The 288,358-nt window shown below is 42.8% G+C and overlaps 3 protein-coding genes across 4 annotated transcripts; 1 reads left to right on the forward strand and 2 right to left on the reverse strand.

Annotated features, from left to right (window-relative positions):
* The first annotated feature begins 20,737 nt into the window (after positions 1–20,737).
* Positions 20,738–180,512, forward strand: PDE8B (phosphodiesterase 8B). Of its 2 annotated transcripts, none has more exons than XM_054031931.1 (22): positions 20,738–20,917; positions 104,359–104,418; positions 117,613–117,803; positions 120,751–120,810; positions 123,157–123,211; positions 127,547–127,635; positions 133,860–133,938; positions 135,355–135,495; positions 139,519–139,607; positions 140,433–140,493; positions 148,371–148,422; positions 153,297–153,374; positions 155,253–155,329; positions 156,055–156,219; positions 157,283–157,328; positions 157,775–157,910; positions 160,855–161,053; positions 162,203–162,420; positions 163,351–163,486; positions 174,966–175,133; positions 177,518–177,647; positions 178,298–180,512. In XM_054031931.1, exons 1-22 carry the CDS (start codon positions 20,867–20,869, stop codon positions 178,411–178,413), a joined length of 2,397 nt encoding a protein of 798 aa, XP_053887906.1. In that variant the 5' UTR covers positions 20,738–20,866; the 3' UTR covers positions 178,414–180,512. The 2 variants fall into 2 exon arrangements, with proteins under 2 accessions (XP_053887906.1, XP_053887905.1); XM_054031930.1 differs by lacking the exon at positions 20,738–20,917 and adding an exon at positions 32,650–33,025.
* A 1,286-nt stretch (positions 180,513–181,798) lies between these two features.
* WDR41 (WD repeat domain 41) lies at positions 181,799–216,014 on the reverse strand. Its single transcript, XM_054031932.1, has 13 exons — positions 215,817–216,014; positions 211,218–211,333; positions 205,969–206,017; positions 203,846–203,977; positions 203,423–203,485; positions 201,171–201,282; positions 197,176–197,238; positions 196,091–196,201; positions 193,776–193,957; positions 188,523–188,644; positions 187,463–187,551; positions 184,791–184,924; positions 181,799–182,096 (listed from the first exon to the last, which is right to left on the reverse strand). The coding sequence occupies exons 1-13, from the start codon at positions 215,865–215,867 to the stop codon at positions 181,944–181,946; spliced, it is 1,377 nt and encodes a 458-aa protein (XP_053887907.1). The 5' UTR covers positions 215,868–216,014; the 3' UTR covers positions 181,799–181,943.
* Positions 216,015–278,086: 62,072 nt separating this feature from the next.
* On the reverse strand, positions 278,087–285,888 carry OTP (orthopedia homeobox). Its single transcript, XM_054033189.1, has 3 exons — positions 285,836–285,888; positions 284,680–285,089; positions 278,087–278,617 (listed from the first exon to the last, which is right to left on the reverse strand). Exons 1-3 carry the CDS (start codon positions 285,870–285,872, stop codon positions 278,087–278,089), a joined length of 978 nt encoding a protein of 325 aa, XP_053889164.1. The 5' UTR covers positions 285,873–285,888.
* Positions 285,889–288,358: the final 2,470 nt, after the last annotated feature.

Below are 288,358 nucleotides of genomic sequence, written 5' to 3' on the forward strand. Positions count from 1 at the left end.
TTTCTAATTTAGCCTCCGCGATCATGTTTTCCAATTCTTCTCCAATTTCACATCTCTCCATGCTCTGTTTCAGTTTTTCCTGCTGAGTGCTGCCAACTGCTGTGCAGCATACATTTTTCCTAGGGAAACAGAGCTAAATGGTAAATGTTTTTCCTACGTTTTTAAGCTGTGGATGGATAGACTATCTTCATATTAATCAAGGGCGAACGTGTCCCAAGCAATTCCTCTTCAATCTGAGTCCCACATGGTGGTTGATATAATAATAGTGTTAACCCACATGACTGAGTTAAGTGCAGCATTTATTACTAAGGGGGAAAAAGCTAAAAAAGATCCTGGAAAAAATGTACTTTTTCCAGGATCTGGTTACAACTTCAAAACCAAGAGGGTTAAATCCTCAGCTGGTGTAAAACAGCATAGGTCCAATGACTACAAAGAGCTATGCTGATTTACAGCAGCTGAGGATCTGGCTTAGGCCGTCTCTTACTATGTGTATTTATAGTGCCTAGCGGAATGCGGCCCTGAGCTTGGCTGGAGCCTCTAGGTGCTACCAGAACAACAGGTTGAAAACTCTGCAACAAGATTTTGTTTGTAAATGAATCTCTTGTACTGTCTCCTACTTCAACTTTATTAAGTGTTGGCAACTAGTCCTCTAACCTTGCTCAGGATGAATTAGTTCACCTCTTATTAGCTGCTATGATTATTGTTGCTGAGGTCTGGAAGAAATCTGAATACTCCATTGTTGTTCAGATTGCTTGCGAAAATTAGGGAGGTCTTTGCTATGAAAAAAATGACTAGGATGATTCACATGACAGGTATCTGAGCCCATGGCTTCATCACTTAGGCGGAAGCTAATAGTTGGATCAAAACCCCAGCGGTCTGCCAGAATTCTTCTCTTGACTCAGGTTTGTCTACACCAGCAGTTCTCAAACTGTGCGTCAGGACCCCAAAGTGTGTTGCGACCCATTTTAATGGGGTCACCGGGGCTGGTGTTAAACTTGCTGGGGCCCAGGGCCGAAGCTGAAGCCCTAGCCCCACCACTCGGGGCTGAAGCTGAAGCCCTGGGCAGTGGGGCTCAGGTTACAGGCCCCCTGCCTGGAGTTGAAGCCCTTGGGCTAAGGCTTTTCCCCCCTCCCCCACACAGGGTGGTGGGGGTCGAGCTTTGCCCCCTTTGTCCCCTCATCTGGGATGGTGGAGCTCAGGCGGACTCAGGCTTTGGTCCCCCTCTTCTGGAGTCATCTAGTAATTTTTGTTATCAGAAGCAGGTCGCGGTGCAATGAAGTTTGAGAACTGCTGCTCTAGTCATTCCACCCAGCGAGCGAGATGACACACACCCCTCCTGTCTCCTGCACTGTTCCAAGAGCAATGTTAACCTTTGGCACCCACTGGGTAGCAATGCAATATACAGAGGGTAACTGAACCATGTCTAGGATTCATAAAAATATTGCAGACAATTCCCACTTTGTCACAGGGCTCGAACTGGTTCTCTTTTGTATTAAGAGGAACCCCTAGATATTTAACCTGGCCCTTGTACCTGCTGACCCCACTTGGCAGATGGACTATCTCTTAAGCTTTATTTCTCTATTTTAACCTAAGGACTCCTGATGCTGTGTGCCAGTTGACTAACAAACCCTACTGGTTTTTGAAAAGGGAGGAACAATACACATAGCACATACTGTCTCCGACGTTCCCCCAAGACTGGGAAGCATGCCAGGGAGGAAAAGTCAGAAATACCTGTAAAAGAAATGCTATCACAACTTCCCCAGAATATGAACAATAACCACTAGTCATATTTTTAATAATAATAAAGCATCACGCCTTTTTTGCTCCTTTGCTCTCCCGTGCAGGGACAGGCACAATCAGGACTGTAAGGAAGCCAGCCACAATACATCTTTTTGAAACTTATGTGATCTTATGTGAGGGAAATCCCACATTAACCTACTAGTATATAGAAATTGTGAGATTCATAAAACATCACAACCCTATTATGCCTTGATCATATCCAGGTGCCAGTCCTTTCTGACTGTAGACTGCTTCCTTCCAGTTCCTGCTGCACAAAGATATTCACAATTATTCCATGAATGTCTCCTGGGCAGCTGGGTTATTCATCACTTCCCTTCCCTAAGGTGAGATGTAGCCATGTAAAAATATGATCCTTCACACTGGTAAGGCTTTCAAACATAGCCTATGGTGGACCTAGAAATACTACTGGTGCTTTTGGAGAGGCCAGAACGCTTTCCTTTGAGAAGAGCTTGCACAAAAGGACATCTGGGATGAAGGATTAAATCACATTCAGCAGCAGCAAGTTTGCAATGTAAAATGGTGAATACTTGTCCTAAGACAAGCCCCACTCTTTATACTGGGGTGGCCAACCTGAACCTGAGAAGGAGCCAGAATTTACCAATGTACATTGCCAAAGAGCCACAGTAATACATCAGCAGCCCCCCATAAGCTCCCCCACCCCAGCTCCCAGCACCTCCCGCCCACCGGCAGCTCCGCCGATCAGTGCCTCCCCCCCTCCCTTTTCCTCCCCGCACCTCCCAATCAGCTGTTTCATGGCGTACAGGAGGCTCTGGGGGGAAGGCGGGAGGAGCGAGGACACGGCAGGCTCAGGGGAGGGGGCGGGAAGGGGTGGAGTGGAGGCAGGGCCTGTGGCAGAGCCAGGGTTGAGCAGTGAGCACCCCCTGGCACATTGGAAAGTTGGTGCCTGTAGCTCCAGCCCCGGAGTTGGTGCCTATACAAGGAGCCGCATATTAACTTCTGAAGAGCTGCATGTGGCTCCGGAGCCACAGGTTGGCCACCTCTGCTTTATACAAAATTGAACAGTATAAGTCAGGCAAACTGTGGGAAAGGGCATGATGTAGTATATTTTAAACATGTAGTATACATGTGAAGTATATTTGAAAATTCAGCTGCAAAATATTAATCCCTGAAGTTGAGGTCCGTAGTCATTGCAAGATTAAACCATTTTCCACTCATTTGCCAAACAAAATAGAAGAATGTCTGGGGCATACCCTAATATAGAGTAATAAAGAGCTTGCATTATATCTGTACCCTCAAAAATTCTCCACAGTATGTGACTGCAATTCACATAATTAGTAGTGTATAGCTTAAATCTAATTAGGAGTCAGATAAATTAATCTTCTCTCTCTGTGTTTATGGTGGCCTATGATGTTAATTTGACTAAAAAACCAAAAACAAAAGAGAATTACTTTACAATACCATGGTAGAGTACTTCAGAACCACCAGACTTTAACCAAAAAGCCATCATTAAAATCAAGAAAATGTTGGAATACAAAATGTAGAGATGCATAGCTCCCGAATCGCCAGTCCACAGGCGCGGCAAACTGCTCCCATGGCTACGAGGCAGGAGTGACCTTCAATCCAGCGTTTGTGTTTGGGAAACTTATTTGGCTGATTTGATTGTACCCTCGCAGCTGGTGTTCACGCGCTCAAGAGATGAGTTCGTTATCTTATGTGCATGTATACTGCCTGGCTCTTCTATGCGCAAGAATGTAACCACTAAGAAGAGTTGTAAACAAAGTAAGGAGAGAAATAAAAACCCCAGGAAAAGTTTTCCTGGGAGGCTTTTTGCAAGAGGCTTGTAAAGCTCTCTGGCTACCAACAAACCTGGCGTTCTGTTTCCTGCGTCATCACCACAGCTGGTGACCCCGACGTGATACCCCTCTACTCACCGGCTGGATACGCCGAGCGCGCCCGCGGCTGTTTGCCGCCCCTTATTCGTGAGTATGGGGGGGAAACTTTCCAGTGCCCAGAAGGAGCACGCAAGAGAGTTACAAGAGATTATACGACAGCGATCATGTGTCGCTGTCCCGGTCGCTCATATTGAGGACCTCCTAAGGGAAATAGATCGCCAGTGCCCCTGGTATCCAGACTGCGGGTCATTGCAGCTTTTTGATTGGATACAGATTGGGATCACCTTGTATAGTAAACCCCGTGCCCCAGTTCAGTGCCTGCTGCTCTGGCAGCGTTGTAAGGAGGCACTGGAGGGGATCGGCCCCAACAGCCCCAAGCCGGTCCCCCTTTTGCCCCCAGGTGATGGGCCACCCCCCTCCTGCCCACAGCTGACCCTCCCTGCGCCGCCGCCCGTGGCGGCGCCCCCCTGCCTACCGGTCGGGCGGGGGGGCGCTGTCGCCGCGGCGGTGCGGCAAGCGCGTGAGGCCGGTCTCTTGACCGATGAGGAATCCAAGTGTGGGTTCGAGGCGTTTCCCGTCTCTTGGCGGGATAATGGAAATGGGGGGCAGATAGTGGACTGGGAGGCTCTCCCCTACTCAGTTCTGCGCGAGCTCCGCAAGGCAGTTCGTGAGACCGGGGTGCGGTCCACTTTCACCCTGGGGATCTTGGAAGGTGTGTCAAACGGTTACTTCTTGCTCCCCCAAGATTGGAAAGACATGTGTCGCATGGTGCTGTCTCCCGCGCAATACGTTGTGTGGGATAGCGAGTACCAGCGAGAGGCGCTTGCAGCAGCAGCGCAAGGTGGGGGGGCTTATCTTGCTGAGCAGTTATATGGCACAGGGCAGTTTTCGAGCATCCCCGAGCAGGCGGCGGGCACGCCCCGGGTAGCTTTTCCCATCATTGGCCAGTGTGTCCGTCGCGCGTTCCGCAGGGTCCCCGCTGCAGGCGAGTCCTCTAAGTCCTTTGCGGTTACTCGGCAGGGTGCCACCGAACCATTCCACCAGTTTATTGACCGCCTCCAAGAGGCAGTCCAGAGGCAGATTGATAACCCGCAAGCCCAGACTGAACTAATGATAAAATTGGCTTACGAAAATGCCAATGCAGACTGCCGCCGTGCCATGCAGGCAGTGGTCGGGCGCCCCGGGTATACCCTGGCAGAATTGCTGCAGGCGTGTGCTGACGTAGGCACTCAGACCCATCAGATGGCCCTGCTGGCAGCTGCCCTGCACAAGGGGCAGAAGCCTCAGGGGAACTGCTTTAACTGCCAGAAGCCCGGACATTTTTGGCGGGAGTGTCGGGCCCCTGCGGGGGGCATGTGTAAAAACAAACCCAAGCCCCGGACAGACCAGAGGCCCCGCACGCTGTGTCCGAAATGCAAAAAGGGCTACCATTGGGCTGCGCAGTGTCGCTTGGCCGGGGGTGACAGCCGGGTCTTGGCTGCTAACCGAGACAACCCCCCGGGAAACTAGTAGGCGGGCCTGCGACCAGCCCGAGACCCAAGGCCGCGCCCCTCTCCGTGCACGACGCCCCCGCCGCCACAAGGGGCAGTGCGGGGATTGACCTTGTTAATCAGGAAAATATGGATATCACTCTCCCCGGGGAGGTCCTCCTCATGCCGTCCCAGATTCAGGGCCCGCTGCCGGAGGGCATGGTGGGCCTTGTCCTACCCCGCTCGTCCGCCAGCAAGCAGGGCCTGTTTGTGGTGCCTGGGGTGGTGGATTCGGACTATGGTGGAATTATCCATGTTCAACTGTGGAGTCATCTCCCGAAACGGCTGTTTCAGGGAGATGCCTGGGCGCAACTCATACTTGTGCCCTACTCCCTTCCGGCAGGGGGAAGAAACGTTCCCCGAACCGGAGGCTTCGGGTCCACCGACCAGCGCACTATTCACCCACAAGTGGCAGCAGTTGTTAAAGACATTGGAGCACCCCAACCCAAACGCATTTACTGCCTCAACGATCAGCCGTTCGAGGGTGTTATCGACTCTGGGGCAGACATTACCGTCATTGCCGCTGCGCAGTGGCCCGCCCATTGGCCCACAGAGCAGGCTCCGGCAGTTTGGGGTGTGGGCGGGGCACAGGACTCACAACGAAGTGCCCGATGGTTGGAGGTTAGGGCGCCCCAAGGCATCCGCCGCGCCCGTATCCGGCCTATCATTCTCCCCGTCCACCTCAACCTGTGGGGCCGTGATTTATTGACACAGTTCACTGCCACCATCCATATCAATGATTAGGCATACGGCCCTCCCCCTCCGTTGGCTCACTGACGAACCCGTATGGGTTGCGCAGTGGCCGCTTCCTTTAGAAAAGCTGGAGGCCCTCCAGCACTTGGTTAATGACCAGCTGAAGGCAGGACGTTTGGAGGAGTCCACTAGCCCCTTTAATACCCCCGTGTTTGTGATTAAAAAGAAATCTGGCAAGTGGCGCCTCCTGCAGGACCTTCGCGCCATTAACAAAATTATACAGCCTATGGGTCCCCTGCAGTGTGGTACCCCTAATCCCAACCTTATTCCCTGTGATTACCGGTTATTTGTAATAGATTTAAAGGATTGTTTTTTTACCATCCCCTTGCACCCTGAGGACCGGGTGCACTTTGCCTTCACTGTTCCGGTTTTGAATCACTCCCAGCCCACTCCACGCTATCAGTGGAATGTGCTCCCTCAAGGCATGTTGAATAGCCCCACCTTGTGTCAGCATTTTGTTGCGCAGGCCCTACGGCCCTTCCGCGCAGCACACCCAGATGCCTTAATTTACCACTACATGGATGACATCCTGGTGGCTCACCCCGTCCTCCCTGATGACTGGCTGGACGAACTGCGCCACCAGCTTGCGGCGTGTGGCCTGGTTGTGGCACCGGACAAGATCCAGCGTCAGCCACCCTTTTTGTATCTTGGTCACCGCATGCTCCAGTCATATGCCCGTCCAGTTTGTCCCGAGTTGGTATTGCCCAACCCTCTTACGTTTGTACAGCTTCAACAGTTATTGGGGTCCCTTAATTGGATTCGTCCTTTTTGCCCTCTGACTACCTCCATGCTGTCCCCTCTTTTTTCTGGCCTTCGGCAGGGCCGTCTCCCCGGAGATATTATTCCCGTTTCCCAGGAACAGCGCCAAGCGGTCACCCTCATTAACCAGACCCTGGCCCAGGTGTGGGTCGACCGCCGAGAAAGGGAACAGCCCCTTTTTGCCATTTTGCTTCCCACACTCTCACAACCGACAGCTGTCCTCGCCCAGGAGGGGGCGGCAGCGCGTCTTCGTTTAATTGAATGGATTTATTTGACCCACTCCCCTCCGCATACTATTCAGACACTCCCTCAACAGGCCGCAGAGCTGATTTTTAAAGTGCGAGAACGGTCCCGTACCCTCTTGGGTTGGGACCCCGTTGCCATTATTGTCCCCATCCCGGCTAAAGACTGGGAACGCACTGTCTCTTGCAGTGCCACCCTCCAATTGTCTCTTGCTGATTATGTTGGGGAAGTTAAATATCACATTCCCCCTGACCCCCGTCTTTCATTCCTACAACAACGTTGCCTTCACCTCCGGCCGTCCTTGTCAACCGTCCCCATTAAGGATGCACTTACCCTTTTTACGGACGGCGGCCCAACACGAGGTGCGGTCAGCTGGCAGGTGCAAGGCACTTGGCAAGTCCGCTTTACCCTGCCTCAGCGCTCCCCACAGCGCGCAGAGTTGGCTGCTGTCATCCTGGCCTGCCGATGCTTCCAGGATGACCCTTTTCATTTGATTACTGACAGTCTTTATGTTACTAATGTTCTTAAGTCTCTTCCAGGTTCCTATGTGTCGCCCTCCTGTGATGACAATTTGTTGGCCCTTTTTCTTACCCTGCAACAGCTCCTTTCCTCCCGCTCTAGCCCACTGTTTGTGGCACACATTCGCAGTCACACCACACTACCGGGCCTATTAACAGAAGGCAACACGGTGGCCGACCAGGCGGTCAAATTGGTGGCCTCAATTTTTTCCTCCCCAATCGAAAGCCACGCCTTTTTTCATCAATCCGCCAAGGCCCTTGCCAAGCAGTTCACTCTCCCATTGTATCAGGCGCAGGCCATTGTTCGCCAGTGTGACCTTTGCGCTTCTCTCTCCAATAGCCCGGAGGTAGGGGTTAACCCTCGTGGAACCTCGGCCAACCAGCTCTGGCAAATGGATGTTACACATTTCCCTCCCTTTGCCCCCTGGCAGTATCTTCACGTGTGTGTAGATACCTTTTCCCATTATGTGTGGGTCACCCCCCAGAAGGGTGAGGCCTCTCGTCATGTTATTAATCACATGATTCGCGCTATGGCAATCATGGGTCACCCATCCCATCTTAAGACCGACAACGGCCCCGCCTACTGTAGCTCGGCCTTTGCCTCCTTCTGTACCACGTGGGACATTGTCCACACGTTTGGTATCCCGTATAACCCCACAGGCCAGGCCATTGTGGAACGAGCCAATCGTGCGCTCAAACAAGCCCTGGTCCGCCAAAAACAGAAAGGGGGGATTCCTGTAGGCCTTCCTCCCCGCCAGGAATGGCTGGCTGCAGTGCTTTTTACCCTGAATCATTTGAATTTGACTGACAACTACTCTGCAGCAGAATGTCATTTTCGCAGCTACCAGGCCTTGCCCCGCCCCTTTGTTAAATATCGCAAGGCCCCAGACCCTCAGTGGCATGGCCCAGTGCCCCTTATAACGTGGGGACGAGGGCATGCTGCCGTTTCTCTTCCTACAGGTCCGTTGTGGGTCCCGGCGCGTAACGTCCGCCCGTGGCACGGCGATGGCCTGGCACCAGGGACTATCGAACCCCATTCCACAGTTCAACCTACATCTGCAGGATCCCGAGCGTCCTCGCCAGCGCCCCCCGCGGGGGCCCCCGCAGCGCATAACCTGGGGACAGGTTAAAGCCCTTTCATTGCAGGCCGAGCAGCTGCGAGTGCAGCAGCAGCTAGAACCTACCGCAGAAAATTACCTTGTGACATTGTTAGCTTGCCTTAATGCTAATTCACTCCTTATTTTGTGTGTATTGGGGAGTTTCCTGTTGGCCCCTAGCTGCCAAGGCGAACCCCAGATGGAGCAGCGGCTGCAGTTTAACACCTGGGTCCACCTGGCAGAAGTATTAAATCAATCTGATTTCTGCCTGGCCGTTGCCCCGGAAATGCAAGGTCTGTTAAGTACCTGCCTTGTTCCTGTCTGTAAACCACCCAGCAACATCTGGGGTGTGAGACAGTGAAAGAAATGTGCTGTTTTAAGCTTGCTGATAATAGTTTTGTATGCAATAGCAAATTGATATGCTGAAATGCTATGCTTAAGTCATCCGCCAAGACGTTTTTCTTCCTTGGTAGGATTATATTTAGTTATAGCCACCCTTAGAGTGGATGAAGACCCTTTTATAGTATGGGGTCCTAGTTTTGATGTTTGACGTTTTACTTTGCTGCTTTGTTTAATGTATACCCAATCTAGTGGCATTGTGTATGCTACCCTGCGAGAGTGTTTTGTTTAAACACCGCATTTATAAAATAAAACAGGGGGAGATGTAGAGATGCATAGCTCCCGAATCGCCAGTCCACAGGCGCGGCAAACTGCTCCCATGGCTACGAGGCAGGAGTGACCTTCAATCCAGCGTTTGTGTTTGGGAAACTTATTTGGCTGATTTGATTGTACCCTCGCAGCTGGTGTTCACGCGCTCAAGAGATGGGTTCGTTATCTTATGTGCATGTATACTGCCTGGCTCTTCTATGCGCAGGAATGTAACCACTAAGAAGAGTTGTAAACAAAGTAAGGAGAGAAATAAAAACCCCAGGAAAAGTTTTCCTGGGAGGCTTTTTGCAAGAGGCTTGTAAAGCTCTCTGGCTACCAACAAACCTGGCGTTCTGTTTCCTGCGTCATCACCACAACAAAACAATACCAAAACAAAAGTTTAAAAAAATATGTTCACTAAATGTTAATTGCTTCACTGTGCCTTTTGTAATGCATAATTCACATGCAGTGATTAAATGTCTAAACAAAACCAAGCAGAGATACTTATCCCACAATAATATATCTGTTGCTTATTTTTGTAGTGGCATAATGTTTTAGTCAATGGAGTTGTTTGCTTTAAAATGTTACCACTAGAGGGTGCCCATATAGCAGTATTGCCAGACTTTCATAAATTGCTCTTCTTATCTTGGCTAGAATTATCTGCTTTTATGCAGTTATTAGTGGCCTTAGGTTTTGCGTTCCTAGTTGTTCTATTTTTCCTCCCATCTCTTTATTTAGAGCTTCTGTATGCTGAGAGGGTCCTGCTGAATCAGCTACAAGTGGATCATTTACGTGAAAAACATCCCAGTGCTATTTTAATGGTGTTTGTCAACCCAGTGCAAATGGCACATCCCCATTGCATCTCACCCCACGTCAGCATCACATATTGCTCACTACTTCCGGAAATGAAATCTGCATTAAATCAAAGGATGAAAATAGTTGTGGTGCACTACTGGGAAGAAGATTATTTCCAAGGGATCCTATATGAACAAAACGGTAGTACTATCCCCTGTATGGGAAAGCAAACACGCATTCTCTCAAATAAATCAACATACATTTTCTGTGCTATGGTATAGTCCAGGTCACAGAGTTGCTTCATCCGCCTAGCTAAAAGTGCTAAGCAAATATATCATACTCACCTACATCTCATGCATGTCACAATTATTACAATAGGCACACTGCATTACACAACACTGTACAACATCCCCATGCTGTGTTAAGATATATTGATATTCATCCATCTTTAGTAGAATCTCTAAGGACCTCTCCTGCATACTGTTGTGTGCCCTGATGGATGAGTAGGGGAAATCCTCCTCAATCTGTGAATACATGGACAGCAGGTGAAGCTTCCCCTTGGGGAGGGTAGCCCCCTGCCCTGCCTCTTCCAGCCACGGCCATGCCCCTGCTTGCTGCTCTCAGCCCTCCATGGTGCTAACTGGGGTGAGGGGGCTGAGTGCTTGGCTCCTTTCCCCCATGGCTCCAGCTGGGGAAGAGGGGGCAGCGGAGAGCTCAGCTGGGGCCACAGGAAGGGAGCTGAGAGCTTGGTCCCAACTGGGGTTGAGCGCTCAACATTGGCTGGGATCATGGCGGAGTTCTCGGCCCTGGCTGGAGCTTTGAGCCCGGAGCCCCTCTCCAGTTTTGCCTCTTCCATCTGTGGCCCCGCCCCTTACCCCATGGCCCTGCCCCCATTCCAGCCCTGCTCTGCCTCTTCCACCCCAAGGCCTCACTCCCCAGTTGCTCCTCCTCCCGCGCTATGTGGCCCTGAAACCGGAAAAGCTCCGTGTCATGGCAGGGGGAGATTTTTCCAGGGGCTCCAAATCCGCCACTGACCCCGCCCCACCCCCCAGTGGCACAAGGTTGGAGGAGGCTTAGCCTCCCCCAGCCTCCATTACACGCCACCCATGTGTGAATATAATACAAACATCTAACAGCCAGCATTTTACTGAAGCTGTCAATGAGATAAGGAGATTTCTAGAATAAATGGCTTTCAAGAAGAAATTTGAAGGAGGGGAGAAAGAATACTTGGTAGACAAGAATTAAAACATGTGACAGCATGAAAGAGGATTCACAGACAAGTGGGAGAAGATGAAAGGAAATATGAGAAGAGAGGACTGAGACGAATGTAAGCAACAAGAGAGAGCATAGGACAAGGTTATGTATGATCATGACTATGAGCATTGGGAGCTTGAAACTGACATGGGAAAACAGGATGCCAATGAAGAGACTAAAGGAGAAGATGGAGGTTGGAACAGCAGGATGGGAAGATGGCTTTAGCACCAGTATTTTCTAGGGTTTTTCTATGTATTTTTAGGCTTCATGGGGTTCCCTGATTGGTTGGGAGGGTGATTGAAGGATGAGATTTGTGAATAATGGTGACTGGTTATCTGAACAATGAGGTGCTGCCATCTCCTTAGCCCAGATCATTTATTTTGTGCTGATTTTCCATCCATGTCAGTAACTGGGAGGGAGATGCTCAGGAAGCACACAAAGTTACCGTGGAAAGATCTGCTTAGCAAAGTAATTAATTCTGAGGAATGGAGGGACCCAGGGGTTGGATAGGCAGTGGTGGAATAGATGTGTGGGGGACTGGGAAAAGTGAATATATAGTTTGTGCTTTGGTTACATTCTGGTGCTTATCTGGTTAGTATTTAATGTCCTGACCTCAGTGGCGGTAAGGATGATGTAAGCAAGCGCCTGATAAAGCTGGGACTGTTTGGATATCAGAACATGTCTAGACAGGCTCCTGTCCTTCTCCCCTGCTTGGGGCTTGACTTCAGCTCTGACCACTAGGCTTGGCTGCCTGCCTGCTCTTGCGACCACAGGGCCTGGTCTCCTGCTGCTCTGAGCACTGGGCCTGACCACCTACACCCCTGTCAGCGACACTAGTAATGGACAAGAATTATTATGTACATACATATACTGATTTTTATCAGCTGCATTTGCCACTATTGGCCAGAGATAGTGTAGTTATTTCTGTGGTCACTGACAGAAATAGATAGAATCACTTTAGTTTGCCAGCTTCACTCCTTTTTGTTCTGGTTCATTCTTTGTTCCTAGAGGTTTAACCTTCTGTTTGGCTGGATTAGGAACATACCATTTGATTGCACTCATTTTACCAAGCAAGCCAGAGTACCTGATATAAGTGAGCAGCCATCATTGTTATTTACCACTCCACCATTCTTTGGCATTTAGTTAGAACAGAGGTTCCCAAACCGTGGGGCATGGAGGAACATTGGGAGTGAGGGGGTGTGTGGCAGGGCCCAGGCCAGCTCCCACAGGGGGCAGGGAGGGAGCACCACCCATCCCCTCCCTGCCTCCAGCTTTGCTCCAGTCCCGCCCCCAGCCACGTCCCGGGCTCCTGGCAACACACCTGCCCCCAGCCCTGTGCCACCCCCTACCCTTGGCCACTGGCTGCAGCTCTATTCCCAGCCCAGGGCGAGGCTGGAGGTGAGGCCGGGAGCAGAGTTGCACCTGACCGTGGACCCAGCTGTCAGCCCCCACCACAGCCCGGCTGCGGCTGCACTGCCATCCCCAGCCTCAGCCCCAGGCCACGGCTCCCAGCCCCAGCCTCACCCCCAGCTGCAGCCCCAGCCTCAACCCCCTCACCCCCTCCACATCCCCCCACCCGGAGCATGTCCCCACTCCCAGCCCTGGCTCTGGGATGCAGGGGGGCATGGATAGGGGTAAGGAGGATGCGACCCTCAAAAGTTTGGGGACCGCTGAGTTAGGTGGATGTCACTGGTGATCTTGATGAGCACAATTTTGATTGAGAGGGTGGAGCCAGATTAGAGAGATCTAAGTGGACAGTTGGGATGGAGGAGTAAACAGCATGCTCAAGGATCTTGGAGGTGAAGGGGAGGAGAGATGAGGAAGTAGTTTGAGAATCAGCCTGTGACTCAGGGAAGGTTTTTCAGGACAAGAGATCTAGTAGCTTGCTTATAGGCAGACTAGTAAAGAGCCAGGAGCTAGAGGAGAGAGGCTAGTAAGGGAGTTAGTTAGAAATAAGGAGGGGGGGGGAGACATGAGGGGATGGAGTTGCAGGTTTGAGGCAGACAGAAGCAGGGTGACCTCAGAGTCCTGAAAGTGGCAAATACACAAATATCTTGGAAAAATTCTTTTAAAAATATGTACATGTTTCTTAATTAAAATTAACCATGGTCACCATAAATCCAAACTGGTGTGATTCCTCTGGGAATTTATTTCCTTCTTTAGCTTTATATTTATTAAACATTATTCTCTGAAACCTCCTGCTATAGAAAATGTTAATCTCTTCCTATGCATAAAAAACACATTGCCATTTAAAGGTCAAATTTTAAAATGGGCTCCATCCTGGCTTCTAGATTTGAGCCTGTGGACTTTGTGTGCACAATACTTTGTGCCAGCAGATAACAGAATGTAAACATCTAGCTTCCTGATGTGTGAGCAAAAATGGTTTGTATCTGCTAATAAGGTACAAATAGTAATTTGTAGTCACAAATAATATTTCACACAGAATTACAGGTGAAATTTAGAAGCCATTTTTGAATATTGGAAGCTAAATTACAATAGCTAGAGGGAGTTTTCAAGAAGTCCGTAGGATGGTCCTAGTGGGCCCCACAGATTTTGCATGATCACTCCACGACCACTTAAGACGTTCCTGAAGGAGATGCATCTCTTGTTCCTTCTCTTCTTCATGCCTCCTCTTATTCCCCTTCTGTAGGTCAAAAGTCCTTAGCTGGTTGGGCCATTGATTTGCTTCTGGTCACTATCATTTCCCAAATTTTCATTTGTGAAATTTAATTTCCTTAGCTGATCTTACAGCCTGTGCAAGATAAACGTATGATGTCGCTACTTGACATTTAGAACTGCCTGTGCGCAGTGGTATCACTGATTGGCATTTCTCAAATTGACTCTCAGGTTAGCTTTCAAAGTGTAATGAATTGAGTAATTGTGCATTGCAACCATGCTTCTTTGTTACTATAGATCTAGTGTTGTTTCTTGTCCCAGCTTCTGCCTTTTACAACCTGCCATGGTTTGTTTGGTTTGAAGATCTACTCTGTCTGTCTGACTCATCACCATGGTATCTGAGCACCTTACAAAATTACATAATTCCACTGTGTAGTCTGATCAATGCTAGTCTTTGCTTTACTCCCCTCTTCCCATAGCTAGGAGGGGAGACAAATATTGATAATTGTATTGTTGCACTAAATCAATAGTGAAGAGTCTTAAATGTTGTCCGGAAGACAGTGAGATACATACTCATCCCAATCTGTTGTGGAGGGGGTGGATTGAAGTTGTTGGGCTTATTTTCTTATTGTTTAGATGGCAATGAGCAGTTCAGAAAAAATATACACCATGCCTCTCATATATCCCCTCAGGAACTGTTATATCTCTCGCAGTCTCTTCACGTTAGTTTCACTCCACAGCTGTTCCTCCCTTCCCCTGCCCCGCTCACCTCCCTCCCCTTTTTCTTTCCATTTAACTGATCCCTTTCTAAGTAACCCCCTCTCCCCAGTCATGGAACTAACATGACATTTGCCACCATCACATTGTTCACTCTGCTTCTGGGGTCTACCCCTTGCCCCACCTTGTGTCTGCCTTGTCTATTTAGACAGTATTATCTCATTGTTTCCTTGTACTCCTTCATCTGCCTGCATCCATCCATTGTCTCTTGTCTTATTCTTAGATTATAAACTGTCTGGGGCAGGGACCATCTTTTTGTTCAGTGTTTGTATAGCACCTAGCACAATCGGATCCTGGTCCATCATTGGGGCTCCTAGGTGGTATGGGTAATACAAATAATAACAATAACAACTCAGGTACGTTACATGATTACAAAAAGCTGAAAAAACTTGGATTGAGATTCTCTGTATTGAGGTAGAGAGCTGTGTGGTAGTTTCTCAGCTACGGCATTGGAGAGATTTCAAACACAATTGTTAAACGTGCATTGCAGGCAGTCTCTATTTCTTATCTCCACATGAGTTTCAGTTGTAAGCATAGTAATAACGCTGCTTTGTACTTGTATAGCACAGTTTGTCCAATGATCTCTATGAGCTTCACAAATATTAATGGCTTACGCACACAGCTTTTATCCATCAGGGCTGCACTACACTGAGTCCTGTACTGTTCAGTCATGCATAGTTACGCACAGACACAAACTACATGATGCAGTCTGAATTTACTAACATAGATTAAGCAGTGTTAAATAATTTCATTGTAGATTGTTTCACCATGTCAGTATGAATGTTTATATGTGTCTCAAACGCTTGTTTAGTGCTCAGTTTGAGAGTTCATGGAGACAAAGTGATTAATCTTAATTCTTCCTTTTGTACAATAGCCAAGAACCCTCGTCCTTCTAAGTACTGTAGCCCAGTGCTTCTCAATCAGGGGTAGATGTACCCTTGGCGGTACTCAGAGGTCTTCCAGGGGGTACTCAATTCATCTAGATCAGTGTTTCTCAATCTGGGGGTTGCAGCCCCCGGGGGCTCACAGGACAGGCTTAGGGGGGGTGCAAGTGAAGGGCCAGCATTAGGGGGTGGCAAGCAAGGCTTCAGCCCCAGGCAGCAGGGCTTGGGCTTGAGACAAGGCTCACAAATGAAAAAGAGGCTCAAGCATCACACTGAAATATAAGTACAATATTTATATTCCAATCGATTTATTTAAGAATTATATGGTAAAAATGAGAAAGCAAGCCATTTTCCAGTATTAGTGTGCTGTGACACTTTGGTATTTTTATGTCTGATTTTATAAACAAGTTGTTTTTAAGTGAGGTGAAACTTGGGGTACGCAAGACAAATCAGACTCCTGAAAGGGGGACAGTAGCCTGGAAAGGTTGAGAACCACTGCTATAGCCCTACCTGTATATACAATAGGGATGTTCATATCTTTCTGTTGTAACTGATATCTTTGAGCAGTGTCTAGCCCAAAAGAAGTAGAATTTTTGAAAAGGGGTCTTCCTGCCCTCTCAATCAAGAGATGAACATTCCTGGTCATATGCTAGAGCAAAGTATAATGTGTTCAGTGGGAGATTCCCCCAAGACATAACTTGGAATATTTTTTTAAAGAGATAGGGGGCATTGAATTGTTGGGGATGGAGGATTTCTTATTTCATGTTGCTTTAATATCTAAGGGTACATCTACACTACAGGGGGGAGTCGATTTAAGATACGCAAATTCAGCTACGTGAATAGCGTAGCTGAATTCGACGTATCGCAGCCGACTTACCCCGCTGTGAGGACGGCGGCAAAATCGACTTCTGCGGCTTTCTGTCGGCGGCGCTTACTCTCACCTCCGCTGGTGGAGTCAGAGCGCCGATTCGGGGATCGAATCCCCGAGAGGTTGATTTCTACCCGCCGATTCAGGCGGGTAGTGTAGACCTAGCCTCAGTCTACTTCAGAATGGTGAAATACATTTCATTTTTGAAAGATGTCTTCTGAAGATGCAACAATATATATTTAGAGTTATTTGGGATTTCTAAGCACCAGCTTTTAGCTTCAGAATGTATCCTGCCTCAAAGGGGGGATTTTCTGTTTTTATTAGAAGCACAGAGGTCTTCCAGGGTCAGGAGACCATACGATCCAAGAAATCTGTATGTTATGCAACAATGAGAAAGATAAGATAACATTCATCATGTTAACTTCAATGGCTGTAGGATAGGTGCTCAGGTAATGTGGTAATGGGTGTCCTAAAAATATCCTAGATAGATTACATTAAATTCCTTTCTTCTCCAAAAAAATGTGTACAGCATGCTCCCTTGCTCTCTCCTCTAATTGTTTTATAAAGGTCTGTCAATTGGTTCTATATTCCAACCATCCATGGCTTACAGGAATTCTGTCAGAATTGCTCATAGGTCCATCATTTCTTTAACTTCAGTCAATGAGCTCTTGTTTTGTTACTGCATACATTACTTGTCAGATGCACATTAATCTGTGTATAAGTGAGACCTCTCATTGATGTTTGTATTAGCAATAAAATATATCATTTTTGTTAAAAAGAAGTTTTCCAGATTTTAATAGAGTATTTATATACTGCATTATTTTTTATTGATTTGCGTCACAAGAACATAAAGGGAACCCAATCATATTTTCAGATTAACAGAATGTAATATAAGTAAAAATAAAGTGATTGTCTAATAACTAAATGAATGACTCAAGGCAAAACAAGAAACAACTGTACATGTCATCAGATTCAATTTATATTTGAGTTGAAATAACATGGCATTGACTGCACACAAAGCTTAAACTGTCAAAGATTAACTAGGGCAAATTAAAAGTGAATTTAACAACCGATATACTCTGAAGCCTATAGATAACAGAATTGATGCCGGATCCTATGGTCCTTACTCATACCTGTAGTCTTAACAAAATCAGTGGGTCAGATCACCTGGACTATACAAGGCTCACAGGAGGTCCTTTGAACATGGATCTCCATTTCCCATACGGATAGGAGGTCAGTTGCTTTTTTAGTACCATCCCCTTTCCTCTGCAGGGTCAGAGATCTGCAGCTGCAGAGGGAGTGAGCTGGGGCAGCCAAGAGCAGAGGCTGTGGATGACACAACCCTCTTCTGTGCACTACCAAAAAGCCAGTGCAGACATAATGCAATCTGGGGCTTCTTGAACTCTTCTTTTTCCTCTCCACGCTGAGGGAATACCTCATAAGGGGACTATGAACAACTGCAGTTGGGGAAACCTTGGCAGAGTGGCTTTTTAGACCTGTGCTGAGAGCTGGGACGAGCTGCAGAGTATCCACAGAGCTAAGGGAAGGGACTGTCTATTCTCTAAGGGAAAGAGGGGAGAAATAACAAAGCTCTCCATGACAAAATGGTCCTAGAAAGTCTCTGCAAGGGAAGGGGTTTCCACCCTCTATGTCCCAGGATTATTTCTGTGTGGGGATAGGAGGGGAAAACCAAGCCAATGGCCACTGAAATCAGTATGGCTACATGCATGGATATGTGTTGCAGGATCAGGATCCTAGACTGCATCATAGGACAAACAGCTTTATCAGGCTTATGTATGTCTTTATAACAACTATAGCTGCACATTCAGGAGTGCAAATGTATTGTTATTATAGAAAGCCACACTTCCTTCTCTGAAGAATGGCCCTTTTTATGTGTTAATGACAACAGCAAGTATTATTTTGAGCAAATGTTTTTTTGTAGGACTTCTTGTGAATAACACCCTGCTCTAGTCACCCAGCTGTATACTACCATTAGCTGATCACATTCTCTTATGATATATTGTCATCAAATCATGATCTTATGGTTAGACAGGTGTTCCCACTTGTCCTTGGTAAGACCTTAGATCCGAGGAAAGGTGAAACAAACATCATTTCAAATCTATAGGGACTGGGTGCTAATAAAAAATAACCATCATAATGAATAATATGTGCATCCTCATTTATGAAAATATATTATTATAATATATGAATCCTCACTTTGTGGTCTGCCTCAACATTCCACTGGCAAATCCTGAAAGAGCATGTTGGCCTGACTGGGAAAGTACAAAAGGAAACGCATTGAAAAGCCCAGAGGGAAACTGCAACAGATCTCAGTTTGATAATGCTTTACAATAACCAAGAGAAGCTGATTTTGAAGCCAGCATATAAAGCTAGATTATGCCTGCCACTTGTGATGTTGCATGAGGGATGGGGAAGGGTCTTGTGCCCCTGTACTCAGATTAGGCATAGTCCTTACTCTCATGGAGCTTCCTTCTAGAGCCCTAGGGATGCAGGCTATCCTAAAACCCAACCCTGCACCTCTGAAATCAATGGCAAAACTTCCATTCATTTCAGTGGTGCAGGATTAGGGACCTGAAGAGAGTGGAAATGAGGTGGGGCCCCTTTACACTAGCTATTGGAGATGGATGGCTACAAAGAGGACAACATGCTGCATCCTCCTTAAAGATGTTGCTGGGGATGCACTCCCCGGGCACGCCAGTGAGCTCTGGGAGGAACCGTTTCTCCTGATAGTGTTTCTTTTGAGAGCTCTCCCTGGAGCACCTCACAGTCTTCAGCATGGACCGGTGTCTATCAGGCACAATGTATTGATCCGTGTTGTTTTACTTTTCCTATTTATAACTTAATTTTTTAGCGACTTGCAATGATATGGTGGTACTGTGGGGATTTTGGTCAGGCAGCTCGTGTGCTGTGAACACTGCTTTATCTTGCTGTTCATAATCTTCTCACTGTTAAATTTGCCTTTGTTGTGTCCACCTGCTGTGTCTCATCCTGTACTCAGATTGCAGACTTTTCAGGGCAGGGACTGTCTTTTAGTTCTATGTTTGTATAGTGCTTAGCACAATGGGGCCCTGATTCCTATTTGGAGTCCCTCATTGCTACATAAAAATAATAATAGTAATAATAATAAATACATGTATTGCGGGAGTTCTAAACCTGTTATTAAATCAATGTGAATACTATGTTATACTTCCAATATATTTTCAGCAAAAATAACATTTGTAAGAGGTGCACGTAAAATATGAGTGTGAGAAAGAGAGCGAATTCAGTGGACTCCAATGGAATCATCCTCAGGAAATGTTATTTAAAATACCTGACGCTTGTTGCAAACTGGTATATTTCAGATTTGCTCCTGGGAGTAGTTCTATGATCCCGAGGATCAAAGTTATCTTTGGCAATCATGATTTACCCAGGAGGTAGAATGCTCACCATAAGACACAGGGAAATCACCTCCTTCTCCCTTCGTCTTGATGATGGAATTTTAACATATAGATCCTGACAACTGCTTTCAGTGCGTCACTACAATTACTATGGGTTATTTTAGATATATCAAAGTATATTTGTGTGTGTGTGTGTGTGTGTTTATCATTTTCAGAAGACTACCACTTGTAATGGATTGTAACAAGACTTGGTATAGAGCATGTATTTGTTTTACTAGCACCTTGGCATTTGTAAGCCTTTTTCTTTTCGCTATTTTCCCTATATGTTTTTCTATTCAGGGGCTACTTTAAGTTGAGCAAAGGGTGGGGGAGGAGTGGAGGAGAGGATGGCACAGCAAGAGACAAGGGTGAAGAGCTTTGAGGTGAGTACAAGAAGCTTGAATTTGATGCAAGAGGCAAACGGAGAGGGAGTGGAGGGCGCTGAAGAGGGAGGCGTGCGAAGTTGTCAGTGACAGGCCAAGAAGATTATCTCAACAGCTTTATTTTATATATTTATAATGGAGTGGGGGCGTCAGGAAGTACCTCTCCTGTCCCTGCAAAGCACGGGGGCTAAGCCCATCCCTTCCCCTGTTATTCTGCGCGTGCATTATTGTCTGGAACGTCTGTCTGGGCGCGGCAGTGTCTTATTGCGTGTGGCTCTGCGGTGCGTTATTGGCTGTGCTGCCGCACCTGTTGTAGGGGAGAGAGAATTAGGTTTCGTGCTGCGGGAGGGGGAGAAAACCAGTGATTGTATGAACGGGCAGCCATAGGTCCAGCAAGAGCAGGAGGGGCGCTGGGAGTCAGCCGTCCTATGGGGGAGCCGGAGGCGGGGAGAGAGTGAAAGCTGAACTTGGAGACTTTTTTAGTCCTTCCTCACCTGGGATCAGCCGACGGGACGCCCGCTGGCTGACCCGGGCCAGCTCCCAGATTGACCCCATGTTAGAGGAAACCGAGCCGCCCACTTCACTCTGAATTTAACAGATTCCTTCAGCCTGGAAGCACTTCTCGGCACTCGGCCACGGGAATCCCTTTACAATGAATGGGATCAGCTGCACGGAAGCGCTGCTGAACGGACCAAAGGAGAAGGTAACAGGACTGTGTGGGGCAGGCGAGCTACTGGGGAGTTGATAAGCAAGACAGAGGCACCCGGAAAACAAGTGCAGCTCTGTTGTTGAATCGGGTCCCTTTAGACTTAACACAAGGCATCCAGGTGCCAAATTCAGAATTTTGCAGTGTTCATGCACTGAGATGTGTCTCGGTCTGGAATATGTTGGTGCAATAGAGAACGCTTGTTCTCCATTCATGCAGGGATATCTGAGGGGTTGAAGGCCAAGAATTGGATGGATTCAAATAGGAGGATCCACCTACTAGATCTTGGGTTTTATGGTGCTGGTGCACTAGGGTCCATCAGGGTCCAGATTTTTTTGGTGCAGTTGGAGCAACTAGGTTTGTTCTCTATTTAGGTATCAGAAATGGGGGAATCAGGGCCAAAGTTTGGCTGGGTCCAGAGGCTGGTTTTGGGACATTCTTGATCCAGGATGAATCAAGATCCAGATATTTTTAATAAAATCATATAATATCAGGGTTGGAAGGGACCTCAGGAGGCCATCTAGTCCAATCCCCTGCTCAAAGCAGGACCAATCCTGAACTAAATCATCCCAGCTAGAGCTTCGTCAAGCCTGACCTTAAAAACCTCTAAGGAAGGGGATTCCACCACCGCCCTAGGTAACCCATTCCAGTGCTTCACCACCCCCTTAGTGAAAAAGTTTTTCCTAATATCCAACCTAAACCTCCCATGCTGCAACTTGAGACCGTTACTCCTTATTGGTACCAGATGACAGAACAAGAACAGTCTAGATCCATCCTCTTTAGAACCCCCTTCAGGTAGTTGAAAGCAGCTATCAAATCCCCCCTCATTCTTCTCTTCTGCAGACTAAACAATCCCAGTTCCCTCAGCCTCTCCTCATAAGTCATGTGCTCTAGCCCCCTAATCATTTTGGTTGCCCTCCACTGGACTCTTTCCAATTTTTTCACATCCTTCTTGTAGTCTGGGGCCCAAAACTGGACACAGTACTCCAGATGAGGCCTCGCCAATGCTGAATAAAGAGGAATGATCACGCCCCCTCGATCTGCTGGCAATGCCCCTACTTATACAGCCCAAAATACCGTTTGCCTTCTTGGCAACAAAGGCACACCGTTGACTCATATCCAGCTTCTCATCTATGGTAACCCCTAGGTCCTTTTCTGCAGAACTGCTGCCTAGCCACTTGGTCCCTAGTCTGTAGCAGTGCATGGGATTCTTCCGTCCTAAGTGCAGGACTCTGCACTTGTCCTTGTTGAGCCTCATCAGATTTCTTTTGGCCCACTCCTCTAATTTGTCTAGGTCCCTCTGTATCCTATCGCTACCCTCCAGGATATCTACCACTCTTCCCAATTTAGTGTCATCTGCAAACTTGCTGAGGGTGCAGTCCACGCCATCCTCCAGATCATTAATGAAGATATTGAACAAAACCAGCCCCAGGACCAACCCTGTGGGGCACTCAGGGGCAGCTCTGTTTTTTGCCGCCCCAAGCACGGCAGTCAGGTGGCCTTCGGCGGCATGCCTGTGGGCAGTCCATGATTACACGGCTTTGGCAGTGTTTCTGCGGGTGATCTGCCGGTCCTGCAGCTTCGGTATACTCACTGCCAAATTGCCGCCAAAACCACGGGATCGGTGGACCTCCCACAGGCATGCCACCAAATGCCGCCTAATGCAGCCCTCACAGTGACCAGCAGGCCACCCCCCACAGCTTGCTGCCCCAGGCACGCGCTTGCTGCGCTGGTGCCTGGAACCGCCCCTGGGGGCACTCTACTTGATACCAGCTGCCAACTAGACATGGAGCCATTGATCACTACCCATTGAGCCCAACGATCTAGTCAGCTTTCTCTCCACCTTATAGTCCATTCATACAGCCCATACTTCTTTAACTTGTCGGCAAGAATACTGTGGGAGACCATATCAAAAGCTTTGTTAAAGTCAAGGAATAACATGTCCACTGCTTTCCCCTCATCCACAGAACCAGTTATCTCATTTTTGGTACAATCCAAGCAGTTAGACTTGTTCTCTATTTGATTGGGAAGTTGGTGGGCAAAAATCAGGCAGGATCCAAGTATATCCAGCTTTTACCCTTGTTTCACTGTGAGCTTTGGTTTTGGGATTTTCCACAAAAGTTCTGCCTAAATCTTGCTGTCATGTAGGTCAGAGGTTCTTGACCTTTTTCTTTCTGAGGCCCCCCCTCCCCACATGCTCTAAAAACTCCATGGTCCACCTGTGCTACAACAACTGTTTTTCTGCATATAAAAGCCAGGGCTGGTGTTAGGGGGTAGCAAGAAGGGCAATTGCCTGTGGCCCCATGCCACAGGGGGCCCTGGAAACTAAGTTGCTCACTCTTCAGCTTCAGCCCCGGGTGGTAGGGCTTGGAGCCCCAGCAAGTTTAATGCCGGCCCTGCTTGGTGGACCCCGTTAAAGCCTGTTCACAGCCCCCCAATGGGCTCCATATCCCTGTTGAGAACCACTGATGTAGGTGATTCTTCCATAAAATTCCATATCTTCCTTCACAAAGTTTTAGGGTTACAAAGGGTATGTCCTTCAAAGTCATTAGACAAACATTTCATGAAGTGCTTGCATCCAGCCAATGAGATAATTCCATTCCCAGCTTCTATCCCCTGCTTACTACTGGGCAGTCACTGCGGGAGACTTTTACACTCTCATTTGCTCTGACTCTGCTGCCCTGTCCTGGGAGTCCCAAGTATTTCTCAGAACCACAGCACACAAGCAGACTTGCAAGTCCCATGTAATTTACACTGCAGACCTTACTTGACCTTGTTTAACCTAATAAGGTGCAGATTGCTGGCAAAAATCAACTTAAATATTTGAAGCCAAAAGTTTCTTTCAAATGCGGTAACCACCTAGGCAGTATTTACTGTGCAAATAGAAAGAAATTGTTGATTTAACAATTAATCAATGGGAAACAATGTTACAAAGTGAAACAAACAAATGATAAGTTCGTTATGAGGAAATGACCATCCTTCTTTCCCCCCCCAGGAGAGCTGAGAAGGAGAAGTAGCTGCTCTCCTGTGAATGCAGGGGCTGCACTTCTTCCTTGCCCTTATTGAAGGGCAGGGAGAAAAGGTGGAAGCTCCTTCCAGCCTCCCCTTCACTGCACACCCACATCAGGGCCAACCAAAATCTGTCCAGTTCTGCCACCCTTAGCAATATTGAGTAGTATTTCCCCAAGTAAAGCAAACAGACTCACTGGGTTTAATGGGACTACTCAACCTGAGTCACAGTGGCAGTAGTAGTACCTTACTATGCAAGTGTTCCCACTGGGAGAATATCCTGAGTTAGAACTAGAGGATCAGGCCCCTGAGCTATGTTTGTTTATTGTGGCAACTTACCATTTTTGCAGTGACAAGGTGAAAGTGACCCTGGGCAGAATAAAGATATAGGTCTGGATTCTGATTTCAGTTAAATAGAGGGAGTTCACTGACCTGAATGAAGTCCCTCCAAGTTTACATTGATATAAACAGGATCGCAATCTGACTCATGGAGTGCAAAGTATGGTCTAATCTTCTTGAGGTAAAGATTGAAAAAACAACCCTCTATGTTACAATATTTGGAAAGGAGAAGCAAGGTGAATGCAATTTCCTTTGCATTGTGTTTGTGAGTAAGAGCATGAAATTAATGCTCAATAATTTATCATTACAAAGATTACAAAAACAAAAGCACACGTAAGTAGAATACCACAAGAAGCCTTTTATCGTGGCTACTATTTCAAAATTGATATATGGAAGATTAAAAACCACAGCACTTAATTTAATTTAAATTATCCAGACTAATTTAAGCATGTATTTTGCTTTAGTCTAGATATGCATCACATTAGTTTGCACTGTAGTTTTTAAATCTCCCTGGTTTGATATGAATTTGGCTGAGGAATTGCCAAGCTGTATGGGAGCTCCCACACTAATCTAAGGAACTTTTTCCTACTCAGGATTATTTATACATTTTAAACTGGTTTTATGGCAAATTAACATAAATAGCGGTAATTGTCTTCAGAAGAAATTTGTCAGAGACCAGATTTTTAGATCCCTGTAAAATGTGACCAGTAAAGTATTGAGCTCTGGCCTTTTGGCTGAGGGGTGAAAACATTATCTATTCTCTCACTGTGATGAGCTGGAATTTACAGATGTAACTTCCAATAATACTAATACAGTATAAACTTTGAAATTTACCAAACTACCAGTAACATAAACTCTTAATATTGAGGGCAAAGTGAAATCTATGACTGGCTTTGGAAGGGATCTGAAGTTTGGAGGAGTATATTCTCCTCTTGTTGTGAAGGGATTTACAGGTTTAATTCCCTTTAATATTAAAGGAAAGATGTATTTCCATTGCTTTGCACTGAGAGAAGAATAGCCCCCTCCATGTTTCAGAGATCTCTTCCAGAGCCATTTATGTACTTAAGTTCATCTCACTGAAATGCACAGGAAAGCAGTTTCTTCTAAGTGCAAAGTTTGTTAGAGGGTGCACAGTTTCATGGCACTTACCCTAAAAGCCTTTATCAGTGAAAGTTTCTTTTTAGTGGGAAAGCAAATAAAACAAATCAGCCCTTTTATGCTCACTACGTGTGTTTTCCAGAGGTGAGATATAATGGGCCAAATTCTGGAGGTACACAAAATGTGTATAAGTGAGGTCAGAGTTTGTCTGACTACATTAAGCAAGTTCTGTCTTTGGTCCCCTGCTCTCCTGTATGTCTCTGACTGAATTCACACACTCCAATTACTACTAGTTTGCCACCTCAGTTTTGTCTTCAATTCTTTTCTCTTTCTCCTCACATCCAAACTCTTGCCAAAAGCTAGCTCTTCTTCCTCTAGAGCATCTCTAAAATCCATCCTTAACTCTTCACCCCAACACCCCCCACAGCTAAAACCCTTGTCCATGCCTAGGTCATTTCTCATGTGAGCTACTCCTCTCTGGCCACCTGGCATCTCATTCTGGTCTGCTCCTCCAGTCTATGTTGCTGCCAAACTCATCTATCTCTCTTGCTGTTCTGACCAAATCATTGCCTTCGTCTCACTTTCTGCATCAAATTCAAGACTTATCTTCAAGGACCTGCACTACTCCTCTTCTGCCTACTACATCTCAGCTGACATTCTTCCATTCCCCATCCCGTAGCCTACACTCTTGTCAAGCCTGTCTTAAATGCTCCAGTACCTCTCACTCTCAGGCCCCTACAACATGAGAGACTCAGGACATGTATTAATTTAATATGAATCATTTCCATTTTTTCAAGTTAATATTCTCTGCACTTAAAAATCATATGTTGGGTGGGCATTTTTAAAAGGCAAGAACCTCCTTATTATAAAGAAATGGAAAATTAACCACAATTCAAGAAGGATGTTGCTAAATTGGAGAGGGTTCAAAGAAGAACCAATAGAATGATTAAAAGATTGAAAAACATGGCTCGTGATAAACTCAAATAGCTCAATCTATTTAGCTTAACAAAGAAAAGGTTAAGGGGTGACACAGTTTATAAGTATCTACATGGGGAACAAATATTTAATAATGGGCTCTTCAATCTAGCACAGAAAGGTATAACATGACCCAATGGCTGGAAATTGAAACTAGACACCATCAGACTGGAAAATGGTATAAATTTTTAAGTGAGCATAATTAGCCATTACAACAATTTACCAAATTTGATGGTGCATTCTCCATCACTGACCATTTTAAATCAAGATTGGACATTTTTATAAAGGACCTACTCTAGATATTTTTGGGAGAAGTTAAATGGCCTGTGCTACACAGGAGGTCTGACTAGATGATCACAATAGTCCCTTCTGGCCTTGGAGTCTATGAATCTATTAAACTTCCTCGTTAGGCAGAAATCAATAGCATCCTCAGAATCACACCTAGAAAAAGTGTCGGTCCTGCAACTTTGACTCCCATGAAATATCCTGTGACATGAATTGGGAGTAGTCATACAAGTACAGGATACTCCTGTAAGAAAATTGCAGAAGCCGATTCAAAATAAAGGTGGGTTCCTTCTTTCACTAATGTCAATGGCAAAAGCTCTGATAGACTTTGATTGTAGCAGGGCGGGGCCCTAAGTCTACTTCAGAATGTCGAGGAAACCTAGATATTGATTGACTGGTGAAATAAAGATGTAGTCATTTATGCTGATTTATAAAAGTTGACTGAACAGCTGAACAATATAAACACAGGTTTGATGTGACATATTTTAATCAAACTGTCTGAAGATTCAAAATACTATGTTTACTTGCAAAGCATACATTAAAATTCTAAATACTGTAAAATCTTGGTTGAATATATGAGAGTTACATTATTATGTAATAGGTATTAAATCCAAGACACAGCCATCAAAAGGCCTTTGTAGGCCATTATTCTGAATGCAGCTTGCTGAAAGGGAATGATGATCTTGTGGCTAAAGCATAGGCCTCTGAGTCAGGCCATTTGGGCTCTATTCCTGGCTTTGCCACAGTTTTCAAGTGTAAGCTTGGGCAAGTCACTAAAACTCCCAACTCTCCCCATCAGAAAATGTAGCCAACTGTTTATCAGAGATGAAACTAAAATCAAAACAGGTTTAAAAGAAATGTAGTCATAAGGAACAAATAAAATGTTGTCATTTAAAATGTCCTATGAACATTATTAATTATTATTCAGTGTAATTAATTTTGTACTAGGTGGTTATAGGCAGGTATGAAGGCAAGGTGTCTGCCCAGAAGAGTTTGTGTAACCCACACACGGCCCAGGTGTGATGTTCTGTCCCATCTAGTGGCACCGAGACTACTTAGAGATTAACAAGTCTGCTACAGCCTTAGCTAAGGGTCATGTGGCTTTTAGCTCATGCAGTAGAGCAGGGGTAGGTAAACTACAGGCTGTGTCCAACCCATCACACATTTCAATCGGTCCGTCAAGCTCCAGTTGGGGAGCAGGGTCTGGGGCTTGCCACACTCCAGCTGAGGAGTGGGGTCAGGGGCTTGCCCCGCTCTGCGGGTGCTGTGGCTACTCCACGCAGCTCCCGGAAGCAGTGACATGTCCCTCCTCTGGCTCTTACATGTAGGAGCGGCCAGGGGACTTCGCATGCTGCCCCTGCCCCAAGTGCTGCCCCCGCAGCTCCCATTGGCTGGGAACCACGGCCAATGGGAGCTGCCGGGGTGGCACCTGCAGGCGGGGCAGCATGCAGAGCTGCCTGGCTGTGCTGCTGGAGAGGGGACGTGCTGCTGCGACCGGGAGCTGCAGCGGCAGTGCCTGTGGACAGGGCAGCACGTAGAGCTGCCTGGCTGCACCTCCAGGTAGGAGCTGGAGGTGGGACATTCTGCTGCTTCCAGGAGATGCTTGAGGTAAGCGCTGCCTGGAAGTTGCACTCCTGACCTCCTCCCGTGCCCCAATCCCATGCCCCAGCCCTGATCTCCCTCTTGCCCTCCAAACCCCTCAGTCCCAGCCTGGAGCACCCTCCTGCACCCCAAACCCTCATCCCGCAGCCCCATCTAGAGCTCTCCCCCCCTCGGATCCCAACTCCCTGCCCCAGCCTGGAGCCCTCTCCCGCACCCTGAACTCCTCGTTTCTGGACCACCCCAGAGCCCGCATCCCCAGGCGAAGCCCTCACCTCCTCCTGCACCCCAACCCCAATTTCATGAGCATTCATGGCCCACCATACAATTTCCATACCCAGATGTGGCCCTTGGGCTAATCAGTTTGCCCACCCCTGCAGTAGAGGCTCATCCATTTAGCTCCAGAGGTCCCAGGTTCAATCCTGCCTGCCGACCACCAGGGTCTGTTGTATTACACTTGCAATCTGCATACCATCCCAAAAGTGAGGATAGGAAGCAACAAAAGCAATGTGCTCTGATAGTGAAGTGTGGTCCACTTCATTAGTTCCACAGTCTAGTTTGTTCTCATGCCTTTTCCCAGAGTGAATCATCAGAATGTGGTAGCACAGTGCAAAAAACAGATATGCAGCATACATAGCATATGAGCTAAAGCCCAGTTTGTGAAGTTTGTTTATGTAGTTCTATTGAAAAATCAAAACTTTTTAATGGATTTGATTGCCAAATCCAACATAGGTCAATAGTAACCAGAAACAGTCTCACAGCAGTTTAGTGGCCTTTGTGAAATCAGTTGGTGGTCTCAGTCCCATTCTTAGTGAACAAGAGTCTTCATTGCCACAATCATCCTCCACATGTTGACAGTCTTGGCGGCAAAAGAGGCCTCAGACTAAGTGAATCTGCATACAGATCAACCCTTTAGGTGAAAGCATCTTGGTTGGGAAGCTTCCACTGTTACTGCTCACACATGCTTTACCTGGTTGTGAATAGACAGCAGAATTCAGTCTCCAAGACTATCCATGTACACACTTTATTAATATTACATTCTATTTAAGAAATGAAATAAAAAGGGGCTTTTTCAGTATAATCAAACCAGTTGTCTCCAGCATTCTGTACCATAATTCTTGCACTAATAATACTTCCTTGTTTCTAGAATTATAACAACACTTGGGAAAAAAATCAGATTTGGGGAAAGAGTATGTTCTCACCTTAGCTATCATTCTAAGGAGAGCTAAACCGAGGACTCTCGCGTCGGAGTGGAGAGATTATATTACCTCTGTATTTGGTACTGCTGTAACCAGTGCTGGAATACTGTGTCCAATGTTCAAAAGATATTGATAAATTGGAGAAGGTTAAGAAAAGAGTCACAAGGATGCTCAAAGGATTGGAAAACTATTTAGCTTAACAAAGAGTAGGTTAAGGGGTGATTTGATCTCAATCTGTAAGTACCTACACAGGGAACAAAAATTTGATAATTGTCTCTTCAATCTAGCAAAGATATAACAAGAGCCAATGGCTGGAAGCATAGGTGGTGCATGAGTGCCGGAAGCTCCCTAGAAGTGTGGGGGGCCACTGGTGCTTGGACCATGGCCCTGCCCTGAGGGGGGGGGCCTCCACCCCCACTTTGCCTCTTTCCCAAAGGCCCCACCCCCGCTCTGCCCGCTCTTTTCTGCCGTTTTCCCCCAAGGCCCTGCCTGCCTGACCCTCGCTCCTTTCTGGGGCTGAGAGGAGCGAGCAGCGGTGGGAGGAGGCCTTGGGAGAAGAGGCAGAGCAAAAGTGGGGCCTCGGTGGAAGAGACCGAGGGGCAGGGCCGGCTCTAGCTTTTTTGCTGCCCCAAGCAGCAAAAAAAAGCGCCGCCCCCGAGCCCCCCCCGCCAAGTGCTGTGCTGCCAGAGCCCGCCCCCGCCCCCTGCCGAGCGCCGCCGGAACCCCCCTCCAGTGCCACGCCCGCGCCGCACCCCCACCGAGCGCCGCGCGCTGGAACCCCCCACAAGCGCCGAGCCCCGTGCTGCCCCCCCGCCAAGCGCCGCGCCGCCGGAGCCCGCCCCCGCCGAGCGCCGCCGGAACCCCCCTCCAGCGCCGAGCCCGTGCCGCCCCCTCGCCAAGCCCCGCGCAACTGGAGCCCGTCCCCCCAACGCCCCCCCCGCGAAATGCCGCACCCCGCCCCTTACCAGGTGCCGCCCCAAGCATGTGCTTGGGTGCCTGGTGACTGGAGCCGGCCCTGCCGAGGGGGGGGCAGGGCCTTGGGGCAGAGTGTGGGTGGGGCCATGGTTCAGGCACTGGTGGCTCTCCCATTTCTAGGAAGCTTCTGGTGCTCCAAAGGTGGCTGGCTGGCACGCTTTCAAAGGGAGGTGACCTGCACCGCAATCGCAGCATTTGTCCTCCTGCATGGCCAACCTTTTTGGGGGGAAGCTTAGCCTCTGCAAGCCTTTTATTCACACCTCCCACAGCTGGAAGTTGAAGCTAGACAAATTCAGACTGGAAATGAGGTGTAAATTTTTAACAGTGAGGGTAATTAACCATTGACAAAATTTACCAAGGGTTATGGTACATTCTCCATCACTGGCAATTTTAAAATCAAGATTAGATATGTGTGTTTTCCCCAAAAGATTTGCTCTAGTTCTAACAGAAATTATTTTGGGGAAATTTTATGGCTTGTGTTATATTGGGTGGTCAGATTAGATGACCACATTAGTCCCTTCTGACCTTTATCTATGAATGAAAAGGACTTGAGAGGTCTGTCAATTTTTGATTAGCGGCAGATTAAAGCTTTATTACGCAGTAAGCAAACCACTAGGGTGACACTCATAAATCGTATGGGATTTAAAACTTGCCATTCAAAATCAAGTGATTTAAACCTCCGTCCTACAAACATTTACACAGGGCATTGACCTTACTTGAGGTTAAGGAAATTACTCAAAGTGCATAAGGTTAATCATTTCTACAAGTTCTTCACAGGAACAGGGCCTTAATTTGGTTATTATAGCATAGATGGGGGAGGAGGTGGCAGATGCATAGGCCAAGATATCAGAGTTCATTAAAATGTTTGGAATTCATTTTTTTTAACAGACAAATAGCCTTTGTTTTTTAAAAAAGAATTTATTTGCCCAAAAAACCAAAAACCTGTTGAGTTTTTTTACATTCTTCATGTTTATGCCTTTTATGATTGAAATTTGTACTAAAGTGTTAATGAAATTATTATAGGATTTTTTTTGCTTACCAAAATGATTTTGATTAATATTTTTAATGAGAAATTGGTCCATTTTGAATCCTGCAAACTACCTTAATCTTTATGAATATTCTGACCAGTACTACAAGATCTACTCTTTTAGAGAATCAATCAGGACTTTCTCTTGGCCCATTTTAGAACAAATCTTTAAGGCAAGGAGACCTACAGAGAAGTGAAAAGGTTTATATACATAACGTTCCTAGGAAACAAATCGCTCTCTGTCTTGACTGAGGAGCTTTTTGCCTGTATCTAGTCCAGCGAAACCATAGAAATAGTGTTAATAAGATGATGCTGAAGGGGGACAGAGAGGTCTAAAGTACATTCCTGCTCCCTACTATCTTATTTGTAGCAGCTCTGAGGACAGTCCCAGCGCACTAATGCTGCCAAGGACACTAGTAGCAGCAGGTGTAGTAACAGCGGAGGTGGGCAAAGAAAGAATACAAAAAGTGGGGAGGGAGATCTACCAAGGAGACAACATCTTCTTGTTTTGCATCACCACCAGGATGCAGTGGCTGGGCAGCAGTAGGGAGCAGGAGTTCAGGAGAAACACCGAGCATTTGGGCTTATTAAAGTCCTCACGGTAGTGCGGGCTGGGGAGCAGAGCCCAGGGGTGAGGGGGCTGTCACAGCTGCAGAGAAAGGGTTAGGAGGAGACTCCAGGGGACATTGAGGGTGGGGGGTTGAAAGGGAAACTGAAATCAAAGAGCACAAAAGAGCTGAGCAAGAGACGCCGCAAAGCCGGGTGTCCTGTAGTATGGTGCACTGGGCATGCTAATCTGCAGTTGAAGAGAGAGCCTGACCCGGGGCTGCAGACTCTGGGCCGGTGCACGGGGCTGGAGCGGCGCGCCGGGGAGCTATACAGGCACCTCCGGCCGCCGCCACAAGTGACCCCAGGCTCGCGGCGCGGGAGCGGAGGCTGGCGGGCTCTTGGTAGCGGCGAGCAGCCGGGGCTGGGGGCGGGGGGATGCCCCGCCGGGGGGAGCGGCCGCCTCGCTGCTCTGTGGCTGTGCGGAGAAGAGGGCCCGCCGCGAGCCCCGCAGGAGGGGGCCGGGGAGGCAGCGGCGGGCGAGCGAGGAGATAAATGGGAGGGAGCGGCACGGCGAGCGCCACAGGCAGCGAGCGGCGGCTCGGCGGCGGGCGGTGCCCGAGGCACAGCTGCACAGGGGCGGCTGCGGCCCCCAGCGGGCTGCGGCTGGGCTGGGCTGGGCTGGGCGCGGACCGCGCCGCGCTGCGCTGGTGGGTCGGGGCCGGCGGGGGGAGCGGGATGGGCTGCGCGCCCAGCATCCACGTCTCGCAGAGCGGCGTGATCTACTGCCGGGACTCGGACGAGTCCACCTCCCCCCACCAGACCGCCGCCCTCTCGCAGGGCACCGCCACCACCCTGCACGGCCTCTTCGTCAAGACCGACGCGGCCGACTCCATCCCCTCGGTGCTCGCCTACCAGAGCCGCCAGCCGCCGCCCTGCCCCGGCCCGCGCCGCCAGGAGCGCAGGGAGCCCGCGGCCGCCGGCCGGGCCGGGGCGCGCCGCTGCTGCAGCAGCGCCGAGGCGGAGACCCAGACCAGCCACACCAGTGTCAAGGTAAAGGCGGGGGGCGGGACGAGGTGCCAGGTGCGGCGCGCTCCCTGGGCGGGGGCCGAGTGGGGTCTGTCCCCTCCCCTCTTGCCCCGGAGGGGGCGGCCGGTCAGGCGGCTTGGCTGGCAGAGCTGCCCCGCTCCGGGGAGCCGAGGAAGCACCGCCCGGCGCTGCAGAGAGATGCGCCGGGGAGGATGCAGCCCCAGGGAGCCGTTGCCTTGGTGCCCACGGCATCGCCCCAGCAGCAGATGATCCCAGCCCCTCCGGCCGGGCACCGAGTCCGTGCAGAGGCACCTGCCAAAGCCGGGAGCGGCGGCGCTCGGGGCCGCGGGCTGGGGACCCAGGGAGCTGGGTTTTCTCGGCACATTGAGCGCAGCGGGGAGAAGCGGAACGCGCCACGAATGCACGTGGGCCGCGTGTGCGGGCAGTAGCTTTCCAGAGGGAGATGGGTGTATGTCAACCTTGCGCTCCCTCCAAAAGCTACTGGATGCATGATACTGGTGGATGGGTGTGTAGGGCGGGGGGCGAGATTTAGTAAAGCCAGGCTTTTCTGGTCTCCCGGCAGGCACAGCGGGGATTCTCATTCTAAAAGCCTGTTTCCCCATCCCTCTGCTGGATTATTTTACTAGGACTAATACTCAGTTCTAACACTCCACGGGTGCTGGGACAATTTTTATAGTGGAGGTGCTGAGAGCCATTGAACCAAATTGTAAACCCTCTATATGGAGTAGGCAACCTATGGCATGCGTGCCGAAGTCGGCTTGTGAGCTGATTTTCAGTGGCACTCACACTGCTCGGGTCCTGGCCACTGGTCTGGGAGGTGCTGCATTTTAATTTAATTTTAAACGAAGCTGCTTAAACATTTTAAAACCCTTCTTTACTTTACATACAACAATAGTTTAGTTATATATTATAGACTTATAGCGACCTTCTAAAAACGTTAAAATATATTACTGGCACATGACCTTTCAATTAGAATGAATAAATGAAGATTCGGCACACCACTTCTGAAAGGTTGCAGATCCCTGCTCTATATAATGGAAACCACTTCAAGCCAGGGGGTGCGGGAGCACCCTTAGTTCCAGCTCCTATGCATTCCACTCCAAACAAACAAACAAAAACAAAAACCACCCATATATATACAGTACATGAATGCACAAGTAAGTACATCTTGGACAGACATGACTGTAGTATGGCTAGTAGTAGTTGGTGAAGTAGTTCAACAGATGGCTTTAGTCTGTAGGATTCATTCACTTGAAATCTATGGCTTGATTCCAGCCATCAGTGCATGTGCATTGCAGCAGTGTGCATGTGAAGTGTTACAGGTTAGATGTAGTAGTTAGGAGGATTATTATATAATGTGGTTTTGCTGTTTTTTTTCCCCTTTTGTATTTTGTTTGGTTTGGTTTTTAGGAATAGCCTTTGATTAATATTAAAGTGGCCTGGCATTTTCTCTTCATAACCCTTGAGGGTCTGTAGGAATTACTTGTTCATGGTGTCATCACACTCAAAAGGTTGTGATTGGAGACTGTGGAGGTTGTGATTGTGATACAGTTTAAGTTTAGTTACCTTCTTATGCTGTAATGATGTGACAGTACACAATAACTTAGAAATTAAAAGGTCACCATCAACTTAAAAATCACACTTCTATCTGAAATCTTTTCACTTGAAACACATAAGATTCATATAAGTGAAAGAGATTACAGGGAAAATAATTTCCTGTGGTATATTTACTTGCTGTATACATTTCATAGCATTCTGTGTATATTTAGTTTCATTGTTTTCATCATAGAGGGGGCTGATCCTGCACCCTTAAAATGAATGAGAGTTTGTTGTTGCCTTCAATGGGAGCAGGAGTGGGGCAATAGCTAGTTAGTCAATTTCCCCTGTTGTTTGTCTGGGTGTTTCACACAGCAACATAGGAGAAAAACATTTTAGGATAAGAAAATGTGGTTGTAAAACCTACAAAACTTGGGGCAGATACAATTCTCCACAATTCTTTTAACTCGCTCGCTCTCTCTCTCAAAAAAAAGTGTCTTGCTTTCAAATTGGTGTCCTTTTAAAGGGACAATATTGATTAAAAAACATGTTATAAACAAATACATTCCTTTACCTATGTTACCAATAACTCCTTTGGCTATTACAAATAAATGTATTTTAAAAATGCAATTTAATTTTCATAACTTATGTTCTGCTTGTTTTTTACATTTCTCTCAGCGTGAACAATGAAAATCAGTGAAGTCAGTTTGACTTTTAAGTTCTTGGTTCTGCAACGTTTTGGAGTCAGACACTGCAGATGAATGTTCATTTACTTGAAAACAACTGTTTTCATTGAAATGTTTAAAAAGTGAGAATATTTCTGTTTTTAGATTTTATAAAATCTTGTTTTTACAGCATTTAAATTTTGGGCCAAATTCAAATTTCCCTTTAACTTCTGTCACTATGTTCTATAAAAGTATGCCAGAGGAATAATGCCCACACTTGTACATATTTTACATTCTGTGACTAAAGTGAGGTTGGATATTACAGAATTATTACCCATACAATACACTGTTCAGTTCCGACCTGGTTACAGAGAAAAATTAAAAGCATGATACTGTAGTTCTGTGGTGGTAGATACGTAAAACAAATTTAAAGAAAAAATATTCCGAATTTTGGCAAATCATCTGTTTATATTCAGCTGCCCATTGTTTTAACTATTATAATTCTTGGTTCTATATATTATCAGGAATGCAGCATCTCCATTGTGGTCTGAGTTGTTATCTTTAGGGAAAGAAAATAGATTCATTCATATATAGCATTATGTAGGCATGTTAACGCTGATGTCTTCATCAAATTCAATGTTGGATAACTATGTACTATGTAGTTTTACATACATTTCCACTGCTGTTTCCTCTGTCTTTACTTTCTGTCATAAACAGTGGTATAGTGCAGCTCCTGGTTAATGCATTGCTTGCCTGAGGTGGCTACACTTCAGTGGTGGATCATTTGCATATCAAGTTTGTTTATAAAACACTTTCAAGTTGATCAGTGTAATTGCATTATCACAATATACAACTGGCATTAAAAGAGAAGTTTACCCACAGTATGTTTTCAGCCCAAAGTAATTAAAATGAAAGGTAACAAAAACAGATTGTTGTTGTTTAAAATGTCTTGCATAAACTTGATTTAAGTCCAAATCTGTAGCTCATTACAAGTGAGACAATGATTATAAAAATACATTTCCCCACTTACTTTTTAACAAAATGTTCTAGTCTTCATCAGCCTCAAGCATTCAAGTCTGTTAGTCAACATTCAGGGTCAGTTCTTGCTCACCTTGGTCACATGAGCAATAGTGAGACTTTATGCTTATATTCTGTTCTTTTCTCTGTAGATCTTAAATGCTTAACAAGGGTGGGTAAGCATTTTACAGATAAACTCCGTCTCGGTTAACCTAACTGACTTACCCATTGTCACACAGTGAGTCTGTAGCACAGTCGGAACTAGAACCCAGAGCTCCTAGCCTAATGTTCACTCTGGCAGGCTATAGCTGCAATGAGAATACTTCACTAAGGCCTGCTGTACACTACAAAGTTAGGTTGACATATGTTGCCTTGTGTTGTACACTCAACTTTGTCTTCTGCCAATGTAAGCACCCCATTTCAACAATACGGTAACACCACCTCTCTGAATGGCACTGAGTCATGGTCAACATACTGTGGTTGATGCAGTGTGAGTGTAGATACCATGTTACCTACATCAACCCTCAGAGTCCTCCAGCAACTGTCCCACAGTGCCTGACAGTGACCAATTTGCTCACAACGGTGAACTGCACTGTCCACAGGTCATGGATACTGGAAGCCACCTCCCTCCTCTTTTAAAGCCCCCACATATTTTTGAAATGCTTGTTCCTGATTGTCCAGCTTGATGAGCACATCTTGCTGCTCTCCCTCGTTTGCAACTGCCCAACCGATCATGCAGGCTACATGCTCCAGATGTGCTCTGGCCTGTAGACAGGAGGTATTGGATCTCTTGGGCCTGTAGGGAGAAGAGGCTGTGCAGGCCCAGCTATGAAGCAGTCATAGAAACATGGACATCTACAAGCAGATTGCACGGAGGATGCAGGTGCAGGGATCTGACAGGGATCAGCAGCAGTGCCTCATGAAGGTGAAGGAACTGCAGCAGACACACCAGAAGGCCAGGGAGACCAACAATCATTCTGGTGCAGGTGCCGAGCCACAGACCTGCCACTTTTACAATGAGATACCTGCTATACCTGGTAGAGACCTCACCAGGACCCCGCAGAGCACCATGGATACCTCTGAGAAACCCGAGTCACAGACCCCCTGCTATGAATGGCAAGGAGGAGGATGGGGATATACAACCAGGGAGTCGAGCATTGCTGCAAGCCAGAATCTGTTTGAGACTCCCCCGCAGTCTAGTCAGTCCCACCAGCCAACCATGGGTGAGCCCAATGCAGGGGGAGGAATCTCAGGAAGCATGTGAATGCATTTCCCATTACAGTGTTTTAATGTACGGGTGGTACACGACCCCGGTGTAGCAGGACACAGCTAATGAATTTTCATTAATTTGCTCGTACTAGAAGAAGTAGCGGTACAACAAACAGAGGTATTGTTATTATCTGCTTTTCATTCCCGTGTACAGTTAGGTGGGGCCATGCAGAGCAGTTTGTTGATGTATGCAGGGATCTCCCTTGAATCGTCCTGAGAGACCTCAATGAAATTTTCATGGAGATACACTGCAATCCTCTCCCAAAAGTTTCTAGAGATGGCAGCCTTATTTCTTCCTGTGCAGAAGACATTTTCCCACATCAGTCTGCAATTTCTTCAGCTGGCACCATTGAAGTAAATGGGTGCCTATGGGCCCACGTGGCTTCGGGATGCAAACATGGGCTGTACTCTCTGTGCCTTTGTTACCCTCACTCTGAGGGTATCAGCCAAAATCACCACTGCCTGTGGAAAATAGTGCCAAAACTCAGGGCCATTGCCCTGCACTGATGCACATGAAAATAGGGGCTGAAATTTTATTGTTTCATGCAACCCAACAATTCCTTCCTTATTCCAACCCATGACCCTGCTGGGCCATTGTCACCATGGCTGGAGCTCTGAGTGGCGGTGTGCACAGGCTCTCCAAAAGCTGAAGTGTCAATAAGCATGCCTTAAACTTTAGGGGAGCTAGGGAAGGGAGTTCTGAAACATTTGCTTTCTGTTCTGACTATACACTGGTGTGTTTTATCTGTAGCTGCTGCCATTGTGGCCTGGAGGGGTTCCCCCTCCACACCCACTGAGCACCTTAGCCAGATAAGGAGGAAAAAAAAGAGGACTCAGGAAGAGGTTCTTTGAGATCCTGCAAGCCAGTATTGCATTGGACTGTGAACAGAAGGCTTGGAGGATGAATATTTCAGACAGGATGAAGAAGGAAAGAGCAGACAGGAGATAGGCCGCGTTGTCTGAGAGGGAGATGCATCAGGACATAATGGGGCTTCTCTGGCAGTAAACAAAAATGGCTGAAGAGTCTTGTTGACCTACAGGTTCAACAATCATAGGCTCGCCTCCTTTTGCAGTCAATAGAGAACTCCATTTTAGCACTTCCCTACACCCCCCAACTTTCCATGTGACACTGGGGGGCCGCATCCCTAATCCTTCAACTCCATCCCAGGGGACATCAAGGACAACCACAGCTTCACATGCTCTGCCCTTGAGAAACTTGTTGCTTTATGTATAGGCAAAATTAACTGAAATGGACATTACTGTTCTTTCCCCTTGTTAGAATCTGTTCCGTTAATTTATTATGGACGTTTTAATTGTATTTGCTTTTTAATTGCACATTGGTTTTTTTTGCACTGGTTTTGATACGCAATGAAAATCTATTTTTTGGAAAATAATTCCTCTTTATTACTTCACAACATATGCTGCAGAATGTCTAGCACTAATTAAAAAACACCCACTACTTGTTATTGTTCAGGGCGACAGAACTCCTAGAATCAGCAACAAACACAGTTTAATAATTATAAATGTACAGCAAGCACTGCAAAATTAATAGGTGCATTAACAGACATGTTATGTTCATAAATGTATGCCAGGCACCACACAATTCCTAACAGTACCCAAAACTTCAGTGCTAAGAAGAACACAGTCCCCCATACCGTATTACTGGGGCTGACTGTTAAAGTACACTTTCAAGGCCTCCCTCTCCCATATAGCTCCTTGTTGAGTTCTTCTAATTGCCCTTGTGTTTGGTTGTTCAAACTCAGCAGACAGCCATTCCACCTCCACCCCAGCAGTAGTTTTCCCCCTTTTGCCTCACAGATAAGCACAGGTCTGTCTCAGCGCGTAAAGCGAAAACCGCGTATAGCCAAAACCCCATTGAGTTCAATGGCGGCGAAATCACCCGCACCACAGGTATAGTATTAGAACTGTTGTGTTTCTCTTTTTTGTTTTTTTGTTTTTGTTTTTGCCGACCACGTAACGTTGAAATTGCTCATGTTAAATGTGCATAAGATGCGACAGACCTGTAGGACACAACAGGCAACTCTAAGCTTTGGGATATTTTTCTCACTGAGATCAAATCTAGTGTGTCTCTTGAGTCTACCAAAAGCACATTCAGCTGTCATGTTGCACCTGCTGAGACATTAGTTGAATCTTTCCTTGGTGCCATCAAGGTGGCTGGTGCACGGCTTCATGAGCCAGGGTAGCTAGAGGTAGACTGGGTCCCCCACGATCACTGTTGGCATTTCAGCATTGCCAGTGGTAATCCGCTGGTCAGAAAAGAAAGTTCCTGCTTGCAGCTTTCTGAACAGTCCTGTGTTCTTAAAGATGTGAGCATCATGCACCTTCTCTGACCAGTCAATATTGACATAGATGAAACTTCCCTGGTAATCCACCAGTGCTTGCATACCCAGAGAGAAGTATCTCTTTCTGTTGATGTACTCTCTGGCAAGGTGGGCTGTTGGCAAAACAGGGACATGCTTGCCATCTGTAGTTTGGGGACCCCACTGCTTCAAATCCATCCATTACATCTGGTATGTTACCAGAACCACAGTCCTGCACAGCAGAAGATTATTAATGGCCCTATACACTTGCATGACAATGGCCCCTACTGTGGATTTCCAACTCCAAAATGATTTCCTACTGACTGGTAGCAATCCAGCATTGCAAGCTGCCACAGTGCGATCACTTGTTTCTCAACTGTCAGTGCAGCTCTCATTCTGGTGTCCCTGTGCTGGAGATTTGGGGTGAACTTGGCACACAGATCCAGGAATGTGGCCTTTCACATCCCAAAGTTCTGCAGCCACTGCTTATCATCCCAAACCTGCTTTACAATGCAATCCCACAAGTCAGTGCTCATTTCTCAGGCACAGAAGCAGCGCTCCACCATCTGCAGCTGCTCTGTGAATGCCCCCAACAATCTTGAATTGGTTTTCATTATGCCCCACAGCAGTCTGTCCTCTACAAAATTGTCATGTCCCCTGCTGCTGCGGTTCTTCCTGCAGCTATGCAAATACTGGAGGATAGTTCGTCCTGTATTTGCAATGCTCATGACAGTAGTGCAGAGCTGTGCAGGCTCCATGCTTTTGTCAGAGATGGCAGACAGCGAAAAGTGCCATGTGGGTTTGTGGGATTTTTTTAAAAAAGGTGTGAAAATAATGCGATTTGGATGGTATATGGGGATGTAGAAAGTTGCATAATGGGAACTTAACCCCTTGCTTCCTGTCACCCTGAATGACTCGTTTCTGCCTCCCCATGCATTGCCAAAATTTCCCAGAAGACAGTGCACTGGATGAGGGTGAGTTGCACACCCAAGGGATACTTGCCCTTGGTGCATCACACTGTGTACCAACACAAGCACTCCTGTTGAGTACACACAGCATCTACACAAGGAGACAACAGTCAAGGGCATGAGTGATATACCAACTGCGGGGGCTTTACGCTGATGTAACTTTCATCAACCAAAGTTTGTAGTGTAGACATGGCCTAAGTAAGAATGCATTCTTTCCCTTAAAGATTAGTATTACATTTCAAAATTCCCACGGCTTAAGAGAAGCTTCAGCTTGATATATATTCATATTGATGATGATACTGCACAAATCTATAGCACCTTTCATTTGAGGATATCCAAGCATTTTACAAATATTAAATAATGACACCAACATCCTGTACATCGGATGGAGAAGGGATCACTTCACCTATCACTCAGATGCAGTCACTTCTGGGTGGTGCACAGCAACATTACACAACACTTTAATAAAGAATATCATAGAAGTAAAGAATATCAGATCCGGAGGAAAGTTGGCCTTGAGTTAACAACTCAATTCTTATGCAAAGTTCTATGGAAACTTCAGTTACAAGAAGTGGTCAGGTCTTCTATTTTAAACCTCATCAGAAAGATGACACCTCTACTAAGAGATGGCAATATTGTTAAAAAATGTCTGTACAAAAGATGATAATGTGAAAAACTGCCCAGTGAAAACTCTCTTGTTCAAACATTCATTAAAACAGTTCTTTAAGTGAGCTGAAGAAAATAACAAAAATAGAAGTTTAAAAATTATTTTTGTCAGAAACTCATGTCTATTAGATGTATAAGAGATTATTACCATACTTGTAAAAGAACTGTTTATCTATATTTGCTAATTAGGACTTAACTGTAAAGAAGTTGCAATACATTTACAAATTGCAGATGTTATAGAAATGTATTTACTTAAAATGTTAGTTTAGAAATACAGTATTTTTAAAGTATCAAGTGGTTAAATCTATTAATTTTGTAGATTTTAAATTAAGTTAATTTTAAATCTAACATTGCTGGCCTAAGGATCGAACTTTAAAAGGTTCTGCAGTCCATTCGTTTTCTACTGATGCCTTGATCCTCCTTTCTTTTCCATTTGACAGGGAGGAGATCCAGTAGGATTTCCTTTTCTCCTGCCATTTGTCTTTGTTGTGAACTTTACTCCAGGTTTTTCTTTGCTTCCTTGAGGACAATCACAGCAGAAGCAGCTCTTGATGGAGTCTTCAAATTCTTTGTTAAAAACCTAGAAGATTTACTTTTATGAAAACAGCTCATTTGAAGCATGTCCCAGAAAGGGAAAGAAATACAGGAATCCTGTTTTATCAGACTAGTGACTATGTTAACTCTGCTGAGGAAGTTGATTCTCACTGAGCTCCTCAGTGCCCTATGGTCTGTTCACAAAGAAAAAGGAATGAATGAAAAACGAATGAATCTGAGGAGGATAGGGCTATGGAGAGCCTTGAGAAACCTGAGCACTGAGAGAGGTGCTAGGTCCACATGGGGAGGTGCAGTTCTTCAGGCTTTCTCTTCCTTCATGGTGGTCCTTCCAAATGGATATGGTATTCTTTGCTTCTGAGACATTCTAACAAGGTCTAACTTGGAGCACTGCCTTGCACCAAGAGAAATATTCAACTCTATAAAGCAACATTTTGCCTGAGACAATTTGAACAAAGAGATTGATAGAGCTCTTAGAAAAGTCTCTTTTCTTTTTCACTATACTGCTGTTCTGATGGCTGCTACTCCACTGACTATATGCAGCTAGAGTTCTCATAGCACAGAAAGGGTAGATACAGGGGAAAGCCTCCTTGAAGGAGAGATTAATGAGACTGGGACTTTTCAGCTTGGAAAAGAGACAGCTAAGGGAAGATATAAATGAGGGCTATAAAATCATGACTGGTATAGAGAAAGTAGATAAGGAAGTGTTGTTTACTACTATTCATAACATAAGAACTAGGGGTGACCAAATGAAATTAATAAACAGCAGGTTTAAAACAAATAAGAAGTATTTCTTCACACAACATACAGTCAACCTGTGGAACTCCTTGCCAGAGGATGTTGTGAAGGCCAAGACCATAACAGGGTTCAAAAAAGAACTAGATAAATTCATGGAGAATAGGTCCATCAATGACTATTAGCCAGGCTGGGCAGGAAGGGTGTCCCTAGCCTCTGTTTGTCAGAAGCTGGGAATGAGTGACAGGGGATGGATCACTTGATGATTACCTGTTGTGTTCATTCCCTTTGGGGCACCTGGCACTGGGCACTGTCAGAAGATAGGATACTGGGCTAGATGGACCCTTGGTCTGATCCAATAGGGCCATTCTTATGTTCTTATGAAGGTGAAATCTGAGTCACTCAAGACAGCCATTTGTAGAAGCAACCTCCTTCTTCCATGATGTAATGCAACATGGAATCATGGTTTCACCATTAAGTATGGTCTGTAATGGCCTGACAGTCCTCTTGACTGTGCCATTGGATAGCAAAGGTATCCGCAACATTCTTGGAATAAACTAAAAAATGATGGTAACACAAGCAGTGTTACAATCCTGGGCCTGAGGGACATAGGATAACAATCTTCTTAGAGCTGCTCTATTATCAGGCTTGGTCTGGACAATTCTCAGCATGTAAGGGACACCAAATAGCCCAGGGAAAACAGTCTTGTCATAAGCCCAGGCTTCAAATTTGTAACCATTTTCTTCTATAAATGAGTACAATAAGAAAGGTTCTGCGCAGATTTTGCTCTCGTATACCAGACTTCATGTGATCTAGGTTAATTCAAAAAAATACTGTGAGAAGCAACACTAGACAGGAAAGTCTGTGTCTGGAAGCCCTGTTATGGAATGGATGAAACAGTATCTCAAGGCAATACAAACCAGACACTTAACAAGAAAACAAAACATCCTGGCAGACAGACTTAGTTGGTATCCAATTCAGCACCTAGACATCTAATAAGGGTTCAAAAGGGATGACTGGTGAAAGGGGATGACTAGCTGCCATGGACTATGTTTGAAACCCAGGATAGATATTTTACTTCAGCCACTATCTACTGCATTTTAGACTGGCTTTAGTTTTTGGTATAGTCAAGGCAGAAGTGGCTTCTCTCCCCAGTAGCCTAGAATTTTTACGAGGGAAATTAAACAAAGATCTTTCCTCCTGATCCCTTGAAGTTCAAGTGTCAGCCCTGGGAGCCCTTAGGGGAAGAGTGCAGGATGTACAGATTGGGTCTCAGCTGATAGATTAAATATTGCTCCACTGCAAACAGAGAGTGCAGAGTCTCTTTGCATGTTCTCTCTGTAGTATGCTGTGCTGCGCAGTTCTGCTGCAGTTTGAACCTTGCATGCCTGCAAAATAAAGAACCATTATTTCTCCCTATGGGAATACTAGTTGAGTTTCATCAGTCACAAAATTATGTACTAAGAATGCAGAAATAGATATTCTTATTCTTAAACCATGACTGGCTGTACTGCCTGTCAGTCAGAAATGAAAGGAGAAGCATCTCAGTAGTCACATAATGATAGATTAGGATGTAGAAGGCTTATTAACAGGTAAGCATTGTCAATTGGAGTTTGGGATTGATTCTGAGCTCTAAAAAATGAAATAATCTACATGTTCAGTTTTGCATTTTCTGAATATAAAATTGTGAAAAACCTTTCTTTTAACAATGCCTTTTTGGTTTACTGTACTGCATTTGATAGAACAGTGTTGGTGGTGGTGAAAGTGGTAAACATCTGGTTTGCTTTTCTGTCTGCAAGAAAGATGCTAAGAACAATATGTGAAAGAAATGGGGAGGGAGACAATGGAGGGAACTTGTAGGAAGGGCTTAGAGAAACATTGTGAAAAAGCCCGATCCAAAGACCACTGGAGTCAATATCTTCACTTCAACCAGTAAAATCTAGCCCTGTTTTCTTTGTTACAGTTTTCTCATAACACAAAATACTTCTGGAACATGTTAAACCTGTATGATTTTATTGGATTTCTCTTTAATATGTGTGTAATTTTTCCTAAGTCATTTTTAGTGAAGAGTAGATTAAAGGTCTTTTTACCTCTGTGTACCGGTGTGGTTGCTAGGAAATAGTATGTGAAGTGTTTCAGAGTGCAGCAGAATTAACTCTTTTTCTGAAGTGTTGTCATGGTGACTAAAAGCAGTATTTTCTGGACTTTAAAAAATAAAATAAGCCAAGGAGAGCAGAATTATAATTTTAAAAAGTCCTATAACAACCTTGTTGGATATTAAAATAGATGCATTATAATTAAATGTGTGAAGATCTGAAGTACAGTTTAATGTGTATTGAAAAAACACTTTTGTGGGGAGGGGAATGACTTTGCAATGATGAAAACTAGATATAAGTTTACACTTAGAGCTGGGAGGCATGCTTGCCATCTTGAAGCGACATACTCATACTAGCTGTTATCCAGCTAATGTGCTAAAAGTAGAATGTAGCCACAATAGTGCGCATACACACCTAGGATCTCTGGCATGCACTCAGGGCAGCTAGCTCCTCCTGCCACTTGCACTGCCATCACTATGGTCTATTTTTAGCATGCTAGCTTGAAGAGAGCTAGCACGAGTATGTCTCCTTGATCTGGGAATCACACCCCGAGTTTGACATGTAGACATACCGAAGTGTTTGTTTGACTCTATGGTATATTGTTGTCTTCCATTCAGCCAGAGTTTAGTAGTCACCTTGCTACCCCAATAACTCATTGGTTTTGCAATCTAATAATAGTTTCAATTGTCGTCTGGTGGAAACATCATCTTCATGCATAGAGGTAGCTAAAGTTGGGTGATTCGTTAAGGGGATTTTTAGTTTTCCATCTCAAGGTGACTAGTTCAAATGTGGCCCAGACTGATAGTGACTGCCTGTAATTAAGGCCCTGTCTGTCATGTTCAGTTTTTACCAACTTTTACTGAATAATTCCCAGGTTTTACAAAAGCTATTGTTCTGATTTTTTTTTTACTGATTTTCACCAGAACTTTGGAAGTGCTGGAACTTCCCAGACCCAACTTCCTCCTCCAAAAGGAGAAATGGAGGCTCAGTAACCTGGGTCACCCAGGTTACTGAGCCACCATCTCTCCTTCCCGAGCAGGGAACCAGGTCCGAAGTACTGGAATGCCTTGATTGCTGGTGTGCCTACTGTTGGCAATCCCATGCCCACCATGTATACATTACCAGCTTTGCAGATAGCAGAGATAGATATTAGCTTTCAAAGCAAATATAAGTTAGTGAATTACTTCTCATGCTAAAATGGGTCAGAAATGAAAAACTGTATCTGACTCTGTTTCAGAACGTGTGTTGTTTGTTTTTCAACTGAAAAAAAAAATGAAAACAGGAGACGAGAGTGATATTTACTGAGAAACTTGTAATAGTTTTTTTTCAACTGATTTTTCACTCATTTTTAAACTTTTGTAATAAACACTGATAAATTCCTGGGAAATTTTAAACAAAATAAAAACTGAAAATGAAGGGCCTTACATGTGATTATTACATTTGATAGTTATTTAATAGGACTATCAGCCAGAGAAGAAGTTTCAGGCCTGAAAACAAAGTTTATCAGGCTGACAGATCTGTTATGAAGCTTAGTCTTGGGAGTAATGAAAGATTTCCCTCCCCCGTTGCCTCTCACAAATCTGCTGCAAATGCTGTTTCTCCTGAACTGCCTGCTACTACTTGCCACCAGAAGGCTGTGTGTGTACAGGAGGTTATGACTGAAGTATCTTGCAGCTGAGGGAGTCCATCTATTATAGTGAGGGGGTATGAAGGTCTTACACATCTCCAGAGATGGAGATGGGACACTCACCATCACGTTAGGGTTATGGGAGTGAGGGGTTTTGTTTTTGTTTACAATCCACAGGCTTCTGAAGATCCATCCCTCTCTCCTCTTAGGGCCTCTCACTGGGGTAATGGGCTGTGCAAAACGAGGTGCTCATTTACATGAACTATCACCACACCTTAAAATATTCTGTTACTCTAGACGTGTAAAGTTTGGTTAGTTTTTTTTTTTTTTAATATATATATTTGTGATGGGAGGAAGAGAGCTCTGTACGGCAGGATATCATTTCTCCTGAATAGGCTGATGTGCTGCACAGCCTTCTGGAGTCTAGATAGCCTGTAAAGCCATAACTGTTTTTTGCAGGATAGAGCTATTAGTCCATGGTGTACAAGCATTTTCTCTTTGCAGTTCAACTGTTATCTATCTGGCCTATTCACTGCTCCAGCCTTTAGCCCCCAAATATTTATAGACCTTTTTCTCACTCACATGATCAGTTACAACAGAACACAATGTACTAGAGTTGTACTATTTCTTTAGACTCCCATCTTCATTTACATCCCTGTGAATAGGGAGTTATTTTGGAGAATCATTGAAATACATCAGTACATATCTGCCCACCCACTTGCTGCCAAGTATTTTATATTCTGAATGCAGGAAAGGCAGAGCTTCAACTGTTTCCAAAAAACATTTCAGTTTAATGATGACTGTGCTCATTAATAGTGCCCCAGTGCAGAGCTCTTAAATATTAAATTACTTCACTCTTAAAACACACAGAATCCATTTTTAATGAAATTGTAATTAATTGATGCATTCCATGACTTCCCAAAACTAATTCCTTGGGTTAATGGCCACTGAGGGGCAACTGCTGCCCCCCTCCACTCTGGGCACAAAATGTCCTGATGACACTGGAACCAGCATGATTCCACAGCATGGGGGGAACAAGGGGGAAGTACAGGATTCCAGGAGGAGCATACCATCTGCTGTGCACAGTGCACAGTTCTGTGTTAGATCCCTGGGACTGAGTGTGTAGAGTATTTGTGTGGGCCAGGCAGGCTGGAGGAGGGGATAGCAGATCCACTACACTCCAATTGCCACCGTGGAGCTGCTCTATAGCTAATTTGTGGCCTGTTGGGAGCCATTATTTCCGGTCTCTGGCCTTCATGGATCTACCCAGTGCACAGCCCAAAATATGTACAGAAGCCAGCATTTGACCCCAAATACTTAGAAATTGCGGTGATTTTAGTCAGTCACTGGGCTCTGCACTTACAGAGTATTAATGTTTTTCCTCCCCAGGGATAGGGTTACCATATTTAAAAAATAAAAAAAGAGGACACTCCACGGGGCCCTGCCCCAACTCCGCCCATTCCCCAAAGTCCCCGCCCTAACTCCCCCCCCCCCCCTCCCAGCCACGCAAAAAGGGCTGCCCGAGCGCTACCGGCTTCACGGTTTGCCGGGCAGCTCCCAGACCCTGCGCCTCCGGCTGGCACTTCCCCAGTGCAGCTGGAGCCCGGGAGGGGAAGCGCCCAGCCAGGGGCGCAGGGTCTGGAGGCTGCCCGGCAAACCATGAAGCCGGTAGCGCTCGGGCTTCGGGCAGCCCCCATGCCTCCGGACCCTGCACCCCCGGAGCCCCGGAGGGGAAGTGCCCGGCTGGCGGCTCAGGGTCCGGAAGCATGGGGGCTGCCCGAAGCCGGTAGCGCTCGGGCCGCTCGGCTTTTAAACAGAGCCGAAGAGTCAGGGGAGGAGCACAGCAGCCGTGGGAGGGGAAGTGATCGGCCGGCGGTATTTTTCCCGGACATGTTCGGCTTTTTGGCAATTCCCTCCGGACAGGGGTTTGATTACCAAAAAGCCGGACATGTCCGGGAAAAACCGGGCATATGGTAACCCTACCCAGAGACAACAAAAATAGCATAGCTTACTCCTACTCGTTCATGACAGGCTTATGTATTTCTTAGGACAAACTGTGCTCTCAGCCAGCGTGCACACATCAGTGTGATTCATTCCTGTTCAACTACAATTTGTTTGTAACTTGTTTTTTCAGACCTGATTCTCCTCTCACACTGGTTTAAGCCTGGAGTGGCTCCAGTGAAGTCATTGCAGTTATACCAGTGTAAAAATCATGTAAGTGAATGTAGAATCAAGCCCTTGGTTTCAAAAAGATGGTTTTGAATCTCCCTCCTCTGTTGTTAGCTCAGTCAGTTGGGAATTATGTAGGAGACTTCGCCCCCCCCCCCCCTTTGTTGATCTAGGAGCCTCTCTGTCTGGGATTGCTATATAAAGGGAACCAATTTGAACTCAAGTGTTAATCATCTTCATTCTATTGCAACTTTATTTTATAACAATTATTGTTAAGTGCATTTCTAAAGGGCATATCACAACACTGTCTAGGCACCAAGGGGTAGATCCACAGAGGAAGTTATGCATTGCAGCCTCATTGTTGCCATGCCTAACTTTTAGGTGCCCTGTTGCCAAGAGGAATTCACAACCCTGAAATAGGAACCCAGGCTCCCTATACCATGCGTGGTGGGAGGTAGGTGCCTAAGAATTGAATCCACAGAAGCCAGGAGGCTGAGTGGGGAGCTGCCTAAACTAACCAATAGGAAATACTGAGAAGAGAAGTGTGGCCTAAGCCCTGCCCCTCAAAGAGATTTAGGCACCAAAGTCCAGGGAGGAAGGAGACTCCTATCTCTGTTTGGTATTTCCAGCCATGAACCCTCTCCAGGAATTAGGCACCTGTGACCGAATGTACCTCTGTAGTCACACTTTACACACCATTGTAATGATCTTTGTACAGAATATGCCTTGTGAGGTACCATTTGAAAACTAGTAACGTACTGGTCAGTAATATGATATATGTAAAGTTATGAACATATGCTGGAATTATGACTGAAATGTGTTTGCCAGATAAGTCTGGGGAGGGAGTAAACCTGTTCCTCAAAGACAAACTCATGCCTCTAGCCAGGTGTCAAAGTTGATTGGCAATCCCCGGTCAAGTGGCCATTCTTTGACAGCGAAGTGGAACAGGAAAAGATTAATCTGCATTTTAGCAAATGATAGCATGGAACCTTTTTCACCACAAGACTCCTGCCTCATTCCTCACAGTCGGAAGGAACTTTATCTAGGGCATAGAGTTGCCAACTTTCTAATTGCACAAAACTGAACACCCTTGCCCCTTCCCCTTCCCCGAGGCCCTGCCCCCTTCTCTGAGGCCCCCGTCCCCACTCACTCCAGCCCCCTCCCTCAGTCGCTTACTCTCCCCCACCCTCACTCACTTTCACTGGGCTGGGGCAGGAGGCTGGGATGCGTGAGGGGTGTGTGGGCTCTGGGGTGGGGCCAGAAATGAGGGATTCAGGGTGTGGGAGGGGGCTCCAGGCTGGGGCAGGGGGTTGGGGTGTGGGAGGGTTTGTGGACTCTGGGAGGGGGTTTGGGTGCGGGAGGGAGTTCCGACCTGGGGCAGGGGTTTGGGGTACTGGTGGAGCTGTGGGGTCTGGGAGGGAGTTAGGGTACAGGAGGGGGTTCTAACCTGGGACAGAAGGTGGAGTGGGGGTGGGGGAGCAGGGTCTGGGAGGAAATTAGGGTGCAGGAAGGGGTTCCAACCTGGGGCAGGCAGAGGGTTCAGGGTGGGGGCTCCTGCCGGGCAGTGCTTACCTCAGGTGGCTCCCGGTCGATGGTGCAGCGGGACTAAGGCAGGCTTCCTGCCTGCCTGCCCTGGCTTTGCGCTGTTCCCAGAAGTGGCCGCCATGTATGGCCTCTAGGCAGAGGCCTCTGCAGCTTCCATTGGCTGTGGTTCCTGGCCAGTGGGAGCTGCGGAGGCGGTGCTTAGGGCAGGGGCAGCACATGGCGCTTCCCTGATCCCACCCACATCCAGGGGCTGCAGGGACATGCCAGTCACTTCTGGGAGCTGTGCGGAGCCAGGGCAGGCAGGGAGCCTGCCTTAGCCCTGCTGTGCTGTTGACCGGACTTTTAACAACCCGGTCAGTAGTTCTGTCTGGAGCCGCCAGAGTCCCTTTTCAACCAGGTGTTCCAGTTGAAAATTGGATGCCTGGCAACCCTACTAGCACAGCGTTTCTTAAATGTGGCCACAAAGGGTTTTTCTTGTGGCCACAGCCTCCTGGGCAGTGATTGGGGAGAGGACAAAGCAATGGCCCCTTCCCCAGGATTGCCAGCAGAGGTTGGGGCCTGCCCCCCTCTGGAGCCACAAACGCCAGAGGAGCAGACAGCCACTGTGAGTTCCCACCTTTCCAGAAGTGGTGGGCCTCGGGCTTCCGGCTTCAGCCCTTGGGTGGCAGGCGTCAGGCGTCAGGCTCTGGTTGTGGGGCTTTGGGCTCTGGCCCTGGGCTCACCACTCCTACCACTGCCCCAGGCCCCTGCTGGCTACAGGGCTTTGGGCTCTGGCTGCACGATGGTGGGCTCTGTCACCCGGCTGCAGGGCCATGGAATCCAGTTCTGGGCTCACCCCCACTGCCCCAATCAGCCCTTGCTCCTGTTGCCTCCCCTGACCTCCCCATCATCCATGGCCCCTGCTGCCTCCTTACTCACCTCTCCACCCAGGGCTTAGTTTGTCCCCCGGCTTGTCAAGCCTGAGTAAGTCTGCTGTGAAAAGTGATATTTGAATGTTTTTTAATATCACTTTTCACTGCCCCCCCAGCTAGCTAGTAAGTCTGGTGTGAAAAATGATCTTAACAAACGTACAAATATCACTTTTCACAGCAGCAGATTTACTAGCTAGCAAGTCTTTTTTTTTTTTTTTTTTGAAAAAAAAAAAAAAGAAACCAAAAAAGCAAAAGAAACAACAATAAAAAAGACAAGAATGTGCAAAGCAACTTATTTTTTTTTCTATTCTGTTTAGGTCCAGTAAAGAATAAAGACACCTGTACATAATTTTTATTATTGAGTCTGCAAAAAACTCCTACATAAATTACAATGATTTGGACATGTATATGTGCATATTTATTTGTTTTTCCTAAAGCTAATTAAGTATTTTAGAAAAAATTGTCAGAGCGGCAACAAGTAAGTTTTGGTAGCTGCACTCTAAAGCCATCAAAATTTTTCTTGTGCGAACCCCTGATCTAGGGGTAACCCTCAGGAAAACGCATTTCAAACGATAACAAGACTACAAATGTGAGGGGCAAAACCACCCCAGGGATTCTCTTTTTCTATCTCTGTCTGTCTGTCTCACCTAACAAGACAAAGAAAACAGCCCTTTGGACTTTGAGGGCAAATTCTGACTTGAGAATTTGATTTGCCATGTTGCTGGGAATATGTAGAAAGAGATCTACCTTGAACCAAGCCTAGTTTGTTAAGTTTTTGTTACTAGAATGTGTTTATCTTTATTTCTCTCTGAACCATTTTGACTTTAGTGCCTTGTACTTGTACTCACTTAAAATCTCTCTCTCTCTCTCTGTAGTTAAGTAAACTTATTTTATTCTTTAGTCAAAACTGTTTAATCCAGTGCTGTGTTTAAACTGAATTGCTTGGTAAATCCAGTTAAAGTAGCAAACTGCTGTATGTTGACCTCTTCCAGGGGCAACAGACCTCTAATATCTGAATTGTCCAGGAGAGGGCTGGACACTGCAGAACACACGTTTTGGAAAAAATTCAAGACAGGGCATGCGTTGAGATTACCCTATATAGTAATAGCCAGTTGATGATACAGCCAGTGGTGAGCTGGAGCCAGTTCGCATGAACCAGTTGTTAAATTTAGAAGCTAGTTTAGAACCAGTTGTTAAAGGGGTGGGCAATTGGGAGAGGGAGGTTTTTCTGTCATTACACCGGCCCGTGGGACCATCCTGTCCGGCCCGCCTGAGCTCCCAGCTGGGGAGGCTCTCCCGGCCCCTCCCCCCCCCACCAGAGCCTCAGCGTGCCACACTGCCAGCGCCAGCGCTCTGGACTTCTCCTGGGCAGCTCTGCAGCTCCTGCCGCTTTGAGCGGCATGGTAAGGGGGTGGGGCTGCGAGCTCCAGGAGGCCGCGCGGCATCCATACACGCTGCCCTGAGCAGCATGGTAAGGGGGCTGAGCTGGGGCTGGGAGGAGGGGTTGGATAAGGAGCAGGGAACAGTTGGAGGAGGCACAGGTTCTGGGGGGGTAGTCAGGGGATGGGGAATGGGGGGAGTTGGATAGGCGTGGGAGTTCTGGGGGGTCTGTCAGGGTGGTGATGGATGGGGTCGGAGCAGTCAGGGGACAGGGAGCGGGGCAAGTTGGGTAGGGGGTGGGGTCCTGGGGGGCAGTTACGGTGGGGGTCTCAGGAAGGGGTGGTCAGGAGACAAGGAGCGGGGGGGGGTTGATGGGTTGTGGGTTCTGAGGGGGGCAGTCGGGAGCAGGATGTGGGTGGGGGTTGGATGGGGGGTGGGGAATAGGCTGTTTTGGAAGGCACGTTGGGCTTGTACTCACCCGGCGGTTCCCTACCAGTTCTTTGGCGGCACTTCGGCAGCGGGTCCTTCACTCGCTCTGTGTCTTCGGTGGCACTGAAGGACCCGCTGCCGAAGAACCAGTTCCTAAGATTTTCGCAGCTCATCACTGGATACAGCCCCTCACTAATCTGGTTTGCACCCTGGAATGTGATGGCACCTAAGCCAGTTTTGAAGAAATGTAGGAGGAGAAGTCAGAAGAGGCCCTTATAACCTTCAGTCCAGGATGTGGGAGACCTAACTTCAATTTGAACTTGGATCTTCCACCTCCCAGAAGGGTGCCCTAATCACTGGACTGTGGGATATCCAGGTTGCCCTCAATCTCTCCTCTTGAAGCTGGTCCACTGTGTATAAATAACTAAATATTAATTGGGCCAGAGAGAGAGGTGAGGATGGCTCTCTAGTTCAGTGGGCAGGGCAGTCACAAAAGAAGGGGGAAGACCCAATTTCTAATCCTTCAGATCAGGCAGAGGGGGGATTGAACCTGGGTCTCCAACATCCCAGGAGAATACCCTAATCTGGCTTAAAGGTTGTAAGGAAGTTGTCATCTTCCTCCCTTAGTCAATCAGGTGTGCAGAACACACCTACTACATCAGGCCCTGCAGGCAAAATAGGCAAGAGAATGCTTAGTTTGAGGGTCCTGCACAGGGGTAGGCACTGAGCTGTGGGGTGGTGGTAGGACTAAGGTGGCTGTGTGCATGTCCAGATGCTGAAATTTAGGTACCCCAGGGGCTTTAGAAACTTAAGTACCTGGAGGACTTTAGGCACCTCCAGGGTTGGGAAGCAGCTGAGCAGTGGTTTTGTGAATGTCAGTGGTGCCTAAATGTTGGACTTTGGTGCTTAGTGGCAGTTAGGCATGTAAAACCCTTTGTGAATCAAGTCTCAATTATATAACTTTATTAGAAAAGCAGCACTCTCTCTTCCCTCCCAGATTAAAGGTACTTGCGTATGAAATATAGCTGGGGCTGTATCACAGTTTGTTGGGTCACATCAGGTCATGTTGTGACCTTGGGGAAGACGTAAAAACCACATGCAGAGCAACCCACAGCTATTTTATGCTAGGCCACTTCCTGCTGTATCAGAGAATTCAGTGGGAGGAGCCAGGCTGCCAGGAAAGGAGGGGTCCCATGGATGTGGAATAATCATTCCTCCCCATGCCCTGAAAACATATCACAGCCTCATGTCTTGATCTGTGAGTGACTTGGAGGGGAAAGGGGAGAGAGACTGGCTACAGTTGCTGGGCAATCCACGTGCATATCAGCAACTCTCTCATGGTGGATTCAATGTGCTGCATATACTACAACACTATTTTGAGGAAGACTGAGGGAGTGGGGTCTGGTTAACATCTGGTTGTGAAGGAGGATACACTAAATCAGCACCAGAGAGAGAGAGGCAAGAATGTTAACAGCAGTGTAAAAATATCAGTATGTAGTGGATGACCAGAGAAGAGAGAGATGGAAATACAACCTAGATGGGAGTTACTATAAGGTGGATGTATAACTGGTTGTAAAACCATTCCTAGAGAGTAGTTATCGGTGGTTCACAGTCATGCTGGAAGAGCATATCAAGTGGGGTCCCACAGGGTCAGTTCTGTGTCTGGGTCTGTTCAATATCTTCATCAATGATTTAGATAATGGCATAGAGAGTACACTTATAAAGTTTGTGGATGATACAAAGCCAGGAGGGATTGCAAGTGCTGTAGAGGATAGGATTAAAATTCAAAATGATCTGGACAAACTGGAGAAATGGTTTGAAGTACTTTACTTAGGAAGGAACAATCAGTTGCACACATACAAAATGGGAAATGACTGCCTAGGAAGGAGTACTGAGGAAAGGTATCTGGGGGTCATAGTGGATCACAAGCTAAATTATGAGTCAACTGTGTAACACTATTGCAAAAAAAGCAAACATCATTCTGGGATGCATTAGCAGGAGTGTTGTAAGCAAGACACAAGAAGTAATTCTTCTGCTCTACTCCATGCTGATTAGACTTCAACTGGAGTATTGTGTCCAGTTCTGGGTGTCACATTTCAGGAAAGATGTGGACAAATTGGAGAAAGTCCAGAGAAGAGCAACAAAAATAATTAAAGATCTAGAAAACATGACCTATGAGAGAAGATTGAAAAAACTGGGTTTGTTTAGTCTGGAGAAGTGAAGACTGGGGGAGGACATAACAGTTTTCAAGTACATCAAAGGTTGTTACAAGGAGGAGGGAGAAAAATTGTTCTTGTTAATCTCTGAGGATAGGACAAGAAGCAATGGTCTTAAATTGTTTAGGTTGGACATTAGGATAAACTTCCTAATTGCAAGGTAGTTAAGCACTGGGATAAATTGCCTAGGGAGGTTGTGGAATCTCTGTCATTGGAGATTTTAAAGAGCAGGTTAGACAAACACCTGTCAGGGATGATCTAGATAATATTAGTCCTGCCTTGAGTGCAGGGGACTGGACTAGAAGACCTCTCAAGGTCACTTCCAGTCCTACAATTCTATGATTCAATGACATTAGTTAGTCTAGAGAAAAGTGCCTAGGTGGAAGGCATTGCCAAGCCAAGGGTGTTCTGAGTCCCGTTCGAAGACTCAAATCCAGGGATCCCTGCTCCCCACTGCAAAAAACTTTGGAATCACCACTAAGTACTTTTACAAAGGGGCCTTCATGGCCTTCTCTAAAACAATCTCATTGATCTTGCTTCTGAGTTCTCTATAGAAATAACTGCCAGAGCACTTAACCTTTCCTGCCCCGGGGATGTTCTTAGATAGGTCTTGATTAATTTTAATTTGCTGAAACTCCTTTCATTAGCAGACCTGATTAAAGGAAGACATCAAAAATACACAGTGCGGTTTCTATGTTTGGGAAACTCCCATCTAAAGACTTTTTATGAATGTAGCTAAGGAGATCAATGGGTGCCTTTGTTTCCAAGTCCGTCTTAAAGATTCAGTTGCAAAAACTGGTGAAAAGCTCAATCTCATTCTCAAAACTGAGTTTAAATCCTCAAGGTAGCTACTTACTAAGTTTCAAATGTGCCTCGACATTTCAATTTCCTGCCTGTTACAAGAAGCAAACCTTTCTCCATGTCCATCATGTTTGCACATCCTATCATCTAATTGTATTAGTACTGGATCTAAAATGGAGTTGAAAACCTCGCATTCAAAAACTTTTTTGAGATCTGATGACCTTTCATCCTGTGCAAGTTTGCCTGGCATTGGTTTCCTCCTTTGAGATTGTTTCTCTTTGAACTGCATGGATATGCCTAATATTTCAGCCTGTGAAGCAGCAGCTGCTTTACATGCAACAAACCCAGAGGCCATGATTCCGAAAAAGCGACTGGAAGACCATCAAGTAAGCTGCAAGTTATTTTGAATGTCAAGATCTAGATTCAGCAAGTTTTTTGCTCACAACATTCATTTTTGATAAGCTGTTGTACCACATCTTAGCCAAAACAAGAAATGAAACCTCTGAAATATTTGTTTGCAAGCTATCAGCTTCTAACTTAAGTTCTGGCATGTGAAACCTTTATCTCGTCTAAAGCATCAAAAACACCCTGTACCTGATTTCATAGTGGATGGATTGCCCCTACTCTTGCTGACCATCTTGTTGTGCTTGACATCTTTTATGTAACGTTAATATGCTTTTTCAACACACCCCAATTACTAGTAGAAGCAGAAAACAGGGTATACAATATTTGAACAATTCCAAAAAATAGAACTTGTGGAACAATAATTGCAGCAGCTCCTCCAACAATAGACCATGAGTGGGCAGCACATGGGATGAAAGACCTGTATTGATTTTACCTGCTGAATCCAATTTTGAACACCTTTTTATGCTGCAGCCATGTTAGCTCTGTTGTCATAGTTTAGATACGGCTGATAGCTTTGTCCTTGGCAATATTTTTTTCAGCTTCTCTAAAATAACCTCTGTAATACCCACCTCTATTTTGGAGTGGATATCAATGAAATATATTAAGCTCTCAACAACCTTTGCTCTGCCTTTCGAAACCTCAACGTACCTTAACACCTGAGACATTTGTTCCATTCAGAAGATGTCTGGAGTGCAATCAATTGTAATACAGAAGTATTTAACTTTCCTAACATTGTCAAAAATAGTCTGCTGTATTTTTCTTGTGATCCTACTGATAAATACATTTTGAATTCAATTTGATAAGTATGTCACTTTGCTGTACTAGCCGTAATAGGTTCCACATAATCTCAACATGCTATCATACCTTGTAAACAATTCAAGTAAACCCAAACAATTACCATTACAAAGACTGCCTAATTTCTCATCTGAACTTCTCAAGGTAAACCCCTATCACCTAAGTACAGCAAAAGATTCAAGAGATGATGCAAAATATTGCACCACATGTCCTTCTGCATCTGATCACAGATTGTATATCTTTGCCAATTGTGTGACCCTTTTCCAACCATTCTACAAGCTCCATCTAGTGAGCAATTGCCTCCACATGTTCCTTTGAATGTTCATGTTGGCATACTCACTCACTAAAGTCAAAGAAGATCATCATGAATCCAATTTACAGTTCACAAAGGAAGATGAGGAATTTGGCTGGAAAAGCAAACAAGTGAAACAGAACAAGGAGGTGTAAGAGTTGAACTGTATATCAATCACGCTCGCTAGCATAACTCCCCATTAAGAATTTTGACAAAGAACCATGGTTTTAATACTTGCATTCTTTTGTGTTTGCTAGGAAAAAAATATTGTTCTCAATGAACAGCAAACAGAATCCATCACTTGTGGCCAAGTAGCCAGATCTGCCAAGTCAAAGTCAAAACCCTGCCCTATGCTTTCAATAACACTGCTCTACAGCCAAAGTGCTTCTGAAATAAATGTAGTCAAACTTTACTAATTCTGGGTCACTGAGAACGAAAATGATGCTTAAAATTGTTGATTGGCTCTAGTTTTCAAGATATGCTATTGGGTCAGTATATACGACTCTTGACTTGGGAATGGCGGAGGATAAGTGAGTTATAAAGGGGAGGGATCTCAATTTAAACTAGAAATGACTAAAATACATCTTTGACTGGATCTGTGAATAAATCTATGACTGGGTTTGGACAGTACTTGCTTTTTAGGCAAAACAGTCAATGATTGAAGCTGGTATTGCGTCATACATGATATGAATTGCATCCTGTTATTCCTAGAAATCATGGATGATGCAAGCATAACGAAGCTTACATCACTCTGCTGAACAAATTGCCCTATATCAGCTCTAGAAATCATACAGTGTCGTGCTCTCTTATTTGTCATATGCTGCAACACTTGTGCAACAAATCTTCGCCAGTGGTTGAACAGGAAAAGGAAATCTATGCCTTTTGCAGTGCCAATGATTTGGAGAGAGCCAACAGATCATACCAGCAATTTTTACTTCTGCATGGTGCCTCCAGTTGGGAAAGGTGTGTCAAAGAAGAAAAAGTGGACTGTGCATTATCCAAACATTCCATCAGCTATACGCCCAGTACCCCACGGAGAAGACTACCGGTTCCTGATGCACCAGAATCATTCTCACTTGAGTCAGACGAGGAAGAGGATGAAACTTCTGGTCCTGAACCATCAATGTCACAGGACCCACATTTTCTCCCATCCTCCTCCTCTGAACCACACCTCATAACACAAGGTGAACTGAATGACCTTGTCAGGGATTTGGAACTACCCAAGAGTAAGGCAGAGCTGTTGGGCTCCAGACTACAGCAGTGGGATCTCCTGGCAGGTTATGTTAGGGTTTCCATGTTCCGTGACCGTCAAAAGGATCTTGTCCCATTCTTCTTCATGGAAGGTGATCTTGTAGCCTGCAACAACATCGATGGTGTGATGGCAGCCCTCAACACCGTTCATGATCCAGATGAGTGGAGACTGTTCATTGATTGTCTTAAAGCTGTTTTACTGCATAATGGCAATGTTTTGCCATCAATTCCAGTTGGTCATGCAGTCCATATGAAGGAAACCTATGACAACATGAAACAACTTTTGAGGTGCATAAACTATGACCAACATCAGTGGCAGCTTTGTGGCGATTTGAAGGTTGTTGCTCTCTTGCTTGGTCTGCAGACTGGATACACAAAGTACTGCTGTTTTCTCTGCGAATGGGATAGTCATGCAAGAGATTCCCACTACATCAAGAAAGATTGGCCACTCCGACAGTCATTGGAGCCTGGGAGGAAAAGTGTTCAGCATCCACCACTTGTTGAATCAAGGAAGATTTTGTTACCACCCTTACACATCAAGCTGGGTCTGATGAAGAACTTTGTTAAGGCCATTGACAAAACACAAGCAGCTTTCAAGTACCTCCGTGGAAAATTTCCAAGGTTAAGTGAAGCTAAGATAAAGGAAGGTGTCTTTGTTGGTCCTCAGATTCGTGAACTTCTTCGAGATGATGCATTTGACCATGCACTGCGTGGCAAGGAAAAGACGGCATGGAAAGCCTTCCAGTTAGTGGCAATAAATTTTCTCGGAAACAACAAGACAGACTACTACAGGTTGTTGGTAGAAAACCTCCTCAAGGCATGCAAAAGCTTTGGTTGCAACATGTCACTAAAGATACATTTTTTTGCACTCTCATCTAGATTTTTTTCCACCGAACTGCAGAGCAGTGAGCGACGAGCATGGCGAGCGATTTCACCAGGACATTGTAACAATGGAGAAATGCTATCAGGGCAAATGGAGCCCATCGGTGCTTGCAGACTATTGCTGGACAGTGACAAGAGATGCTCCATTTAATGAATACAAGAGACAAGCCAGGAAGCGCCGAGTAGACACTGAATAGGACTAAACTATGTACATAGTTTATTTTTTGCCTTTTGTTTCACAATACATTTTATTTATATAACCCTTTTGCTGATTTTTAAAGTGTTACATAAACAGGACAGGTGAAATATTATCATGTAAAGCAACCATAAACACATAAAAAGACCTAGGTTTACAATTTATGATTAAAAATCTACTATCTACACAATATACATAGACATAAAATGTAAAAACTTAAATATCTTAGAAACAGTAGCCAATCAGTTGTTTTAATTGTCATATTTGAATTCAGCACATCAAAATACATAATAAATAGCACATTTTATCTCTGAAGCAGATGACTTCTCAAAAATTGTAGACCAGTGTAATCAAAATCTTTTCTGCATCCATGTCCATAACAATTATACTAGCATGGGCAACTCTCTTCCTGGAATCAGAGATGCTGGCACCCAACAAGCCTGACAAACCCAAATCAACATCCTCGCTCACTGAGGCAGAATCGTCCACGGATACCACAGGCGGCAGCAGTAGAGGCACAGTTTAGCCATGCTGAGTATGTACCCACTATTTTTAGGCAAGTTTGTACTCAGCCAGGCTAAGCCATGCCACTGCTGCCCATGCTACTGGATCTACACTATTATACTTGTGTTAGCTCGATGAGAGAGAGTGTGAGTATGCATAGTCAAACTGGGAATCACACCCCCACCTTGTAGTGTAGACATAGCCTATACTGACCACTTGCATGAGTACCACCCTCAGGGCAGACTGTTTAAAAACTAGGACTCAATTGATTGTGAGTTCTAAACTTAGATTTACCAACCAATTGCACCAAGTACAAATTCCTCAGGCACATTAACAGCCTTAACATGGAGTCTCAGACTGTTCCTTGGGTACTCTTGTTTGTCTTGCCACCCGGGTGAGTGCATCTCTGTGATAGATGGCCCCTTACATCAAGAATCACAGCAATATTCAGGTTACTCCTAATCCCAAAGGACCAATCATTTACCCATGTTGATTGTGCTTTAGGTCTCACACCAAAGACAGCCCCTGTAGCCAGTGCTATGGTAAATTATATGAAGATTTATTAAATAGGGAAAGGAAATTAGAGGATTATTTACAAGGTTAAAGCAAGTAAACATAGACACACAAACGAGTTACAGTCTTTGGTTTCAAAAGGTAATATAGGCTTCTGAGGTCAGCAAGCTCTATTGTTTAGGGCTAACACAGGCTAAGCAGCTGGAGATTTCTTGTTACACCTTGAAATACCTTTCTGCCTCATCCCCCAAGTCCAAGAAGCATAGACATACCTACTTCCTTTTTTGGGAGGGGGGCAGTTATCTCCCTCCTGCCATGTGCACTGAGCTGCAAACTCAGCAGATAGGAGAAGTCCACTTGCATGGCTCATCTTTGCAGGGAAGAGAGCAGAACAATTATAAAAGCCTTTAATTCTTTTGTTGACGATTCCTCAATCCAGATGTGCGGAGTTTCCAGTTGCAAAATCCACCCTTAGTCTGTCTAATATCAATTGGTTTGCTCTTTCAGGAGGGGCATAACAATTTCTGTAGAAGAGCAGCGCTTCACATAATTAACATCCCTCCCCTGTATGGCGATTCATAATACAACCACTCACATATTACTTTACAATGTGGAACACAGATATGACAAGTAAGATTAATGCATGCAGCAATTCAAAGCATTCAATAGAGTCCAAACACTACCCACTTTCTTTTAGTTCTAATATCTCTTTTATCAATATTAACCCACAAGTGAGCCAGACAGATTCCAGATGTGTATCTGTTAGTATCCAGTTGAGACATGGGGACCTTGGCATGAGCTGGCACCTAGCCTGCCAGTATCACAGTTTTGCCAGATATGCCTGAGGTTAGTTTAAATAAGGTCTTTTTCACATAGTGTCACTATTGGCTGAACTGTATAATACAGTTTAGCATTCCATTACATCTCCACCTTGAAGTTCTACATTCCTAACGTTTACAAAATATACACTATCATGCTATCTTTGAAGTTAAGTGTCTCTGAATCATACTGGTTTTCTAATGACATGACCTGAATGCATAACAACTTGGTCATCTGACTGTCCATTAGTTGCAATGACTGGCTGTGTTTGGTTTGGAATCTCTGAGTCGTCTTCTTGGTTTGTATCCACCATCTGTAGAGTTTGCTCTGCCCATTGTTCTTTCTGGAGGAACAAACTGTAGATGTCAACAGTTTTGGTTGAACTCGCCACAGTCCATTCCAATTAGATATGATGCGGGCTCTGAAGTCCTTTTCTTTATGACAGCTGGAGTTCATCTTTTTTCCTCCATCCAGTTTGAGACAAACATAGTCACCACATTCTCGACCTGGCAGTTCTCTGAGTGATATCTGTTGTAAAGTATTTGTAGGCTCTTTTTGCCTTTTTATTTGATTTGGAGATAGATACTTTTCCAGAGTCAGAAGAGTAGTTCTGAGTTGTCTTCTCATCATGATTTTTGCTGGACTATATCCAGTAGCTGCTACTGGTATTGATCTGTAACTCAGAAAAGCAAGGAATGGATCTTCCTAGTGTGGGATTTTCTTGTGTTGTCTGTACAGCTCTCTCAGCCACTCCATTCACTTGTGCATAATGTGGGCTGCTAGTAATATGTTTTTAAAATTATATTTTATTCAGAATGACTTAAATTCAGAGAATTGTGGCCCATTGTCTGTCACTAGTTGTTCTGAAATACCGAAATGAGTAAAAGGGCACTTCATTTTCTCGATAACACAATGACGTTATGTCTTTCAAGTACATTATTTCTTTATACCTGGAAAAACTGTCCACTACGACCTGGTAATGATGTCTTCTGAATTCACATAAATCTGCAACTAGTCTCTTCCAAGGTCTCTCTGGTTGGAGTGTTTTGTACACTATATGGTTCAACATTGTCTCAAGTTGATTTGTATGGGATCTTCTTTCAAAAATCCAATATCATCAATCCTCCATTGAGTTCTTCCGCCTTTCCCATCAGACCCATCATGGCTGCCACATTGCAGCTCAGAAAATTGTTGGCCTTTGATTTTTTGATCAGATGCACTCTGAATGCAAAGGTTCTTTCTTTGTAAGTTGTTACTGTGGTGAACTGGCTGGTGCAGTTCGTACCTCCAGAGCTAGTCGGAGCTGGGTCAGGTGACTTCAGCTCTGGGAGGGGTTGAAAGTGCTTGTAAATCCCTCCTGAGATGATTGTGACATCAACTCCTGAGTTAATTTTAAAGGCATTAGTCTTGCCATGAATATTCAGTTCACTCTCCAGGCAGGCTCATGCTCCAGCTGCAAAATATCCATATTTCACGCATTTATTACTGTGTGCACCTCTGCTGGACATGCATTATCTCTTGGGATATGACTTTTTCCACATTTTGTGCATGTAGGCTGGAATTTATCCCTTAGCCTGGGAGTTCTCTCTTCTTGCCTCAGGAGTTTTATGATAATGACTTTGAACACTCAAATGTCTGTTTGTAGCTTCTAAGCTAGTTTCAGGTTTTTCAAGTTGCTCCTGCCTTTTGTTCTATTGTTTGACCAGTTCAGACTGCTTTGCTTTCTGTATAGCTGTGGCTCAGGTTAAGTGTGTCTTCAGTTATAGCTGCTGAGAAAGGTTTTTAATCTGTTCATCCAGTAACCAGCCCATCTCTGATATTTTCATGTTTTGCAGTCCCAAAATCATGGTTTTCAGCCAGTGTATGCAGAGCTCTTATAAAACCTTCAATGTTTTCCCCGGGTTCTTGAATTCTTTGGTGAAAACATACTCTTTCATAAACCACATTTCTTTGAGGTATAAAGTATTCATCAAACATAGCCAGAACCTTTTATAGTCATCTTTGTGACTGTCTTCAGTAAAGTCAAAGGATTTAAAGATTTGCTCTGCCTTCTCCCCTATAGCACAAATTAAAGAAGATATCCATATATCTCTAGTTTCCCTGTTGAGCTTGGTAGCAATATGAAATCTTTCAAAATATTGTTTCTAATCTGTCCATTCTGAAGGGTTTGTCAAAGCTGAAGTTCTCTGGGGCATTGAAGAGTGGCATGTTGATGAGATCCTGCAATCTTTGTTGCTTTGTTCCTTCTGTTGACAAGCTTTGTTGCTGTTTTCCTTCTGTTTCTGTTCTCCTCTCTCACTAGTTTTATTTCTGACTCTGTCATATTCCTGTACCAGATATAGATTGTCAAAAGAGCTTCCTTATTGGTGAGGTACACACTGGATGTGTTCATCATAAGATCCTTTAATGCTTGGCCAAGTATGATGGAGGTTAGTTTAAATAAGGTATATTACACACAGTGCCATCTAGTGCCTGAACAGTAAAATACAGTTTAGCACCCCATTACCTCTAGGGCCCCACGATGGAAGAAAAGAGCAAGTAGATTTTTTTTTTTTAAAGTCCTGTACAGGCCTGAGCACAGTTCCATTTGAAATCCCTCTTTGCATGGTCTTGGTGGAAGGAAAGTCAGAGTCTAGTCTAGGCTGAGGAATCATGAAAGAAGAGTCTGTTGGGCAGGTGGGTGGGGATGGAGAGTGGGGCCAGGAAAAAGGTTAGTGCTAGGCTAAGAAGGGTTGGAGGAATAGTTGCGTGGAGAGGTAGCTGGGAAGAAAGTGTCTGTCTAGGTGGCATACTATTTTGAAGGAGCCAAAAGTTTGAGGGATCTATGCCTGAGCTTGCTTTCATCCACCATAGCCCTGCAGAACCATGGCTGATGATATTGCCTTGAAGTTGACTTATAACAAAATCTTTTTAAACCACTGTGTCTCTGGTGCTTATTTATAGGAGTCTGATTCAGAACTTGCTAAAACTGCTCAAGTGTATTTCTGTCTCACTATAATAAGTGAAGTGTAGGTGTTATTCTGTGCTCATGTTTTAAATTAGTAGTAGAATGCCCATTGCCATCTAAACCATCTAACATGAGTCTGTTCTCTGTACATACGCATTCTTTCTTCCAAGGACAGTGGGGAAATATATGCATGTGTGGATAGTAGAAGAGACTACTATGTATCCACAGAATTTGGAGGAGCATTAATCCATCCATTTCCCTGTGGCATACATGCCAGCGTGTACATCCATAAGAGTAAAACATGGTCTTTCATCTTCATCCATTTTTCTTGCTAACACAGATTATTGCTACCATCAAATAATGTTGATTAGTAATAGATATATGGTGGTACCAGAGAATCTGGGAGTGGAGTGTGGGCAGCTACAGTTGTGGCTCTATTGTAGACAGGGAAGGTTGCTGGCAAGAGTGTGCTACCGCTGCCAAGAAAGCTGTGGATGGGCAAAACGGGCATGACTGCTGCAACAATCAACAGCTGAAAGGGGAAACTCCTGGCAGCACTCCAGAATAAACCTAAATTATGAAAATCACCCCTATGCAGCAGATCCTGCACATGGCATTTATGTCCCATATAAGCCCTCACTATAGGATTTGAGTGGCTATGCAGGGGTGAATTTCACCAAAGTGCAGTTTTACTCTGGAAAAGCGACTTTGTAAAATTGGCACCATTGTACTCAGCAGAGCTGTTTCTTTTGTGCAGTCAGGCTTAGCCACTCACTTTAGTGACTAAAAGCAATGCTTACTACTTTTCATTTCTGTTAGCTCTGCAGCACCCGCACAGGTAAGACTGAGAGAACTGCAGACTCTAGTCCATCTTTTGCAACTTCAGTAGTATTGTTTATTGAAGTCCAACCAGCTCTATCTGTTTTAAAACCACTGAAACAATCAGATTGTCTAGGAGTTACTAAGGGCACAACTGGCAGGCAGTAGCAGTACTGTCAACTCAATGGCTTAAAATCATGAGATTTTTTAAAAAATAATAAATGTGGGGTTCTTTTTGTGTGTGTGTCTCTGTCTTCTGGTGTTTGAGCCACTAGGGGTCACATTGTCCAGCTTTTCTCTACACACGTGAGTGCAGGGCTGGCCTTACCATGAGGTGAACTGAGGCAGCCGTCTCAGGTGCCAGACTGTGTGTGGGCGCCATTAGGACCCAGAGTGTAGAAAATTGTGTCTGCTGCTGGTGCATATGTATTCTCTCTGCTCTAGATGCACAGAGATGGTGGAGTGCTGTGCTGGAGGAAGGGGGGCACAAGAGACATAACAGGCAGGCAGGAGAAAAGGTGAGAGGGAATAACAGAAAGCAGCAGAAGCTGCAGGGAGCAAGAGGAGGAGGAGCCTCTTATGTACCTCTCTAGCACCTGCAGGAGCCTGGACTGATTAACGCCAGATTCTCAGGGAGCTTCCTGTTTCCTGCTGCTTCCCTGAACCTACTTGAGGAGAACAGGCAGACAACTGAAGTAGTAGGAGCCAGTTAGGCCCTTAAGATGCTGATATCTTCCCTCACTCAGGCCCTGCTACCAGCCTGCTTATTTGTCCCCTTCAATTGAGTGTTGAGAGCCACTATAGCTGGCACAGAACAGCAGTCATGAGTGAAAGAAGAAAACGCCCCCTGGGGCAGCATTCAGAAAAAGAAAGCAAAGGAAGGTTTTCTATCTAAGCTGGAAGGAGCTCTCCTGAGATACAGAGATACAAATGTTCACGGTGAGGCTTCTGGCCCCAGTGAGGATGTGAGTGGTGAGGAGATGCCTGATCTTCCAGTTAGAGTGCAGGTGACCTGACAGCTACTGCAGCATCCATATCTCCATCTCAAATGGACATAACCATGCACATTCCTAAAGAAAAGTGTAGATCAGAGAAGAGTGTGGTGGAGGCGCAAGAAACAGCTGCTGCTGAGTTTAGTTCCTTAAGTCTAGATGATCCAGGACTGTGGACCCTCTTGAGCAGTAGCCTGAGGGACTTCCTTGTACTGCATGGGTCACAGCAAGTGAAAAACTTCCCCAAAGACAATGAAAATAGAGGTTTCCATCCAACACATTACTGGTGTGAAATCTCCAATGATGACAAAGTGGAGAGGCCATGGCTTATGTACTCAAAAACCCAGAATGCTGCATACTGTTTTTGTTGCAAACTCTTCCAGTCTAATGTTCCAGCCACACTGGGTTCTACAGGAACAAAGGACTGGAAAAATCTGGCTAGAAATTTGGCATGCCATGAGAAGGCAGCAAATCACCAGAGAGCATTCTGTAGGAGCTGGATTTTATAATGTACTATAAGAATTAATGTATGATTTGATTTCATCCTGTCAGCCACCCTTTTTGAATAGCAGAAAGGAATGACAGACCAGAACAATCCTTGTGAGTAATTATGGTCACCCTTTTGTTTTAGGATAAGTTATAATGTCTACTATGGTTTCCTATATGTATTATTAGGCACTCTAGTTAAATATACATTTCTTTGTTTTAAGGTTTTAGTAAGTAAGAGACAGGATTCTCTATTGTGTCTATGTTAAGTAGATTAGAGGAACATTGAAGGCCTTGGTCTCAATGTTAATTGTCTTGGTTCTTGATTGTAAAACTTAGCAAAATTTAATTTGCAATGCCTTTTTGCTCAATATAAAATACTACTGTTTGTATTCTCAATCTGTTTGTGTGAATGAGGAATGTATGCATCAGGAAAAGATAAGGTGTGAAGGCCATTGTTATAGCCAGATGGTCAAGGAAGGAGGAGTGAAGAGACTTAATGGACATCAAAGAATCATCAACGCGCATCCATAATGAAGGGCAGATTGATGACCCTGAGGTGAAGGCTGGCACCCCTAAGGACAATTGAGTAAATCAGAACAAAGGACATGATGACCCTCTTGGAGGTGTATTGGAATGTTTACACCAATTAAGAAGTAACCCGTCACAAACTGACACAGCAGAATCCATAGACTTCAACAGAGAAAAAAACCTATAAGAACAGGGTGCTTGGCCATGGGACTTTGGGTTCGTCTTGCCACACTCCAGGAGCATTGGATCGTGACCGACGAGGGCCCAGCTCCACACTTGTGCTCAATCTAACTGGCCATTAGATTGACTCGAGCTACAACACACTGGTAACTATGAACATCACTGGCAGGACTGTGTGTGTGTGTGTGGGTGGGTGGGTGACTGAAAAGCATATGCTAACTGTTGTATTTTCAATAAATGCTGCGTATTTACCTTCCTCTATAAAGATCCTGTGTACTTTGTATGAGCATAACAATTCCATAGGTGGAAAGAGCTTGAGATGAGACTAAGGTTAAAGGCCACCATAGATGATCAGCATCAAGAGAAGATTGCATCAGAGTCTCTTTACTGGCAAAATGTTCTGAAAAGGCTCATTGCCATTGTGAGAATGCTTGCTACCCAAAATCTAGCACTGTGTGGCACTTCAGATCAGCTGTATGTGCCAAACAATGGAAATTTCCTTAAAATTGTGGAGCTGATGGCTAAGTTTGATGCTGTACTCCAGGAGCATCTAAGAATCACCACCCAAGAAATGTACACACACCACTACCTTGGAAAAACAATTCAAAATGAGATCATACAGTTACTGGCAACAAAAGTCAAACAGAAGATTGTGGCAGATCTGCAGTCAGCAAGATGTTATTCTGGACTGCACACCTGACATCAGCCATATGGAACAAATTACTTTAATGGTGCGTTTTGTAATAACAACAGAACCTAATGAAAATGTCCCTGCAATGGTGACAGTCAGAGAGCATTTCCTAGAATTTATTGACATTGATGATACTACAGGAGCTGGTATGACAAATGTGCTTCTTAAAAAGCTGGAAGATACGGGAATTGCGATAGCTGACATGAGAGGTCAGGGCTATGATAATGGTGCCAACATGAGAGGAAAGAACAGAGGAGTGCAGACACGGATCCGAGAGTTAAACCCTTGAGCTTTTCTTGTCCCATGCAGTTCTCATTCATTGAACTTGGTGGTCAGTGATGCAGCATCAGGTTCTAGTGAGGATGCTGAATTTTTTAATGTAATTCAAAGCATCTATGTATTTTTCTCTGCATCAATTCATCGATGGCAAATTTTGAAGCAACATCTGGGAACATCCCCTCTGACACTGAAACCACTGAGTGCCACACGATGGGAAAGTCGAGTGGAGACGATAAAGCCTATCAAACACCAAATTGGGAAGATAGATGATGCCATAGTTGCCACTATGGAGGATAATGCTATGATAGAAACTGTTCTTGGGAGAACAGTGGCAGAGGGAGATGGAATCACCAGAAACATACATCACTAAGCCACACAGAAATTTGAAGTTTTGTGGCACGACATACTGTTTGAAATAAATGTTGTAAGCAAGAGACTCCAAGATGTTGACCTTGATATATCTGGAGCAATGGAACAACTGGACAAAGCAAAGTCATACCTACAGTCTTACCGGTCAGATGAGGGATTTCAAAATGTTCTGAAGAGTGCACAGAAGTTGGCAGAAGAACTTCACACTGAAGCTATTTTACGACCCATTTAAGAATATAAGAGTCACCGAAGAAGAAGACATTTTGATTACGAGGCACGGGATAATCCCATAAGAGACCCCAAACAACAATTCAAAGTTGAATTCTTTAACCAGGTGCTAGATTGTGCAATACAGTCAGTTGAAGAACGTTTCATGCAGCTCAAGGAACACAGCAGTATATTTGGGATGTTGTATGATATTCCAAAACGCTTCACTATATCTGAAGAAGACCTACACCAGCAATGCAGGGCACTAGAGACAGTGTTGACACACGATGACAATGCGAGTGATTTAGGTGATGAACTGAAAGCCCTTTCAACATACGTTTCAGCAGGATCAACTCCAAAGGCTGTTCTGGAATATATGAGCACAAATAAGATGACCACGCTCTTTCCAAATGCTTTTGTTGCTCTGCGTATACTTCTAACACTTCCTGTAACAGTTGCCAGTGGAGAACGCTTCTCTAAGCTGAAGTTAATAAAAACACATCTACGCTCCACAATGACACAGGAGAGGCTGGTCGGCCTTGCAACCATCTCAATAGAGCATGAGCTGGCCCGAACTGTGGACCTTCAGGAAGCAGTTCAAATCTTTGCAACAAGAAGGCACGGAAAGCACCACTTTGATTATTCAAACAGATAAAAATGCCAGTGTTTACTATGCAGACAAGAAAAGTTACATTTGCTGTTCAGGCGTTTGAAAGTTAAGTGTTACTTAAAATTTTCGAACAAGGCATTTTAAGTTGTTAGTTCTCCTTTATTGGGGTAGGTAGCAGAGCAGTGCCATGAGAGGACTAGAACAGGAAGAAGGCAGAATTGAGACCTTTCAAAGTTTTGGCCCAAGCGAGGGAGCATGGGGGTGTCATTTTGAGCTCGCTGCCTCAGGTGCCAAAATGTTGTGGGCTGGCCCTGTGTGAGTGCTAGAAACCTACTTTTTAATGAAAACAAATTTACCAGTAATCACATGAATCTGGGAGCTAGGGCTGTAAGATAAACACCAAATAGCATGAAGCTCATAGGTTGAGTTGGCAGCACTATACAATGCCCAATTTGTCTGGCAGAATCTATCACACAATCAGTATGAGGCTGTGTATTGTCTATCAAATACTACTGCAGTGGATCAGTTTATCTGTCTGAGGGCATGTCTACACTACAAAATTAGGTTGAATTTATTTAAGTCGACATTTAGCCTCCAATTTTACGAAGTCGATGCTGCATGTCCCCACTATGCACATTCCGTTGGCGGAGCACATCCTCACTACCATGGCTAGCATTGACTCACGGAGTGATGCACTGTGGGCAGCTATCCCACAGTTCCTGCTGCTGATTGGAATTCTGGGTTAGGCTCCCAATGCCTGATGGGACAAAAACATTTTCGCGGGTTGTTTTGGGTACATGTCGTCAGCCTTCCATGATGTACTTGCCTCCTCCCTCCGTCCCTCCCCGAAAGCAATGGTAAACAATCATTTTTGCACCTTTTTTCCCTAAGCCTGGGTTACCCGTGCAGATGCCATTGCATGGCAAGCATGGACCCCGGTCAGCTGTACACTGTTGTTGTGAGTGTCGCAAACACCTCACACATTGTCCTGGGGTATTTGCAGAGCCACTTAGCCAGGAGTCGCCGCACGGAAGAATGTGATGCCATGCAACTAGCTGTGCTGGAAGCCATGGAATGGAGCAATTCGCCCATGCTGGCGGCAGCAGTCAGGCTTGTTGACATGGTGGAATGCCGCTTCTGGGCCTGGGAAACGAGCACAGACTAGTGGGACTGCATAATTATGTGGGTATGGGATGAGAAGCAGTGGCTGCAGAACTTTCAAATGCGTAAGGCCACTTTCATGGAACTTTGCAAATTACTTTTCCCAGCCCTGAAGTGCAGAAATACTAAAATGAGAGCTGCTCTGACAGTTGAGAAGCGAGTGATGATAGCCCTGTGGAAGCCTGCCATGCCAGATTGCTACCGGTCAGTCAGGAATCAGTTTAGAGTGGGTAAATCTGCCATGGGGATTGCTGTGATCCAAATAGCCAGGGCAATTAATTCACTTCTGCTAAGAAAGGTAGTGACTCTGGGAAACGTTCAGGCATAGTGGATGGCTTTGCTGTGAGGGGGTTCCCTAACTGTGGTGGGGCGATGGTCAGGAAAGGTACATGACACGTGCATCTTTAGGAACTCCGGTCTCTTCAGAAAGCTGCAAGAATAAACTTTCTTCCCAGATCGGAAAATTACCGTTGGTGGCGTTGAAATGCAAATAGTTATCTTTGGAGACCCAGCCTACCCCTTGCTCCCATGGCTCATGAAGCCGTACACAGGCAGCCTGAACAGCAGTAAGGAGCAATTCAGCCATAGGCTGAGCAAGTGCAGAATGGTGGTAGAATGTGCCTTTATGTTTAAAGGGGCGCTGGCACAGTTTACTCACTAGGTTTAGACCTCAGCGAAAGCAGTATTCCCATTGTTGTTGCTGGTTGCTGTGTGCGCCATAATATCTGTGAAAGTAAGGGGGAAAAGTTTTGGTGGGGTGGGAGGTTGAGGCAGATCGTCTGGCTGCTAAAATTATGAGCCAATTATGAGCAGCCAGACACCAGGGCAATAAGAAGAGCACATCGAAGAGCACTGCGTCTCCGAGAGGCTTTGAAAACCAGTTTCATGAATGACCCAACACTGATGTGACAGTTGTGTGTGTTGTTCCTTACCAAGCTGCCCCCTTTTATGCATGTGCTGCCCTGTAAACTAAACACCCATCAACCACAGTGTGCACAGTGAATAAAGAGCCTCTTGTCCTCAATCCATGCATTTTTATTATGCTAACAAACACTGAACAGAGACAGCAATGAATAGCAAAGATCACCCTGGTCTAAGGGCCTGATAACACAGGGTGGAAGGGACAAGAACACATAGCTTATTACAATTGCACTGTATAGCAATCAAAGCTGTGGGAATGAGAGCCTTCTACTTCATGAACCATCCTCTGGAGTTGAGCTCAAGGGATACCGGAGCTTCTCTCTCCCTCCTCCCGCCCCCACATTCTAGGATGTCTGGGAGAGGAGGATATGAAACTTGGTGAGGAGGGCAGCTGGTTCATCACTGGGTGCAGTGGGACTCTAAAGTGTAGCTGCCTTTCCTGCACCTCAACCAGAGGCCTCAACATGTCTGTTTGGTCCCCCGCAAGCCACAACATCTCCTCTTGCATGTTACGCTCTTGTTCCCTGCTTGCTTTCCTGCCCTCTTGGTCGGTGCGCATGCTCTCCGACAGTGTAAGCCTCCATGCATTCAGCTGGGCCCTGTCAGTCTCGGAGAATGCATCAAATCACAGAACATGTCTTCCCTTGTCAGCTTTTTTTCGCCTTCTAATCTGGGATAGCCTTTGTGCTGGTGTGGTGGAAGCACCCAAAGACAAGGTTGCAGCTGCAAGGGAACCCCCCCCCCCCCCCCCCGCCACAAGGGTGGCCTTACAGAACATACATTGTTGAAAACAGATGGTTAACTCTTGCAATGAATGAAACACTTCACAGCAATAAATACATTCCCTGAGGTACAAGGCCACGTTTTGTCTTTTAAAAGAAGCACCTACCAATAAGATACAACACACAGCAGAGTGCTGGGCAGCAGATTTCAGTTTGCAGGCAGGCATGGTAGGCACACAAGAAAGGGTAAAAGGTGTCAGGGCATACCCAGGGACATTTTTTGGTGGAGATCAGCAAACAGTGGCGGATTACTTCAGGGCAATCACTTATGAAACTTCCCCCATTTCACCCAGGTAACCATGTGTGATATCAGTCTCCTGAGGGTAACAGAGCCGGAAAGGGAGTGGTTGCTTCAGGAATCTGGGCAGAGACCACGACTTTTTGCTGCTATCTGTGTGCTGCAGTGATGCCAGATCACTTAATACTAGTGTGGTGTGGGAAAGTGTCCTACCACAGTGGATGGAATAAGGCAGTCCTCCACAGAAACCTTCTGCAAAGGATTGCGAAAGCTTATGCTGAAATAAATTTGTTGGTCTCTAAGGTGCCACAAGTACTCCTGTTCTTTTTGCGGATACAGACTAACACAGCTGCTACTTTGAAAAGAACAAGGAGTCTGGTGGCACCTTAAAGACTAACAGATTTATTTGGGCATAAGCTTTCGTTGGTAAAAACCGGGATGCACCCAAAGAAGTGAGGTTTTTACCCACGAAAGCTTATGCCTAAATAAATCTGTTAGTCTTTAAGGTGCCACCAGACTCCTTGTTGTTTTTGTAGATACAGACTAACACGGCTACCCCCTGATACTTTGAAAAGAGTACCTCCAGGAGAGCTTCCTAAAGATATCCATGGAGGATTCCTGGTCCATCCCCAGGCACATAAAGAGGCTTTTCTGGGGAGCACCCTTTGCATATCTGGACTGGCTGCCACTGTATCCCAATTATTTACCTCAGATTAAACATTAAACACATTTGCATTTAACCCCTGTAGTGTGATTACAAGTGTGCACTCACCAGAGGGCCTTCCCTGCCATCATGGTCCCGCAACAATAGATCCTGTGAGGGGACTGGCTCCAGAGTTAGGAAAAGGTCCTGGCTGTCAGGGAGAACAGATCCTCTGCTTGCCTGCTGTGATTCTGCTCCTCCTCCTCTTCCACAATGTCCTCCTCGTTGTTGCCCAAGGCTGCCTGGGGCCCTGGGAGGTATCCACAGAGAGTGTTGGGGTACTGGTGGGTTCCCCGCTTAGAATCACATGCAGCTGCTCATAGAAGCGGCATGTCTGTGGCTCAGAACCAGAGTGACTGTTCATCTCCCTTGTCTTCTAATACGCTTTCCTGAGCTCCGTTATTTTCACATGGCACTGCTGTGTGTCCCTGGTGTAGCCCTTGTCCCTGTGCAATTTTGGCATATATGTCAGTGATTCTTCTGCTGGTTTGGAGCTGTGCCTGCACATACTCTTCTCCCCACCCAGCAATCGGATCCAATGTCTCCATGCTGGAGCTTGTTTGCAGCCCTGGGCAGGCATGGTCAGTTATGCTGGTGAGCTCTTCACGCTGATCAAACAGGAAATGAAATTCAAAAGTTCCTGAGGCTTTTCCTGCATATCTGGCTGACGTGCAGTGGAGCTGAAAGTGCTATCCAGAGCAATCACATTGGAGCACTCTGGGACACCTCCCAGAGGCCAATCCTGTCGAATTACACAGTGTTGTGTCTACACTACTCCTAATTCGACCCAGGAAGGTAGACTCTAGCACTTTGCCTCTTGCCGAGGTGGAGTACAGGCATCGATTTTACAAACCCTTTAGGTCGGTGGAAAGGGCTTGGTAGTGTAGAGACACACATAATAAATTTGACCTAACGCGGCATATGTCAACCTAATGCCAGAGTGTAGACCAGGCCTCAGATAGCTGTGATGCTGCCCTCCACACAGTTTGGGTCTCCATGGGTGTTAGTGGAAGGAGATCCCATGAACTCCCCTTCCTCCCCCAATGAAACAGTTCAATTGAACGCTGTTTAGAACTCTTTGGGCTTAAAACTCTTGGTTTCCGCCCCTCTCTTAATAGCAAATTACTTTATTTCCTCTCACAGATCCTCTCTGTGGGACTCCATTAAATAAAATAGCTGATCCACATGCATGTCTCTCCTGACTTTCTAGCACCTTAGTGACATCCATAAAGTTCAAAGAGCTCACTTATGAGTCATCTTCAAAGCGGGAAACCTTTTCATGGGGTTCACCTGCTTTGTAAGTGGAGTAATTTTTAGATCAAAGACTTTTTCTAAGGACATTAAGAAGTCTGCAGCCTCATCTTAAATTTGGAAAAGCCCCCGTACTGAAAGTGACAGCTTCACAGCCTCCCCATCATTTTTCATAAGGGTTTTAAGAAGTCCACAGTCTATGGCTATGGACATCTTAAATTTGGAGACGCTGTACTTCTACAGTTGCAGGTAGAGTATCCAAAATGCAGTACAATAAGGTGCCTTGATATTTGGTTTCATACATGCTTTTGGTCTTCTTATGTCAGTACTGTAATGTCTTGATTTTCAAAAAGACATTTGACTGCCTGTCTAGGCATATATTATGGAATATTTTTCGGTCTTATGAAATTCCAGATAAAGTCATGATCATCATCAAGGCTATGTAGAGTGATGCAAAATGCACTTTAAGGGTGAACAACCTGATAATGGTTCAGCCTGGACAATGGCATGAAACAAGGCTGCATTCTGTTTCTGCTGTTGTTTGGCATTAGCATAGACTGGGTAATGAATAAATGTATTAGCAACACAAACACTGGCATAGCTTGGGCAGGTGCAGGGTCGGCTCCAGGCACCAGCATAGCAAGCAGGTGCCTGGGGCGGCCAATGAAGAGGGGAGCAGCACGTCTGGCCGTTTGGAAGCAATTCAGTGGCGAGGCCGTCACTCCCTCTCGGAGCGAAGGACCTGCCGCCGAATTGCCACCAAGCGTGATCGCGGCTTTTTTTTTTTGCCGCTTGGGACAGCAAAAACGCTAGAGCCGGCCCTGGGCAGGTGGCAAATGCCTAAAAACCTTTGCTGATGATATTGCACTATTAAGCAACACCCCAACAAGCTGCAACCAAAGACAGATTTAGCAAAACCAGCAGTGCTCAGGATCAGTTACACCAAAACAAACATCCTTAAAACCCAGACATCAAGCAGTAACACCACATAAGACAACAAACACATCAAGAAAGTAGAACAGCTCATTTACGTGGTGTGATGGGGTCCCATCTGGACTGTGGGATTGCTGAACCCTCCCTCCTACCAACCTGGGCTGCCTCTCAGACTGTGAGGCTGATGTCAAGCTAGAAGCCTCTGATAGGTGCTGCACTTACACAGCCATTCACAGGCAGGGACACACCCAACTGAGTTACATGAATGATCTCCCAGCCACTTGTGAACCACCAATAGGGAGGCTCTAGCCAATTCCCCCCAGTTCCCCAGTCTTGCACCCCAGAACTGTACCATCTTACACTGCTCAAGACGCATTTGTGCAGTGCAAGTTCATTAAAGAAGTTTGCCACTTCTTCACAGGAAAGTGGACATGCACTAGCCTTTGTAACCTGAGCTGAGATTTCCCAAGTACTTCAACTGAAACATACTGTTTTAGGTAAAATATAAAACAGATTTATTGACTACAGAAAGATAGATTTTAAGTGATTATAAGTCGCAGGCATAGAGATCAAAGTTGGTTACTTAAGAAATAAAAATAAAAATGCAGTCTAAATTCTAACTTTAGCAGATTAAGCAAGATTTGAATCAAGCAATGTCTCTCTCTAACAGATGGTGCAAGCAGGTTACAGTTCTCAGTACACAGACTGGATCACTGTCTAGCCTGGGATCAAACTTCCCCAGTTCAAAGTTCTTTTTTTTGCAGCCATTCTTCTAGGTGTTGAGAGTGGGGGTGAGGGAAAGAGGCCCAGTGGTGATGTCACTCGCCCTCTTTTATACTTCCAGCTGCTAGAAAGATCCTTGGTGTGACAAGGGGGTCAGTCAGTCCCCATTGGTCAAGCAGTTTCCACGGCATATATGCCTTCTCTAAGGAGTCTCTGGGATAGTGGATTGCTCTCTTGATGGGCCATTAATGCTATCTGGGCCCTCCTTTGTTGCAACTGAAAGGCTGGTTGTGGGTGTTCCCAACCTCACAACATATTTCAAAAACACATATGGCAATACGTCATAACTCTACATACAACTACAGCACATACAGTACAACAGGATATTAATGTTCAACAGATCAATACTTTTAAAATGATACCTCAATGTATACAGTGTACAAAACATATCAGTCATATCACAGTAGTGTATATGGGGGTTCCAAGGTGCTATTTTGAGGTGCAGAGTGCAACACCTGGACAGCACCATATTAGCTAATGGAGACCTCAAAAAAGAAGAGACATCAAGGATAGGAAAGGCATCCACAGTATTCACTAAACTCAGTCACATGTGGAAATCCAAGTTATGCAGTAGCCAGACAAAACTGAGAATTTTCAACTGAGGTATACTCTAACATATGGCTGCTTCTTCCGCTCCAGGTCTTCCACGGCAATTCGGCGGCAGGGGCCCCCCTACTGCCGAAGACCGCAGGCCCCCTGAATCCTCTGGGCGGCCCTGCTCCTATGCAGAGCCAGTGGGGACAGTTGGCACAGAGCAGACTATTCCACCTTTGCACCACCCAAACACATCAGAGTAATCCTTGGCTGCCCATTTTGAGAAGTTTTCCAGCTGCTTTGTGCTGCCTTAAGGTTTGGCCCAAATATTCAGTGTTTTTTAATCTTTCCATGGAACAGCTATTTCAGTGGCACAGGTTTTGTGAACAAAGGGCCTGATCCTGGGAGATGCTGAGCTCTTGCCAGCACCTGCAATTCCCAGGATCAGGTCTGGAGGGCTTAATCCTACTTCCATTCAAGTCAGTGGCAAAACTCACACTGACTTAAATTGGAGCAGAATCAAATCCAAACTATATAATTAATATTCGTGAGAAGAAAAAAGTTATATTAAGACACAATGTTACTATATATTTGTCTCAGCATCAATAAAAAGAACAACCCCCACCCCCAAATCCCATCAAAGTTTCCCCTGCTAGAATTCTACTTTTCCTTTTTAGATACAAAAACACAGCTTGAATACAGAGGGGAAGATTTAGAAATCATTTACAGAATGAAAAGAGAAGTGTCTGCTAATTAGCAATAGGGCATTGATTAGTGTGTAGTTTTGAGCATAAGTAATATCCTTGGAGTATTTACAGTCTCTGATATTCACATGCATAGCTTTGCACCAAGTGATCCGTTAAGAGCACGATGTCGGAGAATAACAGAGTTCTTACTTTTTGTTTGGGTACAGCAAGTCAGATACTTTATTTTCTCAAGCAATTGCATAGAGAATCAGTTCCCTCAGGGACACCTCAAATGGGGATGGGGACAGAATCTAATATGTGATACTGGGGAGAAACCCCCTGGACACCCATCCCCAGAGGCACACACAATCGTCCCTGGAAACCTTCAGCTTCCATATACACCTCTTCCCACACCCCAGCCACACCTGTAGTCCCCACAATTCCCTCACAGTCTCCGGGTGCACACTCCCACAACACCGTGTTCACACAACCCCCCTGAACACACTCTGTATCCCTCCACAAACACCCCCTCCCACTCATCACTTAATAAAAGAGTAAGCTTGCTCAAGGACAAAAAATTGAGTGCTCTGTGGACTTTGTAGTCTTCAGCGCGCACACAAAATTAGAGTGAACTTTGCTGGTTTTTATTATCCAGGATCCTAGCACTGGTGTATAGGTAAAGAATTTCTTTACTTCACATCCCCTGGTGCCTTGATCTTCCTCCTGTCAATGACTAGAGAACAGAGATCCATTCTCATCCTCCTCTGTAGCACTGAACACTGTAACCATAAGCTACCGCTGTCTCATCTGAGAGATGTGGTAGAGTACCAAGATAATGGGCTAAAATAGGTTGAGTCCTTCCTGGAGGGGCGCATCCAACAAGTAGTGATGGGAAACTGCACATCCACCACTAGACTCCCTCACCTGTGGGGTTCCACAAGGATCAGTTTTCTCCAGTCCTTTCCAAAATCAACATGTGGCCACTAGGTGAACAACATGGACTCAAGTGCCAGCACTATGCAGATGACACACAGTTCCACCTAGCCTGCTCCACAAACAACCATACCTCTATCACCAAGATGGCCCAGTGCTTGGATGAGATCAGTTCATGAGGAAGAAGGGCTGACTGAAGCTGAACCTGAGAAGGCAGAAGTGATCACCTTCTCACATGCAGACATCAGAGCTCAATGTCAAGGGAGGCTACACATTGTAAGCTGCCCTCCAGATGTCAAGGCGGGCACTCTTGCACCACATGAGTTATTGTCTGCAATTCTGCTCCACAGTCAGAGTGGAGAGGTCAAGCTGGTGCCTAGTTGCAGCAACTCTGGACAAGTCAGAGAGTAGCCTGCTGAACTCGGTCCAGGATCTGTGATGAAATGGACAAGGAGGCAGATGCAGTGATGGACTCAAGAACGTACTTAGAGCATGAGACTCTTTCCCAGTGATGCTTCCAGTCTATAAGAATGTAGTTTTCAGCTCCCCGGCAGTGCTGATCATCCGTGCATCCAAGGGTCAGTAGCACTCTTGTCCAGGAGTGTGTGAGATGCTGTAGCAAAGGGGTGTCGAGAGATCAGCCCCGGTGTCAGACCCTGGTCTGCAGGAGTGAGATTCCTCCTCTGAATATGAGCCAACCTTTGAGCTGGCGCTACATGTTGTTTCCTGTCTGAAAATGAGGCATTAGTCAGCTGGAGCTGTAGTAGGTTGGTTTCCATCTGTCACAACTCTCCAGGCAGACTTAACAGTAAAGGCATCTTGGCGAAGGTCTGGCAGAGCTACGTGTGCTAGAACATACAGACTGGAGGTTGTTGTATAATTCAAGTACCAATAATAATGTGAGTGGCCAAATTCAGCTCTGTGGTGACTGCACCCATGAAACACAGAGCAGCGTTCAGCTGAAGCCAACACCAGAACCAGGACAGTTGTAGGAAGGACTGAAGGATCTGATACTCAGGAGGTTCCCATCTACCTCAGAGCGTCAGCCTTTTCTATTTCTTCTGAGAGAATGGTTGGAAGGTTTGGCTTTTATTGGTGCCACTCTATTTTTGATTGACACCTTGGAAATATTATTTTTGTCTGCTTTAGCTATGTTGGTCAGGTGTGTGGTGACACCATTTGGAGAGAACTCCTGTTGCCATGTATCTGGTGGGTTTTGTGCTGCACTGAACTTCTTGAATGTCCTTGCTTCCCTGCTAGCTCTTGACCTCTCCATTTCTAAGATTGCCCCCCCCCCCTCCCCGTGAAGTGTGCTCTTCAGGGTGTATTCAAGCTCTCAAAGAGGTGGTTGCCTATTTCTGGAACACCAGGTTTTTCATACCGTTTAAGGAAGTATGCCTATTCTTCATCCAGACGTGGCATATAGGTATTTTGGTAGTCATATGGGCTGGGCTTGGAGGTGGCCTTAAAGATTGCTTTGGTAAACCTGGAGTGTGCTTAGGCTTGTCAGGGTGTGATGTCAATTAATAGAGCTTGGTACACACTGATTCCAGCTCACATACTGAAATCGATGAAAAAGCAGTTGGCATGTCTGCAGGGATTGGGTGTCACCAGCCCTACAGCAATGCAGGGAGCCTCTCCATCCTTGTGTCACGGGAGTGAGACTCTGACAACAGGGTGCAGGGAAGGCTCTGGTCCTGGCAGGGCAGAGCAGAGCAGAGAACCCTGGGCAGGACTGGAAGGGAGAGAAGGAGGAGGAGCCCCTTGGTCACAGGAGAGGCCACCCCACTACTGAATGGCTGCCGTGGCAGCACAGGGACTCTGCAGCCCCATTGTCACAGGTGTGCTCTCACCCACCAGCTGGGAGGTTTCTGCTCTGCCCCACCAGGACTGCAGCCTTCCCTGCACCTTGCGCCTGCAGGGATCCAGTGACACCAACCCCTTGGCAGTGCAGGGAGCCCTCTGCAGCTCCATTGTCATGGGAGTGAGTGAATAGGACTGTGAGAGCAGAGCTGCAGAGGGCTGCCTGGGCTGTCATGGAGCCAGAAACACCCAATCTGCAAACACAAGCTGTGGAGAAGGCTGCGGTCCTGGCTCAGCTGACCAAAGACCCCTGGCCAGGACTGCGATGAAGGGGACAATCTCCTGGGTGTGGGAGAAGACCACCTTGCCGTTGAATGACTCCATCCTTAGGCAGGAACTGTTCAGCAACAGGGCAGCCTCCACCTTGCAGTCCTGACTGGGGGTCATTGCTCCACTGGGTCAGGAGTGCAGCCTCCCTGACACCATGCACCCTGTGTCTTTGGCCCCTTGTTTGTGCAAGGAGCTCCCTGCAGCCCACTGTCAGTACTGGGAACCTCTTGCAACCCTGCCCTAACCTTAACCTGTCCTCCTTAATTGCCAGGAACTGTCTAAATATATATATATATTAAAAAAAAGGTTAAAAATAGACAAGTTGTTAAAAAAGAAGAAAAAAACCCACAAAAATTAAAAACCCTTAATTCATATTACTCCAAATTAGAAAAAATAAAAACTGAATTCTGCCAAGCCTAAGTATGCTTGATTATTGAGATGTTTTGCAGGATACCGACTATATATTGGTCAATGAGCTTAATATAGCTGTCCGATTCTGCCTTTCTGTAGTTCCAATGTAGTCTCAGTCTAGTGGTCATGATAGGTGTGGTAACCCCTATTTGGATGAGGATGGGGCAATGCTGGCTGTAGGGGAAGTTTCCAAGGACCCTACAGGTGGCTGGTAAAGGGCAGTCTCCAGCAAGAACAAAGCTCATCTGTGTGGGAGACAGAACTTTCTAGGAGTGGTCCAAGACTGTGGAATGAACTCCCCCAGGAACTAAGGACCATGACAATCCTGATCCCCTTCCACTCCAAGTTCAAGGCGCATTTCTTTGCTTTTTCCTTCTCTAACAAACAAACATGTAGCAACGGGTACATCTATTTTAAAAAACCTTAAAACAAAGCCCCTGTCAAAACAAGATACTCCACTGCACATGCTTCTCCCACTGGGGAGAGGATGAGAGAACAAACAACATGTGACAGATTTGCAGTCCTGGTGCTTAATGCACTACAGGAAGATGCTTAGATACTATGGTGATGAGCACAATATGCAAACCTGAATAGAATAGAATAAAGATATTTTCTGCAGTTTCCATGCTGAGAAACTGATAATGATTGGATACTCTAAGCTGTGTGGAATTCCTCCTAGTCCTCTTCTCTTTGGTAATCACAGCCTGTCCTTCCTCATCTGCCTTCAGCGGTGCAGAATGCTACATGATTCTCTTTCTTCTTGTGGTTACAAATTGTCACTCCTCCTTCTGGTTTCCACACTCAGTGGCTCCTTGATCACCAGTTCCTTTCTTTCTTGAATCTGGGATGGTGACGCTTCTCAGATCTGGTTGTTTTAAATTTTGTTAATTGAATCATAAAAGTAAAGCATATTTGATTGAATAATTATGAATTGCTGACTTATCATTGGGCCAGGGAAAGAGAGTGAAAATGACTCTCTAGTCTGGTAGTTCGTAGAGTCATGTATGATGTGGGAGACGCAAGTTCAAGTCCCTCCTCCAATGACTATTTAATTAGTTATAAAAATTGGAATGGCTTCAATAGGAGAGACTGAGGAAAAACCCATACCAGAATATCCCATAACACAGTGACTCAGGCATTCTCCTGCAGTGTGGAAGACTCAAGTTCAAATCCCTTCTCCACATCAGGCAGAGGGGGGAATTAAACCTGGGAGAGTACCCCAACCACTGGGCTAAATGTTATTAGGGAATGTCACAGAGTGCTCTACTCACAGCTGGGCTGCACCTTCTTCTGGGGATTAACTCTGCCCAGTTCAGCACCCCCTTTCTTCTCTTTCACTATTGCAGTTCTCCTCCCACCCACAGAGTCACACTACAGCTGCTTCATGACTTGGTCCTCTGGCCAGGTCGCACTGTGATTCCCCTTCTAGGAGAGTCTTTCCAAGTGTCTCGCCACAAAGCAGTGTCAGGCAGTCCATAGGCACTGACTCTGTGGGTGCTCCGGGCCTGGTGCACCCACAGGGAAGAAATAGTGGGTGCTGAGCACCCACGAGAAGCCCCCTTATCAGCTCTCCCCCATCCACCCCAGCTCCTCCCACCTATTGGTGGGCACCGCAGATCTGCACCTCCCCGCACCTCCCATTCGTGGTGTGCAGGAGGCTGGGAGGGAGGGGGGAGGAGCTAGGACTCAGGGAGGGGGCAAAACTGGGTGAGGAGAGGCGGGGTAAGGGTGAGGCTTTGGGAGAAGGGATGGAGTGGGGGCAGGGCCTGGGTCAGAGCCAGGGGTCAAGTACCTCCCAGCACTTTGGAAAGTCAGCGCCTGTGAGGCAGTCCTCATACCTGCCACCCTGACTATGTCACTCCTGCAGTGACTCAGGCAGTCTTCCTGTTCACTGCCCAATGCAGTATCACTCAGTGATGGATGGTAGGGGAACCCAGGCCCACCCTTTACCCTGAATTCCAGTCCAGGGCCCTGTAGTGAACAATTAAGGACTACATCTACCTTACTGCTCTCACCCCCTGACAGTGTTGCCTGCCTCATGGCTTTATAGAAGCCCCACCTGTTCCCTCACAGGTGAGCTTTATTCTAAGTAGCACCCTCTACACAGCCTAAATCTTCCCTATTTGCAGCTTAATTGGCTGATTGGAGCCTACCTTGCTTAATTCAGCTCTCTTAGGGCTGGTATGGGGAATACACCCCATCACAGAGACAGGACTGGCTCCAGGGTTTTTGCCGCCCCAAGCAGTGGAAAAAAAAAAAAAAGGCGCTATCGCAATTGCAATCGGTGGCACTCCGGCGGCAGCTCCACCGCGCCGCTTTCTTCTTCGGTGGGAATTCGGCGGCAGGTGCTTCCCTCCAAGAGGGACCCCCTGCCGAATTGCTGCTGAACAGCCCGACGTGCCGCCCCAAGCACCTGCTTGCTGGGGTGGTGCCTGGAGCCGGCCCTGCACAGAGAGATCATCATCATCTTCCCTCAGCATTTTGTGAGCTTATGCCTTTACGTTTCTGAAAAAGTCTGAAATCGAAACAAAAAATGTTCAGGTTGGGTTGAAATGAAATGTTTCATTCTGACATTATCAAAATGTATCAAGTTTTTTTTTTTTCACTCAAAACTATTTGGCAAACTCAACAAGAATTTGCAAATAACTTCAGGTTGAATGAAACTGCATTTTGGTGAATAAACTGCTGAAAAAAATTGACCCCGTTCTATACAAAATTAAATTCCTATAATAATTTGTTTTGCATTGATCAAGACATTTCATTCCAGTTTCAACCTTTTCAAATTTTCATATTATATTAGATCACATAAAATAAACAAATTGAAACAAAAAGTTGCGTTGACCTTATTGGAATGTTTATTCAGGTATTTTTCCTAACAAAATTTAGTCAAAATCAACACGCTTCCATTAAATGTTTAATTTTCTGCCGGTTGGCATTGTCTTATGGAAAAACATTCTGTTGGAAAATTTCCAACCAACTCTAATATTAACTCTTGCTGCTTAACTTCTCCTGCTCATTAACAGGAAGAGATTGACCACTCAGATTTCAAACACACAGCCTTCACCAAGACACAAACAGACCTGTTTTGCCTGGCCTGTTCAGGAGCCCAAAGAGCCAAGCTACATGACTCTCAAAGACAATAAATAAACAAACAAACAACAAACAGACCAGACCAAATACACAACTCACCAAGTCCCTCTATCTTCAAGCTCAGGATCTCCTCCTGCTGCTCCTTCCAAAATTCCACTGTTTGCCTGTCCTGTTCACTTGCTCAGGAGTTTGCTTGGCAGCTGACTTGATTTTAAGCTTCTGTGGAGATGTATCTTGCATCTTTGATAGTTGTGCAGTATGGGACTTAGCTGTTGGATTTAAATTCAGAGCAAAGAATGAAATGCATGATTTACCCTTTTTACATTCTGCCATATCATCATTTGTGTGCTCTTTGATTTGGCTTAGACATCCAGGTTTAATGGTTGCAAATATATTCAGTGAACCATCTGGGCATGAAAAATCTTCCCCTTTGAAGGCAAATATCAAGCAAAGCATCAAGGTGAAGAATGCAGCAAGCCATCTGTAAATAAATATGGTTCTTGACCTCAGTTTGGCTGGGAGATAAACTATCAAAAGCAGCAAAGCAAATGTTTGATTTGGCCTCATGTAGCATGGTGCCATTACCCAATTCATTGTTGTTATCGTTCTAGGCATGAAGAACCCAGTCACACAAGAAAGCACATGAGTGAAATGTTCATTTGATGTTGCTGTCAGTAATGGCAATGTGAGATGACCTACAATCAATGTTATGTGTTTTACTGTACATAAAAATTCATTGAGACTCTTGTACCACATCCATACACATTTCAGTGATAAGTAATAACCTCAGAAAGAAATGTCTTTCGTGTACCTTTTGGCAGTAACAAAGACAATCATTAAACCAAGCCATCTTAAAGAAGATAGAAGTTCTTGCAGTTGTTTCATTTTCTAAGAATGAGTCTTTTCACTATGGATCATTTATATATCCCCACCTAGTATATTCATTCTGTTTCTATATACTGTCACAGCATTTTCATCAGCCTTGCAAGGATAATAAAATAATTTGTGATGGGTACCAATGGAATTATTTCACTTGCACTATAATTTAGCTGCTTGAACCTGTCTATGGTTGCATTGCAATTTATAGTAAATGTCTTATGCAGCATAGCCAAGCTGAACTAAAAATAACTGGCACATGTCAAAAATGCAGGAATAGTTGTAGTGTTATAGCTGTAGTTAAGGTTTCATACAAATTTCCATTCTAACCTTTTTGTTTTGAGTCTTTCATAACTTTCAATATTCACAAAGCTATAGTCATCATAATGTACAGGAATAGGGTGGCACCCTTTTAAATAGTTTGTGAGCTGTGCCAAGTTTAGAGAATTGTATGTGCTTTCTGCTTTAGGGTATACTTAAAAGCTTTTCAACTAAGTTTCTGAAATATTATGATACCTTAATGTTATTATGTGGTTCCTATGAGATAGAACAGGGGTTCTCATTGCAAACAGGTGTCGGGGGTCACAACCACCTTGCCTTTCCCATATTGCTAATTGGGAGGGGGGATCCTGGCTAAATCCCAGATAGATGGGAGGGCGGGTCCAGGTATGGAAAACGATGAGAACCACTAAGATAAAACTGGCTAGGATCAGTGTTTAGCACTGTGCCGATGCCCATTTTTCTTCCCAACCATATATCCCTTCGTTGACTGACGACAGTGTGCTGATGCCATAGTATTTCTAAGGTATATGGTTTAGAGTTTTTCAGTTATTCAAAAAAAGAGCTCAGTTTCAGTTAGTGGAATTGACCAAGTAACATTGGGGAATGGAATTGAAGTTGTTACTTTCATGACAAAGTAGATCAGGGGATTTATTTGAAGTCTCACTTCCTTACTAAAATACAAAAATATTAGTCAGTAAGGCTGTACCTGTTCTCTCACTGGAACAATCTAAGTAAGAACCATGTTTGCAAATGCATGCATCGAAGGATTACAAACCCTGCAAGTTAAAAAATTATGAGATAGGTGACTTTCCCCGGGCCTCCTTCCCAAAAAAGAGATTTACAAACAGTACAGTTTCATGTATTATGATTATAACTCTTTGGGGAAATGGCCCCTTTCTTCGCCCTTTGTGTGTGCCTATTTCAGATTAAAAAAAATAACTGAACATTTATACATAATGCTCTCACAAAAACTGCAGGAAGTTCACTGCTCACAGATGAGAGAGATGCTCGTGCTAGCATTCTCACCTGATCCTGGGCCCGATTGACAGCTCCTTCTCTTGACTACTGGTCAGTTGCTTTGCAGGCTCTCAAAGCTATTGTTTCTGGCTGTTTAAAGATTTGCATTGTTGCATTGAGTCCCACTTAATTCATATTTTCAAAGTTATCTTTATAACCATCAGGGCTAGAAACTAATCCTTTAAAATGAAAGGTTAGATTCTCCCGCACAATTCTACCCCAATGGGAGGATTCTGTGGAAAATTGCTTGGTCACAAAATTACAGAACAAACCACCCCCGGGCTATATATAGTTAACTAGTATATAGGTATTTTTTATATTCATTTGTAAACATAAAGAACCAGATCCTGGCTTTGATTAAAGCCCTGATTCAGCAAAGCATTTGAGTAATACTTAATTTTAAGTCTCTTGGGGAACATTGCAGTTGGGTGCAATTTGAAGCAGCCTTGAGGCTGCTATAACCTGTGTCAGGGTCTGATCCAGGCCCTGGCTGGCCCAAGGATTGGGCAGCAGAGAGAAGATATAAAGCCATCTTTGGCTCCATGCTCAGAAGAACTGAGCGCTGTTCTAGTGTAGCTAAAGATCAAACCTCAAAGTGCCTTGTGCCTTATGTTGTCGTTTGCACAGTGAGTGTGAAAAAACATAACCCCATGCAAGCGAGGATTTGCTGATTTGGATGTACTGTATTTTACACCCACTTTGCGTTCAGCCCAGGTGTAAATGACTACCCAGGTACAATCGGTGAAGAATCAGCCACTCTCTAACAAATTACAGCAATTTTACTTTGTATGTCAAAAAAAACGTAACTTTTCACTACATTTCTTTTCAGAAGTATGTTGCAAGGCTACAAAATGAAAATGATTCCATACACTAACATTAGTGTTGCATTTATTTGTTTTATCATTTGTTGGCACTGTGTAAAATACAAATTGTCTTTTTATTCATTTTAGTATTGTTTTGTAGGCAGAAATAATGCACATATGCTAAAGGTTTAGGGTCTGATTCTCCTCTGACCTACACAGGTGTAAACTTGGAGTAAATCAGCTAAAGGTAGAGAAGCTATCCTAGTGTAACAGAGAGGCGAATCAGGCCATAAGTACTAACAATTTGCACTGAATCATGATATACAGTATTTTGTTCTTGTGAGAAAAACTATTCTAAGTTACCAACTATATGCTTCTTGAGAAAAGCATGTAATCCACAAATGCAATGTGTAAGGCTCAAGTCAATTAAAAATATTTCTCACCTTTTATGCAAACTAGTTCTGGCTCAGCAACAAATTATAGAAGTACTCTTAAAAAAACAATAATATTTTCTGTATTTTAGTGTGCGCTTTGGTGAACAAATAAAATATGAAAAGAAAAAAACAAGACAAGGATGCTTTTACTCAGAGCTCATCCAAAGATTTGTAAAATGACTTAAGACATAGAGAAGTCATGTAATAAATTTTCCTCTTCCTGAGAATTGTAGTGCCTAATTAGTAGGGTGACCAGATGTCCCAATTTTATAGGGACAGTCCCAATTTTGGGGGCTTTTTCTTATATAGGCACCTATTACCCCCCACCCCCATCTCAATTTTTTACACTTGCTATCTGGTCACCTTACTGATTAGGAATAATTTAGGGTGGACTAATTCTCTAGCGATGCTGCAGATGGGGAACAGGCTCATGTATTTAAGCAAAGACTTTACCTGTGTGTTTTGCTATGGAGGACTTTGTCCATCCATTGGAGCTTGGTGTTCCCTTGCATGCTTTCTCTAGAGAGCGATACATAGTAGAGCAGTAGAACATGTTGTGCTTTGTGTGCAGCTGCTCACAGTTTCTAATCGGTCACAGAGGAGATGAATATTTCCTTCATTTTAGTTAGTTTTGTCAGCTCTTTGGGGCAGGGACCATCTTTTTGTTCTGTATACAGTGCCTAACAGAGTGAGGACTGAGTCTGTGACTGGGGACCTAGGCACTACTATAATACAAATAACAATAATATATATCCTGGGGATATAATACAATTTTAGAGGAGGCAAGGGTGGATTTCCAAGATAGAACACTCTCTTTGGTCAATGTCAGGAATGTACAACCTGTCATAAACTCATTTGGGGCTTGATCTTGAAAGATGCGGAACACTCTGGTCCTGGTTGTGATCCAGCAAAGCACTTAAGCACATGAGTAGTTGCATTGATTTCAGTAGCTCACAGGCTTGAAGGTAAGCACATGCTTAAGTATTTAGTCAGATTGGGGCTGAAGTGCACACAATTGAGTCCTATGATCTTATTGCACTGCAAGGCTAGACGGTCATAAGAGCCTTACAGAACTCTTCAGGGAAGGAAAGCATAATGGCAGATATGGCATTCTGCAGCCACCAATGAGTTTGCACTTTTCATGCTCATACATATAAGTTCACATATTGTAGCATGTGCAGAATCAGGAGAGGGCTTCAGCTACTGAGACATTTTGTTGGAGAATAATGTTTTATTGTCTGTGAATAATGTAATGGTGATGCCATTTTTATTTTCTCAGTGTTGTCTTGGGAGTGGGTTGAATAATATATTTTAATAGTGGACTATGGTTCTGCTGGAATATATTTCAGTAAATATAAAATCTTGGGGTAGTGTTTAAGGACTCTCTCTGGAATATTGGTATTATTATATGCAACTGATTCTGGGAAGCAGGTTTTCTGAAGTCAGGTTTGGTTTACTTGTCCTTGTAAGCACAGAGAACATTACAAAACATCACTATCCATATAGATGTACACCTCTACCCCAATATAACGCAACCCGATATAACACGAATTCAGATATAACGCGGTAAAGCTGTGTTCCGGGGGGGGGCGGGGCTGCGCACTCCAGCGGATCAAAGCAAGTTCGATATAGCGCGATTTCACCTATAACGCGGTAAGATTTTTTGGCTCCCGAGGACAGCGTTATATCGGGGTAGAGGTGTATTAAAAAGTGGCATTTTTAAGTGTAGTATGTGAAAAAGGCGACTGTAATGCAGTAATTAGCAACTGCCACTTGGGAGTGTTTACGTAAAGCCCAGCAAATTTACTCCTGTGCTGATGGCCATTCCAAAGACTGTGCAATGTGTAAGTCTCAGACAAGCCCTCATAATGACTCTTAAGTGATGCATAGGCAGAGAACTAAACTGCATGCAAGAATTAACCATTCTAAAGTTAGATTCTGCTCTTCCAAACACTTACATGCAGGAGTAGTTCTAGTAAGATCACATGAATAAGGGTTGCAGGACTAGGGTCTTAAATTTTAAGCGCTTCATGGCTGAGACCTCCCTTCAGCAAGCTGGCATGACTACAGGTGTCTGTAACATGCAGCTGCTTTGGCCCAGACCCACAAAGAGACATAGGTGTCTAAATCCCAGATTGAGGCACCTAAATCCTGGTTTTAGGCACTACTGATCCACAAAACCTCTGTTCGGCTGCCACCTAACCCTGTGGGTGTGTAAACACACTCAGCACCTGAATTTTTGCTGTAAAAGTTCCCTAGGCACCTGAATTTCTGCTTGTGGGCATGCACGCTGCTACCTCACTTTAGGAAGCTGGATGCCTACCTCACACTAAAGCCCCACTGCAATGCACAAACCAGCAGAGGATAGATGCTCCTTCACCCAGCTTGCCTATGGGGCCTGATCGTGATACTTAAATAGTCATTGGGACAGAGAGAGAACCTGAGAGCCTGGTAGAGCACCTGCATGGGAGATTGGAGACCTAGGGTCCAGTCTCCCTATTACAATGACTATTTAATTATTTATCCAAAGTGGAACAACTTTAGCAGGAGAAACTGAGGGTAACCCCATCCAAATATCCCATGGTCCAGAGGTTAGGGCACTGTCCTGAAAGGTGGGAGACCAGGTTAAATCCTTTCTCCCCACCAGGCAAAGAGGGGAATTGAACCTCGATCTCCCCCATACTGGGTGAGTGGTCTAACTACTGGCCTAAAAATAATAAGGGAACTACCATCTCCTCCAGTGGTTTTTCAAAGAAACACCTTAGCTACCTGAGCTGCCTGACTCCAGGAGCAGGGTTCTCAGCTGTGGATGGCAAACAGAGATAGGAACCTCCCTTCAGCTGGGTTAGGTGCCTAGCTCTGTGGAAAGGGCAGATCTCAGAACCCACCCCTGTCATCTGTATCTCCCATTAGCTAGCCTAGGGGGCTCTCTGCCTAGCATGTTGCCTTTTGTGGATAGCATTCTTAAGTGTTTCTGGTTGTGCCATTCCACATTTTCAGTTTTCAATGTGATACAGATTTTTATGTTGACAGTGCATAACAGTATTATAAAAGGTTTCAGAGTAACAGCCGTGTTAGTCTGTATCCGCAAGAAGAAGAACAGGAGTACTTGTGGCACCTTAGAGACTAACAAATTTATTAGAGCATAAGCTTAGTGGGCTGTAGTCCACGAAAGCTTATGCTCTAATAAATTTGTTAGTCTCTAAGGTGCCACAAGTACTCCTGTTCTTCTTTTTGAGTATTATAAAAGATGTAAGGGAAGCTGGAGGCTTTAGTATCAGGGTGAGAGAAGAGAAGGCATGGGAGGCAGTTTGGGATTAGCACATTAGCTATATGTTTCTGGTAAAATGATCAGCAGAGAAGTAGGTAACAATGTTAACACTGAAACAGTCATTTTCAGGTTTTAGACTTAACACAACATTGCGATGAATGGGGAAGTTCACACTTTTCAGATCTATCATTTCATGCCACCTGAAGACTCAGGAAAATAATGCTGATCGCTTTATATGCAGTTCATATTTTTCTTTGCAACTCTGAGAGCTAGAAGCATAATTTTTTTTAAAAGTTTAGATTCTGGAGCAAAGGGTGCATTCTGCAGCAAAGACCATGACTGCTGAAGCATGGATTACTCAGGCCCTGCTAATCTGCCTCAGTTGCCTTTCTTCAGGCCCAGACCATCTGAAGAAAGAACTCCCAAGAAATCACTATTCAGAAGTACTTGAGAATGGGGGAAAGCCAGGGAGAAAAACTAGCTTCCCCACCCCCCCTTCTTCTGTTATAGCTTCCACTTCTAGGGCTGATCCACAAAATTGGAATCAGGATCCACAACAAGCTCATCCAGATAAATAAGTTTCTAATGTATATTCCAGACTTCCTCTTTCTGTTTGTCTTTTCTCCTTCTTGTTGTCTTCCAATACATAGAGTAGTGTTTGGATTGAGATAAGGTATACATGCCCTATGATTGCTGGCACAGGAAGGGGTTAATGGACTTCATTAGACTAGCATCATCCTGCAGACACTGCAGCTCCGAGGCAGAATGCCCTCCAGCTGTGGACACCTAGGAATAAGAAATAAAAGGAGGAGGCAGGGATAAGTAAAGACCTTTTGTTGTTGCTGCTGCTGTAGGAGGGAGTGGCTCTGGAAGAGGTTTCAGGCTGTTAAACCCTAAAGTTTTAAAGGTCAGTAGCAGTAGCTACATGTTCCTGGGGGAAAGAGTCTACAGGGATTTAAATAGCTCCTAGATCAAAAAGGAGCCTTTCTGTTTTTGCCTTGGAGTAGAGGCAGCCTCATTATTTTGGGATGTGCTTACAAACTAATTTTTTAGGTGTCTGATTCTGGCCACTGTTGGCACATAACAAGGAGCAGAGCTGGAGTAAGGAGAAGTCTTGAGCACTGCTCAGTCTTAATGGACTCATTTTATATGAAAAGCCTGGACCTTGGCAAGCAAGGGGCCCTTAGTCACTGCGGAGCTTTGCATGCATTCTGGTAAATTGTAATGGAGCACACTAATTGCCATAATGAGGCCCCTGTGAAGTAAATAATTAGAATTGTTTCCCTTTTAGAGATGGGGGAAATTAAGGCAGAGAGGTTACTTGGTGACCGGCCCAAGGCCATAGAGGGAGTTGTTGTCAGTGCTGCATTTGGAGTGTTGTGGTAAAACTTTCAAAAGCACTTAAGTGACTCAGCCAGTCTCCATTGTCAAAAGTTGCTTAAATGATTTAAATGCTTAGGCTTCTGAGTCACTTAGGCACCTTTGAAAATGCTGCCTTTAGTCTCTAGTCTAGACTGTGTCTTGCACTGCTGAACCATGCTGTTTGTGGCAAGAGGCCACAAAGGTACCTTAGCAAAGGAGGTTGTGGTAGTTCTAGTGTTATCACTACTAGCTTAGGCAGCCCTGTGCCCTACAGTCAAGAACTGCTCTGAGTTCCTGCCAAAATGGAAAGCTACGTTTTATGAGTATTCAACACCAAACCTGGGTGGCGGTAGAAAGAGTCATGAATCAGCCATGAACATCAGAAAAAATTGCACTATGGCAAACTTGCAACCCTAGCAATGAACTTCTGTGTTCAAGGTCATGTCTGCAAGGAAGATGGCTAGAAACTTAATTTTCACTTTCAAATGAAAGCTGAGCTTTTCTTTGACATTTAGAGGGCTCCCAAACTGAGTGGGAAGGAGTCGGGGCAAGAACATGACTGACAGGCCCCAGAGGCCAGTTTGGGGGCCTTTCTATCTGACGGCAACAGTGTACACTATAACTGTGCCAGAAGTGAAGGACTCTCCTCACAACTAAGAACAACCAAGGTTGCCTCCCTGAGGCTCGGTTATTTACTATTGTGGCAGTGGAGCTTGGGGCTATTCCAGGATGGGATGTACACAGCCAATTGGTCTAATCCCTCTTTACCTGAGAAATAGCCAGAAAACAGTCACCAAAAGCAGTAAAGAGAGAGGGGAAAACTGCCCTTTTCTGATTAAGGTTAGACTTTGGAAAGCTCCTGAACATAGTCGTCATTAAATATTTAATTGCTTCCTTTCCTAACTTCCGGGAGCAATTTCAAATATAATTCTGGCCCAGTAAACTCCTAGTGACGTCATACAGCCCTGTAATTATGCCTCTCCCCACTGTAACAGCACAGAAGGGAGACTTTAAACTTCCATTACCCGCATCTGCGGCATGAGACCGGGCATTGGGTGGCATCTGGTGCAAATGTTGAGCTGGCAGTCTCTGGGACACATACAATCTCCTGTTTCATTCATTCACTTTTTGGAGGAGGATGAGTTTACGTTAAAATTAGGTAACTGATTATTTTGCAGTCCAATAGTCTTTTATAAGCTGTGCACAAGTAACCAGCTTAGGAGCTGGTGGAAGGTCATTAGAGCTATTTCGTTCACCGTAACACTGGGTTTTCTTTCTTACTGCTGCAATTACTGCTTTAGCTGTAGTTACTCACTGACATTTATTAGATCACATTGCTCTCTCGAGGCTCTCATGCTGTCCATACTTACTTTATACACATGTACCAATTACAAGGTGATGACAAGACCCTTTACAAAATTCTGGTGTGTCTAATCATATTTTTAGAAATTTCTCTCTCCTCTCCCTCCTCCCCCTCCCTCAGTGTCTGCATCACTGATGTGGTTCAGAGTTAGTTATAATAGCCTTTCGTAAGATTGACGTAACCAGATCTGACCTGATTCACCAGTGAGAAGTGACTCATCCTGCTACTGAAACGAGAATGGACAATAATGACAAATGGTTGTACAGAATGAAATCTCAGAGACACTGAGAAGACCCATTCTGGACAGATTACACTTACCTTTGACAGATACTGGAGGGATTTGTCTTTTTTCTAATGTTTTGGTGACACTAATAAAGCTTGTTGTGCCAATAAGTATTTAACAATGTGAACCGGTGTGCTAGGGAACTACATAATACGTCTTCAGAGAGAACTGCCTTTAAAAAGACAATATTCAAAAATAAGCTCATGGCAATTCTGTATCTTGTTACAATTCCTTTTCTCCCCTCCCCCCGCCATACACCCAATTTATAAAACTTACTGCTTGTGAAAAGACTTAAGCTGTATGTTTACTGCCTAACTATATATCTTGCTGGATTAAAATATAGGGATGCAAAGTCTGTGTTTACCTGTGAGTAGTTCACTACCATTATACTTGGAGTTACAGAAGACTCCTAGTTTTGGAGGAGTACTGAAGGGCCCGTTGTGCCTTTCTGTATTTGTAACACAGTCTAGTTAATGTATGCATAGCATCAGGTGCAGAACTGACTCTTCAGTGTGTCACCAAATCAGAATCAAACTGCTGTTGGAAACAGATGGATTCATCAGTCTATGTATGTGTTGTGATTTATTTTTCCTGTTCAGGAAAAAATATTGCCTTTTTTCAAATCAACACGAGGGGCATGTATAAACATAGCTGTGATCTTGAAATGAGAAACCATTGATACGTTACTTTGTCACAGCCAATCCCTTACACTTAATGATTTGCACAGCCATAGCACCATCCATTTACATTTCTCAAACATCCTGTTGCTCTGGCACCGCAATCTTCCTACCACTACTAAGTAAATGTCCCTTTAAAATGCCACTTAAGACAATAGAATAAGAAGCCTGCAGTATTTTGAAAAGCTATTTTAAAAAGCAATAAATGCTTAGTTTTTCAGTAGTCTCCATCCTGAATGGATAACTGTGTATATTAATGCATGTAGTGTTGTAGCCATGTTGGTCCCAGACAAGGTGGGTGAGGTAATACCTTTTATTGGACCAACTTCTGTTGGTGAGAGACAAGCTTTTGAGTTACACAGAGCTCTTCTGAAGATATTACCTTTCCCACCTTGCCTCTATATTAATACATTCTGTAACAGGGTGGCTTGCGTCTTAAGGGCTAGAGGCCTGAGGCTAGCCAAACCCTAGTTACTAAAGGCAGGTCTACGCTATCACTTAAGTTGATCTAACTTATATCGCTCAGGGGTATGAAAAAGACACTGCCCTGAGCAACACAAATGACAGGGACCTAAGCACTGTCCACACCAGTGATATGTCAGCGGGAGAGGTTTTGCAAAGACTGTGCCAATGTAGCACTTCTAGTGTAGACCTGCCCTTAAATAAGCACACCTGAGCTGGGATCAGGTCATTCTCTTATAAGAGTAGCAGGAAGCTGCAGAAAGCTATGGGTGTGGAGCTGGTGGTGCAGCTCTGTTCTACCTGCTTCTAGCCCCTGATGTAGGGGGGACATAGCTGAGGACAAGGGAATGTGGCAGGAGATCACCTCTTCAGTCTGGCTGTTTCAGAGTGCTAGAATGGCCCCCTTTGGGCTGTGTTCAGCTAACCATAAACTTGAGCGGCCCCCAGGCTGCCCTAGTTTAAACAGAGGACCAAACCCTTCCCTGCTAGCCCTAGATTCCAGGGGTCACAAAATTAACTGTACTGAGATCACAGCTCAGAATCTGGGCCTTGATGTGTATGTGTAAGAAAAAAGTGTGGGGGGGGAGATTTGTCTGCATAGTGTAGAAAGGTTTCCAGCTCCTAGAGTATAGCCTCAGTTATCCAAATGTCTGGAGGAGGCTGAATAAATCCAGATCTCCTCAGAGTTTTTGATGCACTGCAGTAGAAGTCAAGAGACTCCTCCTCGTTTGGGATAATTGTAATTTTACTGGCATAACAAGCTGTCTGTTGCTCCAAAAATATTTTGTATTAACTAGATATTTATGTGGCTAATAACATCCACAGTCACAGAGAGAATAGAAATGTATATAAGGTGAACCTTCATGGTGCAAGCCAACTGTTGACTACCGAGGGCTAAGGAGACACTTCCCATAAGGGCAGGTTATTACATGATTATTCATTATGGGTGAAATCCTAGCCCTATAGAAGTCCAATATGACCCATTGACCTCAGTAGGGCCAGGATTTCACTGTATGGAGATTTTTACTTTTATATTTTTATTGTGTTTTGCACCTTCCTTTGATGCTTCTGGTAACAACCACAGTCTGAGACAATATATTCATCTGATCTGATCCAATACGGACAATTCCTATGTGCCTAAATTAACAACATAAATGTCACTCACATTGGTGACTTTTTTCCTATGAGAAGTCTAATTCCTATAATGATGATGTATTTCCAGACGAGCTTCTATTTCTGTGTGAATATGATTTAAAAAAAAAAAAAACTGGTACAATGCAATATTCTTACTGCCGTCATTTTTATACCAGACCTACATCTGTTCCATTAGCACTCAAGGAACTATTCTACAAATGTCAGCTGGATGTTTCAGGAGGTTGGTCTAAAATTGCTAGCAATTTGGTGTCTGTGCCTTTTACCTTTCTGAATTGCTTTCTTCTTAAGGTAGGCCCAGATTTTTTTATGTACCCTTTTTATGCTGGCTGGCCTCTGCCTTTTTTCTTCTTTTGAGGCTTTACCTATGTACGGTTGGCTTACTTGTCTTTTCTTATCATTGTGATTTTACAACCTATAGGGCTAGATTTTGCATCTGCAGTTATTTAGCAGTGTGATCACTGTCACTTTATTTTATAGTGCATACAATCCTACAGAAAATTAATAGGAAAACAGTTTCTGCCCCAAAGACCTTGTATTCTAAACTTTTAACTTGACACTCAAGCAAGGATACAACATTTGCCAAGAATGGGGACAAAGAAAGGAGGATCCATGTCATAGGGCTGGCTCCTGCAATTGATTCTGTGCAGTTGAAGAGGTCTGCCTGCATTGAGTCAGCTGCAGGAGCAGGGTTGTAGAGTGTACAGTGACTCAGTTTAGGCATATGGTACAAAAGCCATAGTGACTCAGACCTAAAAATCTGATTTGTGGCATTGTGGGCTGAAAATTTGGCCCATATTGTATAATCTTTAAGGTTTTTCTCTTCTTAATAGTGTTCTATGGGTGATTGGAAAATTATGCCTTTTCGTTGTCTGCTTAAGTGATTTCTGTTCTTAACTAGTTATCAACAGAGAATGTAATATGTAGCAGCTGTAGGCCCCGAGTTCATTCTGGGTCATGAACATTGCTTATACATGTGAAAAGGAGGCCCTCTGAACTATGTGGTAAAATGTTCCATCCCTGATTTGCAGGATGATTTAGTAAACCATTGGAGCAGGGAAGTGCTTTGCTGTAAGAGAGAAAATCGGGGTGCATAGATACTGAAGATGTCTTAGCTGAGCACCAGGCTAATCCATTAGAAAAGGTCTCCCCTTTTTGAAAGTATATTTTGTAGTGATAGAGCTTGTTGAAGTTTTCCATAGTGTAGGCTGTAGAAAAGACAAGTTCTCGTGACTCACAAAAAAAGTTGTTTTATTTTAGGCTACTTTATTTTAAAAACATCTTCTTAAAAACAGAAGTTATTCTAAAATCAGTCTGAATCTTTTGCAGACCAAAAATATCTTCAGGGATACTGGTAAAAATTGCAAGCAGCCAGATGATCCAATTTATAAAAATCTAGACTGAGGCAATCATGAAGAAAGGAGATAATTTTCAAACAGTTATCAATCCCCGGTTTCCTTTCTGAAAGGTTCTAGTTATGCAAGGAATAAGGTTAATAATGAAAGAGCAAGACTGATACCTCACAATGTAGAAAATCTCATTTTTCTAAAGGCTAATCTGCCAATTTGGAGCTATTTTTCCTATGCCAGTATTTTGGAAAAGGATGATGATTAACCTACAGTTCTCTCTCCTACACAATGCTGCTATTTTAATACTTACACAAAGTGTATAAGGGATTTTTCCAGAGAGAGGCACTCAAGTATGCTGAGGCACAAAAAATTGGTATAAATTCAGATAAACTTTGTTTTAAAAATCCAAACTTTTGGTTCTTATAAAAACCAAACCACTGGAACTTGGACAAAAAATTAGTGATCTCATGTGCTGGCTGTAGGTGTGATCACTTTGCAGTATGTTCTGGCTGGTACGGGGCGGGACGGGGACAGGGGGAATGGATGCTGAAAAAAATGAATAAGGAGAGGTAGGTTGTCTGAACTCAGGAAGACAGAGACCACACATCCATTTTCCCCAAGCATATGATCTGTATCTACCAGGATACTGACACCAAAGAAACCATCCATAAATATGTATTATTTGTATTCCTGTAGCATCTAGGAGCCCTACTTATGGACCAGGGCCACACTATGCTAAAGGCTGTACAAATACAGAATAAAAAGACCATTCCTGACAATCGAAGTATAAGACAAGGTACAACAGATAGATACAGGCAGACAAATGGCGAGTACAAGGAAATAAAGAGAGAGTATTACTCAGTATGCTGGGCAGTGGTATCAGCGCACCGCAGCCTGACCATTGTCTTTTTTTTGTGTGCACATCATGATAGAGAAGGGTTTTTTTGTTGTTGTTGTTCTTTTGTTTGTTTGGGGTTTTTTTTTTATGGAAGGATTTGAAGAATGGTAATGAGTTAGTTTTGTGGATGTTTATGGGGAGCTCCTCCTAAGCATAAGGGGCAGCTTGGGAGAAAACACAAAGGGGCTTATTTGAAAATTTTAACAAGTGAGCAGTGGAGACTGGCTTCATGGGATGATCAGAGGTGGCAGCTGACACCTTGATAATGAATGAGAGAGGATAGGTAGGAGGCAGATAGTCCATGAAGGGCCACAAAAGTGAAGACAGCTAGCTTATGTTTGATATGATACAGAAGGAGGAGCCATGGGAGCAGGGAAAGCCCTAAGTTTTTTGCCCAGGGCTGAAAATGTTTTTGGTTCCCTTCCCCACTGACCACCTAGCCAGCTGAGTCTCTCCCCCCACCCCCCCGCAGTGCCAAAAAGCAACCAAGCAAACAAAACTAGAACAACCAAAAACCCCACAGCAATGCACAGCTGGGTGCAGAGCATTGTATCACCCCTAGAAGTTGGCATCCAGAGAGGCTGCCCTGCTCACCCACCCCTAGGGCTGGCTCTGCAGTGGAGGGATTCAAAACAATGGACTAAGAAAATTATCTTTTCAGTATCTTACTGAATATGGATATGAGCTGGCCAAAGATTGCCTTTGTCAAGACCAGAAAGAATGATGTTGCAATAATCAAGGCGCAAGATGATGAGTGCCTGGATAAGAGTTTTTGCTGTATGGATGGATAGGAAAAGCTGTATCTTAGAGATGTTATGTAGAAAGAATCAGCAAGAGTAAGACATAATCTGTATATGAGGACTGAGAGAAAGGTCCCAGTCAAAGAGGATACCCACGTTATGGGCCTCAGTGACAGCAAGGGTGGTGGTGGTGTCCACAGAGATCAAGAAAGGAGATAGCAGGGAGGGCTGTGTTTTACCCATATTGAGTTGAGTTGATGGCTAGACATTCACAAGGAGATGTCAGAGAGAGAAGGTGTAGCAGACAGCATGAGTTTACATAGAATTTCGGTAGAGACATTTTTGAATAGTCCATGAATGACAGGTAGTTCAATTCCCAATGTCTTACATGGCTGCAATATGTAACTAGGTTCTTCTGTCACACCCATTGTTGTACTATCTGAGCAGGGTACTACTACTAGAAGATGTGTGTATTCAAATATAGAAGCATAACTATGGCAGGGGTCTTATAGTTCTTCAGTAGCATGAGAAGTTTAATGAAGAGATTGCCCATCAGAGATTTTTATTAGTTTGCTTAATATTAGATACAGTCTGGTATTCACTGTATAAACTGTTTTGTTTGGCACTCTTTAGAGCATTCCAGATCTCTAAACTGGTTCCACAATCAAATGCTTTAACTGTAACATATCTGGCAGACATTGCTGGAGATTAGGGTATTTTTAAAAAAAATTAAGGTGAGTAAATCGGAATGCTGATTTTCAGTGAGTCTCAACCCAGCCTTCTCTTCTGTGCATGTATCTTTGTGTAGGCACACCTGCATGAGTATTGCTGTGCATTATTGCCTGTGGAAGAGACTCTTTTTGACATGAAAGTTGGATCATGTGATCATGCCTCTAATAGTTTGAGCCACACAAGGTGGTGGGGTTTTTTTTACTGCAAATAGTTTTCACCATAAAAAAAAATTGTCCTGAAAATGTAAGTTCTGCTGTTTTTGTAAAACTAATAAAGTATAAACTCAGCTTTACTTTCTGAACTCTTGCAAGAATGAATAAGAATCAGAAGTTGAAAGCTTAACAACAACAGACTCACTTTTAACTGTGGCTTCAACTCAATTGACTCCATGTAGGCAGACTCCTCAGTCGGCACAGAGCTGCATTGATTTCATTGGGGCCTTGAGTGAAAGCCAGTTACAGGACTGGGATCTGTATCTGTAAATCACAGAAAACTGCCTTCACACAGGCAGTTGCTTGTGGTATGTTTCTCCTGAGCTACCTGTGCTGTCAGAGCTGGTATAGTAGCTTCACAGCTCCAGCTTCAGCTGTGTAGAATAGAGCCAGAAGCATGAAAACAAAAATTAGGAACTCTGAGAGGTCAAAGGATCCGCCAGTTAATATCTTGCATCAGGGAATTAACCCTGCTGATGAACTACTTCTGCTTTCCAAGTTTTTTGTATTATATATCACTGAGGACACCCTACCTTGTTTTGTCCAAGACAACAATTGAATCAGAAATGTAGATCTGTGTGGTGATCGATCAGTTTGCCACTCTCGTTGGTTTGGATATCAACAAAAGAACGGTTACTCAGAGACCTCTTTCTGGTGCCTCTGGGTTGGCTGTATCAATAAACCAAAGTACATGCAAACAAATACTAGGGAAACATTTCAAAACAATCCCACAACTACTAATAGTTTCCCCTGGGGTAAATCAGGCTAAGAGACCTAGTATAGATGGACGTCTAGCTACCACATGCATTATAAACTCTGAATGATCTAATCCTGCTCAGAGCAGATATAATTCATATGTAGTGCTTAAAATAATAGTGGTTGCCTTGCTAACAGAGATGGAGCAAAACTGGTGTTAACATTTGTCAAAAAAAGTTTCATTTAACTTAGACAGTGCTATGCAGTATATGGGATTGATTTTTAAGAGTTGTTTGAGCTGACACCCTGACCGTCTGGAGAAATTGAGATCAGTTTCCCTTCCCCTAGAAACTGCCCTATTTTTATAGACCCCATGATTAGTAATGAAGTGTAGCTGCCTTTTGTCTATCAGGTTCCAAAGGGATCTCACTGTCTTTTTCAATCTGGAATTGACAGAAGAGCTCTTTTGGCTCCTAGCTTCCCCTTCAGTCCTCCTGTTGCACTGTTGAGGCCGATGCTGCTCCTCTTTATTAGATAAAATGTGTATGATTACCACAAGAACCTTTCGGGGGATTCCAAAGGGTCTGTGCCATCTGTCACTGGGACACTGTAGTTAGGAGGCTTTGGAAGGAGAACTCAGGTTTGATCATTGGTGTGTCTTTATGGTGTGCTCTGGTTGTCACAAATCTTCATATATAATTTAATTTTTTATATATTGTTAGTTTGTTCAAATGATTCTCAGGCGATTGTCTGAACAACTGTTTTGTTGCCACATAACATCACCATTGATTTTCAGTACAAGATCTTCTTAAAAGCTATTCCTCTGTAACTAGCCTCATTATGCACTCACAATTTCACAGAACATTTAATTATTAATTTTCATTTCCATTCTGATAACGTAACGCATGCAATGTTGTGACATTCTGTACCTTGGGGGAGCACCCTGTAACCCCCCATATTCCTCATCTATATATAATTGTGATATTACCTTACAAGGCATGCTTTATATGTATCAAAGATTATGACCTGCTGAAAGTCATTTCTCTATCCATATATGTATATCATTAATGCATGCGAAGTTATGAGAATTATGTTTTATGGTCACTAAAACATGTGGTAAGTTGAGGAATCAGCCAGATATTAGCACCCCAGAGGCAACAGCAAGGAAAGTAACCAATGCCCAGGCAGGGTGTCAAAAGACCCATCAACAGCCATTGTCCAGCAAGGGAACTACAATTCAATGACTCACCTGCATGAGGCCATACCAGTGGAATTGCTTAACCTTACCTGGAGACCAGCAATGCCCCCCAGACATGCCTGGACTTGTGTTTTCCAAGCACGTGGACTGAGGGTATAAAACCAAACACAGGGGGGCCATGTGGGGCCTTCTCCTGCCCACACCTACGCTGCAAGTAACTAAGGGCATGTCTTCACTAGCAATGTTAAAGCGCTGCCACGGTCGTGGCACCAGTGCTCCCACAGCTAGTGGTTGTGGCACCAGCGCTGGTAGCTGAGCTGTGCTCTGACTTGTCTACACTGGCACTTTACAGCGCTGAAACTTGCTGTGCTCGGGGGGGTTCACACCCCTGAGCGAGAAAGTAGCAGTGCTGCCAAGTGTCCGTGTAGACAAGCCCTAAGACACTGAGAAGAAGACAAGACTCCAACAGAGGAGATTGGCCCAGGTTTAAGGAACAAACCTGTATATTAAGGACTGCAACATCTAGTGGGGTGAGAACCTGCTTAGTCTAGTTGTTGCCCAGTCTAATAGGGTTGAGCGTTTAGACTGCGTGCTTATATTTTATTTTCTAACTCTGACTTTTTGCCTATCGCTTAAAATCTGCCTTTTATAGTCAATAAATTTGTTTAATTGTTTAGCTTTAGCAGTGAGTTTGTATGAAGAGTGGGGCGAAACTGCTCAGGTTTTGCGAAGGCTGGTGTATATCCATTTTCCATTGTTGAAGTGGTGAACCAATTAATCTGCACTGCCCATCTTGAGCAGTGCAAGATGGTATATTCCTGGGGTTCAGTGCTGGGGGAGAGGGGAATGGGACTGGGCTGGTGCCTTTCTCTGTGTGATTCATGAGTGGCTCTGGGAGCATTCCAGCAATATAGCTGGGTGTGGGGCTCCACACACTATTGTGCTGAGTGATCACAGCGCCTGGAGGGGTTTGCTGCTGGTCACTAGCAAGGCATTGTGAGAGACAGCCGAGGCTGGAGAGAGTTCAGGGGGCACAGTGGTCCCACGGTTCCAGGCTGCACCTCAGGGGGGATCCCATCACAAATGTAACTTCTCTTTGCACATGGCAGTAGATCAAACGAGCAATGTAGCTTTCACTATTTTGTGTGAGAAAAGGAACTCTTCGGGTTTGTAGCTTATATATTAGGAAATAATGATAGGTTCTTTGGAATTTAATGTCTTGGAGTAGTGCCTATGGTATAACACCCTTTGACGTGTGTTGAACTGAGAAGAATCAAGGCTTAGTGATGCATGAAAGCCAACCATGTCAGTCATAACTACATAATTATACTGTGTCTCACGTGCAGGCAACACTATGTTAATACTTAACAGGGATCGTATTGTTTAAGGAAGAGAAAACAGTACACTAAAATTATACACATTTAATGTTCAAGTATAATCCTTTGCAAGGTATCAGATTTAAGAACAAAAAGACACCTTTACTGAATGCTGCAGCAATATAATACTGTGCTTCCCAGGTTCCTGGGTCACAAATAAAGGTCCTCGCACTCCTGCCTGGAATTAGGATCTCATTTTATATCTGACTCATGGAGCAATTTCTTTAGCTTACCTTTAACAGGCAGTCAGGGTAGTCACTGAACAGGAGAGTGGAGATTTACACTCTCTGAGAAGTGACAATTTTAAATAAAGTGCCCATTGATTAGAAGTAGCTTGAGGGCATTCTGACTTTCCACTGCAGTTAGATATTGGTGTGGGAGGACCTGTGCATTGTTTAGTCTGTGTGACAATATTCTATAACTCTGTGAATTTAAGAAGATCTCAAGGGAAATGAATCATTAGTATAAAGAAAAGTATATATTAAGTTGCATCAAACTGCACAAGAAACTGGTCTAAAGCAACAGTCCAACTTCTTTGTAATATAGCAACTGACCAGCCATAAATGTTCTCAATTTTATTGTGTTGGCACTTATCATAATGAATTAATGTGGATGTTTCCTGATTGTACTCTGCCAGACATAGCAGTGATGCATTTTCCTGGAAATTCTATAGGCCATGGTTCCAAAAAAAAAAAAAAAACAGCCCTAAGCCCATAGCTTTCAAATAAGAGTTCTAAAAAGAAATTCACTTATTTAAGCAAACCCATAAAACATTTTTAAAAGACTGTTAGTCATGTGCTTTTCTTCCCTTCAGAATGTTTTATAGAATCACATTTTTATTGTTCTGTTTGATCTTTCTTGCAAAATCCTATCTATTAATTTGAGCTGAAACTGAAAACCACTTTTGCATTTTTCTCATTTAGCAGGCTTCAACTACAGAGGTACAAATTGGGCCCATGAGACTGACACAAGATCCTGTTCAGGTAGGACTTTGTTTCAATTTGATGGTACTGTAAGTTCTGTGTGAAAATGCAAAGGAATTAAAGGCTCAATCCATGTATAACCATTAAAAAGTCATTGCCCAACCGACCACTTGTATTAGAATGCACATCAATATTGCTAAATTACACGTCTCCTTCTTGAAGCCATGTTGCAGCTCAAGAGTTACATACAGAAACATGGTGCAGGCAGTATCCAGCAGGAGTATTGTTGGACTCTGGATATTTTTGTTTTTTCCTCAATTTGGAATGCAGCTATTGAACTATGCAAGAAATTCTTCAGAAAAGCATCTCGGCCTCTTACGAGAGTGAAGAAACTTAGTGTGGAAAGGCAGCATAAATTCTGCTGCATATAAAGTCTTTCAAGAGCTGGAAAGTAGGGTCCTTCAGTTCTTGGAGCCAAAACTACACAAGCAGATTTGGATCTAGATACTTGAAAACAATTCCCACAAAATTTAGGGAAGGTTTGGACTTGAGCTTTTCCAATTTTGGACCATCTTTAGGAAGAAAATATGAATAGTAAAGTTTTTAACATAGTGGTTCTCAGCATTTTATAGAGCTGAGAAACCATTCTTTCTGGCTAGTGTCTTTGTCACTAATAATGCCACTTTTTTTAATATGAGAAAAGCATGTAATAGAATCCTGAAAACTCTTCTGCTCAATGATCTTCATGAAACTTATTGTGCCCATATGTTAAATGTAGTAGCTGAAATTTGAAGAAAGCTGTTGCATTCTGCTAATCATCTGGTAACAGGCATAAAACTATTCTTTTCTAATTTATGCAGCCAGGAAGGAATAATACATAAGCTTAATGGACAGTAGCAGCAAATCAAATTCTTACTACTTGTACCTGTTACCCACTAGAACAGTTGCTACAACATTAATGCTACAACATTTCACAGTACCTGGCTAGATAGCTATAGAAAATTCCCCACTAATGAAAGTTGCTCAGGCAGGCACCAGCAGTTTAATTGAAATGGCAATTGAGCTTTGTGACTGTAATGTGCTGAGGACTGAACTACAGTGCTAGAATGAATATGCACTTAAAGTAATGAACTCTTTGACCACTTCGGAGACCACATTTCCTAAAATGCACAATTTCTTTGGTTTACCTACAAGCCTGGGAAGAAACCAAATGCACAAAGCATGTAAATATGCAGTGACAAGCAAAGCACTCAAAGAGAGGCCACTAAAATAGAACCATTCCTGTCAGTAGCTTCTACCAACCAGAAACTCTTTTCTAAGTGTTATAGAATTTTCAGTCCTGATACAGTACTGTAAAACACTCCATTACTGAGTTAAAGGTATCAGAGTCACTCCCTTTGCTGGAGGATGGCAGAACAGGACAAAGAGAATTGTGCTCTGACAGATTACAAGTACAAGAAATCAAATGAGTCTCAGCAATAGTGGCTGAACTATGGCTCAGCATACAATTGCTCTTGCTCATACTTACTACAATTTCTATAGGGTTTTTTTTCTGTTCTGGTAGATAGGATACATGCAGTGCTTAATTTGTTATGGAAGAATTAGCCCCAGCACAAATTAAGCACAGATGCACCCACTGTCCCATACACCCGACCCTGCCTATCCCCCATCCCGCACACAGTGCATGCACTCCCACCCTACACCCTATCAAGAACACCCACCCCAAACATACGCCCATGTCCGGTACAATTGTCCCAGGGATGCTGGTGCTTTAGTTTCCAAATTGGTCAGGGGACACTGGAGAGCAGCACCGTGCCCCCCCCAGCCCCCCCGCAACCATTGCTCTCTCAATGCCAGTGTGTGTGTTAATTTTCTACCCCACCCGATCCATTGCTCCCATACAAAGGGGCTGTGGTCTTCCCCAATTGAACTCAGATCGCTCCGCTCTTGGCTTGAATTGGGGCACTTACCCAGCTGGAATCCCTTGTGGGGAAGAGCACCCCATCTCTCGTGAAAGGGGGTCCAGAATTGGGCCCAGCTCTCACTTCCTGGTGCGGGTTCCCTGCTGAGGGTGGGCTGGGCAGCGCCCTCCTACTGAGCCTGGCTGCTGCCTGGGTCTGCAGCAGCCAGGATTGCGGGCACCATAGTGGGATTAGCGCCTCCCCCCGAGCCAGAGCATAGAGCTGCCTCCCCAGTTGGTGCATCTTGCGTGCCCTGCTCCGTGTGCCTGCCATGCCTCCCCCAGCAGGGTCTGTGCATGGCACTGGGGCTGCCTCCTGGAGCCTCCCTCCTGTCCCAGTGCCCTACTGCCCCTGCCCCACACTGCGCCCTGGCTGCATGATCACCTCCCCAGTCCCTGACACCTCCCAGGGGGCAGTGGCCTCCTCGCAGGAGCCCCCCCAGGAAGCCAAGGGGGCACTGGCGGATGCAGTGCTGGAATGTGGCATCCCCGGCCCCAAAGGACTCTCAGCCTAGGATGCAGGAGCTCAGCTTGCATTGTTTTAACCACAGCTGCACCCACTGGGCATTGGACAGGCTCAGCGTGGGGGACAGGGGGGGGGAACTGGAGCCTGTGCATGAAACGGCTGCAGCCCCAGTGCAGAAAGGATGCTCTGTGGCCAGCGTGAGCCTCCTGCTGCCTGTGTTGGGACTGGAAACTGACCTGCCAAACCCAGAGGTGTCCGGGCTCAACCCTGGCACAAATTAAGCACTGGATGGATGTCCAATGCTAGTTCTTGGTTTATAATTTGTGCACTTAGTGATCCCAGATGACCGAGAATGTAACTTAAAAGTTTACAAAACAATATATATTAACTCTTGAAACACAATAACCTTTTTATTCTCATTCTGTAACACTGCTTTAACAATACAAGGTTCAGTTTTATTTTTGTCTCATTTATCTATACATTTTACACACACAGCTATGTGGCAGAATCTTAAATTGCTCTGAGAAGCAAAGCATAAACAGTGATGCAAGAAATAAAGCTTTTGTGGAAATGATACAAGAAACAGCATTTCTATCCTCTATGCACGTGTGATTAAATTTAAGTTTATAATTGCCATAAAATGTTGAAACTTTTTCTGTACCAAATACTGGTCTAAATAATGATTTGATCAAATGAAATAGTTCCTTCGTGTTCTCTTATGCTTGTAGAACTATAACTAGCTTCAGTAGTAGAACAGTGTCTTTGTTTTTCATGGAATTTTAACATAAATGTGTGTAACTTTTCAGGAAAAAAATGTTCTTCAAACTTTGATAGTTTGCACTAGGATGGGCAAGAAAATATTTAACAAGTAAAACTGTTCTCTCCACTTTTATGTGAAAGTTCTCTTCAGTGTCCTTAGCAGAAATCATGTTTCTCTAAATACTGTCGTGCTAGTGTTAGCTGTTGTGATGTATTTTAAATTAACATTCATCATGAAGGAAGGGAGAGTAAAAAACAACCCTAAAGCATTTGTTTTTTTTAAACGACTTAGTTGGTTGTAGATGGTCTTTTGTCCATAGTTCTTTTAAAGAGATAATCTACAGTATTGCATAAAAGCCAAAATATGGTTAAAAACATTATATAAGTTAGTTTTCATATAAGAAAGGCATTATTATACAGTATTATTTTTATTGTGGGGGCGGGGGGAAGACATATTGTACCTAAACACATTTGTGGAATAAATTGTGTTACTCTACACTTGGCTAATCAGGCAACATATTGCTAATAAGTCCATTAATTTAATAAATCTGCATGTTAGTCTTTTGTTCCATCTTAACGATGTACATGACCTATTCTTTTGTACAGTATAAAATCTGCTGTCTTCTAATTTAAAATCCCCATTTGCTTCAACTTCATCCCATGTAAAATTACCAGAAATTAGTCTACATGTCTGATAAATTCAGATAGCTTGCTAAAACACGTTCTTGTCAGGCCTTCTGCAACAGCGAGGTCTGTTTTACTTGGTGTACTTCTTTAAGGTTTATTATCTAAAGTAATGAATATTGCTTGTTTCATTTGGAGCAAACTGACTCACAGAGCTAGGAATGCTGAGAACATCCAGACCTGCCTGGAATATTGCCTGTATTTTTGCTTGGTATGTGACATTATTTGTAATTGTGCCCTGCCACAGGCAATTTAACAGATGGGTGAAGAGTCCAGTGGGGAATCTACAGTGGGGAGGAGAAATGTCTGTTCTGGCATGTGTTTGTAGCGTAGCATGCTGGACTGTGACCTGGACAGTCTATTCCTGGCCTTATGTTCCTGACCCTGTAAATGGGTGAGAGATCCAGACTGTGCCTACCATGTGATTCTAACATGTCAATCCCATGTCTCTAAGTGCCCTTATGGTAGTCTCTCTCAGAGCTTATATCGCTGCCAAAACCCTGTACTCTTGCCTCTTGGAACCCCAGAAGTGACACCAAGTACTGGCGGTAATGCGCATGAAAGGTGTCTCCTCACCCCCACTGGAAGCCAGTGGAGCAGTTTATCTATGTAGGGACTTGCAAGTTCTGTATACCCCCAAAAAACTGTACTGGCAGGTATCTCTGAAACAGAACAAAAACTTAGTTCTGCATGCCACAGGCCCTGGATTGGGCCCTGTATGTTTGTCGCTTTGAGCCATACCACATGTGACTTAGGAGGCAGATTGGCTCTGCATCCACCTTACAATGGGGAAATAAGCAGAAAAGGGAAAAACAGGACAGACAATAAATGTAGGGAGAATCAACAGGATGGTCAGTGCTCAGAGCATCTCTTCATTTGGCCCTTGGTAGATGAACATCCCTTTCAATTAAAGGGATCGATTGGTATAAAGCCTTACTTGTACAAATACGTACACTGATTTCAGTGGGACCATGTGTGCAATTACTTATGTGAGTAGCTTGCAGGATCAGCCCATAAGACAGAATCTATTTTTCTGTGGAAAGATTTGGTAAAGAACACATCAGTCTGCATTTGAGGCCATTAGTAACTGTTAAAATAACATTAGGGAGTGAGTTAAGGGTGATGGAGTAATTTTATAAAAAAATTGGATTCTTTAAAGAAGATGGCCAGGGGAAACATTAACAAACACTTTAATTCTAAATGATATATGGTGGCAATTTCACTAATAGCCTAAGAGTTTCATATGCAGTTGCCTGCTCAGTACAGAATATGATGATGGTCTCTCTCCATAGAGGGTATATCGTAGAAGGTATGCCGTTCAGTAGGAAGCCAGTCTAAGTCTACCTGATGGCGTTGTAGTAATTAAAAAGGTGAGCTTCAAGTTTACAGTGATGGCAGAACTATCACCTTTAGCGAACTTCAAATATAGTGAGTGATACTGGTTATGTTCCACTCTTATGGTAGTTTATGAATACAGATGCAATGAGGAAAATGAGGTACTATCTAGTCTCTTGTCCTGGCCCTCTTCATCTCATGTATCCATTACTGCCATCTCCCCTACTCTGGCCTTGACAAATGCCATGTCCGTCCTTTCGAAACATTGCTGCAAAAACCTTTTTCCTGGCTCATCACTTCAACGATTTCCTCATTTGAATTCTTCCATGGCTCCCCCTTCTGCATTTCTTTAAAAAAATAAACAAACAAAACCCTTACTCATCTTTACTTTTTAAGGCTCTTGATCTGTTAACTCTTGTACAATGTCAAGATGTCAACCTCTAATTCTGCTCCACCAATAATGCCAGCCTTCATTGCCCATCTCTCAAATTTTCTATGAAGCATTTTTCTCCTTGCTCATGTCCGACTCCTTATGCATGGGAAGAAGCACCATTTCAAGCTGCTCACCTCCCTGTACTCTTCAGTCCCTCATTTCTAAAGGGGGAGGGTGCCAAGAGAGGGGACAAAATCAAAATCACAAAACATTGCAAATTCATACCAACTACACTACTAATCTAACTAAGAACAAGATACACCTAATAATAGTAGAAGAAAGGGTGTAGCAGACCAGGGAAGAGAACCAGGGTCTGCAAAGTCTCAGGTTAGCACCCTAACCCATGATGCTCCAGGGACTGGAAGGAGATGAGGAACAGTGCAGAGTGTTGGCTGCTAACACACGCACTCAGGCCTGAATACTCAGTGCCACAAGGTAGTATGCATGTTGTCCCAATGGCCAAAACTTGCTAGCGAGTTCCAACAAAAGTGTGGAGTGTGCAACCACCTCCCAAGGGCAAGGCTCTGTGCAGACAATCACCTCAGAGAACCCAAGGTACAGGTGAGTAGTACTGCAAAGCAGAACACACTCTATTTCTAGTTAATTGTGATTAATGAGACACTTTCTAGTAAATATAAATATCTGAAGTTCTAAAACATTAAAATATATAACTACTAGTATGTCACTTTCTTAGCTGATTAATCCAATATTGAATTGTACTGCTTCCGCCATAACATTAATCACTTCACTTATTGTTTAGAGTTCAGCAATCTAGACAGCTTACGATAAGATAAAAGTTGGGTCACCTTGGCTAGCCACTAGTCTGTGTGTGTTGAATTTCACATGGTGACACCATGGCTACACAGAGTAACACAGATAAAAGACTTTCTCTAAGACATTTTGGGCCAAATCTGGCTTACCTTACTCAGACAAGTTGTCCCAGTGAAGTCAGTGGGATGATTCGTGTGGGTGAAACAAGCAGTACTTTGCTCTATATCTGACTTTTCATGTCATTGCATAGTTTGAACTATTTTTGGTAAACTTTAGAATCCTAGAGCCCTTTCTTTCTCAGTATATTTACTTTAAAGTATTTTTTTTCATCTGCAGCACAGTATGGCATAGTTAGTGACTGATTGCTATGGTAAATATGTGCAAATTGTAGAGGAGAGTGGCTAGATGACCTATGTTACTGGCTATATAATCTTTAAACTGATAAGCAGTATAAAGTAACACTGAAAAATTCTTAAAAAATAATTATTTAATTTAAGAAGTATTCATTAAGTTCCACCTATATTGACCCTTGGGTGTGTCATATAGCAAATATATACATTTCCTAGGCTATCAATTTAGTTTTTATATTACCATCAAACAATGGCCCCAAACCTACAACTCTTTTCATGTGAGTAGTCCTAACACATGCTATTTACCCTGTTGAAATAGGTAAATATACTTGTATGACTTAGGATAACTCACATGAGTAAGAATTGCAGCCTTGGGCCCAAATTTTATTTCTTTTGTCATACATTATCTAATTGCTTGCTGCATATTATTGTTCTTCCCAATGGAAGAATCTGGCTTAGCTATGTTTGGCAGTACACTTAAAGGAGAAGTAATGGATAAAGGCATATTTGTATTCATTGTGTTTGTCACTGGTACTAATAACTTATAAAGCTACACCTTAGACAATGTCTCCTTATTAAAAATATTTAAGTTGGGGACTGGATCACGTAAAGGGCTTGGTAATAAAATATGGAACCTTTCCCTTCTTAGACACGAGATGAAATCCAGCCCAATTTAGTAGTGAGCTAAAGTTGTCATCTGGTGGCTATTTTCATAGCGTTTGTAACAGGAGTTTATGGTCTCCCTCCAGTTCCTAATGGACAAGCATCTGCAACACAGAATCCCTATCACATTTGTTGTTGACTCTAATGCTGGTAAGTTCAGCACAGAAACCCAGGGCTGAATGGGAATGAGACTGAACCCATTGCCCTCTAGAGGGTGACCAATTCTAGACCAGTGGTCTCCAAAGTGGGGTGCGCAAGAGGATCCTTGGGGGTGCACGGCAGGAGGAGCGCTTCCCCCCCCCCCCTTTGCTTCGGGAAAAATGGTAGAGCCAGCACAGCAGGGGGTGCGTGCTCAAAAATTTTTTACTGATAGGGGTGCGCGCGATCAAAAAAGTTTGGAGACCACTGCTCTAGAAGATGAGCGAAATTTGAGGGGTTGGGAGAACTGAGAAACTATAGCAGGGGTTGGCATCCTTTCAGAAGTGGTGTGCCGAGTCTTCATTTATTCATTCTAACTTAAGGTTTTGCGTGCCAGTAATACATTTTAACGTTTTTAGAAGGTCTCTTTCTATAAGTCTAAAATATATAACTAAACTATTGTTGTATGTAAAGTAAATAAGGTTTTTAAAATGTTTCATTTAAAATTAAGTTAAAATGCAGAGCCCCCCCAGACTGGTGGCCAGGACCCAGGCAGTGTGAGTGCCACTGAAAATCAGCTCACATGCCGCCTTTGGCACGTGTGCCATAGGTTGCCTACCCCTGAACTATAGGAAGTATTGAAGGAGGAAGAAAAGGAACAAAACTTAAGGGTGATGTGGTCAGAGAATTTGATGGGGCTAGAAAAATGTGCTCAGGTCCAGGTGGTTGCCTGGGGGGTGGTAACAGTGAATTTGTCTTGACTGTTTGTTGCAAAGTAAAAACATTTTTAAAAAAGAAAGGGAGCATTTTTAAATAATGTTTTTGCTGACCTTGACATCCTACAGGTTAGACATGGCATAACATATTCTGGTTAATGCATTATTTAATATATACCCCTGAAGCCATTATAGCAGTCCTACTTTTACTGCTCCTCACTGTGCCTTTAAAGGTAAAGAATTTGCACAGGCCTCTGGAGCAGTGCATGAGCATGTTCTATTCCCCACACTCCTGTACAGTATTTCCATGGGGACAAATCGTGAGCTAGCTTATTGCAGCATGTTGGTCAAGAGCACTGGAAATGTTTTTGCCACACTGGTGAGTGCAGCAGGCCATTGATGTGACTCAGTCTTTCCTTTCCTTTCAATTCATGTGACCCCAAATTGAAGTAGGAGTCAAGCAGCAAGCCACAGTTAGTTCTTTCTTAATGTAAGAGTAGTGTCTAAGGGGCCCAGTAAAGGGATTGGGGGTCTCATTGTGCTAGGTGCTGTACACGAACCCATAACGAAAGGATTCTCCCTGTCCAAAGATCTTACAGTGTAGGTATAAGATGAGACAGCTGGCAGGGGGAGCACAAGGTCACAGTGAGGAGATTAGAAGTGTTAATAAGTAGCGGTCTCACACCAAACCAGCTCTTTAACCATTAGATCTGGTTGGAAAAGTTATTTTTCCATGGAAAGTTTTTCCCTCAGACTTTTGTGCTTTAAATTTTGAGTTTTTGTTGGAATATTGAAAACCTGAAACATTTCAGTTCAAAATAGTGCTGCTGTGCTTCATTGGAACTGTAGTTTGTTTTATGCTCCCATTCTCTTCTATGGACTGGGCTCTCACTACATCTCCCATGATATGCCACTTTTATCCACTCTTGGGGAGAGGAAGAATTGCACATAGGAGTCCCTGGCTATAGTGCATCATGGGAAGTATAGCCCAGCTCAGAGAGGAGAATGGAAGCTTAAGGCACCCAAACTGTAACACCCATAAGGAACAGTGATGCCATTTCAAATTTTGGCATAAATATTTCAATTTCCCATTAAAAGCAAACACTTTTCACAAAAAATTGAGCTCAGTCAAAAATCCCAATTTTCTGTTGGAAAAACAGTTTCAGCAGAAAATTTTCAACCAGCCCAGCTAGCTGCTATCAAATGTCTTTTAGGCATTTTGGCAGCAGTGGATTTTTAAGGAGAGATTTCAAGTAGTCTCCCCTCCTGTGTTGCCATGCTTAGCAGTTGCTGACTCTGAGTGTGTGCACACATGGCCTAGGCCTTCCTGCTGTTGGGGATAAGATTCCATCCCTTTCTCAATGTATTGCTTAAAACTTTTGCACAAGAACATCCCTTGTACCCAGGCTCTTGCTTGCTTTTTCAGGATTTGAGCTCTAGTGAGTAGGACCAGAATGTTAACAGCTTACTTGTTTACAATTTCAGGCAAAAGGATTTACATATAGAGAATTAAAAAAAAAAAATAGACCCAGAATCTGGGGGGAAGTAAATGGCAGTGTTAATTACAGGTTAGTGAATCACTAAGTCTATATAGCTTCTATAACATGAGATTGAAGGGTGTGGTTGTGGTGGTTGTTGAAGTACCCTGCATGACACCGTAAGATTAAGCAGAGCTCATTTTATAATTTCTTTTATCCTTTCTTCCACTATGCGGCTGGTGAGAGACTGAGGGCAAAATTCTTAACTGATGTAAAGTTTTATTGTTAGTAACAGACAAGCATCGTCAGCACCAGTGATGAGCTCCCAAAATCCTAAGAACCAGTTCCCTACCGGGTCCTCGGCAGCACTTTGGCAGGGGGGGATGTTGTCTTCACTCGCTTCGGGCTTTCGGTGGCATTTTGGTGGCAGGTACTTCACCTGGAGTGAGTGAAGCGGGGGGGTAGCGGGGGAGGGGCCGGAGGAGCCTCCCCAGCTGGGAGCTCAGGCGGGCCGGGCAGGACAGTCCCGCGGGCCGGATGTGGCCTGCGGACCGGAGTTTGCTCACCTGCCTACCCCTTTAGGAACCGGTTCTACACCGGCTTCTAAATTTAACAACGGGTTCTTGCGAACCAGCTCCAGCTCATCACTGGTCAGCACTTAACAAATTTAAAAAATGGGTTTTTATGATTGACATTTTCCATTTTATGACAAACAGAACAAATAATTCACATGTATTTCCATTCACAATTTGAAAAATTATTACATTTCCTGGGAAAAGTGTAGGTGGGTGGGTGGGAACTAGTAAATATTGGAACTGTATCAATAGGCTTTTAGTTGTGAAGTGGTTTAGCAAAATAAAGAAATGACAGTGCAGTAGTACTTTTCTAACAGAATACCCCCTATTGCATTCATATTAACAAGAGTTTCCTAATGTGAATCAAGTATCAGGGGGTAGCCATGTTAGTCTGTATCTACAAAAACAACAAGGAGTCTGGTGGCACCTTAAAGACTAACAGATTTATTTGGGCATAAGCTTTCGTGGGTTTTGGGTAAAAACCTCACTTCTTCGGATGCAAAGAAGTGAGGTTTTTACCCATGAAAGCTTATGCCCAAATAAATCTGTTAGTCTTTAAGGTGCCACCAGACTCCTTGTTGTTTTTGTCTAATATGAATGTATACTATGTCAGATTAGAGCTTTTATTTTAGCTGTGGTTTTTGGCTGTTTCACAGCTGTATTAACCATATCGTGTGCATTTGAAGTACAGTCTAAATTGAGTTCAGCCTCAGTGGGCAGGAGTAATGGCAATGAACTATGATCTCCCATTCACATGCATGGGCTGGTGGATCTGAACAGTCGGTTGGTCCACTGACAAAGCACACAACCTGCTTCAACCATATCCCCTCCACCATCTGTGCTCCAGCCAAGCTGGGCTGTCATGGAGCTTTGCTGCAAGGCATGCAGCATTCTAAGGAGGCATCTTGCATGGCCTCATTGTTTCCTGGTCTCCCCAGGCCATGGGTTCACTGCATTTCTATTGCATTTTGTACTTTGCTCTGTCACAGCAGTTAGGGAAGAGAAGGGTACAGGATTTTGCCCTCTGTATTTCTGTGGCTTAGCTATAGGTATAATGTACCTGCAAGTATGTTTGGATGATTAGTAGTTGACAAAAGTAATCTGAACTGATTACTAATTATAATATCTACTGTAGTTGTAAATGCATTACATTCTTCTTGATCTCATGAATAGTACCTTGGGATTATAATTGGTGGCAATGTTCATTATGGTCAATATGTATAACTTCTCAGTGGACTTCTTCCTGGTGACCTGTTTTCCATGAATTCTGAGCCAGATTCTCTGTTTTAGCTGAGCAGTGTTCAGCAAAGGAATGGAGGAGGATGCGCACCAAAGCTGACTTTCAGATACCTGTTTGTGTCTTCCTGTATTCTCTGGATGACCAGGAGTCAGTTCAGCCCCCAGCATAAATTAGAGCAGCCCGGAGGCTGCTCTAACTCATGCTAAGCTGCAACAGCCAGGAATAGCTGAAATGCAGCACAGTCCAGCCAAACCCTTGCTTTGCCTAAACCAAGGTCTGCTATCCTGGCAGCTCTTTGTTGACTGGGGCACCTTCTTATGTGATGGGTAATCTTGTGGGATTTATGTCTATCCTCGTTGGGTTGCGAGAGCAGAACAGAGAATCTGCCCTTCTATATATGAAGAATGAATAATTTTCTGCCTGCAGCATAATGTTGTTGCCAATCATGGGAAATTAACTTTTTCTCATTCTTCTGTTCTTACATAGCAAAAATGAAATCATGCTGCACAATAAGAATCTATTTCTAATCTGTTATTCTGGGTTTGTCTTGTGTAACTGAGCTCACCAATGGCAAAAGTCCTATTGATTTCAGTGGGGCCTGGATGTCCCCTTAAATATTTGATTCTCAATCCCATTGAGAGAGTGATTTTGCACCACTGTAAAACTGGTGTAACAGAGTGGAGAATCTGGCCTGCCATGTTGTATACAACACCAATTCTTTCTTCTAGCAACCTCAAGATAACACCAGTTGTTGGAACACCTGCTTATTGGCTATTGATGCTTATGGATTGGAGCAATATTCACCTTCAATCATGGAAGCTCCATGTGGGTGCTGTTAAATTAATTCCTGCTTTTGCTGCTGATGCTCATCTAGTTTTCATGGTGGATTTCATTGAATCTTTGTTTTGCCATGTGATACTTAGTGACCTGCATTCTAAGTGCACGTTATTTTTCAAAGCACTTTGACTCGTTTTTTCTTTCAAAATTAGCTACATTTTTCTTCCTGTACTTTGAATTAAAACTATGTAGAATGCACCCCCAGAAGCCTGTGCCTTTCACAAACCTCTGATTGACGAGCATTTGGAAATTAGATTGCATATAAAATATTTTTGAAGGAGCTAGTCAGTTCACTGTCTTGTGGTAAGTAAACCCAGGTGCGCACACAGGAATAAGTTTAAGATTATTTTATTCCAAGCTCCAGCAAACGCTCTGCTTCACACAGTGTTGGGTTTTTGCTTACTTTTGATCCTACTTGCAGCACTGGGATTCACTGGCAATAGCTATCTGGTGGCTTAAAGGGATAAGTGTTGCATCAAGATTTTTTTCAGGGCTGGTGCAACTTTTTGCTCCTGGTTAATGGCAGGTGCAAATCCTACTACAGATCAAATACTTAAATATTTTAGGGGTAGGATTTTTATCCAAAACTAATTGTGGACACTTCTGCATTCACACAAAGTGTCTGGGTGGAAGCGGTATAAAAATAAGGTGCTTAATATACATTCTTAAAATTATATTTAATAATAAGGCTAGTGTAGTAATTAAACGGGTCTGTTTTAAATTGTAGAGACTGATGCTGTTTTTGAAAGCAGGAAGTCTAATTTTTTAAATTCTAGTAGTTTAAGTTTGTACAATGAAGAGAATGATGTTATATATTTAATATGAGCTGATGACTTCCCTGTTTTGCAGGTTTTGCTGATCTTTGCAAAAGAAGACAACCAAAGTGATGGGTTCTGGTGGGCTTGTGATAGAGCTGGATACAGGTGCAATTTTGCCAGAACACCAGAGTCAGCGCTTGAATGCTTTCTTGATAAGCACCATGAAATAATTGTCATAGATCACAGGCACGCCAGATACTTTGATGCAGAAGCAATCTGCAGGTAACTTAATGGACGTTGTGCTTCTATTGAATGTCATGATGCATTGCAGAATACCACATTGAATGGGCATAACAAAATCAAGACACAATGACATACAGAAAACAAGTTTGGAGACTGAGGACAGGGATTGCAGTACTCCATCACAAAGGAAAAAATAAAAACTGCTTTGGCGGCTAAGACAGCAATAGAAATTACATTTAGTATATGAAGACACCTATTGTCAATAGGGCTGACATGTGACCAATAATGCCATCATTTTTGGTTCACAGCTTCCATAGGATCTTGAACCAGAGCTGCCATAAAATCTTTCCACAGTGTGTGGTCATCACTTTTAGACTTACTCCTCTGAGAAATTAATCCTGCATCAACAGTTGGAGCAGCAGGGGCTAGTGGAACACTGTCATTTGTCCCCTGGGTCTGCCACACTTCACTGATGGCACTTCAGTGAAGTTCATGTCATTCTTTGCATGTGTGTGGTACTCTGTGTCAAAGCAGCTGCTTCTAAGTTTACAACCATTTATCATTAGGATTCTGGGGAAGGTATCTTTCCAACTATTTCATTTATTTTACACAGCATGTCATGCTCTGCGCTTTTTCATCAGACCATCATGGGCAAATTTTGGCATGTTTATCCTGAATAGTATTTTACCATTCAGACAGTTTTATTTATTTCAGTGGAACTACACACAGAGTAAGTGATTACCTGGTGGAAGTAAGGCATGGGCGGTATGAGGCTAGCCTCCAGCCCTGCCCCTTCCATGCCTGCTCCCCACCAGAGCCCAATGCCTTCTACCGCAGTCATTGGCCGTACCCCAGGCTAGCAGCCCCAGCCCCTGGAGCTCTGGGCGGCATGGCCCCAGCCCCCGGAGCACCGGGACCACTGCACAGGGGGAGTCGCACTGTGTGAAACAGAATGGAGTCTGGGGGCGGAGCGTGGGTGGGGCCACACCTGCTGTTTGGGGAGGCACAGCCTCCCCCAGCCTATGATACCACTGCCCATGAAGTAAAGGTTTCTGAATCTGGTCTAATGTTAATGTGTTTTTAAAAAAATAAATAAAAAGAGGACCCTTTATTACTCACATATGGCAGGAAAGCCATTCCATATTTGACAATCAATCATATAATTTCAGTGTCTCAATAAGATGCACCTAATGGTTGTTAGACCTGTAGCAAAAGGCCTATTTTTTTTTAATGGTTCATATATGGTACAATTTATGGAAAGTAGAGCTGGTCTAACAGATTATCCTGTACCTATCTCTACAAAAACAGGCTTGTTCCCTTAAGTACCTTTTCTAGTGTTCAGTCTGCTTTCTGAAGTCCTAAGCAATGAGGCTTCCACCACTTTCCTTCTGAAACTATTTCACAGTCTAACATCACAATTTTCCTAATATTCAGCCTACATTTTTCCCCCTTTTTACCATTACTCCTAGTTTCTACCATTCCTTTCTTACCATCATTCCTAATTGTACCTTCTTATGCCATGTTAAATAATTGCTCTCTCTGGTGTTTAACCCTTCAGATATTTGTAAACTGTGATTGTTCACCCTTCTAGTTGTTGCTTAACCAAGCTGTGTGTAGTTTTAGCTTTCCTCACAATTTAGTTGCCATATTATTTTTTTGTGCTCTTCTCTAAACAACATCTAATTTGTCAATGTGTCCCTGATATCTTGATGTCCACATCTTCTTCTGGGAACAAACCCATCATGATAGATGGGTTTAAGGATTTGCAGACGGGGCAGGGACTAGAGATCCCATGAATCCTTAGTCTGTGAGGGGAAAAGCATGTTTTGTCTGCAGGAATCCAGGGCCGTGGCAGTTGAGGGCTGGCCTCTCTTAGTGCTCTGTACTTTTCTCCCACCATGCAGAACAACTCCTTGTAGGAGCTGTGCTGCCATTGACCATACCTTTCACACCTCTGCCCTATACCACCGATAGGAGTAGGAGATGTAGATGAGAATTAATGCTTCATTTTCTAATCTTCCACCAAGATCTCTTTTTTGGCAATCAACTAATGAAAGTAGGGAGTATGCCATATAGCAAGGGTGGGCAAACTTTTTGGCTCAAGGGCCACATGTGGGTATGAAAATTGTATGTCGGGCCATGAATGCTCTCAAAAGTGGGGGTGAAGGTGCAGGGGGGGCAGTGAGGGCTACGGCTAGGGATATGACTCTGGGGTAGAGCTGGGGATGAGGGGTTGGGGGTGCAGGAGGGTGCTCCAGGCTGGGATCGAGGGGTTCAGAGGGCAGGAGAGGGATCAGGGCTGGTGCATGGGAGGGTGTCAGGGGTGCAGGCTCCGGCAGCACTTACCTCAAGCGGCTCCCAGAAGCAGCGGCATGTCTTCCCTTTGGCTCCTACGCGGCCAGACGGAGTCAATGGGAGCTGCAGGGGCAGCGCTTGGGGTGGGGGCAGTGTGTGGAGTCCCCTGACAAGCCCCAGACCCCACTCCCTGACTGGAGCACCAGAATGCGGCAAGCCCCAGACCCCGCTCCCCGGTGGGAGCTCGAGGCCCGGATTAAAACATCTTGGGGACCAGATGCGGCCCCCGGATCATAGTTTGCCCACCCCTGCCATATAGACAGACTGCTCCCCCTTCAAGCCCACCATACAATCCACACATCCATGGAATCCAAACCAAATTAAATTGGTGAGAAGGGGCTTCTCTGGGTTTCCTTGGTTTGGACAGATGCAGCTTCCTGCTCTCCCAAGGTTTGGGGCCTTTGGCCCAGAATTGAGGGAATGTGAACCTAGTATCCTTAAACACCCAAAAATGAAATGGATAAAGTGCAAAAAAATATTTTTGGATGTCCTCTACCATTTTCCAGACTTGACCTTATAGAATCTTCTCTGAGGCTTTGTTCATTTTCTGTTATATAGAAGGTGAAGAAATTCAAAGTTGTCAATAAAGCATGGTGTGATATAGTGTGACACAGGACTTTTCTCCTTTCAGGTCAATCCGTGCTACAAAGCCATCGGAACACACTGTGATACTTGCTGTTGTTCCCCGCATGTAGGTATTTCTTTATATTTTTGTGAAAGTTTTTTGTTCTGTTCAAGAAAATGTTTATTATATACAATCAGTAGTAATGTTTGCATGATGATGGGCAGTCTCATAGGCCACAAGCTACTATTTGTAGCTTGTGTGGAATATATTATCACTAGAAGTATTTGTTTTTACATGAAGAGGAAAAGATCAGTGATGTCGTCTTGTGGTAGGTTCACTTATTCTATCTGATTGCAGACAAAACTATAACTTATTGTATTCTCTCACTGAAGAGGGTCATAACATAATGGCCTAAATATCGAAAAAATATAGAAAGCTGTGATGGAAGTTTTAGAAAGAATGTTGTAGCCAATAACATCTTGGGATTATGTGGGATAGGGTGGAGTAGGGAGAGACTCAGGCCTGGTCCACACTAACCCCCCACTTCGAACTAAGATACACAACTTCAGCTATGTTATTCACGTAGCTGAAGTTGTGTAAGTACCTTAGTTTGAACTTACTGTGGGTCCAGACGCGGCAGGCAGGCTACCCCGTCGATGCCACGTACTCCTCTCGCCGAGCAGGAGTACCGGCGTCGACGGCGAGCACTTCTGGGATCGACTTATCACGTCTAGACAAGATGCAATAAATTGATCCCAGAAGATCGATTGCTTACTGCCGAACCCGGAGGTAAGTATAGACCTACCCTAAGAAATATAAATATAAGAAAACTTAACAGTCGCTTGATAGAAGGCAGGTCCCACATTCACTGGAATTTCCTGAAGTCTTAACTCTGCTTTTACTCTTTGCTCTGTTTTTTACACAGTTTACTCAGACAAAATTCCCATTGACTTTAATTGAGTGTTGCTTTAGTAAGGACTGAGGGCTTCTTCCTGTAAGTGGTTCTCAACCAGGGGGCTGCAAGCAGGTTTCAGGGGGTCTGCCAAGCATGGCTGGCATCAAACTTTCTAGGGCCCAGGGCAGAAAGCCAAAGCCCTGCCGGATGGGACTCCGAGCCCCACCACAAGGGGCTGAAGCTGAAGCCTGATCAACTTAGTTTTGTGGTGTCCCCTGTGGCATGGGGGCCCAGGCAATTGCCCTCCTTGCTACCCCCTAATGGCGGCTCTGGCTTTTATATGCAGAAAACAGTTGTTGTGGTACAGATGGGCAGTGGAGTTTTTATAGCATGTTGGGGGGGCCTCAGAAAGAAAAAGACCGAGAACCCCTGCTGTAAGGCATTTGATTAACTCCTGTAAGGTGCCGAACATGCTCAGCTGTCACAGAAATCAGAAAGCTCATGGGGAATTAAGGGCATACAGCACCTCACAGAATTCTTTCCGAAGAATTGGACTTAGGATTTGACTTGTTATGAGGAACACAACTAATATTAGTTATCAGCTTGAAGGGAAAAAGAGAGAGAGGAGTGCTAACAAAGATAAGGAACAGAACAATAATGAAGAGCCCATGACATTTCTAAGAGCTCAATGAAAAGTTCTAGAGATGCATACAAATTATATCACATTATTATTCCAAGGCAGTCTTGTCAAATCTAATCATGGCTCTGCATACTGTATAACTAAAGGAAATAGCGAGGTCATTTCCCCCACCTAGTTCTGTTTGTTTTCTAATTGTGTGACCAGGTAATCATAACAAAATAAAATATAAAAGATTTATTGTTCATTTTCACTCTTTAATGAATAGCTAACTTTAGTTTTTTTTCTCCTCTGTGTATACCTCTATCCCAGGGGTAGGCAACCTATGGCACAGGTGCCAAAGGCAGCACGCGAGCTGATTTTCAGTGGCACTCACACTGCCGGGTCCTGGCCACTGGTCCAAGGGGCTCTGCATTTTAATTTAATTTTAAATGAAGCTTCTTAAACATTTTAAAAACCTTATTTACTTTATATACAACAATAGTTTAGTTACATATTATAGACGTATAGAAAGGGACCTTCTAAAAACATTAAAATGTATTACTGGCACACGAAACCTTAAATCAGAGTGAATAAATGAAGACTTGGCACACCACTTCTGAAAGGTTGCCGACCCCTGCTCTATCCTCTTTATATTCGCTTTCTTTGTAAAAAACTCTTCTCTCTACCTGAAAAGAGCCAGCACTTCTCTTGAACATCTAGCAGGCTTGCTGCAATAGTGATGAAAAAATATAGTAACTGCCTCCAATATCTGTCATGATATCCTACAGTTAGTATATTGCTGTAGGTATCTAAACATACACATCGGGAAGAGCTACATCTGCAAATGGATTACATGATATATACTGGGATTATATTTTGTGCCATGTTATTCTTCCTACAGTCTGTTTAGATAACTGTCAAGTTATCATTTTGGATGATCTGTTCTGCTTTTCTGTAGATCTGACCAAGAAGAGACCTCTGTTCTTCCCCTTCTCCGTGCGGGCTTTGATAGGGTATGTAATTTACTAAAGAATCAGGGTAATTTCTACAAACACTTCAATTTTTTATAACTAAAAATGAGTTCATGAATTATTCATGTAAAGCACAAGTTTGCTTGTATCATGTTAACTACACTGTAGTGATGAGAAAATAACTTAATCAAACACTGTTTGTGTTTAACTGGAAATGTCTAAGTATACACCATAAGAAAAACATATAGACCTACCCTTCCACAAGGAGCAGTAATGTTGGTAGATGAATTCCTGTTGGCCTGGGCACAATTTCCCATTACAGGTGGCAGGATAAATATTGTGCAGATGGGAGTCCTTTGTTGCTCCTTTGAAAAAGGAGCAGGTTGGACCCCTGGGGTTTGTATGTGTTGCATGTCACAGCATGCACTCTAGCCATCAGGAGAGCTGTTCATCCCTCTAGCTGGCAGCCCATACCTATCTGGGGCAAATGGGGCCTAATCCAACTCCAACTGAAATCAAAAGGTGTCTTTCCATTGTTTTCAGTAGAGATTGAATCAGGTTGGTTGTGTGATATTGACACATTGGCCTGCAAACTCTCCTGGTGCTCTGGGTATTAGATTCTGCCATGCTGCTTGCACAAAGGGAGGATGAAAAAGGTGTCTGTGCCTTCTTTCTCTCCGTGGCACCTGTGTAGCTGAGAACTGAGAAAGTAGCCCTGTCAAGAAAGAGATGATAATCCAATAGCTAGGGTGCTAGTCTAGGATTCTGGAGACCCAGGTTCAATTCCCTGCTCTACCACTGACTTCCTGTGTGACTTGGGCAAGACTCTAAGTCTTTTTGTGTACCTCAGTCCCCATCTGTAAAATGGGGATATAGTACTTCCCTATCTCGCAGGAGTGTTGTGAAGCTAAATGCATTAAGCACTGAGGTGCTCACACGCTGTGGTAATGGGGGAGGGGAGGACATATAAGTACCTAAGACAGATAGATGTCAGCCCATAAGTTTGCAACTTTAATTTTCTTTTTAGTTTAGTGTATTGTTAAAAAAAAAAAAGTTGTTTAATTCTTTTAGTCACATTCTTTACTATTAAATTTTTTTGTCTCAAGTTCTCCTTTTTTCCTAATGCCTAGTATTTTGTCCAAAGATTTCAGGGCCATATGTTCTGTAAGCTAGATTGTAACTTAATGTGCAGTCCTGAGCAAGGGTGGTGCATAACCACCCTAAAAGTAGCTGCAGGAGGCACTCTGTGTGACTCTGACACATAGCTCTCAGTCATCGGTCCCTGCCTGTGCTGGCCTTGTACCAGCAGCAATCTGACCCTCCCTGCACTAGTTCAGCTGTACTGGATAGTGAAAAGGGAGGATTGATCCAAAGTCTTACCTGTTCTCTCCCACCTGCCCCAGGCAGGAGAGCAAGTGGGTGCATTCACTTTCTCTTGCATGGCCAGACCAAAGGTAGGGGGGTTCAGGAAGGCTTCTTAAAACAGATGGGAAGAAGAATTTGAAATGAAGCAAGGAATGATTTCCTTTGACTAATTTTCTGAAAGTTTATTGTCATCATAAGTGTTTCATGATCCTCTGCTTTTTAGAAATGAATTAGATACTTCTCCATGATCATTTAACGTAATCCATTAGCCTGTTGTCATCCCCATTGAACGTTGATCATTTTTTCCATCACCCTAATTATTTGTAATGCTGTAATCAGTACGTCAGCATGATTTTATTGATTAGTACCAACTTCCAGAATCAACTTGTTAAGACTAGATTCCACTGAATATCTTGCTGACATAGTTTATGTTGCCATTATGACCTTTCTTATCAGCATTGTTTTCAAGCTCTAGAACATGTCAGATATCAGAGTCTACTTCCGCCCGTCACAAGCAGAGGGGGAGCATAGCATTGTTTCATGCTTGAATGGGTATCCACAGGCTCCAAATCCATTCAAGGGAGAAAAGATCAGCATTGTGCACATACACAGACTAAGATTTTTATCAGCAACAGAATGAAATCAATTTTTGGAAAAACAGATTCATTTTGTTCAAATTTTATGTATCTCATTTTACTATTTCCCTTTTTGATAGCTTTATTTTATCATATCGCTATTCATTATGATGTTGGCGTGTAGCACCTACCTTTTACCTACCCTTCCTTAATTTTTTTTCTTGGAAAAACACAACTTGACAGTTTTGTGTACCTTACTGCTAGTTCTGGTGGTTGTGTCTGAATTTTTTTGCACATGTGTAAATTTTAAAAAATTAACGAAGGGTTTAATCCTGCACCCAGTAAAGCTATTGAAAATGATACTGAACTTCTTTGTAAAATGCTTTGAGATCTACTGATGAAAAGCTCCATGTAAGAGGTAGGTGTTTGTTTGTATTGTTGACTTCCTTGGATTCTGGACTGGGCTCAAAGGCTTATTGAAAGCTGATTTAATCTCTTCTTGGAATTGTTTTGTCAGCTAATCAATAGATTTTTCTACAATACAGTATATTAGATCTATGTCCTGTAGCGATGAATAATTCTGGACTTTTGCTTAAGAGTTTTTCTGTATCTTTGTCATTTAAGTGACCTTTAAATTATCTTTATTGATCCTATGAAATTCCTGAATCACTGCCTTTGGGTTTTGGTTTTGATAGATTCTGTGATCAGTTCCTATAAGATGAGTAATCTTGTTAATCATCTAGTGCATAGCTGCTACAGTGACAGAAAATCTTCTGGACTGTATGCAGGAACAATCATGTTTTAGGAGTTATTTCTGTTCATTGTTTCATAAAGAGGGTGGGAACCTTTTTTCATAGGCCATAGACTGATTGAAACCAAGTCACCTAAACCTATTGCTTTCCAATTTTTGCTTCTTGGGGTGAAACACTTCCAGAATATCTTCTGAAGTCTGTTTTTTTTTTTTCCTTTCTGTATGTATTTTGCTATTTTTTTAAATTAAGTGGCTTCCGTGTGTTCATGTTGGTGTAGTAAATGTTTGTGCTGATTCCCTTTTATACTCAAAAGTACTGACTATATATTAATGAATTAATTGCATAAATCTACTACACATCCATAAGAGAATAGAATATATCTTTCTCCGCGTGGGTGTCCCTTTCTGGTTCTGTCAGTTCTTTTCATCAGTGCTGATCTGATTTTTCTTCTGCAGCATTGTATCCTCATGTGATAATACTGCACAGACCGAGTCTTAACTTCTGCAAAGTGTAAATTGTTCTTTTGGTTGCACTGTGTAGGTATTCAATAGTGTATTAAAATATTCATACAACTCTCAACATGGTGCCATTTAATGAGTTTTTAAAACACTATGAAATGAACACAGCTGTACCAATAGCAGATTTTTAAAGCCCAAATTCTGTGAGAGGAAACTGACTTTATTGCTGGCAGCTTGAGATGAACATTCATATGGTGACACATCACTGTTTTTGTAGAGAAAAAGAGGGTATGTGGCATAGTACTAATGCTGTACAGCTTCCTCTAAAAAGGACCTTTGGTGTTCTTCAAAGGATTGGCTGCTGGCTCTCAATCCAGCTGTCCTTCCACAAAACTAACATAATTAGAGAGGTGTTCTTTTGTGGAGAACACAATAAAATCTGTGCAAGCATTTATAAAGTGGTTGTTTCAGAGCTTCCCCAACAGTTTTACTAGTCAGCAGTTCACTATAACTGAAGTCAAAGAGCCAGATTCTTCTCCCCTTATAGTCAATGGCAAAACTCTCTAGACTTCAGTGGGAGCGGGACTGGATGCTATATTTGCCAGAGAGGAGGAGGTGGGGGGAAGAAACCAAAACCATTCTTACTTCTGGAGTGTACAGATATTACCGTTTGCTGTCCACTTTTTCTTGACCACTGTCAGTGTACTCAGTACTTCAAGCATCCTTTATAAGCCAGGTTCTACCATCCGTACTCACGCTGAGGAGTCCCTTGGACTTCAATGAAACCAGGCATAGACTAAACTTCCTACTCCTTGTCAGTTCTGGACCATCATAGATTAATTTGGTATTAATGTGAATGTTCTACATGTTTCTCAGGCATTCCTTTCCTTTTCAGAATTAAGTGATGGACATGCAATATGAAAAGTCCTTGCAATATAGGTTCTGGATCAGGTTTTTATTTTTTATAATTATCTATTTACCTGGCTTCCTAAAACCAAACAAGAAAATGTGCAGTTACTTAGCATATTACCTCACTTGCTTTGTACATTACTCGGCAATGTTGTCTTGACAATTAGAAAATCAATACAGTGGAAAAGATTGTTATAGCCTTAGCCCCAAAGGGTACAAATAAGGGTTTGAAAGATTAGTGCTTTAGCAACAGAAGTCTAAATAAAGGTTTAAAAGTAATCAGACCTATTTCATGTACTGTCTCTGATTCTTTTCCAGAGATTTATGGAGAATAGCAGCATTATTGCTTGTTACAATGAATTGATTCAAATAGAACATGGGGAGGTGCGGTCACAGTTCAAACTACGGTATGTAGAAGCACAAAAAAATGAACATAAACTACTTTTGTTGTCCAATATCCTGCGGAATTACTTGTTTGTGCATCTGCCTCCTTGTGGGTTCCATATACTGCATTCTGTATTCAGAAAACCTGTCACAGGTGATTATCTGTCATCATCAGTTCTGATGGGGTTTTGTGCTCCACTTGCCTTGATAGGGCTTATAGTGAATTTAGGCCACAATGCAACTCTCCTTGCTAAAGTTCCCCCTGTAAATCAGAATGAGGCCAGTTTGTAGAAATAGTGTGAAAGAGCAATGTACAATTCAGCTGGTGGGATAGGGTTTGATATGAAATTTGTCTGGTCTTGTATACATGGTGCATACACTATAATTTTAAATGACTTAATTAAGATAATTTAGGTTATTATTCATCTAGTATTTACTTACTGTGTGTGACATCCTGTCATAAACTCGATCTAGAGCCAAATCCTGATGCCTTTTTACTCCGTTTTTACTCATTCTTCGTTTGGGCAAAACTTGTATTGATCTCGAGGAGAGTTTGGCCTCTGTAAGGAATAGGAGATTTTGACCCATAGTGATGGTATTCCATTATAGGCTTTGTTTACTATAACTAGTTTAATAGAGAGGAGGGGGGTGTAAAATATATACTCAATCATCTATGTATGTAAAAAACTTGTTGAAATTAATAAATAAACCTGTAGCAGAAAAGAAACCATATTTAATCTTTCCAACAATATGGAAGAGGAGTAATCTACAGTGTTGACCTTTGGAAAAGAACATCTTTTCTGTGAATTTTAGTTCACTCTACAGGAATGCTATAAACATTTTTCATTAATTGGCCTGATCTTTCACCATCTAAGTCAAGGGAAGCAAGAGCAGACCCTCTTTGCAGAATCTACTTTTACTGTTTAGATGGTAGGTCTTATAAGACCTTGATTTCAAATAGATCTTGAGGTGGCCTTGAAATTTGCACAGACAGCTTTGTGCATACAATAATTTGCACATCCAAATACAGAAAAGTATTTGCAAAACAGGATTTGTGTGTACAGCAAATTGTACAGAATTGCACAGACAAATTTTGAAGTCATCTTTTAAAATTTATTTGACAATTAGTAATTTATGAATTGATGAGACATTCTGAATTAACAGAATAGTCCAGAACAGTGAGTTAATTACTGGATAAAATTGTTAAACTAGTGTTTTCAGCTAGCTACAGAATGAGAAATTGTCTAATAGCATTACTTATCAAGTGCATTTACTCAGTGAATAGAATTTAATTAGCGCTAGTCCAGAAAATTTTAAAAATATCGTTGGTTAAGACACTTCGTGGCCAATATCAGCTCTGATGTAAGCAGGCTCATCAGGAAAATAAAGCACTTGTGAATTTTTAAAGTTGCGTACTATTGGATGGTGCTTGGAAGGGCACACCAGTTACTACAGTGTGAAAGTAGAGGAATGCAGAATTCAAAATAAGTGTAATACAACACTTAGCCTTTACCAAAAGAGTAATATAGCGTATATACAGTATCTGTAGTCTGTGATAAATCTAATGGAATATAATCTGTAATGACAGTGTAAAAGGAAACCTTTCCAGATAATTTGATGTAATTTTCAGACTACCACCTCCAAACTCAGTATGTACTATGATAATAGAAACCTCTTGTCCAGCAGTGTGCAAAGTCAGAATCCTGCCAGAAACTCTAAATACTGAAAATAAGCTACTTAACTATTCTCAGATAAGAAATTAACTTAATTAGTCTTTTTGCACCCTCTAGGCTTAAAACTTCCTAGGCACTTGCATCTGTCATCGAGCACTTGTCTGGAATGTACAGGAATAAAGAAACAAAGAATTATTAAAAAGGTCAATAGGCATTCATTTCATGTCAGCACATTGAATATGCCCTCATACTTCCTGTTCTGTTTTCATTTGTTTCCTTTTCCAATAATCATTACATCCTGCTTGTTTAAAGAGTACAAAAACAGGATGTTTTAATATGTAGAATTATAGCTTCCAAGGACAGAACACTAATACAGCCTGAACACCTCTGCATGAACAGTATTAATAATTACTATAAGTAATTGAATTCCCAAATCCAGGGAACATGACTCATATTGATTATCACATTTTTCTGCAGCTTTATTGAAAATAAAGCCATCAGCCAAAGAAAGCTTAAAGTCCTCATTACATTTTGAAGCCAACATGTTAGTCTCTGGAGGTAATTAATCTACCAAATCTACCGATATCCTTTCACCTAGATTATTTAAAGGAACTGAGCTGTGCTCTCCCCTTTCTTTTTCAGTTTTCCGTAGTTTTACAAGCCACAACAAAAAAATGAATACTAAAGCACTGCTTTTTTGCGTCTGCATAACTCTAAAAAAAATGCCTTCCACTTAAAAAGAAATAATTTGGAAAGCAATTTGTCTTTAATCAAATAAACTTTGTTGGTATTTTTATCCACTTAATGTGAGTTGCACCTCAATATCACCTCTGAATTTGGACCACAGAGAGTGCGTTAACGTAGCTCTGTTTCAAACTGGTGCCTTTTCATATTCACAAGCAGGGTCTACATGGAACAGTTAGCGTTCAGCAAGTTAGTAAGCTTTATAAAACATACTCTACTGTCACACTATACTGTACCATGTAGACAAGCTCTAAGTGGATCCAAGTTGCTGTAACTAACATCGAGGAACAAGAAGATGTATGTGGGGGGTGGGGATGGGGGGGTAGGGAAGCACCTAACACGAGGGTGTAAGAAGATGCAAGTTAAAGCAGACTGACCCCGGACTTGAATTTACACAATTTTCTTGCTTTGTAAGGCATAAGTTACATAAACTTAGTCCCACTTAAACCTATTTCCACCCACTTCAATATCACTGGTGTGTATTTTACACCTTTCCCACACCTCTCAGTTTGACTCTACTAGGTTTTAAATCCACAACTGTAACTGAGAATGATCGCAAAAAGGCATTTAATGTATGGCTTCAACATTTTTTGGTTTGCTACTGCCAATGCAGACATCAGCCCCCAGAGACAGCTTCAGTTAACTTCGTGATACTCAGACCTCAGTGGTTCAAGAGCCAAATTAATGATCAACATTATCCAAGTGTGAATTCATTGTTTCATTTACTATAGTACTATAATATATATATTATATGTAGTATAGTATATAGTACTATAGAGTGTGTGTTTAATATATATATACACATTCTCACAACAAATTCCCAAGGGTACCCAAGGTTGTGGGCACCTCACTACCACCTGCCCTTAGCATGAGGAAGCTTTGTCTGTGCCTGATGAGGGTCAGCTCCCTGCCTCCACCAGTCACAGGCAACACAAGCCCTGCCCTCTAGGCCTATGCAGGAGCACCCCAGACCGCCCACACATCTCCATGGAGTGTCCAGCCCCTGTTCCACTGGACACTTGGAGTATTCACAGAATCGCTACTTCCAAAGAAGCTGTACGGCCCAGAGTATGTGTTTCACCTCAGATCACCGCTCTGCTAAACACTTAGGTATGTTTATAGTGAAAACAAGTAAGTTTTTATTTAACAAAGTAGAGAGATTCTAGAGATTTGCAAGTAAAGGTATTGGAAACAGTTGATTATGTATCAAAATCATAACACACATTCTAGAACCTAGACTTGCTTAACTAGATACTTTCATGTCTTACAGAGCAATGCTCACCCAAAGCCCTTGAAGTGTTTTACAGATAGGCTTGGCTGTGAACTTCCATTCATGAGACAAGTCACACTGTCCGCTTGCCTCCTCGGTGAAAGATTCAGGATGTAAAATTTCCTCTCTTGAAGATTTTGCAATTTCTTGATTAGTATTTGGCTCAGTATGCAAACAGATATCCATTGTGAGATATGCAATGCCCAATACACAGATGGCCAGACAGAGAGAGAAGCGTCTGTTACATCCTGCTTGAAAGTAACCTGAGACATGTCACCTCCTGGTTACTTGCTTCAAGAAAATAATTTTCTGTACAGACCCAAAACTCCTTTAATATTGTCTGTACATACATTTCACAATGATTTATTATGATCAGTAGGCCATTGGCTCTTGGTAGAGACCTCACGTATCTCTCACCAAAGACACCACTGGTAGCCAATCCTATAATAAACTAAAGATTTATTAACTAGGAAAAAGAAATAAGAGTTATTTGCAAGTTTAAGGCAGGTAAACATACACTCACATGAGTTTCTATTACCTTTTGAAACCTATGACTGTAACTGCTGTAATGTGCAAACTCTGTGTCCTTTAGATCTAACCCAAGCTAATCTGCTTGGGGATCCCTTGTTTAAGCTTAGAAATGTCGCCTTCTCCAAATTCCAAGCAGCATAGTGATGCATATCAGGGATTGTTATTCCCTTCCCCCAGAGTTCAAACTTTGATGGGATGAGGGTTTGTGCACATCCCCTCTTCATGGGGGTATAGGGAGCAATCAATGAAGCCTTTTGTCCACTGATCTTCCACAAGGGTTCGTCTGTTACCAATAGGCCTTCTCTTGTTGGGCAGGAGATGACACCTCTTGTGGTAAACTATTTCATACGTGGTAATGCTTCTCTCCTGACTGTAGGGGGTGTCCAGCTTCATAGCTAATATCTTTATAGTTACAGAGAAAACATTTAAATATTACCTTTATAACATGGGATAGAGGTGATGTAAGCGAGATTAATTAATGCAACAACGCACACATTTCATAAAGTCCAAATACTAAACACATTCTTATAAACTTAACATCTGTTTTAACCATGCTAACACACAGGTGAGCCAGACTGGTTTCCAGTTAATCATTTGTCAGTTTTCAGTGAGGCCTAGGGCCTTGGCATGAGCTGGCACCAGGTCTGCCAGCATCACAGTTTGATGGTGTTTATGTTCACTTGACTTTTCTCTTCACTCCAAATGCTTTTCATCACACTCATTTCATGGGATTGTTTTGCTCTTTGTTTACCGGAAACATTTTTGCTTGGTATAGCAATATGTCTTGAACAAACAATTGTAGGCTTACTGGTGTTTTTTGGAACGTTGACTGCTGAAATGAAAACTGAGACATTTCAGGTGTCCTGAAATAAGCTCCTAGGACCCATGGGAAGCCATATGAAAGTCTAAGACTGGACATATGATCACTGTAAGGGAGGGAGAGTATTATCTTCCTAGCTTGGACCCTCTCCACACAAAAGAACTTGGCAGGTTCTGCTGCCATTGAATCCTTCCAAAGGACCCAGGATTTGGCCCATTGACTTCAGCAGGAATTACATACAAATCAAAGAAAAATTTTGAATTTCTGGTTTGAGCCCCTATTAAAGTTACTGAAACCAAATATTTTGGTCTGAATAATAACATGGGAGCAATTAAAACATTCCAATTTGTTTTCTTGCAGGGAGACTTACTTCATGTCTCTTTTAGCTACTAGTAGATCACCAAGGGGGCCCCCCAACACTTCAAACTAAATTAACTGTATTATGTGATACAAAAAAAAACTCCATACATAATGAAGCTGTTTTGGTTGCCAGGGCATCCTTTATAAAGTGGTGATCAATTCGGGAGAGACTTTTGTTGGGTTCCCTTGGCAATTTGTGTATTGTTCGCAAGATACACATGCCCGAAAACTGAAATGTTGCTTTTTTAACCTTGGCCCTGACTAAACTATAATCTAAAGCACTACGGTTTTTGTTTTTGCATACTTAATGTAATGAATGTAACTAATATCTGCCATATAAAAGATCGTCAGCTCAACAGAAATGCTGGGTATCTTCTGCATGTGTTAAGCCACTGAAATGGCTTCATGCTTTCTACTTGTTCTGAAACACTGAACAGAAATTTGTCCAGCCTTTTATTAGCAGTGCCACAGGCCTTCTGTAGAGACCCATACTGGAAGGCAGACTTCTTTATAAAATTTCACATCCACTGTTTCCCCAATAATACACCCCCCTCCATACACACTCTGGTTGTTCAGTTTAAAGTGTGTTCAGAAAAGAGAACTTGCTATTAAGAAGAGGTAGTACCCATGGTAACTTTTATATTGTGAATAACAATAAAATCACTTGAATGTCAGAAATGTTGGAAAACTGAATTTTCAGTTATTATAATAGAGATGATTACATAGTTTTGTCAAAACAGATTTTGTACGTGAATCACCCACTGATAAATACAGCGTAATTGCATACGATAGTTACCAGTGACAATTGTAATATTGGTAAAACTAATGTGATTCATTTGCTAATTGCAGGGCTTGTAATTCAGTGTTTACAGCACTAGAACATTGTCATGAAGCTATAGAAATAACCAGTGAAGATCATGTTATTCAGGTATGGAAAATCTGTCTCCTTTATTCCTTATGCTTTGCTGTATTTTCATGTTTTGATTTCATTGCCTGTTGGAAAGCTTTAATAAATGAAAGCAAATATGATGATCTACTTGTTTCTTTGCATATTACCATTTGCTGTATATGTAAGGTCTTTCCTTCATTGAGCTATCAGAAATATGATTTAAAAGCTGTCCCCAATATTTTGCATTATGACTTCTTAATACAAAGCCAGAAAAATTGATTGTGAAAAATCCTAATAAAGTAATACATTTACAGCATAGTACATAACCGAGTACATAACATATAGTACATAATGTATAGTACATAACAGAGTAAGATGGCCTTGACAGGCAAGTATTTATATAATTTTTATTTCATTGTTCTTTTGCCTCTCTCCTCTCCCTAATTTGAGAACTTTTTTGTAATTTTTGTCACTTCCATGATACTTGGCATCAAAAGCATGAGGATGGACACCCCACTACATGAGTGCGGTTATGGCCTCATACAGACTATCTCTGATGTGCAGGATGAATAGCAAGGCCATATCCCCCCCACTATTTCTCCCTTTCACTGTCTTTCCTCATGACTCCTTGATGCTTGTTATTTCTGTTAGCATGGCTAACAGTGCAAATCAAAATGGGACACTTTGTAATGTGATGTAATACAAGTTCCAGAAAATGGACAACATTTACAGCAGTTGTGCAATACATAATTTGACCGGTAGCATCAGAATTCAAATTGCTGTTTTCACAGGACATACTTTAGGCCTTCAGCTACAGATCCATTAACGATGAGCAAATATGGCAATAGTTGAGGATATTCTTTGGAATGAAAATCATGTCTTTGCTTTAGCAGTACAGCACTTGCAAGCCTTTTTATTTGTTTGATGCAAACTTTTGTGAGTAAGTTTGATTGTTTAAGAATCTTGTGTCTTTAAAACCCACGGATACTTATTTGTAGGGTTTTTTTTTTTTAAATCATTGTTAATGGATAATTGGCAGAGAAAATTACTAAATTATTTGCTATGAATAACTCGCCCAGCTCTAATTCTGGCATATTGAATAAGATAGGTTGGTTTGGTTTTGGTTTTTAATTAAAGAACTTTGGACAAATTCTGCATTAATTTGCAGTCCCTTGTCTTATTTCTGCTTCTTCACATGTTACACATGAATTAGGACCCATTCAAAACCCTATTGACTTCAGCAGGAGCAAGGTCAGGCCCATCAGCAAGTTCCTTGGTTTCATAAGAGGAATAGTCTGGGCTATACTATGTGCATTCTTACAGCAAAAATTTATTGGTATAATGTACAGTAGGGCATTTTACTTGGTATCACAGAACATTTTTATATTTAGGTTTGAGTACAGCTTTTCTCTAAGTACTTGCTGGACTAAAATTTAAGGACCTCTATTTTGACAGTATGTTAACCCAGCCTTTGAACGGATGATGGGCTATCACAAGGGAGAGCTTATGGGAAAGGAGCTTACTGAGCTACCAAAAAGTGATAAAAACCGTGCAGACCTTTTAGACACTATCAATATGTGCATCAAAAAAGGAAAGGTAGGTAAATAATGATAAAATTATACAAAATATTCTATTTCTGTGCTGCCATGTTATGTTCTTCTGGACTGAAAATGTGACATGTCCCGGTTCTTCTGATAAATCATGTATGTGGGGCCAGAACGTGGTCCCTGCTCTACAAAGGAACTGGCAAACCTGAGAATCTAGTCCTCTGGGGAATCCTCTGGTGGCACAGCGCCACTGCTTCAATGACACCCACCTCTGAGTCCCCTTTACAAAGAGAATCCCTGTGTTCTGATGAGGCCCAGCTACCCTAATTGCCCTGTGGGCAGCCAGCACAAAGTGGAGTAGCCTAGAGGCTGCTCTACTTTATGCCAGGGGCTGGACTGCTAGTCTGCTGCCCCAAGATTGGGAGGCCAGGGGATGATAAATGTGGCTTAATGATGCCTTTTGACCTTCTCCTCTCCCTGCTCCAAGCTGCACCAAACACAACGCAGGCACAGCCCAGGATCTGGGATTACTCTTTTAGTGTACCATTTAAAGTTCTTGTCTGTCTGTCTGGCCATGAAAATGGCATTTCCTACTAGATCGTTCCCAGTGTGCCATATTCCAATAGAGAGCTCATCTACAGATGCCAAAAGTGACTTCTGTTGTTCAGTTTTGGGCTATCCAGAGGCAACCAGCAAAGCTGACAGACCTTGTTGATTTCTTATTGTGGAGACGTCACTTTTGACTCAAACTGCACACATTGAAGTCAATAGGTGTTGTTCTTCACTTAAATGGGAGAGATTCAGATCCACCCATAGCCCTAACCCCATGATTCCTTCCATGCACAGACCCACCCCCAAACACTAGCCTGTGACTTCCAGAGTCTGCTCCTAGAGATACCAGAGAGCAGTGCTTAGTGGAGACCTTAACGGCCAATGATCTGCAGGGAGGATGAGGATAAACAGCAGGATTGGGAAGGGTCAGGATTTCCTAGTGAGTGACCCTGTCTCACCATTCAGGACTGGTAAAGGGAGTATGGGATCAGCACAGCAAGGACTTAGGGAGGCAGACCAGATAGCTTCTGAGAACAGAAGTAGCTGGCAAATCTGACTGCTTTCAATACTGCCAACCTCAGATAATCAAAAACCATGAGACGGGCTTAAAAAACCATGAGATTTTTAAAATACTAATTGTTTGGGGGGGGAGAGTATTTTCCTTCTGTGTTTTTTTTTAGCCTTTTTGGTCACATTTTCCAGTCCTTCTCTACAACCAGGAAGGACAGAAGCTTTTAAATTAAAGCTGAGATTCTCATGTAATCACATGACCCTATCTTTAAGAAAAACAGAAGACATGATAAATCATGAGAGTTAGCAACACTGCTGGCCTGTTGACTTTTCTTCGTTGGGCTACAGTGGATTATGATGAATAAGGAGAATGTCTTTGTTTAAAAGTTTAAATCCACCTTAGCCCTGAGATATTGTTACTGTCGGTGCTTGTGTGAAATCTGGAACCTCTGGTCACTTTTTTTTTTTGGTAGAGGGATCTGAAAAATAATGAGGCTCCTGAGGGTGGAAAGTGAAGGGAATTTCAAAGTGAAATAACTCTTTAAAATGTTCCTACTGGTGTTAGTTATTTAAAAAATATTGTGTTAAATTGTTTTCTGGTGACTTATTGTGTTAAATTTAAGAGCATAATTCAATCATTAGTATAAAACAGAGGGATTTTCATCCTGCTTTAAATTCCAGTCTAGAGCTAGTTGAAAAAATTTAACTTTTTCCAACAGGAAAAGGGACTCCCCCGCCCCCCCATAAGTATAATGAAAAATTCATTCTGGATTTGCTTTTGTTTGTTTACCCAGTATAGAGCTGGCTGAAAAACCTTCCAGTTTTGAAAGGTGTTTAGTTTTTAGTTTGTTTTTTTTTCTTTTTTTTGCAGTGGGAGGGAGGGTGTTGGAGTCCTTTTTTCATTACACATTTTTTTCACTTTTTTTGACCAGCTTGATTTTTATCTTCTTATGACCTTAATTATGGAGCCGTTAGGGCATATCCATCATGTAAAATTAATGTAAAAAAAAAAAAAAAGTCTGTAAAATATGCAGTAAAGCATGTCGCTAACAAATTCTGCCCCTTCCCTGTGCTGGTCTGACAGGCCCTAGGTACGTACAGTGGAAACAGGATAGAGGTGGAGCAGGATGCTGCCTGCTGGAGGTCAGGAGAGGGAAACACAGTAGGTATCTCTAGGAGAAATTGTAGGAATTCTATATAAACTCCTTTTCAAAAGAAATGCCTGGCTAACTTTCACACCACAATTATTTCTGTAAAATATGTGTCAAACATGGTGCTCTGAAAGGTTCTCCACTGATTATGAATTTAAAAAATAATCATGGGTATATTCTAGGGCTGTCAAGCAATCAAAAAAATTAATCGCACCGTTAATAGAATACCATTTATTTAAATATGTTTGGATGTTTTCTACATTTTCAAATATATTGATTTCAATTACAACACAGAATACAAAGTGTACAGTGCTCACTTTATATTTATTTTTGATTACAAGTATTGGCACTGTAAAAAAACAAAAGAAATAGTATTTTTCAATTCACCTAATACAAGTACTGTAGTGCAATCTCTTTATCATGAAAGTTGAACTTACAGATGTAGAATTATGTACCAAAAAACCTGCATTCTGAAACAAAACAATGTAAAACTTGAGAGCCTGCAAGTCCACTCAGTCCCACTTCTTGTTCAGCCAATTGCTAAGACAAAAAAGTTTGTTTGCATTTACAGGAGATAATGCTGCCCATTTCTTATTTAAAATGTCACCTGAAAGTGAGAACAGGCATTTGCATGGCACCGTTGTAGCCAGCGTCGCAAGATATTTACATGCCAGATGCGCTAAAGATTTATATGTCCCTTCATGCTTCAACCACCATTCCAGGGGACATGCGTCCATGCTGATGGCGGGTTCTGCTCGATAACAATCCAAAGCAGTGCAGACTGACACATGTTCATTTTCATTATCTGAGTCAGATGCCACCAGCAGAAGGTTGATTTTCTTTTTTGGTGGTTCGGGTTCTGTAGTTTCCGTGTCAGAGTGTTGCTTTTTTAAGACTTCTGAAAGCATGCTCCACACCTCATCCCTCTCAGATTTTGGAAGGCACTTCATTTTCTTAAGCCTTGGGTCAAGTACTGTAGCTATTTGTAGAAATCTCACATTGGTACCTTCTTTGCATTTTGTCAAATCTGAACTTGAAATGTTCTTAAAATGAACACATGTCTTGGGTCATCATCCGAGACTGCTATAACATGAAATATACAGTAGAATGCAGATAAAAACAGAGCAGGGGACATACAATTCTCCCACACCAAGGTCAGTCACAAATTTAATTAATGCATTATTTTTTTTAACGAGCGTCATCAGCATGGAAGCGCGTCCTCCAGAATGGTGGCCAAAGCATGAAGGGGCATATCTGGCACGTAAATACCTTGCAATGACGGCTACAAAAGTGCCATACAAATGCCTGTTCTCACTTTCTGGTGACATTGTAAATAAGAAGAGGGCAGCATTTTCTCCTGTAAATGCAAACAAACTTGTTTGTCTTAGCGATTGACTGAACAAGAAGTAGGACTGTGTGGACTTGTAGGTTCTAAAGTTTTACATTGTTTTGTTTTTGAGTGCAGTTATGTAACAAAAAAAATCTACATTTGTAAGCTGCGCTTTCACGACAAAGATTGCACAACAGTACTTGTATGAGGTGAAGTGAAAAATACTATTGCTTTTGTTTATCATTTTTACAGTGCAAATATTTGTAATAAAAAATAATATACATTTTGATTTCAATTACAACACAGAATATAATATACATGAAAATGTAGAAAAACATCCAAAAATATTTAATAAATTTCAATTGGTATTCTACTGTTTAACAGTGTGATTAAAACTGTGATTAATTGCGATAAATTTTGTTGAGTTAATCGTGTGAGTTAAGTGCGATTAATCGACAACCGTAGTATATTATTTAATTAAATGTGACCTGGAATATCCTTGAAAGCTGTTTTCATTACATTGATTTAGGAATGGCAAGGGGTTTACTATGCAAGAAGAAAATCAGGAGACAGTATCCAACAACATGTGAGGATAACACCTGTGATTGGTCAGGGAGGGTAAGTTACCCAAAAGGTACACTTTATTTTGTGTAGTGTGTTAACCAAACTATTTTATATCCCCAGCGAGCTTGGTATGGAAACCCCAATGTGCTCAGTAATTGAGTGACATAGATAAATGTACAGTAAGCTATTGCTTATTCTTTGTGTTCTGCCTAGGGAATCATTAACAAATTATCAAAGCTGATCAATCAAGGGTGAAATTCTGTGATGTACATCCATTGCAGCCCCACTGAAGTCCATGCAATTGCTCGTTGTGTACGCCAGCACAGATTGTGGCCCAAAGAATTGCATGTAAAACAAGGGGGAAGAGGAGAAATAGCAATTATATTGAAGTGTAACAACATCACTAATACAGAAAACTGCCAAATGTGTTAAACGTATCAAAAATCCAATGTTTAGGTGAACACTACATGAAAAGAATAAAAACAACTTTTAAAATTACCTTCTCCAAAGTCCAGAGTGTGAACAATTCATGGGGATCATTAGTCTGAGTAAAGGCTTCCTATTCCTCTCATCCTGGGTACACATGCTTGCATGTACTCACAATTGCAGCGTATTATGCACAGGGTCAAATTCTTCCTTCAGATGTGCATATGCTCCTACCACAGGAGTTAATGACATGAGTATCCAAGGGCAGAACTTGGCTGTGAAATATAACGAATCCTCTTCACCTGGTATTATGTTTATGCTTTTGGTTTTCATATATGATCACTAAGGTCTCTGCTTTAGACAGCAGGGCCAATAGTGTACTAATTGAATCATGTCGTTTTGCTTCTGTCTTAACCATTCAATTGAATAACAATCAATTATTTGTGTTGTTAGAAAAATTAGACATTTTGTGTCCATCAAGAAGCTGTGTTGTACCAATGAAAACAATAAACAGGTACTGTATTTCCTTTGTAATGTGTAATATGTCTGTGTTATCAGGCCTTTTCATTAACCTTTTGCCACTTTTCTCTTTACAACTGGTATATTAGACAACTTCTAAAACAAAAAGATAGTCAGATACTCTTCAGCGTTTTTTAAGACCGTGTACCCTTATTTGAACAAAATCCTGTGCGGTTCATTTTTGTTTTTCTGTATCTTCAGTCTCTCTGTTCATTGACCTGATCGACACAAGTCAGTTAAAATATGCAGAAAAGTGTAGATATAAAACCACCTTGTATATAAAACCTTGGATCTAAAACTGAATTAACATTGAGCATATTCTAGGCAGAGCTGGCAGCAGCATCTATTATGAAGGTTTTGATTTCTGATATTTGAATAGTTATTTGCAAACAAAGCCCACCTCAGCCTTCAAGCTAATTATCATGGGCAGACCCTGACACCCCTTTGCATCTCCCTTGACATGTTACTTCTGGGGGCTCTACAAGGCTGATGGGGGTCTGCCCTTGAGGTTTGAGGATCAAGTCCTAAAAGAAAGCATAACCCATGGAGGCTTAAAGGCCCTACGAAAAAAACAAGCTAAGGCCATTATGTTCAAGTGAAGTTAGATAAAGCTTGCTTTGATCAATAGAAAAATCTTTTCTTACAGAACTGTGGTTCTGTAAGAGCTAGTCTTTTGAATTCACAACTAAGAACCTCTCTTGTTTGTACCAGGATATTAGGCACTGTTCGATACTGAAGGAAATGTCAAAAGGAGTTTTTATTTAGATTGCAGGCTCATTGGGGCTGGGAATTTGTCCTTAGGTGTAGGGCCACAAATTCAACTGCTCTTTATAAAAATAGACTATTTTGTAATAAGTTGAGAGGAATGATTTTGTTCAATGGATTCAGACATTGCAGATTTGCACCCTCTGGTGGCAAAGATAGGTTCAAACAAAGGGAAAGCAAGATCCAGTGTACGCTTTTACAAGCATAACCTGAATTTTTGGGCCAACTTCTGTGTTTGTTCAGCATTAGTATGGTAGACTGGAAATTCATTTGTAGTCTCAAGAAAATTAAAATTGAATCTTCTTTCATAGAATTAAATGGAAGTAAAAAATAAAATTATTACAATGTCTCCTGTGTTGTTTAATTAAATATTAAATTAAAATATTTTTTCTGCCCCTACACTTTTAATTTTCAATATGGTGCAGGATTTTCTATTGAAAATACATCAGTATGTTGTAAAAGTAGTCAAGGGGATAGCTGAAGGCTGGATGTGGGGTAGTTTGGGGGTTTGGCATCCAGGAAAGTATGAGAAGGCAGATTTGGGATTGTGGCTTTAGAATTTTAGGAGATGTTTCTGGCAAACTGATCAGGAGTGAAATAATTAACAAGTGGCTTGTATACATTAGGGATTTTTGGCACCGGTCAGCAATCCCTAGGTAGATGGGCTGCACTGGTGTAAAGTGACTCTTTTTCCCAAAGTGTAAAGTGGGTGTATCCTTAATGTTGACAAGCCTAATGTTGACATTTAAATTGTTTGGTTTTGGAACTAACACCCCACTGAGATACATGGGGCCATACATACTTCCCAGAGCTAGTTTTCACATTATTGTGCAGATTCAGGAAGACAACACTGCTCGTTTATTTCATTTGGTGTTTGACAGCTTCTTTGATGTGTGATTAATACAGTATTCAAGTTCACAAAATAAGATACCGCTCACTGTGCAGATATTCCCTGTCTGATCATGTGTTGCCTGGTTCTCCAGGGAGCTTCACTATATCCATGGTCTCTGCTAAGCTCCTTGGGCTTGACTCCTTTTCGATTGGGATCCAAACACCGGTCACAATTGGCATCAAAACAAGACCTCACTCACAGAAAATTGTGCAGACCTGTGACCCACCCTGTCCTTTTTCACATGAGGAATGAAATAGTTAACAGTGTTGACATTTAAATTTTCAGTGGACACATGAATAAATGCTGAGATTGATAGATTTTAAAGCCAGACGGTACATTGTGATCATCTGGTCTGACCTCCTGTATAACACAGGCCATAAAACTTCTCTGAATTAATTCCTGTTTGAACTAGAGCATATCTTTTAGAAAAACATCCAGTCTTGACTTAAATATCTCCAATGATGGAGAATCTACCCCGACCCTTGGTAAGTAGTTCTAATGGTGAACTACCATCTCTGAATGGGGCAGTTCATTCTTCTCCGCGCTATTTTCTCAGTTCTTAAGTCAGACTCGTCTCTGCAGTGGTTACCCTAGGTGTGCATTTTTGAGATTTCTTCATAACCGTAACAGCTAGAGACTTATATTTGTTAAAATGAAAGCTGAGATTATGGAAAACAAGATATCAGCACTTCTCTAAAGCTAGCTAAGGCATATGGTCACATACTGGTTGTTTCCAAACCTTGGATATACTGCACCTAGTATGACCAGTGATAACGGGGCATGTTCAGTTAGCTTGCAGGCATGAGAGCAGGAACTTGGAGAAAGCTCCTGCAGCTACCTTTTGAAACAGCAGTAACATGCACGGTGTGGTGTGGTGCCTCCAAGCTTCACTGAGCTATCTTGTCCTATGCAGACATCATGGCTCTGCAGATCTCCACTTATTTTTTAGTGCTGTGCTCCCTACCAGTGTGCCTCATGTTGGTAGGTTTTTGTCCGATGATGAGGTACCTAGATTAACCTGCATTCTTTTACTTGCTGAGCTGTACAATAGCACACGGAATGACAGACTGGGGGATTATGGATATGTTAATAAAATTTGGGCCAGAACAGTGACCCAACATCAAAAATAAATCACTGGACTTCTGGGGCATTTGTTCAATCCCTGTAATCCAATTATGGTCATAAAGGGCAATTTGTTCCTAAAAGCAAGATCAGCAATTGACTGGGCTGGATTTTGCTGTCAGTTTGAGTCTGCAGTAACTCCACTGAAGTTGTCATAAGTCTATAATGTATGAATCTGTCTATAGTTCAAGCATAGTTCATGGTCTTGATGTCAAATGGTTTTTATTGCTGAGAGAGTCACAGATGAAATAAAGGCCTTTAATTATGGAATATATGAGTCATGGCATTTAGTCACATTATTACAAGGATGGTGTTCTGCGTAGTAGCTTGGATGGGTACCTACTTGGGGTGGCTAGCCCCACTCACAGCTTGCACCACTATTTACGCTCTGTTTTGTGCACACTAGCTCAATCGGAGCTAGAGCAGGTATGTTGCCTCGTGCTGGGATTTACACCTTGTGACGTTTCTGGGGTACCCATGTTGTGAGGCATCTCACCACCACCTGCCCTTGGTGTGAAGCAGTCTTGTCTGTGCCGGCTGTGGTTCAACTCCCTGAAACCACCAGCCTCTGGCAGCACAAGCACTGACTTCCGTGTCTCCACAGACCTCACCCTCTCGGTGCAGGCTAGTGATAGGCACACACCAAACCCCAAGTCCTTGGAGTGGTTCCTGCTGTATGCAGCCCCTATCAATGGACGCACAGAAATTACCAGGTAAGCTGTCCCTGAAGGAATAGTACACACACAGTTTGACTGGTACCACTCCGGATTGGGTCCTTTATAACATCAGAACTCAAATATATTTATAGTGAAACAATCATAAGTTTATTATCAAGGATTACGTTTTAAGAGATAGTGAGTAAGGATAATGAGTGGAAACAAAAATGGTTACAGATATAACGTAAAACACAATCCTATCACTTATCAGTGCTTATCTTTCCTATTTAATAAATTAGAAGATTTCCCGCTAAGGGTTAAACATTTGCACATTGTCAGTCTTGAAAACAGGACACCTGGCAACCCTAGCCCATTGTGAAATAATACAATGCTTAATTTACATGTCAGTTGCTAGATGGACAAACACTCCTGGTCTGAGTGAAAACCTGTCTCTTCTGGTGACTCACATCCTGAGTCTGTATCAAGGTATATTTTCAGTACATATACACAGCCCCTTAAATATCATCCCTACATACATCACACAATATTATTCACCAGCATGATCCTGGCTTTCGTTTAAGATCTTACACAACACTCTATGGATAAATACTACGAAAGCAATATGTTAGCTGTAGTGAGTTTCAGTCCTGCTAGGAGTTGCTGTTACATGACCGTGAATCCCTTGCCAGCTGGGATTCAGGAGTTCTGAAGGTGACACGCCTCCAGCTCCAAGTGAAAATATATCCTAAAACTGCTTGCATTTAACACTTCAGACTTTACACACAGACACACACAGCTGCTTATATTCTCATGCATTGTCCACTTTTTTTAAAATGTGAAAATTAAATTAAATTTGTTTTTTGCCATTTGTTACACTTCATCAGGGATGTCCTTGTAGATAGGTTTCTACGTGGTAGTCTCTAAGGTATGTATTTGTACACCAGACTTGTCACATAGAAAAAAATATATGAAGGATTTGTGCATAGAAAACTTTACTATACTATAGTCTTTACTATAATCTTGTACCCAGAAGTAAAGATTTGTGAATGGGAATTCATTACTCGTGCTTAAAAAGAAGCACAGGCTTAATACATGCTTTGTTGGATTGGGGCCTTGTAGTATCCAGCCTGAGGTTTGCACACCTGCAAATTCCCACCTGCCTCTCCCCTAGCAACCAATTGGCTCAACATAAATGTGTAATCTCCCTTGTTCTTTCAGGCCAGCTGGGGGGATTCTTGCCTGCAGGGGGAAGAATGGCTGACGGAAGGGGGAATGTATTCAGAACTAGTATGTATCTTTTACTTGGGCACTGACAGCAATAGTGGATGGAGGCTTCCTATTAAACAGGGTGACCACTGAGGTGTCCCCCGCAGTTGTGCGGTAAAGACAGAAGAGATGGTTAAGGGATGACTTGATTGCAATGTATAAATATTTGTATGGGAAACAAATTTTATAATTGAAGAGCCTTTGCCTTTGCAGACAAAGGTATAACACAATCCAGTGGCTGGAAGTTGAAGCTGGACAAATTCAAACTAGAAATAAGGTGCACGTTTTTAAGTCAGGGTAATTAATCAGTGGAACAATTAACCAAGGGTTGTGGTGGAGTCTTCATCACTAGACACTTTAAAATCAAGATTGGCTGTTTTTCTGAAAGGTGTACTCTAGTTCAAATAGGAATGAATTCACCCAAATCCTATGGCCTGTGTTATGCAGGTGATCAGATTAGATTATCACAATGCTCACCTTTGTCCGTATAGTCTAGGAATTTGATTCCCTAAGGGTTCAAACTATTCCCCAGAGAACTTTCAGTTTGAGCCCACAGCAGCTGTTTTTGCACACACTAGCAGTGGGATGTGCATGGTAAACATCACCTCGACATTGCAGTAAAGCTTGTAGAAACTCCTTTAATTATTTTTAGCCCCTCCCCCCCCAAAAAAAGCCTCCTTGCCCCAGCAGAAATTTTTGTGAAAAGCATTTGATAGTTAAGTATCTCACATGCTTTCACTGATACAACATTTGACGTGGCATCATTTCACACAAAACTTTGCCCTGGCATATTGCTTTAGGCCATAACAAAGATCTAACCCAGCAAAACATTCTTTGATCCAAGGATATTCTGTTTAGGCTATTGTAACCCTTCTGGCATTATTCATGCTGAATAACCACTGTGAAATAGTTAGCTCCTTGTAGCTGTTTCTGCCTCTTCTCCCCTGCCCCTTCTTTTCAGCATGGTGGATGTGAACGATTAAGCAGGCTCTATCCCTCATTTGGGGCCCAGTGCTGCCACCTGCACCCTCAGAGAGTCGTATCTTACTACGTAAGTAGTCCTGTTGATGGGACTGCTTGCAGAGGGCTATGAGGCAGGCCATGTGGAGCCCAGGTGACGGCGCAGGCTACTCCTATAATGGTGTAAGCTATGTCATGCCCTTGCAGTACATTTTGTGGGCATAAGGCATGGGGATGGCTTCTACTGCACCCCCCTGGGGATGTAAAAGGGACAGGTTTGACATTACAACCCAGAGGGGCCTACAGTGATCCTAGAAGTCCTTGGAAAAGTCTGCCTTCACTTGCATTGTGAAGCCTTGAGCGGCCCGGTCTCCTCAGTGTGGCTGGGGATGCTCTAGCACTGTCCTTGGGCTCACCAATTCTTTCCCAAAAGGATACTGAGGGTTAGCTGACCATTTGTGTCCGGTGTGAGCTGCCACATTCCTTGGTTGAATGCAGTTGGCAGGGCAAACTGCTGCAGCTGTGTGGACGACACAGGTTAAAACACTTGGGATGTACATGCTACTAGCCTCTGCTGACCTAGGGAATGTGCAATGTCCATTTGCATACCCCATTGCTTTCTTTGGTGACTCCTCCTTCATTTGTTTATTGCAGCGTGCTATGTCAGACACAGTATGCAGGCTGCTCGGGGCTTGGTGCAGCCCCACATGATTCCCTGTAACTTAGTGGTAGCAAGTCAGGTGATTTACCAACTCACTACCATAAACTTCATGCTCCTGCAGAACCTAATGCATGGGCATAGGATGGATGAGGAGTGTGATCAGAGTAGGGTACTAATCACCATGAGCAAGGGTGGCAAAACTGAGCTCCTAGTTAGAGTTCTGTGAATAACCGATTTTTTTTTTTTTTTTTTTTTGGTTTGCTGGCTGAACCAAAAAAGTGGTACTTGGTGAATTTGTTTTGGGTCAAACAAGATGTTTTGGTTTTGAGTTTAATCTTTTTAAAATTACAGTAAAATTCAAAATTTATAGTAGTTTCTAATCGAAACATCAAAATGTTTCATTTTGAAAACATTGACATGTTTTGATACTTACTTTAAAAAAAAATTGAGGGGTGTTAGGGTGGGTCACCAAAAATTTTGGTGAATTCACACAATGTTTCAGTTAACCTGAATCTGTATTTTTGGGCAAAAAATGTTTTGGACGGACCACTTCACCCAGCTCTACTACTAGTGTGACTAGAGTAAAATACAATGTCCAACTATTATTTTAACAAGGGGCTTCAGCAAACTTTCCCCTTTAGTGTTTGATTGGCAACACATAAATAAGGGTGCCTGTAGAGAGGAGGGTTGTGGGACTGAGCGATCTGTTCACTTGTTATCCCACTTCAACAAAAATACTTTCTAAAAACCATAACCAGAGAATGAGGCAACATGATGTGGCAATTACATTCTGTTAAGTCTGTTCTGCCTGAGAAGTATATACTTTATTCCTGGAAACATACAGAGCATATTGATAATACAGAGTAGTGTTCAATTTGTGTAATTTGAAATCTGGTGTTTATGTGAAAACTTAGTAAGGGGGTGATGATATCTTGCCCAAGAAGAGAAATATTTTAAATACGGAGTGGAGCAATCTGGTGCACTCCAGTGGCAAAAAAAGACCTTAGTAATCTTATGATCAACAAGGATGATTAAACATTATCCAGGAACATGCAGTAAACTTCATCAGAATCAGGTAATTTCCCCACCCAAGAGATTTTTCACCAAGCCAGTGCATCACTGGTCCTTGAAAAAGTACTTGCAAAATTGGTTTACACAGTACCAGGAAAGCGGTTTTTAAATTACGGTAGAGTAGGCAAAAAGTACCTGATATTTTTTTACTTTTTATTGAGGGAAGTCAATATTTCAGGGTGACTGACTTAGGAAAACACAATTAAAAATGAATGTCTGCTCCCTTACAGTCATAGGCATCAAACAGAGAAGTACTCATAATGCATAAAACCACAACAGTATCTGTAATTTCCTATGCCACGTGCTTGTTGCCACTCACATTGTTGCTCTTTCTTCTTAGAATGCAATTATATCTATGGAATCTTTTTTAAAAGAATTTTTGCAAATAATTGAACAGACAGTGTTTGTTGAGGATCATATTGAATGTAACCCTTTTAAATGTTTTCTTTTTACATATTTTACTTTTGGTACCACTTCAGCTCTACAAGATTCATCGTGATGAGAAGTATGCAGGAGACAATTCACAGGCAGGTTAGAATATGATCATTTATCTATATATGCTTCTTCATTTAAAAAAAACAATGAGGCCAGATTATTTGCTAGGGTAAATCAGTGTAACTCCATTCTGTTCAGTCCAATGGGGTACCCCATCAGAAGGGCTGGCCCATGACTGACTGAGGCCAACTGGCAATGTACTGATAAACAACGTGTATCACTTATAAACAAGTTTTGAATAATAGTCCCCACCTTTATTTTATGGCATAGAGCACTTAGCCAGTGCTCAGAGTTAAAATACAACGGTTGTAGTTGTATTTAATAGTGGGTTAGATCTTTAGCTGGTATAAATTGGCATAGATCCACTGCCTGAACTGAAAGGTGCTGTACTGATTTATGCCAATGGAGGATTTGGGCTAATGCCTTCCAAGTAGGGTGACCAGATGTCCCGATTTTATAGGGATAGTCCCAATTTTGGGGTCTTTTTCTTATATAGGTACCTATTATCCCCCACCCCTGTCCCGATTTTTCACATTTGCTGTCTGGTCACCCTACTTCCAAGTTAGGACCATTAAAGGGCTGGAAGAAAAACACATGGGTCACTAAAACTTGTCTATGTATGGCTGACTCTTCTCTAAAGAACCAGTTCTGGTGTGTTCTTGGTGTTGAGAATGAGATGTTGTTGAATACAGGACTGAAAGTTGGGAATTCCTGCTTTCTAATTCCTAATCTGACATTGGTTCCTTTGCTTGCATTTCTTAGGTTTTCTACCCCATGTCATGTTTGGTTACAAGACAAATTGTATTCATTTTAATTATTTTTCAACTTTCCTTTATATCATTTAAGGACAGTTAAAATTTACTAGTGAATGAAATGTAAGATGCATTCATTATGCAGTTACTTGTAATTTCCATGTAAATAAGTTACATACATAAAAGTTTGTTACAAGGATGAGGGAGAAGAACTGTTCTTGTTAACCTCTGAGGATAGGACAAGAAAAATGGGCTTAAATTGCAGCAAGGGAGGTTTCGGTTGGACATTAGGAAAAACTTCCTAACTGTCAGGGTGGTTAAGCACTAGAATAAATTGCCTAGGGAGGTTGTGGAATCTCCATTGTTGGAGATTTTCAAGAGCAGGTAAGACAGGGATGTTCTAGGTAATATTTAGTTCTGCCTTGAGTGATGGGGACTGGACTAGACAACCTCTTGAGGTCTCTTCCAGTCCTAAGATTCTGATTCTGTACATATACTCTCCTTGCAGAAAGTCATCATGTTCAAGTTCTCAGCCAAAAGTTTGTCACAGAAGTTATTCTATGTATCCCAGTATCCAGGGGAAGTGGGAGAAGGAAATAAAGCTAAGACATTCACTTTTTCAGAAAATATGCACTGTTAGGTAATAAAAGTACTTTATCTGAGGAGGAAGGGGCACAAGAGCAGTTTTTAGGGTTGTCCTCTTTTATTGATCTAAATGATCTGCCATTTTAAACAGATACAGCTTTCTTCCTTTTTCTGTTTGACTTTCTCAGGTTCTTATCCTTCCCCCATCATCAGAGTTTTTGGGTGTAGTATCTAAACCTTTCCTGCCCCAAATCATGGTGTAGTGTTGCTGTGCACTGTTAAATAGCTCCTGTGTTTCATTTAGAGGGTCACTGTTTTCCAGTAGTGGTTGAAGTGATCCCTTACCTACCTTTTAAGGATGTCTATTAATATTTGTAAAACACTGAGATCTTTATGGTGTAAGATAGTAATAGTAGTAAAACTGTGTGCAATTTCCTGTTCCTATTACAATCACTGCCATAAAAAATGATTCATGTTGTGTTATGCTATTTGCTCCTAACACTATGTTCTTATAATAAATGGCATCCTTCTTTTCCACCTTTCCTTTACTGGCTATAGAATCTGGGAACAGGGGAAGATGGGAATACCTGTGATTCAAATTGCAGAATGCTGAAATGGTCACAATGTTACTGCTTACTTGTATATTTTACAGCTTCTATGATGCATTTTGATTCCACCCTCTCAATGTGACAGAGTTCAGTGAGAACAGGAAGGCACACTGCATGAAGTCATGTTGGTTATTATGGAGTGCAATGAAAATAGAAAATCTTGATGTTGTCATGATTCATTGAAAATGTATCTACAGTAGGAGACCTTCTAATCACCAAGTCATAAATAAATCTTCATCTCAATGTTCAACAGAAGTTTTCTATTAAAGTTGTTGCCTTTGTATAAAATCTTCTTTATGTACTGTATCTGCTCATGCAAACAAGACATTGATGGTTCGCTAAAGGCCAATGCTGGGCAGTCTTCCTCCACCAAAATTGCCATTGCATCTCAATTTGGACCTGTAACATCATTACTTATTCCACCCCAGGACTTCACCACACAGCAGTCTCTGCTGAGGTTCTTGTGACCTCAACGAGGGTCATCTTGCTCTCTTCATGTGAGCACCTACTTCGCTCTTCTAGAAAGCGAGACTAGTGCTTCAAACTCACCCACCTCCCTGCAGTGATTTTATTTTAAGTTGCCTCTTATTTCTTGCTTTGGGATGTTTATGGTTATGTGCCAACAAATCACACTTTTGACGCATATTTGTACCTTAATGATATTCCATCTTAATATTTAGCAAACTTTTAAAATACGGAATTAACCTATTAGCAAAGACTTTAGTTCAGTGTGGGTAAGTGTAGAGTGCCTGGTTTCGCTCTGTTTTTTAAAAAGTGTGGGGTTTTTGTAGCCATTCAGTCTCAGAATCCCCCCTTGCCCCTGCCTCCCCACGGTGGTGGTTGGGTTATATGCATTTGGTCAGAATACAACATAGGCCCAAATACATCACTAGCTAAGCAGTCTCAACGCCACTGAGTTTGCTAGTTGCTCCTGCTAACACCAGTGATGAATTTGACCATTATTTGATTATTTATTTATATTTTGTTAGAACCTGAAGGCCTCAGCCAGGCCAGGACCCCATTGTACTAGGCATTGTACAAACATATAGTAAATGGCGGTCCCTGCCTCAGTTGAGTTTACAGTCTAAGGCCCCAGTCCTGCACAGGGTTGTTGGATACATGCTTGAGCTGAAGCATGTGTGTCGTCCTGCTGAAGTCAATAGGATTACTCAGATGTTTAAAGATAAGCACTTGCATAAGTCCATGCAGGATTGGGACCTAAAGACAAGACTTAGCAGGTGGGCGAACAAACAGGTGGGGAGAAGGGATGATAGTATAGCTGCATGCACAATTTGTAGGTGTAATAACCCAATCAGTAGCAGTAATCACAACCAGTAGCAAGAATGTAACAAAGGAGCTGGGATCTTGATCCCTTAATGCAACTCAGTAAATTCAGGAAAGTGGCTTTCAAACTTTCACCACTGTGTGGAATAAGATAAAACCCTGTCACCTTCTTGTACAGGAAATTTTGGGATTTTAAAGTAACCCTGGACCTCTAATGGGGAAAAAGCTACTCTCAGGGCTTGTCTACACTTGATATGCTACAGTAGCAGAGATGACACAGTGAAGACACTACCTACGCCAACGGGAGAGGTTCTCCTGTTGGCATAGGTAATCCACCTCCCGAGATGCAGTAGCTAGGTTAATGAAAGAATGCTTTCATCAACCTAGTGCTGTCTACATCGGGGTGAAGTCATCTTAACTGTGTCACTTAGGGATGTAGATTTTTCACACCTCTGAGGGACATAGTTGGGTTGACCTAACTTTTTAGTGCCACTGAATCACAACATCTAATGAGCATTCTTAAGACAAACTTTTGATCAATTTTAGTCCCTTTACAATATTTATAGTTTACATTATTTTAAATTCTAAGACATTTTAGTAAAATCATATACCATTAAGCTTCCAACCAATAGTACTGTGTACATTATAATATTATATCTTTATACTATTGTATGTTCACATTAGATGCATACCTCCAGCATCACATTAAGTTAATAAATATCAATTTAATGATGGTGCTAATCCTTTAAATTATGATTATCCTTTATGAACAGTTCTCTGTGATCTGTGACTGACTGGCACGTTCGATACTACTATGATGGGCATTTTAGAAATATGTATAGATAGATAGATGGAAATTATTTTACAGTGTAAGGTCAACTGTGGCTATGTATCTGAAAAAAAAATCAAGAATTTTACCAGATTACCCTTTTGAGATTATCATGAGGCAGTAAAGTGCATCTGTTTTATCTGACTATTTCTTGGTCTGATAGTTGGTAATTTTCTCTCTTGTCAATGTCAGGAATGATGGTTTGGTTTGTTGCCAATTGCTTGGCAGCAATTGACTTGATTGTTTTTAATCACTGTAACTCTTTTTTAATATAAATACTCAATGAAACAAAAAAATGTCCAGCTCAGTTCCGTGTGGAGAAGCAGGACAGTCTTCTGGTTAAAGAACAGAACTGGGAGTCAGGAGACCAAGTAGTTTGTCTTTTGTGTGCAGCAACTTCCTGGGTGATCTTGGGCAAGTTACTAAGGGCCAGATTTCAAAGGTATTTAGGCACCTAAAGAACCAGATTGACACTTAGTGGGATTTTCAAAATTGCATAAGAACCTAACTCCAATTGATTTCAATGGGTATTAGTTGCCCTGAGCAAGATTTTAAAAGTATTTAAACCGAACTCCCATTGATTTCAATTATTTTATAAACCTAGCCCCTGGGCAATTTTGAAAATCCCACTAGGCACCTCTCTGCATCTTTAGGTGCCTAAATATCTTTTAAAAATCTGGCCTTAATCGGTCTCTGCATCCATTTATCTGTATAATGGAGCTAGCAATATCTTCCTACCTCACAGGGGGCTGTGAAGATAACGAGCTTTGGGATTTTAAGATGGAAGGGGCAGTAGAAGAGCAGTGTATTTATTATTGTTGTCATTTTAAAGTTTTCATTTTGTATTTCTAGAATCCCACTCCTTCAGATACAAGAACAGGAGGAAAGAATCAATTGATGTCAAATCAATAACATCTCGAAGCAGCGATGGTAAGAAAATAGAAATCCAAAAAGAATACAGTTAGAAATATAGAAAGCAAGTGACCTGAGCAATCAAAATATGGAGTTAAACAGGACAGATGCACTGAACAGCAATAGCATTCTTCTGAGCTACTGATGGAGAGACACACAAGTGACCTTTGACATTTCTTCCAATGTTTTTGTTATCCATTTATGTTGAATTGTGAGGTACTTCCCAAAACAGCAGTAGACACTAACTTTGCAGTATGATACATGATCATGTACAGCCTGCATGAAGGTGAGGCGTGGCTGTGCTGCAGCAGGGGAAGGAGGGTTCTGGAAGAATGCATGATGGAGTGCCCCCTTTGAAAGGATGCAGCTTGTGCTCCTCCTATGCTTGTTCAGCTTCACTGGCCAATGCGGGGGCGGGGGTGGGGGCCTGTACTGCTACTGGCTAAGACTCTCTCCTTATCCCATTTGTGGCTGGCTGCTGTGATGGGATGCGAGGATGGTGATGCTAGAGGCTTCTTTTGCCATTTCTGCTCATTTGCACACAGTTACAAGCAATCCTAGTTTGCAGAGATCTAAGAGCCTGGTTGTGGTCAGGCAGAGTCTGAGGGTTCAGGGTGTGAAACAAACAAAGGGAGAGTTGAAAGAAAAGCTAAACTGAATTAAGGCTATTTTAATTCTGAAGGAGAGTGTCCACACAGGGATTTAATGTGGTTTTAACTAATTCATTAAAATTTGCAGCTTCAGTTAACTCAGATTAATTTTCCTGAGTATTCCCATGTAGACAAGCCCCTAATAATAGGCACCAATATACCGTATATACTCGATCATAAGCCGGTTTATTTATAAGCCGACCCCCCCAAGATGGATAAGTAAATATGGAAAATGTTTATGAACTGTTCATAAGCTGACCCTATAATTCAGGGGTTGGCAAACTTTGGCTCCCGGCCCATCAGGATAAGCCGCTGGCGGGCTTGTTTTTATCTCGAGCGTCGGTAGGCACGGAGGTAAACGTAAGTAAACGAAGTGTCCTGGCGCACCAGCTGCTTACCCTGATGGGCCGGGACAGCAACTGGTGGGGAAATGTTTTTGGGGGGGGAGAAGCTGGGGGTCAGGGGAGTAACCCCTGTGACCACCCCCCACATGACCCCACCCCTAACCCGGGACCCCCACACTCTCCCCATCCCATCCCTTTCCACCTTATCTGGGGAAGGCCGGGGGAGGATGTCTCTGGCCTGGCTGGAGCTGCTCTGGCAGGCTGGGCGGCACGGCCGCAGCCTACTCCGGCGGGCCAGACCAGGCGGCACGGCCACAGTGTGTTCCAGCGGGCTGGGCTGGGTGGTCCGGCTGCAGCGTGCTCCGGCAGCCAGGCGGCGTGACCACAGCCTGCTCTGGGGGACAGGGCCAAGCGGCACGGCTGCAGCCTGCCAGCCCCGGAGCTGCAGCTGCTTCGGAGGCTGGGGGGAGAGCAGCGTGGCCAGGAGAGAGACTCTGGCCCGGCCTCTTCCCTTCTGGCTCTGCTGACTGTGCTGCCTCTCCTTGCTCCCTCTGTTGGGTGGAGGGGCTGTGTCCCACCTCTCCCTCTCTATACCTGTTCATAAGGCGACCCTCTTCTCTGGTGCTTCCCTTTTTTACTAAAAAATTCAGCTTATGAACGAGTATGTTCAACTGAATCCGCTGCAGTGATGGTGCTATGACTGCTGATAGCTTCCAGCTGGACCCTCATGTGCAGGGGATTAAGCAACTTCGAACCCCTGGGCTAGCTAAGGGTATATTTTGTTAGGTCATTCCCAATGACAGTCTCTATGTGCCAGTGACTCATAGGGCTCTCTCATTTAAATGTGTTCTGTGTTATGTGCAGTGTCAGAATCTAAATCTGTATATTTTATGCAAATGCAGCGCCAAGCTTACAGAATCGTCGGTATTCATCGATGGCGAGAATCCACTCAATGACAATAGAAGCACCCATCACAAAGGTAAAAAAATGTATCACTGACTGCTACTGTATGCCATAAACTCAGGGTTTGGTACTATCTTTGCAGAAAAATATGTGGGTGTATTTAGAACAAAGGGATTGTAGAAATTGTGTCTTTCAATTTTATTTACTTTGTTACAAATATCCTCTTTGGGGGTCTCCTTCTAAATCATAGCCATGGGATAGAATATCTGTGTGGCCCCTGTTTTCTCTTCCTTTTATATTGAGAGCCATTTAGAAAATCATAGCTTTGTCTCCACAATCACAATGTTTGAGTTCTGGCCTGGATTCTTTATCTGGAGACCTGCATAGTCCCATAGTTTATTGGGTCTCAGTAGTCTGGTGGCATTGCCACCCATTAGCCTGTCTATAAAATACCTTGGGCCCAGACACACAACTTCTAATAAGGATGCCTAGGCTAGGCATTCACACCTCTCTTCACTCAGGCTCCTGGTCCCCTTAGTTCCTCAGTAGGTTTCTCTTCACCTATCTGCTGTTTAAAGCAGCAAAACAATAGAATGTAAGGGGAGGGAATTCAAATTCAGAAAATCTAGAGTCTGGTTGTTTATATAATATACTTAGTATTTGGGGTGACCATAGGACCGCTACGAAGTGTGAAATAACGAAGTATACTGAATGCTGTCACTGTAAATGTTGTGGGGATTAAGTTTTTGTAATAATATGAAGGGAACAATCTGGTTTTACTCTTCCCTCCCACCCCCTCAGGTTATTAACATTATCAATACTGCCCAGGAGAACAGCCCCGTCACGGTAGCAGAGGCTTTGGACAGAGTTTTGGAAATCTTACGGACAACAGAACTTTACTCCCCTCAGCTAGGTACCAAAGATGAAGATCCTCACACAAGTGATCTTGTTGGAGGTCTGATGACTGTGAGTAGGAAAAGAAAATTTAAACACACATCAGCTAACTGATCTGACATCATGGGTATCTTTCTTCCACCACCGGGGCAAGGGAATCCCTGCTTCCATCTGACTGACTGAGGATTCATCAGCTATAGTGCCTTTACCTTCGGGGGAACAGGGCCTACAATTCAGCTTTACCTACTTGCCTTGCATTTAGGCCATACCAGTGAAGTTGACCTGAGAGGCACCAGTAAGCATGAAGATTGTTACTATTGCTGTTTTTCAGTCAGTTGGCTTGGAAACACTGCTACTCTTAAGTGAATAACTCTTTAGTTCCATTGGAAACTACATATATTGATAACCTAATCGGTAGTATCCCAAGTTCCTGAAAATTTTTAAGAACGAGTTACCCAATCACTGCACTGCAATTAAACTGAAGAATTATTATACACCTGACACAGTTAATGACTACACAAGAGTTATAAAACTGAACTTTGACCTGCTAAGGAGCCCTTGTTTCAATCCTTTTATCATGCCCAGACTGCCCTATACACCAAACCTGCACTGGATTTTCATAGTGGAATATCTCAAACCCTCTTCCTACAAATGCTGGTCTGGAGCCCCAGAATGGGTCGCTTGTGGAAATAGCATAACTGAAATGCAAAACAAGTGAAATTTGTGAATTTCAATTTTAAAAAAATCATGCAACCATCAGTGAAAAGGGGATGAGAGGAGGCCATTACATTGTTGACCAAAGAATACCCTTCTAGAGACCTCCTACCAGTGGTATTCAATAGTCTGAGTGTCCCTGCTTTTAAACCTGTGTCATTAAAAAGGAAATCTTGCAGTAGCAGTTACCACTTTTATCAAACTTTTCAACTCCAAGAAAGTGGAGTTGGAGCTTCTAAGTCCCTTGGTAGTTACTTCTACCTCTATATTGGAAGACTGAAAACAAGCATGCTGCTTGAGGCACTCACCAAAACATGACCAATATTTTGGGTACTCAGGGCTAGTTCCTAGGGGGAAACCGTGTAAAGCATTCTTTATACTTGATAATGGTTCCCTATAACTTATAGAATCTTTATTTCAGGATGGCTTGAGAAGACTGTCAGGAAATGAGTATGTATTTTCTAAGAGTAAGTTTCCATGTTAAACTTTTTTTGCCTGTGTTGTGTTTCATTGGCTGCAAACATTGATTTAGAATTCCAAGCTAGTTTTCAGTTTAATTATTGTCTTTGGAAGTGGTTTTCCCAGTAATCTGAGAGCAAGTGTTAGAATGTCTCTAGTCTGAAACTGAAGCAGCTTCAAGTAATCAACATCATGTATCTGAGAAATGTAGAAACCAGACTGGAAAATAATTAAAAAGAAAAATATTAATTAACTTTTTATGGTCATATTTGTTTATCATTTGATTTGTTTGCTCTTCTTGATTTATGTCTAAACTTGTATAAAAACTACAGTACTTGAAGTTATTTAACTTGGTGTCTTCAGAAGGAATTAATTTTTAATAAGGATCCTGCAAATGAAATAAAAAAGTTGTAAAAATCCATAATTAATTTATTCCCAAATTCTCTTTTGACAGACATGAACCAAAGCCATAGTCACCTTTCAGTGCCAATTACCGTCAACGATGTACCACCTTGTATCGCACAGCTACTTGATAATGAAGAAAGCTGGGACTTTAATATTTTTGAACTGGAGGCTGTTACAAATAAAAGGTACAGAAAGCCGCCACATACATACCCATAAATGAAGCTGTCAAGTGAGCTATGTCACAAAGGAACCCTGTGCGTTTCACTATGTATTTTGCCATAGGTCTTTCAGAGAGACCCTCCCTTGTTGTGTGTGTTGTCACTGTACTACTTTGCAAACAGGTCAATATGCTGTTTTCAGAAATCAAGTACAGCTGGCCAGAAAGCATCCGTGTCCATGCTAAGGGTACAGACACCTCACCCTGTCAGTCTCATCTTCATCTCAATACCCACAGGCCTACAGGATTCTTTCCTCATCAATTGATCTTGTCCCCTACCTACTCCAATTCCCTCTCCAAATAGACATTCTGTTCGGAATACTCTGCTGCCTTTACCTTCTAGATGCCCCCACAGAATCCTTTTTTACCAACTCTTCCACAAAGGATTTTGAGGTGTATTTTGTATCTGAAGGCTGCTCATGGCGCTGCAGGAAACAGCAAACCCCCATTAGAGGAGACTCTGGGATAGGACTACATTGGGGGTTTAAAAAAATAGGTGGAGGGGAGCGAATGGTACTGGGCCCAATAGATTAATAGATTTTAAGGCCAGAGAGGACTATTTGATCATCTAGTCTGTATAACACAGACCATGCAGTTTTACCCAGCTAGCCCTCTATTGAGCCGAATAATTTGTGCTTCACTAAAGGATGCCTTCCAGAAAGGCATGTTGTATTAACTTTGATGGACTAAATGGGCCCAGAAAGTACAACAATAAACAGTTAAACATAGCTCAGGGTTTCAAGGGCAGAGCCTCAGCCTGCTTAGTCCCATGTGAAAACACACCATTAAACAGCTTTTTAATCTTTCATTACAGAAAAAGAAGGAAAAACCTGTTAAAGCATTTCAAATGTAAATTATTATGCAGGTCTTTCATTTTAACATATCCCTGATTCCCATTCCCTGAGCTGTACGGAGTTTTTAGAAGGAAACACATCCCCCATCTGACAGTGTCTTAGGTGGTGGTAAAGATGGTAAAAACTGTCCTTTTTTGGGAGAAAAGGAGAAAGTTAGTGAAGATGAGCTCCTGTTGCTGTTGAAGTCTGATCCTGTTTCCTAGAAGATAAAACAAGACAAATACACACAAGAGGGAAAAGAACAGCACAGGAAGAAAATGTAGCTTCTGTCTCTGGTGCTGACTGTCACTTGCAGCATTGCTGCTGGAGAAACACAGTCAAAGCACATGGTCTCATTAGCCCCGTGATGACCTGGCAAGCTGGTAGTGGTGGTGGGCTGGTTAGAACATTGCTTTTAGCTGCCTCTCTGGTCACAGGCTTACAGCAATGCTGCAAAATATACAGTTTTAGCCAGCTAGTTCAGACTCTCTTATTAAGCAGAAGGCAAAAGGAGAGGGATAGAAAAGAGAAGAAAAAAGGTGCTGAAGGAAAAGGACACAGTGGGGGAGGGGGCAGGAATCAAAGTCTCACACCCCATATGGTGTTCAGGATCTAGCCACTGGGTAGTTAGATCCTGAACAGCATGTCCCTAGCTCCTTCTTTCTGGCTGATCAGGTCACTTCTCAAGATCAGGATGACAAAGGCCCTATGGTGTCACAGTGGGTCTCAGGAGATAGTGAGGGTGCCAGCTATGATGGTTGAGCTCCTTCCTTCCTGTATTTCTGCCTCCCAGACAGCCAGCTACTTTTATTTTAAGGACCCCAAAAGGAAGTGATGATGGGTGAAATAGCCCTTGTCCACCAGTTCAGCCTGATTTTCAACACCAAGTTTGGTCCATTGGTTTCTGGTCCCACACTTCTCTTGTTCATGAGACTTAATTCAGCACAGTCCTTGAGTTATATCAGTAGGCCTCTTTGTTTGGATTAATTCAGTGTGTCTCCTTTTCATTCCTTTTCCCATCAACGTTTGTTGTTAAACTATTGTGACATTCTATAAAATGTTATCCACATTCCCACAGTTAGGCTTATGCTTTGGGTAGGAAGGTCAGGCCCCAGTTATTACAATAGGCATCCAGTCTTGATTTGAAGACCTCAAGAGATGAAGAATCCACCACTTCCCTTGGTAGTTTGTTCCAGTGGTTAATCACCCTCACAGTTAACAGTGTGTGCCTTATTTCTAATTTGTGTTTGCCAGGCTTTAACATCTCATAATTGGTTTCTGCTATGCCTTTATCCACTAGATTAAAGAGCCTTATAGTTGGTCCTGCATCAATACAGTAATTCAGAAGCTGAGCACTGTATGGGGCTTCCATGCTCCTCTCCCCAAAAGTGGTCCTGTCCTCCCAAAGCAGGCACAATTTATGCATTGGATATCTCATCAGTATGGTCCATCATCTCTATAGGGAAGGAGTGGCTTTAGGCTCCATGCTGTTCAGATCAGTGTTGATAAACAGTATTGCCAACCTCAGGCATTTAAAAACCATGAGTCAGATCCCCAAAAATAATGAGATTTAAAAAAAAAAATAGCAGGGTTCTTTTTATTTGCCACTGGGTTATGAGCTGTTAGGATACACTTGGGTCATGTTTTCAAGTTTCTTCTCAAAGGCCATAAGGATTAGACTCTTTTTTTTTTTTTTTTTTTTAATGAAAGCTGAGATTGTCACGTAATCAGAGGACACCAGGGGCTGGGGTTTTAAGAAAAACACCGTGAGACTCCCAATAAAATCACAAGAGTTGACAACACTGTTTGCTCTGTGATGCTTTTCATAGCAGGTTAAATTAAGTCTGAAAGAGTGACCGAATGGGTAGTAAACTAACTGCTGGTTGACCAGAGCCTTAAAGAATCATCATCATGTGATAAACTAAATGGTCTCTATTTACACTTGCTTTAAAAAAATGGGAAGGTGCCCAACAGGAGACATGATGCACAATAGAAATTGTTAATTTGTTTGCATGCACGTGTATGTTTTTTCTACTTTGCTACATTTCCATAATTCTTGTCTCCTTACTTGTTTTCCAGACCATTAGTTTATTTGGGTTTAAAAGTTTTTGCCCGGTTTGGGGTCTGTGAATTTTTAAACTGTTCAGAAGCAACACTACGAGCCTGGTTCCAGGTGATTGAAGCCAACTACCACTCCACCAACTCGTACCACAACTCCACACACGCAGCAGATGTTTTACATGCTACTGCATTCTTTCTCGGAAAGGAGAGAGTTAAGGTATAACTTCCATTGTGAATTCTTTACTTTGACCCGTGAATAAACACACTTTAGGACTAATCAGATTATTTGTTCATTAACAGATGTGTCCATACAGCCTCGTGTTATAAATAACATTTGTTACTTGACAGTCACACAGTAGAGCTGGGCATCTTTGCAACCAGTAGATAATGCTCCTAGCTTCCCATGTCTGCTCTAGCCTTTGAACCTGCAGTCTTTGCTGACACAAGTAATTTCTCTGAAGTCCATAGGACTATTAACGTGAATAAGGAAATTAAACAAATAGGCGTTGCAGGATCACACCCTTCATTAGCAACAGCTGTAATCTCTTCAAAATTTTGCTGGGGAGGGTGTCAAGAGATATACGCGAAGATATACGCGATAAACCTAGGTTCACACAAAGAGAATACTGATCAGGAGTGGTAATGGCATTATTTTTTCTCCAGGGTTATTTTAGGAAATTGAATGCTATAAGGCTTCTAGTGTGAATGACCTTGTCAATCCCTTGCTTCTAGAAACATTTCTTTATTCACAGAAATGTAGCTGAAGCACTTATCAAACAATCTGTGTTTACCCTTTGAAAAATGGCATCTTCAGCCATTTTTCTAGCAAAAGGAAAAAGTTAGTATTTGGTTATCTGGTTTCCTTACCCCAAAATATATTGTAGTCATATGGTCAAAATCAACTGAAAGATGGATGCAGAAATTAAATTTTTAAATGGGATTGCTACATCTCAGTTTACTTAAGTCAATGGCAGAAATATGATATTTAATTCTTCGATGGAAATTGTAGAACATGAGTATTTTGGTCTATGCACGGTGCTATGCAAAACACAAAATAGAAATCCTGCCGCAAGGTGCTTACCGTCGCAGACAGACATGCTACATGGCACAACAGCTCCAACAGAAGAAGGTGCAGAGAGATCGCTGGGATGAAGACCCAATAGAAAAGCTGCATGGAAGAAGTGGTTTTGAGATGGGGAGAGGGTACTCTTGGCACTCAGTGAGTGGGAAGCTCACGCATGGAGAGAAGGCCTCTGTTCTGAAGAGCTTACATTTGAATTCCGATATTTACCTAGTGATATTTTAAAGATTTTATTGTGATTACTTACTACGTGATGAATAATGGTAGTTTTACTCTTTCTTGCAGGGAAACCTCGACCATTTAGATGAGGTGGCTGCATTAATAGCTGCCACGATTCATGATGTGGATCACCCAGGACGGACCAACTCTTTCCTGTGCAATGCAGGAAGTGAATTAGCTGTAATTTATAATGACACTGCTGTATTGGAAAGTCACCATACAGCACTGGCGTTCCAGCTCACAGCTAAAGACAACAAATGCAACATTTTCAAGAATATTGATAGGTTAGCTTGCTGTGTTTATTTTATTCCTTTTGTGTAACTGAAGATGCCACTTTAGTTTAATATAGAAAATTTGCAGAAAAGCCTTGATCACATCTAGAACTATACAATAGACAATTTTTTAAAAAAAATTCTTTCTTCCCCATGTCAGCATTCCAAATGATATGTTTGGAAATGTAAAGATGTTTCATATTTTGTGGAATATGGTATTACTTAAAAAACCAACAGACTAGAACTCCAAGTTAATAGGAGGGGTTGTGGAAATATATTGTTACTATCCCTGGAATACTGAATTCTGTGTATTGATTACTCTGGAATATGTATGTATTTAAAAAGATTTCTATGAGTGCCCTGGTGACTTCCTGTTCCTGCTTATTTCAGACAGATCCTTTACCACATCCCTTTTGAGGTTATGGCATCTTATGAATGATTTGTAATTTTATTGATTTAGTTTTAAGTTATGTAAAATGTCAATAGGCCACTAAAACCCCTGCTAACACGAATGCAACTACAGTCTCTGTTCTGAGGCCTGATCTACACTGGGAGGGGAGGGATCGATCTAAGTTATGCAACTTCAGCTACATGAATAAGATCTACTCACCGCGGTGTCTTCACTGCGTTGACTGCTGATACTCCCCCATCGACTCTGCCTATGCCTCTCTCCCTGGTGGAGTACCAGAGTCGACAGGAGAGCGTTCGGGGGTCTATTTATCACGTCTAGGCCAGACGTGATAAATCGACCCCAGCTGGATCGATCGCTACCCGCCGATCCAGCGGGTAGTATAGACATACCCAGAGTTGCTTTCCAGTTAGTCCATTTTATGTTTGATTTCTGTCTCAAAATGCTTTTTGTGAATGTTGTGAGGAGATCAGGAGAAAGACAGTTAACTCTGGCAATGGCCCACATGAGTAAATTTCATTTTTCTCTTTCAGGAACCATTATCGGACATTGCGCCAGGCTATTATTGACATGGTTTTGGCAACAGAGATGACAAAGCACTTTGAGCATGTGAACAAGTTTGTGAACAGCATCAACAAGCCTATGGCAGCTGAGGAAACCAACTCAAATGTAAGATAAGTCAGCTTGCTGTTTTGAAGGACTTTGATCTATTTAAGTATCAAGCAAACATTTAAATGTTGTTTTCATTGACATATTTATTTGCACTGTGGCAATGCCCAAATGCCACAATCAACATCATGACACTATGGTGCTAGATGCAGAACAAACAGGAAAACATAGTGCCAAGCCCTGTCCCAAAGAGCTTAAATCATCTGATCTTGTAGGCCATACTTTCATAGAAGATTAGGGTTGGAAGAGGCCTCAGGAGGTCATCTAGTTCAACCTCCTGCTCAAAGCAGGACCAACCCCAACTAAATCATCCCAGCCAGGGCTTTGTCAAGATGGGCCTTAAAAACCTCTAAGGATGGAGATTTCACCACCTCCCTAGGTAACCCATTCCAGTGCTTCACCACCCTCCTAGTGAAATAGTTTTTCCTAATATCCAACCTAGACCTCCCCCACTGCAACTTGAGACCATTGCTCCTTGTTTGGTAATCTGCCACCACTGAGAACAGCCTAGCTCCATCCTCTTTGGAACTTCCCTTCAGGTAGTTGAAGGCTGCTATCAAATCCCCCCTCACTCTTCTCTTCTGCAGACTAAATAAGCCCAGTTCCCTCAGCCTTTCCTTATAAGTCATGTGCCCCAGCCTCCTAATCATTTTTGTTGCCCTCCGCTGGACTCTCTCCAATTTGTCCACATCCTTTCTGTAGTGGGGGGACTCAAAACTGGACACACTACTCCAGATGTGGCCTCACCAGTGCCGAATAGAGGGGAATAATCACTTCCCTCAATCTGCTGGCAATGCTCCTACTAATGCAGCCCAATATGCCATTAGCCTTCTTGACAACTGTTGACTCATATCCAACTTCCAACATATCCATATGTGCATGCAAAATTCTACATGCTGAGCAGAATCAGCATTTGTGTGTAGTTGCCCAGGTCAGTTTGTGTCCCAAATGTGGATTTTTACATGCATTAATAAAGGCATCTTCAGACTTTACATGTGCAATTAGAAAAGCTTTTGACAATTTGGCCTTAACTATTTTAAAATGAAATCCGTTTCTGGAACCTTTAAGAAAGATTGAATAATTCTCACTTTTTCTTCTTATCATTCTGTTTTATCATTCTGCCAGAGCCCACACCCCAACCCCCCTCCCTTTAATCATTTTGTCTTTGTTCTCCTCTTTGGTGCTCCTAATGGTCACCGCGTGCTCCTTAAGCAGCTGCTGTCAGTTTCTTGACAACATCTCTTGGGATCAGTCTTATGCTCTGTGATTTTTGACTGAGTGCTCCAGGTCTGGTGCCTCTTATCCCTGTTGTCTCTCCTCAAAGTCAAATGTTTGGTTTGTGTCCCAATAATTAACTGCCACAAAGTTCCTCAAAACAGTCTTAGCCACTAAAAAAAAATCTACTTAAGCCTCTGCTTAAAGAAAACAAGTGTATTAGGATTTTCTCAATTTTTCTATCAAATCAAAGGTAAATGACACAAAAAATACATACCTAGGTCTAAGATTCCCCTCACCTTACCTAGGTAAACACCAAATGCTCAGGAAATAAATGCTCACATCTTTAGGCTTCTGTGCTTCAAACAAGCTCATATCAAGATTTTCTGTGTTCACATACAGGTATGTGAATTTACTTCTGGTATTAAGTGGCCCCTTTGTCTGCCGGTTATATTCTTTATACCCTTTGACGGGGCAGTTGTGAGAATGCATGAACACTTTCGCTATGAGGTCATGGGATTTTGGACAGTGATTTAATCTCTCTCTCTCTCCCCTGAAAACGTGGTATTTTCCAAGTTTATTAAACTTTGTCTCTTTTGTTCGGAGAGGCAGTTGTCCTTCTCTGGTCTCTTCTTATTAATTTCAAAGTTCCTTTACTCTTGCAAATAAAATTACCACCAGCCTTTCCTACACACAGTGGCTTTCTCCCCAGGAAGGCATGGTCAGATACATGTAGAAAGATCTAGTTTAATTGTTAGACAATAGGCAAATCTCTCTTTCAGAGTCTTAAAAATCCCCAGCTGCTCAGTAACATGAGTAGATAGCAGATATGACTTTTCCATAGATAGTATCCCATCTGCAGTAAAGATCCTTCCCTAACTGCAGGAGTGTAGCTGACAGAACTGGGGGAGAGGTTTGTGGACCAACATTTTATTGCTGTTTACCACTAATCCTTCCCACTGTACTTTGCCATGTTTATAGGAAGAACAGAAGCCCTTTGTATCTGTAAACTCAAGAGGAGAGAGGAGATTACACCTAACCTAGTGTTTCTGGAAGGATAGCACCCACCACTATACCTAGGCTGTTATGATAACCATAATCCTTACACTCTTACCTGTATCTGGCTATTTCATATCTTTAAACAAGGAACATCTGCTTCCTCCATTGTTTCATGGAGGTGTGGTGAATAGCTGGAATGGATTTTTTTCAGTTGAGGAATGTCATTTTGTAGTAGAATTTGTATGACTGAATGCAATTTTGACAAATTAAGACCATTCTTACATTTCACGTTTAGGAATAAACCTCTTTGCTTGCCATCTTCAGAGTTGCTGTATAGATTGCTAGGCATGGTACGCTGGGGCGTGGGCTTTGGCCAGCTTCCCACTTGTAGAAACATGAAAGAAGTTGCACAGCCTGCATAGCTTCCTTAGAGATGAACCATAGTTCTGAATGCAAATCTTGAGGCTGTAGCTCTCTGCGCTGGCTATTCATTATTTAAGCTGGAATCATTCTGAAGTCTTTCAGGAGTAGATCCATTTTCATATATTTTTCTTCCCATTTTTAAAGCTTTAATGTTTTCCAAAAATTGAGTGCCTCGTGAATTTGGGTGCACAAGTCCCACTGAATGTCATTGTGCTCCTGAATCCCTGAAGTGTTTTTGAAAGTCTCACATTCCTGTACTAAAGGGATTTAGCACTTACTGATGTGCCACTAAATGTTTTTCATACATTCTTCTTCAATCAGCATTTTTAAGCTATAAAAAGCATTTCCTCTGATTGATTGACTCTCCTTTATTTTACCAGTTTATAGCAGAGACTATTGTAAAATATACAAAGACTTGGGGAGTAATAAAACTGCAACACAGAAAAGAGTGATATTATAGGCTTTTTTCCCCATAGCAGTAGTTTGTTGTAGGTATTGTTAATGGTGCCTCTTCCTATTTTTGATCTTTAACAAGTTAGAAGGAAGCATTAATTTGGCAGCTCTTTGTTGGGAAACCTATGCTGAATAAAATTAACTGTTAAATATTGAGAGACGAGTAATGTGCCAATTGGTAACAGTCACTGCAAAATATTTCCTCATAAACCACACAGACATTAATTTCAGCACTAGTGATAAAAAGTATTTATCTTCAATTTTTGACTGAGTTGAATGTAGTGGGAGAAGGGAGGACATAATTACACAAATATATTACTTTTGTGAGCAGCATTAATACCATGGAGCGCTCAGTTTTATTGCTCAATAAGGAGCCAATCCACAATAACATGCCTGTGCTCAGAGGCGGATTAGGGGTTTGTGGGGCCCTGGGCCAGAGCAAGCAGGGGGCTGCTCCCCACCCCTTCCGCCTGCAGTCCCCCTCCGGCGGTCCTGCTGGGGAAATGGGGTTGGGCACAGAGGCTTGCCCTGCTCCACCCCTTCCCGCCCTCCCTCCTCCTCCTCCGCCCCTCTCCCCCAGCCAGGGGCTTCCCCCACTCCCCAGCAGGAGTGCCAGGCAGGTGGAGCAGGGCAAGCCCGTGACCTGTCCGTGACTTTTTACTAAAAATATCCACGATAAAATGGTGCGCTGCGGGCCCACACCACCTGTTGGGGCTCAGAGCTCCAGGGTCCCTACATGGCTCGGAGCTGCAAGGCCCCAATGCCCCCCAACGGCTGGGAGCCAGGCAGAGGGGGACCCCACAGCTCCCAGTCACTGCAGGCTGAAGTCTCAGAGGTCTCTGGAAGTCATGGATTCCATGACTTCTGTGGGCTCCATGACTAAATCATAGCCTTAACTATGCATGTTATCTATCACTTAAATCAGCCTCTGTACCAGATGACTGGCAGATAGCTAATGTGATGCTGAGGTTGTTCTTTTTTTAAGTCGCCAGAAGCGATCCTGGCAATTACAGGCCAATAAGCCTAACTTCAGTACCAGGACAATTGGTTGACACTATAATAAAGGACAGAATTATCATACAAACTGAGTAACATGATATGTTGGTGAAAAGTCAGTACAGCTTTTGTAAAGTGAAATCATACCCACCCGTCTGTTAGAATTCTTTGAGGAGGTTAACAACCATGGACAAGGGTGATCCAATGGATAGTGTATTTGGACTTTCAGAAAGCCTCACCAAAGGCTCTTAAGCAAAATAAGCAGTCATGCGATAAGAGGGAAGGTCCTCTCATGGATCAGTTACTGGTTAAAAGACCGGAAACAAAGGGTAGGAATAAATGGTCGGTTTTCACAGTGGAGAGAGGTAAATAGCAGGGTTCCCCAAGGATCTGTACGGGGACCTGTGCTGTTCAATATACTCGGAAATTATCTGGAAAAGGGGGTAAACAGTGAGATATCAAAGTCTGCAGATGATACAAAATTACTCAAAATAGTTAAGTCCAAAGCAGACTGTGAAGATTTACAAGGGGATCTCACAAAACTGGGTGACTGGGCAAAGAAAATGGCAGATAACATTCAATGTTAATAAATGTAAAGTAATGCACCTTTACTCCCAACTATATGTACAAAACGATGGGCCTAAATTAGCTATTACCACTCAAGAAAGAGATCTTGGAGTCATTGTGGCTAGTTCTCTGAAAACATCTTGAAGGATAGGTAATGAGGCAGAAAATATCATAATGCCACACTATAAATCCATGGTACACCCACACATTGAATATTGCATGCAGTTCTGATCGCCTCATCTCAAAGAAGACCACTAGAATTGTTAAAAGTACAGAGAAGGGCAACAAAAATGATTAGGGGTACAGAACAGCTTCCATATGAAGAGAAATTAAAAAGACTGGGACTGTTCAGCTTGGAAAAGAGACTCTTGAGGGGGGGATATGATAGAGGTCTATAAAATCATGACTGGTTTGGAAACAGTGACTAAGGAAGTGTTATTTACCCCTTCACATAACACAAGAACCAAGGACCACCCAATGAAATTAATAGGCAGCAGTTTTAAAACAAACATAAGGAAATAGTTCAACACACAGTCAACCTGTGGATCTTGTTTGCAGGGATGTTGTGAAGGCCAAAAGTATATCTGGTGTGACAGACCCAGACCAATGGGGTACAGGAGTCTGGTAGAGGGCAAATATACTAGTCACTGAATGAGTAGTTTTCTGTCCCCTAAGTGACCAGAGCAGGGGCTGCACTAGAGTAATCAGGAACCTGCTAGAACCAGTTAAGGCAGGCAGGCTAATTAGGACACCTGGAGCCAATTAAGAAGAAGCTGCTAGAATCAATTAAGGCATGCTAATCAGGGCACCTGGGTTTTAAAAGGAGCTCACTTCAGTTTGTGGTGCGAGTGTGAGGAGCTGGGAGCAAGATGCGCAAGGAGCTGAGAGAGTGCTGCTGCAGGACTGAGGAGCACAAGTGTTATCCGACACCAGGAGGAAAGTCCTGTGGTGAGAATAAGGAAGGTGTTTGGAGGAGACCATTGGGAAGTAGCCCAGGGAGTTGTAGCTGTCATGCAGCTGTTACAGGAGGCACTATAGACAGCTGCAGTCCACAGGGCCCTGGACTGGAACCCAGAGTAGAGGGCAGGCCCGGGTTCCCCCCAACCTCCCAATTGACCTGGACTGTGGGTTCTTCCAGAGGGGAAGGTCTCTGGGCTGTTCCCCAACACACATGGTGAATCTCTGAGGCAAGAAAATCTGCCAATAAGCACAGGACCCACCAAGATAGAGGAGGAACTTTGTCACACTGGTGTCAGGGGTGGGATCTTGGGGTGCACAGCATGGCAGAAGAAGGAGGGTGATTTAAAAAGAGGGTTTATTTTTTTTCACCACAATGGATGACATAGTGCGGGCACTGATACAAGCTACGGCAGCCCAGCAGGAGGCTACCCGTGTCCAGGCAGCCGCCCAACAGGAAGCAGTGCAGCTGCAGCAAGAGACTAGTTGCCTGCTGATGGACCAGGCTGCTCAAGACCGAGCTATGTTGCGGGAACTGGTAAACCAGGTAAAGTCCCTTACAGAGCTGAATCGTGGCCATGATGGGACGCAGCTCATACGGGCCAGTCATTGGCTGCAGAAAATGACACGGGAGGATGATGTAAAGGCATACCTTCTGGCCTTTGAAAGGACAGCCCTACGAGAGGCCTGGCCTCGAGATCAGTGGTCTGGCATCCTTGCCCCATTCCTGTGTGGGGAGGCCCAGAAGGCCTACCATGATCTGCCTGAAGAGGCTGCGGCAGACTACCCCCAGCTGAAAGCAGAGATCCTGGCCAGATCTGGCGTAACGACAGCAGTGCGGGCCCAGCAGTATCACGGTTGGAGGTACCAGGAAGACAAAACCAATTGTATGACCTCATCCATCTCGCACGAAAGTGGTTGCAAACAGAGTCCCAGAGTCCGGAAGAGACACTAGCGGTTCTGGTCATCAACCGATACATGAGGGGACTACCACCAGACCTTCATGCCTGGGTAAGCCAGAACGAACCCTCCACCTATGACGAGGTTGTCGCCCTGGTAGAGAGGCCAAGGACAGCAAGGGAGCTGACCCAACCGGGTTAAACTAGCAGCACCAAGCCCTAAAGTTCAGGTGACTGGGCCACCAGGAGGGCTCAGGTGGAAAAAGAGAGAGACTGAAGGCCCATCAGAGGCCACAAAGAGTCGCAGCACAGAGAGAAGAGGATCATGATGTTAGACTGCCCAAACCAAGAGACTGGGGAATGCCTAGGGCTCCATACAGATGTTATGCCTGCGGGGAATGGGGACACATAGCTGCACAGTGTCCCAATGCTGAGGAGCCTATGCAGTGTAACCTGGGGAACTGGGCAGATCCATGCTCCCTAATCCACCTTGTGCAGGTCTCACTAACCCCACATATGTATACCAGACCAGTGAAACTAAATGGGGTAGGGACCATGGCACTGGTTGATTCGGGGAGTGCTATCACGCTTATCTCAGGGAAGCTCGTGAAGCGTAGTCAGCTGCTGCAGGCTAAACGTACGGGGATAACATGTGTCCATGGGACAGTTACTACCCCACCATCCCAGTAAAAATCGAGATCCAAGGGAACACTACTGAGGTAGCAGCAGGTGTAGTCCCTAAATTCCCATACCTGGTGCTCATAGGGAGGGACTTCCCAGGGTTTGGAAACTTACTCCCAGTAGGGGGATTGGAGAAAGATGGGGACCCTAAAATTGATGAGGCATCCACAGCAGACTATCAACCCCCAATCTTCTCTGAAATATCCCCAGATTTATTCTCCACTCCCAGACAGGGTAGAAAGACAAAAAGGGAAAGAAGGGCAACTAAGGCCTTGGGAACCCGAATACTGACCCAAAGCCAGAGGGTCGCTCTCATAGGTAGGCGGATCCGCGCAGCTGAAAAGGAGGCCACGCAGGAGGGAGAAGCACCTGCGTCTGACCCCCCACCCTAATGCTTCTGAACCAGTAGAAGCAACAGAGACTGGGCCCCTAGATCTTGGGCAGATTAGCCCCGGGAGAGGAAATTTTGGACGGGATCAGGCAGAAGACCCAAGGTATGACAACATTAGGAAGGAGGTGACTGAAATAGATGGGGTTCCCGTGGAAGGGAAAACCCAGGGACCAGGACCCTACTTCATAATGAAGAAGGATCTCTTATATCAGGTTGCACCAGTACAGGGGCAGAAGGTACAGCAGATCCTAGTACCTCAAAAACACCAGAATGCTGTATTAAGTCTTGCTCATAGTCATCTTTTTGGGGGGCATTTGGGGGTAAAGAAGACCCTGGCACGAGTCCTATGATGGTTCTTCTGGCCTGAAGTACATTAAGAAGTGCGGAGGTACTGTGCCTCCTGCCCAGAGTGTCAGCTGCACAGTCCCCGTCCCCACTTGAGGGCACCTTTAGTACCCCTTCCCATCATAGAGGTCCCCTTCAAGCGAATAGCTATGGACCTAGTGGAGAAGATGGCTCGGGGCCACCAATATATACTTGTTGTTTTGGACTATGCTACTCGCTACCCAGAAGCCGTCCCCCTGCGGAACACGGCCTCTAAAACTATAGCCAAAGAGCTGGTGGGGATCTTTGCCCGAATGGGGCTACTGAAGGAGATATTAACCGACCAAGGAACCCCATTTATGTCGAAGCTAATGAAAGACCTCTGTGTGCTGCTCCATATACATACCCTGAGAACTTCGGTCTACCATCCGCAAACTGATGGGTTGGTAGAAAGGTTTAACTGAACCCTCAAGGCTATGATAAGGAAGGTGGTAAGTCGGGATGGGAAGGATTGGGACACCCTACTACCCTACCTTATGTTCGCTATCCGGAAGGTACCTCAGGCCTCAACTGGGTTTTCCCCCTTCAAGTTATTATACGGGCGTCACCCCCGTGGCATACTAGATATCGCCAAAGAGATCTGGGAAGAGGAACCCAATGAGGGGAGAAATATAATAGAGCATGTAATGCAGATGCGAGACCGGATAGCCTGGGTTACCCCTATTGTACGGGAACATTTGGAGAAGGCACAGGAGGCCCAGCGAACCCATTACAATCGCCAGGCAAAAGTACGCCAGTTCCAACCAGGGGATCGGGTTATGGTGTTGGTACCCACGGCAGAAAGCAAGCTTCTGGCCCAATGGCAGGGGCCCTATGAGGTGGTTGAACCCATGGGGGAAGTAACCTACAAGGTGCAGCAGCCAGGACGCAGGAAACAATAATAGATTTATCACGTTAACCTTCTGAAACCCTGGCATGCACAAGAGGCATGCACAATGGTCCAAAAAGACCTAACCCAGGAAAACAAGCCTTCCAAACAGGTGAGAGTGTCTCCCGATTTAACACCAGACCAGAAGAATGAGGAGTCTGAGATGATCTTCCGGAACCAAGATGTGTTCTCGACAAAACCGGGTCAAACAACCGAGACATATCACCACATCGTCATGAACCCTGGGGCCAGAGTAACAATGAGGCCCTATCGGGTGCCAGTGGCAAAAAGGGAGGAAATAAAAGCAGAAGTGTAAAAAATGCTGGAGTTGGGGATCATCGAAGAATCCCACAGTCAGTGGTCCAGCCCAATTGTGCTGGTGCCCAAACCTGATGGCACCACAAGATTTTGCAACGACTTCCGGCGAGTAAACGAAGTATCCCAGTTCGACGCATACCCCATACCTCACATAGATGAGCTAGTGGACCGTCTGGGTAATGCCCGGTACTTGACTACCCTAGACTTGACAAAGGGGTTCTGGCAGATTCCCCTTGCAGAAGACACAAAGGAAAAGACTGCGTTCTCTACACCAGAGGATCTTTTTCAATATACTGTCCTCCCTTTTGGACTACATGGGGCCCCAGCTACCTTCCAGCGCCTCATGGACAAGCTATTACGCCTGCATAATAGTTACGCTGCTGCCTACTTGGACGATGTGGTCATTCATACCCCAGACTGGGAAACCCACCTGGAGAAGGTGGAGGCAGTCCTTGATACCTTCAGGCGAGCTGGCCTTACAGCAAACCCTGCCAAGTGCGCTGTAGGTTTACAGAGGCCAAATATCTTGGCTACATTGTGGGAAAAGTTCTGGTAAAACCAAGTGAGCAAGTTAGAGGCCATCCAAAATTGGCCCCGACCAAGTCGCAAGAAACAAGTCCGGGCGTTCCTAGGTGTGGTGGGGTATTACCGACGATTTTTCCCCCACTTTGCCACAAGGGCAAGCCCCCTGACAGACCTAGTGAAAGCCCATGGACCTGAGATGGTCTGACGCAGGTCACCTGACCTGGTGAGATGGTCTGACGCAGCAGAGGAAGCATTCACAGACCTACGGACTGCCCTCTGCAGTAACCCCATACTGATAGCCCTGATTTCACCAAGGAGACGGTGCAGACGGATGCATCAGAAGTAGGGTTGGGGGCCGTTCTATCACAGATGGTCGGAGAGGCGGAACACCCAATTCCATACCTCAGTCGGAAACTCCTTCCAAGGGAACAAAAATATGCAGTGGTGGAGAGAGAATGCCTCGCTGTAAAATGGGCCATGGAAACATTGCGCTACTACCTGCTCGGACGCAGATTTGTCCTCGTGACCGACCATGCCCCTCTTCAATGGATGCAGCGGAACAAGGAGAAGAACACAAGGGTGACCAGATGGTTCTTATCCCTCCAACCTTTCCAGTTCCGTGTGCAACACAGAGCAGGGAGCCGTCATGGCAACGCCGATGGTTTGTCATGTGTGCACTGTCTGGCATCCCAAGCTGCCCAACCCCTTGGCGTTGAGCAAGGGGGAGGGATATGTGACAGACCCAGACCAATGGGATACAGGAGTCTGGTAGAGGGCAAATATACTGGTCACTGAATGAGTAGTTTTCTGTTCCCTAAGTGACCAGAGCAGGGGCTGCACTAGAGTAATCAGGAACCTGCTAGAACCAGTTAAGGCAGGCCAGCTAATTGGCTCCAGGTGTCCTAATTAAGAAGAAGCTGCTAGAATCAATTAAGGCAGGCTAATCAGGGCACCTGGGTTTTAAAAGGAGCTCACTTCAGTTTGTGGTGCGAGTGTGAGGAGCTGGGAGCAAGAGGCGCAAGGAGCTGAGAGGGTGTGCTGCTGGAGGACTGAGGAGCACAAGCATTATCAGACACCAGGAGGAAGGTCCTGTGGTGAGAATAAGGAAGGTGTTTGGAGGAGGCCATGGGTAAGTAGCCCAGGGAGTTGTAGCTGTCATGCAGCTGTTACAGGAGGCACTATAGACAGCTGCAGTCCACAGGGCCCTGGACTGGAACCTGGAGTAGAGGGCAGGCCCGGGTTCCCCCCCCAACCTCCCAATTGACCTGGACTGTGGGTTCTTCCAGAGGGGAAGGTCTCTGGGCTGTTCCCCAACACACATGGTGAATCTCTGAGGCAAGAAAATCCACCAATAAGCGCAGAACCTACCAAGATAGAGGAGGAACTTTGTCACACTGGGTTCAAAAAAGAATTAGATAAGTTCATGGAGCATAAGTCCATGAATGGCTATTAGCCAAGATGCTCAGGGATGCAACCCCATGCACTGGGTGTCCCTACACCTCTGACAGCTAGAAGCTGGGACTGGATGACAGGGGATGGATCATGGGATAAATTGCCCTGTTCTTTTAACTCCCTCTGAAGCATCTGGCTTTGGCCACTATCAGAAGACAGGATATTGGGCTAGATAGACAATTGGTCTGACCCAGTATGGCCGCTCTTCAGAATCTAGAGTACTATGTATCTAATTGGAGACGGTGCACATTTATTAGAAGTGTTTCAGAGAGGAGTGAAACGATGATGTGTTTATACTTGTTGTTAGTACTAATGTTGCCACCAAACTGTGACGGATTCCCTCTGTTACAGAGTGAGGGCAGTGACTGTGAATGTGCACCCAACGTAAAGAATTTTCCAGAGAACCAGACACTGATCAAGCGCATGATGATAAAATGTGCAGATGTAGCAAATCCTTGTCGCCCTTTAGAACTGTGTATTGAATGGGCTGGGAGGATTTCAGAGGAATATTTTGCACAGGTATGTCTTTTTATTATTATTTGAATACATCTTATTAGCTCATACACAAGTGCACACATACCATCCACTCTGTGCTAGTCACTTCAGAGTCCATCTAATATTCCTATAGATTCAAAATAGAAATGTTTTTAATCTACTTTTCTTCCACTACTAGGATCTCGCTGTTTCATACGAGAAAAGTATGCCCACATCTAAACCTTCAACTATTCATGACTAAGGCTCCGTGTTTGTCACAGATTCTGTGACTTCTGCACCAGCCCCGTGTGGCTGGCCCAGGAGCCGCCTGAGGAGCTCAGGCAGCCCCCAGGCCAGTCGCACTGGCTGCTGCTGGGCAGTCTTAGGCCCCTCCCCCCTAACCCCCAGCAGCAAGAATTTTGGGGGAGGTGGCTCAGGGCTTGGGGTTGGGGCTGCTATTCACCTGGTGGCAGCTCCTCTCCCTCAGCTCCCCTAGCTCCACATGCAGCCTCTGCCGGCAGCCAGGCACTGCCCCCACAGCTTCCATTGGCTGCAGTTCCCAGTCAATGGGAGCTGCAGAACTGGGGCTTGGGGCAGCATGTGGAGCTAGGGAGCTGGGGCCACTGCTTCCCAGTAGCTGGGTAAGGAGCCTGCCCCAGCCCCACCAACCCCCTCCCAGCACCCACGCCCCCCCTTCCCCCGGGCCGCAACTCGCCCCCGAGCACCTGCACCTCCTTCCCCAGCACCCACAGTGCCCCCCTGGGCTGCACCCCCTCCCCAGCTCCTGTGGCATCTCCTGAGTCTCCCCCGCCTTTCCCTCCCCCCGTTTTAGTCATGGGTAATTTTAGTAAAAGTCATGGACAGGTCATGGGCCATGAATTTTTGTTTATTGCCAGTGACCTCTCCATGACTTTTACTAAAAATACCCGTGACTAAACGTAGCCTTATTCATGACCTGCCTGTAGCACCAGTCTGAGTTTAGTATTAGGTTAGCAATGTGAAACTATTTGGAGAGCACTTTTATACTTCAATTGTTCTACTTTCTGTTATCGTCTCAGTCCACCTAGTCCAAGAGATAATTACTCATCATGTTACAATCGCCAATCCTGTTTCCACAGTCCAACCACTCTCCCAGATGAAGGTAGTAGAGTTGAATTCTGTGTCTGCAGGGAGATCTTAGTGTTCAGTAGAGGATACTTTTCCCTCTGTCATACTTGAACTAATATCTCAGCATGGGGTTATGCAGTACTATGTGATTGGAGGTGTTGTTTTTCAGATATGATGCAAGACCAACCACATGTGATCACTAAAGTTTCCATGGTAACCTTCATAAGAATAGGGACATGAGTCCTGCTTTCCTTCCTAACTTTCAATGCCATTATGCCTCCTCCAGACACTTCCTGCAGTTTCCTAAAAATGAAATGCTTTTCAGTTCCTCCTCCAAAGAACTGTGGACTATTAAAAAGCTGTTGGGTTCCACTCCACTAGTGGCAACATTTCAGCGGTGAGAGAAGTGATCTCTCATCCCAATCTCAGTGTTGGCTTTAGCGTAAAGCACTTAAATGACCGCTGTAGCAATGCAAAATATTATTTACCATGTGTGATTTCCCGAATAGTGTGCTCTAGGAAACTAAGAGCTGCACGGGAGACAGATGGTTGATACATTTCAGCTTTCAAAATCCAAATGGGAGATATAGCACGTGACAGTTCTCAGAATGTTTTGGCGTTCTGCTTCCACTGAGTGAAGCCTCTGGATACTTTCTAACCCTAACTCTTAACATGGACTTGTGTTGATTTAAAATATTATTTAAAAAAAAAAGTACCATGAAATAAAGACATTACAATTTAATTAGTACTTACTATCATCATGAGGTAGCAGCCGACTCTAGCTCTAGGTACTTGTCTGATCTGTCTTAATACTATTTATTTTTATAATTATAAAAATAAGTATAATTACACTTAAGGAAAAGGGCAAAAGAGAAGAGGGAAAAGATTTTCCTATTCGTATCTCTTCTGTACACCATGGACAGAGCTCTGTAGTGGGTCTCTAGCTAGGACTATGGAATAGGGCATGGTGGCTAGGTCAATACAGCAATGACAGCGGGGCCACACAATGAAAGTGGCAGGGTTAGTAACTTTATTATAAGTAGATTTGTTTTGTTTGTTTTCCCCCTACCAAAAAATAAACATGATCCTCAAACTAGTAGATTTTAATCCATTTTAACCAAGGACATGGCAATTCCTCCCCACACCCTCAAGGAATCAGTCACATTAAACTACTAGTTAGCAGTTTTTGTGTTCTGGTGATTGGCTAAAGAACCACTTATTGTTTTGGTCTACTTACAAATTCACCTAATCCTCCGCTTGTCTTCACCCTAGGACGGCAAAGGCAAAGCTTTAAAGGCTAATATTAGCTTTGTTTTCTACAGACAGATGAAGAGAAAAGACAGGGTCTACCAGTTGTAATGCCAGTATTTGATCGAAAGACCTGTAGCATCCCCAAGTCTCAGATATCCTTCATCGATTATTTTATAACAGACATGTTTGATGCCTGGGATGGTAAGAAGTTCTAAATTTTCTTCCTTCTCTGTTGAAGAGCAAATCCCTGTTACAAACTCGATATTATTCTCTCATGAATTCTCTCAAGCCCTGTTCCTTCTACTGTTTTCCATTTCAGTAACTGTGTCAATCCTGAGTATGCAGGAGGATCTAAATATTAGTTGTGTAAATTGCATTATTTATACTGAAATTGAACTTTATTGTAGATAATTTCAGAGAATCAAGTACTTTTAAAAATAAAACATTTTATTCACCTTGTTTAATGATTTAAGATGAAAATAGGTTTTGGGGGGTTTTTTTGTTTTTTTTTTTTTTGTTTGTTTGTTTGTTTTGTTTTTTTTAACCAACTTTTTCCTTTAGCAGAATATTTCTTCTCGGCCAATGAAAATTAAGATAGCTCTTCCTGTTCATGTACCAGAATCATTGATAAATCAGCCCAGTCGTGCTGTTGTTGTGAAAACAGCGCAGAATCTTGCCCCTAATAACACTACTTAATAGTAGTGCAACAAGTAAAAGGATGGCAAGGTTACACTCAAATTACCTGCCAGATTATAATAGTGTAAACATTAGGCCAAGTAAGGCTGGTGCGATCCTTCTGAACACTGCTGTACAAAGTTGAGCTATGCTATTGTTCCTTCTGTCCATTGCAGCATTTGCACATCTACCTGTTTTGATGCAACACTTGGCTGTTAACTACAAACACTGGAAAACATTAGATGAGTTAAAATGCAAGAGTCTCAGGCTTCCAGCGGAGAACAACAACTGAAGCAAAGAGAAGAAAACCTCTTGATCTACCAGTCACACTGTGAATCATTTACTAAATTAGATACAAGAGGCATTGTGTCTCCTTTAATATGAACTTACAAACTCTGCAGGAAGGAGAAAATATTTTACTCCTCACTTTTAAAATGCTCTAAATTCTACAAAAATGTTTTTCATCAAGGTATGTAACTGGAGATAAATAAATGGTCTTTGGAACTATCCTTTCAAGGCAGAACAGGTATTTCTAAAGCTAATTCGTAAAGTTTGTTTTAGTGCATTTGTTAAATCTTGTAACTGGTGCAATTTTATTTAGTGACTAAAATATACTATGTACAAATGGCTCTCCTACAAAAGTGTAATCTGTTCACCTGTGAAATGCAAACAGGTTATTCAAACACAAAATACAGTAAAAACCACCACAATTTGGCATAAATTTGCCCCCCTTACCGTAAGTAAAACTTTTAAAGAACTTTATTTCTAAAGAGAAGCTCTAGAGTAGAAAAAGTGAGGCTTCACAAATAGTTTCAAAGCCTACTGTTTTTAGAGAGGAACACTGGTCTAGACTGCCTACAAACTGTAACCGTTTGTTATTAATCAAACATAGAATATAATTTTACCTCTGTCATATTGCACAGATCAACCTGTTTCTCTCCTTTCCCATATAAACTCTTGATTGTTATTAAATCAGTCTAATTTAATTACATTTGTTATGTAGAGGGGATTTATCATGGTTCATATAATTGGTGCGATTCACTCTTTTCTCTGACATCATACAGAGGTTACCAGGAGACATTTTGTCATATTTTACATATAAGCCAATACAGCGTGGGATTGATCAACAAACTTTATAATAAAATGTTGTTTGTACACATGGTCACTAAGATTTTATTAAATCTAAATTTTATGGACACAAGGCCATATGTTGTGATATATATATATATATGAGTATGGACCTGTAGCTTTTTAAGAGTTTTCAGGTTATAAATTATAACAGCATTATAACTTGTGCTTTTTTCCCCCCTAATAGAATATGCTGTTTTATTAGATGATGTAAAAAGTATTCAAAAGATGTAAATAAGTTAGAAACTGAACATAGTATTTTCATTAGTTTTAAAATATGAAATTTATGGTAACGCTTCCAAAGCACAAATGCATATTTTTATACATCTCATTTTAATCACTACTTTGTGCAAACCCTGAGTTCAGATTTTAGACTTTGTTTAATACTAGCAAAACAGCTAACAGCAGTTACTGATTTTTAACACTGTGCACTCCAAGCTGCAGTCAAGAGTTGCAAGCTGTGACTTTATATAAAGAGGTAGCGCATTGCTCATAGAAAATACAGGACTTTGGACAAGCTCTATACCTCTATTTTGTGCTGTATCAAGTAGTAAACCAGGTAAAAAGAAAACAGACCTACTGCTATGGAGGAAAAATGATAATGATTGTAGTTTACTGCAGGAAGCTTACATAATGTGCCAACATTTTTTCTATGTTTTGTACGAAGTTATGTAAACAAATGGAAACAACATACAATTTCCATGCAGAGAAATGTATATAAGCTATATTTTTGTTAGAATTGTAATAGAACCTTACTTTTGTCATAGCTGAGGCACTTTGCTGTGTATTATAATGCTGCATTGTGTATATTTGAAGAATGGTGTTTTTGGTGAACTGTCTATAGTCATTATCCCCATGATGTACGACTACACAAAGTTTTAGCTCTGATTACATTTTTTCCCCAATGGATTTTTATTCAAATAAGTTGACTTCTAGGTTTTATACTGTAAAATGTTTGCTCTTCTCATTCTTTCATTTACAAGCAAGTGTTCTGCTAATGGTTATATCTTGAACCAATTATATGCTAAACGATTTGAGTCTTGTAGTTTCTGTTGGAAAGGGGGAAGATCTCCCATGAAACTTCAAAGTGTGTCACTTGAACTCAGTTTATTAAATACAATATCAGTTTTCTGACTACAAATGTTCTGTATAAAGATTTACTTCAACTTCTGATTGTCAAATTTTATACCAATTTCAAACTCTTGCACTACTGTAGGAAATGTTAACTGTTGAAGAAATAAAGCTCAACTACAGTTCTGTTCATCTGAAACTTTAATCTGCAGTCAATATTAGTTGTAAAACTCTACACTCTTTTCCCAACACATGAATAAACAAAAATTGGGGTTAGGCAAGGTAACCAGTAGTGGAATTATGACCCTGTGCAATAAAAGCTTTAGGCCATGTCTACACTACCACTTATGTCAACAAAACTTGTGTCTCACCCTTGTTGGTTTTTTATTTCTTCTGTCAGAGCTTCCCCCTGCTGGTTTTACCCTAGGAACGAGTGGCCTGGCCCTTATGCTTTAATTGCACTTACTGCAGCCTCAACTCAGCTAAATCCAGAATTACAAACTTTAAACCTCTCTCTTGGCTATCATGCTCTGAAAATAGCTGCCCCTGATTCAAAAGGAAGAGATGATAATCGAAAAGCTATGGCTCTGCTACTGCTGAAAGATGCATGACCACCATGCCCTAAAAACCTGTTTTTAAAGCTGCTGGGTTTTCTTCTGTGCTTACTTCTACTCAAGGGCACTTTCAGTGTAAATGGATTTAAAACCAACTTAAAGAAAAACTCCCCCAGATTTCTCTACTGCTGAACAAGCCATTTCCAGTCTCAGTTGAATATGGAGGTTCTCACATTCTAAAGAGCCCAGAGGGATTGCCAGTGTTTTTATTCAAGTCAAATGAACTGAGATGATGAAAAGACTAATCTAACTTGTAACTATACTTCATATTAAACACATAAATGTTACATAAGCCATCTCAGGTGCTTTAATCCCCACTAAGGTCACAACTACTGTGAGCTACCAGCATCCTTGTTGTACTAAGTTGGCAAAAAAGAAAAAGTGCCTGGCCATTTCTTCTCATCCCCTACTTTTGTGCACATTATAAATACTTAAACTACTAAAAATCATCCTACCTCACAGCATTTATGTTTATCAATTTCTGCACACCTTTAAATCCAGACCACCAGTCAGAAAAGCCATCTACTTCTGCCTTTAAATAAGGGATTATATAAATGAAACCTCTAATTAGTCTTCCTTAGCCCCGCAGTGTGGTTGGCTCTGTGAGAAAGTGAAAATCCCAACAACAAACTGCTTCAGTTATGATTCAACCAAGAATTTTAGCCTCTCTCATGCTGATCTCCATCCATGTTTCTTTAAAAGAAAATTATGGATACTAACAATCAATTATAATTAATACAATTACTTTCAATGGCTTAAAGAACAAACATGGCACTTCTGCTGAAGCAGCAGGCCGCTGTTTCAAACATGCAACATTCTCTTTTGGTTGTATAGAGTACTAGCAATTAATAATTCAAAGAAAGGGAAAAGACATCACCTTTATTGTATGGCATTTAAAAGGGAAGGATAACAATACATGTTATTTTCAATATTTAAACTTTTCAAATAGCAAAATTTCCTTTACACACATACACACAGCTCATGCACATCTACCTCTTATTCAACCAAGTTAGAACCTAAGCTGCAAATCATCATTTTGCTCTAATTTCTGAAATAATGTTAAACTGCGCAGTCTAGACTCTCTTTCTCCATCTTTCCACAAAATAATAAGGTGGTCAGCAGAGCATGTCACCAGGCCAAGTTCACTAAAGTACAGGAACATCTGCAATGAAAACCATTAACATGATCATGCTGCACATGTAGATTTAGGCAAGTTGCTTATTTTCAGCTTTGTGTGAGACGGATCATCGGGGAGCCCACAATATTTCTGTTTAAATGCAGAATAATGTTTTCCACATATGTGAGATTTCATACAAAGTTTTCCATATCATATGTAAACTCTTTGATACTAAAATGTGAGGCAGAGATAGCAGAAAAAACAAGCTGTGTCACAATAATAATCTCAGGTTCTTATATAGCATTTTTCATCAGTAAATTTCAAAGCATTTTAACAAAGGTCATTCCCATTTTACAGATAGGGAAACTGAGGCCCAGCAATGAAGTGACTTGCCCAAGATCACCCAGCAGGACAGTGGCAGAACCAGGAAAAGAACCTAGGTCGCTGGACAGTGCTCTAACCACTGGGCAACACTGTCTCCCACATCACATCAGGGCCTATCTCAATGGGCTGGGGGACCTACACACCACTAGCGGTCATACAATAAGTGAGAAGATGGCAACTTCTTCAGGCAGCAAAGTGTGCCTAGCCAAGGCAAACACAGATTGACACAGGAAAGTGGCCCAGCCAGAAATGCTAAAGAATGGCAGAAAGGGAGTTTACAAGATAATTAGGGCTGACAAATGGTGCTACTGGCAAGTATACAGCGTGAAGCAAGGGAAGCCCCTCAAGACCTCTCTTCATGGACTATCAACAATCTGCCAACAGTCAAGAAGCAACAAACAGTAAAAGGAACCAGGAATGGCAAAGCAGCAGATGTCAAACTGTCATAATATGAAAACAATTCAGTTCAGCAGTCAGAGGAACATGTCATGAGGCACAACTATCTCACAGTTGGAATATCCTGATTCCTCAACTGATTAGGAAGATTCTGTCCTGCAGAAGCATTCAGCCAAAGGAGTCTGTCACAGCCTGCCTCCTCCAGGAACAGCCATAGCAAAGTTACCAACAATGGGGACTCTCCCAAGTAGAAATACGTCAAACCCACAGCTTTGGATATCATGTTCCACTGGCAACTTTCATCATGCAGGCTAGTTTTCTATCTTAAACAGCTCCAGTTTGCTTGGAGTTAAAAATTTCCCCCATGCAAAATGCTGCAGCAAACAGATCCAGCAATCTGGATAAAGTCTATTGAAGAACAAACAGTTGCATAGTGGCATGGGGGTATTTCAGTGATTGATTCACATGCACTCTCCGCAGGAAATGGCTGTGGCTTGCTGTGAATTGGATGTGGCTGGAGTTTTTAAGCAAATGTGAATTTTTGCATGAAAATCAAATACAATCATGGGAAAACACTGTTTAGAGCATAAGGTACATTTTATCCTTGGCTTTGTTTTGTTACAAAGATGCAAGTGGGACAGCAGCTCCTGGATTTGCATGTTATGCCAGGAAAAACCTCACTTCCAGAATTAAAGGGCTAATAATATATTAATTGCCATTAAGTGTGGTTACACTAGACCTTCTCAACTATGGTGTAAAAAAGAACGGTCTTCTACACAATGACTGCCCCTTCCTTATTCTCTACCTTCTTTCCTGTTTGTAAAGATAGCAGGGAACATAAGAACGGCCATACTGGGTCAGACCAAAGGTCCATCTAGCCCACTATCCTGTCTTTCAACAGTGGTCAATGCCGGGTGCCCCTGAGGGAATGAACAGAACAGGTAATCATCAAGTGATCCATCCCCTGTCACCCATTGCCAGACTCTCTCTTCTGGTTATAGAAAGGTCCATCCCATCAACTAGCAGGAAATTCCCCACCCCTAGTGCTGACAATTATATATTTTAATTGTTTTATATTAAATCCTTGTTGGTGATAGATGTGGGATGGAAGAGGCCCTTTAACTAGGTTTTCTACCTCCCCAACCAACTCTTTCTTCCCCAGATACATAACGTTTCTTTCTTATGCTGAAATTCTGTAACAAGAAATAGATACCCTTGTTGGTGGTCATCAGACTGCAGAACCATGAAGACACAAGAAGGTGCAGGTATTTAAAATAAATCACTAACATTTTACTGGGCAGATAGCATGGAGTGATACCTGATTTAAAAAGGCAGATATAAATCACACTGTATACATGAGGGACATTGCTTTCAATCAATAGCCAAAAGAAACATTTCTGTAAATGTTTATGGTTGATGAATGAAGAAAGGATTTTCATAAATCTTACAGCACAGAAGGCTGCTTAACAGGTTTTATGTATTATAGCCCCCTGGGTTGGAGTTGGAGCCTGGAACCTGCATATCCAGGTTCCCAACGCCAGTTTCTGAGATCTTCTGAGGACTCAAGTAAAGGTTACCTAAGAAACCTGATAATGCAGAAGGTGATATTTTCTATGGCTTCTATTTCTACAGCTCTCCTCTTGGAGCTGTAATTGTTTTAATTCTTATCTAGATTTTGCACCAGTGGATTTGACTTCTCTCACATTGCACAATAAATCTAGACATTATTTTGCCCCAGACATCTTAGTGATGTTCTCGGGGTTTCTCTTTTTTGAGAAACTTGCTGTGAACCACACAAGGCCAAAGCGCAGGCCTCATGCAGAGCTGCAGCGTGACAATCAGATTCCCAGTCTCCCGAGCCATCTAGTCAGAAATTACAGATGTTTAAGAAGAAACATTACCAAAATTACAGCATTAAATAAGATTCACGTTTTGTTTCTCTTACTAAATTCCACATACCTGCACGGCTGATGAATGCCCAATCAAATCACCAATAAGCTCCAGGGAATATGATGTAGTGCTTTCTTGCACTTTTTTAGCAGTTTGGCTTGCTTGTTTGTTGGCCCTTCCAAAGCCCCACATGTTGAGAAACCCTGGGACACATATAAAGGAGAAAATCCTTCTTTCCATTTTGGCAAAGGCTTGTATTAATATTTGATTAATTAAACACTATACTTACTTAGAGGACTATGGGATAGTCACTTAACTCAAAAAAGACAACAGATGATGTGTAATAAAACATTTCTGCACCTGCATTAAGACCACACACTTCTTAAATCAGTGGGTAACAGAAACTTTAGATGCTGTCCCCCTTAGCAGGCCTGTCATGGCAGACAAGTTAAATTACCCGCTTGGAATGTAACTGGGATGAGACAGTGAAGAAGGTTTAGCACAGAGAGAAGCTGCCCAAATGAACCCAGGAGACAAAGGTGTATAGTGCAGTGCTATGAGGCTTACCTCTACTCTGTGCTGCCTAAATTGATTGGTTGTCCTTAAATGGAACGGAAAGGGAGGAATGAGGCACTGATGTCTCTCCTCAGTGACGTGCACAAACACATCCATGTTTGTAAATAGCTAACAAGCTCAAGTTTCTGTTCCTGCACTATCCACCTATATATTCTCCTTCCTACTGAAAACTATCACCCAGAGGGACTTGAGGACCAAAAAGCTCTTGTCAACTGCTCCTCCAGGACTGCTCTCACCAGCTGCTGCTGCTCCCAGATATCCAGAAGCAGCTGCAAATTCAACTTCCCTAGTTATGAACTTAAGCAAGAAGGGGCAGGAAACTCCATAATTCACAACATGGACATAATCTCTAGCCTTGCTGCTGCTGTTTTCCCCACATCCTATATGCACTCTCTCTTATCCAGGCTGATTCTCTGTAGGCTAGTACTCATTTATGCCCCAGTCTCCAAAAGACACTGGGTAAATTGTGTAACTGTATTGACAGAATTGAAAAGATTGGGTGTCATCTATCTATAGACCGAAGACAGGGCTGGATTTAGGGGAAGGCAACCCAGGTGACCGCTGGGGTGCCAGGTGTGGGGGACGCTGGGCTCGGGGTGCGGGTTTTGTTGTTAGCGACAAAAGGGAAAATAGAATGTTTGAAGTCAAATGTTTCAGATATTCCGTATGTGGATTCATTTTTCACCAACTTCCTAAAATGTTCTGGACCTTTCTAGAATCGTGTGGAACCTTCCAGACTTCCTGAGAACTACATTTTCCTTGAATCTCCTAGAATGTTGTCAGCCATGCCCTCATGGGAAAATAAAGGGCAGGGCATCACCAGTCCGTCATTGAAATATAAGAACAAAGTGAAGTGAGAGCCCAGGTGTGACACTGTGAACTTTGTTTTATTGTGTAATTGTGGGGGGAGGGTGCCAAAGACTCTCCTCGTGTGGGGTGCAATATGGTCTAGGGCCAGCCCTGACTGAAGATGACCCAACCTATACTTTCTCACTAACCTTTCGATCAGCCCAACAAACACACTGAACAAGAAGGGTGACAAACTGGAATCCTGTATGAGAGAGACGACACGACAAATGACGCTCTGGGATCACTCAGAGAAAAGAATAGAGCAGGGATCAGCAACCTTTGGCACACGGCCCGTCAGGGAAAGCCCCTGGCGGGCCGGGCTGGTTTGTTTACCTGCCACATCTGCAGGTTTGGCTGATCGCAGCTCCCACTGGCCTCGGTTCGCCGCTCCAGGCCAATGGGGGCTGCAGAAAGCGGCGCGGGCCGAAGGATGTGCTGGCCGCCCTTCCTGCAGCCCCCATTGGCCTGGGACAGCGACCCGCAGCCAGTGGGAGCTACGATCGGCCAAAACCATGGATGCGGCAGGTAAACAAACCGGGCCAGCCCACCAGGGGCTTTCCCTGGCAGGCCACGTGCCAAAGGTTGCTGATCCCTGGAATAGAACAACTCCATCTACCCCCCCACCATGTAGCCCCATGTAGCATGTGGCATCTTCACCTGCTCCTGATTATAAAAATTATGTACCTCCTATATGAGAACATAAACAATCTTACATTATATAATACATCATGTATTGCATCACAACTGAGCAACAGCTCAGATTTTGAATACTGAATATAGAATATTCATAGTGAACTGTTTCTAATCAATACAGAGAGTAAAAAAAAAAGTCTTCAAAAATTAAAAATAAGTTAGAATGACTCTCTGAGGAAGCTGTGATCTGCTGGTGAATATTCTATGAACAGAGAAACAGGCTTAAATATACTCACTCAGTTTCAGCAAAGACCCTAAGGAAGAACAAATACTAGAAGGGGAATCTGTGTGGTGGATCTCTGCAACCAGATGGAACCCCAGTGACTTCAACCGGGCTCCTCACTGTACAGGGGGCTACCTGGCTAGAGCTCAATGCAGGAACTTTGTAGGTGAGGCTATGCATACCAGCTGACTGAAAGTCTTGAGATCTTTGCTTATAAATTCCGGGGGAGAGCGAATAAAGGAAAAAGAACATTTTCTGTGAAAGCTGCCAGCATGTCATTGTTTCATTTTTTTATGCTATGCTCAGGAGCTTCTAGTTTTGTATGGTCAATTTTGGGATCCACAGGTGGGTGGGTATTTGTTTGTTATATAACCAATTCTCTCTGGAGCTATAGACAAACCTGTTGGAACAGGCTCAGCTGGAAGCTGCTGCTTTTCACGTAGCTCCCAAATGCGAACACTGCCATCTTCTGAACAGGATATCAACTGCCTGTCCAACCAAATGAGGAATTATATTGAAACAGAACCAGCATGGATACATATTAGCACTGCAGGTACAATAAGTCCCCCAAGATTCTACCCAATTGTATTACCAGTAACTCTTAAGAATTATTATTTAACATGATGCTGAGAGATCTCTTGCAAAAGGACAAATTACAGTGAACTCAGGAAAATTAGTATAAAACGATACAAATTTGCAATCCCATCTAATGCTTTTAAAAACGTACTGCTTTATAAAAACAAATGCAAGCTTTGATCTGCAAAGACTAATGCATGTGTGTAGTCTTAACAACTTTAACCATGCAAGTAATCCAATGGAGTGAGTCTATTCACTGCTTAAAGTTAAGCACAGTGCAAGTGTTTGCAGGATCAGGGCCTTATTTTACCTTCTGATAGACAGCTCCATAAAACAGTAGTGGAGAACGGCAACATAGCTGTTAGATAGAGATATCCACAGCAACCAGCTGTCTTGTCTTAGCTCTATTTTGATGGATTTGTAACTCATGTGTAAATATTAAGCTCCTGCTAGACACTTGGCACTAAATGACAAAGACTGGGAGTGATTATTTTCTGTTCAATATTTGTTCATTAAATTAATTAGGCTGGTTTTGAGCAACAGAAATGTTTAAATGAGTTTGGCATGTGGCTTTGTTTTGCTTTATTAAAAGCAAATGTGAAAAGATATTTCCATAATGTAGACTAATTATTTTGCTAGATTTGAATTTAAAAAAGCAAAAGGAAGCTGTGTACTAAGCATGCTGAATTCTATTATTCCACTGCAAATTATAATGGTGTATTTTCAAAACAGAAAACAATGTTATTTCTTATGGCAGATCAAGCCAAAGATCAGGTACCCTATGCTGCCTTGGGAAGTTAAATGTAGCTTTGCAGGTTGTCCCTAGCCACCTTTCTGAGCCTTGCATTTCTTTACTGCATTACAAAATTTACCATGACTTGTACCTGTTTGGAAGTTTTGCAATGTGCAATACAATGGAGTCATGAGCAGTTCTCTGGCAGGCAATCACACGCTTCATTTGAAGGTTATAGACATATATGCCCTTCCCAACAGCAGCAAACACACACTGGAAAGAAAATTCAATAGAACATCATACAGATACAGACATAAAACTATTACTTTGTGTAATAGATTTCCAGTGGTACTATGACATTATAAAGCCACTGCTACTGGGCTCAACCTATTCTTTTAATCTGCATTAATGCACTGCCTTCTGCAGTATAAAAAATATCAAACGATTGGGAAAGCTTTGACACTTCCTGGATGAGAGAGGAAGATTGCTTAATGGGTAGGAGATTTTACATATCATCGCAACAAAATTAGTACAGCATAAAAATGTTCTTGTAATTACATTTGAATTCCTCTGTATGCTGAATTCCAAGTTGGCTACAGTGATATAAAAAATTCACAAAGCACAGCAACTGTTTCTTTTATGGAATATTTTTATTCAAAAATGTGTTAACCGATTGTGATAGGGTGTGCTGCCCACCCGGGTCCTGCAGGGAAAGCTGCACAGATGAGTTACTGCAGGGAATGGACCTTGGCTGCTGTGTAGAGGGTCCCTGAACCAGAACCTGGAGTATAGGTTCAGGGCCGGCTCAAGGGTTTTGGCCACCCCAAGCAGCCAAAAAAAAAAAAAAAAAAAAGCCGCAATCGCGATCTGCGGCGGCAATTCGGCGGGAGGTCCTTTGCTCTGAGCGGGAGTGAAGGACCGTCCACCGAATTGCCGCCGAATACCTGGATGTGCCACCGCAAGTATCTGCTTGCCAGGCTGGTGCCTGGAGCCGGCCCTGATAGGTTAAGCCCGGTGGCACTGTGAGACAGTGAAGCAGAAGACTGCCTGAGACTGCTGGAGAGCAGGAACCTTGATGCACTCCTCCTGGAAGGGGAAACTACAATAAAGACCTGGCCAGAGGGCTCAGTCATGCAGAGGACGCTGCGGTTCCTGGAGCAAGAGAGGGGTTGTAGAGGAGAAACTGATGGGGTATAACCACTGGAAGGAGCATTGGCCTTCCTGAGTTAATCCCAGAACCACCAGGAGGCAGCACAGTCCACCGGTGAGTAGAGAAACCCATCACAAATTGATGGGTAACGTGGGCAGGATGGTCACCTCCAACACAAGGGATCAGGAATGGACTGTGCCTCACAAGATCCCCAGGTGAGGGGCAGAGAGACACTATAATGCGATTGAACCCTGCAGCAAGGGTACATAACAGAGAGAGAACCGCTAAAGGAAGGCAAAAATGAAATGCCCACAATACAGACTTTCTTTGCTGCGGGAAGATGTCCCCTACTATGGTGCATGGCAGAATTTCTGCTCCCACAGTGGGTAGATAAGAAGCAACGGCGATAGGTCCCTGTTATGTGGGGATAGATATTAGAGAACCAGCAGAGACTGTGTGAAACCCAAGTGTATTTACAAGACTGTATGGTGCAGGTAGCTTGTCAACAGCAGCAGCTGTACAGAATCCCTCAGGAAAGAAGCAGGAAAGGTGCTCCAGGACTAGGAGGCCAGAGGCCCAACCCCAAAGTGTTATGGCTGTGGGAGCAGGGGGCACCTGAAGAGGGCGTGCCCCTATTTGGAGGGAAGCAAAGAGCCTTACTAGGAAACAAGGACTAAGGAGAGGGCCCAGGGAACACCACCCAATAAGTGACTGGGTTGGAGGAGGACCTGCTTTTGGTGTGGGAGAAAGGGCTATATAAAGAGGCATTGACCTCACAGGGGAAAGAGAGCCCAGAAAAGGGCAAGGGACTGAGGCAAGAGAGAAAAGAGACAGAGGCCCGTAAGGAGCTCATAAGAATAGTGGAGAAGCCCAAGAGGCAGGTAAAGAAATGTGAGGGGAAGAAAGAGCCTCTGCATTAATTACTGTCCTCCCTGGAGGCCTAACACTGAGATGAACCACAAAACAGTGAGAACTCAGAGCCTGGGAGCAAGGAGGACTCTGAGGGGGTGGTCCAGGTGAGAGAGAAGCTGTTAACTGCAGAGCAGGCCTGGGTGGAGGCTGCACAGGACCTGCAATTCTATCAAGAGAAACTCAGAGATGCTATGGAAGAAGAAGATAAGTCTCTGACCATGAGCTACAGCCTAAGACAAGAAAGGGATGACCTGAGAGCCCAGCTGCAGCAAGCACAGGTAGGTGATTTAGAGTAGAAGAAAACCTGCCCACCCCTGGTTTGCAGCTTTGAGGGGAGGGTGTGTGATGAGGTGCACTCCCCACACTTGCCTTGCAAAAGCTGAATTGGGCCAGGTGGATCCAATCATCTAATTAGGCTGCGTGGGTGGGGGGGAGGAGAGCTTTAGGTGGAATGCAGCTACTTACAGAGAAGCTCACCTGGGAGGGACAGGTGGAGCTTTTGTCCAAGAGAGGAAATTAGAAGCAGAGGGGGCTGCAGGGAGAAGGGGGGTTTATAGTGATGAGTTACCTAGAATTATTCCCTGGGGGGAGGGAGTAAAGAGACTGGCAAACACAGAGGAGGAGGAGGGGGGGGAAACTAGGAGGGTTGGAAGTGGCTCAGGGAAAGGCAACAAGATCCAGGGAACAGACCTTGGCTACTGTGTAGAGGGTCCCTGAGCTGGAACCTGGAGTAGAGGGTAGTTCCCAGCTTCTCCTGCCTGCTGCTGTGGGAATGGCACTGAGGCAGTGAAGCAGAAGACTACCTGAGACTGCTAGAGCACAAGAACCTTGATCCACTCCCACAGAAGGGGAAACCACAATAGTGACCTGGCTGGAGGACTGAGTCACAAAGTGGCTAGGGCGTAATGGCTTACTTTCAACTCTGAGCAGCGATGAGTAGAGCAACCCATCACACCTGCCTAGGCCAATTCTAGTTTAAAAGTACATGTAGAAAGAAGAAACTCTAATAAGTAAGTTTAATATCTCAAAGAGCAAGAAGAACTTGTACACAGGACCAATTTGTATAAACTATAAACACTAGCAACAGCTCTGGAGTTGTCATGCACAAAAGAGATTATTTATTCAATTTCACTGCTGGCTTTATCACCAATGATTTGACAAACTTTTCTTTCCTCAATAAAGTATCTGAATGAGTTTGCAGGAAAACAATATGTTCTGAGGTATCTTAATACCATTTTACCTGAACTATGGGGTTTGGGCCAGTTTATTTCAACAATTTTTTTATCACTATTATTCTTTATTTATGTTGTGGTAGCATCAAGAAGTCTCATTAAGGAAAATGAGCCCCAGTGAGCTGGGCTCCTATAATGAAAGACGGTCCCTGCCCCACAGAACTTCCATGTATTGCAAAGGCTGGAAGCACTATCGTTACAGCAGTTATATTATCTTAGAGTGTAGGGGTGCTGTACAACTACTAAAACATAACTGTACAGTTTCCCCTCATTATGTAATGATGTCTGGTTTGCATAATCACTGTATTCCACTTGGATGGCAGCCATTATTAGCTATAGGGCAGTATTCTGCAGAATCACTTTACAATTATTCTCAATAAATGTACTGTGAATAGACAGATCTGTCTGGGAACTTTTTCCCAGTATTCCCAGCTGGTCTTGTAAATTTGGCAGAACCAAGCAATTAGACCTAAAGTGGCCATTTTGTACCTGTTTTACCTTCCTCTCTTCCAGCTGATGAGTACTGAGATCCTCTTATGTTTCCCCTCCAGCTTTCCCACTCTTGTACCTCATAAGACAGAACATTCTCACAAGCTACTATAGTCCCTCTGGGTCCCATACCCAGAAACAGTTACCCATATAGAGATGCTTCCTCACTCAAGCCAAATAAAGCACAGATAAATAAAGAAAATTATTTTAAAAACAAAACATCAGGCTGCATAACAGGGAAATACTTTTTGTTTAAAGTATTTAAAAACCCTTTTGACTATTTCTTTCAGGCCAAATCTTACTCGCCATGTGAACTGTGCAGTTGACTTCAATGAGGACTAGCTCTGATCCTTCCTCTAATCCATTTCCTCCTGTCTACAGGCCAGCAAGTTTCTCCTCATTTCCACAATAACTATGCTAGATTTGGATTTATATTGGTTACCTCAGCCCCTCCCTCCCAATTTAATTTTGAAATTCAAATATATTGTCATTATTCTGAGGTGAGCCTTGTCAACCAGTAGGGAGGGGAGGAGATGAAGAGCGTAAGGGGAAGAGCCAACAGGGTTTTTTTTGTTGTTGTTGTTGTTGTTAAACAATTTCCCTTTCAGCAGTTTGCAAGCCCGTCTGGGGGATTTTATCCTTTCACTTAAAACTTGATTTAACTAAACATGCCCTAACAATAACAATTTGAGGATGCTTTATTGCATACAAGGTAATAATCATGTCCTGAACTGAGTTTCTTGGCAAGAACGCACACTCTTGTGTTATCACTGATATGTTATAAGCAGCTCTACAGTTCTTTGCGACCTTTTCAATCAACTACATTGGCCAAGTCTCTTGGAACAAAGGCAGGAACACTTTTTACTACCTTGTATAGACATGTTCAGAGTCAAGAACAGACTGTAAATATGCTCTTTGTTTAATTTAGTTTATTAATTTTAAAGTGCCTACAGCTAGAACTGTCTGAGAGGCAAATTTTGAGTTGCTGCTCCAAACAGCTGGAATAACTTCATTTCACTGAAACAGGCACCTACCTTGTTTGGTTTTTAAAACCAACTTTAAACACTTATTAAATCAGCCTTTGACAATTGAAAACAAATTAAATTGTAATTGTTCACTGTTGCTGTCTGCTAGCTCTCAGGTTGAGTCTATTGACTCTCTGTACTGAACTACTTAGAAATAGCATTTGGAACCACTGTAACCTTGTTAGTCCAATGAGAAAAACATTAATACTATTAACAGAAGTATTGGGAGCATAAGCTTTCATGGGTAAGAACCTCACTTCTTCAGATGCAAGTCTTACATCTGAAGAAGTGAGGTTCTTACCCACGAAAGCTTATGCTCCCAATACTTCTGTTAGTCTTAAAAGTGCCACAGGACCCTCTGTTGCTTTTTACAGATTCAGACTAACACGGCTACCCCTCTGATAATTAATACTATTGACTGCATTAATAAATAATAATACCCAGTTCTTAAGATAGCTGAGTAACTTTTAAACAAACATCACTTATTGCTTACTAGAATAAACTGAAAATGTTAATTTAAAATAGTCTGCTTTCTATTATAAAGTAAGCTTCATTTTTTTATTTTTGTTTGGTTTATTTTGTTTAAATTTTTTTACCTCCGCATCAGATGTTAAATGCTGAATTGAAACTTCATGTTGGTTTTGTGATAATTTAATTTCTTGTACGACTGTGTGAAAAGAGGGGTCCCATGTGTTGCACTCGCACACTTGACTTCTCCAATCCAATGCATCCCAGACTATCAGCTCACCCACATGAGAGCCAGTCACAAAAGTCAAATCTAGGCAAAAGCACAAAGCCACATATTATAAACAATCCATTTCAAACTAGGAAGCCGCTCTACAAAAGCAACAGCTAAAAAGCTGCTAGATAAAACCTGTTTCTAAGGTAGCGATTGGCATTTGTAGTATGTATTTGGTTAGGTAAAATCCTCTGTCCTTTCAAAGAGGTGGTAATCTGATTTCCTTTTATTGATACGTGTTTTGCAAAACAAATCAGAAATGAAAACTTTTCAACTTCTATGATGTATACCATGACAAAGAAAGGCACCACCAGCAGAAGAATGTGCAAATGCTAAGGGTTTTTGTCTTCACCCTGCATGAACAGACACTTATACTTTATTGGTGATTCACTGGATCATCCTCTCTCAGATAGAATATACAAGTTATTTCTTGGTGTGGAGAAGGGACTATGATAACCTAGAATGTATGATAGGTGGTGGTGTAAGATGGGCATTGTTAAGCCCAATTGTAAATTGGGTATGTTGTGAGACAAAATTCATACACTGTTGGGTACAAGGACAGAGAAATCTAGGATGGAAGCACCACCCAGAATGCTCATTTGGACCTTTGTGTAAGTTGAGTTTGAAGGGTCACTGGTTGGCTGCTGACTAGAGAGTGCCAGAGAACTAGACTATGATCAGGAAGGGAAGCATTGCTGGGATCTTAAGATTAGGCTTTCCCTCCTGGAGTAAATGAGAGAGGTTAACAAAAGCTATTATGTTTAATCTGGTTGAATAAAAAGCTTAACAGTTTCTCAAACCCAGAAATGGGAGGTGTAGTCAGTAGATTCTAAAGAGATCTGCAGAGCCCTCAGAGTTAGGGAAAGCAGCCAGGATTGCCCAATATTTACAGGTAAGTGTCCTGAGAGAAAGAGAGATTACAGGAGGGGAAAAGGCTGTACTAGCAACCCAGACATAACAGTGTTGAACAATGTGTCCATGGAGGGGTTGGCAGCTGGTTTCCCCCATTTGTAGCTTTAGTGGGTGGGGCTGAGTTGTCTACCATTATCATGACATCATACAGATGAGGCACTTCCTGCAGCAGCACTTAGAGCACTTAGTGGGTTGCCTTTTTAAACCCAGCATTGTTCAACTCCTGGGATCAGAACCAATGGAATACTGTGGGAACAAAAATCCCATAGATCTTGCTATTCTAGAATCTAAGCTTTCATTTTCCAGTTTTTCACAACATTGCATCATGGCCTCTGGCGCTATAACCCCGATGCAAGAAGTCGCTATGCCAAATCCACAGGAATCCTGGGCACAGGTAGAGTTGTGGGGAAGGGCCAAAGGAGCATGGGAGAAGCAGGAGAGGGTGTACCAAGGCCAACATAGGGGCTACTACAGCAGGGGCAAAGTTAGGGCAACTATCACGCCTACCCTATCCATCAGCAGGGTCTCTATCCACTCCTGCAGCCTCTGTACAGGGGAGGCCTACTAACTCATCTTGGTCCCTGTGCCGGCGCAGGGATGAATCTGGCCCAGACTCCCGAGTTGTTCGTTTGTTCAGATGGGTTTGCGTTAGTATTGAACATTAAGCCAATTTAAAGCAATACTAAAATCACAACTTGATTTTATTTTTGGTAAGATTTGAGTGTCCATGATGTGCTGCAAACTTTTTTTAAAAAAGCAACGTAACATTTCCTTCAAACTTTGTAATGTCTAGTATAACAACTTACCATAGTCATCTAAGTTAAGCAATTGTAGGAGGTCACAGAAGGGAATGACAGAATGGTGTTTTTAAACTTCCAATACAGCAACAAGATAGCAAAAACCAAAATACAAACCAAATTCTATTCCTGTCACTGACATAGGTTGTGACTTGTCCAAGACTAAGGAGGAGCCAATCTGGCTTAGCTTCCTCATCCATATAATAGTGATAATGGTACTTACTTCACCGGGATGTTGTGAGGATGAGTTAGTGTTTGTGAAGTCCTTTGATGTAAGGATTTCATAAGTATCACTACATATAGTTTTTAAACTTGACTATCTTCACAACTCCATTTGAGAGTTCCTCTAGTGGTTAGAAAGTTTTGTTCCAGTTATGTGTCTGGCCATAAGCAAACTAAACTTCATAGCTGAAAATATTCCACTAATAACTAGAAATACTAACTAATAAAGCATCAATCTTACCATTGACACTGACCAATGAGAGGATATTATCTTGATGGTCAGTCAGGCGTTTTATTTCAAGGACATCCCAACCTTCAGATCCCTCGGTGGAAACTACCAACCTAAAAATTACTTAAGATAGATGGACAAATTTTCTAAATAAGCATTATCATTTGTATAGAGTAAAATGCAGCTCTGTTTAAATGAGAAACTCCACTATGAATTAAGTACGCTTTAGATGAGACAATGCAGTATATACTATACAGTTTAGGACAGTCTCTTTTGTGAGGGTTTCCCAACCCAAAAGCAGCTTTATTACAAAATTTTAAAAATAAAATTTTGAAAAAATTCTTGTCTTTTAAAATAAAATATACACCCTTTAATTTATTTTCCAGTTTGTTTTGGTGAACACAGCAGTTTTTCTTTGGTCCATTCACATCAGCCCCATTTCCTCCCCCAATCTCTGCCCCCACCTCTGATTTGACCGCTTACACTCAAAATAAAATTCAAATAAAAAAGTTCAAATAAAAATACTTTTTATCAGAAATGGTAAAATTCCACCGGATTCCTAATTTTGAAACAACTAGTAAGCCAAGGAATCTCACCCCACCACAGAAGTGCTGCTTAGAGTGGCTGAGCCATAACTTTGCAGAGAACAAGCAAAAGAAGTTGTTGGGGTCTTTTTGTTTGTTTGTTGTTTTTAATAAAGTGCAGTGGCTGTCCAGTACTGCAGCACCAATTGCATTTTACTACTTCACTTGCAAGGGGACCGGACATTGAGTGTTACACTCTACCAAAAAGTTGAATCAGAAGCATTTTTAAAACACCAGTTTCATCAGTTGTAATATGAAGTTAAAAAAAAACAAAATTAAATAACCTAGTCAGCAAGGCAGACCAGACTGGGGAAACGTGCAGGTAAATATATATTGGAAAAAACAAGGAAGGAGGCAGCTGGGTAAAGTGGCACCTGGCTCCAATTTTCCTACACAGTGTTGATAAAATGCTTCAATCCATGTGTTCTTGCAAGCTACTGCAGATAAAAAAAATCTAAACCTCTTGAATATATAGAGGATTATGGAGATTAAGTTGAAATGTAATATACTCACTCAACTCTTTGCCAACTGCTGCTGCGACACAGTTTTTAGGCAATTCAACCAAAGCACTGATATCTTTAAAAACATGCGTAAAGAAAGGGGAAAAGGTTATTCTCAATACAAATATAATGCAGTTAAAGAAGGGCTATTTCTTCATAACTCTAAAAATTATGGATTTTAATATAAGAAAGGTCAGTTCCGTATTTTCAACACACAGTTTGAGGCAAACTGATATCACTTATGTACTGGCACCACAAACACACTGTTAAATCATAGAAAATTTATTTATCAATTCATATATATTTCAAAACACTTTAACAGTACTTTTTTACAAACCATGTTCATCTTTACTAAAGACCATGGGCTAGATTCTCACCTGGCATAAATTAGCAAGGCTCCATTGGCTTTGATGGAGTTATGCCAATTGACACCTGCTGGCTGTCTAACCCAATATGTTTTACTTCCTAACTTAAAAAAAAAAAGTTAGAAACAAAAACCAGGAGCATTCTGCCACACGACACCATTCAAATTATTTTAAACACTGTTTGCCTGATCTCCAGAGATGCTGAGTCCCACTGAAATTAAAGGGAGCTGCAGCTACACAGCACCTTTGGGGGGGAAAAAAAATCAGACAATATGACAAATCTCTTGTAACGAGGGATTTTGTCACCATTACAACTGTAAAATGACCTAAGTGCTTGCAGTCTTGTGGAAAGTGTTGGACAAATTTAGAACATGGGAGTTGAGGGCCTTCAGCACCTCACAGCATCAAACCCTTCCTCAGGAAACTGTCCCATAAACTAAGAACAGCAGTGGTTTGTGACTGTGTCCACCAGACAACACTATATACACTTTTTAATAGGTTTATAACTGTTTTTTATTAGCCCAATTACAAACTGTTGGCATTGTTTGTAGCTCTATACTATACTTCATCTACAGATATGATTGTGTGATTTGGGTGCATTTTTAATAGCATTTCCCTTTTTATTATATGCACTGTATGTAAAATATAGCACAACTGATTTTTATAGGTAGTACTGAGTCCACAAATAACGTAATTCAATATATAGTTAGATTTGTATGCCTTTACTCCAAATTTCTATTCCACTGTGTGTGTGTGTGTGTGTGTGTGTATATGTGTGTGTATATAATATCTTGCATACACCTCTACCCTGATATAACGCAACCCTATATAACACGAATTTGAATATAACGTGGTAAAGCCGCGCTCCGGGGGGGGCGGGGCTGCACACTCTGGCAGATCAAAGCAAGTTCGATATAACGTGGTTTCACCTATAACACGGTAAGATTTTTTTTTTTTTGGGCTCCCGAGGACAGCATTATATCCTGGGGTAGAGGGGTGGGTGGGTGGGTGTGGGGGTGTGTGTGTGTGTGTGTGTAAAATTAGTGTCTGTGTGTATACAGAGAGAGATAAAGCATATTTGTATAGTTTTATCTATTCTAATTTTGAAGATCTAGGATTACACACACTTATGTAGAATAGCAACATACAGATAGATAGTACTCCTATGGCAATTAAGTTAGAATAGGTAAATTCATATAAATGCAGTGATTACATATACAGGACATTTTACATGCATATCTGCTCTCTCTCCAGATAAAATGGAGATTAGTGAGATTCTACTCTAATCTTCTAAACAACCTTATGAAGTAACTAGTATTTATCTCTTTCACATGGGGAAACAGACACAGAATAACAGATTTGTCTGAGGCCACAGAAGGTGTCCATGTCAGACCTGGAACTAGAAGTCCAGAGTTTCTTGCTTCCAGTCCCATGCATTAACTGCTACAGTATGCCCAACTCATAGCTTTTGAATTTTGTGAGATAAAACAAAGGCAGACCAGCTCAAGTATTAGGATAGGCTTAGTTTTCGTATGAGAAACATCACCTATCTTTGTAATCAGGCCACTGAGGCAATGTTTAATGATGTAACTGTTCTAATTGCGATGTATTTCATAGATACATTGGGGGGAAATGAGTTCTGTACTGTATTTACAGATATTGCTGCACCAGACCATAGCTCTCAAGGTCCCAAATGTGTGACCCTTCTCCTCTTCCTCCCTCTATACCATCTCCTTGGGTGTTGTCACACCTTGTATGGTTTTAGCTACCATCTTTATAATGAAGACTCTCAAATCTGCCTTCTCCCTCCTCAGCTGTCTCTCTCACCCTCCATCACATCTTAGCCTGTCCCTCAGACATGTTCTCCTGGATATCTTACTATGAACTTAAATTTTACATGGCTAAAATTACATGTAATCCTTCTTCCCACTCCCTGCTTTTTCTGTCCCCATCAACAATATCATCATCCTCCCACTCAGGTCCATAACCTGGGAGTCACTGTCTAAGCCTCGCTTTCCCTTGGTTCACATAGCTAAGGCTGTATCCAAATATTGCATTTCGTCCTCCACAGTATTTCTAAAATCAGATATTCCATTTCTATCTAAAACCCGTATGCAAGTCCTCCTCTCCTTTCAATTACTACCACCACCTCCTCTCTGGCTTCCCTATTTCCCCGTCCCCTCTCACCTGCTATGATCATCTACCTGGCCACAGTTCTCCCTCTCTGAATCCCTTCACTGGCTTCCTCTGTCCCGCCACATCAAGTTCAAAATCTTTGCCCTCCCTTTCAGACACTCTGCTATGGTCTGCCACTGATGCCAGCCTTGACCATTTACTTATCTCCCACTGCTTCTCATCTTCTTCCATGTTGCCACTTATGCTTAAATGCCCATCCCAAACTGATCTCTCAGGCCACTGCTTCCTCCTCCTTCAAACCCCTTCACAAACAACACTACTTTTGTGCCATCTACATAAAAGAGGTCAAGGGGCAACTGGGTACAGGCATACATTATTTTTTTTCATAAGAAATGTATGTAATACACATTAAAATTGTGCAGAGCAATTGCTTCCCCTTTGCCACATATAGTCTTTGAGGACAAGAAGGATAAGGGTGAAATCGCTGACTTTAATGGGGCCAGGATTTCACACAAGCTTTTTTGGGGTAGGTCCTATGTCTTCCTATCCATTTGAATTGTAGCTAGGACAAGGAGTTCCTTGTCTGAAGGGAGTTCTCTTAGGTGCTAGTGCAATATAAATAAGAACAACTAGCTTTATGCTGAGTGAAAGACACAAAATGAGGTTCAGAGCAAACTGTTTGAAATGCTGTACAGTTATCTTTAACATGCCCAAAGTTCTCCAACATCTCCACTCCAGGAATAAATAGTAAAATACAAACAGATTGTGAGGGCTGGAAGTAATACTGGGTTTGAAATGAGTGGCTTGCATCAAAACTTTGAGGTAGGAGGTTAAATTGTGTATCTGTGTAATTCTCCTGTGTATATAGGGCTAAAATATTTCTGTTCTCCTATTTTATGACAGGTATATGTAGCTATTTTGGCCCCAGCTGTGTACCAAAAAATTCCAGTATACTAGCTGCCTTAGGAACACTGCTGCATTTTAAGCTTTTACAAACATATTTAGAAGAGGATTTAACAATACATTGATTTACTAATAGTTCAGAGCAGTTTGAGCTTCTAAGTTCATATCTGATTATATTTACTAATCCTATTCAAAAATTTCCTTTTGTTTATACAAAGGATTGAATCTTGAAATTAAAACCCTTGAACCTATGTACTTACAAAAAGTCTAGTTCCCTCACAGAGGTATAATCACTAGTCTGTGGATCTGGCCCTCTGCAAGGGAAATGTATAAATCACTAGTTGAGGATCTAGTCCAGCAAGTCAAAGTTAATGTACAATTATTGATACTTGACATTCTAAAATTCATATAGCACAGGAGGTTATAAGTATCCTTAATTCTGAAATGATTAAGTTGACATTTTTAAAACTAGACAGAGGGCAGCTTTAATATATAATGTTATCTTTAGAATTAAAGAGAATTTGCCAGGTTTCATTTTGCATCATTATACAAATCCATTTTACTTACACTTTATCTGCTATAATGAGCCATTTCCATTTTTTACCTGCATCAGTGAGATGACTGGTCTTACACAAGAGATCTAATTTTCTGTTCCAAACACATAGATCACTCCCTCCAGATAACCATACATCCAGTCTTTGAAGAACTGTCAAACACTGCAGAACAAAATCGGATATATTGCCCTTACAAAAGTTCTTTGGGGAATTTTTCAGTGAAATGATTATCAGCTTTAGTTAGGTAAAACTGCAGGTACTATGAAATACATTAAACTCTTTCCTGCAGAATACAGAAATCACTTGTGAAACATCACCATTTTTACTAACAGGACTGTAGGGCCTGATTTCAGAGGTGTTCATCGTCCAAAGGTCCCACAGAAGGTGCTGAAAGCCAGACAAAGGGTGAAATCCTGGCCCCCAGAAATCAATTTCACAGTTTCAGATGTTTACATCTGAAATTTCACGGGGTTGTAACCCTGAGGCTCCTCACCCAAAAGGGGGTTGTTGGGGCAGGGGTTTACAAGGCAATTGTAGGAGGGTCATAGGATGCCACCCTTACTTCTGTGCTGCTGCTGGCAGTGGTGCTGCCTTCAGAGCTGGGCAGCCAGAGAGCAGCAGCTGCTGGCTGGGCACCAAACTCTAAAGCCAGCACCACGGAGTGAGGTTACAGGATATGGGGGGTGGGTTGCCATACATATGTTTTTCCCGGCAGCCTCCACCCGGGTCAGGGACTGACAGCCACCCTCACTTCTGAGCTGCCTTCAGAGATGGGCTCCCAGTCAGCAGCCATGGAGCTTCCTGCAGCTGTGGGAGGTTCTTGGAGGTGGGTCTGACCCAGCTCTGGGAGCAGCCCCTACTGGGGAAGAGGAAGTACCATCCTACCCCAACCTGGGCTGGGACTAGCAGCTAGAACCCAGTCCATGGTAGGAGCCCCCTGCCTCTCCCCTACAACAGCCAATTTTCACAGGGGAGATCAGACTTCGCAGTCCATGGCTCATGTTTCACAGCTATGAATTTGGTAGGGCCCTAAATATAACTACTAATGCAGCTTGCCACTCCATATGGCTGAGATTTTTCTAGGGCTGTCATTTCTGGCCCTGCTCCTCCCCGGCTACCCAACTGCAATACATCTATAATCACATGGTTGTCTGAAGCACCTGATTTGGGTCCTGACTTGGATCCCAAAGTCTATCATGGAGCAGTGGAAGCATCCACTCCTGGGGGCAGTGGAGCAGCATGATCTCCTGGGGACAAAGTGATCTTTACGCTCTACCCTCAGGAATCTCTTAAAGCATGCAATGTGAGAAAGTTTTCACTCTTGTTTATTAATAAAGTCAATGATTTTGGTTTCTATACAGTATTTGGGGCTTAAAGGTACCTTCCTATGCTTCAGATTACTAGTAAAAACCAAAGTGATTTCTCTCCTTAAATGAAATTTGCTCTGTTTAAGTAGTGATTATTGGTGCATAGTATCATACTGGAAATTTATCTATCATTTTCTTTATAGGTTTTGGGTTCTTTTGTTCTTTATCAGATTTGCATCTGCAGGAGATGATAGAATTGTATTTCTGTGGAATGCTCAGGTTAGTTTAGTTTTTGAATAGGTTATATTCTGTAATAAGGATGTGGATGGGAGTGGGAATGTGGGGAGCTGATTTTGCTCTTGAACTGATCTAAATCAAGAATCAGTCCATTGAAGTTTAGTTGAGCTGTGTCTTGCATAACTACCACATGCCAAACAAATGAACATGAACAAAATTGATTTAGTTGGGAACTGGTCCTGCTTTGAGCAGGGAGCTGGACTAGATGACCTCTTGAGGTCCCTTCCAACCCTGATATTCTATGATTCTATGAAAATTTTCCTGAGGAACACAAGTGGGAGAAGGGAAATGGCAATTGTAAACCATTTATAACTCAACCAAACTTGAACAGAATTTCAAAGGACAAGCAAAAGGCATTACTCCAGCCCCAAAGCTTTATCTCTGAGCAATTTGAAAGATCTGGTTCTAACACCACCATTGTTTGCAAGTCTCAAAGTGACAATCTTTTATAATGGAATAAATAAAATGGTTGTTCCCAGCTCCTTCCTTTTATGAAAACCTTTGCAGTGGCTAGATCTCAGTCACTCCACTACCTTTGAAGTAAATGGTCTTGGCTAACTAAAATAAGTTGTTATTCATTTTAAAATATTCTGTCTTGACATATGTCACACTAGCTTTCACTACAGATGTATATATAATATATACGAAAATACATACACACACACACAAGCCTAAAATACACTTGGACTTTTCTTTACCTTTACAGTGGAATGGAAGCACGACACCTTCTGAACTTGCCTGCCACTATTGCAATCCCAAACCTGAATTCATTTATTAAGGAAAAACAAAAGGTCATAACATGTTTCTCTGTTTAGTTTATAATTGGATGGCAGAGTTTGAGAAATAAAAATGTAGCGACACAGGGGTTTTCTAAATACTAACCTACTCTTCAAACTTTAGACACTCTGAAATGACACTTACACTTGTTTGTTACATTTTCATTATTTTTGTGATAGGGACCATGTCTACTTCTGTATTTGAACAGAGGCTAGCACAACAGAGCCACAGTCTTGACAAGGGCCTTTGGGTCCTACTATAATATAAACAATTGCCACCCTCTCTGCTGCCTGGCTCATAGTTTCGTTTAAAATCAGTTAAATCTTAGGAAGATTTAAGGATACAATAACTGTCCTATCAGCAGATGCCGTTAAGATCAAATTATTTTTTTCTTCACAAGCCCCAGATGAAGGAAATGCTGCAATAGCTGTAATTTTGTGCGTGTGTCCATGTAGCTCAAATAACTTTTCTCCAGTCTGGAAGAAAAACAAATACAGCACATTAAAGGTAAAATTTTCAAAATCTACTAAATCCCAGAGAGACCTAGGTGCCTAAGTGACTTCTGAAAATGGGGACTTTAGGAGTCTGTCACTGAGGTGCTATTGAAAATGTTACCAAGATGTATTATACCTAAATAAACTTGTTACTATGAATGCAGGGGAATACTATGAAAGACCGATTCATTTAATAAGTGGAATCACTTGAACACCTGTTAAGTTACATTCTGAAATATTCATCTTATGTATTTTAATGGTTTCATTTTTAGCTTAAACGTTAGCCAATTTACTTCATTATACGCTACTGACATCACTGTATTTCTCATTTGCTGGCAAAACAAAATCTGAAGGCTTTTTAAAAAAAATAATTTGACCTACTTGAAACTACCTTTATTAATAAGGGTATCTGACTGTTACCATTTACTGTATCTATTGTCTACACCCATAACATGAGACCATTTTAGCTTAACTACCTAGCATGAAAGTTAATTAGGGATGCAGAGACAGTTGAAATGGCACACTTGTGGATTAACAGTGTCATATTTGTGTTTTTTATTAAATACAAGAGTCATTTCAAGCATGTAAGTGTGCAGAAGTAGAAAAATAGAACTCCAAAGTTGGACACCCACAAGTTTTGCATCCATAAATGCTTTGTGTGCATTTTCACATACATTTCTTGAATATTGATTCTCGCACACCATTTTCTGTTTCATTTTAGTGTTATGAAATGTCTTCCATAAGAAATGTTATGCTTAACTGAAATTCTTCAGAAAAGGAAGGAAAGTTACAAATTCCCCTGTTCCTATTGTAAGTTACACTGTTGTCAATGTTATGTATAACTTTTTTCAAGAGGTCTTCATAAAAAGTTTAGTCTGAGATTTCTCTCTGCCTCACTTGAAGCTTAACATTCAGATTTTAAACAGTTCACTGATCTGCCTTTCAGTCTATTAAATATCTAAGCTACTTACAAGGCATCCTCTGAAGCAATTCTAGCAGGTAACCTGCAAGATACTTACCTTCACATTTGCTGATGAGATTGTATAGGGAGAAAACAGCATGTTTTATTATTATTGGAAGTATCACCTCTAAAATGCAGTATTCCTGTGACAAGTGTTACTGTTCAACAAAATACTTTTAAAAGCTGGAGTGAGACCTGTATCATGGCAAGCAACTAAGAGCTCTTTCTCACTTATTAACTCCATGGAGGTGACGCTGAAGTCAGTTCTTGTATTAGGCCCCAATTCTGCAAAGATTTGCACATGTGCTTAACTTTACACTCTGAGTAGCCCCATTTTAATTATAGGCAGACTGCAAAAAGTTATGCTCATGCATAAGTAGTGCTTAACTTGTGCCAAGGCTTCCAGAACTGAACCAGGGCACCTCTGGACGTGGTAGTTCATAGTACCCCGGCACCTCTGGGCTTGCAGTGTCATACAGCAGGGGATACAGCTACATTTGCAGTTATGAACATAAAAAACATTGCTTGAGCTCCAGTACCTCTTTCATTACAAATTAAGCACAGTGCATAAGTCTTTGCAGGACTGGGGCCTCACCATGATGTCTGATATTGAGAGGTTCAGCAATCAACATCTTAACAGCTACTAAAAACTTTTTAACTTGTGCTTCCAATACTTCATCTTGCGCTGAATATTTTCATACACATTTTTACTTCTCTTTTCAGACACTGTTTCACATCCTGCTTTTCTGAAGCAGAACAAAAATAAAAACCAATTCAAGGATGTTTCAATGAGACATGTCTATAAAACTCGACTTATTTGTACTGTGCTAAGACTCTCTTGGACTGATTCTGCCCTTGCACCAATTTTACATTATGCTAGACACAGCTCAACTAAACTTCAATGGACTGATTCTTGATTTAGATCAGTTCAAGAGCAAAATCAGCTCCCCACATTCCCACTCCCATCCACATCCTTATTACAGAATATAACCTATTCAAAAACTGAACTAACCTGAGCATTCCACAGAAATACAATTCCATCATCTCCTGCAGATGCAAATCTGGTAAAGAACAAAGAAAACAAAACCTATAAAGAAAATGATAGATAAATTTCCAGTATGATGCTATGCACCAATAATCACTACTTAAACAGAGCAAATTATTTCACTTATAAAGAGAAATCACACTTCGGTTTTACTAGTAATCTGAAGCATAGAAAGGTACCTTTTTAAGCTCCAAGTACTGTACAGAAATAAAATCATTGACTTCATTAATAAACAAAAGTGAAACTCTCACATTACATGCTTTAATATTCTTATTGTTGAGAATATTCTTTAATGTGTTCTAAGCATTTTGTCACTATTCCAAATAGTAGCCTGTACTACAGAATCCAGTCTTCTTACTGCTTAGGTTCAATATTGGCGATTTGGGGGTGGGGGGGAGGGAGATGGGTCATATCCAATAAAGCCAAATCATAGTCTATTAGCCTTCTCATTTAACCAAGTAATTTAGAGAGCACTATATATAACAAGTTGCACAGCATGAGGGTTAAAGTCAGGCCAGGCATACATGAATCTTACAACATCACTATTTTTTTTTTAAACTAACTGTACAAAAGAACTCGCAAGGGGATTGTATGTATGTTGCTATGCATAACACCTGCTGAAATCCAGCTAAAGATCTTACCCTGCATCTACACTAGGAAAAAGCAGTTGGTTTTGGTTCTGTTTTACCTAAACCCAATTAAATTTGACCTGTTTCTTTACCTAGAGAGCACCTCAGTAAACATGCCTAAGCCCTGTCTACACTAGCAGTTTACAGTCTGTGCAGCTGCACTATTGCTAGATTGCGAGCTGTCCTAGTATCGATGCACCTGTTTTAAGGAAAGTGATCAACCTCCGGCGACTGAAAACAAATTATATGATCTGAAGATCTCTGCAGCCTCTTGACGGGGATACAGCTACATTTGAATTTTTAGTTGTTCTAGCCCACAGCCCCGGATTAAACACAACTAAGCAACAAATGTGTGCTCACACAAATGTTTGTGTAGCATCTTTACCCTAGAACTTGAAGTCCTCTCAAAAAGACTTTAAAAAAAACCCTAAAAGGTGATAGTGGTGAGAGATGGAGATTGGGGGTGGGGGGGAGCGGTAGTAAAACCACACTAAAACCAGTCATTTTGGATGTATTGAGCCACTGTTAATTAAAAGCAGACCACCACGTACCTAGGAATAATTGTTAGGGTTTTCATAGGCAAGGCCAAATGTCTGCAGTTGCAACTTTGCTAATCAAAAGTTAAAAAATTAACAAACCAAAAAAATGTGGGGTATTTAGAACCAAGGTTCCTAACAAGTTTTTTATTATGACTAAAAATATTAAAAATCCTTTGCTAATAAAAATAAGTTATTTGTTAAAACTTTAACCAAGGGTTACTATGGTAACCCAGTAAGGGTTACCATAAACTGTGTTTTATGAAAGTCAGCTGTAAAAATAAACACCTCTGAGCACTCCAAGGGAGCTTTTCTTCAGGCAAGGAGGTGCCAATTTCACAAGAAAATTCACCATCTAGTATTGTGTCCTGTATCTGGTACAGGCAATTAGGTTTCAGAGGAAAATACAAGGAACTCTATAATGGACAAATAAGGAATAATAATCTGTCTATAGAGGAAGTTTCTTTCTAATCTTAGGCACTAGTGGTTGATTTATATTTTAAATAAGGGTTCTATCCCTTCTAAACTTTTACCCAATAATATGAATGTTCTAATTACCCATAAACTATCACCTTTTTTAATCCTAGTCCATTTTTAGCCATTATATCCTGCCACAAGGTAAGTCTATGTTGCCTTTCAAACTTAAATATTTCTTGCTCTTGTATTAGACAGTCAATAGGTAGGCCTAATGTAGCTTCTCCTTACCATAATTGTTTGATATACCTCTATCAAGTCCCCTCTTCATCTCCTGTCTTAAGTGACAGACAATCTTATCAATCTCCCCTTATTTGGAAGTCTTTCCATGCCTCTATGAATGTTGGTTTCCCACCTTTGGGTACCTTCTATTTCTGCTATAGCTTGTTTGAGATGTGGTGGCCAGAACCAAACTAGTCAGCCACTCACATTTTGGACATGAGCACTTTAAATATGGAAACCCATCCTTCAATTAATGATGGGATACTGACACTTGAGCAAAGATCTGGAAAAAAAACTGACCTTTGAAGGAGAAGGCATGTGTAATTCATCAAGTATAAGATGTACAGGGTGGGTGGTTCTTTTTGTTTGTTTGGGTTTTTTTGGTTTTGTTTTAAAAGGATTTCTTTTTAAATATAAAGATATCTGTAGGATGGCTGGTTCTACAGTATACATTTTGTTCACCAAGCTGGAGTTTCATGGGTCACCTGATTCTTTTCCAGTCATGATCACCATCCTCTATAACCTTGTCTGCTTCCTGGAGGAGCAAGGAATGGTCAAATGAGCAACAAAGAAAGCTATTCTTAAAATGTGTTATGAACTCGGTTTAGTTTAATATGTCAAATGCTAGGGTATTACATGCAATTTTATATCAGTCCATTTTTTTGGAAGACCCTTGCTGAGGCTTACCCTTCTTTAGTGATCTTCCAATCAATATGACCCTCACTTCATGTTCAAAAAATAAGAAAGAAACAAAGAAAAAAGCAGCTGTCTGTTAGGCTGATACAGGATTTATTTAGTATCTTCAAAAACCAATCTGAGAAAATTTTCCACTCACTGGTTTTAGCCGAGCCACTGAGAAAACAAGAAAATCCTCCTGCAAAATTCTCTATAAGATGATATTATCTAAAGACCTGAAGCGTGAAGCCTGGCTTACAACAGTTAACAAAACCACAATGGGATAGCTTCAAAAACGAAATAAAAACATTTCAGAAACCCAATAAAATACTAATTTTATTGGGGGAGGAAGGGGGGAAAGCAGGTAGAAAAATTATCAGCTGTTTAACAACTACTATATTCATGCTAAATAAAAAAAAAATGAAATAACTATCCAATGAAGCAAACTATTCTAAACAGTCCAAACTCTCAGAATATTAAACACCTGTAAGACATTAATGTAATTTATTTCTTATCCATATCTGACTTGTTATCCTATCTTCCAACTTACACTTCCATCTATTTTTTACATTGATTATTTTTAGTACCGCAATGTGTTTGATACAGTGCAACGAAGACAGTCCTCTCCTGAAGTAATAGAGGATTTGTTAGTATCAGCAGGTGCCTCTACTCTGTCTCAGATGCTCCAGCATTTCTACTATAAAGCCAGATTTTCAAAGATTAATGAGATCTATTCAGTGTACATAGTCTGAAAATATGTACTGTGAAGAATTATTAAAATAACTACTCTGAAATTGCTGTAATGACTACCCAAATCACCAGAATAGAACCTTACGGTTTTATTTGAATCTTTGTGGCCTATTTTAATGCTACTTAGAAAAACCAATCATAAGCTGCATGTATTTCCTTATCTATAATAGTTCTAACACATGCTTAATTTAAAACATGTATCCTGCGGACCTAAAGAAGTTTGTCCCCCTTTTGTAAATATTTTCAAAATTGTCAATTCTGTGAAACTTTGGCAAGCATAAGAGATTGTGGGAATTTCACATTTGGATGAATGTAGCTGCCTGATCAGCAGACACTAGGAGGGAGAGAGTCTTCCCCCAACAAAGTGCCTGTACCCTTGAGGAAAGTGCTTGCTATTTTAGATTTCTAGGCACTTTGCAACCCTTATAATTGAGCAAAGCTTCAAAGCTCTACCCTAGAAGGCAGTCAAGTATTATTTCCCTTATTGTATAAATAATTTAACTGAGAGACGGTACAAGATCACTTCAGGCAAAGGTGGGAATAAAAGCCAGGTCTCCACAAAAATCAGTGCTAAATCTTTCACTCACCCACACTGCTTTCAGAATGACCATGCCAAGTCCATGTGCTTGCCTCTCTTGTCTGTAACCACTGGTCTAACCATGAGATGACACTCCCTTCCTAGACCCCAAACTTCACCCCAAACAGTTAGACAAGTTAAATTAGAACTGGGCTGATAATGAAAGCATTGAGTACATGAATGAAGGCACGAAGCTGAGAATGAGAAGAGGAAAAAGGATTGGGAGATGCAGAGGGAGTTGAGAACAGAGGCAGGAAGAAATCAGAGGCGACAAGGGATGAGGAGGTTATGTAGGACTTTGAAAGGGGCTTCTACCTCCTTGTGGAGCTAGAATGAGGTACTGAAAAAGAAAACCAGTGACAGCTTGCTGGGTAAAAGATGACAATGATCAGAGCAGTGGGAGAGGAAGACTGTTTTGGCAGCAGCACTTTGAATAGACTGATGGGGTGGAAAGGTCAGAAGCTAGAAAGGAAGTAATCCTTGCAGTAACCAAGATTAAATAACGACGCACCAATGTTTCAACAGTGGGTATAGTGAGAAAAAGATGGATTTAGACAATACTAAAATTATGAGATATGGAAGACTTCCTAAGAGACCAATATACACCTCTACCCCAATATAACGCGACCCGATACAACACGAATTCGGATATAACGCGGTAAAGCAGTGCTCCGGGAGGGTGGGGCTGCGCACTCCGGCGGATCAAAGCAAGTTGGATATAACTCAGTAAGATTTTTTGGCTCACGAGGACAGTGTTATATCGAGGTAGAGGTGTAGTTGCAGAAGGAAAGAGGTTGTGGGCCTAGGAGATAGGGAGGGTATGATAAAGGAAAGGCAAGTAATTCGTTTTCAGATAAATCAATTCTGAATGGATATTGGGACATCTTAGAATTGTCAAAGTACTGTGAACCATTTGGGGTATTTGATTACAAAGAGGATACTGAAGAATTGGAAAAGGTACAGAAAGGGGCAGCAATAATGTGAAAGGCAATCCCAGGATCTGTGTGCTTTACCAATCACACAACGCCCTCTAAAATAAGGAACCATTAGCCCCATTTTACAGATAGTTCCCCTTTGACCTTGTTCAAGCCACATAGTCAATGTGGCAGTTATAGGAGCAGATCCAGAAACCTGAATGTTCAAGAAGCAAAAGTTGCAGGGGAATGTTTACATTCAAAGTAAAAAGTGATTTCACTGAAATTTAATGTTTTACTGAACATATATGCATTAATTTAGATCTAAATTATGTGATAATCATTTTTCTGCCAGAAATTAAGTAAAATATTTCTTAATTTCCATAGACTTTCACTTATGTATTCCTTAGGATGTAATACAATCATTAAAACCTCTTACCTGCAATCATCTATTTGTACTAGAAATCTCACTATATCATGATGACCTTTCAGTACAAGGAGCTCAGTGTAGGGATTCTGTATTTGTTCTTCACCTAAGTTCTGCACAGACGATTTCTAAAAATCCATCAAGAGACATCAATCATGAATACTTCACTTTGTATGTATATAACTCATTTTTAATTAAGTCTTCAGCCATATCTACCATAGAGTGTGTGTGTGTGTGTGTGTGTGTGTGTGTGTGTGTGTGTGTGTGTGTGTGTGTGTGTAAAATACATTCACAGATAGATCATTCATATAAGTAAAATTTAGCCCCAAACATGAATTTAACATAACTATCTGTTCCCTTGATGGAAATTATAACAAGGGATTGCCTTCTATTTATTTAAATTAGGTAGATTATTTTATGGAATGTACTTTGAGTTATAGTACAACATTTAAACTGATTTTAAAAAACCTAATAAGCAACAGTCCCTTGTTGTTTTTAGTCATGGTGTTAAAGAACCAGTTGCTTTCTTTAGTTAACAGCTATTGTCTTGAATCCACTTCCTCTCCCAATAAACTATGCCTTTAAATGTCTCATTAAACTGCATTTTTTCTGTGAGGTCTCTCAACCCTATATGATGTCCCCTCTTACCAACAGTTTCATTTTAAAAACTGATATACACGTTTAAAACAAGAAGAAATGCTTTTAGACATGCAATACATGTTATCCCTTCGGATCTTATCAGGCCAATAATTAAGGCCAATAGCTTAGTAAGATTCAAAAAATGGCTCAATTTCTATAAGAATAGCATCTGCAGTTACACCATCTGGGCTAATTACAAGGGCTATCACTCATGCTCATGAAATAAGCTGATCAGCAAGACACTTTCTCCATAGCATACTATTGCATTACTAGATGCATGATGTTGATGGCAGTTCTCTAACTTCTCCTTTATTTAGTATAAGCTACAGCAGGGGAGGGATAGCTCAGTGATTTGAGCATTGACCTGCTAAACCCAGCGTTGAGTTCAATCCTTGAGGGGGCCATTTAGGGTTCTGGGGCAAAACTCTGTCTGGGGATTGGTCCTGCTTTGAGCAGGGGTTGGACTAGATGACTTCCTGAGGTCCCTTCCAACCCTGATATTCTATGAGCCACTGGCTTGCTTCAGTATGGCAATTCTTGTGCTTCAAGCTCCACCATTTTTGGAACAACTCAGTAGGGTGCAATTCTTGTTTTATGAGGTGTCATTGCTAGATACCTTGAAACCTGGTGGCAACTCAGTGACAGTACTCTCACAGTTACAGCTTAATTTTACTAGTAAGTGTCAACATCTTCATACCTTCAGGACTGCCTCAATATTCTTTTGAGACTCAGAAAGGACCTATTTTACAGCAGCACTAAAACATTTACTGGACAGACTAATTGTAGCTTCCTTAGATAGCTATCTTTGTCACAGACCAATCACATGACTTGCCCAAGGTCACTTGGCAGAGCCAGGAATAGAGCCCGGGTCTCCCAGTTCAGTGCTCTATCCATTGGACCACAGATTTAAGATTTCTACATGCCTGAGATTCAAGAAGCTCAGTCTCACCCTTCCCTATGGCCATTGTGTTGCAATTTTAATACTAAATATCACTGAATAACACCCAATCAGGGCTCAGGAGGGACATGGAGCAATACAGCATACTAAAATGTCTTTTTAATCAAGTCTTTGCTTTTTGAAGGTTTTCTGTGCAAGTATTAGAACTCTTCCAAGCTCCATCCATAAAATCTCATTCTGAGATGTCAAAAATAAGACAGCAGCAGCAGTAGATTTGTTTCTGAACAACTGAATGTGCTTTACTGGACTACTTGGGTTTGATACCTGCTTTGGTGAGGTTTGGCTATACCTGGGGTTCTCAAAGTCGGGGGCAGGACCACTCAGGGGGTTGCAAGCTGGGAGCCTCCCCCCAACCCCTGCTTTGCCTCCAGCATTTATAATGATGCTAAATATATTAAGAAGTGTTTTTAATTTATAAGGGGGGGGGGGTTGCACTCAGGCTTGCTATGTGAAAGGGGTCACCAGTACAAAAGTTTGAGAGCCACTGAGCTATAGCCATAGGTTCTGCTGGGTTTCTTGATTCGAGAAAAACATTAAGGGGTAGTTCTCTTCCAACTGCTACCCACTCATGGCACCATAAGGTGCCACAGTTAATTAACAATGTTGCCCTTTTAAATTGTCATTACTGAGAATCTGAATCAACACCCCCACTGGGAGCACTTGAGACCTTTAAGCTATTGTTTGTCTAATTGCACACTCAGGCATATATCCCTGCATTGGTTTTGTACATAGGCAGGAAATGGAGTTATTGATGGGGGGAGAAAGGGAAGGGTAGAATAATGAAAACACTAAGGCCCCAACCCACAAAGGTGCTTAGATACCTAAGTCTCAGGTTGAGGTGCCTAAGTTCCTGTTCTAGGCTCTACTGTGAACCACAACTCTCACCAAATCCTGTAGGCACCTAACCTCTCTCAGGGCACGTCTTCACTACCCGCCGATCTGGCGGGTAGCAATCGATCTATTGGGGATCGACTTATCGCGTCTAGTGAAGATGTGATAAAATCGATCCCTGATCGTTCTGCCGTTGACTCTGGAAATCCACCACGGCAAGAGGCAGAAGCGGAGTCTATGGCGGCGCAGCCGCGGTCAACTCGCCGCCGTCCTCACAGCCAGGTAAGTCGACCTAAAATACACAACTTCAGCTACGCTATTCACGTAGCTGAAGTTGCGTATCTTAGGTCGAACTCCCCCTCCCCCCGTAGTGTAGACCTAGCCTAGGTGTTTGTCCATCTAAATCATGTGTAGGGCCCAAGCCCATATGCATTTGCATGCCATGTTTCCCTCTGCTGAATCAGGTCCCATTCTAAAACTGGACAGAGGAATAAGTGGTGCCCACCTTATAACTTTTAGGCCAGTGGTTAGAGCACTAGTCTGGGAGGGGGAGGACCAAGGTTCAATTCCCCCCTCTCTGCCAAAGGAGAAGAAATGATTTGAAGAGGGGTCTCCCACCTTTCAGGAGAGAGCTCTAATCACTAAGCTATAGGATAGTCTAATATGGGCTCCTTCAGTCTCTCCTGTTGAATCTGTTCCACTATGGACAAATAAGGAAAGAATTACTGGAGTGGGAGACTGGACGCTGGGTCTCACACTTCCCAAGAAGGTGCCCCACCCACTGGACTAGAGTCATTCTCTCTCTCCAGTCCAATGACTGTTTCATTGTGGATAAATACCTAGAGTCAAGGGTCATTTATGGTAAATTGTTCAAGCCCCAAATACCCTTTTTTAGGTGTACAAGTCCAATGACCGTTTACATCATCTCATATACAGTAGAACCATTTTATTTCAAATCCTTCTTATATGAAAACCCTTTGTTCAAATTTCAGTTCTGCCCCCAGATAGCATCACTTACACACAAAAAAAGCTCCCCATCCCATCCAACACCCTCTCCAAATTAATGCCATGTTCCCCAGTCCCATATTATTATTATTTAGTATTTCTATTACAACACAACCATTGGCCTCATCAGGATTAGGGTCCTCTTGCATTAGGTTTAGGTTAGGCACCTCCACTTCCATTAATTTCAAGGGGAATTGGTGCCTAAATACCTTTAAGGAGCTGAGCCACAGTGCTGGTTCCAAAGACCTTACAGTGTCAAAGGAGCCAGGCTTTCCTTTAATAGGGACTGAGAGTTGTGCCCTAAAGAACTTAGGCTAGGTCTACACTACGGGGGGGTCGGCCTAAGATACGCAACTTCAGCTACGTGAATAGCGTAGCTGAAGTTGCATATTTTAGGTCGACTTACCTGGCTGTGAGGACGGCGGCGAGTCAACCGCTGCCGTGCCGCCGTCAACTCCGCCTCTTGCTGCGGTGGATTTCCGGAGTCAACAGCAGAGTCATCGGGGATCGATTTTATCGCGTCTTCACTAGATGCGATAAGTCAATCCCCAATAGATCGATTGCTACCCGCTGATCCAGCAGGTAGTGAAGACGTGCCCTTAGTAAGAAGGTATGTGTTACACACACTAGCGTTTTGGGTGCCTTTCAGCCTCCGCTAGATCTGAAATCCTGGCACGTTTTCAGGCTTGGGCTCTGCCAGGGCTGGGAGGGGGCTGCCTGTTTCTTTTGGACTATAGGGAAGCTGTGTCAGAGCCACAGCCTTGAGAACCTCTGCAAAGAGAAAACTGATCTGATGGGATCATGCCCTCCTCACCCAGCCTGCCCCTGCCCCCGCCCCCATTTGCTCCCAGCATGAGCCTGCCCCTATCCACCGCTCTTTGCAGAGCCTGCCCCCCTCCCCATTAACCCCTTCCTGCAGAGCCTGCCCCATCCCCATTCATGCCTCTCCGCACAGCCTGCACTGCCCCCAATCGCCCTTCCCCGACCTGCCTGCTCCTGACCCCGCCCCGTTCGCCCCCCACCCCGCCCCGCCTCGCCTCGCCTGCCCCTCCCCCAACCCTTCACCCCCTCCCCGACCTGCCTGCTCCTGACCCCGCCCCGTTCGCCCCGCCCCCATCCTACCCGTCTTCAGTTCACTCGTCCCTCCCCCAGGGACAGGGACAGGGCTGCTGCTTTACCTCGGAGAGTCCCTGCGGCTCCCGGCCGCCTCCCATCAGCCATCGCAGCATCGGGAGTCCAGCCGGGCCGGAATGAAATCAACGCCTGGGGAGGGGCACCTCGCCCGAACAGCCCCCTGAAGCTTGTGTTTTGTCCCTCGCTGCCTCCCGTACGTGGGACTGGCAGCGCCCTGGAGCAAAGCGGCCGAACTCTGTGGCTTCCGGTGGCGTCTGCCGCGCTTAGCTCCAGAGCCAGGCAAAGGGCTAAGAGTGCCGAGCAACTGATCAGCCCTTGCTCCATTGTTCCCTCTTAGTCCGCTCCTCTCCAAGCTAACTGATCAACATCTCTTCAGTCTCTTCATACAAGCCTTTTTCCGGGCCCCTGATCGTTCTCATCACCTTTTCTGAACCTCCCCCCTTTACTTCTGCAATATCCTCGGGTGAATTATATTGCACACACTCTTCCAAATGAGGCCACACCATTGATTTATGTAAAGGCATATTTTTTGTTTTCTTCACCATCCCTTTCCTTATGCATCCTAACATCTTGACTGCAGGTGTACATTGAGCAGAGGTTTTCACTGAGCTGTCTACAGTGACATGTATCAGAGGGGTAGCCGTGTTAGTCTGAATCTGTAAAAAGCAACAGAGGGTCCTGTGGCATCTTTAAGACTAACAGAAGTATTGGGAGCATAAGCTTTCGTGGGTAAGAACCTCACTTCTTGCATCTGAAGAAGTGAGGTTCTTACCCACAAAAGCTTATGCTCCCAATACTTCTGTTAGTCTTAAAGGTGCCACAGGATACTCTGTTGCTTTTTACAGTGACATAAATCCCTTTCTTGAATTGATACCAGTCATTTAGGCCCCTGTAAGGGGTATGAGTAATTTTTTTTTTCCTCCAATGTGCATAGTTGGCAGGTATCAACATAGAATTGGATTTGCCATGGTGTTGCCCATTCATCTAGCTTGTTATAATCTCTCTAAAGTTGCTCACTGTTCCCTCTGGCCCTGACTAGTGTAATCAACCTTTGTCGACATTTACTGTTCTTTGAGGTACCACGAATTTCCCATATACCCACAGTAGGAATAACTGTGGTATCTCTGATACTATAGTATGGTAATCAAATGCTGATCTTTTAATGGTGACCAATTTATGCATTGGAGGAAAGTGTATTTGGGTCTGAAATGAGGCATTATTCCTTGTAAAAAGTAAAGTTTAACTAGTATTGGTGAAACCTGAAGGAGTTCAAAATGAAGGATGGCACCTGATCTTTAAATGTTACGTAACTATTTTAGTCTCATAATTATGTATGTGCTAGTTGGTAGAGTGTCAGCTTTAACTATAGTTCCATAACTTTGGTGAGTTTTTACCAATCTTAAACCATTGACCTCAAGCATAATGTGAACTCAGTATTTAAAGAAAAATGGCTTGTTATGCCAAATTGATGCTCCAATTTCAGTGGGTCATCCCGCAAACTAATCATTGGAACTAATTACATAAATTAAGTATATGAGTGTTTGCATAGGATCAGATCCTAAAGGTGTCTTGATACATGGTTGTTGATAAATTGCTTGACCACACTTTGGTTCATTATTTCATTATGAAATATACTCATCGTCAGTCAGGTTTATTAATATGGTACAGGGGAAAAGGTTTTATATGATACCAGTGTCCTAAGAACAGTCCCGTGCCACAATGTTCCATTCATCTTATGCAGAAGGTATGCTCCCCAAGTTACACATTACAGCTGCTACTATTTATATGATTTTACATATTGTTTACACATCACTAAAATCCAACCCATCAGTTTCCCACAGTTCCCTAACTTGCTGTTATGTTCCTTCCTTATGTTTGTTTTGGATACTAGCATTCCAGGTACTGGTTCGTGAAGGTACTTCCTTAGCTTGTACTAAGATATAAAGCAAATGTATCTTGATTTTGACAAATTTCCTACCTTCTTGTGCCATTGCTTACTTCAGCAAATGCAACGTGTTAGGGAATACTTAACATAAGTGAACAGGATTATGATATACGCTAGTTTAGACTATATCACTGTTACAATATTTATGCTTCATGTTATTGGTGCTTAATGCAATATGGTGCATATAATACATATTATTAATATGATATATATGTATACACTAGCCAGCATATATTGGGCAACATGGTAGATTGGTAATGCCCACACATTACTAATCTCCAGCAGCTACTTGGTGTCTTCTGTGAAATGGCAAGGGAAGAGCAGTCTCAGCCCAGCTCCTCTTGGGGAGGCATGCACTTCACAAAAATATCACAGGTGGACTAATTGCAGCCCTTATTGACAGTCTCAGCAGACAATGTAAGATAGACATAGAAATTAAACTATTTTACCCATATTGGCATCCCCTCCAGAGACTGCAACAGGAAGGGGTGCTCTCACTGCACTAGCCAATTTAACCAAGCCAGGGAGAGGAGGGGGATCTCCCTTCTTTCTTTTAACAGAGGAGAGGTATGCTTCCCTGTCACCCCCTCCCCCCACCATCCCCTGCCCTTACTTTAACCTCTACCTCTTAATCTATGATGGACACGTATTGAGGAGGCAGGGTGGGGAAATTTTCCCTCCTGCTGGCCATGCTGTACAGTACCTGCTATGAAAAGATACAAAGCTTTGGCCTTTATGGCTGTCCATCTGGTGCATTTCATGAGCGTTACATTCTTTTTTTAAAGACCATTTAATAATAAATCCTTTAAAGCAAGAACTGGAAATTTGTCATGCACCTAAATGCAGATGTAAATTGAGCTAAGACCTTGTATGTTAGGCCGTGAATATGTTGGGTCTGATAGAACAGTGCCTTTTGTCGTATAGCTTTCCTGACTTGGCTTTTGCCAGATCCATAATCAAAATTCTAATTTTGGGCACCTTTTTAATTCTCTCCTTAAACTAATACACACTCTGTTGCCCAATCTCACAACTCATTTTCTCCATTACACTAATTTTGAATAGGCTGTGAAATTCTTTGCTTCTTTTCTAAAAGGCTTCTTGCCACCAGTTTTTGTATTCTAAACAGCGAATTTGTAGTGCACTTCATGGACACCAGGAAGCACCAATGTAGAAGAACATTAAATTGAACTTCCTGTATGTATTCCTAATGGCTTTTCATTCATAATTACAATATTTGTAATGAGTGTCCTAGTGATGACATAAATCCACCAGAATGTATTCCATTGCCTGATTTAGCTGCAGATTGTTGATTTAATGACTTATTAGCATCTGCCACAGTCAGTCAACAGTGGATCATATTAAGGCTCTATACAATGTGAGCACGGCATTTTTATTTTCTCACCACGTTATCCATGAAACAATTATTAATAATATGAAGCTGTTCATAAAGTCATCTGCAATTCTATTAACTCAGGTTAGTTTACTGTCAGCATCTAGAAGTTTACACGGATGAGTTTAATTGATACACAAATGTACATGAACATATATAAACAACATGCACATGCATATGTATACATAACTATATCTACACTAGCACCTTTGTCAGTAAAACTTTTGTCGGTTGGGGTGTGAAAAAACACACCTCTGACCGACGAAAGGTTCACTAACAAAAGCGCCGGTGTGGACAGCGCAATGTCGGCGGGAGACAATCTCCCACCGACAGAGCTACCACTGCTTGTTAGGATGGTTTAATTATGCCAGTGGGAGAGTTCTCTCCTGCCAGCATAAAGCGGTTACATGGGAGACTTTACAGCAACATAGCTGCAGTAGTACAGCTGTGCCGCTGTAAGATCTGTAGTGTAGACATGACCTAATAAATACACACAGGAGTATATATAATATAAGAACTGAGACAATTATTGAACAAATTATGCTGCTTTTTCAATTTGTGAATTGTCTGCAACTTTTTCATATTTATGTAGTTGAAATTATTCTCCAAATAATTTCTACAAATACCTTTTGTCTTGTAGATTGTGTGTGAGCAGTTTGAAGCAGGTACATAGAAACATTTGGAATCGTGCTTTTTTTTTAAGAGCTTAGGGGGAATTTTTGGGGAGCAGCAACTAGAAATATCTTTGAGGTTTAATCCGTTGCGTTTGAGCTTCAAAATCGGTGCCTAATCCAGACAGTTCTTATACCTTATTTCTAAATAAAAATATGAGATGACAAGTGTCTGCAAAAATTTCACACTCCACTAGTATCAAATACAATCCAAAACATTTTACATGTTAAAAAACCCAAGGTAGACACAGACCAGTTCAGCCACACAAATAGGATATTTTAATGGGAAGAATAATGGTTACATCTCAGTCTGGCCAATGGATTTCTTAATTCTCCATAAATTCCACTGTATGCACAACCAGTGTTGTCTGCCCAAGAGGGTTCCCTTTTTATTGTTTTATGTATTCAATTTTTGTCATCTTGCACTTGTCATAAATCTCCAGGTGCAATTACAATACCAAGTGTAAAAACATACAAAAATCAATTATTCAAAACAACTACATTAATACATGACACTGACAAAAAAGAACTCTCCCACATCTGTAAAAAGAAAATAATTATCTCTACTTAATCCATCTACCCAGAAAGAGCTCAAATATTCTATTTTACATAGGTTCTTATGCTGCACTCCTCACTGTAGTATCAGAGCACCTTCTGGTTGTGGATTAGACAATGTTACTAACATCTGCCCTGTTTGTTCTCTCATCCTCTCTCCAGGGGAAGCAGTGTGTGCAGTGGAGTGTATTGTTTTGGTAGGGTGTTTGTTTATTTATTTTTTAATATATATGTTTGTTAGAGGAGGCAAGGTCAAATAAATGTGCCTGGCACTTGGAGTGGAAAGCAGTGAGGTTTGTCATGGTTCTTAGTTCTTGTGGGAGTTCATTCCACAGTTTCAGACAAGCTCCTAAGAAAGTTCTGTTTCCTGTACAGATGAGCTTTCCACTTATTTTAGAGCTTTACATTGTGCTAGAGGAGCAAAGTTGTCAAGCAGAATCTTCAGATATCCTGGGCCCAGGTCATGGAGCACCTTTAAGATGAGGGCCAAGACCTTGAATTTGATTCAAAATTCTATGGGAAGCCAGCATAGAGAGTGGAAAACAAATTTGATGTTCTAGTGGTAGCCTGTGTTACTGGGGAGACAGGCTGCAGCATTCTGTACTAGTTGGACTTTCCTAAATGCTGAAAATTTCATGCCCAGGTATATCACATTGCTGTAGTCTAGCTGAGAAGTAAAGAAGGCTTGAAAAACTGAGGCCAGGTCATTATCCACCAGGATGGGTCAGAGTCTTCTAGGCAACTAGAGATGGTAGATAGTATTATTTGCCTATGCTGCTATGTGAGAACTCCGCATCAGTTAGGAACCCAAGAGTACTCCTAAACTACAGACTGAATTGACAAATTGTGGGTGTGAACCTTCAGTCAAAAGAGATGTCACTGTGGCTGCAAACTCTTCAAAATACAGTAAAAGCTGTTTTATCCGGGATGTGGGGGAACGGGGGGGGGGGGTGCCGGTAAATGAAAAATGCCAGTTAACTAAGAGGGAGGGAGTTTGGGTGCAGGGTTGGGGCGTAGGATGGGATGTAGGCCTGGGCTCTGGGAGGGAGTTTGGGTGCGGGAGGGGGCTCGGAGCAGCAGGTTGGGGCATGGAAGGGTGTGCAGGGTGCCATATCTGGGGGGCACTCACCTTGGGCGACTTCCTGCAAGTGGTGACCCCTGTCCCGGGTGCTCCTAGGCGGAGGCGCGGCAGGCGGCTCCACGCATTTCCCCCGCCCGCCTCATCCTCGTTCCGCTGGGAACCGTGGCCAATGGGAGCTGCGGGGGCAGCGTCTAGGAACAGCCTCTGCCTAGGAGCAGCCCAGACAGGTTGCCGCTTGCGGGGAGCCGCCCAACGTGAGCATCCCCCGGATCTGGCACCCCACACCCAAACCCCCTCCTAGAGCCTGCGCTCCACACCCCAACTCCCACTCCCCAACCCGTTGCCTGCCCTGCGGCAACCAGACTATAAACCGGAATTTCAATGAAGATCAGAAATGCCAGTTTATAGAGCTTTCCAGTTAGTGAAGTACCAGATAAAACAGCTTTTTACTGTACTTTCCTCTGCCCACCAGCATCAATTCTGTCTTGCTCAGGTTCAGATTCAACCAACTGTTCTTCATCAATGAACTGGTCTGGTCCAAGCACTGGGCCATCTTGGTGGTAGTGATATGGTTGTATGTGGTGAATGATAGGTAGAACTGTGTGTCATCTGCATATAGCTGGCGTTTGAGAGCATGTTGCCTGACCAAATCATCTAGTAGATGCTTATAGATGTTGAAAAAGACCAGCAAGAAAATTGAACCTCATGGGACTCCACTAATGAGGGGTCTGGCGGTAGAGGTACAGTTTCCCATCACTACTTGTTGGGTGCATTCCTCCAGGAAGAACGCACACCATTTTGGAGCATTCCCCTAAACCTTTGCCACCTCTCTCAAGTGGGACAGCAGCAGTATTTCATGGTTGACCGTGTTGAATGCTGTAGAGGGGTCCAGGAAGATGAGAATGGATGTCTGCCCTGTATCCATTGACAGCAGGAGATTATTTATCACTGCCAGTAAAGCAGTTTCAGTTCCATGTCCTGGCCTGAATCCAGATTTTGCCAGGTCTAGAACATGAGCTTCAGCTAGACTAACTTGTCATTGGCCTTTGGCTATCTTCTCTATGACCTTGCTTCCGAATGGGAGGTTTGATTATGGGAAGTAGTTGGTTAGAAGTGATGTATCTACGGGGGTTTTCTTCACTGTTGGTTGGACCATTGCATGTTTGAAGGAGGAAGGGAAGATTCCTTATCTGAAAGAAGTGTTGACTATTTTGGTCAGGAGTGGCACCAGTTGCTCATAATTTTTTTCACAAACAAGGAAGGGAATAGGTTGATTTTACAAATAATAAATATTACACTGGTCTACAATTTTTGAGAAGTCGTCTGCTTCAGAGATAAAATGTGCTATTTATTATGTATTTTGATGTGCTGAATTCAAATATGACAATTAAAACAACTGATTGGCTACTGTTTCTAAGATATTTAAGTTTTTACATTTTAGGTCTATGTATGTTGTGTAGATAGTAGAGTTTTAATCATAAATTGTAAACCTAGGACTTTTCATGTGTTTATGGTTGCTTTACATGATACTATTTCACCTGTCCTATTTATGTAACACTTTAATAATCAGCAAAAGGGTTATATAAATAAAATTTATTTGAAACAAAAAGGCAAAAAACTATTATGTACATAATTTAGTCCTATTCAGTGTCTACTTGGCGCTTCTTGGCTTGCCTCTTGTATTCATTAAATGCAGCATCTCTTGTCACTGTCCAGCAATAGTCTGCAAGCACTGATGGGCTCCATTTGCCCTGATAGCGTTTCTCCATTGTTGCAATGTCCTGGTGAAATCGCTCACCGTGTTCGTCGCTCACTGCTCCGCAGTTCGGTGGAAAAAAATCTAGATGAGAGTGCAAAAAATGTATCTTTAGTGACATGTTGCAACCAAGGCTTTTGTATGCCTTGAGGAGGTTTTCCACCAACAACCTGTAGTTGTCTGCTTTGTTGTTTCCGAGAAAATTTATTGCCACTAACTGGAAGGCTTTCCATGCCGTCTTTTCCTTGCCACGCAGTGCATGGTCAAATGCATCATCTCGAAGAAGTTCACGAATCTGGGGACCAACAAAGACACCTTCCTTTATCTTAGCTTCACTTAACCTTGGAAATTTTCCACGGAGGTACTTGAAAGCTGCTTGTGTTTTGTCAATGGCCTTGACAAAGTTCTTCATCAGGCCCAGCTTGATGTGTAAGGGTGGTAACAAAATCTTCCTTGATTCAACAAGTGGTGGATGCTGAACACTTTTCCTCCCAGGCTCTAATGACTGTCGGAGTGGCCAATCTTTCTTGATGTAGTGGGAATCTCTTGCACGACTATCCCATTCGCAGAGAAAACAGCAGTACTTTGTGTATCCAGTCTGCAGACCAAGCAAGAGAGCAACAACCTTCAAATCGCCACAAAGCTGCCACTGATGTTGGTCATAGTTTGTGCACCTCAAAAGTTGTTTCATGTTGTCATAGGTTTCCTTCATATGGACTTCATGACCAACTGGAATTGACATTGCCATTATACAGTAAAACAGCTTTAAGACTCATCTTCAAAGAATCAATAAACAGTCTCCACTCATCTGGATCGTGAACGATGTTGAGGGCTGCCATCACACCATCAATGTTGTTGCAGGCTACAAGATCACCTTCCATGAAGAAGAATGGGACAAGATCCTTTTGACTGTAGAGCAGTGCTATCGCTTGACAGGTAAGATCGACTGAAGTATTTAAGATTACAGTCCCAACATTTATACATCTAGGTTGAAACCCTAGCTTATGGGACCAGGATTTCACCCCTTGAGTCTGGGTATTATAAGGAGGGCCCCTAGGCTGTGAACTTGCTTCCCCCAAGTACAATGATCTTCAGGATACATTGTAAGGTCCAATAAAAACAAGGAGTCTGGTGGCACCTTAAAGACTAACAGATTTATTTGGGCATAAGCTTTCGTGAGTAAAAACCTCACTTCTTCGGATGCATAGAGTGAAAGTTACAGATGCAGGCATTATATACTGACACATGGAGAGCAGGGAGTTACTTCACTTCTCCACTTGTGAAGTAACTCCCTGCTCTCCATGTGTCAGTATATAATGCCTGCATCTGTAACTTTCACTCTATGCATCCGAAGAAGTGAGGTTTTTACTCACGAAAGCTTATGCCCAAATAAATCTGTTAGTCTTTAAGGTGCCACCAGACTCCTTGTTGTTTTTGTAGATACAGACTAACACGGCTACCCCCTGATACTTGTAAGGTCCAATAACACTGCTCTACAGCCAAAATGCTTCTGAAATAAATGTAGTCAAACTTTACTAATTCTGGGTCACTTAGAACGAAAATGATGCTTAAAATTGTTGATTGGCTCTAGTTTTCAAGATATGCTATTGGGTCAGTGTATACAACCCTTGACTTGGGAATGGCGGAGGATAAGTGAGTTATAAAGGGAAGGGATCTCAATTTAAACCAGAAATGACTAAAATACATCTTTGACTGGATCTATGAATAAATCTATGACTGGGTTTGGACAGTACTTGCTTTTGAGGCAAAACAATGAATGATGCAATCTGAAGCTGGTATTGCATCATACATGATATGAATTGCATCATGTTATTCCTAGAAGTCATGGACGATGCAATCATAATGAAGCTTACATCACTCTGCTGAACAAATTGCCCTATATCAGCTCTAGAAATCATACAGTGTCGTGCTCTCTTATTTGTCAGTGTTTGATTTTGCAAAGGGACACATTTCTGTTTAGCCAAAGTGAGCAGAGATGCCTCGTACTTGTGTGAACAGTGCAGATAACTTCTGCTATGTTTGTGGTGAAGTGACTTTTGCATCACAAAAGCGCAGTATAACCACTCTGGTTAAGAAAGCCTATCATCTTTATTTTGGCTGCAAAATTGGAGATCAGGACAAGAGGTGGGCCCCACACATATGCTGCAACACTTGTGCAACAAATCTTCGCCTGTGGTTGAACAGGAAAAGGAAATCTATGCCTTTTGCAGTGCCAATGATTTGGAGAGAGCCAACAGATCAGACCAGCAATTGTTACTTCTGCATGGTGCCTCCAGTTGGGAAAGGTGTGTCAAAGAAGAAAAAGTGGACTGTGCATTATCCAAACATTCCATCAGCTATATGCCCAGTACTCCACGGAGAAGGACTGCCGGTTCCTGATGCACCAGAATCATTCTCACTTGAGTCAGACGAGGAAGAGGAAGAGGATGAAACTTCTGGTCCTGAACCATCAATGTCACAGGACCCACATTTTCTCCCATCCTCCTCCTCTGAACCACACCTCATAACACAAGGTGAACTGAATGACCTTGTCAGGGATTTGGAACTACCCAAGAGTAAGGCAGAGCTGTTGGGCTCCAGACTACAGCAGTGGAATCTCCTGGCATGTGATGTTAGGGTTTCCATGTTCCGTGACCGTCAAAAGGATCTTGTCCCATTCTTCTTCATGGAAGGTGATCTTGTAGCCTGCAACAACATCGATGGTGTGATGGCAGCCCTCAACATCATTCATGATCCAGATGAATGGAGACTGTTCATTGATTCATCGAAGACGAGTGTTAAAGCTGTTTTACTGCATAATGGCAATGTTTTGCCATCAATTCCAGTTGGTCATGAAGTCCATATGAAGGAAACCTATGACAACATGAAACAACTTTTGAGGTGCATAAACTATGACCAACATCAGTGGCAGCTTTGTGGCGATTTGAAGGTTGTTGTTCTCTTGCTTGGTCTGCAGACTGGATACACAAAGTACTGCTGTTTTCTCTGCGAATGGGATAGTCATGCAAGAGATTCCCACTACATCAAGAAAGATTGGCCACTCCGACAGTCATTGGAGCCTGGGAGGAAAAGTGTTCAGCATCCACCACTTGTTGAATCAAGGAAGATTTTGTTACCACGCTTACACATCAAGCTGGGCCTGATGAAGAACTTTGTCAAAGCCATTGACAAAACACAAGCAGCTTTCAAGTACCTCCGTGGAAAATTTCCAAGGTTAAGTGAAGCTAAGATAAAGGAAGGTGTCTTTGTTGGTCCTCAGATTCGTGAACTTCTTCGAGATGATGCATTTGACCATGCACTGCGTGGCAAGGAAAAGACGGCATGGAAAGCCTTCCAGTTAGTGGCAATAAATTTTCTCGGAAACAACAAGGCAGACAACTACAGGTTGTTGGTGGAAAACCTCCTCAAGGCATACAAAAGCCTTGGTTGCAACATGTCACTAAAGATACATTTTTTGCACTCTCATCTAGATTTTTTTCCACCGAACTGCAGAGCAGTGAGTGATGAGCACGGCGAGCGATTTCACCAGGACATTGCAACAATGGAGAAACGCTATCAGGGCAAATGGAGCCCATCAGTGCTTGCAGACTATTGCTGGACAGTGACAAGAGATGCTGCATTTAATGAATACAAGAGGCAAGCCAAGAAGCGCCAAGTAGACACTGAATAGGACTAAACTATGTACATAATAGTTTTTTGCCTTTTTGTTTCATAATAAATTTTATTTATATAACCCTTTTGCTGATTTTTAAAGTGTTACATAAACAGGACAGGTGAAATATTATCATGTAAAGCAAACATAAACACATGAAAAGACCTTGGTTTACAATTTATGATTAAAACTCTACTATCTACACAATATACATAGACCTAAAATGTAAAAACTTAAATATCTTAGAAACAGTAGCCAATCAGTCGTGTTAATGGTCATATTTGAATTCAGCACATCAAAATACATAATAAATAGCACATTTTATCTCTGAAGCAGACGACTTCTCAAAAATTGTAGACCAGTGTAATGGGCTCTCATGTCATATCTATTAGGGCCCCCTTCCATTTGGGCCAGAAATACCAAAAGCGATTGCCCTTTTTATAGTAATTTATATTACAGTAGTGCTTCAGTCACAATCAGGGCCCTATGTGCTATATAAACATAGTAAAAGACAGTTCTTGCCACAAAGACAATGCAATCTAATGAAAAATAAGATGCCACGAACAGTGGGAATGAGGGTAAGATCAATAGAAAGAGATGGTTACATAGATTCCATTTGTGTGCATAATCGGCCTCTTTCAAGATTTTTTTTTTAAATTTGTTTTAACTAGACCTGGTTGAAAAAATTCCAGCAAAACATTGTTGCGTTAGAATTTGCCAATTGGTTGAAATTAAAACATTTTTTGTAGAGATCGTTTGAGTCCACTGAAGTTCCAACCAAACCCAGGCAGGAGTCTGGCAGAAACCTACTTGGTTTCTGGACAGATTTTCAGCACGCTGTTTGGCAGGCTGTTGGGGACCCTGGTGCTTCCAGATTCTGGAGCCTCTGGGCAGCTCACTGTGCAGACTGCCCCAAGGTCAAAGATTCCACGTCTCCCAAGGTCTGTGGCCTTGGGGATCTGCCTTGGGGCAGATCATCACGTGGATTGCTTCAGAGCTGAGGGCCCCCGGCTTCCACATTCCCTTTCAGAGAGAATTTTGAATTTCTGGTTTTGTTCCTAATCACAATAAAATCAGATTTTGAAATACTAAAATCCTCCACAAAACAGAATTACCTTTCTGCACCCAGCTATAGTTTTAACATTTAAATATGCAAAATATGTTACTGATTTTCCCATCTGGTTTGAGTCAGAACCAAGAAGAATGGAAGTGCATACAAATGGAAAAATAATGATGATGATGGGGGGAAGTTATCCACATTTTTTCTAACTACAAAAATGTTCAAGTTTGGTTATAATTTATGGCAAAGTTTCAGGTCAGTTCTTATTTTAGCTGGATCATTTCACACATCCCTAAATTAAAACCAGACAAAGGCCTACTTTTGTAGCTATTTAATGAATTAGAAATATGGTTGATCTGTTTCCATTTTTAATGCTTCAATTTGCTGAATTATCTGGTTTATTTGTGCTTGAATTATCATTTTTCTGCCTCCAGGAACCCAGCAGACTTTTCTGTATTGGACCTGTGGTGTAATCTATGGAGTTTTTGTGCATTTTATGAATATATGTGCATATTTTTGTGCCTCTTATATTTGTGTTTTTCCAGTCACATTTTGCCACGTGAAGGGAAGCAGCATAAGGATATATATCGTCGTACTGTTATGTTTGCTTTTACATTGCGTGCTTTTTGAGTTCCTACTTCTGCTCTATAGCAAATATGTTTGTACTGGAAAAATTAGAAAAAAGCAGTGCTGTAGCTACGCTAGGGATTCTGAAAGTGCTTACTATATTTTGTGTAGAAGTGTAGAGAATAATTCTTTAGAACAATTGACAGGCAATTGTAAATTGCCAAATACTCTGATGTTGATTGGATTGTGATGTCAACATAAACCCCCAGATGGCATTATAACCTTGTTTTTCTAAGTGATTTGTTTTCATAATGCATGGATCTGATTCTGTTTAAAAAGAAATTCTCCTCACTCTCATGTTAGATTTGAACAAAGAAATTACAGCAGTACTCTGTTCTATGTATTTTTAAAGTTTCCAATTTGTATATGTTTTGGTAATTCAAATGCAGTAGCCTTGAACCCAGCCTTCAAACCTGATGGATGTTTAATGGAATCATGGAAATTATATTATGCTCCAAATATTAAAGTCCATAAGCTAATGATGTCCTGCAACAGCTATTCAATAAAAGGTACCATTCAATTTTTAAAGATCATGATTACAGTAAAATTAGTTTCATTTCAACAGCTTTATGAGAAAAGTGTAAATCCAATTATGACCAACACTTTACAATAGATGGATATTAACTGATGCTGTGTTACAAGGGAGTCTATATAGTATCGCATATTACAGCTACATGAATACCAAAAGAGTTCACTAGGGTTCATTTTACCTTGAAGAATACCTCCCCCCAAAAAATACAAATGGTTAGCCCCTTAATGTAATGTGTTGTCTATCTCTGTGCCATCAAGCAGTCAAAACTGATTTAAATTACTGTTCAAAATGCATTGATATGTAATAAAATTACAGTTCAAAACAAACAAAATGGTGTTTTGCAAGTCTGTCAAACTGTACTTGGGGAACAGACAGAAGGATATACTATCATCATAATCAGTCACACTCCTCCATACAACAACAACAACTAATGCCACATTAAGATTGTCACTAGGCAGGAAATGTGGAGTTAAGGTTTAAAGCTCAACCTTACATCTTCCTAATTGTATTTTAGTCTTAATATGACCAGCACAGTTGACAGGGCATTTCACTGTGCACTTAGGCCTGATCCAAAGCCCGTAATAGGCAATGGGAGTCTTTCTATTGACTTTAGTGGGCTTTGGATCAGATCCAAACATGTAGTCCACTAAAAGACTACCATTGATGTTCATGGATTTTGGAGCAAGTCCTTGTGTAATTCTGCACAAACGAGTATAACCAGTGGCAGATTTAGAGTTAGTGGGGCCCTGTGCGCAGCTTCATTTTCAGAGGCCTCCCCCCTGCCCTTGGGACCCAGCCAAGAAAAAGAACATTCTTTCTCATCTCGCCCACCCCCCTGCCGTTTTTCATTCTTTTTTTCTTCATCCTCCTCCTATATTACAAGTAATGGGAAGTAAATGAAAATAAAGTGAGGTACCTTGATTGGGGCAGGTGGTTGAGGTGCAGGAGGGGGGCAGGCTCTGGGAGGAAGTTTGGGTGCTGTGTGCAGGCTCTGGGCAGGGGGTGGGAGTGTAGGAGGATGGGTGAAGAGGTGGGCTCTGGGAGGAAGTTTGGGTGCAGGCTCTGGGCTGGGGCAAGGGATTGGTTGTGGGAGGAGGCCGGGGGGGCAGCGTTTACCTTGGGTGGCATGGCTCCCAAAGCGACCGGCACACACCCCTCTGGCAGCAGCTCCTAGGCAGGGGAGGGCCAGGGGGTCTCCATGTGCCGCTGCCCACAGGCGCCGCCTCTGCAGCTTCCATTGGCCGCAGTTCCTGGCCAATGGGAGCTGTAGAGTAGGCACTCGGGGAGGGAACAGCACGTGAAGACACCCCCACCTCCCAGGGGCTTCAGGGACATGCTGGCCACTTCTGGGAGTGAAGGAGCAGGGAGGGAGGGAGGCAGAGTGGGCAGAGAGCCACCTTAGCCCTGCTGCTGACATGTCTTTACATGCTCCTTGGGGGTGAGGGGGACAGCAGGTCTCCGTGTGCTTCCCGGGGTAGAGGCAACTTGCGGAGCCGCCTCCCTCCCCATCTCCCCTCCCCCCCCCTCCCCCCCGCCAGGGGCACGCAGAGACATGCCAGCTGGCTGCTTCCGGGAGCAAAGTGGGGCCCCTGGCCATAGGATGCAGGCAGACTGCCTGCCTGAGCCCTGCTGCACCACCAGCCGGGACTCGGGCAGGTTGTCAGATATTTGCCCTGTATTTTGGGGGCCCCCTGTCATTGGGGGCCCCATGCCACTGCATGGTTTGTTTCATGGTAAATCCGCTCCTGAGTATAAGATTTAAGATTAAACATGAACTTTTAAGTGGCAAAGAACTCAAGTGATGGATAATCCGCCACATTCCTTGATAAGTTGTTCCAATAAGTTAATTACTTGCCCTCATTGTTAAAAATTTGCACCTTATTTTTTGTTTGAATTTGTCTAGTCTCAGCTTCCATCCACTGGGTCTTTATGCCTTGTTCTGTTAAAGAACCATCTATTATCAAAAAAGTTACATGTTTCAAACGTGAAATCTTAGCTTCAGCCAGGCCTTCTGCAATCTAGATCTCTACCTTATTGGAGTGAGGTGGAACGTAGAAGGGGCCAAATTCAGCTCTGTCACATTGGCGCACCCTCATGTCATCAAGATTTCAACTGGTTTAAATGAGAGGATAATTTGGTCCTTTGGTGCCATTTCTGTTTCTGTACTGCTTTTGTCAGATTTTTCTGCCTGCTTCAACTTTCTGCAGAATATAATAGTAGTAGTAGTAGTTATAGTAATGACTGATAGAGCTCCTTTCATCTTGAAGCATTCCAAAATGACTCATGAATTATATACATACAGTACCATCAAAAAGCAGCCACCAGCAGAATCAGGATCAAGCAGCCAAGCACGCAGCTGACTCAGTAGGAGGACAGGGAGGGAAACATGCCAATGGATATTTGTCCACCCAGAGTAGATGGGACCTTGTTTTTAAGGTCTCAACTTAAAACCATGGAGTTGTGACCCCATATCAGCCCTTTTGTTCTTGTTCAGTGATTCCAGCATCTGGATTCTCCCTCACTGCCTCTTTACCCTACTAACTCCAACTAATGCTTTGAGCTTAAATCCATGTCTAGTCTCCCCTTCTCTTTGCCAACAAATCCTTGAAGGTACAAATGTAAAGCTGGTCTCATTACTCATCTAGTCCCTTTATTCTGCCTAAAACCACACTATTGAAAGCACAGATCTCACTGTCACCTTGGAAAAATGAACTATAATGTGCAGGGCCTATTGTAAATGATTTTCAGACATAGTGAACAGTACTGGAAAAATATCTTCAGGTAAATAAGTAAGCAGAAGTCTGTATTTATTGAAAACCATCCACATGAATGAACGTTTTGCAGAGGACTGTAATTTAGATAACTGAAGAAGGAGAATAACAAACTTCTGTCTATGGATCATCTTTGAATAAACCAAAATAAATGGGCTGAGGACACTCATAACCATTTTCTAGAGATCAAACAGGATACAACTCATCAGTTAAATATCAGCTTATAGAGGCCAAATAGAATAATATTCATCAGTAAAGACTTCAGTTGCCGGAACTCATGAGGCACCTACTTTCCTTTAATCTCAATTTCTATCATGAGAAGAAGAAAGGCTCCTTTTAGGACTAGACATTTTGATTGCTGACCACTAACTTCAGTGTCAGTAGATAATGGGTCAAATTCTGCTCTTGGTTACGTTGCAGTGGTGTAGACAGGCCCTTTTAGGTGATGAGAGGAACCCTTGTGGGCCACAACCACCCCATTCCAGGTTTGCCTCTAAGAATACCAGTGGGACAGGGAAGATTGAAGCTGTCATGAGCAGGAGGAAATGGCCTCAGAGGAGCAGCAGGAGGATTATAAAAAGCCAATTTACTAACCCTGGATTTAGGGTTCAAGGCTGGAGTTCCATGTGAAAGTAGTCTAGAACTCCATTTTCTCCTCACTAGCAAGGAACAAGGTTAGCTCTTCTTGCTAGCGTCCAGCCAGCTTCTCTCTGAGACCCTGGGGAGCTGGGCAGTCTGGATTATGTAGTTAGTCATGACAGCCATGTTTGTAGTTCTAGGTTCTGTCCAGGCCCGGCTCCAGGCACCAGCCGAGCAAGCTCGTGCTTGGGGCTGCAGATTTCAAAGGGCTGCATTCCATCTAATCCTCTTTGTTTTGTTTTGCGCTTCACCGCTTTGGCCGCCCCTGCAGGTTTTTTCTTTTTGGTTTACTGCTCCTGCTGCCCTGTAGGGGGCGGAGGAGGGGAGCACCCTGCATCAAGCCCGGTAGGGCAGCCCGTGTCCTTCCCTGCCTGCCGAACGGAGCGGCACGGAGCCCTCCCAGCAGGCGGCGCAGCAGGAGGGGCCGCATGGCAAGCGCCCCGCTTAAGGAAGCCCTGGCCGCCCCCCTTCTCTCCCCCCCCCCCCCCCCGCGCTAGCTGGGGTGCACACTCCGCTGCCCAGGCTCTGCAGGGCCGGGAGTCCCCCTGCACCCACGCTCCCACTCCCCCGCAGGTATTTTTTGTTTGTTTTTATTTTTTCTTTCCTTCGCTGCTCCGGCAGGCGGGCCAGTTTCTCATCCCCCCTGCCCACCGCTCTGGCCGGGGGCAGGTTTGTTTCCCGGGCCCCATGCCCCACCCCCCTTTTGCCGCTCCGGCCGGTTTGTTGTCTCTCCCGCACCCCCCCCCCCCCCGGCTGGGGGCAGGTTTGTTTCCCGCCCCCTTTGCTGCTCCGGCCAGCTGGTTTGTTCTCTCCGCCCGCTCTTCGCCGCTCCGGCCGGGGGCAGGTTTGTTTTCCTTCGCCCCGCCCCGCCCCACCCCCCTGCTGCTCCGGCCCGGCGTTTTTTGATTTGGGCGGCAAAAAAGCCAGAGCCGGTTCTGGATCTGTCAAGGCCTTCTGGGAAACAGGAGTGTTGTATCTAAACAGCACCCTTCACAAAGACAAAAGCTAAGACTACAGCTTCCTGGCCAGCCACACATGAATAAAAGAACTCTTCACCACTGCTAAAATCTAGACATCCAGAAGAAGCCAGGGATCCAACAAGATTCTCACATTGGGAACCTGAAAAATAAAAGATAGACACATGCCCTCCATCAGGGAGGCAATGCCACTTCCACCATATCTTCTAGAAGCTTCCTCCATCTTATCACCATAGTATTAGATTGAGTCACCCAAGCCCCAGATGAAATACAGCAGAAATTATGGCTTTACCATAAAAATTAGATGTAGCATAGAGCAGAATATATGAAAACCCACCTATAATTTTTTACACAGACATTGGCTACCTGTACAGAAAGAACAGGAGTACTTGTGGCACCTTAGAGACTAACAAATTTATTAGAGCATTTATTTATATATAAGCTTATGCTCTAATAAATTTGTTAGTCTCTAAGGTGCCACAAGTACTCCTGTTCTTTTTGCGGATACAAACTAACACAGCTGCTACTCTGAAACCTGTATAGAAAGAGTCATTCTGCATATCTAGCGATAGAGCATGAGTTGTGGCTTAGGAGTGCTGGGCACACCTAAGGAGGTGAGGCACAAGCTCATGATCTTGGGGCTGCTCTGTGCTGGACCAGCTGCCAACAGTCTTAAGGGACCATTACAGCAGCCGGGGATAGCCAAGAGTCCTGGCCCAGGACAAAAGGATCCCTAGCCAACCCTCTTACTGTTTGTCAAAAGGGATGTCATAGGAGTGTTTACTTTGCCTCTGTGTCACCAGAGGCTCTCTGAGCCATGGGAAATCCTCCTGGGGGGTGAATGCACTGGGTTTACGGTTGCTTTGTGCCAATGGAGTTCCACAAAATGCAGGCCAGGTTTAGGATTTAGATCCAGCATTTCTGGGACCCATGAAACTAATCACACCCTACCTCCTCCTCTGTAAGAAAATCAATGGTTGTTGGCCCACGTGTGGTTCCCTATTGATTCTAGGAATCACAGATGGACAACGTCAAGGACAGTTTCTTTTTATGCTATTTACATTACTGCTGTATCAGGCTGGACTACTTACTCTTCAGCTTGCACAGTAAGGGCCAGATTACCACTGGCCCCTGCATGGATGTACAAGGGGGAACGGACATGAGGAACCTTGTCTTCCCTTTGCATTCCTTCTCACCAGTCAGCCACAGTGCAGATGGAAGAGCAAGTCTTGCTCCCTCCTAATGCACCTGGCACTTTCTGCCTGAAAAAGGGGCGGGGAGGGTCAGGAAGATGTCAGGGCCATGACCCTGCCTGCCTCCCTCTCCTTCCTGTCTGGTGGTGGCGAAGCTGCCCTGATGGCATGTGCTGATCAGGAGCTCCCAAGGAAATTCTGTCTGCATCTAGCACACCTGAGGGCTCTAGGGTTATATGTTTTTATAGATTCATAGATTCATAGATTCTAGGACTGGAAGGGACCTCGAGAGGTCATCGAGTCCAGTCCCCTGCCCACATGGCAGGACCAAATACTGCCTAGACCATCCCTAATAGACATTTATCTAACCTACTCTTAAATATCTCCAGAGACGGAGATTCCACAACCTCCCTAGGCAATTTGTTCCAGTGTTTAACCACCCTGACAGTTAGGAACTTTTTCCTAATGTCCAATCTAGACCTCCCTTGCTGCAGTTTAAACCCATTGTTTCTGGTTCTATCCTTAGAGGCTAAGGTGAACAAGTTCTCTCCCTCCTCCTTATGACACCCTTTTATATACCTGAAAACTGCTATCATGTCCCCTCTCAGTCTTCTCTTTTCCAAACTAAACAAACCCAATTCTTTCAGCCTTCCTTCATAGGTCATGTTCTCAAGACCTTTAATCATTCTTGTTGCTCTTCTTTGGACCCTTTCCAATTTCTCCACATCTTTTTTAAAATGCGGCGCCCAGAACTGGACACAATACTCCAGCTGAGGCCTAACCAGAGCAGAGTAGAGCGGAAGAATGACTTCTCGTGTCTTGCTCACAACACACCTGTTAATGCATCCCAGAATCATGTTTGCTTTTTTTGCAACAGCATCACACTGTTGACTCATATTTAGCTTGTGGTCCACTATAACCCCTAGATCCCTTTCTGCCGTACTCCTTCCTAGACAGTCTTTTCCCATTCTGTATGTGTGAAATTGATTTTTCCTTCCTAAGTGGAGCACTTTGCATTTGTCTTTGTTAAACTTCATCCTGTTTAACTCAGACCATTTCTCCAATTTGTCCAGATCATTTTGAATTATGACCCTGTCCTCCAAAGTAGTTGCAATCCCTCCCAGTTTGGTATCATCCGCAAACTTAATAAGCGTACTTTCTATGCCAATATCTAAGTCGTTGATGAAGATATTGAACAGAGCCGGTCCCAAAACAGACCCCTGCGGTACCCCACTCGTTACACCTTTCCAGCAGGATTGGGAACGATTAATAACAACTCTCTGAGTACGATTATCCAGCCAGTTATGCACCCACCTTATAGTAGCCCCATCTAATTTGTATTTGCCTAGTTTATCGATAAGAATATCATGCGAGACCGTATCAAATGCCTTACTAAAGTCTAGGTATACCACATCCACCGCTTCACCCTTGTCCACAAGGCTCGTTATCCTATCAAAGAAAGCTATCAGATTGGTTTGACATGATTTGTTCTTCACAAATCCATGCTGGCTATTCCCTATCACCTTACCACCTTCCAAGTGTTGGCAGATGATTTCCTTAATTACTTGCTCCATTATCTTCCCTGGCACAGAAGTTAAACTAACTGGTCTGTAGTTACCTGGGTTGTTTTTATTTCCCTTTTTATAGATGGGCACTATATTTGCCCTTTTCCAGTCTTCTGGAATCTTTCCCGTCTCCCATGACTTTCCAAAGATAATAGCTAGAGGCTCAGATACCTCCTCTATTAGCTCCTTGAGTATTCTAGGATGCATTTCATCAGGCCCGGGTGACTTGCAGGCATCTAACTTTTCTAAGTGATGTTTAACTTGTTCTTTTTTTATTTTATCCACTAAACCTACCCCCTTCCCATTAGCATTCACTATGTTAGGCATTCCTTCAGACTTCTCGGTGAAGACCGAAACAAAGAAGTCATTAAGCATCTCTGCCATTTCCAAGTTTCCTGTTACTGTTTCTCCCTCTTCACTAAGCAGTGGGCCTACCCTGTCTTTGGTCTTCCTCTTGCTTCTAATGTATTGATAAAAAGTCTTCTTGTTTCCTTTTATTCCCGTAGCTAGTTTGAGCTCATTTTGTGCCTTTGCCTTTCTAATCTTGCCCCTGCATTCCTGTGTTGTTTGCCTATATTCATCCTTTGTAATCTGTCCTAGTTTCCATTTTTTATATGACTCCTTTTTATTTTTTAGATCATGCAAGATCTCGTGGTTAAGCCAAGGTGGTCTTTTGCCACATTTTCTATCTTTCCTAACCAGCGGAATAGCTTGCTTTTGGGCCCTTAATAGTGTCCCTTTGAAAAACTGCCAACTCTCCTCAGTTGTTTTTCCCCTCAGTCTTGATTCCCATGGGACCTTACCTATCAGCTCTCTGAGCTTCCCAAAATCTGCCTTCCTGAAATCCATTGTCTCTATTTTGCTGTTCTCCCTTCTACCCTTCCTTAGAATTGCAAAGTCTATGATTTCATGATCACTTTCACCCAGGCTGCCTTCTACTTTCACATTCTCAACGAGTTCCTCCCTATTTGTTAAAATCAAGTCTAGAACAGCTTCCCCCCTAGTAGCTTTTTCAACCTTCTGAAATAAAAAGTTGTCTCCAATGCAGTCCAAGAATTTGTTGGATAGTCTGTTCCCCGCTGTGTTATTTTCCCAACATATATCCGGATAGTTGAAGTCCCCCATCACCACCAAATCTTGGGCTTTGGATGATTTTGTTAGTTGCTTGAAAAAAGCCTCATCCACCTCTTCCACCTGGTTAGGTGGCCTGTAGTAGACGCCTAGCATGACATCTCCCTTGTTTTTTGCCCCTTTAAGCCTAACCCAGAGACTCTCAACACTTCCGTCTCCTATGTCCATCTCTACCTCAGTCCAAGTGTGTACATTTTTAATATATAAGGCAACACCTCCTCCCTTTTTCCCCTGTCTATCCTTCCTGAGCAAGCTGTACCCATCCACACCAACATTCCAATCATGTATATTATCCCACCAAGTTTCAGTGATGCCAACAATGTCATAGTTGTATTTATTTATTAGCACTTCCAGTTCTTCCTGCTTATTCCCCATACTTCTCGCATTTGTATATAGGCATCTAAGATACTGGTTTGATCTTTCCTCCCAGTTTTTTCCTGACTCTCCTTTCTCTCTGCCAATATAGCCCACACTCCCTCTTGTTTCCGACTCATTTCCCCGGTCTCCATGTTCCCCACTTACCTGTGGGCTTTGCTCACCTGTCCCTGTCGAACCTAGTTTAAAGCCCTCCTCACTAGGTTAGCCAGTCTGTGTCCGAATAGGGTCTTCCCTCTCCTCGAAAGGTGAACGCCATCTCTGCCTAGCAGTCCTTCCTCGAATAGCATCCCGTGGTCTAGGAAGCCAAAGCCCTCCTGGCGACACCATCTTCGCAGCCAGGCATTCACCTCCATGATGCATCTGTCTCTGCCCGGGCCCCTATCTTTAACAGGAAGAATTGAAGAGAATACCACCTGCGCTCCAAACTCCTTCACCCATGCTCCCAGAGCCCTGTAGTCACTCTTGATCCGCTCAGTGTCACACCGCGCAGTATCATTTGTGCCCACATGGATGAGTAGCATGGGGTAGTAGTCAGAGGGCCGGATAATCCTCGACAATGCCTCCGTAACGTCTCGGATACGGGCCCCCGGCAGGCAGCATACCTCCCGAGATGAAATGTCAGGGCGACAGATGGGCGCCTCCGTCCCCCTCAGCAGAGAGTCTCCGACCACCACTACCCTACGTTTCCTATTCGCAGTGGTGGCAGCAGACTCTCCAGCCTTAGGGGTATGAGGCTTCTCCTCCTTTACTGTAGGGAGTGATTCCTTCTTTCCTGTGTCAAGAAGAGCATAACGGTTACCTATAACCACGGCAGGAGGGTTCGGAGCAAGGGTGGAGCACTGCCTGCTGCCAGAAGTAACCAGCTGCCAGCGTCCACCCTGAGCCATCTCCTCCTCCACCAGTGGTGTATCAGCAGTCCTGTGTACTGGGACAGCTACCTCAGCTGTCTCCACATGGACACTGTCGAGGAATTGCTCGTGGATACGGATGCTCCTCAACCTAGCCACCTCCTCCTGTAGCTCTCCCACCTGCTGCCTGAGAGATTCCACCAGCAGGCACCTTTCACATTGGATGGTCCCCCCAGCCTGGATATCAGTAAGTGGAAATTGCAAGTTACAGTCTTTGCAAAACCACACCAGGATCTGGGTAGAGGCATCCATGCTTAGGCACTCTGTCTGGCTACAGGCACAGGTGGAGGAGACAGTAGCAGTGCTGGCACAGGTGTTGCGGGTCTTCCTAACCATCGTAAGCCTCCCTCTGTCAAACTCCCGTCTGCAGCCCCCTGTCAGCTGAAAGGGTTGTTTAAGCAAACAGTTAGAATGTAGTTGCTTTATAGGTATTAAGGGGAATCAAGAGAAAACAGATGGAACCGGCAAGGGACCCTCGCCCCCTTCCTGCTCCCTTCCAAACTCCCTTGCGAAACTCCCTGTTAGCAGCCCCTGGTCGCTTGTGCGCTGCTTTATAAAGCCCTGGCCTGTATGAATGCCCCGCCCACTGATTAAGGCTCAGCCACTTACCAGAGGCTTCTAGCTTTCAAACCTTCCTTTGAAGCTCACAGCTTCCAACTGCCAGCCACAGCACACGGTCCTTCAAACAACCAAAACAAACAAACAGACTGACAAACACAAGCTCAGCACACAGCAAGTAACCTCAAACACAAACAAACACACACTACAGACAGTCACTTACCCCAAAAGGTTGCTGTATTGCTCCTCCTTCACCTGGAGAACTCCCTTGCGAAACTCCCTGTTAGCGACCTTTATAGCGACCTTTTCTAAAAATGCCTGCATTGTAAATCATCTAGAGAGGAGGTGGAGAATGGGGTATAAGATGTCTCTGGAAGGAGTGGCATAGACTCATTCAATTGTGAATTTAAAAAAATCATTTGCTAACTTATTTTCCTCTCCTTTGGGCATTTGCTGCCTCCTGCACAATTTAGACATGTTTCTCACATGAGAATTCCCAATTACATTAACGACCTACAGATTTAAACCAGCAAAATTCCCTGGCTTCAATTTGCACATGAACCCACTCATTTTGGGAGCCCACTCTGAGACAGTTGGGCCTTGATTTTCAGAGGTGCCTAGCACCCTCCAATCCATTTTAAGTCATGGGGAGCTGCGGGTGCTCAGCGCCTCTGAAAATCCAGAGCTAATGTCTCAAATTAGGTATCCAAAATCAGTGGTCACTTTTGGAAGCTATGGCCTATGTTGTTTGTTGGACCTGCTTGCTGGGCTGGCAGCTGCCTCCTCCCCAACAGAACTTATTTATGCTCTATTTGATTTTTGAGCTGCTTTGTTTATTGCCATTTCCATGATTTATGCTTTGTGAGTATGAGGGGAAGACAGATCATCTCCTCTTCTCTCTGGATATAGTGGACGGTTATTGGTACTCATTGCCTTAGCTGTTCATTCCAGGGCAGATTCTGGCTGTCCCTCAGTAGCCAGAATCCCACTGCTTACACTCCATTGGCCAGATTCCATCCACACCTGGGGTGAACTGAACTCAGTGTGAGTCTAGCCACTGACTTCACTGGGGCTAGGATTTCACCTAGGCAGTTTTCACTGAAGTCCATGAGAGTTGTGTGAGTGTATCTGAGAGCAGAAATTGGCCGCTTGAGTGCAAGGCACGAGGAACTTAGTAATACCATTGGCTGTGCACAGCTCAAAAGAGGCCTTGCTGTGCAGAGAGGGTGGGCTGGCCTGGCTCCCACTTGCTCACTAGTGCTGTTTGGAAGTGAGGGAAGGGGAGGCGATGGGACAGGAAGGCATATGCTGTGCAAAAGAGCTGCTGCTAAGTATGTTCGCTGGCTGTCCAGAGACATCCTGCCTGACTCAGCATTCTGCCGTATGAGCATATGCACTGCTTCCATGGGCACATCTCCACACACTCTCTCTCTCTCTCTCTGCCAGGCTTTGTCGTAGTTTGGGTGCAAAAGCCACAATATGGCCCTTAGGATTTTATGCTTTATCAGCCCTGATCAAGAGACAGCTTTTGGGAAGATGATACCTGAAAAACACAACAGATTATTACTCTATTATTATTTGGTATCTAAAACTCTTTTCATGTCAGAATCTTTCCTCGTGCTCCTCACTCTTTCCCTTTGCTTCAGCTATTGGGCGAGTGTTCTCCCTGGTGTCAGAGACCTAAGAAGTATCACAGACTAACTGAATGCAAAGTTTAAAAAATAAGCAAATAAACCTTGCGGAAGCCCTAGCCCAGCAGACGTCCCACCTCTGCCAGCCACCCTGGTACCTCTGTCTTCTTGTGAGTCAGACAAAGAGCCTGTCAAAGCCAGGCAGATTGGTGCATTCAACAGAAGACCCTCACTGACCTGTTCTATTCTCCCAAGAGGTTCCCTGCCCCCATTTGCTCTTACATCATTAGCACTCTTGGGGCAGACAGGGCCTGGGTCATTCCCAATTTGTGAATGTCCTTGGACCACATGCTGGGATTTTTAATTTGTTTACCTTGCGTATTAAACAGTACTTTCAACGGTCTGGTTAATAAAATCTCTGGGAATTTCCTTCAAAACACAGCTTTCTTTAACTTTTCTGATGATCAGTTTACTTGGCTTGATGATATAAAAAGTTATTGGATGGCTGTGTACAAAGGCCTAAGCAAACAACACTGGGAAATTCAATGTAAACCTCAGAGATCTTGATATAAGAAAACACCGCTTTGCAAGGCCTGTTTAAGGCCTGTAGAGTTGGAGCTGCCATCATGGAGCCAGGAGAAGGCATAATACTTCCAGGCATGCTAGAGGAGGATGTGTTCTTGGGGGCCCTTGCTATGCCATGAGCATCTCCCAGGCTCTATCCAGTAAGTAGCAACACCATGGTGATGCCGCCACCTTGGTCAGGGCTCCCCACTGGAGTGTTTATGCTACCTGTGATGCTACTGGCCCACCATCACTCTGTACTCAGAGATCATCAACAGGCAAATTATGACAATTTCTTTGACTCAGCTTCCTCTCAAATTACATATGCAAAAAAACAATAAACCAGCTCTTTCTCCTACAGGACTGGAAGGAAGAAAAGGGAAGGGAGAGAAAGAATTGTTAGTTTTGAAAACCTGGGAGGTGCTCAGATACAAAGGTGATGGGAGAAGTATACATACGTTGATCGACAGACTGACTCCCAGGCAGGAGTTTTGGGGTTGTAGGGATGGATTAGCTTCTCCTACCCTTGGGCACCCACATTCAGTCCCTAGATGTAATGCTGCCCTGCGTAATCAAATGTATTCACCCTCTTTCCTCTCTTTTTTTCTTGACCAGGAGAAAGTAGATGTTTATATTTACTTTTCAGCTTTTTATTTCCCAAAATGTTTTTTTGTTAACCATACTCAACAAAGGGTGGAGATGTTTCCATATGACTGAATATAAAGCAAATTCATCAACGACTTAGATATTGGCATAGAAAGTACGCTTATTAAGTTTGCGGATGATACCAAACTGGGAGGGATTGCAACTACTTTGGAGGACAGGGTCATAATTCAAAATGATCTGGACAAATTGGAGAAATGGTCTGAGTTAAACAGGATGAAGTTTAACAAAGACAAATGCAAAGAGCTCCACTTAGGAAGGAAAAATCAATTTCACACATACAGAATGGGAAAAGACTGTCTAGGAAGGAGTACGGCAGAAAGGGATCTAGGGGTTATAGTGGACCACAAGCTAAATATGAGTCAACAGTGTGATGCTGTTGCAAAAAAAGCAAACATGATTCTGGGATGCATTAACAGGTGTGTTGTGAGCAAGACACGAGAAGTCATTCTTCCGCTCTACTCTGCTCTGGTTAGGCCTCAGCTGGAGTATTGTGTCCAGTTCTGGGCGCCGCATTTTAAAAAAGATGTGGAGAAATTGGAAAGGGTCCAAAGAAGAGCAACAAGAATGATTAAAGGTCTTGAGAACATGACCTATGAAGGAAGGCTGAAAGAACTGGGTTTGTTTAGTTTGGAAAAGAGAAGACTGAGAGGGGACATGATAGCAGTTTTCAGGTATCTAATAGGGTGTCATAAGGAGGAGGGAGAGAACTTGTTCACCTTAGCCTCTAAGGATAGAACCAGAAACAATGGGTTTAAACTGCAGCAAGGGAGGTCTAGGTTGGACATTAGGAAAAAGTTCCTAACTGTCAGGGTGGTTAAACACTGGAACAAATTGCCTAGGGAGGTTGTGGAATCTCCGTCTCTGGAGATATTTAAGAGTAGGTTAGATAAATGTCTATCAGGGATGGTCTAGACAGTATTTGGTCCTGCCATGCGGGCAGGGGACTGGACTCGATGACCTCTCGAGGTCCCTTCCAGTCCTATAATCTATGAATCTATGAAAAAAAAAAAGCACTGCAGTATATCAGTGGCTATATCTCTCAATGCTGGCTATGTGGTGTTACAAGGTTCTTGAGCTATAGCACTGGTATCGTAAATAGAGCTATGTGGAACTTGTCAGTTTTGTTTCACAGGATTTTGTGCTAACTTGCTCCTGTGCGTTTTTGCACACATAGGTGAGTCTGGATTTGAGTTTCAGGTTTCAGTGAATCCAAAAGCAAAATTCAGCTAAAACCACCCAGCTTTGCCTGATTTCTGATTGAAACTGTAGCAAACCTCTCAAGCTTTGTATGGTTCACATGCAAACAATGATTTGAATGGAGGTTTGCTGAAAACTCCACTCAGATTTGCTCACAGGCTGGCCCAGGTTTACCCATTGCTAGGCCCAGCATCATTCAAACCATTTGCCAAAGGATTCAGAAACCTCCGCAAATATTTCTGGGAACCTCATCTCCTGAAGCAGGAGAGATTAGTCAAAATATAGCTCAAGTAAATAGGGTTTGTGTGGGCAACTAAGTGGAAGCTCCATCCTCCAATCCCAGGGCAGATCCCAGGATCAAAATACATTCTCTAGCCAAAGGGCAGGAACAGCAGCCACTGCTCCATACTTTAGTACTCCTGACCACTGGCATCCCCAGCACTTTTCTCCAAGCTGGATTATCTAGAGCTGGCACAGAGCCAGTCATTGCTGGGCACAGACCTGCTTTACCCCACTTCTCCCACCATGGGGCTTCCAAGCATGGTGAGCCTCACAAGAACCCCGCTGCCAGTGAGAGGATAGTTTCACCTCTTCATCCAGTGCTAGTAAACAAGCAATAGAATGGAAAAAGAGGAGAGAAAGTAACTGGATAATCTTGGCCCGAGAGGCCTGGTGTTCTATTCAGCTCAGTGCATAGAACTTCCGGTGTTCATGCTCACACATGGTGGCAGACAGCTGGCCATTCCAGAGGACCAACCTGTGCACAAGTTTATTCATGCTTCTATTCAAGGTGATGAAATTAAATTATCTCAAAAATTACCAAATTACCTCATAGACTTTCAGTTTGCGTGCTTTCCTGACAAGAATCTCCTTCGTTTAATTGAAAACAATTATAGAATGGTATGGTCAACCAGTCCTTATGCCAGTGCAGGGTTCCCTGAATGAATGAGTATGATTTATTTTACTAGCATGGTGGTCTAGTGACAGCACAAGCAGCTGCCTGGCCGGGTCCCTGTTTGGGAGCTGAGCTGAGTCTTTCATTCCCTGGGCTGGGAGCGCTATATGGATACCTCGGAGATGGGAGGTACCTTGTCTTGTTCTTGAGCAACCCCTCCTGGCTAACTGAAACAATGGTGTTGACAGGTGCGGAACAGGTGGTTGGGGCATATCCAGAGAGATGTTCATTATGATACAAGGCAGTATGAGGCATTCCAGAAGAGCCCCTGAAACAATGAATTATATAAATCAGGCACTAAAATGTATCACTGATTGAAAAGCTTGTTCAAATTGCTCTCAGTATGATTCATAAACTCTTCATGCAAATTCATATGTTAGGATGAGCACAAAAAATTAGAAAGCTGGAATAAGATTACTTTAATTTAAATGTAAAAGACATGGTTGTGAATATTAGGCTCTTATACTGTTAGCACTAACCCATCAGATGTTAACAAAATCTGATATGCAACAGTTTTACATATCCCCTTGTGGGAGAAAGATCAACTTGCGAACTGCTTTATAAATCAGCCACAGTGGTAGAGTTAGGCTACTGTATCTAAATGGCTTTTAGATATGCTTCCTGTTTTAAACTACCATATTTACAAATGAAAGCTTTTGCAAACCACGTCTTTTAATATAATTTGCATATTTAGTAATACATTGATTAACATTAAACACGGATTATTGCAATTTATTTCAGAAACAGATGGGATGCATTAAGTGAAAAGCCAGTGCATTTAAATAGAACAGACTCACTGGCTGACGACTGATGAATGATGAATACAAAAACTTTGTTAATTGACAAGGGAAAAAAAGCCCTTTGTGCTGATTCCTTTTCAAGTGCGTTCCTCACTAGAGGTTGTAAGAAATTGGTAATAAAGTTAATTTAAAATGAATATGGTAACTCCAAAGGTGTGCTTCAGTTTAATGAAAGCTGCAGCACAGATGCAACAAAATCTTGACAGTGGTCTCAAATGAAGGGAAATAACCTGATCTGACAAACTTCTTACATCCTTCCTAATCATTTTTTCCTCTCCCCATTCCACCGGGCCCACTTTCTCCTGATAAAGTAAGGATGTATCTCTGTTTGCCACCAGATGGCACTGTACCATAACATACATTTTCCTCTTTGGGGCTCCCAGGAAACTCCACAGTCTGGGAGAAAACTAAACATCAGTTTCTTGATCATACATTTGGAGTGACCACAAACTACCTGATTCTGAGCTTGTTTCCTTTAGAAAATGCTTGATCATAGTAACACACACCCCTTTTTTTTCTTGTTCTCTTTAAATGGGCTGTGGAGTTCCTTAGTGAATATAAAAAGTGAGCAACAGACACAGCTAGAACAGTAGTGATACCGCTAATTGCATGTTATTAGTCTCCTTTAAGAGTTCCCCCCTCAAAAAAGCATAGGGATTTGCCCTTATTTAGAAAAATTAGTTTAGTTTTATGTACAATTAACGAAAGAGCCAGTAATTTGTCAAATCTGATACACCTTAGTTAAAAGGAAGTAAGGGTTTGCAGTTCAACTGCTGTGTATGCAAGTGATGTATATGTTATTTTTATAGTATCTGTTCAAATTCCTTCCTTTGTGGTCTACACAGAAATCAGCAAATTTTACAAAGGTTCCCAAAGGCGTAGATAGAGAATCCCAAAGGAGGTCGGCTCTATTTTCCCAGCTCTGATTGATATGCTCTGATCTAGGATTCTATTCTCCCACTAATATGCATGTGTAGCACTCATTAGTATCTGATAGGGAAGAAAGACACCCCCACTTCCAAACTATGCAGTCAGATTCTGTGAGCAAACTTTCCACAGAGTAAATTCATTTGAGTTGTTAGTTATAGAACAGATTACTGTATTACAGCACATTCAGGATGCTGTGGGAGTGGGGACTGCCCCTCCTGTGGGAAATGCTGAATGAGAGGGTCCTGAGGAGGCAAAATTTTACCAGGGTTTGCCTTGTTGAGTCTTCCAAGGAGCATCATTTCAGAAAAACTCAGGGTGGTGGGAAGGAAGGGGGCAAAGTTGTAGTAGCATATAGCACATTACATGTGATTATATTATACCCTGCAAATTCAGGTGGGGGCAAAAAATGGAAGACATAATGGAGCATATAGACCTATGAAAAGTTGGGGGAAGGGGCAATTACCCCCATTATCCCCCTTCTCCCATAGCAAATGACACCCCTGAATTTTCCCCAAATGGTTCCAGGGGGAGAGGCCAGAGTTTATATCCCCATAGAATGACCAGGGGGTTCAGTCCCCAAAACCTGCAGATTCCTTCAGAGCTATGTGGATCTTGGGGCATCTGCTGGAGGCCTTGGCAGCCCATGCAGAGGATTTGTGCCTCCACACTTGCTCTGGCCCCTTGCATCTACTCCATTTCCCTAGCTGTGTAGTTCCAATGGTTCCCCCACCTGAGGTGCCCCACAATTCCCCCTCAAGTTGGGCTCCCACATGGAGGAGGCTCTGAACCAAAGACTGCATCACTTGTAAGCTGATTTACTGTTGGTTGTCAAGGAGAACAAAGCACTTCTCTCTTCAGTTCTGCTGCTGTCTTTCCTCTGCCCCTTTGGACTAAGAGAGGTCCTCTGTGGGCCCAAGGCAGAGGCCAGTGTTAGGGATGTGGTTGACCATCCCTCCCACCATTTCCTACAAAAGAAGGAAAAAGCCACATCCAGCAGGGACTGTCCATGCACAAATCCCAACGAGAGAATCACCCACTACATTTCAATAGAAGCTTTTGGGGTTGTGCCCAATATAGAAATTGATCTGGCCTCTGCTACTGGAGAGTCTTACGGAGGCAGCCATAGCTCTTTGTTGAATCAGGCCCTGGTATTTTAATGGCTTCGTCTCAGCTGAAATCTCAGATGGTAAAATGCTTTTTACTCCTTTATTTAAACATCTTTATCTCTCTGTCCCGCTACCATCTTTTCCCTTATTTCACTTTCTAATTTTTCTACAGAATATCATTCTATACATTGACATGAGATACACATTTTATGGAAGCAGTTATGCAAAATAAATCTGTATTGGATTTGCACTAAAATCTTTTTTAGATTAAACAGCAGTTTAAAACACTTAAGTAAGTTTCTTAATATCCAGGACAGAAAATTATAAAAGCAGTGAACATCTGTATTAAAAAAAATCTGTATGCAAAAATGATCTTCTGAGTTATTTTTAGATATTAGATCTCAGTACCGAAAGAGAGAAATTCTTTGTGAAAATTTGGGTTTGCTATGGCACTGAGCCAGAGTTTCAGTTACAATGTAAAAATTACCAAAAATTACCAACACCCTCCTTCAAAGTTTGATTAAATACTCAAAAGTACTTAAAAGGTCAGTTACCCATTTCACTGCTATAGGGGATTACTCTAACATGACATGTTTGTCTCCAATTGTGAGTTGTGAAAATCCCCCTGTATCCAATGTGTTTTGTTTGGATTGAGATGGCATGCAGTTGATGGCTGTGACCTTCATGGTGGCTTAGATCCCTGGCTGGCACTGATTTTTGATTTAGTGCCGATCTGCTGCGCTTGTCACAGGCTGCAAGGTGCTTTCCATGCACTAATGGAACAGCTCAAGGGCAGAGGGGCCCTGTAAATGTCTCTCTCTCACCAGCAATGTGCTAAGTAGAGAGCTGGGTTTTCTACATGTGAATGACAGACACTGAGATTACATACAGTGGAGAACGTGGAGTTCTTCCACCTGGGTTGGTGCTGGGAAGTAAATAAATGCAATTGTAAAAGTGCAAACTTGTTGTTATTCTAGGTGCTAATGAATATATATGTTCAGTGTGAAAACAGAATACTAACTCAAATACTTATAATAGATCTTCATTTGATATCAGGGTGCTAACAATATACAATCGATGTGCCAAATTAAGCACCCATGTATTTCTATTGAAGTCAAGGGATTTACACCCGGGATACATTTGGCCCTGTGCCTAGTGATTTGACTAAAGTTGTTAATAAATCCTGTTCCTTAATGGCATAATCATCCAAAAATGAATTTGTCCCAAGCTCTTCCTTGTAAGAAACCATCAAATTATATTTCAAATGCTACCACATGTTAAAGGAGCCAAAGGTTGATCTGGTGTAGTCCTATCAACTAAACGTTTCAAATTTATCAGGGCCCAATCCTGCCGTCTTTACATAGCCAAAACTCCCATTAAACTCAATAGAAGTTTCAGCTGCATAAGTCTGCAGGATGAGGCCCTTAGCTCTGCATGAGATTAACACAATGCAGTTCACTTTTTTTTAATTAATCTCATATTCGCTGATATTTTAAGAGAATAGGTCTTACAGAAGATGATCATTCCTTGCACTATTTTTAAAATGAAAAGGTACTCTCAACACATTTTATTCAGCTGATTTGTAATGTCCAGCCATTAGGTACTAGCAGGAACATTCAGATTACATATACAAATGTAATAATAAAAAATGTGCCTCTTAATTATAATGAACCAGATCATACTATCAGTTTTCAAGCAGAATTCCCCCATGTAATCAGAATGAAGCAAAGTTCACAATGAATTTGAGAAGAATGAGGAATTGTGCTTAAAAACTGATGGCAGGATACAGCCCGCTATGTCTATTATTTCTTTTTAACCGCTTTTTGCTGTCTTACCATCAGAGATTGATCTCTTTACTAACTAGTTTACTAATTTCTATTTAAAATGTTGGTTTAGTGATTAAAATAGCCATCACTAATTGTTTCAGGTGGGAGACAGCCAGACAAACTTCTATTCTAATTCCTGGTAATTAAACACACTACCTATTTTGCATACAGATTTTTTTCGGGGGGGGGGGGTGAGAGGGAGGCAGAGAGAAGAGGTGAGGAAGTATGGTCTTATAGTTAAAGCAAGGACTAGAACTCAAGAGATCCAGCCTTGATTCTGTGATCCAGCTGAGCGGTGATTCTGGGGACAGCTGGGGGCCCATGAGCTGCTCACTTACTTATCCAAACACCTCACCATTCATTTGAGTTTGTAGAGCTAGCAACTGAGTGTCCATGGGTGGAAGGGCGTTGGTGACTCCTGAGGATGTAAATCACATTGAGTTGCTGTGCCTTTATGAGCCTTTTTCTTTGGTTCCTTCTGTGCAACCATTTCCTCTTCCTTTTGCTAAGCAACGTTGCCTTTTGGGCCTACACAAGTGCACAGTAATTGTAAACTGATGGGATGACTGAGCAGGAACAAAACACAGCAAGAGGCAGTAAGGTCCGTTCAGCAGGGAACAGCCTATATAGACACAAATCAAAAGCTGATAGCCACTAAGAAGAGAAACAAACAAGAACTTCCCCAGCCTGTGTAGGAAGCCCTGCCTTTTCCCAGAGCCTGCTCTTCTCTCTAGAAGCCCTTGTTAAGCCCTTCTGAAGACATGCAAAGTAGTTGTGTGAGAAATTAGCGAATAGCCTCTTAGGCCAATAAGTTTATAGCCTGTGCATGAGCTGGATTTCAAATCTTAGTTACTTGACTCCCATATACGGCTGTATATGAAAACAGTGCAAAGCTAAACATTGGATGCAGTATTAAAGAATCAAGCTTCAACCTCCATCACTGCACGGGAACTGGAACTCCTTGATTATATCATATAAGACAGTAGAACTAACTCAGCACAGTCTTTACAATGCTGATGTGCCCAAGACACAACTTTTATTTCATCTGCTGTGGCACACTTCAAATCTTCACAAACTAATGTAGAAAATCAGTCATAAACTCTCAGCACAGGTCTATATTTGTAGAAGATCACGAAGCACAATCATTTTTTCTGTGGCCCTGGAGTCCTGAAGGGGAATACCATAAAAGTGACACGGTTATGGAATATGATCCTACTCTCCAAATATAGTCTTCTAATAACGTAAGAGGAAATCGGATATAGCGGAGAGTAGATTTGACTGGACTGACCACAGTAAAACTGTTGTTTGAATATTAAGACATGCAGAAATGGCACATGAAAGGGTATTTTTGCCTAACACATGGAAAAAAATTGTTCAAGAGCACTTCATCTTTACATTAACTTCTCCTCTGTAATGCTGCCACGGTCACGAAAACCTTGGTTCATCTCCTGCATAAGTGCCGGTTACTTAACTTAAAGCTGCTGTGGGACAAGCGTCTCAAAACATTTCTACCTTCTAAATTAGAACCTGGCAAATTTGTGTCTGATCTTTTTCCATGTCTTCCAGTCTCTGCCTTCTTTCAGATTTCCTAATGTAGCACATTTGCCAACCCCCTATACATTCTAGCATGCAGTGAAAAATCCAAGTCGTTAAATATCCATTTAACATAAATTAAATGGAAATGTTTCATTCCACTCTTTTGTGTTAAAATAAAAATGAAACGTGTATAGTACTTACATTATGTGAACCATAAATCCCTAAGAAGATGATCCACTCTGCAGAGGCGTCAATACATGGATTGTACAGCCCTGCAGAGCCAAGTAAAGATTTGCTTTTCATTCTTGTTAAAAAGGAAATGTATTTTGTATTTGACATTTCTTTACCTATGTTCAAATAAATAAGACCAGACTCCTACAAAGGGAGATATGAGCATCTTACTGGGACTCCACATAGGCAGAGAGGGTTTGAGTTGGACTTTTGCAGAATCGGGGCCTAACATTCAACTGGCTACAATTGCTGGAGAGTTCTAAAGTTAAATATATTAAAACATTGTTCTCAGTCTTAATTTTACAAAATACTGGCTTCGCTGTTCTCTAGTGCAGAGGCGTCTCATTACAACTCCCCAGATCCCTGCCTTTGCCGAATTCTTTCATTCTGTTAAAGGCACTTTGACACTTTGAGGATTATTCTTTCAGGTTCCGTAATCAATTTAACATTAACATTCTTGTGAACTATTAATGAAATAATATTGAAAAAAGAAAAATGTTCCTACAATATTGCAACATTTTAATGCCTCATTAAAATCATTAGTAATGCTAATATTAAAGAACTTACTCCATCTTTCAGAGAATCCCAAAATAAATCATAATCAAATATTTGCTAACATACATCCAGAGAAAAAATGTATAGTTGCTGGCATATAGGCATCACATACTCTAAAGATGACATAGTAAGGTCAGCCCATTAAGCACATGCAACTAGTTCTGGCTTTGGAAACTCATTGTACACAGTATGAGCTTATAATTTTCATTAAACATACTGAATATTGTTTGTTTGTTTTTTATTTATGAGAAAAAATATATAGTGAGTCTATCAGCCAGACAGTGCTTTTATGGAACTCTAGTTGCAAACAATGATATGCTTCACTGACCAGAATGACTTACAGAAGCCATTTATATTCAGTACTCTCATTTATGCTATCTTTAAAAATGAGTAAGAGACATATATTAATAGCAAGAAACTGGTAGGATGATTGCATCACTACCCATCTCCAGACTTATTGCAACATTTCATTCTCCATCAGTTGAACTGACATGGGAATGTAAATGTCATATATAATAGTCATATAAAATTTTACTACATGTGTAAGCAAAGCAGGGATGCACTGGTTCCCCATCTTTGTTGACCAGCTTTTGCACTCTACCCTACAAATCCTTACTCGCACAGTCCTTATCCAAAGACTCAAAAGGATTATTCCCATGAGTAAGGGACTACAAGATCAGGTCCTTTATCTGGGACATATCAGAACCCTAATCACAAACTATTGACTGGTTTGCTGTTGAAGCTCTCTAGCCCCGATTCATCAGAGCACTTAAGCACATGCTTAAATCCCATAAATTTCAATGGTCTTTAGCATGCGCTAAGTGCTTTGATGAATAGCAATGGGGTTACTTTTGTGCTAATATTAAGCATGTGCATAAGTTGCTTTGCTGAGTCCCTGTCATGAAACTATATGGATGTGTGTGAGTACTGTTTGGTTCTTAGATCAACCCTTGCTATTGTGGCATACAATCCCATTTTAGTAAACATGCACTATAAAATGGCACATAGGATTATCCATTTGCTTTTCCCTGACAGGCTATTGCTCACATCATTGCCAATGAAATTTAACAATAAATTACTGGTGAAATCCTGCAGTCCTTACAAAGGGCCCAGTCCTACAAGTGGTCCTTACCTTCTTGGGTCAAGCTCCCATTGAAGTTAGTGAGTTAGTGAGTTTGGCCTGAGTAGGGATTACAGGATTTGGCCCACAAGCAGGATAGAGTATAACAAAGCATGCCCTAAGGATCAGCCCCCAGAGGTGTTCCCCTATCTTAAGCAGCTACTTTCAAATACCCCCAAGATTTCTAGTAAAATTCCGTTCAACCTTTATTCAAAATCCAGCACTGCTAGGTAACTAAATTTTGCTGGTCCCTGGGCTTGTAATTTAGGGCTGAATCCTGCTCCTATTGAATGGGAATTTTGGTATTAACCCCAGTGGGAACAGGATGAGGCCTCTAAGACAGTTTTCACTGGTTGGTTAATTAATTAATTAATTTTACTTTAAATGCAGTTCTCATCCATGAGAGAAAATAGACTTCACTCCCCACAACTATTTTTAACTGTGGACACTGCTGTATCTAAGCCTTCCCTGCATAGAGATTTTGTAATGAAAATGTAATCAAGGAAGCTTAAAAAATCCAGCAACATCATCATGTTAATTCAAACCCAGCAAACTGATTCTGGAGTTGTTTGGATTTTTTGTTTTAATTTATCATTTAGTTTAGATAAAGGGTTAATTTAGTTTTCTCTTAATCTGTTTAGCCCACTATGGTAACAAGCAAGCTCTCGGAATGATAAAGTCATTTGTTAAAAAATTCAGCAACGTCACCCTTAGCCATTCATGTTCCCCTCAGAGAGAAAATTAATTGTTCCAATCTAGTAAGCTACAAACGAAATACAGTCGACAAAGGGTGAAATATGAACATCAATGGTAAGTTTTGAATTTACCCTATTTATCTTGAATGTAAGATCTCATGACCCACTAAAATTCAGTTCACAGTGTTTTATGAAAAATAATGGCTGAAATTGAATGTCTTAATTTACATTTAATGCAATTAAGAATGGTTTAAATTATGACTGATGAACAGCACACACAGATGTCAGTCAGTTTCATCAGAATAAATTGAAGTCAGTGTCAATGAATGCTCCACTGATAAATCCCACTTTACTCAAAATTAATAAAAATAAGGAAATATAATCCTTAGCTAATTGCAAAATGTTCTGGAATTCCCCTGAATTTTGAAAAAGAAAAAAAAATGTAACTAGAGAACCATTAAGTAGTTGATGAAAAATTATTTATATTCACAAGGTGAATTGCATGAAATTATCAAAAGTTCTATCCAATTTATCTGAAAGTTTACAATATGGAACTTTTCTATATAGAAATATTTAGCAGTTCAGAGCTCTGCAGCAGGGTATTTGTAGAATCCACTGAGGACCAGTTCTTGTGAGTAGCACTGAACTTTCAACTTCCATCGAAGGTGGCTTGTTTCTTGTAGGCAGAGATGCGTCCTGCATGGTGTTCAGCATATTATCTATATTTTATCATGGCGGCCTCAGCACCTTCAGTTGATTGAGGGCCTGGTTTTATTTTCAGTGAAGTCAATGGCAAAATTCTCATTGACTTCAGTGGTGCAAGATTGAACCCATAAAGGTTAGTGTATTGTAGCTGAGAGGGCCACATTCCAGTGGAGCAATGCAGATTTATACCCGCTGAGGAGTTAGCCCAGAGTCTTAGCTGTGTAATATATCTGGTGTTAGTACTATTTAGTACATTCACATTTACTTAGATTGTAAGCTATCAAGGGCAGGGGTCATCTTTTTATTGGTGTTTGTACAACACCTAGCACACTGAGAGGCCTGATCTGTGATTGGGGCCCTTAGGCCATTACTGCAGTACAAATAATAAACAATAGTACTAAAAATGAGAGCTCTGTGTGGCTTGAAAGCTTGTCTTTCTCACCAACAGAAATTGGTCCAATACAAGATATTACCTCCCCCACCTTGTGTGGCTATATCCTGGTGCCAACACAGCTACAACTACACTGCATATCATATAAATGCAGACTGACTTAGTCCATGATCCTGAGACTGAAGCAACTACATGTCAGGATCTTTTCATGTGCTTGATCAATGTTTTCCATACCAGGGTATGAGGATATGAATGGTTCTGTATTATGCATAAAGCAAATGTTGCTGTTTTTCAAACTCATATCAACTTTACAGACCATTTTTCACTCTGTCTTCCAGGAGCAAACGTCAAACATAGTTTGCATTGAAAACTCAATACTTGGCTCAAGAAGTAATTACAGTCTGATCCTGCAGTTCTTACTCAGGAAAAGAAAGCGAACACTGAAGTCAATAGGTTTTTTTCTGAGTAAGGACTGCAGAGTCAAGCCCAATATATTTAAGTCTAAATACTTGGGGGGCGGGGAGGAATCTTTCCATGGAAGACAATGTGACAATATTTGTGCACAGAAAAATCAGGCTTCCATGCTACCAAATCCTGAACAAGACTAAGAAGACCCTAAAAGCTTCTTTGGCTTTGCACATCGTGGAGTGAAAGCTCAATATACCTTTCTATTAACTGGGTCCTAAAAACCTAGGCCCTGATCCAGGAAATCACTTAAGCACATGCCTAACTTTAAGAACCTGAATAGTCCCATGTGATTTCAGTGGGACAACTGACCTGTTTCAAGTGAAGCATATGCTTAAGTGCTTTCCTAGATCAGGCCCCCAGACTGCAGATTATTTATTTATAGATCATGGAAATAAACACAAGTCTCCAGTATGTTTCAAACGTCAGGTTAAAAAATAGATACTTATACTGGAATGCTGTTGTGTTTTCATGTAAGGGAAAACATCGTCTTCTAAAACTGAGTCATTGCAACTTTTAAAATATTCAAAAAGCAATTTATGACACATGTATAATCAAAGTCTCTGGGAATCAAATTTAGAACAAGTGGCAATAGTTCAAGTTTGAATTAGCACTTAAATGCATATGGTATATATTTTGCATAGGTAGATAATTACTCTGTACCTTTTTCAGGATATGCATATTCCCCATTGTATCTCTGTCCGATAATATCAGATTAATCAGGATGCCTTAATTGTAAATTCTGTCTGGGTGAGGGTGTTCATTGTCTGTATGTTAAATAGTTGATTGTCCTGCCTGTCCTTTTACAATATGGCCACTGGGCCAATCTGTCCTAGATAGGTCACTTGAAAAACGAGTTATCCTAGAGGAGTTTGAATTATTTATGCGTCCCCTTCTTTGCCCCCCCAAATCAAACTGACCCAGGTTTAGTCCCCCACAGCATCACACTGTCATATTCACATTTGCTATCCCTGTAAAATGTTTGTGCTCATTGTATTCCAAATGCTAGATTTGCTTTTCAGTAGTTCTGTACAGAATGAGCTGTTAACCTGAATAGCCAGCCTGCTACTCAGAGGTGCTGAGCACCCTCAGTTCCCATTGAAACCAATGGGAGGTGCAGGTGCCTAGCTCTTCTAAAACAACAAGGAGTCTGGTGGCACCTTAAAGACTAACAGATTTATTTGGGCATAAGCTTTCGTGAGTAAAAACCTCACTTCTTCTAAGGATCAGGTGTTAAACCACTCGCGCTCTGCCAAATTTAACTCTTGAATCATGTCTGGGGAGTGTCGTGTCAAACCCACTGAAACATTTAATTATTATCAACAAATGCTGTCAGGGTAGTAAACAAAGCAGCTATCTTGGGCCAAATTGTCAAAATGTGGATGCCCAGGTCCGCACGTTAAAAAACAATGTGTTCAGAAGTGCACTCAGAATTGCATGCAGTGTTAATACAATGTGTCTTTGCTATGCCCTTATTATCTTGTAGATATATACTGTAATTTATGCTAATAGACTCACTCCCAAATTCACCCTTGCCATGCTAGTTACTTTTCTAGAAACTACAAATGTAGCATCGTTTTCAAAGAATCTGAGAAATCAGAACAAAAAAAAGAACCCTCTCAGTCATCTAGTTCTAGTCCACCCCTTTGCCAGTTCAGGATTCTGCTTTATATTTCTTTTTACATCCTTATACTTTCAAAGGCTTTGCCCAATCTAATTTTAAATGTCTCATGTGATAGGGTTTCACCACTTCCCAGGAGAGAGAGCTTGTTCCACAATCTTATTATAGATTTCACTGTCAGGAAGCTTTTCCTGATACTTAACTTAAATTTTCCCTTTGTTAATTTCATCCTATTCCTCCTACTTATACCTCTTTTGCCATCCTAAAAAACTCTTCTTGCCCTCCTTGGAATCCACCCTTAAAATATTTATGGAGTATTACCACGTACTCTCCACCTTAATCATCAGACTCATCACTTAGGCTACACATATTTTGTTTTTTTAACCCTTTCTTATATATCAGTCCTCTTCATCCCTTTAATCACATTTATTGGTGTTCTCCATACCACTTGCCCTTTTTTTCAGACCTACAGAGTAAAGGATATTCAATACAAATGTTTCTTTTGAAAATAAATGTTCTGCATTGGGAATGTGGCTGATTTGTTAGTTTGCTGCTTCTGTCCACAAATTCACTTCTGCAAGTTAAACATATCGACAGAAATGCAAGTGAGGAAGGGAGGAGTTTGCATTTGCATGTACTCTGTGTTGGAGTGGCACATAATGCTAATAAAAACTGTTTAAGTTTTTAATGTACATTTTTTTCTATTTGACTTTAAGAGACCATTACTCAATGTTATTTCTCAAACCAAGAATATAAGGCAAATGCTTTGACTTGATTTTAAAGACATTGAATTTTTTCTGCTGGTATAAATAGTATGGACACAGTAAAAGTACTTGAGAGAGCCTAATGAACCATTTCTTACACCCCATTACCTTTAGTCTGATATGACTGAGAGTACGGACACTAATTATCCTCTCTTTCACAGACACCGACATAGATCTACAGTAGGTCTTAAAACACCATATTCCCTACAACTCTTAGCAGTTTCTCATGTAATACACTTCTGTATTTTTTTCTAATTGAAATTTAAATTAGAGGTATGCCACTTCCCATCTCCCTGCTATTTCTTTCTAACTCTGAGTAGCAGAAGGTACGTATATTTTATGGACAATTCTTTATGACAGTTTCACACAAAAAAATGCATGCCCAACCCCAGGGCAAGTCCTAAGCAAATTAAAGGGGTTGTCATTAAAGAACAGAGTAACCATACTAAAGCTTGCTCCCAGGTCTGCATGGATGGATCTTCATACTGTAAGAGTCCTAGGTACAGAGAACCTAGTGCATGTAAGTAGAGCACAAAATCAGAGTAAAAATCCATGGAGGGGCTCTGAGAGTGTAATGTTGCCTTTCACATGTTGGTTCTACTCCTCTGTGTAGAGGTAGCCAAGAACAAGGCTGAATCTTTCCATATTAGGACGCCTGAAATCATGCACTATTCTGCACTCCTTCCTGTACTGCATGCATCACAGCTGATGCAATGTAATGTTGGACAATGGATAATGTCCCCACATTGCCAATGGCTAGGTTTTTGTAGACAGCTACTGCCTCAGATTGAAATGCTCTGGCTAAGCTCGTGTTAGAAAGTGTTCTTATGTACTTGAAATTCTACCAGCTGTTGGCACATTAATAATGCAAAGTATAAGCAGTATAAAATCTGACACTCACATAACACTTTGGGGCAAAGTCTACTCTCAGTTGGAACCAATCCAGATTTACACCTTTATTTCGTGGCAGACAGAAGATGGAATTTTCTGCTAGTAAACGAGGAAACACTTGGAAACATATGACCTGCATATTGAGATGCAGATGGTTCTATAAGACAGTACATACATTTACAAAGGAGACACGTAAGGTCACTGGGAACCATCTGTTTTAAATATTGAAATGTCCTTACACTGAACGTATGAGTAGTTTTGTCCTGGACTTGTAATATTAACCATCTACCAATTTTTTATAATAATGATGAAACGAAAGAAAAATGGAAATGTGGGGGACAAGGCACGGTAACCAATTTACAGCATCTGGGCCCTATGTAGCCAGCTGAAAAGCAACTCTAAACATCCAGTGGCTTCTGAAACAGATCTCACCAGCGCGATAAAGCCGTCTACAGCTTTGTGGCTGGTTGTGCTGGGATTGCTAGTCCAAGTGTCCATTTGTGCCAGAAGTGGCAGTTAGAGGATGTAGAGGAGGCTAGGAATAAATCCAATTTTAACATTTTAATATAGTTGTATTATTTATTTGTGATGCTAAAGGATGGCAGGGCATCTGGAACTGTTGGGTGGGCACCCTTTGAAATGCTTTATAAAGTGAAATAAAGAATGATTTGCTAGCCTTTGTACATTTCAGATAGAAGCACTGCTTTGCTGTTTACTTGAGTATTCTGACAGTTATTTTATTTAAGTCTTTCCTCTGTACCACAGGTGAAATTCACACCTGTGCATATGGCCAGCATCAAATCTGTTGACCACTTAAGTCCCATTTAAGCCCCATGTTGACTTTGCATGGGCCATCTGCGCAAAGGTGAATTTCCCTCAGTGGCATTAGTTAATTTCAGTGGGTCTGTCTGTTCACCACTGGGTTACTCCAGTTTTACACCAGTGTGATTGCATTGATTTCAGTGGAGTTATGTCACTTTAAAATTGTAGCAAGAGTGATGAATCTTACCTATTATTCCTAAATCATCCATGCTAGATGGATATCACTGATAGCTGGCAGTTGAGCACTCTAATCACTCCTGCCAAAGGAATGATATGAAAGTAGGTTCTAAAAACAGTTTGATTTTGTTTTATTTGATGTAGGGAAGACCAGACTCACTTGCCTAATTTCAAACCAATTTGAACACCACAAGGTTGCAGGTTTGAATCAAACTTTAAATTTATTGTGTTTGGGTTCATCTTAGGTACAATTACAAGAAAGGGGGGCAGCTGGGCAGTGACGGGTCAGAGTGAGCAAAATGAAAAATGGATGCAGAGAGACTGAAAAAAAAGCAGTAGAGTGGAGAAGAGGTTACGATGTTCAGCTACCACAATGATGGGCACAAGAGAGAGAAAAGAAAAAACATCAAATGGAAAAAGAAGTACAGGTTATACAGTATCCACTTCCGCCATGATACCTCTCAGGGCCTTTTTCTATCCCTAACAGCACAAGCTTCTTGTTAGCTAGAAAAATACTTTTCATTGAACTAGTCTTGGGGGGGGGGGAGGAGGGGGAACACATGGGTTTAAATTACAGGAGGGAAAGGGGCTGCAAACTTGTGCTAGTTTTGTGAATGCTGTTGGAAAATGTGGTTCACAGGGTTAATAAAATTTCAAATTCCACACTGTCGACCCATCCTTAGCTTGTTTGCTATGGGACATCACAACTGCTTGTAGCAAGTGGTGATATAACAAATACTGAATCTCAATGGAGAGGGAGGAGCCTGAGAACGCTGTAACTTGTCTACACCCGGATACCTTGTCCATCCATTCGTGAGAGGAAAAGGAATTTAGAAAATGAGGGGTGGATGCAATCATTTGTAAAATTTGAAAATACTCTTTTAAGTCTCCTCAAGTCTCTGGGTACAGGACATGTACTAATCGTAGCCTCTGTTAAACATAAGACCATCCTAAACCTGTTCCAAATTTGATAGCACCATAAAAATTATAGACAAAAAAAGACCTATCAGGTAATCTAGTTTGTGCTTTCACCAATACAGGATAGTTCCTTATAGCATCAATTTGCAGTGCTTTGTTCAGTCTAGTTTTAAATGACTCACTATTTCCATAAGCTCCCTTGGTGAACTAGTCCATAGTCTAAGAATAGATCTTATTGTTAGGAATTTTTCTCTAATATTGAACCTAAATATTCCTATGATCAGTTTCATCCATTACTTCAAATAATAACCTTTCAACCAAACCAGCCTTACTGAATAATTCCTCTGTCTAGCTCTTTATGTTTACATTCTTCACATACTTCTAGACAGTTCTCTTTGCAGGCAATTATACAAGCTCTTGCAGATATCGTTTTTTAATTTGCATTAATGCAAGCTGTATGGGTCCATACCATACTGCTTGTGTGGGGGAAGGTAGCTTTAAGACCCCCTGTTCACTCCGACACTTAGGAGCAACCTGCGGGATCACCAGGGCAAAGCGACAGCCCAGCCATGACTCTTTTTTCCTAGATATGCCTCCTGCAGCTGAGAGAGGAAGTGGGGTAGGAACCACTACAACTGCCTTCTGCCTTCTGAGGATGCCCCTAGGCAGGGGCAGTGTTCAAGTGGCTGTTTAAAATGGGTGCAGGGCCAGAATATATCTGCCCATCATGAATGTGCAAGGTAGGGAAAAGAGACAAGCATCCTTCCCCTTCTAGACTCTTCATGGGAGTCCATTACAGTCACAGCCTTGAGCACTCGGGAATCACAAATGTCTCCAGGCTTGTGCTGCCACCTGTGCAAGCCACCCCTAAGCAGGTGCAGCGAGGGAGAGGCTCCACCCCATTAGCCATTGGAGCTGAGCACCACCTGGCTGCATCTTTTCAGACGGTGGTAGAGCTGATGCTTACTGTGCGCTTTCCAGTAGCAGGACTAGTCAGAATTCTTCCATTGCATTGTCATTATCGCTCAGGGTCTTATCCTGCTCCTGTTGGAGTTAATGGCAAAACTTCCATTGACTTTAATGAACCAGGTTTGAGGCCCCCATATCTTTGTTTCAGATTATTTTTTTCCACATATATTTAGTTTGCCTTATTTCAGACTCAGTCTCTATTTTTTTAAATCTCTTGACAATATTCCAATCCTTCCTAGGTCCCTTTGTCACTGTTGCTTGCAGCATCTCAGTATAAGAATTGCAATTTAGAGCAAGAAATTTAACTATTCTGTTTTAAAGTCAAATTTGTGCTTAAATCCAGTCTTTGACAATATTCCCAATGAGCCCAGTTGGGCTCACAATGGCCAGCAGGGGAAAGAATGAAGAGTCTGGAGAAAACAGAGAAAAGGAACATAAATAAAATAAGAAAAGCAAAACAATAGGAAATTATTGTACTGCTTGCTCATACAATTCAAAAGCATACAGGAAGCAAACAGTTACATTAATTTACCAGGTGCCTGTATGAGTTTTAAATCTCTACAGTCAGTTCAATTAAAAATACCCTAACAACAATACACTGAATTTGTAAAGAAAATGACATTCTCTAGCAGTGTTAGATGGTCTCTGTGACACTGAGAACCTCTCCACCTTTGGATCTTCAGATCCTTCCAAGGGTGATTTCAAACTGTCAGGGCCAGAACACAGCAGCTTCTTCTCTGGAAACCAAACAGCCCAGCCTCCCACTTTCTATGGCAACAACACTGAGCCCTTCACAATCTGACCTGCTGAGGAAAACCTGCTTTTAATTAAATGTTAATTACTTTAATGCAGCCTGCATTATGTGGAAACACTCAAGTTATTTTAATCTGAATGTAAAGGAAAACATCTGAGGTTTAAAATAGCAAGTAGAGGCAGTTTATAATCCATATATGTATGTAATTCTTTTTCTTAGTGTAGGATGAGAACCTATAGTTTGAGATAATAATTATGTTCTATTTTTGCAGGCAGTTAGGCAGAGATCCTGGCTGATGTAATTTGATTTGATTTCTGTGTAACTTACAAATATAATCTTAATGAAGGCTAACAAAAATAAACCAAAAGTCTAACTCCTTTCTGCTTAATTTGGTGCCAGTACTTTTAAGACTATTTGAAATGTGTAAAGATTAGATCAAATGTGATGCATGAGGCATTTGTCACAGTGATTCAGTACCTAGCTTGATAATACTAATTCTCAGGACTAATTAAGGCTCACAATACCTCCTGCAAGGAGGGTCAATATTACTATCATCCTCATTTTACACATGAAGAAAAGAAGGTAAAGAAAGGGACTTGCCAAAGGTTACAGAGCAAATCTGTAGCAGAGCCTGGCTTAGACTTTAGGCTTGCCTGGCTGTCAAACCTGTGCTCCTTCCCCCAGACCATCCTGCCTTCCTGTTGCGAAAGACACACTCAAAATCAGTTCTCCCCAAACCAGTTTCCCTCTCCAGCACCTCAGGCTCCTCTTTACAGCAGCTGTCCTGCAACCATCGTAAGAGGACTGTTTTCCCTGCCAGGGAGACAGCAGCTGCTCCACTGCTATCTTGGCCTGCAGCTGTAGGGGACATACCAGAGTAGAGGGAGTTCTGTATATGGCACAGCAACATGCTACATTCAAAGAGAGGAAGCAGGGGATCAGCTATGCCCTGCCCCATCCTATCTTACTTTGACCTCTCGGACTCATTTTTCTTGGTCATCACAATCAATCCATAGATCCAAATTTCTTGGCTGCTAGGCCTTTTCCTGGCTCAGGGCTGGATCTTCAAAACCATCCACCCTTAGCTCAGTACTGACAGTAAGATAAGGGATCCTGGTTGGACCCTGGCTTGATCTGTTGCTTTGGTTCTGCACTTGGCTGAGTTTATTATTTCATTATACTTTACATGGATGATTGTTACTGCTGTGTCTGTCTGAGCGTAGCATATAGGTCATATGGATAAAGGAATGCTTTGGGTGCATTGTGGAATCCTAGTGGGGAAGCTTAATAACAACTGCTGTTGAAGATGCTGTCTTGTATGTGGATGTGTGTATATGCTTTCTCATCTAAACTCTTTCTTTTCATTTGATCCCTCCAAGGGTGGTGGTGGCTGCTGAGTGTCGCAAATCTTGGAGACATGCCTGCCTGTCCTAAATTCCATCATACACTCCCTGTCACCTTCTTGCTTAACGTAGCGCTGGCAAAAATATTGGCACTTGATGATTTATTGTCATTCTCATTTGTTGACTTGAGGAGCTGTGTGGGTAAAACAAGTCACCGCACAACAGATATCTGGACCTGAGGTAAAACCATTGGCCATGTGGATGAGCATCTACTAGCTCGCCTTTGGGGAAGGTTTATTTGGACAGGGAGATAAAGGTTAGTAGCAGCATCAACATCCAGAAGTGTATATTTTTCTTTCTCTTTCTTTCTGTCTCTCCCACTCCTTTTACTTGTCTGCAGTTCTCAAAAGAAAAATGTCTAAGTTTAACAAACATGACACGTTGGGTCACATTCTCTGCTGGTGCAACCTGACGCACCTCCTCTGCAGTTGATGGAGTTCCATCAGTTAAGTGAAAGGTGTGGGGCTGGTGTCATTGCAGTGGTTTGTCTGGTAGGGTTTGGTGGGGGCGGGGAGGGGGAGTTGTTTTGTTTTGTTATTTGCATATTTTGAAGCAAAAATAGCCATTGCCTCAGAATTTTACAACAACAAAAAGAGCAAGGAAGACAGCAGGGGTGAAAAATCGTCCTCTGCGAAATGGTGAAATATTGTGAGTGAAATTTCATGAAAAAAAATGGCATTGCTTTCATACAGCTTTACAGAGCCACATTCAGCTGAAATAAATGGGCTAAATACAGCGCTGGTGTTAGTGGGCAAAAATTTCACTGATTTCAAAGAGATTTGCACCTACTTCTGAAGTTGGTCCAGCATGTGTATAAATATGGAGTGTCTCCATGTTTTTATAACTTTATGTGCATTATTTTTCACATCTTAAAGCTGCCCAAGTAGAGAAAAATACAGGACTTCAATAACAGTTACCAGCATGATTTGCTTTTATTACCTTTCTGTTCAAGACCCTTGTTTCCCCTTGTAGCATGTCAAATTGCCCCCAAAACCATATTATACAGCAGAGAAATGTCGTTCACACTTCACTGGCTATTGATTTACTTTATTTATTGGCACAAAATCAGCTTGAGATAAACATTTTGTCCCCCATTTCCACTACTGTAAGCAGTATAGTTCACTGCAAGATAGGTAAACCCAAATGTGCTGGGTCACAATTCGACATGGCTTTCTAATCAATGTGTGAAAAATTACCTAATGAATAATGGGTTGCACATTTCCACAAACAAATTAACCAGGGTGAGACTGAAACTAATGATTATATTTATCTAATGTAATTTCACATCTGTTACTAGTGGTAGTAAAAAAAAATTTTCTTCCATCCATGGTGTCCTCAGAATTACAACCAGGCTTTTTAGATGCAGACACATGAGATCAGTTTAAGTGGGAAAGGTCCAATTTTGTTGGATATATTTTTTGATCGACAGGTCTTTGGGGTGTATGATGTCATTTTGTAGTATTTTTGAACACATTAAAAGATGCCATTATAAAAAGAACACTTTTTGGTTACTGTTTGTTCAGTACACCTTGTAGTCTTCTTGCTACAGCCAAAAGGCCCGGTTTAATCAGCTCAGCCACCTAAGGAAAAACAAGAGCAATTTTCTCCCAAAATACAGCCAGTTAATACAAACCCTGTTAATTTTTCTCATAATTATGCCAATGAGATTTGGTCATGATAAAAAATCATAGCAGGAAAAACCTCATAGGACTTTTTGTTATCTTATTCATGGACAAGATTTGTGTTCTCTTCTTTGAATTATTATTTAAATGATTTCAATGGGAATTAGGCACCTAAGTACCTTTCAGCATCTGGGTCTTATTGCTTACTGCTGTGGGTTGTGTCTGCTCAGTCTGATGCCAGCAGTTACAGTTGTCTTTAAAGATGTTGCAAAAAAAAAACAAAACACACACCCAAAGCTCCAGAATGATGTCACCACTTGAGTCAACATTATTAAACAATTTCACAACCCGTCTCAGCTGTGGTGGCAGCTTTCATAAGGATTTATTATCCAGAGACAGAAGAGGGGAGGGGGGGCAGAGGGTGCATGGAGGTTTGAAAATCATTGTACCGAGAGTTTAATTATTGTATTTTTCACTGAAGTCGAAAGTATTGAGGAAAAACTAGCCAATTTCATATTACCTTGTTTGATTAAAGAAGTTGTATGATTGTTCAGAATTTGTAATTGCCATTCAATACAGCTGAAAAGAGAATAGTTTCTGAACTTTGTATCTTTAATACCGGGCTATATTTAGTAGCCGAATAAGCCAAATATATGCCACTGGCCTTATTGTGAAGACATTTAGATGATTGATTCAGCTGAAAATAGTAAAATATTTTCTTAGTAATAATTTTTACTAGTAATAATAAAATATGTATTACTCTTAGTAGCAAAAAGAAAAACTCCTCTCTGCAGACATGCAGGATATGTTCCAGATGTACTAAATTATGGGCCTGATTTTCAAACTACTAGAAGCCAAGTATGGCACACAGTTTCGATTATGCAATTACTGTGAATGCCAATGCAAACAGAGTATTTTCATTCAGAGTCCCAGTAACTTTGTGCCTGTTATGCATACAGTAGCATGTACATTTTTCATGTGGCTTCTTTATTTGAAAGTCCAACCCTTAATGGATAACATTCAAATTATTTTTAAAATTCTATATTGCATCATTTATCCTCATGGCTGGCTTTAGGGATAGATGACCTGGTCCATTGCCCAAGACACTAGAATATTTGAGGAGCATTATTAAAGTTATAGATCAATAATAATTTCTAATTATTTATTTTGGGCTGGGCATTATGATCAAAGACTAGCTCTGCTTATCCTGCTGAGGAAATTGTCTCTCAGATTCCAAAAGAGATCTTTAAATATACTAGCACATATACAAAAACAACTTGAGAAGCATGCAATCTGTTAAGCTGTGTTTGGGCTCCTTCCTTCTTGGTAGTGTTTTCTGTTACTAATTGACTGTTAACCTGTGTATGTGCATTCCTTGCAATGAGTGAATATAAATAGTAAAGAATACAAATCAAAAGCTAGAAATTGTAGAAAATTGATAAGGGAAAGCAAAGGGATACAACGAGAAATCTATGGCCAGCAGAGTTAAGGACAATAAGAAGGAGTTTTTAAAGAATATTAGGAACAAAAATAATCTTAACAATGGTATTGGTCCATTACAAGATGGAAATGATAGAATTATCAATAATAATGCAGAAAAGGTAGAAGCGTTCAATACATATTTTTCTTCTGTATATGGGAAGAAAATAAATGGTGTAGTCACATCATACATATGGCTATGTATGTGACTCTTTCCATTCCACTGATATCTTAGGAGGATGTTAAACATCAGTTACTAAAGTAAGACATTTTTAAATCAGAAGGTCCAGTTAACTTGCATCCTAGAGTTTTAAAAGAGCTGGCTGAGAAGTTCAGTGGGCTGTAAATGTTGATTTTCAATAAGTCTTGGAACACTGGAGAAGTTCCAGAAGACTGAAAGAAAGCTAATGTTGTGCCAGTATTTAAAAAAGGTAAACGGCATGACCTGGGTAATTATAGGCCTGTCAGTCTGACATCAATCCCAGGCAAGATAATGCAACAGCTGATACAGAACTCGTTTAATAAAGAATTAAAGGAAGGTAATATAATTAATGCCAATCAACACAGGTTTATGGAAAATAGATCCTGTCAAACTAACTTGATATCTTTTTTTTAATAAGATTACAAGTTTGGTTGATAAAGGTTGATGTAATATACTTAGACTTCTGTAAGGCATTTGATTTGGTACTGCATGACATTTTGATTAAAAAACTAGAACAATATAAAATCAACATGACACACATTAAATGAATTAAAATCTGGCTAAATGATAGGTCTCAAAATGTAACTGTAAATGGGGAATCATCATCGAGCTGGTGTGTTTAGGGTCATGCAGGGATTGGTTTTTGGCCGATTACACTGCTTAATATTTTTATCGATGACCTGGAGAGAACATAAAGTTTGCAGATGACACAAAAATTGTCAATAATAAAGATGACAGGTCACTGACACAGAGCAAGATGGATCGTTTGGTAAACTGGGTGCAAGCAAGCAATATTCATTTTAATACAGCTAAATGTAAATGTATACATCTAGGAAGAACGTAGACCATGTTTACTAGATAGGGGACTATCTCGGGAAGCACTGACTTTGAAAAAGATTTGTCGGTCATTGTGGATAATTAGCTGAACATGAGTTTCCAGTGAGATGCTGTGGCCAAAAGGGTTAATGTGATCCTTGGATGCATGAACAGGAGGAACTCCCCTAGGAGTAGAGAGGTTATTTTGCCTCTATATTTGGTACCAGTGCAACTGCTGGTGGAATATTGCGTTCAATTCTGATGTCCACAAGTGAAAAAGAATACTGATAAAGTGGAGAGGATTCAGAGAAGAGCCATAAGCATGACTAATGGATTAGAAAACTTGCCTTATTGTGACAGACTGAAAGATCTCAATCTATTTAGCTTAATAAAGAGAAAGTTAAGGGGCAACTTGATCACAGTTCATAAGTATCTACACAGAGAACAAATATTTGATATGGGCTCTTCAGTCTAACAGACAAAGATACAACACAATCCAATGGCTGGAAATTGAAGCTAGACAAATTCACACTGAAATAAGGTATACGTTTTAAACAGTGAGGGTAATTAATACTGGAACAATTTACAAAGGGTTGTGGTGAATTCTCCATCAAAGGCAATTTTTAAACCAGGATTGGATGTTTTTCTGAAAGATGCAGTCTAGGAATTATTTTGGGGAGGCTCTATGGCCTCTGTGGAGGTTAGACTAGAGCAGAGGTTCTCAAACTGGGGGTTGGGACCCCTCAGGGGGTTGCAAGGTTATTACATGGGGGATGGCAAGCTGTCAGCCTCCACCTCAAACCCTGCTTCGCCTCCAGCATTTTTAATAGTGCTAAATATAAAAAATGTGTTTTTAATTTATAAGAGGAGGTTGCACTCAGAGACTTGCTGTGTGAAAGGGGTTACCAATACAAAAGTTTGAGAACCACTGGACTAGAGGATCACCAATGATCCCTTCTGGCCATGGAATCTCGGTAGACGCTGACATGTCACAGGATATTAGTGTTCTAAATCAGTGTGCTGCAAGTGTCTGGGAAGATTAGAACGTGGCTAGCACCCCTGAGCAGCAGCCAGTCAGAATCTCTATGGATAGTAGAGACGTCACTCCCAGATCGCACCAGAGGTGATGCCAACCTCTGGAAAGGGGGTAGGGTGATAGCAAGGCCATGGGCCAGTGCAGGAGTGAATGTATGATTATTCCTTTTGCCAAGCCAGCATGCACTCCCTGGAGCATCTGGAGAAATTTTTGTTGAGTGAGACAGAATTTTGTCAGGATTTTCTGCAACAGCACAAGCTGTCTATACATCCCAATATGAGACCAGTGGCTTAACGCCAGAATCAGGCCCCTATTTAACAATGAGTGTGTTGAGTCAGAAAGTGTTTTGTCTGTTAACTGAGTTACTAATGGGTCAAGTGCCAGCCTTCTAGAATTTTGTCTATTGCTTTTGAAATCAGAAGAACTGGACATGACTTAATCAACCAAGTAACTTCAAGGAGACTCTCTGAATGCTGGGTTTAATATGCTGCCTGAAAAATAGTGCACAAAACTAATTCAAGAAAGTTGCTCTAGTGCAATCCACACAGATGTGCATTGGTAATGAAAGCAGTATATGATGTGCCAAACTCCCATGGATTTCAATGGGAACAGACTAGTCAGATATACATATATGCAGAACATCACAAACTGCTTTACACAGAAAGTCAGTCAGACACTAGAGCTAAAAAATAAGTATTAAAATGAGATTTAAAGATAAGACATGACTCACTGTCTTGGTGGATGGGGGGACTTCTAGGAAGACTGGGCAGCTTCCAGCTGTGATAACAAAGGGGGTCAGAGCAGTGGAAAGAATGAACAGAAGAATAGGCAAATATAGTCAGAGATTTAGGCTGGAGCAAATTCATGGAGTATTTGCTGACCAGGAAGAAAATTCTGAGCTGGATGTAGAGTTTGATAAAAAGCCAGGGACAAATAACAGGAGAATGAAAATTGATGGGACTTAGCAGTCCACGTGCCTACGTCACTTTTGAAAATGAGGTTTGAATCCTCAGTTGCTTAGTTGATTTTGAATTTTTTAGCTTTAATATCTGAAGAATTCACTAGTGGGAAGTTAGAATGTAACCAGCAGCTGATAGAGTTCAACATAAAGGAAGGTGTCTATGATAAGGATCAGACAGTGGAACAACAGACATGTACAGTTTGATGTAATCTTCATAGAACTTACAGATCCATGGATGAGGTTAGCAGTGGGACAACCCAGAGGAAGAAGATAAACAGAGAAAAGAAGGCTAATGATGGAACCCTAGGCAGCCAGTAGCAGACAGGCTGAAGAGAAGTCTCCACCAGAAATGAGAAAGGACTGATTAGAGAGTTAGGGTTCAAACCAGGATATGAATGTACTGGAGACACCAGCTTTTTGTCTGAAACACTCAGAAAAGATAGAGTGATTGGTTAGTAGCAAAGGCTCTAGTCCTGCAAGGAGCTCTCCATGTGTAGACCTCTGCACCTGAGTGGAACAAAGCTGAAGTCAATGGGACTCCATGCCAGTACAGAGGTCTGACCACATAGAATTCGTTGCTGAAACAGAGCCTAAAACTAAACTGAAATCAAGAGTGAAAGGAAAAAATGTGACAATGATATAGAATACAGCTGAATTATAATTGTTTCTTATAATAAGAAAAACTTCAAGAATAACACATGGGTCATTAATATGCCACCAGGACCTCAAGATAAAAACACGGGTTGACAACCCAGTGTAGGTGTGAATTATTATTTACAATAGAAACAAAAATTACACACACCAACTGTACAATGAGAAGTTCTATAGTAAGTTAACATTCTTCTCTGTTCTTCTCAATGCATTTTTATATGTTTGACCTTTTATAGTCTTTTCATTTTGTTCTTTAGCTGAAAGAGCAAAGCTGGTTATTTTCTGATGACCTCTTGTGGCTGTGTAGCAACTGAAATATCTTAGCATGTCATTTTTGCTTATGTGTCTTTGTTCACTAGATAGACAATTAACCACATTGTGTACATGCAGTCTCCTTTCTAGGAGCTGCATAAATGATCTAACACGTACTGCAGTCAGGCACGTGGAGCACCTACATGCATATAGTTGCTCAGATCCTATGGTGATGGGCATGGCAAAGATAGACTAGATTAAGTTAGTTAAAATGTATTTCTACTCATCCATGCTTCTGTCATCCCATCCAGAGTGACACTTTCCTGCAATGACTAGCTATGTTTGTTACAGGACATCACACTTCCACATTTTTGGCCAAATAGTGAATTGCCCTTAGATAAAATCCGGGTGCAGAGGGCGAAGTGCTTGTTTGGCTCAAGTAAGGGCCAGACACAAGTGCGATCACTATGTTCCTCTGAGTACAGGGTTTGCTCCCTGTCTGCAACCCAAGGTGGTAGGAAGGAGGCACAGCCATGGCTTTGCCCTACATGCAGTCTTATTGGCCATGCAGGGAAGGGAACAAATTGCACCCTCCAAAGGGGTGTAGGAGAAAGCAGGCTGCCTTTATGTACCATGGAGCTTGATGAGGCATTCTTTGCAGAATGCTTCCTAATGCGTCTTCCAGGGGACCCTGCTCCAACCCATCCCCATGAAGGTCTGCCCCTTACAAGCATGACTGATCCCCTTAGTTATATATATATTAGTCCACATCCTGAGCAGCAACTTACACACACAAGGCATCCTATTGACTTCAATAAGGCTACTTTTATGAGTAAAGGTGAGCAATATTTGAATCATGTCACTCCATTTATAAATGTAAATCTATATTGCATGAAAGTGGCATATTGTACTATAGATTATTACATTGTTTTTATATTTTAAGGGACAGGGAAAGAAGTTTTCTTGTAGCTTTTTAAATCTTATTTTAAAGTTAGGCGTGTGTAGATATTTCTGTTAGCCTGACTCATGAGCACAAATATTAGACGCACCTGGGCAAATCCAGAATTTGTGCACACACATCATTGCAACAGGGTTATGCAACCCTGGGTTTCTGAGAACAGAAGACTTAAGCTCTCCTCTCATGGTTTATGATGTCACCAAAACCCTCCAATCAATAATAGCCTTGTTAATTTGCTTATTAGAGGCTAAATTCTGTCGCATTGACTTAAGCTGAGCAATCCATTGATTTTAGTGGGACTACTCACAGATGGCCTAATCCTTCACCATTGAATTCAGTGGGAATTTTGGCATTGATTGAGTAGGAGCAGGATTGGACCCAGAATGGGGCACTAATTGTGAGTAAAGATGGTAGAACTAGATTCCTTGGAAGCAATAACATAGAGAAGGATAGCAATATAGTCAAATAGCATCTTGCCTCAGGTATGATGTAAGGCAGGAGGCCAAAGTGTCATGCTTAGAGTATCTAAGACATACTCTGATTACAAAATAATGAGCACAGCTACCTTGAAATGTGGTCGTGGTGGTGTTTTTAGTATTTCTATTATTTATTATATTTCTACTATATTTGGTGTGTTTGCTTTTTATTCTGAAATATTTCTTTGGCGATTTAACACAAAATGAACCTTAAAAGTTTATAAAGAAGCCACAGGGATGCAAAACTGCCACCTATATTACATTGAAGGGCAGTAAATTGGAACCTATAAAAGGAAATATGTCCTCACTGGGTGCATTGTCAACCTGTGGAATTCACTGCCACAGGAGGTCATTGAGACAAATCCCGCGGTTCGTTTTGGACAAAGAACTAGATATACTATTCTGATTGCTAATGACATTTCCAGCTATGCAAGAGAAGTCTAATCAAATCTCATGCTTCAAGACAGACACTGATTGCCTGTGGGGCTCAGGAAGGAATTTCACTCTCATGTCCAGCATTCCACAATTAGGTGAATTATGGGGTTTATTCCCCCCCCCCCATTTTTCCTTTGAAGGCAGAATGCCAAACTATATGGAACAACAGTGTAATGTGGAATGGCAAATCCTGTGTTGCTGTCTTGGATTTCCTCCTCCTGAGTAGCGAATCCCCATAGCTGATTTCAAAGCTTGAAAAGCATTGCTTTCATTCTGAATTATTTTTTTGAGCACAAGTGTTGCTGAAAGAAGCAACATAAAAGGAAAACAATGCTTTTAAACATCAAATATGGCCTGAGGCAGAGACAATTGACTGGCAAATAAGAGCAGCAACCTCCCACTCATACTGTTATACAATATCCCAGGTGGAAGTCAAAGGAGCCATTGTATGTGCCATGCTTTAGCTGTGAGCAGCCTGAAGACCTCCCCCATGCAATCTATTCCTGCTAGGAGAAGAAGTAAACTTCACCAAGACTTGTGAGTGGGGCCAATGCAAAGCTGGGGGTGTCAGTGCACACTCTGATCACTATCTACATAAAATAATAATGATTTATCCACTCATGGATCATGCTCATTGACCTCTTCAGCAGATTCTGGGCCTGTTCAGCCCCTCTGATTCCTATTGCTATTCTCCTGTTGATATCCCCTTCAGTTTGGTTCAAAATTAATGCAATGGTCTCCACCCTCTGCCCCAGTTTTTAATCTGTGGTAGAACCACTCTCCTGAACAATAGGCGGTGTGTGCCCCAGGGAGCCGCTGTGTGCTGCACTGACTAAATCCTGCTCACCTTACTCATAGGAATAGTGCCTCTACAGTCATTGGTTTTCTCTGTGGGTTTTCTGGTGTGTGCCTTTGATCAATTAGCATTTGGACCCTGGATTTTATCTATAGTACAGGCTGGCTGCACACAAACATGCAGCAAAATATCCAAACTATAATCTGTGTTATTTCCATGCAAGTCTGTGTGTCAACATTCTTATTTCAGAATATAATTGGCTAGATGTGGTCATTTTAGGAAACTGGATTGGTGAAAGGGGTGTATAAGTTTGTGAGCAGACCTTCCCTTGGGTCCCCATCCAGCAACCACTTACGTAGATCAATGGGACTACTCAAATACTTATAGTTAAGCAGATGTTTCAATATTTGCAGAATCAGGGCCTTCATTTGTTCTCTCTTTTTATATATTTCAAATGTAATTTCATCATAGCTGTTGAACAGATTGAGAGATCTGTGACATTGCAAAGGTATAGCTTATTGAGATTTCTCTTTCTATTCCTTTTACAATATTGTATGTGTTTTACATTTTTCATGTTTCTGACACATTAGACAACAAAGAGGTTTTTGTTTTTCCTATCTTCTTTTTTTTTTTTTCTTCAAAAAAGCTGAAATGCTAAATTGGTCACATTTGCTGTACTGCTGGATCTGAACTGATTTGAGTCAATGCCAAACAGGAGATGATCCCCTTTATGTCAGTGCTTACTTTTTAAAACTGGATCTTAATTCCTGCATTGGAAATGAAGATGGGTTAGCTATTAGCCCTCATATTAATAATTTAGAAAATACATGCCCAATCACTTGTGTTCTTTCAATTCCCACTGAACACAGCTGCAACCTGCATTAGGTGTTAGGGCGAACTGATATGTTTCAGATGAGATATTTGTGCTGAATTATTAGGGTAGTCTGTATTACAAAATTACTAATAAACATTGCTTCTGGCTCAATTTAGCCTGAACTCAGTGAACCTAGCCAATGGTGACAAATCAAAAACTCAGAAATACCCTATGAATGAATCTAACTAATCAAGAAACCCTGTAGGAAGTAGATGCCAGGATTAATGAGCCAGTGGTTTCACCGTGCCATGCTGTTATTTCTTCACATAAATGCCCTCAGATGAGATTACCTTTGTCATGAAAAGGAGAAGAGGAAGGTTACATACTTTCAGCTGACAGGTTAACTGCCATACCTCCATTACTGTAAGATACATTTTCATGTTCTGAGTTTTTTATTCTGAAAATGAAAATTTAAAGTCCACAACACAAATTAAAACACATTTTCTTTTCCAGGAGCAGGGATCATTGCTGCTAGAGCAATAATAGCCTGTACTACATGTTACCAGATGCCGTAACTTGCCCAAACTTCCTCAACTGTTAATTATTGCTCAGTAGATACAATCTCCAGTAGAGCCAGTTCTGCCTTCCAGTTGGATTTGAGGGGTGGAAGACAATGTCAAAGCATTTAATCAAAAAAGTAAATGAAAGATTCAGCTGCATTAACAGTATGTATATACGTACCTTAGACATTAGATGTGCTGTTATATAAAGGGAAGTAAACCTGCTTAGATGTACCCTAGTATGGAAATGAATCCATAACTGAATATCTGAATCTGTTAAGAGCCTCGGTGGATGACTGACTGATCAAAGCTAAATCACATTTAAGGTGGGCAAATAAGACTAGTTTGTACAATCCCCAATATGCTGTATTAGCTACTTAGTATATAATAGACTAATTATTATTCATCATAAATGTTCCTGTTCTATATGTATAGAATTCAGTCACTTTTCTGACCATTTTATTCAGTGGTGCTGGAAGAATTTTTATAGTGGGGATGCTGGATATAGAAGCCATGTATTTGGGTTGTTATTGCTACTTCAAGCCAGGTGGTGCGGCAGCACCCCCAGCACCCGTAGTTCCAGCACCTGTGAGTTCATTTGAATGAAGCAAGGTTGTTGCTGGTGGTATGTAAAAATGGTCATGTTGTTTAATTTTTATATTTCAATATCAAGTGTGAGAGATGTCTGGGAATAAAATCACTCACTTGCAGCCTGTAAACTGTATGACTGAAATTTGCACTTCCCTTCTTTTCATCCCTGTTAAATATGTAAGTACATCATCTTAAACATTTTATGTTGCAAAGCTTCAGCTAGCGCTATCTGTATATATAACTTCAAAAATCTTCAGGACTCATAACATGAAGATCTATTGCCATGGAAACAAATATTATATCAAAATTGGATAAGGACAAAAAGCTTGGGTCATATCTAGAACAACGTTTTCATTAGAATATGGAGAAAACGGTTTATATTTCAGAAAGATCATTAAATGGAAGGATCTTTGTAAGACATCTGCCACAGATTTGTAATTTTCCATTAGTGGCAAGAGTTGGACCTTTTGGATTGTGTCTTCTCGCCCCCTCCCTCCAAGCTGGAGAACACATTTTCTCATCCCATTAAAAAGCACATATTTTTGGAGATCTTGTATAGAACATTTTATTACATTCCTGATTCCTACATCATAAAGCTGTCTTGCTTACAGCAGTATAAAGAAGCTGTAAAATTAACATGCTTGTAAACAACCTTCCATGCACTTTGGAAGAAACGGCGTGAGGTTTACACTGATCTCCTAAATGGACGTTGAGACATGCAGGTGAGAATTAAAGGCCAAAGACTGGTAGGTGCTGGGATGTGGCAAAAACAAAACGACCAAGTACTGTACTGTGTTGAGCATGCCCAACCACCCGCTTTTAATCCAGAAAAGGGCGCCTATGGCGATACTGCCTGAGGCTACCGAGCTCTTATTAAAAAGCATTCTTCGATATCCACTACGTCTGGATTTTCATCTTGATAAGCCTAATTAATCAGAAATGCCAAGGGCCTGGCCACATCCTGCTCCCTCTGTGAATGGCAAAATTCCCATTGACTGCACTGGAGCAGGACTTCAACGCAAAAGATTCTTTATAATTGAAAAAGCCCATTTAAAAGGAGGAGAAAACTCCATCACATCTTGGCGTGTAATCGCTGCCCGAGGGCAGTGGCGCTCTTAGGACATTATGATGTGGGGTGGCCAATGGAGGACAAGTCTCTTGCCTAAGGCTGGGGGATGCTGTAGGACACCGATGGCGCAGCGTGTTCCGTTTGCTCAGGTTTACCCCAGGCCCTAATACCGTATGTGAACGTTGATCACGGCGAAACACGCGAGTAACATGTTGCGCATGTTGTGCCCTGGAGAGCCACCACTCAGATGTGATAGCTTAACTGGCTTGACATCTAGGGTAGCAAGATTCTGCCACGGGGCGCGGGGCCGTTGCCCTGTGTCCCTCCAGTTATCCCTCCACTCCTGCTCTGGAGCGTCAGTAATTTATCCTCCTTTTATTTCTCTTTTAAATTAAATATACATGTGTAATATGCACTTTGGAGCAAGCAAGGACCCTTCTGCGGCTGACTATGCGTTGGGCACTCTCCGGTGTGTAATTAAGAGGTGTGTAATTGATGTACAGGAGGAAACGATCGTAGTGAATCACATTTAAAAAAATCACTGTATGATGCTTGACAACATCCTGTACTTTTCCTAAGTCAAAGTTTGCACAGAAGTAAATGGCGCGGTTTCTCTTCCGTGCGATTAGCCAAGTGCCAGGAGTGCACTCATTTCACTTGTGGCAAGAAGATCTCGCCTCCAATTTCATTTCTCCTTCCTACAACCTTTTCCGGCCCGGGGAGGTGAGACCCGCCACCACCGTCCAGCCATCCCTTCACCGAACCCCAAGACTCCGTGCCCACATTAGCCGTTTTATTTGGCTGTCGAAACTATTAATTCCTTTTTGTCTGAAAATCAAAGGATGTGGCACGTTCTACCCACAGGCAAACCTCCCGTCTTCGCGCTGGTTGCAGGATTCGCTCCGTGCTTAACTATTTATTCTACTTAACCCTATGTGGCCCCAACACACATTATCTGAAACGGATCAGTAAGAAAGTGTCTTGCTGTCTGGGTCTGAGACCTGTTAATGTCGTAATTTCGTGCCCTGTCCCATGCACATAGGCATTAGGTTTGTGTGTCCTTTGCGCTGGCTCACATCTTCCCATCCTAGGCTCTCATACCAATCGGGCTTTAGCACACCTTATCGCTTACTTCTCGTCTCTCTCTCTCTCTCCCACCCCCCCCCCCACCACCCCCAGCCCCCACTGTGTTATTTGTAACGTAACTTTCCGTTTCTTGGAGTTGAAATGTCAATTACTCACAAAGATCAACAAAAGTTTATTAATCATGAAGTATTAAAATTGTAATAAATGAAATGCTTCAATGCAAAGTTCAAGCAAGCAAATCATTCCCAAAATCATTGAATTTTAAATTAACGGGGATCTTTTTTTTCCTGTGGGTTAAGAGACCGCTTTTATCTCACACGCCACACCAAAACCCATAATTCTTCATATCACATACTGAAAATGATTTTATTTATCCATTTACATTAACTTGTTATAAACTTGTCCGGAAAAGTCAAATAATATGCTTTATATTAGCTCAAACATTTATTAAGAAACCCAAAATTCAATAAATAAGCACAGACAATAAGTTAAAACAGATCACAAACCGACCAGTATGTAACAAGAATGCTTTATCTACACAAAACATCCTATTTCACATTGTTTGTTCATTCTTCCAAAGAGCATCTGTTCTCCGGGATTGGATTGGACCAGCACATGCAGAAAAGAGCTGATTGTGTTCTCTGTACAAAGTTTGGCAGGGTTGGCGAGAGAGACTGTCCACGTGCACCAGGCCCTTGCCGCTGAGTTGCAAGGGCCAGTGGCAACAGCAGAAGATGCAATAGAGACAATAGCAACAAAATAAAAATAAAAAAGGTGACAGGTTTGCAACTAAATCGATCAAGAAATCAAAGATCCAGAAAAGGGAAGTGCTTTCCCCCCCCCTCACACTTTTTACAAAAGGAAACATGACTTTGATTTTTGCTCTCACTTATAAACCCTTTATCAAAATGGGTTCAATTTCCTCTTGATATCTCTCATCACTTCATTAATCTGCCCAGCCCCCCCCAAAGCCAGTGCTGCCCGTTAGGAAAACTTCTGACCAAAAAGCCCTGCAATATTTGTTGTTGGGGTTGTTATTGTTGTGCTTTAAAAAAAAATGGATCTCTTGGCAAAGCCCAATAGATGGGTGCGTGGGTGGGGAAGGGAGACAAGGGACAAATTAAAACGAGATCCCAAATGCCCAATGAGTCCTTTCGTGTGTTGATGTGAAGACACAAGGCCCTGCTTGTTGTGTCTCCTCCCGGGAACACAGGCCTGGGGGCTGGGGGCGTGCGAGGGGAGGGCGGGGGGTGTTTCTCTGCCCACAAACCAGTCCATTGGTGTCTGATTTCAGATCCTGAGTCGACTCCCTGGTAAGTAAGTCGGGGAGGGGGGGGAGAGGGACGCGATCCGCGGGGGGGTGGGGGTGAGGGCGGCGGCCGGGCGCGGGGGGCAGGCGGCGCTGCCATTAGGTGAAGCTCATGGAGACTGTGTGCTCCAGCGCTTTGCGGCGGAGGGAGGCGATGCTGGTTCCCCGCCACACGTCGCTGCTGTCCGGGGAGCTGCAGAGCTGCGGCGAGCCCGTCACGTTGCTGGGGCCGGGCAGCGAGGCGGGCACCATGCCGGGGAAGGCGGGCTGGTAGAGGTGCGACTGCAGGCCGGCGCCGTTGGAGCCTGCCAGGCTGTTGGACAGGCCCATGGAGTTGGGCGGCGGCCCGGCCGCCAGGCTGCACTGGGACAGCGACTGCGCCATGGCCTGCTGGCGGCCCAGCGCCGGCGGCAGCGGCAGCTGCGACACGCCCGGCATGGCGGCCGCGGCCCAGCGCGTGTCGTTGGCGTGGAAGGAGCACAGGCTGTCGCCCATGGCGGCGGCGGCGGCCGCGGCGGCCGAGGGGAACTGCGGCAGGCCCGGCGTGGGCAGCAGCGTGCCCGGCGCCCGGAACACGTTCGTGGTCTTCTTGCGCTTCTTCCACTTGGCCCGCCGGTTCTGGAACCAGACCTGCCGGACACGGGTGGGGAGAGAGCGAGAGAGGCTGGTTAGGGACCGTGCGCCGCGGGGCAGGGCCGCGGCCCCGCAGAGAGCCACCGGCGGGGAGAGCTGCCCAGGCCCCCGTCTGTGCCTGCCTTCCCCGGGACCCCAGACACACAGCCCGGCACGAGATCCCACACCGGCCACCTGAGAGGGTGAGGCCCGTTGGGCTAGGCGCGGGGCAAGCCCACAGGAAGGCGCTGGCTAATCTAAGAAGAAAAGTGACAGGAAGGGTGGGGCAAAAGGATGCAATCAAATCTAGAGGCTGTATCTACACTGTATAGTGCTTGGTCTGTGGAAATTATGTATATAATGTATCCCTTATATATCCATATGGCTGCATAGAGGTGGGTAGAACCTCAGCAGGTCATCTAGTCCAGACCCCTGCACTCAACGCAGGACTAAGTCTTAAGTATATATGCAGACATAAGAAATATATCCGAGATCGATACTTCCTTATATACATCATTCCCACATCCTACCCAGTATGTGTTAACCACATGCCCATCTGTATATGTATGTACAACCTACACCACATAGGCATAAATACTCCCTCTTTCTACTAAAAGTATAAACGGGATTTAAAACTTGGAAAAAGACTTCCTTATTTTGACTCCTCAAAGACACAACACACAGTTTGCACCAAGAAAAATAGTTTAGTTGTAAGCAAAATAGATCTGATAATAGTATACTTTGGAATAGCAAAGTCTGTACCATTGAGTCACCTTCTGGTTTGTGTAGCCATGATAACCTGCATTTGCACCAATAATAGTTGGTGCTTAAGGATTTAAATATAGAATTCCACATGCATATGCCGGATTCAAATGGATCTTTGTTTAATGTTTCTTTGGTATGGGGGATCTATTTCCGGTTGCCCTGAGCTGTATTAGCTCTCAGATCTACTGTACGCAGAGAATGACAGAAGCTTGAGCCTGTGGGCCTTATCTCCTTCTCAAGAGCCAGGTTCTTCTCATCTGTGGAGTGAAAGTAAATGTATCTTTCCGACGTTGCAAATGAATGGAGGCTAAGTTCAAAGCTTTCTTATACTAGTTGTCAATAACATTTAATTTTGCTTTGACAAACCCAAGTCTCTTGCAATGAGCTATATTTGACTGATTAAATACACTTCAAACTTACTTAGGGGACTTACATTTTACTTCTTAATAAATGGCAAAGAGAATCTCTGATCTTTTAGGCTATTTGTCTACAAATGTCAAAATAAAGAAGATGCAATAGAAGTTTTCTATTAGATCATTGTCTAAACTGTGTTGCCATGGTAATAATCTCTTAACATTTTTAGATACTCATTTTGATGTGCTAGTTAATCAACTGGGTTTTCATCTCCTTCATCCCGCTGGTGAACTGATACTGATACTGATACCTGATAGTGACACCTGCGCTTTACACTTATTCATTCTCCATTCAGCCATTTAACCCAGTGTTTTGTTTATTAATCAGGCCAAATCCGACTGGTTTTACTCACTGGGAGTCAGTGGAACGTGATTTGGCCTGATTCAAATGACCTGGTCTATATTTTGGGGAATTTTACAAATGTTCTATAAAAATCAGAGCCCAGAATGTGACAACTGCTTACCTAGGATCAGCGTCTGTCTTAGTCAGATAATTCATTACTTATTGCACAGCCAAAAATCCCTCCCACACGCACTACAATTGAACTATTCGGAATGGTTTTGTAATATAGATTTCAATTCCATTGAAATAGCACATAGGCGATTCTTTTACAGGAAAGCTATTTAGAGCACTAGGTTTACTCCCTCGTTCCTCCCCAAGTCTCGCTCCGCTCCCTTCCCCACCTGACATGGTTTTTATTGTCTCCCTCCCTAGCCTTTATCCCCTTGCATTGTCTCTCCTGGTGTTGTGCTCTGTGTACAGCTCCGCTGTAGCCCCGCAAGTTGCCGTGTGACTGATTAATAAAGCTGCAGGAATTTATACAATGAAAGGGATCAATGTCTCTGTCCCAGGATTGAGCTGTCTGCAGCCACCTTCACTCATAACGAGGCGAATTTGTGTAAAATACGCCGGGCTAAAAAATAAATAAATAAGGAAGCATCGGTCCTGTGTTCCTGACCCTGCTTGAGGTAGCGTCTGAATTCTTATAAAAGCGTCTATGTGATTGGAACATAATTTTCTTACGTTAACTCCGAATTGTTCACCACTGACGCTTGGTGGCTGCACCATTAGCAAGCAGCACTCAAACCCGACCTGCGTGCTGTTGTTTGTTGGATTTTTTTTTTGAGTCAGATGTTTTTAGTAACCAGATTCTTTGATTCAAAGTGATAATATTGGAGTGAATAGACTGACAGGTTTCATTGCATTGTCAAAGGAAAATACTGGGATGTTGTAAGAGGGGAAATCAGCGAATCCACTCTGAATTCCCGATTATTACTATTCTGGATCCTAGAACCTGCTGGAGTTTATCGTTTAATATTATATACTTAGACTGAGAAATATGGTCGGCCATTAACGGAAATGAACAGCTGTTAAGGACCTAAATGTTATATGAATAATCGAAAAATCGTGTTCAATTATGTTTTAGGGTTAATAGTTAAATTGCGGCTACAAAATCTTTTTATGTTTCATGGTTTACTGGTGTTGTAAAGAATCTCCATCAGGTCTGATCGCCTCAGTTCATAGCTATAGTGCATATGCTTTTAAAATGTGAATGTTTCCAGTTGAAAACTAGTGCATGACAGATTAAAACGTGGAGAAAACCTGAGGGAGATTTTGAAAATGCACACATGACAACTCTGGAAATATATTAACCACAGGCATTGGGCAACTCTGGAGTATGTTTAAAATGCAACTAGCCCCTGAAAATTATTAATACAACAGTGAGAATCTAATGGAGGTTGGAAGCTAAAAATCTACTTTGATATCTGCTGTTACAGTAATATAGACATACTGTAAATGTATTTTAAAATATATAGTCCGTTTAATTCCCCAGCAATAAATGTGTTAGAAATAGAGAGAGAAGAGGAGAGAATATTACTTTTTTTTTTTTCAAGAGCCAAACCTTTATGAAGATCTCATTGGAATCTAGCGGATGATTAATGTGAAGATTTGGTAGGAAATCTGGAGAGCTGTATTAAAGCTCAGATCTCAGGTTCATTTCGATCAGCCAGCCGTGAACTCTGGGCCGAATTCATTACACTTTAATAGTGCTGGGAGAGGAAGAAAATGCAATTTCTCATTCCATTAGAAAACTAGAAAATACTCTCAGCTTGTCCTCTATTAAGATGTGGCAGGTGACAGGACCATTGTGGAGGATACGGTCAATGGAATTACAGCACATTATTTTTGTTCGTATAAAATATTGAAAGGCAAGGCTGACTGTGCAGAAGTTATTTCACTGATTTGGTTTTTATGTAAATAAAATATTGAAAGTTAATTAATCCATGCTAGAGACTAATGATTATGCTTATTATATTGCATTTGATCGCGTAATTTGCATGATTCTCGCATTGCTGGTTAATAAGCCATTCCAGGTTATAAATAATTCTGAAATTGGTTTCTAATAATGGCATGCTATAAAAAAATGGTTTTATTACACAAGCCTGAAAAGCAGAGCGATATCAGACATGGAATTGGGTTCCCTTATAAGCACTAGTCCTTTAATAATTATTTAGATGTATAATATACATTAAATATAGCTCTAAAATGAGGAAAGAGGTAATTTATTCTAGCATTTAAAACATATAAAATACATACAGCCGCTATAAATTAACTGTTTAGATCATTTCTTAGTCAGTGTGGGCACCACATACTGCAAGGAATGTGTAGGCAATCTGTTAACTATAAAGAATACTATGAAGTACTCATATAAGAACATAAACCAATTACTATTTAATTTAAATTTGGTCAAGGAGCAATGATACAGTGAATTGTGAAGTAAATACATTTTACATAAATTATTTTTGCATTACATTACATGTTAATCATTTTGAAGTGTTAATTAAGAAGGTTATGTTGATCTGATTACTTTTTAAACTGCAGAACATTATTGCAAAAAATATTTAAATTGCCACTCTATTAAACTGTTTTTATCAGCAGTCTCGTGCTATTATCGTTGGTTCAGGATTATGCTGAGGCCATTAAAACACGTTATCTTTCTTCCGACGTATTTCTTTGATGTGCTTTTGGAAAATAACTATTTCCATTATATATTTTATATTTTACTTCATTTACCACACTCCTAATATTGAAATTGGTATCATTAACCTTTGGGAAACCCAATAAAGTTTAATCGTCCACGTTTTCTTTTTTCATAAAGGCAGTTGTCCAGTTATATTTTATTTGTGAATCTAATTTCTATTTTAATTTAAACTAATTATCATCATGTGTCGATTTTATACAATTGTTTTACTTTTTAAAACAAATGTGTGTGTGTGTTCTGTTAAACGAACACAATCAGTTTCTGGTTATGAAACGTTCATTTAGATTTTTAAATATCTTTTTTTTTTTTTTTTTTTTTTTTTTGGGTGCATGAGGACTTGGCTTACCGTGAGAATTTTTGGAGAGGAACACTGTTAAAGTGAAAATGCGTTCATAGTATCACCAGACCACATATCGTTAAAGTATTTTTCAATGTTCGTAATTCGTCTAAGAGTCTCACACAAAATTTCCCAGAACAAAAGTTTAGGTTTAAAAGCGTTATTTGTTATAGTCTGTTGTTTTTATCCCTCTCGCCTACTTTTAATTTCTGCCTAAAATTATTTGAATAAACTGTTTGCTGTATGTCAAAAATATATATAATAAAATAATGTGAAGACAATCTTCTTGATATACTTAGTTCTACTGCTGTCTTCAGTGATTCCTCCGTATTTTAAAGCAAGTATTAAAGAAACTTAAACCCAAAATGTTGTGCTCACAGAAATTCCTTTTTAACAAACAATTAAAAATGTAACATATTGCTAAAATTCGATTCATATGTATAGAAGGGTTTTTGAGCTATGAAATATTTCAGGCAATCTGGCATAAAGGGAAAACATTGCCGCAGATTTCAATGGGAGATCTTCAGGACCTTGGACAGCTTACACTACTAAATTAGATTCAGAGTTCAACCAATTCAGTGCTAACAATGATAAAAGAAGCAGGAACATATTAGGAGCATACGCTTATTGTAAACATTTCAGGAGACACAAACATGTGAGCAATTGAACAGTCTCTGAATTTGCAATCGCTTTTTTAGTGTTCAATGCCGCTTTCCACTGGAATTCAACATTTCCCCCAAATCCAAGAAAACGCCACTTCAGATTTACATTACACTTTGAAATTATTTTAGCTCGCTGGTAATATTTCACATGTTCATTAGTAAACAGGAAGCTCAACTACGAGTATTAAAAATTAAACAGAACGCTAGTTACAGCAAATACTTGATCTGTCGTTGATTTTGTTTGTTTTGGGGTCTCTTTCTGATCGATCGATCGATCGTTCGTTCGTTCAGAGATCAATTGTAAAGTGTGAGGGTGTTCACAATCTGCTCAGAAAACATCCCATTTTACTACGCAGAACTATGCCACGCACTACACACTGCTAATGATTTTTTTTCTCCCTAACGGGGATTGGCTCAGTCATTTGTGCAGAAATATGTGGGCTGTTTAATAGCTGATATTCAACTGTTGCATTCACATTGATGCCGATAATCCCTTTCTTACACCAGATGGGTGTTTAAAAAATTCCTGGAGGCTTCAAATGTAATTTTGTTAGGCATATTTTGTAAAAGGCTGGTCACCAAGCGCTGGCTCTGGGTGGGTTTATTATTATTTATGTTATGGATTAGGCGGTGATCATTTGAGCTGTCTCTCTAGACGGTATGATCAGGAAATTACAACCCAGCCTGTTCTCTGTTAAGCCCACAAGGGAAAGCCTGAAGGAGGGATGTGAACACAAAAGAGAGCTGAGGGGCAGGAGCCCTGCGAGGTGTGGTGGTTACAGGTAGTGAGTGCAGGACGCTCGGGGGGTGGGTGACTGAGGGATCCGGGAGGTTTGGGTACGGAAGCAACTGCTCATACCTGGACCCGGGACTCGGTGAGGCCGATCCTCAGGGCCAGCTCTTCCCTCATGAAGATGTCTGGGTAATGGGTCTTGGCGAAGCTCCTTTCCAGCTCGTTAAGCTGCGCCGGGGTGAAGCGGGTCCGGTGCCGTTTCTGTTTCTGCTGCCCCTGCTGCTGTCCCGTTTGATTGGGGTTCTGCCCGCCCGGCTGCCCCTGCTGCTTGTCGGGGTCTTTGGCGCTGACTGCCAAGGAGGCCGGGTTGGAGCCCACCGTGGTGATGTCCTCCCCGGGCAGGAGGGTGGCCCCTTCCACCGTGTCCGAGTTGGGAGCCATGTCTCCCGGGTGCCCTCCCGGGTCAGAGCCCCCTACGCCCAGCCGGCACTTCACCGCCTCCCGGTGTCCCAGCAGCTCGGCTGCATCTTTCATTCCTGCGGAGGCAAAGCAGCTGCGGTCACTCCTCTGCAGCCAGGTAGGCGGCCCCCGCGCGGCCCCCACTTGTATCCAGCAGCGCCAGCGGCCGGCGCACCAAGTTTGCTAAGGGGCGAGCCCCAGCCATGGAGCCCCCGCAGCCCCCTTCGTTCGCCCACCACCACAGCCCTAGGCCGGCTACCCCGGCCCTCGCGCGCCGCCTCACACACTCAACTTCAGCAGGCAGGAAACTTTCCAGCGCTTCCTTCTGCGCCAATCGCCGGCTCGGGCCGATCTGTGGGGCCTGACCCGGCGGGGCCTCCCCAGGAACTGGGGGGCGGGGAGGTATTTTGTTTGCCGGCGCGGCTGACAAACCCAACCAGCCTCCTCGCAGGTGGCTTCGCCTCCCTGACAGAACTGGACCAACTCAATCCGATTTTGTCCCGTTTTAAATTAAAATTAATAAAAGCCTCAAAATCACAAAGATTGGGATAATCTGCCCTAAAAGGGGGAGACCTGGGGCGGGAAAGAGACACGACATGTCCACAATTGGGGCTGGATCTACATATCCCAGAGACTTTTTTTTTCTAAAAGACGCTGTTAAATCAAATTAAACTTTAATACAGCACAATTACTTTTAAAGAAATTAGCCCATTTAGAGCGCATTAAGGTAAAACAAGGAACAAATTGTCAATTTCCTGCTCTGGCTTCTTCCTTCGCGGCTGCCGGGGGGCGAGAAAGATGCTGGGGGGGGGGGGAAACTCACCGAGTCGGGCGTCCAGGAGGTCGGCGTGAGACAGCATCGCGCACCGCTCCAGGGCGAAGGCTGTTCCCCCCCAAATTTTAGCGGTTTTAAGTTATTTAAAATAGATATAAGATATAGATATATATAGATCGCCTAAATGAAAGAAAATTCGGTGTGTGGTTAAAAAGGGGGTCTCTTGCATTATAATGTCCTTTAGAGAGACGGGGAGGTGCTTAACACTTCAATGAACCCGTGAGCAGCTCGGCGAAGGGACCAATCAGGAGGGCAGGCTGCAAATGTCAGCGAGCCCGGCGAGTCCCCACTCCGCCCGCCCGCCCGCCTGCAGCCTCAGCACCAGCAGCCCCGCATCCCCCCAGGCGGCAGCAGCCGCAGCCCGGGGCTGTCGGGCTGGGCTTTCTCGCTGTGTCTCCCTCGCTCGCTTGTTTTTCTCCCGCCGCCCGTTTGTAATTCTGTTCCTTCTCCTGGCCAGAGCGACTTTACCGCTGCCCCGGCTCAGATCTGCCCCTGTGCGAAGGCCTGAGCTGGTGTCTCGCGGCGCCTTCCAACCCAAGCACAATGCAGGGTTGTGCCTAAGGAGCGTGCACGGCCCCGCTTGGGAGCCTGGCTAGCAGGCTCTCCCGGACCAGGGGGTTTCCTCACTCCCGGTTTGGGGTTGGCTTCTGCTTTGTGTGTTAACTTTCACGCTGCAGCTCGGCTGTGAGTTTCAGTATCTTTGCGGGGCAGTGGCGGGTAGTGGGAGAACTCCAGTTAATCATTTGTAATACAGCGTAAATCGTTTATTCCCGCCATTCTTGAGGGCTGAAAGACAACGAGGAATAAAGTGATCCAAGTTCCTAGTGAAACTTACACACGCTCTGTTTTGCTCTCCCATGTCCCGTCCGCCCATCCCCCAAAGGTGATCTATCTGGAGGCGCTTCTCCCCAGGGCTAAATGTTTGTGTGAAAGAGAAAACATTGCACTGAGATTGAAAAGCCCTTCAACATTTTGGGTTAAAGTTTCTAAGCTTGGCTACAAACTCAGTTTAAGGCGGTAAATAAAGTTAAATGCTTTTTATTTTCCTCTTGACTATGTTAAACTACTTGAACAATTTAAAGTGCTTTGCACAAGTGAAGCGAACCATTTCTAATGTTCTGATTTTTCAAAGCCAGCCAACAACAAAGTTTAGATTAGTAATATATTTCTAACCAGAGTAATTTTCAAGATCATTAGGCATTTATGTAATTAGTGCCAAATCTATAAGCTTTTATTACGATTATTAGAGTAAAATCAGTATAAATTTGTACTAATTTACTACTGTTTAGACTTGGCTGTCAAGCCAAGAGGTTCTTATTGTAAATGATAACTGAGGAAATTAAGTGCAAAATTCTGTACCATTTCTGATCCGCTCCTAAACAATCCGTTTCAATTGTATTTGTAGCAGAACATAATGCCCTTTTAAAGTTATTTGACTTGCATTTTTATTTGCAAAACAAGAAAAATACCCTCTACCCAGGCACAATGAAAACTGATATTTACTACTTCCAACTTGATTAACATTGATTTTTAATTCAATAGTGATGCAATTAAGATTATTCATTTAGTGCAAATAAAGCTTCCACAAAAAGGGAGCCCAGTGAAGTCTGTGTTAAATAATACAGCGCAAATGGCTTTTTTTGTTCGCCACCCAATTGACTTACACAAAACATTGTAAATGCTGCATGCGAGCAGATGCAAGAGTGATTTTGTTTGCAGCTCAGATGTGGTGGGTTTCGGCAGTGACTGAACAAGGAGACAAAGGAAGCGGCCGACCGCGATGTAGGGCAGTTTTGTTCCCTTTTCTCCCCTGTTCAGATCCTTGGTTACATTGATTCAATTCAGCTTTAGAGACGGCCGGCTCTTGGGTGCATCTCGGTCCCTGCACAGCACCACAGGAATAGCTTGGCTCAGAGACAGAGCCGGGCCCCACTTTAATGGGAGAGCAAATCGCGGTGTGTGGTTGGTTAGTTTGTCTGTTTGTTTTTAATTTTGCTTTTAAATCTATTTTATTTTTACGCCAGCGAAAAAGAGGGCCCCCGTCTGGGGTGAAAACCCTGGGAGCAAACCCCCTTCCCCAAGCAACCCCAGGTTGTAACAAGTAGCGCGACGAGAACCGAAGCAAAGTGAGAAGGGACCTGCAGTCGCAGACATGCCAAAGGAGACAGCCCGCCCCTGGGGAGGAGGCTGCTTGGCTGCAAGAGCCCTAGAGCCCTGGCTGGCTGGATGATGGGGTGTTATTTGTACGGGTGTCGGTGTGTTTTTACGCAGTGAACCCCAGACGGGCCAGGCGGTCTGGCTGGACTGATGGGTTTTAATGGTCTTGAGGGCTGTGGATGTGTGGGGAGTGAGGGCTGCTAAGCAATGCCTGTGATGTCTTTGAGCTGAATAGGGAAATGATTGGAAAACCGGGCACTAATACGAGCCGTTTTGAAGTTACAATATTCAAGTCCTGTTTTGTTTGTTAGCTACATGGTACACTGAGGTGGCATAATATCCAGATCCTGCAAG

This window comes from Malaclemys terrapin, chromosome 6, assembly GCF_027887155.1.
Source record: "Malaclemys terrapin pileata isolate rMalTer1 chromosome 6, rMalTer1.hap1, whole genome shotgun sequence".
Classification (NCBI taxonomy): Eukaryota; Metazoa; Chordata; order Testudines; family Emydidae; genus Malaclemys; species Malaclemys terrapin.

What these genes read in the sequence shown, in the direction of transcription:
- WDR41 (XM_054031932.1), bottom strand. Translation starts at nt 215,867, where the DNA reads ATGCTGCGATGGCTGATGGGAGGCGGCCGGGAGCCGCAGGGACTCTCC. An exon ending in AGCCGCAGGGACTCTCCGAG is followed by an intron (nt 211,334 to 215,816) that starts GTAAAGCAGCAG and finishes ATGGATTTTTAG; the next exon opens with AAATCGTCTGTGCAGAACTT. An exon ending in AGCTGAGCCTGTTCCAACAG is followed by an intron (nt 184,925 to 187,462) that starts GTTTGTCTATAG and finishes TATGTGTCCCAG; the next exon opens with GGTTTCTCAACATGTGGGGC.
- OTP (XM_054033189.1), bottom strand. Translation starts at nt 285,872, where the DNA reads ATGCTGTCTCACGCCGACCTCCTGGACGCCCGACTCG. An exon ending in CCTCCTGGACGCCCGACTCG is followed by an intron (nt 285,090 to 285,835) that starts GTGAGTTTCCCC and finishes TTGCCTCCGCAG; the next exon opens with GAATGAAAGATGCAGCCGAG. An exon ending in TCACCGAGTCCCGGGTCCAG is followed by an intron (nt 278,618 to 284,679) that starts GTATGAGCAGTT and finishes CGTGTCCGGCAG; the next exon opens with GTCTGGTTCCAGAACCGGCG.
- PDE8B (XM_054031930.1), top strand. Translation starts at nt 32,711, where the DNA reads ATGGGCTGCGCGCCCAGCATCCACGTCTCGCAGAGCGGCGTGATCTAC. An exon ending in TGTGCATCAAAAAAGGAAAG is followed by an intron (nt 135,496 to 139,518) that starts GTAGGTAAATAA and finishes ACATTGATTTAG; the next exon opens with GAATGGCAAGGGGTTTACTA. An exon ending in TCGGAAAGGAGAGAGTTAAG is followed by an intron (nt 161,054 to 162,202) that starts GTATAACTTCCA and finishes TCTTTCTTGCAG; the next exon opens with GGAAACCTCGACCATTTAGA.